The following is a 252,252-nucleotide window of genomic DNA, read 5'->3' on the forward strand; positions in this document are numbered from 1 at the left end:
GTGAGTTTTACAGCTCCGGCTCACGCTCACTTCTCACGGGAATGCTCTGGATCATTGAGAGACTTGAAAAGCAGATGTCGTGAAATTTTCGCACACGTGAAATGTGATAGGCAGATGTTGCCGCTGTTTTTCATTTAACTCATACGGCGAAAGGCTAAGCAGCGACATCTATTTTTGAAAAAGGAGGTTTATTAAAGGCCGCGTTGCCAACCTAAAAAGAAGTAATTAACAAATTATCTGGCTCACAAATTGTTATGGTACGCATTTACAAGGGAGCAGTAAGGAAGGCGGTCGGCATGATGTGTTGGTGCACAGTGGCTAGTCATTGTCGGCTGGGGCGGGTCCTTGCCAACCTTACTGTTCCTGCGCCATAAGCAGAAAAATGTTCCTATCATGCCTATCAAAACGAGCAGCTGTCAAATTCAAAAACCTGGCAGAAGCGCAGAGACCGACTCAAAACGCTTATCAATACAAAATAAAACAACATCCGGCTGAACCGGATGTCACGGACAGACCGTTAACATTCCAAAAATTTAAATTCAAATTCAAACAAAAAAACTGACGCAAAAAAATACTACCGAACCGGACATGGCCGGTTACTAACGCTGAAAATCAAATTCAAAAAAAAACCGCTGAAAAACCAAACAATAACAAAAAAAGCTGAAAAAAATTAAAAATAAAAAAGAAAAGGGCCGAATATACATAGGGGGCGCCGCGGGTGGTGTTGCGACGCCCGGTGCTTTATCCCACCCTCAAATAACCATGGCCACCGACGCACCTAATCTTTCGGTGGCCCCTTACCTGTATACCTTAGGTGCCCTCTAAAAGAAAGGAGACCTCAGCATTCCCATTTACAATTTAGATTTATTGACAGTTCATACTAATTAATAACTTATGCATTAAATTTTTAGGATTCTATCGAGAATTTCTAAGTTTCACATGTGATGCTAGAGTTTACGTTTATTCCGAATTACATTTACATCGCATACAATTATTCGGATTCAACTCCTTATATGTCTTACAGCCTAGTGGTTTCGTATATAGTGTAGAAAATATTTTGAATGTACTAAATATCTTTTGGTTTTTTTTAATTACTAGTGCAATTACATTAAATTCATTTTTATGTATTTCATTTAATTTGGGGAATTCTTCCTCTTCTTCCTTTTTTTTTTTGTGCAAGGGTTCATTCGCGACGTTATTTGAAAATACAAAAAAAAAAAAAAAACGTCTGAAACGAGTTTATTGTTCCGGGTTCAAAAGGACATCGCTCCCCAACCCCTGTTGCATCTAGGTTATAACTCTCGCAGAAAGGCCTATGTCGCTAATGTGTAATGCATTACCCATTTACATGGCTTTCGCAGGTAAGTATAAAAAAAAATTTATGGTTCCGAGTGACACATTCAAATATGTAAGGTATTATATATATATACTAGTGACACTATTCTGTAACTCGACTGGAATAAAATTATCTGCAGAACTCACACTTTCATAATTTTGGTTTTCTATTTCTTGACTATATTGACCTTTCACAAGCTTTACAGAACAATGGTTCTTATTCGCAAGATTGCAGAACGGGTTTTACATTGCACTTATCCGACGGGTCAACAGAGTTAAGAGCACCAAAGTGTCCGAATGCATATACCGTACGTTCGAATCGAGTTACAGAAAGGGGTCTTTAGGTTCATTAAGCGTGCTTGGAATGAATTACACAAATTTGAAACGATAATCTGTAAGTGACGAATTTTATCACTTCACATAGATACATAATACAATTTCACCGAGTTGGAACGGACTCACCCAGTTTCAAACGTTGTTGTTGTAGTTGGTGTTGGTACTGTTGTTGTTGCTGTTGCTGCTGCTGAACCTGCTGCTGCTGAGTGTGCGTATGTTGCTCAGATGTTGCTGGCTGGCGTTGATGAGGTGTGATTATCGTGCCATTAGGTAGAATGTTATAGGGCAATGCTTGACCATTGGACACCACCCAATATTTGCTCAGCTCGTTTAGATGATGGTTTTGCGTTTGTTGTTGCAATTGTAATTGTTGCAATTGTTGTGTATCATTAATATGTTGCTGTGGTGAATGGCGCTGTGTTTGTTGATATGTCACTCTAGGAGTGGTACGTCTGGCGTCTTGGCATATGACGGTGCCGGGGTCACTGGATATGGTTGGTGCTATTGCAGTTGGTGTGGATGGAAATGACACCGCTAAGCCAACACCACTATTGCTAAGTTGAGGAACCGTGTATATTACGTGGCAATCGTTGGGAATATTCCAACATTCCCGCGCTCCTCGCATACGCGGAGAAGGCAACGCCGATGCCTTCCAATTACTATTTATTAGTATTCACGATGTTCGGGAATTTAGCACGTCCTGAGAGTAGGTTAAAACGGTTTCAACGTGGCCACCGGCTAGCTTACTTCGTTTTTAATTGAATTCACTCATTTCGGAGACAATTTTCGGGTTAAAACGTTAAAATGTAAACTTCCCGTATGTAGCTCCTTAGCCTTTCAAAATTTGGCTATGTATATAAGCACGGCTTTGAGGAATTCCGAAAATACGATGAACATATGTAGAGGAGTGTTTTACGATTGCTATAAACCGCCCAAATTTTGATGGTGAACTATCTGTATTTGAGAACGCGCTCGTCAGTTCCACCAACTATATGTGGATGCACTTAAGTATCCTGTAATTTTTCACTTGACCACTTTTTGGTCACGAGGGTTGTGTGCTCTACCGCTTCAGACCGCCAGTAAAAAGGAAAGGGAAGTTTTTTCTTCCTCGGAAACTCGTGGTGGTTTTTTTTTCCTTTTTTTCCGTCCTCTAGTGATCGCCGGTCTGTCTGTTCCCTTCTTTTTCGATATTTTTCATCGCAACCCTTTCCACATCGCTAGGTGTGTTCCCGTGAACACGCTCCCAAGTGGGTCGTAGCCGTAGACCGTAGCAGCAGACCGTAACAAACCTGCTTCGCTTTGAAGACCTGACGATGAAGCGAACAGGGAACCGGATCATCTGTGGGAAGCTATTGCCAGGGATCTCCGATGACAAGCAACGTGGGGCACGACTCACCCCTGAGATAAGAGTCTCAAAGTCCTACTACGAAGCTAGCCGGGCAACATGGGTCCATCAAAAAAAGTTAAGTCAAATTTGGGAATTAATTCTGTTTCCTAGTTTAAAAGGGCTTTGCGGCAATTAGACATTTGTTATGGAGAACTCGTCAAAACTCCGAAAGGTTTTAGTGGTTATCGCCCCCACAAAAGGCAAGACAAAAAAAAATTTTCGTAGACATTTTGGTAAAGGAGAACTCGTCCAAACTCCGAAAGGCTAGTCCGACCTAAGCGTGGACTGCCAGGGTGTTCACGGTCCTCGGTGAGTACGCGTGTGAACAACCTATGAGGTCAGTGCTCGGGGAGAATACTGGGCGAGATGTCCCCGACCGCCAAAACGCCCAGACAAAAAAAAGGTCCAATTGGTGGGTGTATAAAAAAAATCAAATTGTAAATTGGCAAAAGAAACGTTTTCTAGTTCATTGCGGGCGAATGTCCGACGCGTGAAAGCGACCTATCAATTTCCCGTTTAGGTCCTCGAGATCATACAATGCGTTACCTATTTTTCGAAGCACGCGACACTTCAGGTATTTGGGTAGGAATTTGGCATTAATGCCCTGTTTAAAATTACTTAAGGCAAAGTTTCTCCGGAAAACTTCCTGACCTTCCTTATAGTTGACGTGTCTAGAGCGCTTGTTATAGGTGGTTACTCCCCTATCTTTGGCCTGATCTAAATTTCTGCGGATCTGCTCACGAATATTAGTCAACTTGTCAGCTCGGCTTACTACCGTAACCTGGTCTTCTCGAAGGCTGCCGAGTTTCCCTAAAATGTTGTACGTTGAGGCATGTTGGACCATGTTTTGGCCATATAATGCAAAGTACGGAGAACACTGAATCGCTGTATGAAAATCACTTCTCAAAACTGATAAAATTTCGGGTATATGCTTATCCCAATTAGTGTGGTCAGGTTTATCCTTCAGGAAAATCCTAATCTTAGAAACAATTTCTCTGTTGACGCGTTCGGATGCGTTCGCTTGGGGAGAATATAGCCCCGTCCTCACGTGCGTCACCCCGTAGTTTGCAAAAAATTGGTTCATTTCCTTCGAGATAAACTGTTTACCATTGTCACTGTGAATAAACTCAGGGACCCCTACAGCCGGAAAAATTTCTGAAGCGAAGTAATTTATAACGTTAACAGTGGTAGCTCTCTGCATGGGCTTTAGCCAAACGTATTTTGAAAAATGGTCTAGTACTATGAAAAGAAATTGATTTCGCCGCTTAGATCTCGGATACGGCCCTAGAAAGTCGCAATACAACCGCTGAAATGGCCTTTCGGATTCAAAGGCACTCCCTATAGGTGGTCTCGACTGCTGATTGGTGGGTTTTACCGTTTTGCAGGTGTCACAACGCTGGACGTAGTCCCTGACGTCCTTAGCCTGCTGCGGCCAGAAGTACTTCTGCCTAACACGTTCTAAGGTTTTCAGCCATCCGCCATGGTAACTCCGGTTAGCGTCATGTGCTAATCTCACTGCTTCCTCAGTCAACCCTTTTGGCAACCATAAACGCCACAGCGAGTCTTCTTCCCCTTCCATCCCCTTACGAAACTTAACTCTTTTGAAAATTACACCGTCCACCACTCGTAAATCCGGAAGTGATTCCTCGTTTTCGGTGACGGTCCGAATTAAGTCTAAATACTCCTTGCTGGCAAATTCGGGAGAGACTAAGTCTATTTCTCCGGGTGTGGTAGTGAAAGTTAACTCGTCAACGTCAAAACGCGACAGCGCGTCTGGTACTACATTCAGGGTGCCCTTACGATGTTCCATTCTAAAATCGTATCTTTGCAGTAAGAGTGACCATCTCGCCAACCTCCCGCTCAAGTCCTTTTGTGTCATCAACCACTTGAGACTGGAGTGGTCCGTAATAATCCGAAAAGGTAATCCTTCGACATAGGGTCGGAAACGCTTCACGCTAATTATGGCTGCAAGACATTCCAGCTCGGTTACTGTATAATTGCGTTGAGCATTATTCAGCTCTTTCGACACGAATGCGATTGGATGCTCAGCGCCATCATCATCGACCTGAAACAATACTCCGCCAACACCTATTTTGGATGCGTCACATTGTATCACGAATTCCCTTGAAAAGTCTGGTTGGGCCAAAACAGGGGCGGAACTCAAGGCTACTTTTAGTTTTTCGAACGCCTCTATAGCTTCAGGAGTGAGTTTAAACGGGCCTGCTGACTTGCGGAGACAGTCGGTCAAGGGACCTGCCAAGTCAGCAAAATTGGTAATAAATGCTCGGTACCAATTCGCCATGCCCACAAACCTACGCACTTGCCGAGGGGATTTAGGGATCGGGAAGTTTTGTATTGCTTCTACTTTTCCCGGATCCACTTTCAGACACCCGCTGCCTATCAAATACCCTAAGTAGCGTATTTCCTTCTGACAAAATTTACTTTTTTCCACATTTATTGTCAGACCTGCATCTCTCAAACAGTTCGCCACTTCCGCTAGCAATTTTAGATGATCCTCAAAATTAGTGCTACATACCATCAGATCGTCCAGGTAGACAAAGACGTTCTCTCGCAGACGCGAAGGGATCGCCTTGTCCATCAGCCTACTCATAGTCTGCGGTCCATTGCACAGACCAAATGGCATCACCTTGAAGTGGTACAGAGGCCTCCCCGGAACTGCGAATGCTGTTTTTTCCTTCGAGGACTCTGTCAATTTGATCTGGAAGAACGCGTCTTTCAGATCAATGCCACTAATAAAATGCGTATCTTTCAGTCTGCTCAATAAGCCGTTGATATGAGGCAGGGGGTACGAATCCTTCTTAGTCACCGCGTTGACCTTTCTCGAATCTATACACAACCTGACTTTGCCTGGTTTCCGGACCAGTACTACAGGACTACACCACGGGGAGTTGGATTCTTCTATAACTCCTAACTGTAGTAACCTGTCTAGTTCTCTGAAAGCTTCGGCTTGCCTCGGCGGCGAAAGGGGAAAATGCTTGCTTTTTATAGGCACAGCATCACCGGTGTCGATGTGATGCTCCACTAATTTAGTTTGCCCTAGGCCTAACTTCTCGTACGAAGGAAACGTCTCGATGACTTTTCGCAATTCTGATTTCTGTTCTGGTGACAATTCATGGAGGTTAAGTTCCTCTTCCTTTTCAAGCCTAGTCTCTAAGCACTCTACGCTCGGGAATATTTCGGGAGCTAACGCAAATGCTCTCCAAAAATCGACCCCGAAGTATGCTTCCTGGAGCAATGAGGGAACAAGGTAAAAACGAATAATCTTTGTGATATTTTTAAAAGTGACCGGTAGAGATACTGAGCCTAAAATTTTTTGCTTGTTGCCGCCTGCGTTATATACAAACGCATGTAAGGGCTGATATTCGAAGCCGTTATCCTTTAGGAATTGTACTCCATTTTTCCCTAAGATGGAGACGTTGGCTCCCGAATCCAACAACCCCACAAGAAAACTATTTTTAATTTTAGCCTTTACTAGAGGCCTTTCGTCCTCTGTAAGCGTTAACGTGGTGGCTTGCAGCAGTCTACGCTCCTGTACTCTCCGGTGGTATCTCTTCCTACACTTCAAAATATTTTCCGATACCGGGTAGTGTTCAAAAATGGTATGTCTTATGTGTTCGTACCTATGTTCCCTTTCTTCTAGGTCTGGTGAAAGTTGCGTCTGACAAGCGACATCCCTATGCTGGCGTCGCAGAATTCTGATTTGCTCGCCCATCGTGAAAGAGGACGTTCGACTCTCGGATTCAGAACTATTCGAATCGTCAGTACTATCGGGGAAGGTTATTATTACAGTCGAGGGTTCTTCTGCCAGGGTACTACTGCACCTCGGAAGCTCACCACCTCCATGCAGAGATTCGCCCTCTGGTTCAGCGCACGGGACGACGCCTCGAGCACTGGCTGATGTGGGAGCTATGAAGCCGAACGAGGTTCCCCCATCTTCTCGCTCGGGTACTGGTTTCCCTGCCTGCGATGGTCCCTAGGGCATTTAGGAGTGAATACACCCTTATACCCACATTTAAAACAAAAAGGACTTTTTATGGGTTCCTCGCAATATATATAGGAGTGCCCCATTCCCTGGCAATTCCAGCACTGGATTCCCGAGTAGTCCGGTCTTCTGCTGCGTCTATATTCCAGCGCCTCTATCTGCGGATCTATCTCGCCGTTCTCGCCTTCCATCGTCATGTCCGGGGTTGTCACGCGTGCCTCGCTTACATGCCGTCCTGGGTAATTGGCTCCCAGCAGCTTGCTCTCTTTCAGCACTTGTTCACCTCGGCGTGCTACATCGCGCAGATCATGGAGGTTCCTTACGTCCGCATTAAAAAGCATTAGCTTAAGGCTACTGTTGACGCTCCTTTTTATTATGTCAATCAGTAGAAGCTCTGACATCGGCTCCCTTAAGCGCGCGTTCAAGGAGATTATGTCCGCGTGAAACACGTCATAACACTCACTTGCCTTTTGCTTGCGCATGGAGATCTCCATCATGATCTCGTGGTCCGTTTTCAAGGTGCCAAACTCTCTTTTTAAGGAGTAGCACAAAAAGGCATATGTCGCATTTGGGTTTTGTTTTGTGAACAGCCAGTACCATTCTTCGGCTCGTCCCGAAAGGAATAAGTGGAAACTGGCCATTATTTGTTCGTCAGGGCATTGTGTGCGCTCACACAAGGTGTTTAATTTGAAGAGGAAATCGCTTACACTCCCAGTGCCGTCGAATGCGATTTTCCACTCCTGCGGTTTTACTGTTATGCTGCTTGGAGTCGGGTACATTGGCGGTACTACCGATGGCAAGGGGTTACGGTCCATCCTGCTTGCGTTCCTGTGTTGCTGGTGTGCTTGCTGCGTGGATTCGAGAGCGGCGTTGAGCTGGGCCATGTTGGCTCTAATTGAGCCCATCTCTCTCCGCATTTCCTCCTGCGAAGCCTGGAACAGTTGGTGTAGCACGTCCACCCACGAGCCTCCACGAGTGGCTTCGTCCTGCATTCCTAGGAGGTTCGCCTGATCGCTGGTAGCGTCCCCAAAATTCCCAACCTCTTGATTTGGTGGTAAGGCACCCGCTCCATCTGGTGCATAGTTCGACACATTGGTCATTATCCCCGAGATGTTGTGTGTGTTTAGCAGCGATGCATTTAAATTGCTGGTGCTTACAGGTATGTCCAGTTTGTCGCGGTCGTCGTTCGGGCCCGAGCCTATATGAGTCCCCGCGGGATTTCCGTAGGATCCTCCTACTGGGGTATGCACCACCAAAGGACGCCTTGCTTTCGAAAAAGCCCCCCTATTAGCACCGCCCCGGTTTTGGTTTCCCCGGAACCCTCCCGCACTCCCGAACGGAGTATTGCGCCCCGGTTGGCCGAACGATTGCTCGCGTGACATAATCAAAAATAATTATATTAAAAAAAATGTAGCTCGTTACGTAGTAGTTAAAAAAACTTTTGCCGCGTAGCGCAGTTAGGGGTCAACAAAAAAAAAATCAGAATTCCCCCTTTTACCTTATATTTTAGGCGATGCCTTGAAAGAAAAATGTGCATATAAAAATTACGCGAGGAGTTGAGAAAACTTGGTAGCAATTGTAATGGGAACGCTGACATCCCATTCCCAGAAGGCACCTGGGCTACAGGTCGAGAAAAAAAAAAAATTTACTACAAACACATTCATACTTGGCCCTAGTGCTCCCAACCGCAGTGCGAGGGGGTCTTAAGGCCCCCCTCCGAGACTGGTTTGAGGCCACTAGGGTCACTCCAGGCACACACGGGTTGGTCTCAACACGCCCAGCCGCAACGCAGGGGCAGTCTCCAGGGGCTTGCCCCTGGGACTGGTTGGGGGTGTTGAGGCCTCCCGTTCATTTTTACTGGACACCCCTCCTGCCTCCGCCGCAATGGGTGGAGCGGTTTCGGAACCGCTCCCCCAGTCTGGTGGGACAGGAAGGAGTGCCACTCTGAATCCCAGCTCAACCCGTCACAATCCAGGTGGCACTATGTGTTGCCACCTGAGACGTGGGATGAGCTGGGGTCCTACAACACATACACTCACACACTCATACCAAAACGATACAAAATTCGGCAAGGAAAAGAGAAAAAAAAATTTTTACATTACAAAAAAAAACCCAATTAGCGGACATATAATTTTCCATAGCCGACTGCGGACAACATTCCGGAAACACAAAAACCCACTTACAAAAAAAATCAAGTGCGTTTAGCACTACCTCACTGGGTGAAATACAAAAGTCCGGAGGACAAGACGTTCAGTCCGTGGCTCCTTCCGCTACTGCCCCCGATGACCAGCCCGGACAACCTGATCCGTCTAACCATCCCACCGCAACGTAGGTGGCAGCTCTGTGGCTGCTCACTCGGACTGGTGGGATGGTCAACCTCACAGGTTGACCCGACTGACCCCCGCGGTCAGCGCTTCAGGCGCCACGTTGGGCGCCATCTGTTATGGTACGCATTTACAAGGGAGCAGTAAGGAAGGCGGTCGGCATGATGTGTTGGTGCACAGTGGCTAGTCATTGTCGGCTGGGGCGGGTCCTTGCCAACCTTACTGTTCCTGCGCCATAAGCAGAAAAATGTTCCTATCATGCCTATCAAAACGAGCAGCTGTCAAATTCAAAAACCTGGCAGAAGCGCAGAGACCGACTCAAAACGCTTATCAATACAAAATAAAACAACATCCGGCTGAACCGGATGTCACGGACAGACCGTTAACATTCCAAAAATTTAAATTCAAATTCAAACAAAAAAACTGACGCAAAAAAATACTACCGAACCGGACATGGCCGGTTACTAACGCTGAAAATCAAATTCAAAAAAAAACCGCTGAAAAACCAAACAATAACAAAAAAAGCTGAAAAAAATTAAAAATAAAAAAGAAAAGGGCCGAATATACATAGGGGGCGCCGCGGGTGGTGTTGCGACGCCCGGTGCTTTATCCCACCCTCAAATAACCATGGCCACCGACGCACCTAATCTTTCGGTGGCCCCTTACCTGTATACCTTAGGTGCCCTCTAAAAGAAAGGAGACCTCAGCATTCCCATTTACAATTTAGATTTATTGACAGTTCATACTAATTAATAACTTATGCATTAAATTTTTAGGATTCTATCGAGAATTTCTAAGTTTCACATGTGATGCTAGAGTTTACGTTTATTCCGAATTACATTTACATCGCATACAATTATTCGGATTCAACTCCTTATATGTCTTACAGCCTAGTGGTTTCGTATATAGTGTAGAAAATATTTTGAATGTACTAAATATCTTTTGGTTTTTTTTAATTACTAGTGCAATTACATTAAATTCATTTTTATGTATTTCATTTAATTTGGGGAATTCTTCCTCTTCTTCCTTTTTTTTTTTGTGCAAGGGTTCATTCGCGACGTTATTTGAAAATACAAAAAAAAAAAAAAACGTCTGAAACGAGTTTATTGTTCCGGGTTCAAAAGGACATCGCTCCCCAACCCCTGTTGCATCTAGGTTATAACTCTCGCAGAAAGGCCTATGTCGCTAATGTGTAATGCATTACCCATTTACATGGCTTTCGCAGGTAAGTATAAAAAAAAATTTATGGTTCCGAGTGACACATTCAAATATGTAAGGTATTATATATATATACTAGTGACACTATTCTGTAACTCGACTGGAATAAAATTATCTGCAGAACTCACACTTTCATAATTTTGGTTTTCTATTTCTTGACTATATTGACCTTTCACAAGCTTTACAGAACAATGGTTCTTATTCGCAAGATTGCAGAACGGGTTTTACATTGCACTTATCCGACGGGTCAACAGAGTTAAGAGCACCAAAGTGTCCGAATGCATATACCGTACGTTCGAATCGAGTTACAGAAAGGGGTCTTTAGGTTCATTAAGCGTGCTTGGAATGAATTACACAAATTTGAAACGATAATCTGTAAGTGACGAATTTTATCACTTCACATAGATACATAATACAATTTCACCGAGTTGGAACGGACTCACCCAGTTTCAAACGTTGTTGTTGTAGTTGGTGTTGGTACTGTTGTTGTTGCTGTTGCTGCTGCTGAACCTGCTGCTGCTGAGTGTGCGTATGTTGCTCAGATGTTGCTGGCTGGCGTTGATGAGGTGTGATTATCGTGCCATTAGGTAGAATGTTATAGGGCAATGCTTGACCATTGGACACCACCCAATATTTGCTCAGCTCGTTTAGATGATGGTTTTGCGTTTGTTGTTGCAATTGTAATTGTTGCAATTGTTGTGTATCATTAATATGTTGCTGTGGTGAATGGCGCTGTGTTTGTTGATATGTCACTCTAGGAGTGGTACGTCTGGCGTCTTGGCATATGACGGTGCCGGGGTCACTGGATATGGTTGGTGCTATTGCAGTTGGTGTGGATGGAAATGACACCGCTAAGCCAACACCACTATTGCTAAGTTGAGGAACCGTGTATATTACGTGGCAATCGTTGGGAATATTCCAACATTCCCGCGCTCCTCGCATACGCGGAGAAGGCAACGCCGATGCCTTCCAATTACTATTTATTAGTATTCACGATGTTCGGGAATTTAGCACGTCCTGAGAGTAGGTTAAAACGGTTTCAACGTGGCCACCGGCTAGCTTACTTCGTTTTTAATTGAATTCACTCATTTCGGAGACAATTTTCGGGTTAAAACGTTAAAATGTAAACTTCCCGTATGTAGCTCCTTAGCCTTTCAAAATTTGGCTATGTATATAAGCACGGCTTTGAGGAATTCCGAAAATACGATGAACATATGTAGAGGAGTGTTTTACGATTGCTATAAACCGCCCAAATTTTGATGGTGAACTATCTGTATTTGAGAACGCGCTCGTCAGTTCCACCAACTATATGTGGATGCACTTAAGTATCCTGTAATTTTTCACTTGACCACTTTTTGGTCACGAGGGTTGTGTGCTCTACCGCTTCAGACCGCCAGTAAAAAGGAAAGGGAAGTTTTTTCTTCCTCGGAAACTCGTGGTGGTTTTTTTTTCCTTTTTTTTTCTTTTTTTCCGTCCTCTAGTGATCGCCGGTCTGTCTGTTCCCTTCTTTTTCGATATTTTTCATCGCAACCCTTTCCACATCGCTAGGTGTGTTCCCGTGAACACGCTCCCAAGTGGGTCGTAGCCGTAGACCGTAGCAGCAGACCGTAACAAAATTGAACCAACGACATCTGCTTCTCAAGTCTCTCAATGATCCAGAGCATTCCCGTGAGAATTGAGCGTGAGCCGGAGCTGTAAAACTCACTGAAAGACTGCAATGAGTTGGTCCATTGCTGCATTACAGTGGAGTATAATGGTAAGTACTCCAGTGGACCACATGATCCAACGATTTCTTGTGTCGTGTCAAAACCCAATTAGCATATTTGTACGTAGAAATTAAATAACATCGAATAATATTAAAGGGAAACGTAAATATTCAATATAAATAAGTTTTTATTTTTACTAAGCAGTTTGTAAATGTATTTTAAATTTATGTATATTAACATTTTTAACAGCATTAGAAGTTCACATTTTGTTCACAATTTGGGCGGCAGTGCTGTGAAAATATATTCAGCGGCACAAATCACACACAGAAGATTCCCCCAACGGGTTAGCGGGTCAGAATATACCCGCGGTATCGGAGCGTACCAGATCTGTTTTCAGCGAAGGACCATCACATCGATCACACTCCCCAAAGCCTTCGGAGAGCAACCTTATCGCTACAACAAAAAAAACAACACACAGAAGATTGCGCATGCACGAGTTCAAAATTGCTTCGTTCTGCGCATCTACGTCACACTTGATTGCTTGAGCGAATGAAAGAAAGAGAGAAAAAACAACAGCTAAAGGAAAATGGCGTAAAAATTGCCCATAAAAAACAGCTGATCTTTTGTTTACATGCGCAATGCGCAATCTTAGATGTGTGATTTGTGATTCAGCGGTGTTCAAAGTGGACTTGGCAAAAGAAATTGTCTCTGGACTTGGTACATGTATATGTATTAGGGTGCCTGTTATTTTAGCACAGCGACTAAAAATTCACAATTGAGTGCAGTGACAGCTTCGAAGAAACCGTGGGTACCCATGGATAATGACCTTGAGCGTCGAGGAATTCCTGTCTAAGCTTAGACCATCGTAACGCCCAGGCCAGTGAAGCTGGCGACTTGCTTAATAACACTATGCGACAAAATCAATTTTTTCTGGGTATTGGACTAAACCAACTGTTTTGAGGAGATTGAGGCTTAAGCTTAAAAAGTAATATCTCCGTTTTTCGAAGTTAGCCTCCAAAAAATAGATATCGGCTTTCGAAGTTCGAAATTCTACATTTCGAAATTTTATTTTATTTTTTTTGTTAACGCGTTCAGCAAATCAAAAAAGTAAAAATGTGGTCGTGATCCGCTCTTTTCCCTTATTTGAAGGGTTGAAGTCTTTTTTTGAGAAATTTAGTATAACAGCTGTTATACGAGGTGAAAAGTCAGATAGTCCCATGATAGTAGCTACTACTTTCATGTCTGCATTGGAATTGCTCGTAGTGTAATTTTTCAAAAAAAGAATTCAGCCATTCAAATAAAAGAAAAAGGCGGACAACGACCACATTTTTACTTTTTTAATTTGCTGAACGCGGTAAAAAAAAAAAATAAAATTTCAAAATGTAGAATTTCGAACTTCGAAAGCCGATATCTATTTTTTTGAGGCTAGCTTCGAAAAACGGAGATAGTACTTTGTCTACATAAGCCTCAATCTTTACAAAAAAGTGGGTTTGGTCCACTTTTAATTTGCGGCTTAAAGACTTCTAACTTCTTCTTTATAGTCATAAAGTTTCATCAATTTATTGGTTTTTGGTAATGAATTGTCACAATTTCGGGTGTCGAAAATGTGGGCATAGTTGTCGTTTGATTTCGCCCATTTTCAATACCAATCTATTCTTGGTCCAGATAAGCCAGTATACCAATTTTTTTCGCAAGGTATCGAGTTAACGGACGTACGGGCGTGTATGGCTTAATCAAAATCTTTTTCAATTCTGATAATTTCGATATATCTGTCTAAAGTTATAGTACCCTTGTGTATAAGAACTCGCTGGGTATAAAAAAAATATTTGGCACTTGACTGCGAAAACATATTCAAAAATGTTGAGAGATGTGTGCAAAGGCGCTAACCTGTATCAATAGCCCGGTAGCGAAAGATTAATGTTTTCTTTTAAACTTAATAAGCAAAGAAATAGCACTTCATCAAGTTAATGCCCTTTAGCAGTATTCTACCTACAAAAACAATTCTCGGTCGATTCAACTCCGGCTACACGATCCGTATCGTAGTAACAGTGCTTCAAAAGGCACGATCACTCACAAATTGTTAGGAAAGTCCTCTAGCGAGAATCCAAGGAAACTTCCAGTTTCAACAGCGTTGAATAATAGGAATGTTGTTATTAGAAGCGTTAGTTCAACGTAGCAATTGAAAAGAAAATAACAATTAACAATAGTAGAAAGTAATAATTTACAATAGGGCTCGACTGCTAATACATCAATTAAATGGGCATCCCAACCGACATCAGATTGAAGAGGCCCTGCCTCCCGGGAACTCAGGAAGTAATCTTCGTAAGCATTGTGAAGAAATCCGGCACTTAAGAATTCAGACGTATTAAAGACAAACGCCCTAAACTCGCAGTTGAGGAAAGCAACCTCCCCAGAGACGTGTCATTTTAGCTCAACTTCGTTCTGGATACTGTAATAGGTAAAACTCTTACTAGCCCAGAATCATCTCTGAAATACCTAATGTATGTACCACTGTTGAAACTGCAAGTTTCCTCGGACTCCCGTTGGAGGATGTTGATGCGATCAATATCCTCGACCGAATAGGTGTTGATTTTCTAGATAACACAGCTGAGTTTTTAAGTGACGGATCTCATGTTAGTGCTTGTTTAGATGTCATCTTCCCCTGGGAGGCGGGGCTAAATCAACCGGTTGTTTGCTGAGATGTCACAAATCAGCATAAACTTTATGTTCGGCATTTCGTTCTACTTCTTTGTATTCAGCATTTTTGCCTTTTTATGAAGGTGGTGACCGGAGGCTAAAATGAAACATTATGTGACAGTTCTGAATCCAATGTTCTGGCAGGCATGCAGTCTTTTATGTGTGCTTTGTAAGTAACACGACTCAACTGACGACGCGTAGCACTTGATATGCGTGCACTTGGTTGGTGACAATGTCAGATTACGCGATGTGAAAAAAACAGAATGACTGCTGAGATAAATATTTACTTTGAGTTCAAGTTCGTGTATTGAGGGGCCACTACTGTTACCGTTATTGTGGAGCAGTGTTGCCAGGTGATGAAAAAAAAGAAGCTAGATTGGCAAAAAAAAAAAAAGGTTAGAAAAGGCTAAATTTAGAAAAAAAGAAGCTAAAAAAGGCCAGAAATTTGTTTGGCTAATTCATTAAATTTTTTTTTATATTTTAGTTTACACATTTGTAAATAAAAACTTATAAACATAACTTCTTGTTTCAAAACATATCAGGCACATTTTCCTTGACTAGCACATGGAATTACTTTAAATGATTTCATGTGTGTATATACATAAAAAAAAAATATTACAAACTAATTATTTATATAAAATATTCCCCGTCTGAAGAATCAGAAGAGCTTAAGTCTGGGTATAAAGTTTGGCTATTTACCATAGATATGAGATCATCGGTAATTTCAAAATCATTACAACATTTAGATAAGCGTTTTAACGAGCATCTAATATTAAGCAGCGGATTAAGCATTTTAATTTTTAGTTTGTTCCTTAATTTAGTTTCCAGAATTTTCATGCCACTAAAAATGCTTTCAACCTCCGCGTTACTGAGTGGTAATACTAAAAAACTAAATATGAACCCGGCAAGTTCTAAAAAAGGAGGTTCGTTTAATGCATTTTTATGTTCCCGGACTTCCGACCAAAATTTCATGGTGGAGTGTACATTTTTCCATTGTATAATTATAAGTTTTCGCCACTGCAGCTCTATTAATGACTTGAAGAATAACTGTATTTCTCTTTTTCAAAGTAAAAAAATACATCAGGCTTTGAAACTTTCAACGAATTTTCAGCAGAAAAAGAATTAAACCCTTGTAGGGAACTTATATTATTAGGTATTAGGTGTTCACAGGAACTATTGAAATTACTTTATTTTAGAAATTATTAAAAACACATTCGGAGTAAAAAAGGCTAGAAAAAAGTCACGAAGCTAAACCCAAAATTTCGAAGCTAAAGGCAAAAAAAAAGGCTAAATCTAGTCTCGAAAAGGCTAACCTGGCAACACTGTTGTGGAGTCGTCGGCATAAGATAATCTCCTTCTTCTTGTAGCAGTGCTTCACACCATGCAATAGGTGCGATCACTCACAAATTGTCATCGCCACCCTCTTACAACAACCTCTCAAAGAGACATGGTTTTTTGAGAAGTTGGTTTCACATTATAATTGAAAGGATGGTGGTGTTGTTGTTATTGTTGTAGCGATAAGCTAACTCCCAGAAGGCTTTGCGGAGTGTTATCGATGTGATGGTCCTTTTCCGGATACAGATCCGGTAACACAGCTCCATTAAGGTGCTAGCCCGACCATCTCGGGAACGATTTATATGGCCAACCCTTCAGGCCATCCCTCCCTCCCCGCCCTTAAGTTCCATGAGGAGCTTGGGGTCGCCAGAGCCTCGTCTGTTAGTGAAACGGGATTCGTCGCTCGAAGGTAAGGTTGGCTATTGGGTTTGGAGAAACTATATATAGCGCTGGCAACCTGAAAAGGTTGCGCTACACAACCCCTTGAATCTGGTATTTTAGTCGCCTCTTACGACCGGCATACCTACCGCGGGTTTATTCTAACCCCCTAACCCGCTGGGGTAGGATGGTGGTGTCGTGTCTGCTTATTAACAGATTGATCATCACAGAAGTGCGGGTGCGAATGCACTCTAGGGAGAAAAGTTTTTAAAGAGATTCTCCTATGTTTTACCTAGAGTCGTTCCAAACTAATATCTTGATGAAATTTGCAGGCCCCTAGTGAAATAAATGATGCAGGGTATGTATACATTCATAATTTTCAACTGAAGATAGTCTTGAGATTAAAAATAGAGCCAGTTATGCAAGCCGACAGTCTAACTTATCAGGCTTTATGACTACCTCCAAGCTGGTGTTTAGCAGATGAACAACGATACTGGGACGGCTAAGAATGCATTCTAAAGTTCTATTTCATATTAGTAGGTCATCAGAATGTCAAAAGTGTAAGTTGATGCACTGTGTGAGAACATATTGGCAACTAGTGTCACCTCTTAATGTGATAGCTTCGAAGTAGTGTGGGTTTTTGCAGTGTTAGTTCTTGCGTAGAATCTTGCATTCTAAGGTGCAGTTCTATTGCTTGACGGCGTTGGTGTTCAAACTATATTGCACGGTGTTGTGAGTAATAAGCTCGGGGTTGCCTTGTCTCCTCGCTGGCAATTTTTTGCGTTGGGTGCTATATAAACGATGAGTGTACCTGGTTATTACACTCTTGCCCATCGCACGTGAGCTGCTCTGAATCGTGATAGATGAAACCAGTACCTGAAAGAAATCGACGAGTGGCAGCGGTTATATGGTTCGTCTCACAGCATTCGAGTATGGCGTAAAGCAGCTTCTTTTCTGCAGATCCCCAAGTTTTGATAGAAATCTGCCCTTAGCAATACCTGCAACTTATTAGTGCCACAGTCAGGAACTAAGAAACTGCTTCGTCACTTCGTTCATCTTCTTGATGAGTAAACCGGAATATTTTCATTATCTCCCTTTAGCTTAGCCACCTTTACTTTGCACGTTTTCCCAATTACCTATGTTCATATACTGTGGGAGAAAACTACCCACTCAGCATTTAGATGTTTTAATTTTGAATTTACCTGCATATCAATACAATTTGATTACTCTTTCTGACTAAATAATGAGTTGTCATACAATTGAACAAAAGAGATAATCAAATATGAATACTTTTGATGATCAAAAACTGAAAATCATTTTTTGATCACTTTTTGGAATAATTTTTGAAGTCCTTTGATGATTAAATGTTTATATTTCTTAAAAAACAACAAAAGGAATAATCAAATATGCTTACCTTTGATGATCAAAAACGGAATATGGTTTTTCAATCACATTTTGGAATTATATTTGAATCAAATGTGTTTACTTTAGATGATCAAATTTTTAGAATCATTTTTAATTCAGCTTTCTGAAACTTTTATGAATATATGTGTTGACTGAATAATGAATTATATCTATATATATAAAAAGAAGTGTACATTTTGATTGTCACTCCATAACTCGAGAACGGATAGAAAGATTGCCATGAAGTTTTTAGGATAACTTAGTAGGAACCCGGAGAGTGTTTATGAAGTTTTTTTTCCGGGAAGTGGACCAGGGACCGATTTATTCCAAACTATCGTATATATGGCTCGATTTGTCTGAAATTTGGTATGTAGGTAGCGTTATATCTAGAATAAAATGTTGGATAATTTTTCTTCCGGGAAGTGGACCAGGGACCGATTTATTCTAAACTATCGTATATATGGCTCGATTTGCCTGAAATTTGGTATGTGGGTAGCGTTATATATAGAATAAAATGTCGGATAATTTTTCTTCCGGGAAGTGGACCAGGGGCCGATTTCTTCTAAATTATCGTATATATGGCTCGATTTGCCTGAAAATTGGTATGTAGGTAGCGTTATATGTAGAATAAAATGTCTGATAATTTTTCTTCCGGGAAGTGGATCAGGGACCGATTTATTCTAAACTATCGTATATATGGCTCGATTTGCTTGAAATTTGATATGTAAGTAGCGTTATGCCAGGATTAAAATAACAATAATTTTTCTTCCGGGAACTGGACCCGGGACCGACCTATTCTAAACAATAATTTTTCTTCTGGGAAGTGAACCAAAAACCGGTTTATTCTAAAATATAATATTCGTAATGCGATTTAGTTGAGTTTTGTAAATTAGTAGCATTTTGTCTTAATTAAAATATAGCATAATTTTTATAGAATAGAGGTCCTAACAAATGTATACTAACTATTGTTTTTCGCACATATACCTATGCCTGTAGTGTTTACTACACAATGCATAATTTGCTTCCCCTATCTATATATATAAAAAGAAGTGTACATTTTGATTGTCACTCCATAACTCGAGAACGGATAGAAAGATTGCCATGAAATTTTTAGGAAAGATACAGGAAGGAGAGATGATGGTTAGTTGATCTTGAAATCCAAAATCGGTTTAGCCATTCTTGAGTTATGATTTTTTTTTAGAAAAAATTCAAAATTTGAAAAAAAAAAAAAATAAAAAGAAGTGTACATTTTGATTGTCACTCCATAACTCGAGAACGGATAGAAAGATTGCCATGAAATGTTTAGTTTGGTATATAAATTTGCCTATATTAGTATTTACGATTGTTTTTTTCGGGAAGTAGACCAGAGACGGACTGTGACTGGGATTAGGACTAGGACTGGGACTGAGACTCGGAGTGGGATTGGGACTGAGACTCGGAAGGGGATTGGAACAAAATACATACCACCCTCTGGGACTGGAAATAAGGGATGAAGAAGAATAAGAAGAACTTGAGAGAAGAGAAAGGAGAGAAGGAGACTGAGAAAGAGATAGAATGAGACGAAGATGGAGATAGATGAAGTGAAAAAGACGGAGGGAGGAATAAATAAAAGGATTAGGAAAAAGTATAGAGGGGGAGGCCAGAGTTAGACGGAAAAAGCTTATTAAAATGTATGCAGATAGACCAAATCTAGGGCAGAACAACGTCTGCCGGTTCTGCTAGTACTTGTTAAAATTTTACTTTTCAATGAAAATCTTATTTTTTTCACATACACATATTTTTTCAATCATGAAGCTCAGAAAAAATATATAAAATGTTTATTATTTATACAATTATACATATTCTTCAAGACAAGAAATAATGTAAATGCTGCTCGTGACCGAAGATTTCTCCAACCATTTCTCCACCTTCGGCTTCCCCGAAAATACATAATAGTTGGGCAATACAAAGGTTATGAGCTATTTGAACCCCAGATAAGGGAAACTATCTTGACATACCTGGATACGGCTTCACCATTCCGTACCGTATCGTATTTTAAGATATTGACGATCATAGCTGATGTTGGATGTTGTAGTCGCAGATGTATATCGGTCAAGTTTGTTTGGTTCAAATAGCTCACTTCCACATGCGTATAATAAGATAATACAAATATTACTCTAAAACAATTAAAGCTCAATTTTACAATGATACCAAATATGAATAAAAAGCGATTCGAAATAGGAATCATAAATGATTATCCAAGAATAATCACATTTAAGATACATTTTTCTCCCGACGATACAGTTATTTTCGAACAGAAAATGCTTTTAAATTTGAACGTTTTTAATCATCTTGGGGTATATTTAAATATTTTTTGATCAAAATTTTAAAAAATTCTGGCTAGGTATAATGAATATATGTTCGCAGTGGAGTCAAATATATCGGGAGAGGTGTCAAAGACGCGTATTGACTCCAACAATAGTCCAAGGGCGGAAAGAAAAATTGTAGCTATGTACGAAGATATTTGCAGTTGAAGTTGGAAATTTTTATCTGGTTGTTCTGCACTGAAAACAATTTCATGTACAAAGGGATTTTGCGCGGATTTAAGAGGGTAGGTTTTAATAAGCGCGTCCGAAGGCCGTCAACGCAGAAAGGTGATCTGCACAAAAATACTATGGATCCCACCCCCGGTTTCGGAGGGAGCCGGGGTCACATTCCGCTTTTTGATAATATCTTTTGAACGAGTTACAATTATTATTTCCGCCTTCGGATTATTAATGTTGATGTAAAAATGCGTCATTTGACATCTCTTCCGACATTTTTAGGCGCGTATTAGCAGTCGACCCCTGTTCCAGACTATTACCGGAGTCAAGTTCGAAGACACGATTGAATCGAATACGAAGGACCAAAATACATCTTTCCCGGCAGATACAGTAGGTTTATGTTCGTAGACCGGTGTTGGGTTCAATATCTGCCCGGAACAGTTCGTTAAACGCCAAAAAATAGGCAAAAAAAAAATCGCCTCGTTCAAAGCGTTTCTCTGTCTTCCCTATACTTTACACAATGAATACATATTTCAGATGTTTTCTGCGTCGTGTTAATATGAGAACGAGCCCACTAAAATTGCAAACAAAAATATCGTTTCGGGACGTTTACTTTTTTTTGGGATTTACTCAACATACGTTGAGGTTGATTGACTTCGACTAAACCGATAATGCCAGATCAAAATATATATGAAATGATATTGGTTATTAAATTGGCATCATGCCAGTTTTCTCATTTCGAGAATTTTCTTGTATCTAATTATGTGTTGTATCAATATGTAGCTTGTCGCCACGTTTTTTCACTATTCCGTTATATAAGGTTATGTATATAACCAAAAAACAGTATGGCTTTTAATTAGCACCACGCCAGTTCTTAAATCTCAATGCTCCTCCCGTTATACACAAAAGTTTCGTTATGCACAGTAGCTCCGTTCAACACACTCAAACTTCGTTATTTCTCATAAAAAGGTTAATTTTCTGTTTTTTTTATTGGCACCACGCCAGGCACAAAGTCCACAATAACATTGTTTTTTTAATCGGTAATATATATTTCAAAAAAATGTGTCACTTTCCAACCATTCCAACCTCACACGTTCACGATTCACGAAGGAATGTGGGGACGTTTACTTATTACGGATATGGAAGTGTTGTTTCAAAAGGGAATGTCAAAAAAAGTGTATGTGTGTATGTTAAACGGGGGCGTTGGCGGCCAAGAAGAAGAAGTGGAACTACCAATGGCGAATCTCACCTTGTAGGCAAAGCGAACTCAACAAAATTTCACGTGCAGAAGTGAAGTCCGAAGAAAATGTTCATTGATTTCGGTTAACTAATATGTATATATATTGGAGTACAAGGCGTTATATGGAAAATAATCAAGAAGAAGCAATCAGCTGTTGGGATAACAAGACCTGGTACTGAATTCGAATTGCCCCTCTATATTGCCCCTATTCATCAGAAATTTTTCAATGTATACAAGTTTCGGAGGAATCATTTTTTTCTTAATCGTCCGAAAAATTTATTTTATTCTGACGTTTATTTGGCAACAAATCTTTTTACAGCAAAAACTTTAAATAAAGGGAGCGGCAATAAAAAAGTTGGCAGAGAACGCCCGTGCTGATGTAATATTGTGATTATGCAGATGTTTGGTTTCTTTTTTTATTTGGTTTTTGTTGTTCTTATTGTAAAGGTGTATCAATAATTTGTACAAGCTTAAGTGCGTTCTAAAGTTTTCTTAAAATTTGTTGTTTTTTTTTATAATAAATAAATACCTATGAAGACACATACATATATACATAATTAAATTCAAATTCACTTAATTCAATTTGAAATTTGAGAGATTCACTTTTAATTATTTAGTTTAATTTATTCATTAGTTATTTATTTATTAATTATTCAAGATTAAAAGTTTTGTTTTGGTTATCCTGATTGCCATACAAATAACAATTATCATCTGGAGCTTCTCCATAATTTTTTAAAGCCAAAGTCAATAGGTCAGTTCGGTTTTTCAAAGCTAAAACAACAAATGCACCATTTGGAAGTATTTCGCATGCTGTTATTTGGCCGGGAGGCTTATAAACGGCTAGTGATTTTCCTAGAAATAAAAAGATTTGTATACCAGTTTTATATCAATTTTGCACACATGCTTAGTGAAATAATTAGTAAAGTTTTCTACATTAAAGCCCCCATTGAATTCAATCTTCCATACAAAATTCTTAATTATCTCATTATTGCTTTATTGAATGCCTAATTCAGTGAAAACTCGTTTTTATTCCATTATGTTTCTGTCTGAAATTGGCATTATACATTCAGTCAAGTAATAATTAAGACTGGGTGCGAGTTGACCTAAATTTCTACCTAAATAGAGAAAAAACGTAAATCACTGGAAACTGTCGGTAAGGCAGTGTAAAATAAAAATTTAGAATTTTATGAGCATACTTTTCAACCTATATTCAAATGTTAAATTTCAAAAACAAAAATATTGATTTTTCAATATCGTATATTCAAATAAATGGCTCTTGTCCATTCAATTTAAGTAAATCATAGATCATAGAGCGATGGCTCCCTGCTGCGATTAAGGCCCGATCGATTGTACGTGATGGTGAGCTCAATTTTGTTCAAGCTGATGTTGGCGACACAAGAATTGGATCGTTCTCAAATATGGACCGCAATCTGAACTTATTTGGCATCCAAGTGCACTAATTGGCCTAAAGAAGTTATTGGAAGCGTACCAACATCACAGTATTGAATGCGAGATTGTGGAATAGGTCATTGTGCACGTGCTCCACTATGTCCGAAAAAAGCCTTATAAAACGGAGCCACTGCATTTTCTTGAACTGCTATCTTGGGATAGGTACTTACCGCGGACCCTAATTGACCTCTGTTCTTTTTAAGCGTGAAAACGCATCAAAAATACCAAAATTCCCGTTGTGCTATTATTTTCTTAGCAGAAATAAACAATTTAGGTTTTCAAATCAACTCGCACAGTTTTGACAGCTTTTTCCTAAATTATTGCAGTGCTGGAAAGTTCCAGTGGAATATTAGTTTAGGTACCTAAAATTTAGGCGAACTCGCACCCAGCCTAAATATATAAATGGCTAGTTGAACACTTTACAACCAAACTATAATTCTGAGGAAAAAACGATTATATATGTATGTATTGATAGTAGGTCTTCTCAAGCAGCTGTGCAGGCTATATATGTAATACTCCTGTATTGCTACAAAAGGCTAGTGCCATTGTAAATTTTACCAAGTAGCGCAACTAACAGCTGATCGGTGAAAATTCGCACATTCACACGCACAGTTCTCGACTCAGTTTCAAAACAAAACTTTAGATTATTTAAATCAAATTTTAAAGTGAGATAATCCTTACAAATTTATGTATACAGAATATATATGGCGTTTTTGTTGTTATTAAAACAATAGTTTTATTTATATTAAAGCTTTTATCGTTTTTTTTTTAACTTTGTAAAATCTCCGAACACCATTCCTTCACATTCGACTGCATAGTCCACTGCCTTCCACTCTATTCGCAACATAACCTCTACTTAAGCTGCCAAACTATATAGTAAACATTGGCTAGTACATTCCCAAACATCAGAGTGCCGATATATTGTTGTTTAAACGTTTTTGTTTTTGTATTCAATAATCGAATGTACCTAAATTTATATTTTTTCTTGTCACACTTATGCTGCTACAACCACAAAAATTTTATAGGCTGTCTTGTTTTGATTTCGAATTCAAAACACATTGCGAGCATTTTCTATTAGCAATATAGGAGTATTACATATATGGTGCAGGCTATTAAATGAAAATTTCAAAAAAGTTCGACAGCGCTAAAATCATCATATATAATATTCAGCCCAATTCTAAACGAAAATTCCGTGCGAGTTTCCTTTCTCCCATTCCTCGTATTGTAAATAAAAATTCCTTAGGAGTTTTTTTACTTCTCCCTTTCCTCCTATTCTGAACAATGTTCGAAAAAGCGGAAACCGGTTACGGGAGAAAAGTAGGTATTATGAATGTGAGTGAGAGGGAGATTTCTCTGCCATTTCTTAGGAGTTTTTTCACTTGTTAAATTAAAGGAAAATGGTTCTTTTAAGAAAGAACACTCTTTTGTACAAATTTGTGCTAAAATGTGTACATTTTAAGTCGAAAAGTATATCATAAGCAACGGAAGAGCTCTTGGTATATTTGATGCAGCCATCCAGAAATTGTGCAAGGATTTTTTAAGAAGGCTTAAATAGATTTTGGCATATGACGAAAGACGAATTCAAATCGACTTGTCCGCCAGAAAATTGCTTTGCTGAATGGAAGAAGACAACTCCCAACGGATTCCCGCCGTCTGCTTCTTATGCTCCTTTGTCGATGTTGCTGCGGCACCAATTCATTACTAATTTTAGTCAATTCCATATGAAATGCAATATTGTGTATTGTTTATATTTTATTTCTAAATTTTAAACAAACTCGCAGCAATAATTAAACTTTTCAATTCCTTAAACAAAAATAGAAATGCGCAACAAAATTTCAATTGGCAAAACAGCTGACTTCGAAAATTCGAATTTCCTATTCCCCAATTATTATTCTCTCTAGGAGAATAGAATTGGAGGAATTTTTCCGCGGGAATAAAAAAATCCGCGATAGCAAAATTCTGCGAGAATATTTAGAATTGGTCTGATTATTTCTAATTGCTCTTTTTATGTACGGGTCCCTTTTTCGCTCTTATTTGGAATCCAAATCTATAAATAAAGTTTTGGTTGTAAAAATGGAGATTCGGGCTAATAGCGAGCTTTGCGCACTTTTGGTCGTAGTGCTTTTGTTTAGCTATATTTTATCAAAATAATTTGTTAAAAATAAACGATTGTGAGCACACAAAGAAATCTATTTGTACTATGGCACTATTGTGAATATTTGCACTGCATTACCGCCAGTTGCTACCATAAGCCAGATGGCAGCACGAGCTGTAAGTTTTAATTGGTTGATAGAACAGTTGATTTATGTTGATATTTGATAAGAGAATTTTATATTGGTTGCGCAAGATACGCACGGGTCCGGCTCGTAATCGTATATTGCTAATAGACAATGCTCGCACTGTGTTTTGAATTCTAAATCTAAACAAGACAGCCTATACAATTTTTGTGATTTTAGCATCATAAGTGTGACAAGACAAAATTTAAATTTAGGTACATACGATTATTGAATACAAAAACAAAAACGTGTAAACAGCAATATATCGGCACTCTGATGTTTGGGAAGGTACATACGCTGCAAAAATTGTTGGATTACGTGTTCCATTTTCTTCATGTTGGAGTACTCTAACAATACTCCTTTGCAATACGTTTGCGGACCACGATCAGCCGATCATTGCTCGTTTTTTGTACGACCGTGATCACGACACGATGACGATCGAACAGAGTTGCGAAATGTAAAATATTGCATACAAATAACTGATAATAAATTTTTACTATGCCAACTGTGATAAAATGCAACCGCGCATTGGTTTTATGTATACATACTATAGTATAGAGAAATATTAGTTTCTTTATTCACGTAAATGCTAAATAACATAAGAATATTCGTAGTACAAAATATAAAAGTTTTATTGCCCCTCTTCATTTACTTTCATTTTAAATTAAATTCACTCCGATAATTCTTTCCGACACAATTCCTCTTTAGTACTTTGGCATATGATCCTCTGTGGGTGCTCCATGGAGTAATACAGTGAAAGTACTTTGGAAAGTACTCTCACGTATGTACTCTATGGAATACTCACAAAGAAAGCGAGAGTGGGATCACCTACTCCTCTCCTAGGACATCGCAATGTTAATTGGAGCACATTTTTTGTATGAATACAGATTAGTTTTGGAACACTCCTATACTCCTAAAGGAGTATTCCTTACCCTATTTATGGAGTACTCGCGTTTTTTGAAGGGTAGCTTTTTGTAGCAATATAGGAGTATTACAGATATGCTATTAAATAAAAATTTCAAAAAAGTTCAATATAGCGCAAAAATATTAACTTGAAACAAGTAAAGGTGTCTAAGTTAGGGTGTAACCGAACATTATATACTCAGCGTGAGAATCAATTGTACATTTCATTTCAGATAAATTACTTTTCTACATAACACGTGGCACCGCCCGTTTAAAAAAAAAAATGTCTCCCCATTTCCTCTTACAATAAAACTTGATAAGTGAAATATCATTGATTCAAAACTATTTTTTGCTAAGTTATAGCTTATTATACTAGTCTACGACCCTTTTAAACTTGTTTTATATCTAAGTTGCCGTGATCTTTAAGCGATCCCGTCCATTTTTACTAGAAATATTTTCTGCTATAAGGAAAATATGTGTACCCAATTTTGTTACGATGTGTACATTTTTCTTCGAGTTATGGGTTTCGAAACATTGAAAATTGCTTAGTCATAAAAGGAGCGGTACCACGCCCATTTTTTTAAATTTGAAGTCTTTCCTATTTATTGTTACAAATCCACTTGGGAAATGAAACACCATTGATATAAAGCCATTTTTTGCAAAGATATAGCTTATTTTATTCGTCCACGACCCTTTTAAAAATCTTTTATATAAAAGTGGGCGTGGTCCTTAACAGATTTCGTAAATTTTTCTTCAAAGCATTCCTTATAAAAAAAAAATAAATAAATCTAAGGCGCGATAACCTCCGAAGAGATCTAAGGCCGAGCTTATCTTCCAATTTGCGCCGTGGTCCTCTTGCTTTTCCCTACAAATTGGCCGGACGGGACCTACATGTTTTAGGCCGACTCCGAACGGCATCTGCAAGGCAGATGAGTTTTCACTGAGAGCTTTTCATGGCAGAAATACACCCGGAGCGCTTGCCAAACACTGCCGAGGGGCAACCCCGCTTAGAAAAATTTTCTTCTAATTGAAAAACCTTATTTCTAAAATTTTGATGTTGCTTTGCCCGGGGTGGGAACCCAGGGCATACGGTGTGGTAGGCGGAGCACGCTACCATTAGACCACGGTGGCCGCCGTTTCCAAAGTACTTTCACTGTAGTACTCCATGGAGCACCCACAGAGGATCATATGCCAAAGTGCTAAAGAGGAATTGTGTCGGAAAGAATTATCGAAGTGAATTTAATTTAAAATGAAAGTAAATGAAGATGGGCAATACAATTTTTATATTTTATACTACGAATATTCTTATGTTATTTAGCATTTGCGTGAATAAAGAAACTAATATAATACGCATACGTGAATAAAGAAACTAATATAATATGTATACATAAAACCAGTGTGCTGTTGCATTTTATCAGAGTTGCCAAAGAAAAATTTTATTATTAGTTATTTGTATGCAATATTTTACTTTTGGCAACTCTGTTCGATCGTCATCGTGTCGTGATCACTGTCGTTAAAAAACGAGCAATGATCGGCTGATGGTGGTCCGCAAACGCATTGCAACGGAGTATTGTTAGAGTACTCCAACATGAAGAATATGGAACACGTAATCCAACAATTTTTGCAGGGTGTTTGATGTTGTTGAGTTGAGAAACACAGCAGGCCCCAGGCAAACGAACTCATATTTAATCTCGCGAGCAAATGAAGTATGTAAGAATCGCGAGAATCAGTAAATGTGTAATTTTCTTTGCTAATATTGAAAGAGTTTACAAAAGCAAAGGAGAATATCGTTAGCTTAATTCACAAAGGCCACCTGTTCCTTCAGTGGAGTGGGGGCCGCACCCTTCCCTTGCTACCATAGGCGGGATCCGCGTAGTCGCTGCGTTTTAATTCGCTGGACCTTGTTGATGTCTGTGTAAAGCTCGTACAGCTCACCATTAAATCTTCTTCGGTACTCGCCGTTCCCAACGCGTAGAGGTCCGTAAATCTTTCGATGAACTTTTCTCTAGAACACTTCCAGAGCTGCTTCATCGGATGTTCTCATAGTCCATGCTTCTGCACCATATGGCAGAACCGGTACGATAAGTGAATTGTAGAACATAACTTTCGTTTGCTGAGAGAGGATATCACTTTTTAATTGCGTACCTAGTCCCAAAGTAGCATTTATTAGTAAGTAATTTTTCGCTGAATTTCAGAGCTGATGTTGTTGTTTGTGTTAATGCTTAATTATGGCTGCCAAGGCGCAACTGCGCTGAGCTTTAGCTCGATGACAGCACGTACTTTGTTTTGTCCTCATACACCATCAAGCCCATCTTTTGAAGTAAGCAGAATTTACGGCGCGGGTTTTCAGGCTGATGATATCAACTGTTTATTCCATTAATATTGTGGGGTACATGTCTAACTAAAAATGGAAACCTGCTCTTGAAATATTTGTGTATGACTGTGGTAGTGAGAGTGATTCGAAAATCGGCGAAAGTTTACGATTTTGCATGGAATGCTCCTTCTATCTACTTTGTCATTTTTTGTGCTTCTAGGCCACAAGTAAGTAAAATACGTTTAAACACTTGTGGTTGTTGTTGTTGTAGTAGTAAAGAAACAGGATTCGCTACGTGTACGTGAAGCTATAAATTGCGCTGGCAACTGCTTGAATCGGTTGCCTTACAACACCATTTAAATCAATATGGAAGTTTAGTCGAATCTTACGACAGGCATACCTGTGTATATTCTAAGACCCCTAGCACGCTGCAGATCGCTATTTAAAATGAACGAAATCGGACTATAGCCACGCCCTTTTTTCGATATCGAAAATTTCGAAAAACCGATAAAGTGCGATAATTCATTACCTATCCGTCGATAGCGATGAAGCTTGGTAGCTGGGTTAACCTTATGACTAATAATAGAAAATAAGTAAAATTTTGGACAATAGGCGTGGCACCGCCCACTTTTAAAAGAAGGTAATTTAAAAGTTTTGCAAGCTGTAATTTGAGAGAAGAAGTGAATGAAGGCGGACGTGTTTTTATTTGATCCGTGTCATTTTTTATTTTCTTGCGCAATTGGGCTTTTAATTTTTAATCTGTATTGTTAAATAAACTCGCTGATGAGCAAAAAATATAAAATCCAAATTGGAATTTGTGAAAACAGTGACTTTGTCAACAAATTTTTATGAAAAATTGGTGGCGGATTAGGCAAAATGCCGCCGTCTGAATGCAAAGAATGCTTGGTAAAACTAGTGCAAATAGACGATGCGATTTCATGTTCGGGTGGATGTGGATTTTTTTTCTGCATAAAATGCAGCAACATGAAAATAACAGAAATTAAACTATTGACTGAAAATGCTAATTTAAAGTGGTTTTGCAATCAATGCTCGGTATGTGATACTAATACCAAATTTATTGAAATAAAACATTTGATACAAAGTTGTGATCAAAAGAGACTAGGAAAGACAGAAATGAAGGATATAATTGAAGAAGCATTATGTCACAAAATACAGCAGCTGAAAGTTAGTCTGATGACTGATTTCAATTCACTGCTTGAACATAATGTAGAAATTAAAATTAATCAAATGAGAAAAGATATTCTGTCTGAGTTATCACAAACAATAGAAAATAATAGCGAAAAATTAAATGAAGTTTTGGCGGGTACCAGCCTAAACAACAACACAAATGTAAACAAAAAAATTACATATGCACAAGCAGCCTCACAAAGTGAAAATAGGATTGTTATTAAACCGAAAGACAAAGCAAAGAAAAATAAACACACCAAAGTAGCGCTTAAAACAGTCATCGAACCAACTGAATGTCATGTCACAGCAGTAAAAGAGATCAACAACGGTGGGATAGTAGTGCAATGCAAGAATAAGGAATCATGCGAACTATTGCAGAAAAAGATAGCGGAACAAATTGGGAATGAATACGATATGGAAAAAACAAAAGACAAGAGAGAGATTAAAAAAATATTTAAAGTTATAGGTTTAACTGAGAGGCTTAGCAGTGAGCGATTGATAGAATGTATTACAAAACAAAATAGCATATGTGAGGGTAAACAATTCAAAGCATTGTTTACTATATAGTTTGGTAGCTTAATTCGAGGTTATGTTGCGAATAGAGTGGAAGGCACTCGCAGGCCGTGAAAATAGGCACTCGAATGGAGTGGAATGAAGAACAGTAGTAAGACCAGAGTTGCATTGGATCAATCATTGCATCAATATTAAAGATAATATTTAGAAGAAATAATTGAATACTTGAGTATAAGCAAACATTTTATTTCAATTACTGCAACTAATACTATGTTCAAACAGAAAAATAAATTGAGGAAATTTCGATTTGAATTGAGTGCTGTTCATACAACTCGATTTAGCTTACACAATAGTAATTTGATAGCTGGTTGGCTCATCTCTACAGCAAGAACATACCTTTGTTCAGACTGTCAAAATGAACACGCACATTATTAGGCGAATGAAATGGAATGAAAACATAAAACTTTGAAATTTTTGTGTGTTGTAAGAAAATGTGTTCAATGTTTTGGTTTCATTTTGAGTTTGCCATCTTCTTTTGATAATCCCTACTCCAGTGAAAAGAAAGACATAAAATCAGCTGATGAGATGAGCCAACCACATAGTTCAGCCATGCGTAACTGACGTTAAAATATACTCAATAAACACACTTTACAATGTTGCATTTGCAGTTTGAAACAATTTATTACGCAATTTTTTTTAAATTGGCAATTATTATTACAATTTATTATATGACAAATTGCGTAATAAATTGCCCAAATAGTATAAATTGCCAATTTGGTGTGTGTTTGAACCTAGTATAAGGTGTCCTAGATGCTATATATTCCAAAATTATAACATTTTATGTCTGTTTAAAAATTTAACTTGAATTTCCTTAAGATTTCCGTAATATGGCCATTAGTGATGTTTGTCTGTGTGTGCAAATTTGGAGCGATCAGCTGTTAGTTGCGCTACTTGGTAAAGTTTACAATGATTCAAAGTTGTAAAGGTTTTTGAAAGTTTCAGTCGAAGAGAAGAATGCTTCAATGCTCTTGTTGAAACAGATATAGAAACATACGAAAATATTATTAAACAAAAGAGAATTAATGTAGAATGGGACTCTTGCATAATTACTGATTATGAAAGAGTATTTAGATGCTTTAAATGTTTGGGATTTAATCACAAGGCGGTTGAATGTATCAATAAAAAAGCATGTAGTAGATGTGGAGGCAATCACGATTTCAGAGATTGTGTATCAAATGTATATAATTGTGTAAACTGTTGTGAGCTAGTCCAGAAAAAATTGATAGAGACTGATGTACACCATGCTGCGTTTAGTAAGGAATGCCCAGCATATAAAAGATATATTCAAAGCAAATCCAAAACTAGAAAGTAGCAATTAAATAATCTAATTTGTCTTTATCTTAATATAAATAGTATTGTAAGTAATAAAAATGAATTAGAAAGACTGATCGAGATTAAAAATCCAGCGATAGTATTTTGCGCTGAAACATGTACCACAAATGTCGTAACAAATCAAGAGTTGAAAATAGAATCCTACAAATTAGTACGTTGTGACTCCCATAGTAGGCATACTGGTGGCGTTCTTGTTTATGTACATGATTCAGTTGAATACTGCGTTAAACATAATAAAGAAATCGATAAAAACTTGTGGTATATTTTTATCCAATTGAAGCACTTTAACCCAAAAATTCAAGTAGGTGTGATTTATCACTCACCCAGCACAAGCGATTCAGATTTTATAAACTATTTACGTAATGTCTTAGGTATTACTTGTGAAAATTCCGGAAACAATACATCCACATATAGTACACAACTAATTGATCTGTTTAAATCATACTCTATGTGTCAAAAAATTGATTTCGATACTCGTATAACGGATATATCTAGAACAAAAATCGATTTACTATTTTCGGATAATAATGATATTGTTTGCGAAAGGTTAGATGAACATCAAATAACTGATCATGAAACAATCCAATTTAAAATTAAAAGTAGTCCACAATTAAAAATGAGAAGTATTAGAAAAATAACCTCATGGGAGTATTATAATAATGAATCACTTCTTAACCAACTGCGTCTGTGGGATTTCAGTAATTTTGATCATATTGATTTAGAGAGTAAGGTTTTGCTGATTAATAATAGCATTTTAAATATCATGCAAAATCTTACCAGAGAAAAAGTAGTGCATTTAAAAATACATAATAAATGGTATGACAACGAGCTAGCCAATATGAACAAATTCAAATTTGAACTTTTCAAACTGGCTCAAATCTCAGGAAACTGGGACGAATACCGGTATATAAAAAATAAATACAAACAGTTGGTAAAAATTAAAAAAGTATATGGAATATAATATAAATAAAAATTGTCATGATAGCAAAATGATGTGGAAATATCTAAAACAGGCCATAAGTATGGGAAAAGAAGATACATCAATAAAGAAGATTGTAATAAACGGTCGGTCAAATATACAATGGCGAATCAGAAATTGCTGTCAACTTAAATAAATATTTTGTTGATAGTATTACTGATATTTGTAATAATATAGAGGTATTTGATAGAGAAGTATATATAACTAATCAAAGAAACTGCGTTTTTAAATTTATCAAAGTTGGATCAGATGACATCGCTGAACTTGTCAGTAAGTTCAAAGCTGTGAGAGGTGGAAAAAAAATTGTTATCAGATGGTGTGGTGAAAGATGCAACCCCCTATTTAGGCTTCTTCTATTCTCAAATAGTAAATGAAAGTTTAAGTAGTGGCATAGTGCCTAGTATGTGGAAAACTTCAACAATTGTTCCCATAGAGAAAGTTAAAAATACTATTAAAGCAGAGGAGTTACGGCCCATAAATTCATTGCCCAGCGATGAAAAAATTTTAGAACTGGTGGTAAAGAACCAATTGGTTCAGTACTTAGAAAAAAATAAGATACCTATACATCAACAATCAGGCTTTAGAAAAAATCATTCCTGTGAAACAGCATTAAATATGGTTTTAGCTGAATGGAAAGATGATCTTAGTAATAAAATGTCGATTTTAGCAGTTTTTGTTGATCTTAAAAGAGCTTTTGAAACCATAGATATAAAAATACTAGTGGAAAAATTATCAGACATAGGCATTCAAGGTTTAGAACTAGACTGGTTTAAAAGTTTTTTAAGCAACCGTAAACAAAGAACAATCATTGGCTCATCGTTGTCAGATGAATTGGATGTTAGGGTAGGGCTTCCACAAGGCTCTGTCCTCGCTCCAATTTTATTCAACATTTACATTAATGATATTAATTCAATTTTGAAATATAGTTCAATAAAATTGTTTGCTGACGATGCACTAATTTGGATAAGTGGTAGAAATGAAAATGATTTAAGAAATAAATTACAAAGTGACTTAAATGCCCTTTATATTTGGTTGTGCGCTAACAAACTTAAACTTAATATCGAAAAAACTAAATACATGTTAATAACTAGAAAGAATGTTTCCGATATTGGTACTCTCAAAATAAATAATTCAGAAATTGAAAACGTAGATTCTATTAAATACCTTGGTATCGTAATAGATTGTAAATTAAAATTCAACGCCCATGTCGCTTATATAACAAACAAAATAGCAACTAAAATATGGTTTATGCAAAGAACCTGCAAAAACCTAAGTAATTACTATAAAACTAAAGTATATCGATCCGTTGTTGAACCTTACTTTTTATATTGCTCTACAATTTTATTTGTTATGAAAGATTCGCAAATCGATAAATTTCAAAAAATGCAGAATAAAGCTATGCGATTCATCTTAAACAAACGTTATGATACCCCAATAAAAGATATGCTACTTAGTTTAAATTGGATGAGCGTGAAGCAACAAATATTTTTCTTTACGATGAAGTTTATATACAACATAAACACCGGAAATTTACCTGAATACTTAATAATAAATATTAGAGTTAATTATGATGTCCATGGAAGAAATACAAGACAAAGAAATGATTTCAAATTACCTAATTATAAAACAGAATCTGAACAGAATAGTCTTTTTTACAAAGGGTTAAAATGCTTCAATGAACTACCTGAATACATAAAAAATAGTGATAATAACTTGTTTAAAAAAAGGTAATACACTTACGTCAAATCTATGAGGATAAAATAAATACTAAGATCTGAGCTGGTTTGTGATACGTATTCCTAATTTATATATATTTCCTCGTTTATATATATATATACATATATCTATTTAAACTGATGTACCTATTGTTAATTAATGCAATAATTTTTATTTTTTTTCAATTGTATAAGCTAGGCTCTTCGAGTCGTAATAAATAAATGAAATGAAATGAAAATTTGGCAGTCGTTAAAGATATCATGATGAAATTTGGGCAGGAACGTTACCCCTATTACTGTATGTGTGCCAAATAAAAATTAGCAAAATCGGATGACGAACACGCCCACTTTAAAAAAAAATTTTTTTAAGTCAAATTTTAGCAAAAAATTTAATATCTTTACAGTATATAAGTAAATTATGTCAAAATTCAACTCCAGTGATGATATGGTGCAACAAAAGACAAAAATAAAAGAAAATTTCAAAATGGTCATGGCTCCGCCCTTTTTCATTTAATTTGTCTAGAATACTTTTAATACCACAAGTCGAACAAAAATTTACCAATCCTTGTGAAATTTGGTAGGGGCATAGATTCTATGCCGGTAATTGTTTTCTGTGAAAATGGGCGAAATCGGTTGAAGCCACGCCCAGTTTTTATACACAGTCGACCGTCTGTCCTTCCGCTCGGCCGTTAACACGATAACTTGAACAAAAATCGATATATCTTTACTAAACTTAGTTTACGTACTTATCTCAACTCACTTTATCTTGGTATTAAAATTGGGTGAAATCCGACTATGACTACGCCCACTTATTCGATATCGAAAATTTCGAAAAATGAAAAAAATACCATAATTCTATACCAAATATGAAAAGAGGGATGAAACCTGGTGATTGGATTGGTTTTTGACGCAAACTATACATAACTTTAGAAAAAACTTTGTAAAATGGGTGTGACGCGTACCATATTAAGTAGAACAAAATGAAAAAGTTCTGCAAGGCGAAATCAAAAGCCATTGGAATCATGGCAGGAATACTGTTCGTGGCATTGCATATATAAATAAATTAGCGGTAGCCGACAGATGATGTCCTGGGTCACCGTGGTCCACATTTTGGTCGACATCTCGAAAACGTCTTCACATATACGACGAGGGGCCACTCCCTTTTGAAACCCTCATTAATACCTTTAATTTGATACCCATATCGTACAAACACATTCTAGAGTCACCCCTGGTCCACCTTTATGGCGATATCTCGAAAAGGCGTCCACATATAGAACTAAGGCGCACTTCCTTTTAAAATACTCATTACCACCTTTCATTTGATACCCATATCGTACAAACACATTAGAGAGTCACCCCTGGTCCACCTTTATGGCGATATCTCTAAAAGGCGTCCACATATAGAACTAATAGCGTTTTCTTTTCTGGCTATAGTTTACGCTTTTTGTACGCCGCGTAAGGGTTGTTGTTCTATTCTAAAAAATTGGCAACGCCTTTACGGGGTATTTCGTTCTTTTGTGAAAATTGTTGCCTGCTTGCAACGCAAAAGCGTTATACTGTTTTCACACAGACGGCTTATTGAATAATAAAGGCAGTTTTCTACATTAAGACGCTTATTGAGCTCAATCAACCCTACAAAATTCGAATCTATAATTATTTCATTAGTAGCTAATCGAATGCCTAATGAAGTCAAAAGCACAATGCAACTCTGTTGGCAGCGTTCCGCTTCTTAGTTTTTGGTGTGTTCAGTGCTTAAAAATGTCATTTGTCAAAGTAAATGTCATTGTCTGCATGGCGGAACGATACAAGGTGGCCGCATCGAACAGCTGATTATAACCTTTTTTATTTGATTTGATACATCAACTACCGGCGCAGTACGATTTTGACATTTGTCCATCGAATTTACAAGTACATGGAATTTTTTTTGTTTGTAGGTATGTGACCATGCTGCCACCTTGTATCGTTCCGCCATGATTGTCTGTCATATAGCATTGTCATTTTATTCGCTTGACATTTCATCCTTCATACTAATCGAGCAGTTACTTCTGTGTGAAAGCAAAAAATTTATGATTTCATTAGAAGGTGAAATGAGATCATTAATATTGAATAATAAAGGCAGTTTTCTACATTAAGACGCTTATTGAGCTCAATCTTCCCTACAAAATTCGAATCTATTATTATTTCATTAGTAGCTAATCGAATGCCTAATGAAGTCAAAAGCACAATGCAACTCTGTTGGCAGCGTTCCGCTTCCGTTTCCGCTTCTTAGTTTTCAAAGCAAATGTCATTGTCTGCATGGCGGAACGATACAAGGTGGCCGCATCGAACAGCTGATTATCACCTTTTTTATTTGATTTGATACATCAACTACCGGCGCAGTACGATTTTGACATTTGTCCATCGAATTTACAAGTACGTGGAACTTTTTTTGTTTGTAGGTATGTCACCATGCTCCCACCTTGTATCGTTCCGCCATGATTGTCTGTCTCATCCTTCATACTAATCGAGCAGTTACTTCTGTGTGAAAGCAAAAAATTTACGATTTAATTAGCAGGTGAAATGAGATCATTAAGTTTCTGTGTGAAAACAGTATTACCCTGTATAAAATGGCGGTGTAGCAGTGCAACTCTGTGAAACTCTCAATTCGCTCTTGAGTTCCACATATACTCTGTTAATTGCCGTCTTCCAGTGAGTTTTACAGCTCCGGCTCACGCTCAGTTCTCACGGGAATGCTCTGGATCATTGAGGGACTTGAAAAGCAGATGTCGTGAAATTTTCGCACATGTGAAATGTGATAGGCAGGTGTCCCCGCTGTTTTTCATTTAACTCATACGGCGAAAGGCTAAGCAGCGACATCTATTTTTGAAAAAGTAGGTTTATTAAAGGCCGCGTTGCCAACCTAAAATGAAGTAATTAATAAATTATCTGGCTCACAAATTGAACCAGACTTCTATCTGGATTTATCTGGCTCAAGATTTTGCCACCGGATGACGGCAAATATGAGTGCACAGATCATTGTAAACTTTACCAAGTAGCGCAACTAACAGCTGATCGCTCAAAATTTGTACACACACACAAACATCACTAATGGCCATATTACGGGAATCTTAGGGAAATTGAAGTTAAATTTTTAAACAGACATAAAATGTTATAATTTTGGAATATATAGCATCTTGGACACCTTAATTGCAGTAATTGAAAGAAAATGTTTGCTTATACTCAAGTATTTAATTATATTTTCCAAATTTATCTTTAATATTGATACAATGATTGATCCAATGCAACTCTGGTCTTCCTACTGTTCTTCATTCCAATCAATTCGAGTGCCTATTTTCACGGCCTGCGAGTGCCTTCCACTCTATTCGCAACATAACCTCGAATTAAGCTGCCAAACTATATAGTAAACAATGGCACAGATCACCTACCAGATTGCGCAAAATTGCTTCGTTCTGCGCATCTACGTCACATTTGACTGTTTGAACGAATGAAAGAAAGAGAGAAAAAACAAGAGCTAAAGGAAAATGACGTAATACTATGTTCAAACAGAAAAATAAATTGAGGAAATTTCGATTTGAATTGAGTGCTGTTCATACAACTCGATTTAGCTTACACAATAGTAATTTGATAGCTGGTTGGCTCATCTCTACAGCAAGAACATACCTTTGTTCATACTGTCAAAATGTGCGTGTTGGTATAGGGCGAATGAAATGGAATGAAAACATAAAACTTTGAAATTTTTGTGTGTTGTAAGAAAACGTGTTCAATGTTTTGGTTTCATTTTGAGTTTGCCATCTTCCTTTGACAATCTCTACTCCAGTGAAATGAAGGACATAAAATCAGCTGATGAGATGAGCCAACCATATAGTTCAGCCATGCGTAATTGACGTTTAAATATACTCAATAAACACACTTTGCATTGTTGCATTTGCAGTTTGAAACAATTTATTACGCAATTTTTTTTAAATTGGCAATTTATTATTACAATTTATTATATGACAAATTGCGTAATAAATTGCCCAAATAGTATAAATTGCCAATTTGGTGTGTGTTTGAACCTAGTATAAGAATTGCCCATGGCGGAACGATACAAGGTGGCAGCATGGTGACATACCTACAAACATAAATAAAAATTCAATGTACTTTGTTTTTGTAAATTCGATGGACAAATGTCAAAATCATACTGCGCCGGAAGTTGATGTATCAAATGAAGTAAAAAAGTTTATAATCAGCTGTCCCATGCTGCCACCTTGTATCGTTCCGCCATGGAATTGCCCATAAAAAAGATATGATCTAATGTTTAAATGCGCAATGCGCAATCTTCTTGTGTGATTTGTGATATGAGTGAATATGGTGAGATGAAATGTTCTTTGTATGTACTATAAATGTTGACAATTTTCTGGGGTAGGAGTAACACTATTAAGGCTTTACCATTTACTTAGGCAACAATTTATTTCAGAAAAGAAAACGCTATAAGGCCCACTCCGTTTTAAACTACTCATTAACACCTTTAAGTTGATACCCATATCGTACAAACACATTTTAGATTCACCCTAGGTTCATTTTCCTACATGGCGATTTTCACTAATTTTGTATCCAAAGCTCTCAGCTCAGTATGTAATGTTCGGTTACACCGGAACTTAGCCTCCCTTACTTGTTTAAACAAATTGTATTGTTTGAAGAATAAATTCGCTTCTTAACAGCTGTTTGGGTGACTTAGGCTGCCACCAATTTATCTACCTACATGCAAAACGATGCCTAGAAACCTTGTGAATCTTTTTTGTGTAAGGTAAGTTGAAAAAGCAAGCTTCATTACCTGTACTCAGTTCCCAAACGCGTATGGAGTTATCACGACCATCCTTATCTCGTGACATCAAAACTTTTCCTAATGGATCCAATTTTAAAAATGTCACAGGCGCATTATGTCCAATTAAAGTTGATCTACAATTTCCTGTTATCAAGTCCCAAATCAATATTTTCGCATCTTCTAAGCCGGCTATGACGCAAGCATTCGTTTGGGATATCGCCAATGATACGGTATTGCAAGCTGGCTTCCATTTTTTAAATAATGTACCGCTTTGTAAATCATAAACAACGATAAAATTAGGCGTCGGCTCATTCAATTCTTTGGCCACAACACAAACGTATGAACCCTCATAGGTAATGGCCGATAGCGAGGTGATGAAATCATGATGTGGAATACGCAAATCGTATAATAGCTTCTTCTGTGACAAATGCCAGACTAAAAGGGGAAATGGCTTCTGAGTTTCGTCGCCACAAACGAGAATACTGTGAAATAAGAGAAAAAAATTGTCATAAATATTAAGTTTATATCTAAAATTTAGTTTCCATACCGTCCATCACCGGAAACGAGCAGCGAGTTAAGAAATCGATCTTCACCAGCTTTAAATGTCATAACACAATCGCCAGACTCCAAATTCATTAGATGGACATACATGCGATTGCGTGATAAACATACAACGTGGTTTTGGTCGTGTAGCCCAAAATATGGCATTTTTTGATTCATAACGCCTTTCAAAGTTATCTGAAAATAAAGAGATATCGGTGAATTTGCTCTTCACAGTACAAAAATTTGTTCGAGTACTTTCGTTCAAGGTCAGGGCCCTGATATTCCTTTTTTTAACACCAAGAATGCAGATATGATATGCTGTTTTAATAACGCAACCAAAACCACGGTTGGGAGTAAAAAATATTTGTTTGTCGGTCGCACAAATTCACCGCGCCAAAGAAGTCGGAAATATCATGAGTAGGTAACTGCCAAACGTATCATCATAATATTATGGCTGTCGCTAGTCATAAAACTTTTATAAAAAGTATTGATACCGATACTCATTTAAAATACTCGGATGAACACATCGATGCTAGTACTCATACTCAGTAAAATGAATGGAGTATACTCGATCGAAGTGAGTTCTTCACTCTTTTTTCTCTAGTAATTTTTAGTGATTCTGACCGTTAAACACCCACTTTTCCCTTACATGTTTTCAGTGAAAAGTGCAGTTATCAGCTTTTACCGCACCGTCGACGATAACTTGAGTTCAGATAAGCTCGGTCATTTGGTGAAGAAATCTCAGGTTTTGCCCAAGTTATCGTGTTAAGGGAATGTACAACTTAAGCCTGTAGACCATCGGCACTTGGGAAAGTATCGAGGTAAAGTATCGATACATTACTCCATACTCGGTAAAAAGCATGGAGTACGAAATACTCGAGTACCTTGTAAGGTATTCAGCAACACATTTAAGAAATTTAGCTAAATTAATTTCTATTCAAATGTTATCCTAAGAAAACGGCTTGAAAAATTATATCGGGAACGCGTCCGAAAGCAATAATATAAATTTCAATTTAGTAAAAAACTCGTGAAATGTTATTAATTTTTAGTAACTGCTATGGTGACGTTATCTACATATATTAATATCTTATAATAAGACCCGATTTTTCAGTACAAGTTCAATTCAGTTCGTCAGTTAAACTACGCTTAAACTTATTCTGCAGGTTTTCAGTCTACTTTAACTGAAATTTAAGCTTAGCTTAAGTGGTCGATCTGACTGGGTTAAATCTAGTTAACCTATCGGTGATTTCCGTTCCTTCGAAATGGCGTCGAATATACCCAACAAGCATTTGGGCTTGAGTACCATTAGAGCTCATGTTGATAACTAGGCATACTTCTAAAATTTCAAGAGTTGTTTCGAAACAATGGCTCAACTCGAGAATCATAGCGTACTCAGTAAAAGAGGTAGTTTTTTATAAAGCAAAAAATGCTATTACTTAAGTCGAACAAATTTTAGTTGCCGACTCCGAACGGCATCTGCGAGGCAGATTAGTTTTTTTCATGGCAGAAATACAAACGGAGTGCTTGCGAAACACTTCCGATGGGCAACCCCGCTTAAAAAAAGTGGGTTCTAATTGAAAAACCTTGTTTCTAAAATTTTGATGTTGCTTTGCCCGGGGCATAAACCCAGGATCTTTGGTGTGGTAGGCGAAGCACGCTACAATCATATAATTTATTTTTGATTACTTGCGCCTAATTACTGCTACCAATTAGGTGTTTTTCTCACAATAAATAGCTATTTGCTTTGGTGGCACCACCTTGGAGATTTTATTCAACTCAACTCGATATCCAATGTAGGATAGCAACTTGGGATATTAATTGGAAAATATTAGTGACGTTGGAGATCAACTCAAGAACTATATGATTTAAGAATAACTAAATAATGATGTTGGATATCACTTCCGGAACTATATATATAATTTCGCTGGAGAATTTTTTTCCATGTTTATTGGGTAAACAAAATCCAGCTGTTGCCGTATCTACAAATTATCTAGATAATAAAAAAACCAATGTTACCGCACAAAAAAGCATTCCCCAAGGGCGGCCTTAAACTGTGACTGAAAAACTGCCCAGTAGTTTAACTGGAGTTTAAATTTGACTAGGGTTTAAGCAAACTTAGGATGGACTAATGTCAAAATCGTACTGCGACGGAGGTTAAAGTGTCAAATCATATTTAAAAAGTAGCAATCAGCTGATTTTCGGCTGTCACAAGTTTGGTTCCGCCATAGGCGCAAGTATCGGGATTTCGAAATATTGCGATAGATTTTTAAGTAGTTTAACGGCTTGATAGAGCCTTGAAGATAGGAACATAATTCAATAAAGGAATTAGGAAATATGGCAATAATAGTACTTACCTTGTACTTGCCTTCATTCAGATTGATCACTCTGATTTCTCGTCGACATAGCACAGCCGCTTCATAACTACCAAATGGACACATTGCAGTTGGCTGCGGTATGCCCAATAACTGCCGTACGCGCGTACAACTTTGCACATCCCAAATGCATATTTCCTCACATTCGGTACTTATCGATGCCACATAATAACCTTTTTGTGGCAAATTGACCAACACATCATAACTATTAGCCGATATACCGTCATCAGAGCCTAAATTACTGTTTAATATCTCCATAAATGGCATTTCTATTTCATTGGTATATTCCAGCCATGAACATATCTTTTCATCATCCTTAAGAGTGGGATCATCTCTTATGCGTGATTTCAGATAATATTTAATTAAAGTGAAAAATTGATGACCATCATAATAGAGTTCACGCATATAGTTTTTTAAAAAATCTCTTAAAAAACTTATATGAATCCAAGATTGTGCTTGTATAAGTGATAATGTTTCCGAAACTAATATATCATGCATTAAATATGCTGGACCATTTGAATGTACTTTATCGGCAATCCATTGTAAATCGGTAAAATAGAAACAGTTGAAGAGCATTTCAACTTTATCTGGCTTTGCATTATCTTCAATTATGGCACAAAAATGATGATAAGGCAGTTTTAAGTACTTTTGGTAGTTGTAACTGTAAATGTGAAGGAATTCAAAAGTTAGAACAAACCTTACCTTTTACATATCGTCGGCGCTCGAGCAAAAGTCACTAACTCCATTTTGGCATTTTTGAGTTAATGACAGCAAACACTCTCAAAAATTAACAATTTTGACAGGCAAACTTCATTAAGCCCATTTCAGCTTGTATAGCTGGTTGCATATTTAGGATTTAGCCATCAAGTCGCTTACGAACCATTTTATGAACGGCAAGTCATTAAACCATTTTGGACGAGTGATTTTTGCCAGAACTTCGACGATATGTTGAGGATAAACTCCAAAACTATTGAATAGAATTTGGATTAAATTTCATAAGAGTCTACAATTTATTCGAACTTAAAAAATAGTACACACCAATAGCCTATAGCGATATATAATATGTATTTGCTTATATATATATTGTGACGAATATTACCATCACTAAGTGATACTCACATCACTAATCTGATACTAAGTAAATAAAGGCACAACAACAATAAAGAAAGCTGCCACTCTTGCATGACAGCAGAGAGATACTACTCACAAACGCATGTCATCATCAGCAGAAGTAGTACTCACATAAACACACGCATATGGATACAACTACAAATATACATGTACATATATGGATGGTACCCAAGCATGAAGTTCGAGAAATTACTAGAGCTTAGTAGTGGCATGCGAATGAAGCAGCGGAGAGTATAAAAGCAGTGCAAGCTGAGTAGTCAGAATCAGTTTGATTTAAACACGCTATTGGTTGTGAAGTATAAGTGTTATTGTGACGTACCTCCAAGTAGTCTAATAAAGACCATTTTGCATTATTGAATATTGGAGTTATTTATTCAACAGTTTGGCGATTGGAACGTTAGCAGAAGGTATGGAATAAGCGGAATTTCCCTAAATTCGCTACAATATGTATGTTTTCTACAGATCCAGTTGTATACAATTTTGGAAAGTGTTCCGCGCTACTCTCCTTGACAAAAAAAGACATCAGTACCACGTACTCGTAAAGTTCGATGTGTAATCATATAGGTGGAGGTACGTCTGAAAACTGAGGAGTGATTGAACAAAAGGCCGTATTTTAATTTTCTACTCCAACAGAAGTAAATTTACCAGAAACAAATAGTCTCGGGCTTTTTGAGAAGAGCTTCGTCAGTAACAACCGATACCGACAAGTTATTGTTTTATTTTCGGTTTATTATTGATAGTGAATTATTATCGTGGAGTGTTCAATCTTATTATCGTCTTCTTATCCACTTGTTATCAAAGGGTTACGCATGTGTCATCGATTTCATGTTTATAGGTAGTTTTATAAGTATCTGTTTCGTAACAAGCCTGAGTCGTCGTTAAAAAATCGATAACATACCGATAACAAATTGGTAATACTCCGATAAGAAATCGGCAGCTTTTCGTTAACAAATCGATACATTTTTGATAACGAAATCGATAACTTTTCTATAACATGCCGATAACAAATTGACAGTGTGACACGAATCATAAATTACACACCAAAAAGATATATTAGCAGCCTACCGAATTACTGCTATATGAATAGCAAGTATTTATCGGACGACTGTACGAATACGCTGTTCTTGTTTTATCGCGGAAAATCACGAAAAATAGCAAGGTGGCAAGAACGATGGGGAGAATCCAGCAAAGGGCGCTGTATCTTCACGTCAGTTCGGAATATAAACGAATAGTACAAGCGAAAACACGGCGAACTAAACTACCAGCTCACGCAGATACTGAAGGCACGGCGTTTTCAAGGAGTATTTACGTGAGCATAGGATAGAGGAGGATCCTTTCTGTCCACACTGTCCCAAAGAATTCAAAAACCTAGAACATGTAATGTTTCATTCTCTTCATTTTATCAGCGAAAGACTCTGTCAACACAAAGCTTTTGAGGCGGGTATCCCATAAGGAATTCAGTTCCTCTAATGTACAGACAAATAGATTGTTGGACTGCTGTGAGGAAAATGGTCTTTCTAGTTATCACGCGATTGATGTATGCTGAAATGTAGCGCAAATAAATCCGCATGCGAAGCAGTGGCGATTAAAACGCCGTTCCCTTTATTTATATGCTTAAAAGTAGACCTATAAATACAAGTTAAAATGCTCACTTTGTTATATGTCCATTTCCTTGTGCACTTGGCAGTATACTCTGCTGTCGATCGAAGTAGTCACGTATCGATTTGTGTACCAGCCACCTTTTATGTGTATACCTCTTTAAAACAGCATTTCGAAATGATTTATCGGCTATACGAACGTTTTTTAAAAACAACAACATCGGTCCCATTAACCAGCAAAATTTTGACCATATCTTAAAAGCGACCTGCGCTTCTAATTGTGTTTGTTTTTGGAATATACCCAAGCAATCACTTTCACGTATACCCCACTGTGATATCGCCAATACCAGCAACATTAGTTCAACGTGTTCCGTTTGCAATTTCGTTTCCAAAATTTGTAGCATTTTATCGAAAACCTCTGATATATCAGTTATAGTAACGGATATATGCGACAGCCAAGCTAGCCACCATAATGATTTCGCATGTAACGGAGTTTTACCATGCAATATCTTCCATTCTTCGGGTAATTTAAGTGCACCATTGGACGCATAAAATTCACTACCACCTGAACTGAGTATATCATTCCATTGTCGTTCGGTAAATTGTTTCATTTTTATAAAACATTTATTTGGTATACCCAGTTCGATGAGATTTTGTAATATTGGCGTTTCGTCTTTATTATCGGTTTCCGTTATAGTGAGTATTATTTTAGTTGCACTATTAAGTTGTAACGGTAACCAATTCAAGTTTTCTTCCTTAACAATTTCATCCAAAGCGTCGATAACGATGATGACGAAAAAGTCTTTGTTTTCCAAAAGTTCTTTTAACGTTTTCGAGTAACTTTCTTCTGTCTGTAAGATGAATATATATGTATATGTATATTAGTACAAAAGCGAAAAGTAACGAAATTATCGTTAATAGAAAACTTACATGATCACAATTACACTGGCAGCCATTAATTAAAATTGACAATTGATCCACCATGGACCCCAGTAATGAAGTTAAATCGGATGAACGAACTGTCAAATTTGCATATCTGTAAATGTATGTAAAAAAAATTTTAAGTTAAACGGTTTTATTGAAAACAATCTACATGAAGTAATAATACTAAAAGCTAGAAAATAATTAGGTAGGTCCTAGGTACTAGTAAGTTGTTAGTCTTTAATTCCCCATTATATCTCATTCTATTTAGTTCATTTAGTGACTCATTATCACAACGACTCTTTACTGACAATTTGTTACAATCTAAGTCCTCAATACATAATCCTTCCAAAGACTTTACTCGACTCAGCACCACGTATGCTTGTCCCTCCTCAAACTTCAAAGTATTATGATGTCACTTCTCCCAGACTGTATGTAATATTTGTTCCAAATATGACCCAAATCGGACATCATAGGTCGCTTTCTATTCATGTATGTATTATGGGTTCCAAATATGGACCAAATCGGACCACAAATACGATTTTTTTTGAATATCGCGATCCTTGCGCCACCTAGCGGCGATTTTTTTTCATAGGTCGCTTTCTATTCTTGTATGCATTATGTGTTTCAAATATGAGCCAAATCGGACCACAAATACGATTTTTCTGAATTTCTCGAACCTTGCGCCACCTAGCGGCGATTTTTTTCATAGGTCGCTTTCTGTGTTCCAAATATGAGCAAAATCGGCCCACAAATACGATCTTTTGAATATCTCGATCCTTGCGCCACCTAGCAGCGATTTTTTTCTTAGGTCGCTTTCTATTCTTGTAGAATTCTACTATATATATATATAATTCTATATTCCAAGTTTCAAGCTTGTAGCTTATCGGGATGTTACTTAAATTTCAATTGCAAAATTCGTGCCGGCCGTCCACCCTGTCAAGTCAAGCTAAATAAAACCGTTTAATAAAAATCTTTTAATTTTAGTACACATTCTATTAACAGCATGCGGCAATCTTCGTATCTGTATACCGTCTTGTGACACACTTACAATTGCGATATTCTGAACGATTTATCAGCCAGATATGGAATCGTAACCACCGTGGTGTGATGGTAGCGTGCTCCGCCATCCACACCGAAGATCATGGGTTCACTCCCCGAGCAAAGCAACAAGTTTTTAAAATTAGTAGACATTTTTTCTAAGCGGGGCGCCCCTCGGCAGTGTTTGGCAAGCACTCTGAGTGTTTTTCTGCCATGAAAAGCTCTCAGTGAAAACTCATCTGCTTTGCAGATGCCGTTCGAAGTCGGCATAAAACCAGTAGGACCCGTTCCGCCAATTTGTGGGAAAAAATCAAGAGGAGCACGACGCAAATTGGAAGAGAAGCTCGGCCTAAAATCTCTTCGGAGGTTATCGCGCCCTACATTTATTTTTATTTATGGAATCGTAACATCCGTGATCCTACCACTCGTCACGTAAAAACATGGTTTTCGGATTATTACATACGTGATCGTACTACTTGTTTCATATTCGGTATGATGATATACACACGTGAACGAGTAATTGAACGTAGTCGATGAGTTGATTATTTTTTGGTACTTTTAAAACCTATTCGACGTGTTCGATACTGACGAGTCCTAGCTTATAAGCATGTGACGTCAGAAGGCAGTGTCCAGTTAGTATGCCCAACGTGACCCTTAAGTCTTCTCTCTTCAGAGATATGAACCACTTTGTGAGTCTAATATCGTAGGATTTGTATGTACATGATCCTAGAAATTGCTAGCCGAGTTCAAGCACTTATCTATTATGCGTTTATTGTGAGAACAAAACCTCCCTGAGGATTTGGGGGAGTTTTATGGATATAGTCAGACGCGAATAAAACTCCAGTATGCTCTGGTATTAGCCGACTTATCGGTAGAAAAATTTTGAACGGAAATTGCTCAGCAGTTTAGACCTCTAGTTCTGTAAGGAACTTCCCTTCACCCACCACTGTAAGGTGGCGCAAATTTAGCCATTTACTGACGACAACAGATCAGTCGTATCCCTTAGATTCACTAAGGATAATTTTTCCTTAATGGGCGATAATCGCATGCCGAGTGCATTGCGCTAAAATATTCTGAATGATTACTGCTGCAGCAGAAAACTTATCATCCTTATCCGAAATTACTGATATATATGCAATGCTACCTTAGCCTCCTCCTCCTGTTCTGTTTTTCAAGTCCGTGGGGACTTGAACGGAATAATAAAAGGATTCTGTCTGCTGGTAAGACATCATTATGGACATATGTTCTGCTTTCAACTTGCTTAAATCTCTCTTAGTTTTCAGTATTTTTGTTCTCCCTTCCTAATTCTTACCTCAATATCAAATGAGCATCAGGTTTCCATCTATGAACGTTTTCCATAATTTTTGATGCTAATACGCTCTTCCCACAACCGCTAGCTCCAGAAATTATGAGCGGCCAGTGTATATTATCTTTAATATATCTGCGATAAAAAAGAATACGATCAGTTAGTAAAATAAATTTGTGTTTTCACTACATAGATAAGGAATTTAAATGATTTTCTGATAAGCATTTTGTCTATTTTGAATTCAATTTCCTATTTTTCTCAAAAACATTTAAGTTGCGCGCTGAAAAACATATGTAACCTGTAATCATGAAAGGGACCTATTGTGCGAAAACAAGTTTTCGAGAAAAACGCGTTTAAAGTTTTTGTTTAGCTTGACTCTGTGTAGCGGCCGGCCGTTGTGGACGAGTTTTGTAATTAAAATTTAAGTAACATCCCGATAAGCTACAAGCTTGAAACTTGGAATATATGTAGTTCAGAACCCGATGACAATCAATAATAAGAAAAAAAACTCCTATAGGGGGCGCATGGATCGAACTATTTCAAAAAATCGTACTTGTGGTGCGATTTGGCTTTAAATGCGATTTGTGAAAAAAACTAAGAAAGATAGAAAACTGCGGTTTGTTCCATTTGAAAGAGCGTTTCCTATAAGAATCACTCAAAAAGTGAACAACGGCATTTTCGCACAATAGGTCCCGTTCGCGTGGCACCGCCCACTTGTGATAAAATCAATTTTACAAATATTATTAATCATAAATCAAAAATCGTTCAACCTATCGTAACAAAATTCGGTGGAGAGGTTGCCTTTACTATAAGGAAAGCTTTGAAGAAAAATTAACGAAATCGGTTAAGGACCAGGCCCACTTTTATATAAAAGGTTTTTAAAAGGGTCGTGGACGAATAAAATAAGCTATATCTTTGCAAAAACGAGCTTAATACAATGGTATATCTTTTCCCAAGTGGATTTATAACAAAAATAGAAAAAACTTCAAATTTAAAAAAATGGGGCGTGGCACCGCCCCTTTTATGACTAAGCAATTTTCTATGTTTCGGCAGCCATAGCTCGAAGAAAAATTAACGGATCGTAATAAAATTGGGTAAACAAATTTTCCTTACAGCAGAAAATATTTTTAGTAAAAATGGACGGGATCGGTTAAAGACCACGGCAACTTAGAGATAAAAAAGTTTAAAAAGTCGTAGACTAGAGTAATAAGCTATAACTTTGAATCAATGATATTTCACTTATCAAGTTTTATTCTAAGAGCAAATGTGGAGACATTTTTTTTTAACGGGCGGTGCCACGTGTTATGTAGAAAAGTAATTTAACTGAAATGAAATGTACAATTGAAGCTCACGCTGAGTATATAATGTTCGGTTACACCCGAACTTGACAGCTTTACTTGTTTTGATTTATAATTGCATAAAGTGTTGTCACCTAGGTCAAACTTACCTTTTTACATCATTCGTTATATCAAAATTAGCCGAATTTTGTGCTAATATTTTTGAGTAGTGTGCTATTAGATGCAATTCTTCTAAAAGTACTTTATCCACACCATTCGTATTATATGGTATACTATTTTTATTTTGATGTTCATCAAATATAGATGTTATCGATTTATCCAGCAAATTTTCAATAACACCAGTTAATTCTTCGTCCAATATATTCATAGTGGGTAAAATGCGAATTAAATTTTTCTCAGAAAGATGCATTTTTAATTCGGCATATACTTTGGTAATACGTCTTAAAACTTCAGCATCCAATTGCGAGGCATTTTCTTGAAGTTTTGTATATTGTGCACCAGTTTGTATCCAAATACAACGTTTGGCATGCTCTTGACTTATAAGTATTGTATTATTAATTTCTTGTTCAACTACCGTTGTTAAATATGAGTCTTTTAAGTCATCGGAAAATAGACGAAGTAATACTTCTAATAAATTATTCAATTCACCATCAACTTCTGTTGAATATGTATCGATTTGTTGTGTATACAAACGATGACACATTGGTTGATATAAATTATCGATTGTATACCATTTTTCCAGTAAAATCTTTTCCTCTTCACTAGCCACATTTAAAACTGATGTGAAATCTTGACTTTCTATAGTCAATGGCAACATGGGAGTACCGAGGGAAGAGCCCATAAATAATACCGGTATAATGTAAGCGGTGGATGTGTGTCTAGATATTTCCGATAAACAATTAGCAGCCTCCTCGTGACCACCTTGGGCTTCTTGTGGGCTTTGCGTCCAGCGCTTGACCTCAAGTAATTTACTAAAGTCTTTTTTTGTTCCAACATCATTTTCATGCACATCCGAGATTAAGAAATCAAATCCTCTACTTTGACATTTACCAATAAACTGCTTGTAGAGACCGTGCACCACACGTTTGTGTTTTTTATATTCTGCACTATTATTTGCTAGAATGTAAATAACGATTTTTTTATCCCTTTCGATTTTGCGCCCGGGCGGAGGTTTGCCCTGAAGTATGGATAAGTTATTGAGTGTAGATTTTTGATTTGAAATGTCACACGGTGCGTTGAGAGTCTGCGGTGTAGTTGTTTCTGATTCTGGAAAAAATTAAATTAATATTTATTAACGTGTTGTTTACCGGAAATTACACAGAACTACAGCACAGGTGTTTTTTATAAATCAAATAAACGAATGTCTCTAGTCTAACCACTTCATTTGATAGTACCAGGGTAAAAAATATCTCAATTATATATTATTCTCGGTTAGAGACGGTGTAAGGATGTCGCACAGCGTTCAAACTTACGACTTTACTGTGGAGATAAGGAACTTAAACTATTTTTTAATATATAAAACCCAAAATCGATAATTATATAGTAGATGATGTCATACATAAATTTTAGACCACGGCCATCAAATTACCCTATCACCCTAATATACATACATATTGTGACGAATATTACCATCTCTAAGATGTTACTCAGTAAATGCACAACAACAAAATCATTAAAGCAAGCTACATAAACACATTAATCATTTACCCACATACATACAAGGCAACGAAGAGATAACTCACACACAGATGTAGTCATCAGTCGAAGTAGTACTCACATATACATACGCGAATGGCTATGCGTGAGACTATAAACTAAAAATACACACGCATATAGCTGGTAACCAAGTAGAAGTTTCTAGAGGGAGAAACGTCTAGACATTTGGGACAGAAAGTATAAAAGCAGCACAAGCTGAGTAGTCACTAATCAGTTTGATTTAAGCAGGCTATTGGTTGTGAAGTTAAGTGTTATTGTGAAGCACTTTCAGAGTAGTCTAATAAAGACCATTTTTGTATTATTGAATATTGGAGTTATTTGTTCAACAGTTTAGTGATTCGAACGTTAGCAGAAGATTTGGAATAAGCGAAATTTCACTAAATTCGTTACAATATGCACATCTCAACGCCTCTAAATAATACCAGATAAACAAATTAAGTGGCTCGAGTATTCGAGAAGTCAAACAAATCGCTCTCGTGGAAACCGGGTTCGTACCGGATTATTTTTAAATTAACACGTACCATCACTTAAATGCTGTTAAAATCTAGAACGGATGAGACAATCCAATAAAAATTAGAAGAAAAAATATCCTTCAAGAAATGCAGGAACGTTAGTTGATTGTAAATTTACAGACCCTTTCCTGAAAAACTCACTATCGAAACTATGGACCATCGACAGAAAAAAATCGATGGTTTTTCAAAAAGGGAAATACCGTTAGTGCCAACGATAATTTTGCAGCTGAAGAAGAGGGATGAAGAAATGCACATCAAAATGGTGTCAGAAGAGAAATTGGAGACTACGCGTGCCTATGAAAGTGGAGAACCTCAATGAGGGCGAGTACGTTTTAAATTTTGATGTGGAATAGGGTATTTAACTTTTCCGACATATTTATTTTCCCAAAGTGGTTCTCAAATTTAAGAAAATGCAGCAATTAACATAAGTTTGGAGACTTTTAAAAATTTCACTAAATATATGAAAATAAGAGGAATATGGCGACCACGGGGCCACGTTAACAGCGAGCGCAACAAGAAGAGTGTGTGCACGCTACCGTGAGTTGAAAAGGGGAGCGAAACGCCTTTACAGGAAGAAAAATGCAGTGAGTGCGAGGAGCTTGAGCTTCTAACCACCAGGAATAACGCTCGCAAATTTTACCAAAAAAGCCGGCGTCAAACGGCAGGTTTTAAGTCAGGGGCAAACTCCTTTAAGAACGAAAACGGCGACCTTGTAACCGATGTCCAAAAAGTGATCAGAATATGGAGGGAACAATTCGCTACTCCCCTAAATGGAGACAGCCATGTACCCCACAGCGATGATGAACCCGATCCTGCAATCGGTGATGATGGAATTAATGTGCCTCCACCCAATAACCAGATTAAAACTAAGGAAGGCTAAGTGTTTCGGGTGTAACCGAACATTACATACTCAGCTGAGAGCTTTGGAGACAAAATAAGGGAAAACCACGATTTAGCAAAATGAACCCAGGGAAACCCTGGAACGTGTTTCTATGACATAGTTTTCAAATGGAAGGTATTAAAGATTATTTTAAAAGGAAGTGAGCCATAGTTCTATAGATGGACGCCATAAAGGTGGATCAGGGGTGACTCTAGAATGTGTTTGTACGATATGAGTATCAAATGAGAGGTGTTAATGAGTATTTTAAAAGGGGAGTGGGCCTTAGTTCTATAGGTGGACGCCTTTTCGAGATATCGACCAAAATGTGGACCAGCGTGACCCAGAACATCATCTGTCGGGTACCGCTAATTTATTTATATATGTCATACCACGAACATTATTCCTGCCAAGATTCCAAGGGCTTTTGATTTCGCCCTGCAGAACTTTTTCATTTTCTTCTACTTAATACTGGAGGTGTCATACCCATTTTACAAAGTTTTTTTCTAAAGTTATATTTCGCGTCAATAAACCAATCCAATTACCATGTTTCATCTCTTTTTCCTATTTGGTATAGAATTATGGCATTTTTTCATTTTTCGTAATTTTCGATATCGAAAAAGTGGGCGTGGTCATGGTCGGATTTCGGCCATTTTTTATACCAAGATAACGTGAGTTCAGATAAGTACGTGTACTGAGTGTAGTAAAGATATATCGATGTTTGCTCAAGTTATCGTGTTAACGGCCGAGCGGAAGGACAGACGGCCGACTGTGTATAAAAACTGGGCATGGCTTCAACCGATTTCGCATATTTTCACAGAAAACAGTTATCGTAATAGAATATATGCCCCTACCAAATTTCACAAGGATTGGTAAATTTTTGTTCGACTTATGGCATTAAAAGTATTCTAGATGAATTAAATGAAAAATGGCGGAGCCACGCCCATTTTGAAACTTTCTTTTTTTCTTTTGAATTTTGTTGCACCATATCATTACTGGAGTTGAATGTTGACATAATTTACTTATATACTGTAAAGATATTAAATTTTTTGTTAAATGTTAACTTAAAAAATTTTTTTTTTTTAAAGTGGCCGTGTTCGTCATCCGATTTTGCTAATTTTTACTTAGCACACATATAGTAATAGGAGTAACGTTCCTGCCAAATTTCATCACGATATCTTCAACGACTGCCAAATTACAGCTTGCAAAACTTTTAAATTACCTTCTTTTAAAATTGGGCGGTGCCACGCCCATTGTCAAAAATTTTACTAATTTTCCATTTTGCGTCATAAGGTCAACGCAGCTACCAAGTTTCATCGCTTTATCCGTCTTTGGTAATGAATTATCGCACTTTTTTGGTTTTTCGAAATTTTCGATATCGAAAAAGTGGGCGTGGTTGTAGTCCGATTTCATTTTAAATAGCGATCTGAGATGAGCGCCCAGGAACCTACATACCAAATTTCATTAAGATAGCTCAAAATTTACTCAAGTTATCGTGTTTACATTCGGACGGACATGGCTAAATGAATTTCTTTTCTCACCCAGATCATTTATAGAAGTCTATATCTATCTCGATTAGTTTATGCCGTTACGGATTACCGTTATGCGAACAAAGTTAATATACTCTGTGAGCTCTGCTCAGCTGAGTATAAAAACAGCAAGGCCGCGGGTGCTGATGGATTGCCTGCGAGGTTATTCAAATACTACGGCGAAGAGTTGTCAAGGCTCATGCATCAACTTCTTTCCAAAATATGGTCGGAGGAGTGCATGCCCGACGGTTGGAATCTAAGTGTTCTTTGCCCACTTCACAAGAAAGGGGATTCTGCAAACTGCGCCAACTGTCGCGGAATCAGCCTTCTTAATATCGCATCAAGTGTATTGAGCTAAAATGAAGCCCACTGTAAATCGGCTGATTACACAGTGCAACAAAAAAAAAATATCTCAAGAACTTTTGTAGCGACCTAGTGTCCGTTGTAGGTCTTGATGAGTAGATCAAGATGCCGTGATTCAGAATTTTCTAACACCCCGAAATTTTCAAATTATTGTTGAAAAACTGTTTTTCTAGTACCTCGCGCATTCAAAAATTCGTTACTCCGTCATTTTTCCATCAATTTTTGATTGCTTGAGATTTTTTAAAAGTTATCTAAAATTTTCTCGTTTTTTTTAATTTTTCAAAGTTTGACGGCGTTTTAATGTATCATTTCTGTAATGAATTATTTTTTTTCTTAAAGAGGTTGAGAGAACATTCTATTTCGAGTAAAAAAAGTACTGGTTGATCAAATTCGGTTGAGAATTGTTGAAATGACAACACTTTTTGTGAACAAGAAAATTTTGATCTCATCGTAGAATCGATATCGCGCCATGTCAGGATTGAATGTATGATTTCAGTATATCGCTGCCATCGTACTGAACATTCTTATCGTTTCTTTTATTCCACCCATTATTTTTTGTTATAACAAAATTTCAATTATTGACTTTAATTATTTAAACAATTTCGATATTTTTTATTTATCTACATATATCATCTCTCGAGTAATTTTATTTCGCTCCTATGTTGGAGAGAAAAAATAAAGAAATAAATAGTTGCAAATATATTTACATAAAATTTTGTTTTATATTATGTACTTAATACAAAAAAAAACTTCGAATTTCGATAGCTGTTAAAAATGTTTGCTAGATCTTCTACGTTTATAAGCCACATCGTCAGTATCGCGTTTTAGAGACCAGCAATAATTTGCCAGCATTCTGATCTGACTTTTTCCGACAAAGCGTTTTTCGATCTCTAATAGTTCCTGATGGAACCGTTCTCCCTGTTCGTCACTGAATTGTCCAAGATTTTCAGGGAAGAAATCCAAATGTGAATGCAGAAAATGGACTTTGTGTCGTTGATTTCTAGGCCGTCAGAGTTTTCTTCATCATCAGCTTCTAATGAATTTTGCAGTTCGGAAATTGCATCACGAATAGTCGATATTTCTCCCTTGATTGGATGAGATACAGTTAACACATTAGCATATTGTATACGGTCACGGGTTTTGTAGTGATGACCAACAGTATTTGTTTTGCAGAAGTAGCAATCTTCTGGCTTATGGAAAAGTTGACGATGCCATATCATTGGAGTTGAGAATGGTAAAGGTTGTTTCTTGCATTTCCCAGTTTTCCATTTTTTGAGTGCGCTGCAGCACTTCACACAGGCATACTCTGGTTCATACCAAACATTTTCACTATACACGCGATTAAAGATAGATGTGAAAGCTTCTGTGAGAGCTGCATTGGTTTTTAATTGTATACGATGTATCAACGAATAACCCGCAGACGTAACAAAACTTATTACGCTTATCACACATTTTTAAAAAAGTACCTTGTAGCAACACGTACAACCACTGACTGATTTGATTCTACCAAAATGACAGTATCCTAACTTTCCGTCTTGTCATTTATCTTACAGAGGCAAAGAGGCAAATGTCTCGGAGAGCAATTAAATAACTGTGTATCTCATTTCCACAAACAAGAAAAACCGTTGTCAAAACCGTGGTCATATCAATTTTTCCTAACACATGATTTGATGATAAAAGTAAATAATTTTGTTTATCTTCGTTTCATAATTAAATCATAAAAAAAAGGTTAAACGGAGCATAGAGAATGGCAAAACAACGGCGACGATATACTGAAATCATACATTCAATCCTGACATGGCGCGATATCGATTCTACGATGAGAGCAGAATTTTCTTGTTCACAAAAAGTGTTGTCATTTCAACAATTCTCAACCGAATTTGATCAACCAGTACTTTTTTCACTCGAAATAGAATGTTCTCTCAACCTCTTTAAGAAAAACAAGTAAGGAAGGCTAAGTTCGGGTGTAACCGAACATTACATACTCAGTTGAGAGCTATGGAGACAAAATAAGGGAAAATCACCATGTAGGAAAATGAACTTAGGGTAACCCTGGAATGTGTTGTTTGTACGATATGGGTATCAAATGAAAGGTGTTAATGAATATTTTAAAAGGGCGTGGGCCTTAGTTCTATAGGTGAACGCCTTTTCGAGATATCGCCATAAAGGTGGACCAGGGGTGACTCTAGAATTTGTTTGTACGATATGGGTATCAAAAGAAAGGTGTTAATGAGTTTTTTAAAAGGGGGTTGGCCTCAGTTCTACAGGTGGACGCCTTTTCGAGATATCGCCATAAAGGTGGACCAGGGGTGACTCTAGAATTTGTTTGTACGATATGGGTATCAAATGAAAGGTGTTAATGAGTATTTTAAAAGGGAGTGGGCCTTAGTTCTATAGGCGGACGGCTTTTCGAGATATCGCCATAAAGGTGGACCAGGGGTGACTCTAGAATTTGTTTGTACGATATGGGTATCAAATGAAAGGTGTTAATGAGTATTTTAAAAGGGAGTGGGCCTTAGTTCTATAGGTGGACGCCTTTTCGAGATATCGCCATAAAGGTGGACCAGGGGTCACACTAGAATTTGTTTGTACGATATGGGTATCAAATGAAAGGTGTTAATGAGTATTTTAAAAGGGAGTGGGCCTTAGTTCTATAGGTGGACGCATTTTCGAGATATCGCCATAAAGGTGGACCAGGGGTGACTCTAGAATTTGTTTGTACGACATGGGTATCAAATGAAAGGTGTTAATGAGTATTTTAAAAGAGAGTGGGCCTTAGCTCTATAGGTGGGCGCCTTTTCGGGATATCGTTACAAAGGTGGACCAGGGGTGACTCTAGAATGCGTTTGTACAATATGGGTGTCAAACGAAAGGTGTTAATGAGTGTTTTAAAAGGGAGTGGGCCTTAGTTCTATGGGTGGACGCCTTTTCGAGATATCGCCATAAAGGTGGACCAGGGGTGATTCTAGAATTTGTTTGTAAGATATGGATATCAAATGAAAGGTGTTAATGACTATTTTAAAAGGGAGTGGGCCTTAGTTTTATAGGTGGACGCCTTTTCGAGATATCGCCAAAAAGGTGGACCAGGGATGACTCTAGAATGCGTTTATACAATATGGGTATCAAACGAAAGGTGTTAATGAGTATTTTAAAAGGGAGTGGGCCTTAGTTCTATGGGTGGACGCATTTTCGAAATATCGATATAAAGGTGGACCAGGGGTGACTCTAGAATTTGTTTGTACGATATGGGTATCAAATGAAAGGTGTTAATGAGTATTTTAAAAGAGAGTGGGCCTTAGCTCTATAGGTGGGCGCCTTTTCGGGATATCGTTATAAAGGTGGACCAGGGGTGACTCTAGAATGCGTTTGTACAATATGGGTGTCAAACGAAAGGTGTTAATGAGTATTTTAAAAGAGAGTGGGCCTTAGCTCTATAGGTGGGCGCCTTTTCGGGATATCGTTATAAAGGTGGACCAGGGGTGACTCTAGAATGCGTTTGTACAATATGGGTGTCAAACGAAAGGTGTTAATGAGTGTTTTAAAAGGGAGTGGGCCTTAGTTCTATGGGTGGACGCCTTTTCGAGATATTGCCATAAAGGTGGACCAGGGGTGACTCTAGAAATTGTTTGTACGATATGGGTATCAAATGAAAGGTGTTAATGAGTATTTTAAAAGGGAGAGGGCCTTAGTTCTATGGGTGGACGCCTTTTCGAGATATCGCCATAAAGGTGGACCAGGGGTGACTCTACAATTTGTTTGTACGATATGGGTATCAAATGAAAGGTGTTAGTGAGTATTTTAAAACGGAGTGGGCCTTAGTTCTATAGGTGGACGCCTTTTCGAGATATCGCCATAGAGGTGGACCAGGGATGACTCTAAAATGCGTTTATACAATATGGGTATCAAACGAAAGGTGTTAATGAGTATTTTAAAAGGGAGTGGGCCTTAGTTCTATGGGTGGACGCATTTTCGAAATATCGATATAAAGGTGGACCAGGGGTGACTCTAGAATTTGTTTGTACGATATGGGTATCAAATGAAAGGTGTTAATGAGTATTTTAAAAGCGAGTGGGCCTTAGTTTAATAGGTGGACGCCTTTTCGAGATATCGCCATAAAGGTGGACCAGGGATGACTCTAGAATGCGTTTATACAATATGGGTATCAAACGAAAGGTGTTAATGAGTATTTTAAAAGGGAGTGGGCCTTAGTTCTATAGGTGGACGCCTTTTCGGGATATCGTTATAAAGGTGGACCAGGGTTGACTCTAGAATGCGTTTGTACATTATCAGTATCAAACGAAAGGTGATAATGAGTATTTTAAAAGGGAGTGGGCCTTAGTTCTATAGGTGGACGCCTTTTCAATATATCGCGATGAAGGTGGACCAGTGGTGACTCTGTAATGTGTTTGTACAATATGGGTGTCAAATTAAAGGTATTAATAACAATTTTAAAAGGGAGTGGTGGTAGTTGTATATGTGAAAGCGTTTTCGAGATTTCGTCCAAAATGTGGACCAGGGTGACCGAGAACATCATCTGTCGGGTACCGCTAATTTATTTATATATGTAATACCACGAACAGTATTCCTGCCATGATTCCAAGGGCTTTCGATTTCGCCCTGCAGAACTTTTTCATTTTCTTCTACTTAATAATGGTAGGTGTCTCACCCATTTTACAAAGTTTTTTTCTAAAGTTATATTTTGCTTCAATAAACCAATGAAATTACCATGTTTCATCCCTTTTTTCGTATTTGGTATAGAATTATGACATTTTTTTCATTTTTCGTAATTTTCGAAATCAAAAAAGTGGGCGTTGTCATAGTCGGATTTCGGCCATTTTTTATACCAATACAAAGTGTGTTCACATAATTATGTGAACTGAGTTTAGTAAAGATATATCGATTTTTGCTCAAGTTATCGTGTTAACGGCCGAGCGGAAGGACAGACGATCTACTGTGTATAAAAACTGGGCGTGGCTTCAACCAATTTCGCCCTTTTTCACAGAAAACAGTTATCGTCCTAGAATCTAAGCGCCTACCAAATTTCACAAGGATTGGTAAATATTTGTTCAACTTATGGCATTAAATGTATCCTAGACAAATCAAATGAAAAAGGGCGGAGCCACGCCCATTTTGAAATTTTCTTTTGTTTTTGTATTTTGTTGCACCATATCATTACTGGAGTTGAATGTTGACATAATTTACTTATATACTGTAAAGATATAAAATTTTTTGTAAAAATTTCACTTTAAAAAATTTTTTTTTTAAAGTGGGCGTGGTCGTTCTCCGATTTTGCTAATTTTTTTAAAGCATACATATAGTAATACAAGTAACGTTCCTGCCAAATTTCATCATGATATCTTCAACGACTGCCAAATTACAGCTTGCAAAACTTCTAAATTACCTTCTTTTAAAAGTGGGCGGTGCCACGCCCATTGTCCAAAATTTTACTTATTTTCTATTCTGCGTCATAAGTTCAACCCACCTACCAAGTTTCATCGCTTTATCCGTCTTTGGTAATGAATTATCGCAATTTTTCGATTTTTCGAAATTTTCGATATCGAAAAAGTGGGCGTGGTTATAGTCCGATATCGTTCATTTTAAATAGCGATCTGAGATGAGTGCCCAGGAACGTACATACTAAATTTCGTTAAGATACCTCAAAATTTACTCAAGTTATCGTGTTAACGGACGGACGGACGGACGGGCATGGCTCAATCAAATTTTTTTTCGATACTGATGATTTTGATATATGGAAGTCTATCAGCCCAATTCTAAACGAAAATTCCGTGCGAGTTTTCTCCCTTCTCCCATTCCTCGTATTCTAAATAAAAATTCCTTGTGAGTTTTTTCACTTCTCCCTTTCCTCCTATTCTGAAAAATGTTCGAAAAAGCGGAAACCGGTTATGGGAGAAAAGTAGGTATTATGAATGTGAGGGAGAGGGAGATTTCTCTGCCATTTCATAGGAGTTTTTTCACTTGTTAAATTAAAGGGAATGCATCAAAATAGTTAAAGGAAATTCGTTATTTTAAGAAAGAACACTTATTTGTACAAATTTGTGCTAAAAGATGTATTTATATTCTACCACAATATTCTCACTTCTAATACAACAACAACTACAACCACAATATTCTTTATTTTAAGTTGAAAAGTATATCATAAGCAACGGTAGAGCTCTTGGTATACAAATTTGATGCAGCCATCCAGAAATTGCGCAAGGATTTTTTAATAAGGCTTAAATAGATTTTGGCATATGATGAAGGACGAATTCAACTCAACTTGGCGGCCAGAAAATTGCTTTGCTGAATGAAAGCAGGCAACTCCGGCAGATTTGTGTTATGCGGCTGTCTTCTTCTTATGTTCCGCTGTTGATGTTGCTGTGGCACCAATTCATTACTCATTTCAGTGAATACCACATGAAATGCAATAAATACTGTGCAATGTTTATATTTAATTTCTTAATTTCCAACAAATTTGCAACAATAATTAAACTTTTCAATTTTTTAAACAAAATAAGAAATGTGCAACGAAATTTCAATTGACAAAACAGCTGACTTCGAAAATTCGAAATTCCTATTCCCCAATTATTGTTTTCCCTAGGAGAACAGAATTGGAGGAATTTTTCCGCGGGAATAAAAAAATCCGCGAGAACAAAATTCCGCGAGAATATTTAGAATTGGTCTGTATATCTATCTCGATTCCTTTATACCTGTACAACCAACCGTTATCCAATCAAAGTTAATATACTCTGTGAGCTCTGCTCAACTGAGTATAAAAATAATTCATTAAAGAAATGATACATTAAAAAGCCGTCAAACTTTGAAAAATTAAAAAAAAACGAGAAAATTTTAGATAACTTTTAAAAAATCTCAAAAATTTGCTATAAAAAGTGTAGACAAATATATATATTTGTAAGGCCCTATCTTTCAGCTTTCCAAAACTGTTAAGCAATCAATACGATGGCAGCGATATACTGAAATTATACATTCAATCCTGACATGGCGCGATATCGATTCTACGATGAGAGCAAAATTTTCTTGTTCACAAAAAGTGTTGTCATTTCAACAATTCCCAACCGAATTTAATCAGCCAGTACTTTTTTTACTCGAAATAGAATGTTCTCTCAACCTCTTTAAGAAAAAAAATAATTCATTACAGAAATGATACATTAAAAAGCCGTCAAGCTTTGAAAAATTAAAAAAAACGAGAAAATTTTAGATAACTTTTAAAAAATCTCAAAAATTTGCTATAAAAAGTGTAGACAAATATATATATTTTTAAAGCCCTATCTTTCAGCTTTCCAAAGCTGTTAAGCAATCAAAAATTGATGGAAAAATGACTGAGTAACGAATTTTTGAATGCGCGAGGACCAAGAAAAACAGTTTTTCAACAATAACTTGAAAATTTCGGGGTGTTAGAAAATTTTGAAACACGGCATCTTGATCTACTCATCAAGACCTACAACGGACACTAGGTCGCTATTGAAGTTCAAAATCAGTGTAGCACAGTGTTATGGGAGTAGATGGAAATGAAAAGGAAGATGAGCCAGCTAAGGGGATGCAAAGTGTCGAAGATCACGTGCAGTTCTTACAACCATAGACTTACAAACTTACTCTTATCATTGAAAAGTGAGGCTCATGAAGAGTATTCTGACTAGACACTCCCCTTCTGCCGTCACATGCTTTTAAATTAGGTCTTGTCAGTGACAGCAGATGTAGGAAGTGTGGGTTGGAGGAGTAAACGATCGAAAACGTTTTGCTTTCGTGCCATTGCGAGCGCAGCTAAAGGCTAAAACTCCAGTTATAAGGAGTGACCCATCTATCATATCTATAAGCAACATGTGAGGTCCTCATAGACCAGTCGGTTCAATTTAACCTAACCTTTGCCAAATCGCGCCCGGTTAACTCCGTCATCAATTTACATTATCCAACCGTTGCATAAGAAAGCAGAAAAGAGACACGAGGCACCCTGGCTCGCCTTCGTTCTGAATGTTGAAACAGGATAAACTCTTACTTGTCCAGAACCAACCCCGTGTCCACACAAGGCACCGACCATCTTTTCAATTGAAATGTGAAACGTCTTACACCAACATTCAATGGTCCACCCTGTTTAAACTGTAAGTTTCCTTGGACTCCCGTTAGAGGACTTTGATGACAATTTGTGAGTGGTCGCACCTACTGAATGGGGCGAAGCACTGTTAATACAACAACAACAACATCTTTCTTCTTCCTTCTTACCTATGGAATCCATCCTTTCCTTTCTTTATAATTTTGTTTTTCCCATTTTTTTTACATTCCGTTTACCTTTTCCCTTCCCCATTTTATTTCCTTTCGTTTTCCTCAAATAAACTGGAGGCAAGCTCTAGCCAGAGATGGTCGCTAGTTTCTGAACTAAGAAAGATCTGAGCCAGAAATGCCCTTCAATAGTTATTAATTTCCCTGCAAGTATACTAACACACTAACAACTTATACATAGGTACATACATATACAAACATGCGAGTAAGTTAATTTTAGCATACCCTTCTCCAAGCCTTGATTTCCCTTGAATGCATCTTTATTGGCTTCATTGGGTGTTTGTTGTGCTTCATTCTGTGCGGTTGTTGTTAACGACACATCTGGTGGCACTTGTTCTGGATCGGCCAATGGTGCAAGCTTTTCACTATTATTCCCAACTGATGTTAATTGAATTTCCTTTTTATTGGCTTCTTGATACGGCGAGGAGCTGTAAAATGATTGATGCTATGTTATTTTGTATTCTTAAAGAATAACTGTAACGTCGCTAAATTGCAACAAGCGTATCATAATCAACAATCAAACAGGATACGACCAAGGGTGGGATTGAAGATTGTATCATGCCTATAGTATCCGAAATTAGGTCAGCAATGATTCTGGTTCTACACAACTAATCGCCGCACTTATACTAGAGTTTAATGGATTGTAGTTCAGAGTAAGCAGCTAATGCTGTTCGACCACGTTCAGTCCAGACTGTTGTGCTATCATTCGCTCCTACTCGGCCACGCGGTAACTACATAATACGGAGCAATGACTCTCGTCAGAACGAGAGCAGCTTTAGCGCTTCACATTGACTTTTTTGGTTTAAGGCCTTACCGAAACAGACAGGAGTTGCGATTACCAGCTCTCGCCTGCCTTACGACAAGTCATGTTATATTAATGAGTAAAGGTTTGGCACTGGAACCATTCTTTTGACGCCCCGGCAAGCGTACGGAGGACGCGTGCCTCTGGATTGGTGGAACCATTAATTATGAAGCTGCCATGCTCGGCTTGTTGTGATGTGTACAAAGCATGGAGCATACCTTGTGGAAATTTTTTTCGGATAAAGATTTGGTACGCACGTGCATCATCGCAGCCATCGGAAGGGGGCGATGCACCGTTAACACAACAACTACATTACCAGCTTCACTTTAGGCTGAGTGTGGAGTAAATTATTTATTTGCGCTCTCTAACCTTAGGGGTTCTATCGTATTGCTTATCTTTTATCCATAATATATTTGGCGCAAACAGAAAAAAAAGGAAAGTTATCAATAGTGCCAGGTTACATGATAAAAAAACTTTCAAACTACCTGATCACCTCCTAGTTAAAAAACGCGAAGCCAACAGAACATTCAACGACACAAAATCATCAGCGATTTACATTGACGAACATCTTGGCAAGATATGCACACGTCTATGTGCAGGGAGAAAGGCGCGCAGAGGATCGTAAGGAAAGATCCTCGACCTACCCATGTAGCCACTGAGAGCATTTTTTTCTTGCTCTACGTACATTTCGCTGAAGGCAACAAAGCTTTCTAGAGCTCTTGGTAGAACAATTGGTGCGATAAGAGCTTGGTGAGCTCAATGGTTTTAGCAACTCGAAGCCATCCGGCCAGAAGGATCTCGCCTCCCTGCAAGAGGTAGTGTTCACCCATCCTTTGCTTAGCTCACTCGAAGCCCATCTGCATAGAAGCATGCCATAGGTGGCCAGGCTGACTCCCAGTTTCCTGCAGGCATTTATACCCAGTTCAGTTATATCCATGCATACTAAGAGATATGTGTAGCAGTTGCCCGGGACTTAGAATAGTCCGCACTATTTGAGAAATAAATAAAGAAATAACCAGCTCCATATAATGACCAGCTCCACAGACATCAAATGTAGTGCTGCCTCGGAAGCAAAGTACTTTGCTCATAGAGCAATGTACCTCAAGGGTACACTGCGTAATGACGTAAGGTGATCCATAGACGGATGCCAACGTCCTTTAAAAAAAAGTAATATACCGGAAGTGTACATGCTTACATACAGCAACGATAATTCTTTCTATTCCATGGTCAGTAACTGTTTGCAACCAAAAGAACTTTACTCTTTTACTAAGCCAAGGTAGCCCACGGTTGCCCTTAACATTTATTTTGGCATAGAAAAGGACACAAAAACGGATTTTTTTTTACGACAGCGGGTAACCTGGGATTGACAAAAGAGCACTGCGTAATTTAAATGTATTTCTACTTACTCATCTGATTTCTCTGATATGCTGTCTTTCTTTCGTTTATCTCCAGAGCTGCACACGTTGCCCATTTTTATTTTTACTATGTTTGTTTTTATTCAATTAAGCCTTCTATACTGCTTTAGTTTTTCTAAAGCTAAAAATTAATCAAAATTAGAATACTGTGAATATTAGACCGTTTCAGAAATAATATTTCCAGTTTCCAGGCGAACTCATGAATATAATACTAAGGGTGTCTGCACGTAAAGTTCTTGTCAGCGGACTGCTTGCTTCCACCATCTCAGTGTTTCAAAAATTTTCTGTTGTCATTCTCGTAAGCACAAAAACACACCGCGAAAGTTAATAAGTGTATTATATACATATGTATATAACGTTAAAGTCTGAGGATTTTGGTCTTCCTTTTAGAACTGGCGTGGCTTAACATGTAAATATTCTAACGCGCTGCTACGAGCTCGAAAACCGATATTTGTGAGAGGGTTCTTGCTCCTCCTTTGTTGCAGGACGACAAAATTTTGGAAAGAGCTCTAACTACATTTCAGCGGAGGTACACTGCGCAAATTTATTAATATTATTAATTGAAGTACATGCGTATCATATATGTTATTTCTAATTGCTGTTTTATGTACGGGTCCCTTTTTCGCTCTTATTTGAAATGCAAATCTATAAATAAAGTTTTGGATGTAAAGATGGAGATTCGGGCTAATAGCGAGCTTTGGGAAATTTTGGTCGTAGTGCTTTTGTTTAGCTATATTTTATTAAAATAATTTGTTAAAAATAAACGATTGTGAGCACACAAAGAAATCTATTTGTACTATGGCACTATTGTGAATATTTGCACTGCCTTACCGGCAGTTCCTACCATCCGCCAGATGGCAGCGCAAGCTGTTTTAAATGATTGATAGAATAGCTGATTTCTGTTGATATTTGATAAGATACTTTTATATTGATTGCGCAAGATGCGCACGGGTCCGGCTCGTATACTAAAATCTTATTTTAATACAACTATATTGTACTTTTTCCGAAATATGAGTCCCTTGAAATGAAAATCAAGCTAAATAAGTTTTTGGTTTCGTTTGTACTTCGATTAAACGTTTAGTTTATTTTTTATATCTTCACGAAATTTCGACCTCCATTAGAATATTTTGTTTCTAATTGGAAAAACTTGTTTCTAAATTTTAATGTTACTTTGCCCGGGAGTTGAATCCAATACCCTCGATGTGGTAGGCGGAGCATGCTACTACCACACCATGGCATCCGCCACTTTGTTGAACAAGCCGAAAAATTATTTAAATTTAAAACAATTTTCATTTTTTTCAATGCTAAGCTTGAACTTGAAACACCTCTCGTATAGGCTTCTGATTATTTTAGGGATTTAATTAACTAGTTGAAGCCAACGTAGCTACCATAGATTAGATTGATACGAATCTTTTGTTTACGTTCTCATATTTTCGCTCTCACGAGGGATCTATCTTCTAGTTGTTGCTGGCAACAATCACAGATAAATCCCTCGTGCCAGCTGAAGCGGATGCCAGAACAAATAATGTGCCAGCCAAAACGAAAAACGTGCCAACAATTTTGGTAAACTTAAGTTTGACCTACAACTGTAGAATAGCGTTCAAAAATTATGGGAAAAAGGATAAAAATACTTGTTTTAGTGTAAGTATTACTAGTTCGAAGGCGGAGGGTAAATATTATTTCCCATTCAAAAGTTATCACTAAAAACAGGTTTTGTAAATATGAACTCCCGATGCAACCAGTCCATTTTGATCACAGAACCTGGAACGCCAGACATATAGGATAAGCCCTATCCATTAAATTATGTTAACTATTATATCATAGGTCCGATTTACTGAAATTTCAAAAGAATATATGGTTTTCACTGCGAGTTAAATGCAGTTACAATATTTGACAAATTAATTTAATCGAAATGTTAGTTTTACTTAGATTTGTTTATATTTAACTCTAACTAGTCGTATTATTGTAAAATAACTTTAAGGAAATAAATATTTTACGACTATCATTTTATTAAATGATTGAAACTATAATCGCCGAAATGTATGTCAAAAATCCCCATTTTCAGATCTATTCATTTTTGTTTGGAGTGGCATCATTGATAAATGTTATAAAAAATGTGCATTTTGACAGCGCTCTCTCGAAACAAAGAGTTGCAAATCCATTCATCTATGGTAGCTACAGTCGCAGAAGCCGGCTTCCAAATTTCATATAAAATTCTCACCCATTCACAGCGTAAAGCCACAAGCGCACAAACCCTTCGTCTGTGTGCGCCTTCATTCACGAAAGAGAAAAGAAAGCGAATACTGTGACTTTTTAATTTTGAAAGTCTCGTAAAAGTCAGTAAGTGGAAATGGGATGACATTTTTCCGAAGCATTGAATTATTTGAGGCGCTATAAAATATGCAATGAAATAGAATATGCTCCTCACCAACAGAGGGCGCAAAGTCGCGTGTTATGAACGGTAAATAGCTTTAAACATGATTGTGAATCCTAAAAGAAATATTTATGTCATCAATTTAATTTTTTGAAAATAGAGCATTCCGCTAGACAAGCCGGACTTTTCGGCTTGTATGAAAGGCACGCCACTGGTTGATGGTCCTTTGCCCATTAAGGTACTAGGCCGATCATCACGGGAACGATTTGATATGACCACGTTAAACCTTCTAGGTCATCCAGTCCCCTACGTAAGGAATTTGGGATCGCCTGAGCCACAACTGCTAAATAAACAACTCATATTCACCTCACTGACCAAGCTTTCTCCGAATATCCGATCCGAAACCCTCCTTCCCCAGATTTTGACACTATTATTTATGTTTATCTTCACTTAGAAATTTTTAATTATTCATCTTTGTCGTACAAAGCACCCTGGCAGTTCTTCGTCACCGACCTTCTGCTATCTTATGAGGAAAGATGTTCTAGCTCAACACATTGTGCTTAAACTTTTCTTGTTTTGAAACTCCAAAACAAATTATTTTTACATTCCCGGTAGTTCTGCAGATCAGACACTAAACAAGAGATTTCTTATAACCGCTGTAGCAGGGGCAACCGCCGCCTTTACACATTCTATGTGCTTTTAACTTTGCCAGGTCATTGAGAGTGACTGCCTGCCGCACGTAGGAAACAAAATAGTGTGAGAATCACACCCTTGAATTTACAACAACGGCGTACTGCCTTCCACTGCAGACTTTAGGGTACACTTTTTCTCAATATACCCAACATTGTTAACTAAATGCCTTAAAAAATATCCACCGAAAAGGCTTGATAGACGGCAGGGTAATAGGGCCATGAGAAAGTGCTTGTCGAATGGGATATCTTGCCACTGTTGGAACAACAAGGAGTTTCTTTACAGCGATTATATTACGAATTTTACCGAAAACACCTTCTGACTAACACTAAACAACAAAATAATTTTTTTTTCGCGTTTCGACTGTACGGACCATCCACATTGATAACACTCCTCAAGGCCTTCGGGGAGTGTCCTTATCGCCACAACAACAACTGTACGGAGTAAAGTAGAAGAATATTAAAATCGTTATTTTTATGCTCTAATAGTGGCATAGTCAGTAAATTACAAAATATTTAACTTTCTAAAACTAAACATAATATGGGCGTGTGTGTATATCTGAAGATATCTTCCTTGAGTACGTATGTTCCTAATGGGCATCCAAAGACCTCTACTGATGTCTATGAAAATAACGGAGTGCGTTCATGGCCATAACATAGACTATACATATGTACATACATATATACATATGTAATTTTGAATAAGTGAGCGTCTTGCAGTTTGCAATCATTTCTGCTACCGATACCAAGTCTAACTACATCTATTTTAGGGCCTACTCCATATATATACCCAGCTGTACTTGTACACTGGGTATTATAACTTTGATTGGATGACGGTTGGTTGTACAGGTATAAAGGAATCGAGATAGATATAGACATTCATATATCAAAATCATCGTATCGAAAAAAAATTTGATTGAGCCATGTCCGTCCGTGTGTCCGTTAACATGATGACTTGAGTAAATATTGAGATATCTTCACCAAATTTGGTATATGAGCTTATTTGGACCCAGAATAGGTTGGTATTGAAAATTAGCGAAATCAGATAATAACCATGCCCACTTTTTATATATGTAACATTTTGGAAAACACAAAAAATTATTATTTAGTAAATAATACACCTAGAATGTTGAAATTTGACGTGTGGACTGATATTGAGACTATTGACGAAAATTTAAAATGGGCGTGGCACCGCCCACTTGTGATAAAATCAATTTTACAAATATTATTAATCATAATTGGTTTAACGCTATCGTAACAAAATACGGCAGAGAGGTTGCCTTTACTATAAGGAATGCTTTGAAGAAAAATTAACGAAATCGGTTAAGGACCACGCCCACTTTTATATAAAAGATTTTTAAAAGGGTTGTGGACGAATAAAATAAGCTATAAAAAAGAGCTTTATATAAATGGTATTTAATTTCCCAAGTGGATTTATAACAATAAATAGGAAAAACTTCAAATTTAAAAAAATGGGCGTGGCACCGCCCCTTTCATGACTAAGCAATTTTCTATGTTTCGGGAGCCATACCTCGATGAAAAATTAGTTCAGAATAGAACCATATGTATATGTATTATTGCGCAGCCTTGTAACACTATTAAGCACACAAAACAAACAACAACAGCATTTCAAGTGCACAGCTGGGTATGTAATGTTCGGTTTCACCCGAACTTATAATTCCTTACTTGTTTAACTTATGGTTATTTTGATTTTCCTTTCATAAAATGACTTGGTTTTCTATTCTCATTTACCAATTTTTAAGGGGTTAACCTATGTACATATATGATATGTATGTATGTGTCTTGTCAGCGCGTTGAGGATAGACATTATGTCTGTGTTTAAGGGCGCATTTTCCGGTGCGTTTTAATGCATTTACATGAATACATATATGCATATATGTATGTAGGGACATATATGAAGGAACTTTTTAAATATTTTGTATATACTTTTAATTTTTAATTTATTGAAAATCACTCATAACAAACGAAACGAACCCCTTAATATTTGAGGGTGCGTGTGAGTATGTATAGTTATTTTACGCTCCCTCTTCTTCTTCTTATTCTTCCTCTTACGCTTCACACACACACATAAATTTATATAATTATTATTCAACAAATGCCATGCTCCAGTATTTAGTGGGAAGAGAGGCGCTTCCTTCACCATCTTCACACTGCATGAGCATACAACTTTGCCCCATTTTCTCATTTTTAAACCGAGTCCAATTTTGTATATACACACTGCTGCGCCATGTAATATTTTCTTCCTTCAATTAATTTTCATTATTGCAAGGTGTTTTTTTTTACTTATTTTACTTATTTCTTGATAAAAGCGAAAATTGTGCTTACATATATGTATATACATACGTATGTATTACACTTTTAATTGAAATTAAATTTATACGCTTCACTTGTTATTATTTAAAACTTCACATCACATAATATATAAAACACAAAAAATTCTATTAATAACAGCAAACGAATTTTTTTAATTGATATATACATATTTATAAATATATACTATGTAGGTATGTAAAAAAAACATAAAAATTCATACGTTAATTGCCGTTATATAGAAACATACACACAAGTTATATGCACACAATACAAATTAAAGAAAAATTGTTTAGCGAAATTTACTATAATAAATTTTTATTATATATAATTTTAATGACGTATTAATAAAATCAATTAATAGTATAAACAAGATTTGGCACTATGATGGAGCACTGGGAATCAACTGTGCAAACGAGCGTGCCAATAAGAGTACACACTTTCGCTGCTGTATGTATGTATATACGCACATTAGACTGTTTTCATATTACAAAAAAGGATTCGGTTTTTTTTTTTCAAACAAGTTTTATTATACAAATACCATGATACAAAAAATGGAGGTAGTTCCATTTATTGTGAGGTTAGCCAGTTGACTTTTGCGGGGACAATGACAATTTCACCAAAAACAAGCTAACAGATTGAAAAATGTTACGAATTTTTCTAGTTTTGATGGATTTCATATTAAGGGATACGACCAAGCTACTTTCATAGTTATTTTAAATAAAAAAGAAAAAAATTAGCCGCATGCGTTGGAAATATTTTAATACGAAATATGAGGCTAGAAAAGGTTTTTAATAAGTTTTTCGAGCTCCCGAAAATTGCTTTGGTGGAAGAAACATGGATCGAAGTATACAAAGCAAAAGAATACACATGTCAACTGATTGCCCAAGGAGGTCCTTATAAACCGACACCACAATTTCTAAAGAGTTTAGCATACTTAAAAGCAATTTTTATGAAATTGAATGGTGATAAATTAGCTAAAAGTCCACATTTTTTATTTATTGTATAATTTCAGCGTATCGCTTGAGGAGGGAATTATTAAACCATTTTGTAGGGAGAACAACATTTGCCCAGTAGCTCTGCAGGTAAGCCACTAGTTATGAGAGTTGTTTTGCCCGTTGTACCAGGGGTCACCTTGGGGCAAGCCCCGTCTAAACACATTCTGTGCCCTTTTAGCATTGACATGGATGTAGCGTCCCACAAACGTAACAAATTAAACACCTACCAGACTTTGGAGGTACACTTTTTCTCAATATGCCTTGAGAAATATCCACTGTAGAGGCATGATAATAGGGCCATGCTAGAACAACAGGATTTTCGGGTATTTTTTTCTGTCTAGGAGTCAAGCTGACATAAAGATATGAGCCATTAACCAATGTATGAGTCATTATCCACCACTTTTCGATAAAATTGCATATTTTACTGTATTCTGAATAAACATGTATGTACATAATTCGTGCTAAGCATATTATTATTGTCTCAGATGACCATTGCATTTTCATCCTGAAGGAAATATCCATCCCGAAAAACCACAATTTCGCCTTAAACAGTAACGGTATGGCAACGCTTTTAGCAAAACAACAACCATTATGAAACTTCAAAAATCTCCAAATACGTCAAAAAATTTTGAGTGGATCTACCTCTTTTTTATACCATGACAAATACTTTTGTTTTTTCTCATTCTTAACAATAAACTCAGTGCTAACATTTGATTAGTTTTTGATGTGTACAAATCTTCTCTCACGGTATGGGGGAACCTCCTATATAAGCGTAGTATATATGAAGGATTACAAAATTTGTAAGGGTAATGTGTCCTATTGGTATACAGTATGAAGTATTACAGAATGTGTAAGCGTAGACGTAGTATGTGGTATTGGTATACTGTATGGTGTAGTAGAGGGAGAGCTACAATGTAGCGCTATGAGGGAACAAGGTACACGGTAGAGTTTATATGAGCGAAATCATCTGCAACTCAAGGCAATACGTCACCTATATCCATATACAAAAAACCCCTCTGAGCATATACATAAGCTTTGGGCATGCGTGTATCAATGCATATTATAAATCAAAGTCCTAAATTTTGGAAATATGTTATCTCAGACGCTATTGAAAATTTTGGGATGCGATTTCGTTTAAAAAAAGTATTATATTTAGTTTTACAAAAGATACCTACTTATTGCTACAAACAAATGCAAATTAAGTGCTGTAGAAGTGACAACACTTAAGCTGTAAACACAATGCCGAGCGAACACGATATACGACTCATTTCTCATATTACGCGCAGATATATCGTCTACTCAAAACACAAAGCCGGGCGCAATTTTCTGACTCTTTTTATTCAGAGTGGCCATTTACAGAAATAAAGATGAAAACAATTAAAACTTTTTGAATACTTTGCTTTAGCACTATTGAAACACGCCCAAAATGTTAAGAGCTGTATCGAAAGACACATTTGGTTCTCAAAAATCTTAATCAGGGCGCGCAAAATTAATATTATAGCCCTTTAATTTAAAAAATGCAGTTAACATATACATATATGGCACACGTTACGTACGATTCCATAAGCTTGCATGGGCTTAAATTTTTGACAGCGCACGTACGCCGGTTAGTTGAAAAAATTGATTGAAAAAACTAGAATTTAGCAAATGTTTGTGCTAATTACCTTTTAGTTTTTAATAATATTAATCAATAGTTGGCAGTTTATTAATAATGATACCGAAACACGTCCTTAGACATCTCTCCCAATTTTTTTTGAATGTGTTTTGGCAGTAGAAAAAACAAGCAATTTTTTTGGATATAATATTTTTTTGTTATTTTAAAGAAAAAATGAAATCTATCATCGCACATGTCGTCGCGTTAATTTCGATCTTCGCTTTCATTGTGTTCACCTTCATGTAATCACGGGGGTTCTATTTTTGACAAGGCGAAGTTCGTCGCGTTTAAAGCATTGTGTTTATAGCTTTACGCTTGCAATCACTTTTACTCCATACAGCATACCAATACTACACACTACACCTATGCTTACCCATTCTGTAATAATCCGTACAATATACCATTTCCACACACTACGCCTGCATTTACATTCTACATGCATCCTCCATAAAACATACGACTTACAAAGACTACACTCACTCTTACCTTCATATTCAGGATTCCCCCATACCGCGAGCAAGGTGTTTGCATATCAAAAAAAAAAATAAATAAAAATTCTGAAACGGTCTACTATGTATGTTCGAAGCAATTTTTTTGAAAATTTCTCTCACTTTCTTATACTCTCTTGGTGTGCCATATTTTTTGTGTACTTCGTCCTTTTTGCACGGAAAACTATTTTATTTTGATATTATAATGAAGTACGTGTTTTCATTGCATTATTAGAAAGTATTAGCATTTTAGCGTAGATTTTGTTTTCAAAATTTACCAAAGCTGTACTGCATTCCAACTATCAATATTTTCTAATTACTTTCAAACTTTTTTCTCAACTTTTTCAATTTCACGTCTTTCACATTTTGTATGCATTTCATACTGCTTGCAGAAAGTAAAATAAAATCTACTTATACTTTTCGATGTTGTATTCAAAAAGCTTGCTCGTGTGCTTTCGACCATATGTGCGCTCAGAAGCTTTTTTTATTCAAGAGCATTAAAAGGAGCTGTATATTTCAATTTTGTTATTCAGAGAGAAGAGCTTAATATGATTTGTAATTGATGTATGTATGTATGTATTTATGTAAGCACACAAGTATCTGTAGTAAAAAAAAAAGTATCTGTAGTATGTAGGAGGTTCGGGTCGTTTGCCGCTTAGAAGCATTCATATTTATAAATTTCATGATATCTATTATATCCAAGGTTGCCACTTTGCTCCATTTGGACCAAAAATTGTCTTCTTCAAACCCGCTGGTCTTTGTGCTAGACCTATTAATAAAATTAAATAAAATTAAAGAAAAAAAAACTTTTTTAAAAATAAGCTTTTATTATTTTGGTTAATAAAATTAACTAAAAAGTAAACAATAAATTGACTCTAAAGAAATATAACACTTTATAAGTTCATTGTAAGCTTAAACGATAATTAGGCTTTTTCGTCTGCGACAAAAAAATTCTATATTGTACATAATTATATATTTTTAACATTAAAACTTTACACCTAAATTATTAAATCTTACAGTTTATATCACAGTCCTAATTGTTCTAATAAAAAACGTGTTAAATTTTGATGGTATAATTAAGAACATTTAGGATCTCCTTTTCTTGCTATCGCAATGTAACACGCTTTTATTAGAACAATTAGGACTGTGATATAAACTGTAAGATTTAATAATTTAGGTGTAAAGTTTTAATGTTAAAAATATATAATTATGTACAATATAGAATTTTTTTGTCGCAGACGAAAAAGCCTAATTATCGTTTAAACTTACAATGAACTTATAAAGTGTTATATTTCTTTAGAGTCAATTTATTGTTTACTTTTTAGTTAATTTTATTAACCAAAATAATAAAAGCTTATTTTTAAAAAAGTTTTTTTTTCTTTAATTTTATTTTTTACTTTTTAGTTCGTTTTATTAACAAGTAATAGAAGCTTGTTCTTATAAAAGCTTTAAATATAAGTATAGGGGGTGAAACAAAAACACATATATCAGTTACATCTGCGTATAATGCGTATTGGAATTTATTAGTACACATTTTATGCGCAGCAACTTCAGAGGTGTATTTAAAGTTTAAAGCATTGTAAATATAAGTATTGAAGTCATGAGCCTGGGCATTCGCGCAATTTTAGTGATGTAAATTGCATGGCGCCAGCGCCAATGCGGTGCCAGCTCAATGGTAGCTCATTGACGAAATTACTCCAAGCGAATTTTTGACGCTTCTTAGTAGTGAGTGCGTAGTACATTTTACTTGCGCTATTGAGTGAAACGACTTTTGTGTGTCAGGCACGAGTTTGGTGTTATTGGCGCTACTGGCAGTGATGACACTGAGCTGTTGACGGTAGCGCTGGTAGTTCAGATTTTGAATCAGAGAAAGAATTGATGACCCGTGTGAATTATTATGGCTTTGGCCGTGTAAATTATTATGGTGTATTTGTATATTTTAGATTTAATGCACAATTAATATTTGTGTGTTTGAGCGGCCAAATAATAACAGTAGTATTGCTAAAGTGCTGCTTAGTTGATGGAATGTCGCTAATTTCTTAGCGATGATCAGCAGATTGTCAATATTTCGTTCAACGGACGCGCGAAATTGCCACATCTGCTCAAATTTTCCAAAGATTTTCCATTCTTGATTTAACTTAAGCTGTTATGCCAATATTTTTCAGCCAGCTTTTTTCAAATAGGTAATTTTTCCAAAAGCAAAATAAATTACAGAAAAGATTACATGGTTAAACAGCATTAAAAATTCAGCTATGTTGGTTATACACAGAAATACAACAGAGGGTTGTGTCTCCGCTTTTCGCAAGCGATGAGATTCACCACGCGTGACACGTGATTCACCACGTCCAAATATCACAATCCACGGATAGGTACCGGCGTGTTTGTATGGGACTTAGGCTGTTATGCCAAAGTAAATACAAATCTTTACCGATAACTGTGTTATCGATTAATTTATCGAATTCTAACAAAGTAATATTGCATTGTCATCGGAGTTATACATGTGTGCAAAATTTCAGCTCAATCGGACACCGGGAAGTGTATCAAATTTAACTTGCAAGATTCCATTACAGACAACAAAAGTGAAAGTAAATAAAAGCTTATAAAATGGGACAGAACAAAGGCAAGAAAATTTAGGCAAGGAAGCAGTAAAAACAAGTAAAGGTGTCTAAGTTCGGGTGTAACCGAACATTATATACTCAGCGTGAGCTTCAATTGCACATTTCATTTCAGATAAATTACTTTTCTACATAACACGTGGCACCGCCCGTTTAAAAAAAAATTCTCCCCATTTACAATAAAACTTGATAAGTGAAATATCATTGATTAAAAACTATTTTTTGCTAAGTTATAGGGTATTATTCTAGTCTACGACCCTTTTAAACTTGTTTTGTATCTAAGTTGCCGTGGTCTTTAACCGATCTCGTCCATTTTTTCTACAAGCGTTTCTTGTTATAGGAAAAGATTGTGTACCCAATTTTATTAAGATACGTTAATTTTTCTTCGAGTTATGGCTCCCGAAACATAGAAAATTGCTTAGTCATAAAAGGGGCGGTGTCACGATCATTTTTTAGAATTAGGAGTTTTTCCTATTTATTGTTATAAATCCACTTGGGAAATGAAATACCATTGTTATAAAACTCTTTTTTGCAAAGATATAGCTTATTTTATTCGTCCGCAGCCCTTTTAAAAATCTTTTATATAAAAGTGGTCCTTAACCGATTTCGTTAATTTTTCTTCTAAGCATTCCTTATAGTAAAGGCAACCTCTCTGCCGAATTTTGTTACGATAGGTTTAACGATTTTTGATTTATGATTAATAATATTTGTAAAATTGATTATATCACAAGAGGGCGGTGCCACGCCCATTAAAAAAATTTTTTTTAAATTTTATCAAGAGTCGCAATATCACTCCACATGTAAAATTTCAGCATTCAGGTTTTTTGTGTTTTTCAAAATGTTATATATATAAAAAGTGGGCGTGGTTATCATCCGATTTCGCTCATTTACAATACCAATCTATTCTGGGTCCAGATAAGCTCGTGTACCAAATTTGGTGAGGATATCTCAATATTTACTCAAGTTATCGTGTTAACGGACAGACGGACGGACGGACGGACATGGCTCAATCAAATTTTTTTCGATACTGATGATTTTGATATATGGAAGTCTATAACTATCTAGATTCCTTTATACCTGTACAACCAACCGTTATCCAATCAAAGTTAATATACTCTGTGTGCAAAGCACGCTGAGTATAAAAATAGTATAAAATCATAGGGCAAGCAAATTTTTGATGGTTGTTGATGAACAACGAACTTATTGATTGTTTATAAAATACGTTTCGTGAAAGATTTTTATCATTTTATACTATGTACAAACACACACCAAATTGACAATTTATATCATTTGGGCAATTTATTGCGCAATTTATCTTTATATATAAAAATCACGTGTCAGTATGTTTGCCCGCGATGGACTCCTAAACTACTAAACCGATTTTGAATTTGTTTTGCACCCTGTGTGTAGTTTGGTCTAACTTGAAATATAGGATAGGTTATATTTCATATATTATGTGTGTAAAGTTAAATAAGCACGTGCACAAACATATCCATACCAACTGAAAAGAGATGCACCACTGCGTATATGTAATATTTTATCTATATACATAAAAGAAAGTGGTGTTAGTTACACTATTTATAACTCAAGAACGGATGAACCGATTTGGCCGAAAATTGGTGGGGAGTTAACTTAGAACCAGGAGACGTACATAGGATACTTTTTATCCCGTTCTGGCTATGGTCTTGAGCTCAAAACGTGGATCTGGGTAATCCTGGGATGTGTTTGCACCATATGGCTATCAAATTGAAGCTGTTTATGAGTACTTTGATACCCCTGGGTAACTAGGGTCTCGAGATATAGGCTAAAACGTGGACCCGTGTACCCTTAGAATGTGTTTATATAATATGGATAACAAATGAAAGCTGTTGATGAGTGCTTTATTAGAGGGTAATTTTCATACCCCTGGGTGACTAGGGTCTCAAGATATAGGCCGAAACGTGGATCAGGGTAACAGTAGGATTCGTTTTTACATTATAGGTATGAAATTGAAGCTGTTGATGTGTGAATTAGTACAGAGTATTTTTTATACCGCTGGCTGACAAGGGTCTCGAGAGATAGTCCAAAACATGGGCCCGGGTACCCATGTTGTTGTTGTTGTAGCGATAAGGACACTCCCCGAATGCCTTGGGGAGTGTTATCGAGTTGATGGTCCTTTGCCGGATGCAGATACGGTACGTTCCGGTACCACGCCCGACCATCTCGGGAACGATTTGTTATGACCACATGTGACCTTCTAGGCCATACCGCCCTCCCACCCCCTAGATCCACGAGGAGTTCGGGGTCGCCAGAGCCTCGGCTGTTAATGAAACCGGATTCGCCACGGATAGGTGAGGTTGACAGTTGGGTTTGGAGAAGCTGTGTATTGCGCTGGCAACCTGAAAGGGCTGCGCTACACAGAACCCTTGAATCCGGTATTTTAGTCGCCCCTTACGACAGACATACCTACCGCGGGTATATTTTAACCCCCTAACCCGCTGTGGACCCGGGTACCCCTAGAATGTGTATATACAATATGGATAGCAAATGAAAGCTGTAGGTGAGTGCTTCAGTACAGGGTAATTTTAATACCTATTTGTGACAAGGGTTTCGAGACATAGGCCAAAACGTGGATCAGGGTAACACTAGGATTGGTTTTTACATTATGGGTATGAAATTGAACCTGTTTATATGTGATTTAGTACAGAGTATTTTTTATACCGCTGGGTGACTAGATATGTATATAGGCCAAAACGTGGACCCGGATACCCCTAGAATGTGTGTGTAATATGAACATCAAATAAAAGCTATTGCTGAGAGCTTTAAAGTAATTTTCATTGTGATTTTCAATGTTGTCGAATCAACCTGCATGCGAAGCCGAAATAAAGACATGAATTAAAAATACCCACATACCTATTTACATACGTCCTATTCGATTTACCTGAAATTTTGTATATAAATTTGCCTATATTAGTATTTACGATCCTTTTTTCCGGGAAGTAAACCAGAGGCGGACTGGGACTGAGGCTCGGAGAGGGACTGGGACTCGGAATGGGACTGGAACAAAATACATACCACCCTCTGGGACTGGCAATAAGGGATGAAGAAGAATGAGAAGAACTTGAGAGAAGAGAAAAGATGGAAGGAGAAGAAGACTGATATAGAGATAGAGTGAGACGAAGATAGAGATAGATGAAGCGAAAAAGACGGAGGAAGGAGTGAATAAAAGGATTAAGAAAAGGGGAAGAGGGAGATGGGCAGAGTTAGACGGAAAAAGCTTATTAAAATATATCCAGATAGACCAAATTTAGGGCAGAACAACATCCGCCGGGTCTGCTAGTCATATAATAAATTGTAATAATAAATTGCCAATAAAAAAAAAAATGCGTAAGAAATTGTTTCAAACAGCAAACGCAACGTTTTAAAGTGTGTTTATTGAGTAGATTTAAACGTCAGTTACGCACGGCTCAACTATATGGTTGGCTCATCTCATCAGCTGATTTCATTTGCTTCATTTCACTGGAGTAGGGATTGTCAAAAGAAGATGGCAAACTCAAAATGAAACCAAAAAATTGAACACATTTTCTTACAACACACAAAAATTTCAAAGTTTTATGTTTTCATTCCATTCCATTCGCCTAATACCAACACGCACATTTTGACAGTCTGAGCAAAGGTATGTTGTTGCTGTAGAGATGGGCCAACCAGCTATCAAATTACTATTGTGTAAGCTAAATTGAGTTATATGAACACCACTCAATTTAAATCGAAATTGCCTCAATTTATTTTTCTGTTTAAACATAGTATTAGTTGAGCTTAAAAAAAGTGATGCCAAATGAAACAATATAGCGTTGCTTTGAGTTATCCAGCTCTTGATCACGCTCAAATCTCATTGGAACGATCTGGATAAGTTCTATGAGAGTTGGTAGCACTCAACAAATATGCACATCTGTACATATGTATAATAGGGAACCTGTTATTCACAAAATGTTTTTCCCGAATACCACTAAAATTTTAGTTTAAAACCAAATTTCACAAAAAGCGAATTCGACTGTAGTTGTTAGTACTAAAGAATTTTTGTTATTTCAAGAACGCGATAGATTCACTGCAATAAGAAACAAGTAAGGAAGACTAAGTTCGGGTGTAACCGAACATTACATACTCAGCTGAGAGCTTTGGAGATAAAATAAGGGAAAATCACTATTTAGCAAAATGAACCTAGGGTAACCCTGGAATGTGTTTGTATGACATATGTATCAAATGAAAGGCGTTGATGATTATTTAAAACGTAGTGGGCCTTAGTTCTATAGGTGGACGCCTTTTCGAGATATCGCAATAAGGGTGGACCAGGGGTGACTCTAGAATGTGTTTGCACGATATGGGTATCAAATTAAAAGCATTAATGAGGGTTTTAAAAGGGAGTAACCCTTAGTTGTATATGTGAAGGCGTTTTCCATATATCGACCAAATTGTGGACCAGGGTGACCCAGAACATCTTCTGTCGGGTACCGCTAATTTATTTATATATGTCATACCACGAACAGTATTCCTGCCAAGATTCCAAGGGCTTTTGATTTCGCCCTGCAGAACTTTTTCATTTTCTTCTACTTAATATGGTAAGTCTCACACCCATTTTACACAGTTTTTTCTAAAGTTATATTTTGCGTCAATAAACCAATCCAAATACCATGTTTCATCTTTTTTCATATTTGGTACAGAATTATGGCATTTTTTTTTCATTTTTCGTAATTTTCGATATCGGAAAAGTGGGCGTGGTCATAGTCGGATTTCCCTCATATTTTATACCAAGATAAAGTGACTTCAGATAAGTACGTGAACTAAGTTTAGTTAAGATATGTCGTTTTTTGCGCAAATTATAGTGTTAACGGCCGAGCGGAAGGACAGACGGTCGACTGCGTATAAAAACTGGGGTGGCGTCAACCGAGTTCGCCCATTTTCACAGGAAACAGTTATCGTCATAGAATTTATGTCCCTACTAAATTTCACAAGGATTGGCAAATTTTTGTTCGACTTATGGCATTAAAAGTATTCTAGACGAATTAAATGAAAAAGGGCGGAGTTACACCCATTTTAAAATTTTCTTTTATCTTTGTATTTTGTTGCACCATATCATTACTGGAGTCGAATGTTGTAATAATTTACTTTTATACTGTAAAGATATTATTATTTTTGTTAAAATTTGACTTTAAAAAAATTTTTTTTTAAAGTGGGCGTGTTCGTCATCCGAATTCGCTAATTTTTATTTAGCACACATCTAGTAATAGGGATAACGTGCCTACCAAATTTCATCATGATATCTTCAACGACTGCCAAATTACAGCTTGCAAAACTTTTAAATTACCTTCTTTTTAAAGTGGGCGGTGCCACACCCATTGTCCAAAATTTTTCTAATTTTCTATTTTGCGTCATAAGGTCAACGCACCTACCAAGTTTCATCGCTTTATCCGTCTTTGGTAATGAATTATCGCAGTTTTTCGGTTTTTCGAAATTTTCGATATCGAAAAAGTGGGCGTGGTTGTAGTCCGATTTCGTTCATTTTAAATAGCGAACTGAGATGAGCACCCAGGAACCTACATACCAAATTTCATCAAGATACCTCAAAATTTACTCAAGTTATCGTGTTTACAGACGGACGGACAAACGGACGGACGGACGGACGGACATGGCTAAATGAATTTCTTTTTTCACCCAGATCATTTTGATATATAGAAGTCTATATCTATCTCGAATAGTTTATACCGTTACGGATTACTGTTATGCGAACAAAGTTAATATACTCTGTGAGTTCTGCTCATCTGAGTATAAAAAAAGTATGCTTTAACCTATCTTTTACTACCAACAAACAAACATATATGAATGAAATTAGGAAGTTTTTAATTTACTGAAGTAATAAAAACAATTCCATCATTGAACAAGACAAACCTAAGTGTAGTTTAAGTCATACAAAGGAATGCAAAGGAATGCATTCCTCCGAGTATTGCAGTCCGAGAAATGCAATCCATGGAATAAAAAAATTAGGAATAAAAATAGGAAAATAAAGCATTATTCCGGACTAACAAAAAAGTATTCCAATCCTCTGGGGCTGCAATCAAAGGAATAATTATAACAAATGGTCTGCATTCCTTAACTACTCTGATACATACATATATCTATAAGACCTACAAATTGTATCCATATCTGAAAAAATATAATTTATTTTTGTTTGCGCAATTTGAATTTAAGCAGTGTTAGTTTTTTTTTTTTCAACATAAGCACATGTTAACTTTTAAATTACCTTTGTTTGTACTGCAATAAAAGAAAACAAATTTGGTTACTTTTTTTTGAAATTTGGTCCTTTTTTCTATGAATTTTGACTCCAATTGGAAACATGGTGTGGCAACCGTGACTATATACACCAATTAATAAATGGTATGCAACATTGTACATTTACCTGTGCATATGTATGTATGTTGCATAAGTATATAAATATAGCGGGGAGTGGAGTTACTCCAACGAGACATTAACCCATCATTTCATGGCTTGTGAAGACTTGCTTTGGGAGGAGTAAGCATTGGAATGCTTGAAGATAATCTCATAAAATTTAAGTATCTAAAAGTCAGATATATTCTTGAACTTGTTTTGTAATTAAAAAATATAAGTTTACTAATCAGCGTCGATTTTATGATTTGTTTATTGTTTATAAGAAAAAAATTTAACAATCTTAATAAGTCTTTACATGCTAAGTACGTTAGAAATTTTCAGGTAAACATCAAAAGCAATCCGAAGAACTTTTGGAATTACATAAACTCCAAATCAGTATGCTACAATAATATTATTGCCAACTCTGTTAATGAGGCTGATAATCTCTTTGCTAACTTCTTCTCGGCAAACTTTATCACAATGATTTAACTGTGGAAGATACAGATAACATACACAAGTTAATTAAGTATCCCTCCCCTAATAATTTTGGGTCACTTACTCTCACTGAGGCAGACATAGTTGAGGGGATTATAAAACTTAAAAATTCCTCCAGAACTGATGTTGACAATCTTTCAGTTATTCTATTAACAAATTGTCCTTCGCTAGTACGACCGTTAGTGATTATATTCAATAAATCATTGGCATCGGGTATTTTTATTGATGACTGGAAACAAGCATCCGTCACACCCATTTTTAAGTCTGGCAACAAAAGTAACTGTTCTAATTACAGACCTATTTCTAAATTGTCTACAACTTCGAAGCTTTTTGAATGTGTTGTCAAAGACAAGCTTTATTTTAGTATTAAGCACCTGATTTGCGCCAATCAACATGGTTTTGTCCCGGCCAGATCCACATTAACGAACCCCGCTGTCTTTTCTGAGGATTAGCTTGTTATGGGTTCCACTCTACGTTCCTACAGTGGATTAAATCTTACCTGCACAACAGAAGTAATGTTGTAAATATTGACGGTGTTTATTCGAAACCATTTTGGACCTCCTCTGGAGTGCCCCAGGGTAGTATTCTGGGCCCTTTACTATTTATCTTGTTCATTAATGACATTAGTTCTTGCTTCTCATCTACCAAATTTCTGCTTTATGCTGATGATCTCAAGATCTATTCTGAGATCAGTTGTTATAATGATGTCGTTGTTCTTCAATCTGAGATTAATAAGCTTTATAGCTGGTGCGTTAAGAACCGTCTTTTACTTAATATAAGTAAGTGCCACACTGTGACGTATGGTAAACTGCTGAGGTCACTTCATACCTCCTATCATATTGCACACACTTTTCTTCGAACGACTCTTGAAGTTAAAGACTTGGGGGTATACTTCGACTCAAAGTTTAATTTTAACACTCATGTCAGCTTTAGAAATTCGCTTTCAATGCTTGCATTTGTCAGACGCCATTCCGCAAACTTCTCTGACCCCTACACACTCAAAGTTTTATATACGTCCTTTGTGCAGTCCAAACTTGAGTATGCGGCTTTCATTTGGCGGCCTTACCACGCAGTTCACATCAACCGCCTGGAGCGGGTTCAAAAAATCTTTATGCGCTTCGCGCTTACTTCATTACGAATCTCTGAACCGATCCCGTCCTATGAGACTCGATACCAACTATTATCCTTACTATCCCTAAACAATCGCAGAATTCTTTTGGCCTCGTTGTTGATCTTCGATCTTTTCACGGGCAAAATTGACTGCGAGTTGCTTCTTGAAAGATTATGCTTAAATACTCCCTGTAGAAACCTCCGCCACTTTGAAATCTTTTTCATAGGGCTGAGTAGAACTGTTTATAACTCAAAAGCGCCTATTAACAGAGCCCTATCAAAAATTAATTGCTTCTCAAGTGTTTTGGATATTGATTTCTCCGACTCAAAATACGCTTTTCAACTTAAACTAAACAATTACTTAATCTGTAATAATATAAATTCTTTTTCCTAGTGTTTTCCATAGCTTAATATAAGCTGGTTTCTGTAATTAAGTCATAAGTGTCTGTACTAAACATTTGTTACTAGACTAGTAAATAAATAAATAATTACCTGAAAGAAAATTTATAGACCATTTCGGAATTATTTCGCTATTGTTTGTAGGCAGAGTTGGGCATTATTCGAAGAAACGTTTATTCAGATAATCATTTGAATGAAGATATATCTTAAGAAAATTACTCAAAAATTTATTCATGAATAAATTACCCCTAAATAAATTAAGTTTGCATAACTTTCGATTGAAAATTTCCTTGAAAAACCTCCCAGCCAGCATTTTTTGAAATAAAATATTTCGTAAATAGTTAAATCAACAACATACAGGAACTATTCAATTCCATTCTGAAAGTTGAGAAAAAATTACGTTAAACATTGTTACATTAGTACATAAATAAATAAAAAAATATAAAACGCGATATACCTCTTGACAGAATTTAGGCCGAGATTCTCTTCCAATTTGCGTCGTGCTTCTTTCTAATTTTTCCTATAAATTGGAGGGACAAGGCCTACATGTTTTACGCCAACTCTGAGCGGCATCTGCAAGGCAGATAAATTTTCACTGAGAAGCTTTTTCATGGCTGAAATACACTCGGAGTGTTTTCCAAATTACCGCAGAGGGGCGACCAAGCTTAGAGAAACTTCGAACTATAGCCTCAGGTTATGTCGGAACAAACTTAATACATATATATATGTGGTCGGAATGTAGTTTTCAAAAATCATACTTAAAGTGTGTGGCTGGACAAATCCACTACAAAGTGTCTGGAAATGAGGCTAGTGGCTTTTATTATCGTTGCGAGAAAATCGGACTTTATAAAATGAAGGAGGTAAGGTCTATTTTTTCACACATTTTTCACGATATCTGCTAAAGCCACTGTGGGTCAAGCTTCATAAAACACCAACATTCCTACTTCGATTGGAAGTATGAGCCGACGAAATTTCAGCTTTTATAAAATGACGAAGGCCTGGCAATCAGGGGCTCTTGCCATAAGAATTTTGATCAAAAATTATTCCAATATCATAACTACCCCAGATGATTAAAAAACGACCAAATTTAAAAGTATTTTTCATTCGAAAATTATTAGGGAAATTGTCTCAGTCTATTATCCGTAGAAAGAGTAGAATATTTCCCACCTTTTCTAGGCTAAATTAACCACACACAGAGAACACACCATTACAAGCACGTTCCTATCAATTTAAAAATGTAATTAGCGGCGAAGATGAATTATAAAATACATATTTGCTGCAATTAAACATATTTAGAAGCTGCCACGACAAAAAATTCTTGGTTTTTCTTAGTTTTTTATAAGCTGCTCTGATCTATTAATTTCAATGGTGCTAATAAAACACGATTATTCCACCTTCAGCCCGACTTTACGCCAAATTTCCTTGGCATTTTCAAGGGCATAACGCTATATTTATTTTTTTCAAAAAAACAACAAGGTACCTAAGTTTTATTAATTTTACATGTATATAGTTGTATGACACTGGACATAAAAGTTAAGAGGCGTCACTCGATACTTTGTTGTTGCCAAAACAACCCTTTCATGTCGAATGTGATTCTCAACGAAGTTTTGTTTAGTTTTTTTTTAATTGAATCCTATATATTTATGCGGTAAAGTGACTTTGCATAATTACGATTTTTGGAAAGAGAATTAATTAATTAATTTAATACAATCAATAAAATAAACACAAATACCCGACAAAAATGTATAGGCGTTTTTATAAATACATCTGACAAAAAAAACCAACGACTACCTTGAGAAAACATCGAGTAATTTGCTTTGGCAACAACAAAAGTATCGAGTGACGCCTCTTAAATAAATGTAACAACAATGAACAAACAATTTTTATTTTAACTTACAATAAAATGTGGTGGTTGAAATTATATTAGAACATTTAAAACTGAACCAAATGTGTGGTACACTTGTCACACTAAACTTAAATTATAGACAAACTAAATATGCAGTGGCAATATTGTCACTGTCCCCTCTTAAATTTATGCTCTTTTCTCTTTTTTGCAGAATTCTTAGGCTCTCTAATGTATATCTGGTTTTTATTCTTATTTCTTTATCTATGATTTTCGCGTTATCAAAGTCGAACATATGATTGTTGTCTATTGCATGCTGTGATAATGCTGTACTGGGCTTTTGTTTACGTATGTCGGCTTCATGCTGAGCTATTCGCGTGCCGAATCTCCTTTTGGTCGTGCCCAAATAGACTTTGTCGCAAAAATTGTTGTTGTTTTGGTTCCCTTTACATGGTATTTCATACACTATGTTGCTTTTTTGGTGTATCTCTATTGGGCTTTTTGTTTTTGTAAAACAAGTAGCCAAAGTGCAATTTGATCTGTATGCTAGTGTTGTGTTAGGTGTATTTATAATGTCGTGTGCTAAGTTTTCTGTAAACCTAGGAATGTATGTGACGCTAAAGTATTGCTTTGTCGGGTTATTATTATCTATATTTGGTATTTTTTGTGTTGTGTTTCTTATGCTGATTTGTTTTTGTTCAATTAAACTATTTATTAAGTAGTCGGGGTAATTATTAGTTTGAAGTGTCTTTTTAATTTTCCTTACGTAGGCGTCATGATACTGTTGATGGCTAATTGATAATACTTTATGTATAAAGTTTTTTGCCGTATTTATTTTGTATTTTAAAGGCTGCGATGACAAAAAGTTTATGAGGCGCCCAGAAGCAGTTGGTTTTGAATACCAATCTAATGTTATGTTGTTGTTGACTCTATATACAGGTGTATCTAAAAACGGGATGCTATTATTTTCTTCGTTTTCGATGGTAAATTTTATTCTCGTATGATATTTATTGAGTGTATCTAAAATAATATTCGCGTCTGCTCTTTTTATTATTGCAAAAATGTCATCCACATATTTCAATATGAATTTAATATTAATATTGCGTTGTTCTTGTAATTTCATGAAGGAGTTGATGAGTACATCGTCCATAACAAGATCGGCTATAGTTGGGGAAAGAGGGTTGCCCATGGGCATTCCATATGTTTGGGTGTATGTTTTGTTGTTGTATGTAAAATAATTATTGTCTTGGAGACAGAGTTCCAGAATGTTGCGGAACTTACTTTTCGGTATGCTTGTACTTTTTGCAATTTCTTCCCATTTACGCATTATAATTTTCGAAGCTAAGTTGGTAAGTATGTTAGTGAATAGGGAGACGACATCAAACGACACTAACATTTCTTCACCACATATATTTGTATTGTTTAATCTCTCTTTAAATTCTAAAGAATTCTTTATGTTGTAATCAGTCGAAATTAAAGTTTTGAGAATATTTCCTACATGTTTGGACAAATTGTAACATGGAACATTGGTGGACGATACAATAGGCCGCAAAGGACAATCAAGTTTATGAATTTTCGGCAATCCATACAGACATTGGGCGGTTGCTGCTGTACTGTTCAATTGATATTTTTCTCTTAAACTGATATATTTGTGTTTGTAGAGTTCGTTTACCATGTTGTTGTTTTTCCTCTGTAATGTGTTAGTAGGATCGGCTCTTATTACTTTGTAAGTGTTCTTATCTCCTAGTAGTTTGTCCATTTTCAGTTTGTAATCCGATTTGTATAGAACGACGGTTTTTGTTACCCTTGTCCGCGTCTGTCACGACTATGTCTTCTCTTAAAAAAGCCTTCGTTTTTTTGTATGTTTCGAGTATGAACTTTTCCCTGGGATTATGTTTGATGTTGCGTTTAAACTGCATTATTCTACTGCACAATTTGTTCCTTGCAACCTCTTTTTCATTTTCTGATTCTAATGTCTCAAAAATTTGTTCCATCTCGGCTATCGTGTGTATGACTGAAAAATTATCCTTGGTTGTGGGTACAGTGAATTTTTTGCCTAAAGACAACAACCACTTAACATCTTCGGGGAAATTCTATTTTTGTAGTATTAACAAACCATTCGCTATTAATATTGATTCCTAACTTTTGTATTTGTTCCTGCTTGAGTCTCCCTATTTTGGAGGACAGTGTCTTCACTTTCTGCTTGCTTATCTTTTTGCTAAGGATGTTTTGTTTTGCGATGACTGCATCGAATTCATCCTTGCTGAGGGACTTACGTATTTGTTGTTGCGCGTGGTATAATGCATCTTTGTTAGTTTTTATGTTAATATTTGTTTATGTAATCTCGATGTTAAGTATTTTTAGAAAGAAATTGTGTTTAGTTGTATCTATTTGTTGTTCGTTCGCCCATTTCTCCTAAGGTCTAGTCCTTTCTCGAACAGTTGTATCTCATGCTTGGTTACCAGCTACATATATACATGTATATTTGTAGTTTATGCTTCTCTTATAGCCATATGTATGTGTATGTGTGAATTACTATTTCGGCTGATGACTACATCTGTGTGTGAGATATCTCTTCATTGCCTTGTATATAAGTGTTGCCCTTTTTGTTGTTGTGATTATTTACTAACAGTATAATGATGCTAATATTCGCCACAGTATATTTGAATAGAAAATTTATAAATGTGACAAAAATATTGAAACCGAATTTTTTGTTAAAATATTTTTTATTTAATATTTAACTTTTTAAATGAATTAAATATATATTTTACTAGCAGACCCGGCAGACGTTGTTCTGCCCTTAATTTGGCATATCTGCATACATTTTAATAAGCTTTTTCCGTCTAGCTCTGCCCTACCCCTCTACACTTTTCCCTAATCTTTTTATTCACTCCTCCCTCCGTATTTTTCGCTTCATCTCCATCTTCGTCTCATTCTATATCTTTCTCAGTCTCCTTCTCTCTTTTCTCTTCTCTCAAGTTTTTCTCCTTCTTCTTCATCTCTTATTGCCAGTCCCAGAGGGTGGTATGTATTTTGTTCCAGTCCCATTCGGAGTCTCAGTCCCAGTCCCACTCCGACTCAGTCTCAGTCCTAGTCCCAATCCCAGTCCCAGTCCGTCTCTGGTATACTTCCCGGAAAGAAGCATCGTAAATACTAATATAGGCAAATTTATATACGAAATTTCAGGCAAATCGAATAGGACGTATGTAAGTAAATAGGTATGTGGGTATTATTAATTATTGTCTTTATTTCGGCTTCGCATGCATATTTATCAGTTTTGCCAGGTTGATGCGACTAAATCGAATATCACAATGAACTTTAGAGCTCTCAGCAACAGCTTTCATTTGATATCCATAATACACACACATTCTAGGGGTATCCGGGTCCTAGTTTTGGTCTATATCTCGAGACCCTAGTCACTCAGCGGTGTAAAACTTACTCTGTACTAAAGCATACATCAACAGCTTCAATTTGATACCCATAATGTAAAAACACATCTAGGTGTATCCGGGTCCACGTTTTGGGCTATATCTCGAGACCCTAGCCAGTTGTATGAAAATTATCATGTACTATAGCACTCATCAACAGCTTTCATTTGATATCCATATCGTATAAACACATTCTAGGGGTACACGGGTCCACGTTTTGGGCTATATCTCGAGACCCTAGCCTCCCAGTTGTATGAAAATTATCCTGTATTATAGCACTCATCAACAGCTTTAATTTGACATCCATATTGTATAAATGCATTCTAGGGGTACCCGGGTCCACGTTTTGGGTTATATCTCGAGACCCTAGCCTCCCAGTTGTATGAAAATTATCCTGTACTATAGCACTCATCAACAGCTTTCATTTGACATCCATATTGTATAAACACATTCTAGGGGTATCCGGGTCCACGTTTTGGCCTATATCTCGAGACCCTAGTCACCCAGGGGTATGAAAATTATCCTGCACTATAGCACTCATCAACAGCTTTCTTTTGATATCCATATTGTATAAACATATTCTAGGGGTACTCGGGTCCACGTTTTGATCTCAAGACCCTAGACACGTAGCGAAAAAAAGGTAGACGTTGGCCGATTCTCAGACCTACCCAATATGCTCACAGATTTTCATGAGAATCGGTTCAGCCGTTTCGGAGGAGTTCAGCCTCTAAAACCGTGACAGAAGAATTTTATATTAACTTTTGGCGCCAAATGCAGGTTCAGATCGAAAACAAATTAATTGCGTACACTCAGAGAAAAAATCGTTCTAAAACGAACGAAACAAGTTTAAAATTAAGAACATTCGTTGACAAAATTCTGTTAAGTACGTTTTTTCTTAACTCGTGACCGATGGGCTCGTTTTAAGAACAGTTTTTGCAAGCACACCGTTCATATTTTATGACAAATTTGGTATTAATGTGTGAACCTTCTGTGCTCATTTCAAGCACTACGTGCGCTTGATTTAAGATTTTTCGTTCTCACTCTTCGAGAACGATTTGTGGTCGATTAAACATTTTTCGGTCTCAATTCAAAAACGGTCTGTGCTTGAAGTTTTGGAGGGAGTGGGAAGGTATTTTTTTCAAATAATACCCGTTTATTTATTTTTTTAATTAATAATAATTTTTTTGTCATTAATAAAAATATTAATAACAAGAAAGCTATTATTAATTCCCAATAGTGATGGAACGATATTTCGCTATTGGTGATTGCATCGCCGCTATTGACAAATCGCTAATAGCTATAGCTATTGCAATCCAAATATATCAGTGATTGGCGATTTTCCTTCATTCGATTCTTTTGAATGACAATCACCTCTGGCACAATATCGCCAATAGCGATTGGCGATTTTCCTTCAGCATGAAATTCTACCCTTCAAAAAACGGGAGTACTCTATAAATAATGTAATGAATACTCCTTTGGGAGTATAGGATTGCTCCAAATCTAATCTGTATTCATACAAAAAATGTGCTCCAATTAACATTGCGATGTCCTAGGAGAGGAGTAGGTGATCCCACTCTCGCTTTGTTTGTGAGTATTCCATAGAGTACATACGTGAGAGTACATTCCAAAGTACTTTCACTGTAGTACTCCATGGAGCACCCACAGAGGATCATATGCCAAAGTACTAAAGAGGAATTGTGTTGTCGGAAAGAATTATCGGAGTGAATTTAATTTAATATGAAAGTAAATGAAGAGGGGCAATACAACTTTTATATTTTATTCTACGAATATTCTTATGTTATTTAGCATTTGCGTGAATAAAGAAACTAATATTTCTCTATACTATAGTATGTATACATAAAACCAGTGCGCTGTTGCATTTTATCAGAGTTGCCAAAGTAAAATTTTATTATCAGTTATTTGTATGCAATATTTTACTTTTGGCAACTCTGTTCGATCGTCATCGTGTCGTGATCACGGTCGTTAAAAAACGAGCAATGATCGGCTGATGGTGGTCCGCAAACGCATTGCAAAGAGTATTGTTAGAGTACTCCAACATGAAGAAAATGGAACACGTAATCCAACAATTTTGCAGGGTAATACTAAGAGTGATAGCGGGGATGCAATCATCGATAGTAAAATATCGTTCATCACTACTCATCTGTGTTATTTACTTTCCGACTGAGTAAAAAGGTTTATTGGATACAAAGAGGAATAATTATCTCGAAAATTGGAAAAAATATACTTTTACAAAAGTTTGCCAGCTATTATCGAAAAATGGGGATAGTTGTCTTAAGAACTCCACAACGAAAAAATAACGGCGAAAAAAGTGTGCTTTTTGTGTAGAGAAATTGTGGAAACGGCGAACGGAACAAGGCAAACTTGTGCAACAACAATTTCGACGACGAAGTGATGTGCAATAATTGCAAAAAATGGTTTTGCAATGTGCGTGGAAGCACATCTGGATCACAAATTGTTAATCTTTCGGTGAGGGCTAAACATAGGGAAGTCACCCTACATTCTGAAGGTCCACTTGGAGAAACAGTAATAAAAATGTTACTCGTGTGGAGTACGTAATGTATTGTATTAGGATTCATTCCAGCACAGGAATCTATTGTAGTGCTGTTATGCCGGTAAGCTGAAAATGGAGTAAATATTAAAAGGCGTATTTAAACGAATACATTTAAATTTTAGTTAACCATGTGCAGCGCAAAACTCTGAAAAATATGAATTGGGATCAAGAACAATGGAAGCCACTTATAACTGACCGTTCGTTTTTGCCGTGGTTGGTTCAGGTGCCTACCGAGCAAGATGGCGTGCACAACAAATATCAGCAGCACAAATAAATTAGAGGAATTATGGAAGGAAAATATTGATAACATTTCACGATTTAGAGAAGCCAGGTATAGATACTGAACGATCACAAGTGGTATTGCGTTATGAAATGGTTATCAATACGAGAAACTTTTTGGTCCACTTGTGCGCCTAGAAACAGAATACGATAAAAATTTAAAATAATCGCAAACACAGGAGGGTATAGAAATAAGGTGGGACGTTGGCCTAACAACAAAACAATTGCATATTTTACGCTTGCTAAAACTGATTTGGACATGAAACTAATGCATGTGTTATTCATAAGTTAATACTTCTAGGCTTTATCCGTTAACAGTTGTATAAAATTTGTGTTTTTGATGGAAAAATAAAAGAATTATAGAAACATATATCACTCGTCTTATTGTAAACAGATTAACTCAAAATTTAAGTTTTTTGGGAGAATGCAATTCAAGCTTTGTCATATGGTTTGTATATGGTTCAATTCTCTGGCTAATTTCTAGGGCACTGAAGTCGGTGGATAATTTTCTGCTAAAGAATATTTTTATAATAGTTTGAAGAATTTGCTATATTTTTCCTCTGTATTTTTCATTAAAAATTGATTCACTTTACTATACAAATATTATGCAGCCAAATACAACTTTCAGAATAAATTCATACGGAGTATTTCTGAATACATCGGTGTAGTATAATATAGTAAATAAATCATGTTCTTTTGGTGTTACATATACAGATTTATTTCGGGTTGATTCATCTTACATTTAAAAAGATGCATATACATCTATTTCAGCTAGTTTCATCTCATTGAGTGTAATACGAGACTGAACATATTATCGTAAGCCAGTTAATAATATATATCATAACATCTCAGAAAATTAGAATTTCACATTACATCAGTTTACAATAAAAGGTACATATTTTTGTCTTTTTATTCCAATTTTGGTTCATATATTCTGTATACTAAATTAAATTAATGTATAACATTCAATCTACTCCGGTAAACAAACTTAAACATTTATATTTTATATCCAAGTATACAAATAATTGCAGATTCGCTTATCAAATGAAAGCGATCGCCATAGCTGTAAAAAATAGCCATATCTATATTCACTGATAGCTCAAAATCGCTGTATCGCCCATCATATCTTCTGTATAGAAGCGCTTGTTAAAATAAAGCGATCGCTATAGCTATAAAAAATAGCCGTGATTCAAAAATAGCCATATCTATTTTCACTGATAGCTCAAAATAGCCATATCGTCCATCACTAATTCCCAAAATATTAAAAAAATCCATAATATGCATTTTTCTATGTATTTCTCTTATTGAGAAATTCTTCTTTTTATTGATGCAATCTGAATATATACTTAAAACAGTCCATAACAAGTTTGAGAATTACCTGTGCATACGTGAATGGAACTAAACAAAAAATAAGAGTTAAAAAAATAGAACAAAAAAATTGTTTTAAAAAAAATCAGAGTTTGACGGAATCGAACTCGCGTCACACGATTGCAACCGCAACATCATAGCCTCTGGGCCACTACAACTGCTTGGTAGTTTGTGCCAAATGTTGTATTTAACATTGTTGTCCAGGCGAATTGTACCGTTTCTTTTTTCATGAACTTAACTTAAGAACATTGTTCTTAATTTAAGAACATCGTTCTCATTAATAGAACATTTGTTCATATTTTAAGACCAGCCGTTCTCTTTTCAAGAAAATGGTTGTCAGTTCAAGAACAAGGTTGTTGTTTTGAGAACAGGTCGCTCGTTTTTAAAGAACAAAAAAGTAAGAACATAAAAAGCTTGAATTGAGTCCGGTGGTGCTGGAATTTAGAACGGCGTTTTTCTCTGAGTGTAAGTGGTGCGTTCTCTGACTGTTGTGCATTTGGTCTAAAAAATGTGGAATATTTTCTAAGTTTACATTTCTCTCATTTTATCAGCTTACAATTGAAATGAGAATTTCCGTTAGGTTCGTTTTAAGATTATTTTCGGAGCCTTTTCAAAATTTAATAAATTTTACGTAAAAAAAAAAACAATATATAATCATTACTCAACTTATTTTCGATACTTAATTATTCAATTTTGTACATTTATCCACGCCTCGAGCTATAGAATTAAACTGCTCAGAGAGAATAGAAAGTAGAAGCTGAATTGGACAAAGTATACCCATTGAAGGCACACACTGCATTGAAAAGATAAGGTAATGGCTTTCAATGGTTTTATAAAACCGTTAATTGTTCTAAAAAGTCATTAATGCTGATTTTAATGTTAATGTTAATGGGTCGCATGAATGATCCTACAAGGGCGCGCTATTCAAATTGTTGGCATTCCAAACCCAAGCCCTCAAATCATAGCACTTGAGATCAAAAAAAAAAAAGTTATCATCCAATACTTGGTGGATGTTTTTATTGAAAGCGGCCTAAAAACTCAACACACTACCAGAGCTTCGGTTACAGCTAAAAATAAGAAATAGTAGTTTGAAAAACATAAAAAATTAGAAAATAATTTTTAATCACATTATTGCATTAGTAACATAAAATCTTTGTGATTAAACATTATTTTCTAATTTTTAGTTCGGTTAGATATAAAAGTGGTTTTTTAGTTTTTTCAAACTGTTAACAATATTTAATTTTTTAGTTTGATGTATATTGTTTTTCGATTTCCATTTTCGAGTAGGTTCAGACGTCGGCCATTTGTGACGGACCTCGACTGATTGATGTTTACGCATAAAGAAAATTCTAATTTTTCCATATTCTTAATGGACTTTTCAAACGGAATTTTCCTAAATGGTCGCTACACCAAATTTTGAAGGGCGTTAAAGTCTGTTGGCCCTATGGCCACTTTAAATGGCCAGTTGACCTTACGACCGTATGGCCATTTGCAGTAAGTAAGGTTTATTGATTTTATGTCCTTTGAGCTTATGTCACCCCACCATCCAATTATTTCATTGTAATCGGTCCTTGATACGTGTGCAAGGTTCAATTAACCGAATGGCCATTCTAAATAAGGTCAATTTACCTTATGTCACATGCGCTTATGTCACCCCACCATTAAACTATGCATTGTCATCGGTCCTTGATACGTGTGCAAAGTTTCAAATTAATCAAACTTATGGAAGTTGGTGAAAATTATGCTCAAAGATCCCGTTACATACATACAACCTAGCTAATAAAAGCAATGTAATTCGAAATGTCATAGTCGTCACCAAAGAGTGCACACGTCAAAGTCATCTGACAAATCTGGCACTTTAGCTGTCTTGTTGACACCAGCATTCAGCATCCCTGCTCAAGTCGTAGTTTGCACTTGGTTCGCTGACGTAAAGTTTAAGTTGGAACATCTGCAGATTCGCGTGCGAATTCAATCGATTAAAATGTTAAAATAAAATAAGAAAAATCTATTGTTTCAAACCACTAAAAACTCTTGAAGATAAATGCAAGTCAATTAAGAAATATACTGGATTCATATACAAATATAATCGTGCAATTAATGTACATGGAAAAGTCAATAAAAAAAATTTAAAATACCTATATAATAATGAGTAAATTTCTGGTACATTTTTTGGTGCTAACGGTGCTTATATATAAAGGTACAAAATTGTTCAAAAAAATAGTAGATAATATTAACGACATATGGAAGTATAAAATTAGGAATAAAAATTACATTGCTTCCATTGGTTGCAGGAAAAATTTTCTACAAAATTATTACGAAATTTTTATATTCAATTCTTATTATATAAGCATAATTTTATTGTGCGCAAGTCAGTAAATACTGTATAGAAATGGACGAACGGTCACCCTTCAACACCAACATTTTCTTTAGCTGCTTAGTAAAAGCATATGGGATGTCCTTACGGTAACCATATGTTCTTTATTTTGAAGAAAATAAGTATTCTTTGAAAATTATTTTTATTTCTAAAAATTTTTTTTTGCTTTATTGCAAAAGCTTTAGTTTAAAAGTCCTTTTTTATCAAAATTTTGTCCACTTATTCAATTTCAGAAAAGTAATCCTTTATTTTCATCGAAAAAAATGTCCATACTTTTGTAGCATGTTAGAAGAAACCAAGGTAATTCCATGTTAGCTGCGTCACTTTTTCATATAGATGCGTTTAACGCATTTTTATGTAAGACTGTAACAACATCGCCACAATCACGTAAGATGTTGCTTGAGTTTGTAAATATAAACAGCACTTAAGACTTATCAGTTGAAACTTGGGAGTGGGAAAAATAATTTCACTTGCAAAGTGTGAAAGCACTTATAGCCGAAGCAAGTGTTGAATTCTTCTTCTTATGCCTTACTTCTAGCAAAAGATGAAGATTGCCAACTTGTGTATGTCAGATGGCGCTAGTGTCGCTCGATATGCCGTTCTCCATAAAAATGGATGTAGTCAACTCATGCATAAGATTGCGTTCAAAGCATCTATATGATAAAGTTCATTTTGATGCAGCCATCAAGTATTTGATATCAACTGTGTTAGTTGTCACAATTGGTAAAAAAAGGTGTTATTTATTAATTATATATATGTATATACTAGCAGACCCGGCAGACGTTGTTCTGCCCTAAATTTGGCCTATCTGCATACCCCTCTACATTTTTTCCTAATCTTTTTATTCACTCCTCCCTCCGTCTTTTTCGCTTCATCTCCATCTTCGTCTCATTCTATCTCTTTCTCAGTCTCCTTCTCTCTTTTCTCTTCTCTCAAGTTTTTCTCCTTCTTCTTCATCTCTTATTGCCAGTCCCAGAAGGTGGTATGTATTTTGTTCCAGTCCCATTCCGTGTCTCAGTCCCAGTCTCACTCCGAGTCTCAGTCTCAGTCCCAGTCCTAGTCCTAATCCCAGCCCCAGTCTGTCTCTGGTATACTTCCCATAAAGAAGCATCGTAAATACTAATATAGGCAATTTTATATACGAAATTTCAGGCAAATCGAATAGGACGTATGTAAATAGGTATGTGGGTATTATTAATTCTTGTCTTTATTTCGGCTTCGCATGCATATTTATCAGTTTTGCCAGGTTGATGCGACTAAATCGAATATCACAATGAACTTTAGAGCTCTCAGCAACAGCGTTCATTTGATATCTATAATATATACACATTCTAGGGGTATCCGGGTCCATGTTTTGGCCTATATCTCGAGACTCAAGTCACTGAGCGGTGTAAAACTTACTCTGTACTAAAGCACACATCAACAGCTTCAATTTGATACCCATAATGTAAAAACACATCCTAGTGTTACCCTGATCCACGTTTTGGCCTATATCTCGAGACCCTGGTCACCAATAGGTATGAAAACTACCCTGTACTAAAGCACTCATCAACAGCTTCAATTTTATACCCACAATGTAAAAACGTTGTGTAGGCGTTCACGGGCCCACGTTTAGCCTATATCTCCAGACCCTAGTCACCCAGTTGTATGAAAATTATCCTGTACTATAGCACTCGTCAACAGCTTTCATTTGACATCCATATTGTATAAACACATTCTAGGGGTATCCGGGTCCACGTTTTGGCCTATATCTCGAGACCCTAGTCACCCAGGGGTATGAAAATTATCCTATACTATAGCACTCATCAACAGCTTTCATTTGATATCCATATTGTATAAACACATTCTAGGGGTACCCAGGTCCACGTTTTGATCTCAAGACCCTAGACACGTAGCGAAAAAAAAGGTAGACGTTGGCCGATTCTCAGACCTACCCAATATGTCCTGAGAATCGGTTCAGCCGTTTCGGAGGAGTTCAGCCTCTAAAACCGTGACAGAAGAATTTTATATATGATGAATTTCATATCAAAGGCTGAAAGAAACGTACATTTTGAACCCGACACCCTCAGAATTTGATGAAATTTTGCATGGGGTTACATCTTACCCACCCAAACACAACCTCATTTTTGGAAATTGCATTTTCGAAAAATTGTGGGCGTGGCAAGGTATCGAAATATCCGAAAATATTAGAAAAATGACGATAATAGGTACTTTTAAAGTGTGATTACTACGGAATGGCTTCACCGATTTCAAAGATCTTCGTACCATTAGAAAGGTATTGAAATAAGCTTTCAAAAAAATACACTGTAAAAAATTTTTAGTACACTGAAAAAAAAATTTTTTTTTAAATAAAATTTAAAACTGAAAAAAGACTTCAAAGATCAAGCGATTTTGAAAAATAAAATTTTATTTTAGAAAGGTCTATTTAATATATATAACATATCTGAAAACTAAAATGGGTTTTTTTTTTTTTTTAATTTATTTAAGTAAATGCATCTCTTGGTTACTTTCTGATATTTTGATATCACGCGTAAACTAATCAACCGATTTCAAAAATTTGTATACCGTTAGAAAGGTATTAATTATAATCACCTTTTGAAAAAATACACTGTAAAAAATTTTTATTCCAGTGGGGTGCACCCCAGCTAACATCAAAACAACGGCTCGAATACTTCACGTACAAGGAAAAGGTCGGCGGCTCAATGTACTTGAGAACATGGAGATATACAAGTTAAAAACATTTGACGGCAGGATAATAAACGAACAAACCAACACTATCTCTGACGAAATATTTGAACCCTTAAAACTAGTTTACAAAAAACAGCACAAGCCAGAAGGTACAGCAACCAAACACGTAACAATGAACAAGCAAAAACGAAAAACACACACGCATATTAACGTTACCTACCACGGACACATAGATTGACATTACCTGCCACAGCACCCATGGACTATAAAAAACAACACAACGGATAGACACAGACCAGAACGAAACTAGGCATTGATATGGAATCAACTAATAAATACAGATGTTTGCAGCTATCAAGAAAATGTTCCTCTCAACTTCGAAACATTAGCTTAAACGAAGCAGCGCTGATATCTGAGCATTTTTCAGCAGTCTCCGACATTCATCGTTGCCGTATTTGCGAAAGTTGTCGCTTTAAACTTAAGGATGCTATCAAGATTGCTGATAATCAGCGTTCTACTGAAACGGAAAGTGAAGAGACACAAGAAATCTTGACTAGCGGTGAATTGTATCAAGAATATAAGGAAGTTCCAACATGCAGCAGCTATACTAAATCACTCGAACGCAACGAACTCGTCGACAATATAAATAAGCATGTTATTCCTCATCTTGGAAGCCATCCATCGCCAATGAAGCGAAAATATTTAGAAAGGGATTCATACTGCAAAAAAAAAACACAGCAAATTGCGCAAAGTATTTCGGATTCACTTGGAGGTGGTTCACTGTCAACTTTATCAGAAGATCAAAGCTTACTACGAACAAATTTTGGAGAACATGAAATATCAAATCGAAAACTGCTCAAATAATTTGGATAAGCAAAAAATATTATCTCTATTACCAAACACCATGACATCTAAGGAAATTAAAGACATTTTTGGGCATGATTTATATTACGAATTGATAAAAATTAGCAAAGATATACAAAAAAATAAAACAAAGTTTTCGGACGTCAAACGCTCTAGCATGGACAGGCGTAGTTTACCTGAACAAACTTTAAAAACAGTAAAATTGTTTTATGAAGATGATGAAATCAGCCGAATCATGCCTGGGTCACAGGACTCAATTGTAGTAAGACAAGGAAACATACGCGAGAAAGTTCAAAAAAGACTAATGCTGTCATCACTTCGTGAAACTTACTATGAATTTAGAAAAATACATCCTTCACTTCAATTAGGATTTACAAAATTTACCATGTTGCGATCAGAGAATTGTATCAAACTTGGGGTTGGAAACCAGCAAAATGTTTGTGTGTGCACATTGCATCAGAATGTAAAACTGATGTTCGAAAAATCCGGTTTGAAATCGATGGAAGGTCAACATAATTTCAGAAGCTATAAGGATGTTATTAAATTCGTTGTCTGTAATGGTAATATAGAAAACAGCGAGTGTTGCGTATCAATGTGTGGTCGGTGCTACGATAATTTAACGAACCTTAGAACGATGATGTTGGAATATTACCAAAAAAATTCGATTCAAGAAGTCATTTACAAAAAATGGAACACAACACTCAGATGTAATCTCGAAACCATTTCCTCTACTACAAACATATTTGTTGACGATTTTGTACAACACATCAATAAGCTGGTGTCACATCATTTCACAGCTAAGCGCCAGTCCCGCTTCGTAAGTGAACGAAAAATGACACTGCTGCCAGGAGAACTGCTAATTCAAATGGATTTCGCTGAAAACTATGCGTTTGTTATACAAGATGCCATTCAAGGATATCATTGGAATAATAATCAAGCCCCCATACGTCCGTTCGTTATTTATTACAAAGATAACGATAATTTAATGCCTAGAACCTTTGCCATAATATCCGATTGTAATATCCATGATAGCATAGCAGTTCATCTATATATTTCAAAAATGATTAATTTTGTTAAGGCTAATATAAGCAATTCAATTACGAAAATTATCTACGTGTCAGATGGTGCAGGAGCACAGTACAAAAACAAATACAACTTAATTAATTTATGTCATCATAAAATTGATTTCGAAATATTCGCTGAGTGGCACTTTTACGCAACTAGCCATTGAAAATCTGCATGTGATGGTATAGGTGGGACATTAAAAAGAGGCGCTCGGAATTATAGCATGGCAAATAAAAATCAAATTCAAACAGCGAAGGACCTTTATCATTGGGCTTCACAAACGTATAACACCTCCATAGAAGTTGCTTACGGAGACGCGGTTGAATACAACAAAACAAAAGAAGAGCTACTTTCAAGATACAAAAATGCCAAAACTATTACGGGAACTCAAAGCTTCCATTCTTTTGTACCTTTAGATGAAACATCGCTAAAAGTAAGCAAATATTCCGAAAGTCAGCAGTATGAGCTGCGCAAAGTTGTATATTAAATCTAAATAAATAAAAATAAAAAATTAACTTGATTAAGTGTATGTCTATTTATTGTGCGTGTCTGAAAAATTTGATAATACGATTCTTGTTCGAATCTATTAGAATACTTAGTCATAGTATCTGTATAACTTTCAAAGTATAGCTAGGTACCTTTTTTGTCACACAATAATAGCAAAATAAAAAAAAAAGCTAACAAGAGATGGTTTTACTTATAAATTTTTTTAAAAGAAAAAAAACACCATTCTAGCTTTTATATTAAATCGACCTTTCTAAAAAAAAATTTTTTTAAATCGCTTGGTCTTTGAAGTGTTTTCCCAGTTTGGAAAAAAATGTAGAAAAAAATTAAAAAATTTTTTTTCTTTCAGTGTAATATAGAATCTTTACAGTATATGTTTTCAAAGGTGATTTTAATACCTCTCTAACGGTATAAAAATTTTTCAAATTGGTTGATTAATTTACGCGTGATATCCAAATATGAGAAAGTAACCAGGAGATGCATTTACTTAAATAAATTAAAAAAAAAAAAAAACCCCATTTTAGTTTTCAGATATGTTATATATATTAAATAGACCTTTCTAAAATAAAATTTTATTTTTCAAAATCGCTTGATCTTTGAAGTGTTTTTTCAGTTTTAAATTTTATTAAAAAAGCTTTGAAAGCTTATTTCAATACCTTTCTAATGGTATAAAGATCTTTGAAATCGGTAAAGCCATTCCGTAGTAATGACACTTTAAAAGTACCTATTATCGTAATTTTTCTAATATTTTCGGATATTTCGATACTTTGCCACGCCCAAAATTTTTCGAAAATGCAATTTCTAAAAATGAGGTTGTGTTTGGGTGGGTAAGATGTAACCCCATGCAAAATTTCATCAAATTCTGAGGGGGTCGGGTTCAACGCATATTGGATTTGATATGAAATTCATCATATTAGATATTAAAATTATGTTTTGGAAATATATTAAAATTATGTTTTGGAAATATTAAATTTTTTATGGGGTATTTTTATTCAACTGTTAATATTCAAAGGCTAAATATTTACACAGTTGGTAAAAGGTGTGAACTGATTTAAATACAGTAGTCGCTCACAAAATAGAAGCTTCAGTTAATAGAATATTCAGAAATTATAATCGGCTTTTGCAATACATTACACACTCTGAAATTAGGATCCAAAATAATTTTTCTATTCCGAATAGTCGAAAGAAGTTCATTCAAATGGACATTACACAAGTATTTGAATGGATGGCTCGAAAAACGTTGTAAGAGACAAAATAAAAACTTTTCAGAAGGAAAAACAACATTGTGGCTATTGCAAAATTTCGAGTGCTCAATTTTCTTTTTGTCTTTATATTTTTCTAGTTATTTCTGTACCAACACAAACGCAAACAGAGGTTCCTCAAGATGACGAAGATGATGATTGGGATGAAGATGATGATTCTTCGGAAGCAGACGATGATGGAAGAGTTTATAAGAATCCACGCAACTCACCATCAACTGAATGTCCAAGAGATGAAGAGCAGGCAACGTTACTCGGACAAAAATGTTTGAGAAAATGTTCTTCAGATGAGGATTGTAAAAGTAAAAAGAAAAAGTGCCTATGCGATGGTGTCTGTGGAATGTCTTGTATCAAACCGGGTGAGTGTTTAGTGTATTGTAATGAAATATTTATTAGTACATTTTTTTCACAGATCGGGAGTGTCCTGAATTGGCACAACCATCATTGGGTCAGGTATCCGTTGCTGGTAGACATTTTGGCGCACGTGCTACATATTCTTGTCCCCATGGCTATCATGTTGTTGGCCTACAAAGTCGTCTTTGTCAAGCAGATGGCAATTGGGCAGGAGCTGAACCGGCTTGCAAACAAAATAGTAAGTATCTGAATTTTCTCATATACCATACGTATGAAAAGTGATTGATGCTGCATTATGCTCCTAGTGGATGAGCACTTTCGTAGAGGTCCTGAAACTTTCACATTTATTAGCCATAAGGCTACAACCTTATACTTATGAAGACCCTCAACGTGACGGTCAGAACCTAAAGTAACGGTTGACGGTACCGGTAAACGAAGTGCGGTAAGCAGGACTGCGTCAGCATTGGCTTATAACAGCAGATTATATCAATCAATACGGATAACATTGGATAACGTATTTCAAAATTCTTGCCGATGAGTCCAAAGTGACATTGGTCCCGGTTGCAAAGTCTGCATTTATCTGGTAGTTACTCTTAATTTTTGTCATTGGAACTAGAAGTTAAACGGAACCCAGTAGGAAAGTGAAGTTCGTAGTCTGCCAACTGAGGGCTCTTATTTCAGTATAACCCTGGTCAGTACGCCCCGAACAGAGGGTTATACAGAGCCGACAAATTCCACGCGCCATTTAAAAGTGTGAGAGATCCCCCCCTTCGATATCCTATGTTTGTTACATTAGGGATGTTGGCTACGAAAAGTTTCTTCCTCCCACTTCCAACATTCATCCGGGTAACCAATTTTCTGAACGGCTACAAGAGCATATCAAGTTGATAGATAAAGTCAAGAACGATAAAAATTCCCACAAAGCAGCTAGTCCGCTGAGGCATTTGGCTTACCTCTATTTCTTTCAGCCCCACTAACGGCCAGAAGACTCAGATCTGATAACTTCATGTTTGTATGAGTTCAGCCAACATGCCGCACAGTTTTCCTATCATTAGGTTAGTTTAGGTTCAAGTGGCCGCCGTTCTTTATAGGCCCATTGTGATACCACACGGATTTGTTCCTACTCTCCTAATCAAACCACTTCGTTGAGTTTGTGAAGCTAACTAAGCGTCTTGTATTGACTGAGCTATATCAGTCAGATCTACAAGAAACATCTTGCCCATGCTAACTAAGCGTCTTGTATTACCTGAGCTATATCAGTCAGATCTACAAGAAACATCTTGCCCATGAAACGTTTCCTTTTTCTACCGAGCGATGGACATTGTCGAAGTAGATGCCTAACAGTTTCAGGCTCTTCTTCTTTGCCGCAGCTTCTACAATAATCATTAAATGGAGAGCCAATCCTTTCCGCATGCAGTCCAATACGGATGCCACCAGTGAGCAGACCCAAAACTAAGGAGAGATCCCTCTTACGGAGGGTGAGAAGCTCATGCGATCTCTTCTCATTCCATTCCGGCCATGTGAGTTTTGCCGTGTGGCATCCATCATGATGCTTCCACCTAGCTCCCGCTTCCATCAATAGAGCTTCCTTTATCTTGAGTTTGCAGGTGGAGATCGGTATGCCCAACCTCTTCCAGGATGGCGAAAGTAGAAGGGAGGTAACCTTTCTTGCAAGCTCATCCGCCATCTCATTACCTGGTATGCCCCTATGCCCCGGAACCCATACCAGATGCAGAGTAAACTGTTAAGCCATCACGTTAAGTGATCTGCGACAGCCTACTACAGTTTCAGAATTAGTTGTGACAGAGTCAAGGGCTTTCAGCGCTGCTTGACTGTCTGAGAAAATATAAATGTGCCTCTGAGAGACTACCTTCTGCCTTAGGCAGTCCACAGCGTCTTGTATGGCTACAAGGTCGGCTTGAAATACGCTGCAGTGATCCGGAAGGCGAAACGATCTTTGTATGTCCAATCGTTCCGAATATACACCCCCTCCGACCCTGTTTTCCAATTTAGATCCATCTGTGTAGATCTGAATGCTGTCAGTGGGTCAATATATGTTATTCACCCACTGTTCTTATCATTAGTAATCCAGCTTATATATATGCTCACCACGTGAGATTTCAAATAAACATGCGCTGACCAATATGTTCGACTAATTAAGAGAACTTACATCCTTATAGTAAGTAATGCCAGTACGATATTGAAGAGTTTGAGGATGAGACTAAGGGGCTTCTTGCACCTATTTAGTCTAACAAGATCTCGCACAAAAACCGTAGGTCACAGGACAAATCTCAGTATACTTATCGTTAAACTGTTAAGTCCAGCAGTCACATAAATCAAGTGTGACAATACATCCCCCTCCCAGATGTGCTCTATCCAGTATATAATTGGGCTTTTAATACCAATAGAAAACACACATCCCAGTCTTACACAAATCTCCCACTGGCCTCACCCAATCGATATAGTGGACTTAACCCTTTGATAATCTCGGCTGATTAATGTGCGGGCTGAACACGGTTAAATTACTGCAATAACAGCTCGTAGAATCAGTAAAACTTTTAGAGTTACTGCTCTAGTTAGGGCGGAAAAGGAACACTGCTTTTTATCACAATGTTCTAGCGCAAATACAGTCCGAATTAATTTAATTACTAACTAAATTTCTTAATTTTTTGCAGTTTATTGCCTTAAACCGCCACAAATAGAACATGCTCGTCATTCAGCTTTACCCGAACAAGAAACTTTCGATTTGGATTCAACAGTTCAATATCACTGCCACACCGGTTATGTTACTAATGGATTCCCGCGTGCTAAATGTCTTGCCATCGAAGGTCAGGCTAGTTGGTATGGACCGGATATTCAATGCGAACGTAAGATGTGAAAATATTTAAAAGTTAAATTAATGGTGACATATCATAACTTACTTACTTAATTGGCGCTTAACCGTTTAAACGGTTATGGCCGTCCAACAAGGCGCGCCAGTCGCATATCATAACAGGACATGACATATCCATATTCATAAGTTTTAATCTTTATAAATTTTGCCATAATCATTGTTGCCATAAATATAGTGATAATTACTAGCGGCATGGAAAGCAGTCGAGTTAACAACTAGACGTACAGGTCTGCGGAAGGGATACACGGCAAATGCAGCAAGGAAATCGGAAGATCCAATAAGAAATCGTATAGGAGCTTCCGAGGCAGCAAGAGTTTACAAAGCCTGATCAAGTAGAAAAATGAATCGAAACTGACACTTAAGAGTGAAAGTGATCTTCCTATATATAGTGAGTCAGCCGATTGCAGTTCATAATGCTATAAGCCAAGCATTTGAAGAGAATGAACTTCAGCTCATAATAAGGTATCGACTCACGTCAGCCGACACACGGTTAACTAAAACCTCAAAAGAGGACGACTGGGTATAATTAAGAAAAAAAATGAAGTTCAAAACCCGGACTCTTGTCACATATCCTGTGGAGCTTAGTGGTAAACGCACACCTACAAATATTATAGAAGAAGCATGTTGTCAACACCTCAACCAAACCCATGAGAGCAATAACGATGTACGATAAGTTGGCAAATCCTGTGCTGACAATAGCAGTGTTTATCACAGTGGGAAGTTCAATTACGAACTCTTCGCCCCCGTGCAGGAACACTCCTTATTCTTTAGATTGACTGGATATTGCCGTTCTCACTTCCTCATAGTTCGGTGGCCGAACGTGTATCCCATCATCAGATTAACGGTTCATTGCCTCCGCCCCAAACTAGCAAGAAGGTGAAGTTTACCCTCCATAATCAAAGCGCAATTTGTACGAGAATTGCCTTTATCATTGCTGCTCAACTAGCATCTGAAGCTCTTTGCACTTACGCCGTTTTGTCTCACATTGCTCTCATTGAGCGGCTACTTGACGGCGAACTTTCCTTATGTCACTGCTTGCACTTTCTTCGCAGTACGGAGGCGTGTACGTACCTTGGCTGCCACAAGGTAATGGTATTCGATATTTGTACCTCGTATAATCTGCACATTCATTCAGACCACTGGATGTATGCCTGCCGTCGATCTCGATGCGAGGGACTTGGTTTTGTGCTCTTCGATTAGTACACTGCTAAGTAGTTGGTGTACATTTCCATGCTGCAACCTGATAATGCAGATGACTATATTACATGCCAGGAAAAGTCAATCTCCTACGAGGTTTCTTGTTACAATTTTTCATAGGCAGATGTTTTTAGTAGGCTACCGAAGCATACAGCCCAGTTAAATATCCCGATCATGTTACTCAGCGCAAAGAAATTCGCGTACGAATTAATAACGACTAAGTTGTTGCTTACCAAACCATGACGTAATGCGTAAAGGCGGGTCCACGGTATAAATTTCCCTAACAAAAGGAGTAGTTGCCTATGCCGATGACTGCACGATAATGGCAACAGGACCTGACCCTTCAATAGAAAAAGTTTCTAGAATAAATAGCGATCTCCCTAGTCTTCCAGGACTCTTTATATCGAGCGAGCTGGTCACCGACCGAATCCACGGCTGCTCTGTTAATCACGTGGAAGGAACAAATAACGTAAATACTTAACGTTCACGTTGATGGCATTACGCCGCCGACTGTCAGTTGCCCAAAGATCTTAGAGGTAACGTTCGATAACACAATTATCTTTAAGGCACATAAAGTTCCTTCGAAATTGTATCTAAAGTACAAAGGTGGAAAAAAAAGATAAGGAAACGTTAGTAACAACATACAAAGCAAGTTGCCCGCCGCTCACGTGCTACGCGTCGCCAGTTTGGACCCCTGACACACATTGTAAAAGGCTGCATGCCTGCCGAAATATTGTACTCAGAACTACCACGGGATGTCTTCTTACCACCCCTGAACATTATCTACAAGTTTTTGCTAAATTTTCACAAACCAGGCAAACAACTGTTTGATCTAGCCCATCCTCAGCTGTTTGATCCAGATAAGCATAAGGAGGCCCTAAGCCAAATCCACACAGAATCGGTAAACCCCTTTTCTAGGTGACAATCGGTGAATCCCGTTATCATATCGTATACTTTATCCAACCATTGTAGAAGGAGAAAGCAGACTACCAAGGGACACACGAGTCACTCTGGCCTAACTTCTTTCTATATACTGTAAAGGGTTAAACTCCTCTTTGTCCAGAATCAACCCCGACATACGTAATGTATGTGTAATCAATGCCTCTAACACCTATATATCTTTGGTCCAACCCTGTTGAAACTGCTAGTTTCTTTAGAATCCCGTACCTATTGAATGGAGCGAAGCACTGTTAACACAACAACAACAGGGGTCCCACAAAGCTTCGAGATATGAATAGGACTTATTTGTTTCTTTTGGCCTCTTGAGAACAGTGCGCTGCCACAACGTTCAAAAATAAAAGCTTAAGGGGTGAAAACGATGATGGAGAATTTTTTTTTTAATTTGCCAGACAATTTTTGTGGAACAGATAAGAAAGGTAAGCCGAATAAGTACAAAAACTCTGCCAATTGGATGTTACTAATTTTACGGATTCACTGAGAGAAAAAAAGCTGTAAAAATCAACACAATCACGGGCAATTCAACCGATATTTCTGTAAATTTTTGTCCATCCCAAATAGCTGTTGAATCAACTTCGTACAAATTATTGATTCTGAACTAACCGTTTTAACAATCAAATCAAAAAAAAAAAGTTCATCAAATGTAGGCGAAGCTCCGTTAAAAGTAAAAATAAAAATAAAAAACTTTTTTCTAAAGATTTTATAGTGCGTTGTCAAGGTCTTGATGACAGGATTTTCGCTAGCCACACCACGATGGCTTTTAACTCTAGTGTGTTAGTAACAATTACACAGGCCGACAGCATCTCAGACCCAGAAACCGGACTATATATTTTCGAAGGATTTTGGTGCAATGAATCGAAATCTAGCTTCAAAATTGCTCTATCAGCTCTGGTTTTCGAGATATCCTAACCTAAAAGTGCAAAAAACACCGCTTTTGCCCATATCTGAGGTTACGTAGCCTTGCAGATGTTTTCTTTCACCAAAATAATAGGCTGGCATCTTTAAGTAGAAGTCTTCTTCTTTCAAATGGCGTTGAGTTTGCTGAAATATCATTTTTTTTTGCTGAGATATCGCATTTTGAAATTTTCATGTTTCATGTTTTCCTACGCCTGGTATCTGGGTCTGAATGTTGGTTAAATTTTGTCGGCCTGTGTTATTGATATTGACCGTAAAATACCAATGAAAACTGTTAAAATAAAACAGTGGATCTTGATATTTCAGAAATTCCTATTTCAACGGAAAAGTCAGTCAGATTGATTGAGAATCTATCAACTTTACAGAATATTGTTAAATGAGAAAATCAATATTCAATCGATTCCTACGTTAACGATTATGGCAATATTTTTATGGACACGGTTATGGTTACATTGTTATTCAAAGTTTTTGCATACGGTTTTCTAGAATTACGGCCATGCCTATTTCACCACTAAAATAATCAAGTCACCAGAAAAATATAGTATATGTATATTATTTACCTATACAAATTTATTTACAGCAAGATCCTGTGGACAACCACCAGATCCCGCTTACGGATGGCACGCTGGAGAATGCTACACTTTTGGCTGTAAGATAAGTTACAATTGCGGCACGGGCTATGAATTAGTGGGCAAACATGAACGTTATTGTCAATCGGACGGATCCTGGGTTCCAAAAGAACTTCCGACATGTGTTTGTAAGTAAAGTTTTTAAAAGCATTTATCTTGATTTGATATATTAATTTATTTATTTTTAAATATGTTTTTATATTAGCTAATACTGTTAACAATAATACCACAGTATCAAACAAGTTGCTATAAAATCAGCTACGGTTATTTCAAAACTGTCATTCTCGTACACTCACAGAAAAAAATTCCAATAGGAAAACAAATCGTATATAATAAGAAAACTTCGCCTAGTTAATCTAACTAAATATTTATTGCTTGCAGAAAATTTGTTCAAAATCTAATTGTTGTCAGGTTTTAAATGTTCAAAAATTAATAATGTTACTACAAATAAAGTTACCGCAAATATATATATACAATTATAAATACAAACAAAAAATGTTGTTTTATTCCATGACACGCACTTGGCTAGAACATAAATTCATCTAAAATTTTCACTTATCACCATTTTTTCTAAGTTTTTCAAATTGCGGTAACTTTTTCTGTTTCCTTTTTTCATTCCACGCCAGCTGTCAAAAGCTAATTTAATTTTGTGTCAAGTTTTTCAAAACTGCGAACAATCTCAGCCTCCAATTTTTAAATACTTATTTAAAAGAATTTTCAATAAAAACTTTTTTCTAATTGCATAAATCAAAATATCTTTGACATTAAGCTTAAAACATTCCACTAGAACGTAACTCCCATTATGATGGCCTTTTGAATAGTGAAGAAAAAACTCCGTTATATTTACAGCCCATGACTCAATCACTAGAGGTTTGTTCTCCAATGATGACAGAGCTTTGACACTCCCAAATTTATAAATCTGTACAGGTTGCTTTTACGAAGTAAGGAAAACGGGGAATAATTCAATCCCTTTCAGTGAAAATTGTAGTAGAAAAATACCTTTAGTAGTACATTAGTAGTGATAATAAATTTGTAAATGCCAACAGGTTTTGGGGGAAAATAATTCAGTTTCTACTACATATTTCGTGGATTGATAAAGAGCTATGTTGGTATGGTCATTCTTTCAGAATTTGTTTGAAGTAAAAATACACTATCTCAAAATTTTTTTCAAAAACTCCCCATTTGAGCATAAGTTCAATGTATTTTGACATAAGAGGGAGTTAGTGAAAAGCATTCTGAGATAAGGCTTTCTTCAATCTAATTATTATATAGGGCTTTTTTGTGACAAATCCTGAAATGAAATTTTTTTTTTTAAATATTTTGAGATAGGACGATTTTGAACAGGCAGCCCACACGGGGTGATACTCTACTCAGCAGCCGCAATGAACTGACCAATAAAATAAAAGAAAATTGCTTATTGTCTTAGAACTTTATATTCCGGCCTTGACTTTGGCAGAAGAGTTAAACTTTTGTGCAGTCCTGATACACAGGGAGTATTCACCTTTTTATTCTGAAATTTCGGAAAGCTCTTTTCCGTTAAGTATTCATCGAAGTGTTCCGGATAAAGCGTTAATTTAGAATATTCGGGACACCTTCGTCTGATACTACCTCACGAGGTCCGAAACTATCAAATAAGTATATACATAATATTCCAAATATAAACCGATTCCTCAAATTCTTAAATGGAGAGGAATGTTCCGAACATACGGAATGAAAAAGTTAACATGCTCAATGAGTACCTTTCGTTATGGCATCTCGATTTACTACTCGATTTTTTGACGTTGAATGATGAATTTTGAATTGGTTTAGGTTACGTATGTTCATAGGTTTACGAAAGCGCACGATTCCTTGGTGTGCGTACTTTTCATAAGACCTATGTTCAGCCACACTAATAGATCGTGGTATAGTTAATTAATTCATCATACAATTTAAAAAAATGTTCTAAGGACTTATGCAGTTCAGTACTATTAGTAAACCGATTGATACCTATTTCTACTACGAATATTTTTCGAAAAATCACAAAGAAACAACACAGTTAACGGATGTCAGTTCGATTTGGGAGCAAAATGGCTGCAATTGTCAAAAAATGTGTCAGTCGAGCAAACCTCTTGTGATTGAATTATGTTTAGAGCCCTTCCCATCACGTATTGTGTATTGACCCGTTTACGAACCTACAAAAATCTATAGGTACATATCCTGTCTAGATTACTTACTTCCTTAATTGGCGCTGAACAGTCTAAACGGTTATGGCCGTCCAACAAGGCGCGCCAGTCGCTCCTTCGCTCCGCCAACCGCCGCCAATTGGTCACACCAAGGGAGTTTAAATCGTTTTCCACCTGGTCCTTCCAACGGGGTGGGGCCGCCCTTGACCCCTGTTTCCATAGGCGGGTTCCGATAGAAACTCTTTCTTGGCCGGAGCATCATCTTTCATTCGCTTAACATGGCCTAGCCAGCGCAGGCGCTGCGTTTTAATTCGCTGGACTATGCCTGTCAAAATATGCACTCTAATATATTCTGACGAATATTACCAACTCTAAGGTTATTAAATAAAGGCACAACAATAGAAACATTAAGCAAGCTACATAAACACATTCATCATCATATACACACACACACATACAAGCAGCACAGAGATACTCACAAACGCATGTCATCATCAGCTACTACTTCCTCACATATACACACGCATATGGTTACACACTACAAATACACGCGCGTATGACTGGTGACCAGGCAGAGGATTCTAGAAGAAGAAACGTCTAGACATTTGAGCAGATAGTATAAAAGCAGCAGAAGCTGAGTAGTCCGTATTCAGTTTAATTTGAGCACGCTACCACTTGCGATGTGAAGTTTAATTGCGAAGTACTTTTAAAGTAGTCTAATGAAGACCATTTTGTAATACAGAATATAGGAGTGTTTTATTCAACAGTTTAGCGATACGAACGTAAGCAGAAGGTTGCAAATAAGCGGAATTTCTCTAAATTCGTTACAATATATACCCCTTTTAGAGCCTGGAAGGACGCTTACATGGAAAACGTATATTTGCCAATTTACTGATTCATATGTATATTCTGTAGAGGGTCTAGTCAGATTATTATATGTGATGCCCACTAGAGGCTTAAAGGGTCGCCATATTTTTTATATATTATACAATTTAATCGATATTTCTGTCAATTTGTATGAATCGCATTGAATCAGCTTCCCATCAAATTGTTGATTCTGAAATGTATCTTTTTTCATGCCTTGATCCCAGGACTTTCGGTTTGGTAAGCGTAGCACGTACCATCACACCACGGTAGCCATCTAGTTTTGGCGTGTTTGCTAACAATTATTAATGCCACCCTAAGACGAATGTCATATGATGAGGCAATGCTGTTAATACTGGATCAAGATCCATTTCAAAATTTCTAGATATTTTGCGATCTGGACCACGATCCATCAGTGCTAAACGTACAATAAATATCGTGATAAAACTTTAATGAAAACTATTAACATATAACAGTGGCTGTTGATATTAGAGAGATATCTCTTCTACCACAAAAATCAGTTAGATTGGTTGTGAATCTGTAATTTTATAGAATATTGCTTGCTTAAGATCAACGGTTTTTCGTTTAATGAAATGACCATACAATTTTGTTCGATTGACAAGTAACTCCGTTGTATTAACCATAATGAGATCAATTTTACTGAATAACGATTAATTCAAGAACAACAAACCTGATTTTTTGATTTTATTAGGTTCTTTTCTTTCGGTATATATAGGCGCTGTAAGAAACCTATTTAGTTTGTCCTAGATTACTTTAGATTCAGCCTTCATACATCAGTTATTTCAGGTGCTGGTTAGATAATTATAATTAAATGGTCACTGGATAAAAATTGTTTGTGAAGTCTCCTTTGAACCTGGAAAGTTGTAAACAAAGTGTGGCAAATATATACCCAACGGCTTCGTTGGCTAGATCATGTTATCCGTGCAGATAACAACGCTTCGAACCCGAAAGGATTCTTACCGCTAACCGTATTTGCGAGCGGATAAAGGGGAGCTTTCGTTTGAATGGGAGACAGCAGTTGAGATGGAATTCATCTCTTTTGGTGCTATTGAGTGATATCTCTTGTCGTGAAAAAGGCCAATTAATAACGACAAGGGATTCTAGGGATTGATAAGCGCAATTCACAGCTTCCGCAACCCAATTTTCAACCTCACCTACGCGAGGCGAACCCTTATGATACTTCATCAACATCGATAACACTCCCCAAAACCTTCGGGGAACGTCTTTATCGCTACAAAAACAACACCTGTCGCACGATTCAGTGTCTTGTAATATTTTGCATACTGTGATGAGAAAATTTCCTGCTGCACCTCCAACTGTAAATGCATACAACTTACAGAAGCTCCCAGACTTTTTTCCTGCAGACAGCAACTTTTATCAATAAATTTTTAGTAGTTTGGCAAACCTCAGAGTGCATTTCTGCCATGAAAGGCTTCGCAGCAAAATTAAAAACTAGCAAAATATTAAAAGTAGCACACTGCGAATTGTAGGAAAATCTCAGTCTTAATTTCCTCGAAGGTATATGCAATCAAATTATGTATTATGATTATTGTGTCCTCTGAAGATCTAGTTTCGCTTCGAAATTAAGCATTGAACACGACGGCTACAGCCACAACCACAATAAAGCATAGCTAAGCAATGGCTACTTGCAGCAGACACATACATAAAATATAGCAAATTATGTTCAAAAGAATAATTTTAACATATTGTAACAAATTTTCGGGAAATTCTGCTTATTTGAAACCTTCTGCTAACGTTCGAATCGCTAAACTGTTGAATAAATAACTCCAATATTTAGTAATGCAAAATAGTCTTTATTAGACTACTTTGAGAGTACTTCACAATAACACTTATACTTCACAACTAATTGCATGTTTAAATTAAACTGATTACTGATTACTCAGCTTGCGCTGCTCTTATACTCTCTGTTGCTTCATTCAAATGTGTCCTTCTAACCATGTTAATAAAAATGTGTTATCAATTAAAAGTCCTTTCTGTTTCAACCACACTTCTACTTTTTAACTTGTTACTTATTATAAATACAAAGATAAGCTCACAAATAAGGTGATCACTAAACTAATTTCATAACCCCAAAATATCTTAACCTCTAATTTAAGTGGTAACATCTGTTGTATGTCCAACGCCAGAAAATCCACGGAACGGTAAAGCTACATATACCACGTTAGCCTATAACTCAGTGGTAAGTTATGAATGCCGTTACGGTTACACATTAGTTGGAGAAACTAGTAGTCGATGTGGTGCAGATCGTAAATGGAGCGGAACTCTACCAACTTGTAAAGGTAATTAAAATGCTATAAACAACCATCATCGTTTGGCGTACACTCCACACTGTTAAAAGCAGGAATTGACAACAACAAAAAAAGATTTATGTTCATTTTAGAAACTATCCAAAAAATTTTTTTTCTAAAAATTACATGTTAATCCATACCAAGCCGAATTCATACCAGGTGGTGGCAAAGCGAATTCAACCAATTCGCCATGCAGAAGAATGTCAAGTTAAAAGAAGAGTTTCATTGATTTCGATTAACTGGCGTATAGCCGCAGTCATTGGTGCCGTTTATCGTATCGCTGTAGTCGTATGCCTAATGTAATCAGCTGTTTATCGTTACGACGGTAAACCAAAAACCAATTGGTTGGCTACGATACGGTTACGACCTTAGCGGCACCAATAATCTATTACATTGATTCGCATAAGGTTGGTCGAATCAACTGTTATAAGGTTACCGATACGGTTACCGATAAAGCACCAATGTCTGCAGCTTATAGTTGTGCAAGGCTTTGTAAGGAAAATAATCAAGAAGAAGAAATCGGATGTTGGGATAACACCACTGAATTCGCTCTGATTAAAACCAAGGCGAGTTCATACAAGGTGATGGCAAAGCGAATTAAGCCCCATTCGCTGTGGAGAAGAATGTCAAATCAAAAGAAAATTAGTAGTGATTTCGGTTATCTGATATCTTCTTGAGCGAAGGCGTTGCTTGGAAATTGTCAAGAAGAAGCAGTCAGCTGATGGGACAACAAAACCTAGTACTGAATTCGGCTTGGTTTGAACCAGTGGTGAACAACGCCGGCAGAGCTCCAAATACCAGTGAGAATAGTACGGGTTAATTCATTAGTTTTAAAACTGACTCACTTGACTTAGGAGCCATACAGCAGACTTGTATAATTTTGTCAAAAGGTCGGGGAAAATATAATCACCTCAGAAAAGCGCGCTCTCTCAATATTGGTGATATTCCACTTAAAAGATTTTGGATAACATTTTATGTATGCATATTTTTTACACGTCAATGCCTCTTTCCAAACATTGTTGAGAGCCCCGCCAATAAGAAGGCATCAAAGGCGTATTCCAGCTCTTTCTTTGTGTTCTTGAGCATCGTATGCAATGTGGTGTCTACTGACTTGCCGTTGGTTTACGAATGTGATGCTGAAAAGCATAATATGCGTCGTACTCTACCCTAAATACTCATTCATAAAACTCTCTAGAATTTTGAGTAGGAAATATGTATGTATGTTAAAATAATGTGTCAGTACTCTTTGGGCTATAGGTGACTGATTTTTCTAACTTTTTATATGAGGACGACTCTCGTCGTTTTCAAAGAGCACGGAACGTGATTCAGTAGTAACAAAACTCAAATTATCTTAGCTCACCCTATTGTCGTTTTACCAGCCATTTACAGGTTATATCCGACTTAAATTTGGAACACGTGCTTCAGCACATTTAAGTTCAAGTTTAGCCATCAACACTGGTAGTGTTCAGTCCGTACTTGGAGTTCAAGTTTTGTCTCCCATTTCTTCCGCATAACCTGCCTATGGAGAATTTGTGTCGAAACGCACCGTAAGAGTATCTTCACTACAAGTGACGTCTTTGGTGGCCATCGGGGTGTGGTAGTTGCGTGCTCCGCCTACCACACCGAATATCCTGGGTTGAAGTCGCAGGCAAAGCAACATCAAAAATTTAGCAACAAGTTTTTTCAATTGGAAAACAAGTTATCCTAAGCGGGGTTGCCCCTTGGCATTGATTGGGCAAACACTCCGATTTCTGCCATGCAAAGCTTCTTAGTGAAAACTCATCTGCTTACAAATTCCGTCCGGAGTCGGCGTAAGACATGTAGGTCGCGTCCTGCCAAGTTGTAGTAAAAATTAAAAGGAGCACGGAAATTGCAAAAATATTATGAGAAGTAAAAATATAAAGGTGGAGCGCAATTGATTGACTAATAATATCTCCTTTCCTACCAACTTTCCAACCCAAGTAATGTGTGCTCCACTTTTATATTTTTACTTCTCATAATTATTTTTGCAATTTCTATGTCAAAATTTAAAAATCAAAGTTTAGCAAAAATATGTCTTTATATAAGGACACATTTTTCGCGGACTTTTGTCCATTTATATATAAAGGAAGTGCTTCAAATGTTTTTATTTTATTTTTATTTTCTCCTTTTCTTACATCTTCTGGTTGTCTTAACCTATCTGTTAAGTTGTACGCTTGTAGCTCAATGAGAACTTAAATAAAAATCAATCCCAAAATTCTCTCTGTTTCGTACGATTTTCTAAATATCTCATCCCTTGGGCCCCCTAGCGTATCCTTTTGTATCGTGTCATCGCCTGTCATCGACCTCTGAATTAAGTTTGAAATTTCAAGTCTCTAGCTTATCGACAGTTACTTAAAAGCTGATTTGAAAATTTTCAAATTCCTTTCTAATTATTTCGATCCGTGCGCCACTTAACGGATTTTTTTCCTTTTATTGCATTGTCACGGTGTTCTAACCTATGTGTAAAGTTTCACGTTTGTAGCTCAATGAGAAGTTACTTAAAAATCGATTGCAAGATTTGTATGAAAAGCGGACAAACATTCAACCGGCCTTAATATAAAGGATGTAAAAATCATTTCGATAAATTTGCAAAAAATAATGCAATTTATATACGAGATGCCTTTAGATTCTTTCGAAGTGGTTACAGATTGTAGAAATTTACAGATATTGTGGAAAGCCTTACAAATTTTAAATAAAGTATTAAATTTTAGTCGATTCAATTTGCGTCACCCGAAATGACAATTATATTTAAACAAAATAATTTGTAATCATTTTACGTTTAAATGTGACCTCGGCTTCTGCCATCAGTAAATACTCGTGTAATCAAGCTCAAAAATTGCTAAAATCCTTTTAATCGTCGTTTTATGAATTTGTTCGGGAACGTTCCCGAAATTGACTAATTTATACTCGGACAAATTTTAAATTATATCCATATATGTGACTCTGTCTATGAAAAGGTGGCTTATGACTCAAAAAAAAAAAGCTGTTAACAGCTGTTTCTCGCAAAAAAAAAGACATCTGTTTGAGTCATAAGCCACCTTTTCATAGACCGGGTCACATATAAGTAACGTCATAATAGTATTAAATAAACTAATAGACAATTATGTCAAAAAGATGCAACTAAATTTTATTTTCTTGGTATAAAATTTCAATAGAAAACAATTTAAAAAATATTTTTTAATATGTTGCTGAATACAAGTTACGTTAATAGAAAACCAATATCAAATTTAAAATTTTCCGGAACTATGTATCTTTGTAATTTTCTGGAACGGTAGTAATAAAACTGCTTCCAACCAAAATTCTCTTATATACGTTACATTATTCAAAGTAAACAGTATCGGATGATCCCGAAAAATCCCAGGACCCCGAGGTTGTCAGTATATAATCCCGAAATCCCGCGATTGCAAAAGATCTTCGGGATTCGATGCCTTAGAAGTCATTCAGTCTAATTTATTGACCGGCTAGTTCAACCTAACCTAACCTAAATTAACAAAGGTAGTTTTAAAGCTATGAACACATTTTGCGAACCTAACCTAAAATAGAATTAAAGAAAAAAAACTTTTTTAAAAATAAACTTTTATTATTGGCTAATAAAATTAACTAAAAAGTAAAAAATAAATTGACTGTAAAGAAATATAACACTTTATAAGTTCATTGTAACCTTTAACGATAATTAGGTTTTTTCGTCTGCGACAAAAAAATTCCATATTGTACATAATTATATATTTTTAACATTAAAACTTTACACCTAAATTATTAAATCTTACAGTTAAATCACAGTCATAATTGTCCTAATAAAAAGCGTGTTAAATTTTGATGGTATAATTAAGAACATTTAGGAAGGGTTCAAAAATTTGCGTTCTGGTCGAACTATGTGGAAAACTCAGTAGAGCATAAATGAAACTAAGCAATTTTGTTGGTTCTATTTCTATAGATGCTTACTTTTCCTCTTAACGTTAATGCTAACACCTACGGGGATAATTTTACACAAAATATTTCTTCCAAAATGAAATCTCTTTTGTATTTGCTTCAAAAGCTGAATATAAAAATAAAATTTTTTAATCGCATTCGTTGTACATTTATAAAGTTATCGCCTTCAAGAAGTATTTCTGCCTTCCAGTTAAAATATTTCTTGTGCTAAATAAATATTAAACAAGAGTTTTTTTCATAAGTCGGCTGTTTCATCAACAATTAACGACAGTGTGTTTGCCAACACTTTTCTTTTAATGCCTCGCCCAAATTATTTCCTAGGTGAAATGTCACTGTTCTCGTACATTTTTATCGACTAAGCAATTTTTTGTGGTGAGCAATTCATTCAAGTAAATTCAAAATTATATGTGGGTTAACGAATGTGCTGCAAGTTTTTTGGGCAATATTGTGAATTTTTACCTGAGTGAAAAAGAAAGAAAAGCACCAAAATCGTGGCAACTGCCTAAAAAGGACCAAAATTTAAGAAAATGGACCAGTGGCCCAAATGGGGTTGGAAGGGACCATTTTTGGTCCAAATGGATCGAAAGTGGCAACCGTGATCGCCAAAAATCTGTAAAACCAAATCAAGTGCGCAGAAAAGTTTGCAACAAAAAGTATGCAACATTGAGGAATAACAACCTAATACTATGTACAAACACACACCAAATTGGCAATTTATACCATTTGGGCAATTTAGTACGCAATTTATCATATAGTAAATTGTAATATAAATTGTCAATTTAAAAAAAATTGCGTAATAAATTGTTTCAAACTACAAATGCAACCTTGTCGTAAAGTGTGTTTGTTGAGTAGATTCAAACGTCAGTTACGCATGGCTCAACTATATGATAGGCTCATCTGATCAGCTGATTTGATTATTTTCATTTCACTGGAGTAGGGATTGTCAAAAGATGGCAAACTCAAAATGAAACCAAAACATTGAACAGATTTTCTTACAACACACAAAAATTTCAAAGTTTTATGTTTTCATTCCATTCCATTCGCCTAATACCAACACGCACATTTTGACAGTCTGAACAAAGGATGCTGTTTCTGTAGAGACGAGCCAACCAGCTATCAAATTACTATTGTGTAAGCTAAATTCAGTTGTATGAACACCACTCAATTTAAATCGAAATTATCTCAATTTATTTTTCTGTTTGAACATAGTATAACTTCTACGTTTGTTGCATACACAAATAAAGCGAAGTTACCTGCGTTCTTGACGACTTAGGCTGTTATTCCCTTGTGAATACAAATCTTTACCGATAACTCTGTTATCGATTAATTTATCGAATTCTCGCAAAGTAATATTGCATTGTCATCGGAGTTATACATGTGTACAAAATTTCAGCTCAATCGGACACCGGGAAGTGTATCAAATTTAACTTGCAAGATTTCATTACATACAACAGCCAAGTGAGGCTATATAAAAGCTTATAAAAATACTGCAAAAGGGGAGTGAACAACAAATTTTTGTTTTTGTTACGTTCTAGTTCACAAACGTTGACGTATTTACTTTTATCCCATTCTCATATTCAGAAATAAATTGTGGCCACCCCGGTGTACTTTATAATGGTTGGATAGAAAATATCGAAGCTGGAACTGGTCTTGGCGCTAGCATAATATTCCGCTGTCAACCCGAAATGCTAATACAAGGACACTCATCAAGCGTGTGTCAAATTGATGGGCGCTGGCGTAATCCGCTGCCTGAATGTTTAGCACCTTGTGTTGTACCAACTATATCACAGGGTTACATAATACCGGTTGAAATCATCATTGATGAAAATGGTACCACAATTATAACACCTACAATAACAACAACAACCCAATCACCACTAACACCATCTAGCAGCACCAGCGGTGTAGAGAAAGTTAAACATGGTACAGCATTGGAAGTGAAATGTGATGAAAACTATGAATTCCCAGTCTCCTTACTAAGTCCTCCAACATGTAATAATGGTACATGGAGTATCATACCACGATGTGTGCCAGCACGTTGTAAAAGTATGCCAAAGCCACCGAAGCATGGCATGGTATTAGCGCCAAAGACAGAACATGGCATGAAAGCTAGATTTAAATGTAAGGATGGCTTTAAGTTGATAAGCCCAGAGGGCAAAGATATAACGGATCACAATGAGTATGTGCTGACATGCTCGTTTGGTAATTGGACTGGTGAGACGCCGCTGTGCCAGGAAGTATTCTGCTCATTTCCCGGTTACATTCCAAATGGCAAAGTGCTGCTCGTTGGTAATATGGGATTGTATGATTATAGACCTTATGTAAAGAAGGTATGCCACAGTTTAGCGGAATTTCTGCATATAGACTCTAAATACATATGAATATTCTTCTTACAGATTGTTAACAACAAACAAATAATGTATGATTGTGACAAGGGTTATGTTTTGGAAGTGGGGCCACCGGGCGCCACTTGTGTAGGTGGTAAATGGCGACCTTTGGAATTACCGCAATGTCTGCTAGGACAACATCCGCGTTTACGTTGGAATCGTAAACGACGTTCAATACAAATGCGTTTTCTACGTTCGCAATATTTATTACGTAATAAACGAGCTCTACAACGAAAATTGGATGAGATGATGAGTGGAAAAGTGCAAATACCGCCAGCAGCAGCAATATCTGGAGAAATTGGTAAGGGCATAAAAAACTAATACTTTGCGCGATTAACTTACGAGGAGATTTAGGCTTGGTTTCGCTTCCAATTTGCATCGTGCTTCTTTTTAGTTTTTCATACAAATTGACGCAACGGTACCTACATGTTTTATGTCGACTTCGAACGACAACTGCAAGGCTGGTGCTTTTTCACTGAGAAATGCTCTGTGAGTACTCGCCAAACCCTCCGTAGGGTCGCTCCCTGCTTAAACATTTTTTTGTATAGTGTTTTGACTTTGCGTTTTCCCAAACTTTTTACCCAGGACCTTACCTAGCCCAAAAAAATATATATATTTGCATAGTAGCAGAGCCTATTAAAAAATCTGGCGGAGGATTCAGATTCAGCATGCCGAAGGTCTGTAAAAAAGTAGAAGCTAATTTTTGGGTCTAAAATTTGTCGAATTGTATTACAAATGAATTATTCAAAATAACTAGGCTTAAATGAACTGTAATAAAGAAATAAGCTAAATAATATCATTAGGATCCGAAAATTAATCCTGAAAATATTCCGAAATTATCTAAAATACTACAAAAATAGTCCCGCAATCCCAAAAGAGATCCCGAAACTGTCCCGACCTCAATATTTAGGTTTGGTCATATTGAAAATTTGTCTGTGCTCTTTAATATTTGTAAACCAATTTAGTTGTTTTTTTTTTTTTTTTTTTGTCAATTACAATTACAGTATAAAATATTCGAAAAACTTTTGAGCAAGATAATTACCAAAACCCACAAACAAAATAATTTGCACCTAAACTGATACCGTGCAAATTATTATACGCGAATTGCCCACATTTGCTACATTTTTTAAACGGTTTTATTTAGCTTGACTTGACAGGGTGGACAGCCGGTCAGCACGAATTTTGTAATTGAAATTTAAGTAACTTCCCGATAAGCTACAAGCTTGAAACTTGGAATATAGTTCAGAACCCGATGACAATGCAATAATAAGAAAAAATCGCCGCTAGGTGGCGCAAGGATCGAGATATTCACAAAAATCGTATTTGCGGTCCGATTTGGCTCATATTTGGAACACATAATACATACAAGAATAGAAACCGATATATGAAAAAAATCGCCGCTAGGTGGCCCAAGGATCGAAATATTCACAAAAATCCTCTTTTTGGTCCGATTTGGCTCATATTTGGAACACATAATACATACAAGAATAGAAAGCGACCTATGAAAAAAATCACCCCCAGGTGGCGCAAAGATCGAGATATTCAAAAAAAATCGTATCTGTGGTCCGATTTGGCGGCCGCCGTGATGTGATGGTAGCGTGCTCCGCCTACCACACCGTATGCCCTGGGTTCCCCGGGCAAAGCAACATCAAAATTTTAGAAATAAGGTTATTCAATTAGAAGAAAATTTTTCTAAGCGGGGTCGCCCTCGGCAGTGTTTGGCAAGCGCTCCGAGTGTATTTCTGCCATGAAAAGCTCTCAGTGAAAACTCATCTGCCTTGCAGATGCCGCTCGGAGTCGGCATAAAACATATAGGTCCCGTCCGGCCAAATTGTAGGGAAAATCAAGAGGAGCCGGACGCAAATTGGAAGAGAAGCTCTGCCTTAGATCTCTTCGGAGGTTATCGCGCCTTACATTTTTTTTTTTTTTAATACATACATGAATAGAAAGCGACCTATGATGTCCGATTTGGCTCATATTTGGAAAAAATATTAAATATAGTCCGGTAGAAGTGGCATCAAAATATTTTGGAGTTGGAGGAGGGAAAAACATACGTGGCGCAGAGTCGAGTAAAGTCTTTGGAAGGATTATGTATTGAGGACTTGGATTGTAACAAATTGTCAGGAAAGAGTTCTTGTAATAATTAGTCACAAAGGCCCGGTTTTTCAGTACAAGTTCAACTCAGTTTGTCAATTAAACTACGCTTAAACTTATTTTGCAGTTTTTCAGTCTACTTTAACTGAAGTTTAGGCTAAGCTTAAGCGGCCGATCTGCCAGGTATAAACTCTAGTTAACCTATCAGTTATTTGCGTTCGTACGCAATGGCGTCGAATATACCCAACAAGCATTTAGGTTTGAGTACCATTAGAGCTCATGTTGATAACTAGGCATACTTCTAAAATCTCAAGAGTTGTTCCGAAGCAGTGGCTCATCTCGAGAATCATAGTGTACTCAGCAAAAGAGGGAACTTTTTATAAAACAAAATATGCTATTACTTACGTTGAAAGAATGTAATTAACAACGTGTGGTTCTCAAACTGGACTCAAATGTAAGATTCAATGATGTTGATGTAGGATCTTCGGTGTGGTAGACGAAGCACGCTACCATCACACCACGACGGCCGCCTATATAATTTATTCTTGATTGAATTGGAAAATATTAACGACGTTGGAGATCAACTCGAAAACTTTTAATTTTACAAAATTTCTCAAAGGTAGGATAGTGATTGGAGAATGAAATTGAATATCAACTCGAGAACTATCTGGTTTAAAAAAAATTAAATAATGATGTTGGTTATCACTTCCGGAACTAGATATATATTTCGCCGGAGAATTTTTTTTCCATGTTTGTTGGGTAAACAACATCCAGCTGTTGCCGTATCTACAAATTATCTAGATAATAAAGAAACCAATATTGCCGCACAAAACAGCATACCCCAAAGGCGGCCTTAAACTGTGACTGAAAACTGTTCAGTAGTTTAACTGGAGTTTAAATTTGACTAGAGTGTAAGCAAGCTTAGTTTAAGCTTAGCTTAACCAACCACTGATAAATCGGGCATAAATGAACTAAATATAATGAGAAATAATAGGCAATTAAATAAAGACTAAAAACTTGAAAATAAAATAATTAAAAAAAATGTTTTTAAGTTAAACGGTTTTATTGAAAACAATACTTGCATGAAGTAATAATAATACTAAAAGCTAGAAAATAATTAGGTTGGTCCTAGGTACTAGTCATCACACTCCTCATCAATCTAGGGCGTTGATCAGACAATTAAATAAAAGCGTTGGACGCGTCAAATTTCTATTGATAGTCATAAGTAATACCAACTGAACATTAATCAGGTTATACTACGCCTCACATTTTTAGAAATTTCACGCGCCCAACGCTTTTATTTAATTGTCTGATCAACGCCTCAGATTGATGAGGAGTGTGATGACTAGTACCTAGGACCTACCTAATTATTTTCAAGCGTTTAGTATTATTATTATATAGTGTTAACTACTTTGTACTCTTTACTTTAATTTTTAAAATAATTTTAATTGAGTTTTCGTGTTAACTTAAAATTTTGAATAACTTCAAAAAAAGAAAATTCTAATTAGTTGGAAAATATCTAAACTCAAAAATAAACAAAAATAAATTTTTTATTGCAAACCAAAATAAAAGAGTTTTTTAAAATATCAACTTGAATGTTGATATATTGGCGATCCTACCAACGATCCTGCGCAAATATTTTATTTCATTAATGACTGTAATGATTACGAAAATTTCCATTCGCTAATTTTTAATTAAAATACATTTATTATCTGAATCTATATCTGTCCGTGCTTGTATATATAATACCTCGTGCTTATGATAAATGATTTTTGAACAAAAAATTTCGCAATTTTAAAGTAACTACTCCGTCATATTTACAACGACTTAAATAGTTGTGCGAAACAGACTAAACGTTTGTATCAGTTTGTTTACTTAAAATCCAATTTGGAAATACATTCGGCATCAACAAAAAACAAAAATTATTTGAGAATCAACACTTGAAAACAGAAACAAAAAATTATGAATTTAGTGATTATAATACGAAGCTATAATTAACTTTAAAAGTATTTCGTTTTGAAAGTGCCTAAAACATTTACTATTGTGAAAATAAGTGAAAGTCCATAGACATTCGTAGATGTGACTGTGTGGAAACACCCGAAAACGGAAACCAAATTTTAGCAGATTTGATGAACAAAATAGTTTAACCAACTGTTAAAACTTTTAAAGAAACAATAAAAAATTAAAAAGTAAAATCATAGTACCATAATTGTAAATCGCACATCGATAAAAAAAAAATGAAACTTAAATATACTTCAATTAATAAACAATATTTTGTGCAAATTGCATATAACAGTCGCTGTAAATTCTATATACGAAACAAAAACAAAAAATAAGTGCGGACAATCAAATAAAAACATAAAGTACTTATAGCAGAAATTTACTAGTAGACATACTATAAATTTTATGCAACATAAATAAAAATAAAATTTTTCTACGAATCGTTAATTAATAAAGAACTCTAAAAAACAACATACTACGCTTAAAACAATGGTTAAGTTTTCCACTTCACTACAACAAGAGCTATTACAACAATTTTACGCAAAATACACACAAGAACGGATTTAAAGTATAAGACATCACGATGAAAATGATGAGATTTATAAAGAAAACAACAAAGCCATTGCATAAACAGCAACAGCAATGAATTTAATTTTTATCACGTCCAAAAAACGCCATTTATTCCCTCAAAATCTCTAAAATCATCAATCAACTACTTATTAATTTTAATATTTTTTTATTAAATTTAATTTTATGTAAGTATAATTTTTATTTTAATATCATATTACAAATTTTCCAATTATAATTTAAATTAAAATTTTAAACCTTTTAAACTTTTAAATTTATTTTAAGATTATTTTTATATTTTAACAATTTTAATATAGTTATTTAAATTTACTTATTTTTTATATAAAATTAAATATTTTATTTAAATTGTTAACTCCCTTTCCAAAAAAAAATCTTAAATATTTTCTTATTTTCTAATTTTTCATTTAAATTTCTTTTCATATGGTTCTACGTTCACCAATACGAACTCGTAAATTTACAAATTCAGAAAATCAAAATATCAACCATACAAATAACATCATGACTCACAATACAACTCAAAATTCTAACATTAATACAACACAAAACATCATCTCTAATATAACACAAGATACTTCAAGACAAGATAACTTTACAAATTTTTCTTCTACTAAATCTATTAAATTACCACAATTTTGGCAAGATTCTCCTGATGCCTGGTTTTTACTTGTTGAAGGACAATTTGAAATTAACAATATCAATGATGATAATTTAAAATTTCAAAATATTCTAATTACTCTTCAACGAGATACTATATCTAAAATTTTAGATGTTATTAACCCTCCTCCTCTTTTTAATAAATATGATACAATCAAAAAAATTCTATGTGAAAGATTTTCTCTTAGCGAAGAAAAACGATTAGAACAATTATTTTCAAAAACTGAACTTGGTGATCGTTCACCATCTGAATTATTCAGATTTATGAAATCACTTATAGGTTCTGCCTCCATAGTTAGCCAAGAATTACTCTTTAAATTGTGGATTCGTAAATTACCACAAGAAATACAAATTCATTTGACTTCCAATAATAATCAAAACAGAGATGAAATTATTATTTTAGCTGACAAACTTTTTGATTTAATCAATAAACCTCATTCTTCCAAATCTCCTGTAGTCTCAAGTATAAATAATAATATTTTAGAACAATGCGTTAAAAATTTAACTGAATTAACTACGGCTATTTATCAAAATTTAAATAAAATTTCGAATGATATTAATCAATTACAAATCCGTTCAAGATCTAAAGATAGAAATAGATCTAAATCTCGAAATTTTTCAGGATCAAGAAATTTTTCAAACAATCGTAATTTTAATTCACAAACAACTATTTGTTGGTATCACAAAAAATTTAAGAATAACGCTCTCAAATGTATACCCCCATGCAATTTTAATCAAAATCAATTCAAATTACGAACAAAATTTAAACTGAAACGATCCATTATGACGGTGACGGATTATGGAACTATTATTAAACCTACTCGTCGCCTATTCATATTTGATAAATTCAATAAACTTAATTTTCTTATCGATACCGGTGCAGTTGTATCAGTTATTCCTTTTTCTAAATTTAAAATTTATAAAAGAAATTCGGATCTTACTTTGACTGCAGCAAACGGTTCTTCAATTGAAACTTTCGGTACAAAACTACTTAAAATTGATTTAGGTTTAAGAAGAGATTTTGAATTTCCATTCATTATTGCGAATATTGATACACCAATTTTAGGAGCAAACTTTTTAGAAAAATTCGGAATTATTGTCAATATTAAAAATAAAGAAATAATGGATTCTACTACAAAAATTAAAGTTACTGGATCTTCTGGATTTTCTGATATTTTCTCACTCAAAATTCCTATTGTCGAAAATAAGTTTTCAAAATTACTTAATGAATTTCCATCTATTACCTGTGAACCAGATTATACTAAACAAGTTAAACACCATACGGTTCACAGGATAGAAACAAAAGGTATTTTACCATTTTCGAAACCCAGACGTCTTGATCCAATCAAACTTAAAATTGCTAAAGCTGAATTTGAATTTTTAGTTAAAACGGGTATATGCAGACCCTCAAATTCTCCTATTGCATCTCCACTTCATCTCGTTCCTAAAAAAGAACCAAATGATTGGAGACCTTGCGGAGACTATCGAAGACTTAATTTTATTACTACACCAGATCGGTATCCTTTACCACATATTCACGATTTAACAATTGATTTAAAAAACAAACAATTTTTTTCCAAAATTGATCTTGTGCGTGCTTACCACCAAATTCCAATGGCAGAAGAAGACATTCATAAAACTGCAATAACTACCCCTTTTGGAATGTTTGAATTCGTAAGAATGCCTTTCGGTTTACGAAACAGTGCTCAAACTTTCCAACGCTTTATTAATGAAGTATTTTCTGATTTCGATTTTGTATTTACATACATTGATGACATTCTTATTGCCAGTGATAATGAAGATCAACATATAAATCATTTAAAATCAGTTTTCAAAAGACTTGAAGAATATAATTTAAATATCAAACCTTCAAAATGTACTCTGGGTGTAAATAAATTAAATTTCTTAAGTTACGAAATTTCAGGCGAAGGTATTAAACCATCTTTAGATAGAATTGAAATCATAACAAATTTTGAAAAACCAATTTCTATAAATAAATTACAAAAATTTTTAGGTATAATAAATTACTATCACAGATATATTAAAATGTTAGCAACAGAACTTAGTCCTCTGCATGAAATGTTAACACATGCAATTAAAAACAAACTCAAACAATTAAATTGGACAAATGAAACCACAACAGCTTTCGAAAATGTTAAAAAACTTTTTGCTAAAAATACCTTACTTACACATTTCGACAAAAATGGTACTTTATCATTAGCAGTAGATGCATCAAATGTTGCTATTGGAGCAGTTCTTCAACAAACTAGCAATAATATACTAGAACCTTTAGCTTATTTTTCAAGAAAATTAACTACAACAGAAACTAAATATTCAACATTTGATCGTGAACTTTTGGCAATTTATAATTCAATTAAACATTTTAAACATTTTCTTGAAGGTAGAACTTTTACTATTTATACTGATCATAAACCTTTAATTCATGTTCTAAATTCTAAAGTAGATAGATCTCCTCGTCAACTACGTCATCTTGAATATATTGCTCAATTTACAAATGATATTCAATATATACGTGGAAAAGACAACATAGTTGCCGACACACTTTCCCGTATTCCAGAAATAAATGCAATTTCAACTCAAGATATAAATTTAGAAACTTTATATAAAGAGCAACAAACTGATACATTTTTACAAAAAACCATTTCTGATCAAAATTCTAAAAATAATTTAAAGGAAATTCATATTCCAGTTATTAATTTAAATATATGGTGTGATGTTTCTCTACAACCTTTTCGACCTTATGTTCCACATTCTATGAGAAGAATTATATTTGACAAAATTCACTCATTATCTCATCCAAGTATAAGAACAACTAGAAAATTAATTCAAAATAAATATTATTGGCCTAACATGCGTAAAGAGATTAACGATTGGACTTCATCTTGCATCAATTGTCAAAAATCCAAAATTTCAAGACATACTAAATCTCCTATCCAAAAAATTCAAATACCATCAGGCCGTTTTGAACATATTCATATGGATATTGTTGGACCTCTTCCAGTTTCAAATGGAAATTATTATATTTTAACAATTATTGACAGATTTTCACGTTGGCCTGAAGCTTATCCGCTTAAAGATATTTCAACAAATACTATAGTAAAAACTTTTATTCAAAATTATATACCACGATTTGGTATACCATTAAATATTACAGTAGATCAAGGTTCACAATTCACCTCAAAATTTTTTACGGAATTAACTAAACTTTTAGGTTCTCATAAAATTCATACATCTCCTTACCATCCCCAAGCAAATGGCATGATAGAGAGATTTCATCGAACTTTAAAAGCAGCAATTATAGCATCAAACGACTCGGTTCATTGGTCTGACATTTTACCATTCATTCTACTTGGTTTACGAACTTCTATTAAAGAAGATTTAAAATGTTCATCTGCTGAACTTGTTTATGGCCAAACACTTAGAATACCTGGTGAATTAATTATTTCAAATAGTAATAAAGAACATGATTTTTCTAATGACGCTCTTCATAAAATAAGAGAATATTTTTCACTTGTTCGTTCTAAAGTTTTTCATCATAACAAAGAAAATGTTTTCGTTCCTAAACAATTAGAAAATTGTGAGTATGTTTTTGTTAAAGTTCTTCGTAAATCTAATTTAGAATCACCTTATGAAGGACCTTTTAAAGTTATATCTAAGAAACATAAAACATTTACAATTCAATACAATAATACTATTAAAAATATTTCAATTGATTTACTTAAACCAGCAAACATACTTATTAACACTAATTTAAATACAAATACATTAAACAACAAAAAACAAAAAAAGGTTACATTTAATATTAATTAATAATTTGTTTGTTTCAAATTTTCTTGGAGGGGGAGTAAATATAGTGTTAACTACTTTGTACTCTTTACTTTAATTTTTAAAATAATTTTAATTGAGTTTTCGTGTTAACTTAAAATTTTGAATAACTTCAAAAAAAGAAAATTCTAATTAGTTGGAAAATATCTAAACTCAAAAATAAACAAAAATAAATTTTTTATTGCAAACCAAAATAAAAGAGTTTTTTAAAATATCAACTTGAATGTTGATATAATTACTTCATGCAAGTATTGTTTTCAATTAAACCGTTTAACTCAAATTTTTTTTTTATTATTTTATTATACAACTTACTTTTACTTTCAGGTACCATTATAGAAACTAAAACTAGAATAAAACGAAGTCCTTCGGAAATAGATCGAGCATACTCGAAGTATTATCAGAAAATAAAACAGAAATATCAAAATTACGTTAAAAATTTACTAGGCTACAATCGATTGCACAGCACGGGAGATTTTCGAAATCCCACCAAAAAGATAAAACTGCAGGATGGACGTTGGTATAACAACTACAACAGCCCCGACTTAGTTACACGTTACAAAGCCACACACAAATCGCGAACATCCAATAATGATTTCTTCAGTCTGCAGAATGAAGATCACGATTTACATACATTCCATCAGACATCGGCTAAGATACCTTTACCAAATATTAATCAAAATTCTCGTTACAATGCAGATAAAACCAATCGCAATGAGAATTTGCTCTATGACAGTAATTCGCCCAGCTATTTGTACCATACTTTTGAAAATTTTGCTAAAATTCAAAACGACACAGATTTAATCGAACAGTTAAAATCGCAAATTGTACGAAGACGTCGTAAACGTAGTAACAACAATACCATTGTTAATGATAATCAAACGACACCATCTTCAACAACACATCCGCATATACCCGATGAGGACGCCAACACCGACTTGGAAGCGGCATCTAAAGAGGGTCGCAAGCGTTTACGTGGACCCTGTGAAGATTTAAATTGGGAGCAATTCGCAAATATAACTGTAGTGAGGCCCGGTAAGGCGCCAGGTCGTAATAGCGTCGGTATTGTGCTTTATTTGGAATGTAATGCCGGTTTCAAACTCAATATTAAAGGAGAAAATGCAACAGCACGTTGTGTACGCGGCATCTGGAAGCCTGATACGCCCAAGTGCCTCTCAGGTAATACCCAGGAAAGTCAATTAATCTTATCTCATACAAAATGATTTACAATTGATTATATACCTTTGCAGCACCTTGCTTGGTGCCGGCAGTGGAGAATGGTAAATACTATAAAGTCGAACCTCAGACGAAAAAGCTAAGCGATAAACCAACCGTCACATCGACTCCGCTGACGACGTATGAAGAAATCGATTCAAATGAATTGATTACGCTCGAATGTGATGAAGGTTTTAATATTCAGGTTGGAAATGGCGAAACTATATTTTTGTATATTGCATGCTATGTAACATAAAATATATTCGCCCCAAATTTTTACAGGGATCAGCACAATTGCGTTGCGCCCATGGCAGTTGGTCGGTAAATGCATTCTCGGAATGTGTATCTATACCTTGTACGCTACCGTCTTTATCTGGGATTATATACGAGGTACATAATAATATATTTTGTGTAATAACCTGTCGTCGAGGCTTGAGAGCAATGGGACTCCAACTTTTATTGAAGCCTATATACAGCCATAAAGGAAAGTTTCAAAATCGTCTTGCATTTTTAGGTCAAATTTTCTCTAGAGTCTGCAGAAGTTCGACTTTAAACGACACTGGGGGGAAGTGTTATTCCATACCACCTTGTACTCTATACCAGTCCTGGTTTAAAAAAATCGAGGAAAGTAATCTATACCCAAAAATTATCGATAAAAAGTAGGCGATTTTTTCTCATATTCAACTGATTAAAAACCTCAGTAAGACCAAGTTTACATTGTCCTTTATCTAAAATATACCCACAATATATAATCTAGTTGTTCAAATGTGTCCCATCCCTATGAACTAGAATATTAGCTCTCAAATTTTCACGTTTCTTTCTTATTTCCTGCTTCCATCTTATTACAGACTACTTTTTTGTTCTGCCTCCAAGCATAAAATGTACACCAAGCTATTCTACTATATCCACATAAGATCTATCATTAGGCAGCAGTCTAGATATGCTTGAACTCTTTGTAATTCAAGGAAAGTTTGCCGTCTAGAAGGTGCTGGCGAACGAGAATGCTGATGATTTCTTCACTTCACACCTGCTGCGTAGTAGACGCTATTAAATTCCATCCGAAAGAATAACGGGTACGATGAGCACTAGCGGGCCGCCTCGAAACAAAGGACGCCGTCCACAGTGTCAAGTTGCGTACGGAAGTAACACCCGGTGTAAGTGAGCGCTTGACGCGATGATGGGGCAAAAAATGCCTAGGAATAATAGAATTATTTGGGGCTGAGAGACGTAAGTGGAATAAGCGCGACTCATAGGAGTTCTATTCAAAAATTTTACTGGAATTGAATCCCAGTATTCGTCGGAGCATTTTTAAGTTATGAAGAGAACACTTGTCCTGATTTCTATATAGAAAAGGAGAAATAATGAGCCCAATAGCTCAATGATGGAGAATACGTTCCACTAATCGCCTATCTTTAAATTTTCGATTTCGGACCAAACTTAATGGTATATTTCATGAAAATTATAATTAAAAGCTGATTCAGCATATGGTTTAAGCGAACCGAAACCTTCTTTCGAAAAGTACTGGCTCATTTCTGGGTCAGAACTTTTTTTTAAATTTAATCGGCCTGTGTTATCGATACAAACCATCTCTATGCCGCCTGCAAAATGAAGGCTCAGAACAAGAGACTATCCATGGAACAATTTTTTTGTTCCTCGAAGATAAAAGTCGGCTAGATTCTCATTCTCATGTCTTAGCACGGAACTATGCCTTGGGCAGAGGACGTTCTCATAGACATGTTGTTGTTTTTGTAGCGATAAGGACACTCCCCGAAGGCCTTGGGGAGTGTTATCGAGTTGTTGGTCCTTTGCCGGATGCAGATCCGGTACGTTCCGGTACCAAGCCCGACCATCTCGGGAACGATTTGTTATGACCACGTGCGACCTTCTACGCCATACCCCCCTCCCACCCCTAGATCCATGACGAGTTCGGGGTCGCCAGAGCCTCAGCTGTCAATGAAACAGGATTCGCCACGGGTAGGTAAGGTTGACAATTGGGTTTGGAGAAGCTATGTATTGCGCTGGCAACCTGAAAGGGCTGCGCTGCACAAACCCCTTGAATCCAGACGCCTCTTACGACAAGCATACATACCGCGGGTATATTCTAATCCCCTAACCCGCTGGGGGTAAATTTATGACATAATATTTCCTAGTAGAGTTTTTCATTGTATTTCCTGCAGACGTATGTATATTTTAACCGGATGTATAACACAATCCCGACTTACAAAATCCCAAACTCTAGGCAGAATACCTTTCTGTGTAGGCGTAATGTGTTAGGTTAGGTTGAACTGGCCGGTACATGAGGACCTCACATAGACTGAATGAGTCCGTAGTGTTACCAGAAGTTTGTTTTAACGACCAAACTGAAATACCCTATAAAAACCAGGACCTATGTTATAAAATAACTCCGTACTCTTGGCAAATACTAGAAGCTTTCTAGGGCTTAAGCCACTTACTGCTTCTAGATTTGACAGCTGTATTACTCCTAATAGCTGGAGTCTTAGCCTGGCAAGCGCAGGTCACGAGCACAGAATGTGATCAATCGTCTCCTCCTCCAACCCGCACTTTCTACATCAGCTATCACTGACCAAGCCTAATTTAAAGGCATGTGACGCTAGAAGGCAGTGTCCAGTCAGAATACCCGTCATGAGTCTACAGTCCTCTCTATTTAATAATAGAAGCAACTTTGTTAGTCTAAGGTTGTAAGCCCTACACATTCGACACTTTACAGCCCCGCGCTTGAACCCACGCCTTTCCTGCTGGGTCTATCATGTGCACCTCTCGCCTTCGCTTAATCTAGCCCAGTCTAATGGGGACGTCTACGGAGCAAGCTTCAAGGGATGCGCCCTTTTTAGCTAGTTCATCCGCTTTTTCATAACCATCTATTCCCATATGCCTAGATGTATGCTTCTACCTGTCCCGATTCTCTCCAGAGACTGCTTACACTCTAACATGCATTTAGATGCTGTGCTATGCGAGATTATTAATTGCTGCTTGACTGTCAATATAAAAGTTAACACGGTTGCAGCTTAAGCTATTCTCTTCCAGGGTTTCTACTGCTTTGGTTACGGCTAATATTTCCGCTTGGAAAACGCTACAGTAATCCGGCAGCCTGTTGTTGTTGTTGTAGCAGTGCTTCGCCCCACCTTATAGCTGCAACCGATCAGAAATTGTCATCAATATCCTCTAACGGGAGTCCAAGGAAACTTGCTGTTTCAACAGGGGTGGACCATAATGAAAGGGGTGTTAGAGGCGTTGGTTCCACATTACAATTAAAGAGATGGTTGGTGTCATGTGGGGACACATTGCAAGCGGGCATACATTTTGTATGTCGGGGTTGATTCTGGAGAGGTAAGAGTTTGACCTGTTACCGTATCCAGAACAAAGTTGAGCTAGAGTGACTCGCGTTTTCCTGGGGAGTATGCGATCCTTTTCCGCAAGTTTTGGGTACTGTTCTTTGAGTACTGGATTCACCGGGCAATTCCCGGCATAAAGGTCCGACGCCTGTTTGTGGAGTTCGCCAAGGACCTGCTTGTGTTTTTTTGCTTCATACGGCTGAGTTCTCAGGTGCCGTATTTCCTCAAAATGCTTACGGAGATGACTCCTTAAGTCCTTAGGCGGTGTGGGCTCATCAATCAGATGTCTGTTTGGTCAGCAGCTCATTTCTCTCCCTGAGGAAGTATTCTCGCCTCATTATGTAGATGGTGTTCTGGGGGCATAAGTAGACCGCCCTTGGCGGTTCTGAGAGCAGTATTTTGGCAGGCCTGTAGCTTCCTCCAGTGGGTAATTTTTAGGCTTGGCGACCATATAGGGGACGCGTAGCATGCAATCGGCTGGCCAATTGCTTTGTATGTGGTAATGAGCGTTTCTTTGTCTTTTCCCCAAGTACTGCCAGCAAGAAAGTTGAGGATTTTATTACGGCTCTGGATTTTCGGTACAATTGCGGCTGCGTGCTCACCAAAATGTAGATCCTGATCAAACGTCACACCCAATATTTTGGGGTGTAGGATAGTCGGTAGCGTAGTTCCATCGACGTGGATGTTCAAAATGGTCGACATTTGGGACGTCCATGTTGTAAATAAGGTCGCGGACGATTTAGTCGGTGATAATGCCAGGTTTCGCGAGGCGAAAGATCAGGGAGGTAGCCGTTTATTCTTTTGCAAAGCTCATCGATCTGTGGGCCTGGGCCTGTGGCCATTATTTGCAGTCATCGGCGTAGGAAACGATAGTAATTCCTTCTGGTGGCGAAGGTAGCTTAGATATGTAGAAAATAAGCAAAAGTGGGGATAGGACACTACTCTGTGGCACCCCTTGTTTAATTCTTCATTTCTAAATTGCACCGATGCCTGCCGACCACCCAGATAATTTGCGGTGCACCTTTTAAGACATGGGGGAAGGGTAGACCCTTCCAGGTCTTGCAGTAACGTGCCATGGTTGACCGTATCAAAAGCTTTTGATAGGTCTAGCGCAACGAGTACTGTTCTATGGTGGGGGTTTTGATTTAAACCGCAATTTATCTGGGTGCTGATGGCATTTAGCGCGGTGGTGGTGCTATGAAGTTTTCTGAAGCCATGCTGATGACTGGCTAGCTGCAAAGTTGCTTTGAAGTAGGGTAGCAAAATGGCTTCCAGCGTCTTGGCTACTGGCGATAGGAGATATATCGGGCGATATGTCTCTCCAATGTTAGCTGGTTTCCCAGGCTTTAGTAGCGGGACCACCTGTTGTTGTTGTTGTTGTAGCGATAAGGTCGCTCCCCGAAGGCTTTGAGGAGTGTTATCGATGTGATGGTCCTTTGCCGGATACAAATCCGGTACGCTCCGGTACCATAGCACCATTAAGGTGCTAGCCCGACCATCTCGGGAACGATTTATGTGGCCACATTAAACCTTCAGGCCATTCCCTCCCTCCTATAAAGACTCCATAAAAGGAATGTCTTCTTACGTGCATTTATGCACCAATACACACGCATACGTTTTAATTAAATAACACACACATACACGTATATTTAGTAACTATTTATATTAATATTTTATTTAATAATTAAAATATGTTTTTAAAATTTGGTTATTAATTTGTATATCAGATGAACACGATTCCTTACATTCGATCACATCCAAATCAAATTTTTCAAACTCCCAACAAATTATTTTTTCACCTCGCCTACTATGCATTTGAAAAATCCAAATATTTTCAATTGCATACTAAGCTCAATACACACAAGTGCGCAAGGTGGAAGTGTATTATATCACCCTCCTTTCGAAAAGAAGGATGTGACAAAATGATCAGTTTTGTCACGTCCTTCTTGCTTATTCAGCTGCAAGATTAATTGTTTTGAATGAACGAATATGCATTATTTAGGGGTACCTTCCCTTCCTAAAATTCGATCATTCAGAACAATTTGTATTAAAACAAAAAAAAAAAAACCAGACTAACTTATTTATTAATTATTATTATTACTACTATGTTAATACTATATTAGGTTAATACTACATTAAGTAATTTACAAATAATTACTAACTTATATTCTAAACATTATGTTAATAATTCAAATATTAAATTCAATTTGTATTAGTAAACAATTTATTTATTTTTTTTTTTTTTTTTTGAGTTTTTTAATTTTTATTAATCCAACAACTAAATTTTAGTCTATGCTAAAACTAAAATATAAGAATATTTATTTTATCTTATGTATTCTATTTTTATGTACTAATTTTTTCTTTTTAATTTTGTTATCAAAAATTGTTACATTAACTCCATCAATTTTTGTTATAGTGTAGGGGCCCTGATATATGTTTGCATGTTTATCTCTAGGTTCTTTTTTTATTAGAACTCGATCATTTATATTAATAGCCAAAGGTTTTGTTGTTTTATCGTAAACATTTTTATTTCTAATTTTATGTTTATTAATTAATTCTTTTGCAAGTAGATGTGACTTTTGCATACGATATTTTACCTCTTTTGCATAATTTTCAACATTATAAATTGGATCTATATTTTCCTTCTTTAACTCATTTGGCAAAGTAACTTTTCTACCAAATACTAATTCAAAAGGTGTAAATAGATTATCAAAAACAGTACTTGTTGTTGTATTATGCAAAAATGTAAAATATTTTAAATAAACGTCCCAATCGGGAAATGAATCGTTAAGGTAAGCTCTTAAATATTCGTTAAATACACGATGATTCCTTTCAATAGTACCAACAGTTTCATGATGATAAGGTGTTGAAAAATTATGCTCAATTTTCAAAAGTTTAGTCAATTCCGCAAAAATTTCATTTTTAAATTCTGTACCTAAATCTGATTTAATAGATTTCATTATTCCATAAATTAAAATAAAACTTTCAAAAATTGCAGATGCAACTGTTTTTGCACTCTTATCTGGAATAGCTATTGTAACTAAATATTTGCTCAAATCGCACATAATGGTAACTGCGAACTTATTCCCATTATTCGACTCAGGCAAAGGTCCTATCGTGTCTATAACTACTATATCAAAAGGCTTGCAAGGTGTTGGTGTAAGCACCATATTTTCTTTTGTTTTGGGCTTAACTTTGTTTAACAGGCATTTTTCACAATTTTTCACAAATTTAGCAATATCGCGCGTCATATTTTTCCAAAAATATTTTGTACGTATTTTCGCGTATAACTTCTTATATCCACAATGACCACCTGATATTGGATCATTATGATAAACTGTCATAAGTTTTAATTTCGTGTCTTCATCAGTTACCGTCTCTACTGGCTCTGTCAATATAATTATTAAATGTTTTAAAATTTTATTCCCGGTTTCTTTAAAATTTGCAATAGTAAAATGATGAAAAATATTATCATCTTTCTGCCATTCAATATTCTTAATATTGTGATTGCCGGCATTATGTTCCAGCCTCAAAAGTAGCTCATCTAAATTCACTATTTTGTTAACAATCTCAAAATTAAGTAGCTCGAGCTTTTTATGTTTTAAGTGCGCACATATTTCTATATTACTAATATCACCATTCTTATCATAATTTATATTCGACTTTATTCTCGGGATTTTATTTGAAAAATTATAAGCAAATTTGTCGTAAACTTGTAATGTTTCTGTCTGTATTTGTCGGTTATCGTTTTGTATCTGTATTTCCTCTTTTTGCTTTGTCATTGACCTTGTTTGTACTGCCAATATATGTTTAGTCGAATTTTTTAACTCATCTATAGTTATACGAGAAAGAGCATCTGCACCTACATTCGCATTACCTTTTATATACTCTATAGTAAAATTATACTCAGATAACTCTAAACGTATTCTAGACAGTTTTGACGTAGGATCTTTCATATTAAATAAATAAACTAACGGCCGATGATCTGATCTCACTATAAAGTGTGTACCATAAACGTATGGCCGAAACTGCTTAACTGCAAAATATATTGCCAAAAGTTCTAATTCGATAATTGCTTTATTTTGTTCAGACTTGCTAAATGCTTTTGAAGCGAAACAAATTGGTAAATCGTTACCATTATGATCTTGACTCAATATCGCACCACACCCAATTTTCGAAGCATCAACTGTTATTAGAAATTCTTTAGTGAAATCTGGATATTGCAAAAGTTTTGGAGACATTAAACTTTTTCTTAGTTTCTCAAATGCCAGCTCGCACGAGGTATCCCAATTAAATTCAACATTTTTCCGACTCAAACGATTCAAAGGTGCCGCTAAACAAGCAAAATTAGGTATAAATCTCCTATAATAGTTTGCAAATGCAACAAATCTTCTAACTGCGTCTTTGTCACGCGGCTTAGGATACTTTTTAATTGCCTCTATTTTTGAATCATCAGGTAACAAACCCTTTGCTGAACATTTATGCCCCAAAAATGTTACCTCAGATCTAAGAAAATTACATTTATTAGGATTAAGCCGCAAATTAAACTTTCTGCATGTCTCAAAAACTTTCTCCAAATTTTTTAAATGATGGGTCTCACTACATCCAATGACTATAATATCGTCTATATACATAAAGGCTTGATTAGGTGAAATACCGGAAAATGCTATTGACATCATTCTTGAAAATGAGTTAGGAGCAACATTTAGTCCAAATGGTAAAACTTTCCAACGAAAAGATCCACAATCTGTACTAAATGATGTTATATCTCTCGAATCTTTATGTAATGGAATTTGATGGAAACCCGAAAAAAGATCCAAAGTCGAAAAATATTTAGCTCGACCAAGGTTATCCAAAATATCATCAACACGTGCCAAAGGAAATTTATCTGCACCAAGTTTTTTATTGACTGCTCTAAAGTCTACACACATTCGATATGCTTTTTGTCCAGTTGGGTCGTTTTTCGGTACTAAAATCAATGGGCTGTTATAATTTGAACAACTTCCTTCAATTAAATCATTTTTTAACAAATTATCAACCTGTTTATTTATTTCAGCACGCTGTGAATATGGCAATCTATAATTTTTTATGTACACTGGTGTCTTGTCCGTTAGTCTTAATTTTTGTTCGTAAAAATTATTAATCGTCATTAAGTCTGTTTTTAGAGCAAAAATATCTGAATATTTCAAACATAAGTCAAGTAATTTATCTTTTGCATACGAAGGTATTTGTTTTTCTAAAACTGACTGAAGCTCTTCTATGCGTTTTGAATCAACAGATGTTTCATTTATGCGATAGATATCAAAATTTTCTATGTCCTCAGTTTGAATATTGAAGTTTTTAACATACTTCACTTCATCAGTAGTATTAATAATTTTTAAAATAGGATGTTCCGTATCAATGACACATTTTGCGGTAAAAACACCACTACAAAGTTCATGAGAATCGACAAAAACTGGATTTTCCGATTTATTCAAACTAAAAACACGAAAAACTTCACATCTTGGTGGAATTACAAGAGTATCTGTTGAAGTGCTATGCAAAATTGAAATATTAACTCTTTCTCTCCCTAGTCCTATCGTTATTGTATCATTCGAATAATTGATTATACATTTGTTTGCTTTTAAAAAGTCTTTTCCTATTATACCATCCGAAGGAATATTAAAGTTGTCATCAACAACATGAATAGTCAGAGGAAATAATATATTTGAAACTACTATGTTCGTACTAACTGTGCCTAAAGTTGTTACTGTGTCTGTTGTTACACCTGTTATATTTATTACATTACTGTTATCTACTATTACGTCACTTGCTAAACTAGAAATTTTTATAAGTGAAATATCTGCCTGAGAATCTACAAGAAAAGAACATATTTTATAAGAATCACTACAGTTGACTTCGATGAAGTCAGAATAATTTAAATTTGGACAATATATTGATTTAAAAGAATTTAACCCAATAGCACCTGCTCCCTCAGTGTTCGCTCCTGAGGGGCTTCGGCATTTAAAGAACGAACATTGACTGAATTCCTGTTATTTAAACGTTGATTATTTGAATTACTGTTATTTACAGACCGATTGTTATTTCTATTGTAATTGTTGTTGTAATTATTATACCTATTGTTACCTCCATTGTAATTAGTATTTCGAAAATGTAAATTATTGTTAGGTCTAGTTGCATTACCATTGAATCTAAAATTGTTATTGTATCCGAAATTATTATTACCTCTTAAATTCCCGCGAAAACTATTAGATCTTATCGGACGTGAGCGATACGCTAACACCTGCCGCTCTTTTACATCCTGTTCACGCTCAATAATCATTTTAGCAACAACATCCTTTGAATCCTTAAAAGTTGTTGATGCAAGGTGTTATGGTATCGCATTTACAAGGGAAGCAGTAAGGAAGGCGGTCGGCATGATGTGTTGGTGCACAGTGGCTAGTCATTGTCGGCTGGGGCGGGTCCTTGCCAACCTTACTGTTCCTGCGCCATAAACAGAAAAAAGTTCCTATCATGCCTATCAAAACGAGCAGCTGTCGAATTCAAAACAAACTGACAGAAGCGCAGAGACCGACTCAAAACGCTTATAATTCAAACTAAAACAACATCCGGCTGAACCGGATGTCACGGACAGACCGTTAACATTCAAAAAAATTCAAAAATCTAAAATTCAAAAAAAAACTGGCGCATGGACATGACCGGTTACTAACTTTAAAAACCAAATTCAAAAAAAAACTGCTGAAATTAAAATAAAATAACCAAAGGGAAAATAAACATAAAGGGCCGAATATATATAGGGGGCGCCGCGGGTGGTGTTGCGACGCCCGGTGCTTGTCCCACCCTCAATAACCATGGCCACCGACGCACCTGTATTTCGGTGGCCCCTTACCTGTATACCTTAGGTGCCCTCTAAAAGAAAGGAGACCTCAGCATTCCCATTTACAATTTAGATTTATTGACAATTCATACTAATTAATAACTTATGCATTAAATTTTTAGGATTCTATCGAGAATTTCTAAGTTTCACATGTGATGCTAGAGTTTACGTTTATTCCGAATTACATTTACATCGCATACAATTATTCGGATTCAACTCCTTATATGTCTTACAGCCTAGTGGTTTCGTATATAGTGTAGAAAATATTTTGAATGTACTAAATATCTTTTGGTTTTTAATTACTAGTGCAATTACCTTAAATTCATTTTTATGTATTTCATTTAATTTGGGGAATTCTTCCTCTTCTTCTTTTTTTGTGCAAGGGTTCATTCGCGACGTTATTTGAAAATACAAAAAAAAACGTCTGGAACGAGTTTATTGTTCCAGGTTCAAAAGGACATCACTCCCCAACCCTTGTTGCATCTAGGTTATAACTCTCGCAGAAAGGCCTATGTCGCTAATGTGTAATGCATTACCCATTTACATGGCTTTCGCAGGTAAGTATAAAAAAAATTTTTGGTTCCGAGTGACACATTCAAATATGTAAGGTATTATATATATACTAGTGACACTATTCTGTAACTCGACTGGAATAATATTATCTGCAGAACTCACACTTTCATAATTTTGGTTTTCTATTTCTTGACTGTATTGACCTTTCACAAGCTTTACAGAACAATGGTTCTTATTCGCAAGATTGCAGAGCGGGTTTTACATTGCACTTATCCGACGGGTCAACAGAGTTAAGAGCACCAAAGTGTCCGAATGCATATACCGTACGTTCGAATCGAGTTACAGAAAGGGGTCTTTAGATTCATTAAGCGTGCTTGGAATGAATTACAAAAATTTGAAACGATAATCTGTAAGTGACGAATTTTATCACTTCACATAGATACATAATACAATTTCACCGAGTTGGAACGGACTCACCCAGTTTCAAACGTTGTTGTTGTAGTTGGTGTTGGTACTGTTGTTGTTGCTGTTGCTGCTGCTGAACCTGCTGCTGCTGAGTGTGCGTATGTTGCTCAGATGTTGCTGGCTGGCGTTAATGAGGTGTGATTATCGTGCCATTAGGTAGAATGTTATAGGGCAATGCTTGGCCATTGGACACCACCCAATATTTGCTCAGCTCGTTTAGATGATGGTTTTGCGTTTGTTGTTGCAATTGTAATTGTTGCAATTGTTGTGTATCATTAATATGTTGCTGTGGTGAATGGCGCTGTGTTTGTTGATATGTCACTCTAGGAGTGGTACGTCTGGCGTCTTGGCATATGACGGTGCCGGGGTCACTGGATATGGTTGGTGCTATTGCAGTTGGTGTGGATGGAAATGACACCGCTAAGCCAACACCACTATTGCTAAGTTGAGGAACCGTGTATATTACGTGGCAATCGTTGGGAATATTCCAACATTCCCGCGCTCCTCGCATACGCGGAGAAGGCAACGCCGATGCCTTCCAATTACTATTTATTAGTATTCACGATGTTCGGGAATTTAGCACGTCCTGAGAGTAGGTTAAAACGGTCTCAACGTGGCCACCGGCTAGCTTACTTCGTTTTTAATTGAATTCACTCATTTCGGAGACAATTTTCGGGTTAAAACGTTAAAATGTAAACTTCCCGTATGTAGCTCCTTAGCCTTTCAAAATTTGGCTATGTATATAAGCACGGCTTTGAGGAATTCCGAAAATACGATGAACATATGTAGAGGAGTGTTTTACGATTGCTATAAACCGCCCAAATTTTGATGGTGAACTATCTGTATTTGAGAACGCGCTCGTCAGTTCCACCAACTATATGTGGATGCACTTAAGTATCCTGTAATTTTTCACTTGACCACTTTTTGGTCACGAGGGTTGTGTGCTCTACCGCTTCAGACCGCCAGCAAAAAGGAAAAAAGTTTTTTCTTCCTCCGAAACTCGTGGTGGTTTTTTTCCTTCCTTCTTTTTTTTCCGTCTTCTAGTGATGGCCGGTCTGTCTGTTCCCTTCTTTTTCGATATTTTTCATCGCAACCCTTTCCACATCGCTAGGTGTGTTCCCGTGAACACGCTCCCAAGTGGGTCGTAGCCGTAGACCGTAGCAGCAGACCGTAACAAACCTGCTTCGCTTTGAAGACCTGACGATGAAGCGAACAGGGAACCGGATCATCTGTGGGAAGCTATTGCCAGGGATCTCCGATGACAAGCAACGTGGGGCACGACTCACCCCTGAGATAAGAGTCTCAAAGTCCTACTACGAAGCTAGCCGGGCAACATGGGTCCATCAAAAAAAGTTAAGTCAAATTTGGGAATTAATTCTGTTTCCTAGTTTAAAAGGGCTTTGCGGCAATTAGACATTTGTTATGGAGAACTCGTCAAAACTCCGAAAGGTTTTAGTGGTTATCGCCCCCACAAAAGGCAAGACAAAAAAAAATTTTCGTAGACATTTTGGTAAAGGAGAACTCGTCCAAACTCCGAAAGGCTAGTCCGACCTAAGCGTGGACTGCCAGGGTGTTCACGGTCCTCGGTGAGTACGCGTGTGAACAACCTATGAGGTCAGTGCTCGGGGAGAATACTGGGCGAGATGTCCCCGACCGCCAAAACGCCCAGACAAAAAAAAGGTCCAATTGGTGGGTGTATAAAAAAAATCAAATTGTAAATTGGCAAAAGAAACGTTTTCTAGTTCATTGCGGGCGAATGTCCGACGCGTGAAAGCGACCTATCAATTTCCCGTTTAGGTCCTCGAGATCATACAATGCGTTACCTATTTTTCGAAGCACGCGACACTTCAGGTATTTGGGTAGGAATTTGGCATTAATGCCCTGTTTAAAATTACTTAAGGCAAAGTTTCTCCGGAAAACTTCCTGACCTTCCTTATAGTTGACGTGTCTAGAGCGCTTGTTATAGGTGGTTACTCCCCTATCTTTGGCCTGATCTAAATTTCTGCGGATCTGCTCACGAATATTAGTCAACTTGTCAGCTCGGCTTACTACCGTAACCTGGTCTTCTCGAAGGCTGCCGAGTTTCCCTAAAATGTTGTACGTTGAGGCATGTTGGACCATGTTTTGCCCATATAATGCAAAGTACGGAGAACACTGAATCGCTGTATGAAAATCACTTCTCAAAACTGATAAAATTTCGGGTATATGCTTATCCCAATTAGTATGGTCAGGTTTATCTTTTAGGAAAATCCTAATCTTAGAAACAATTTCTCTGTTGACGCGTTCGGATGCGTTCGCTTGGGGAGAATATAGCCCCGTCCTCACGTGCGTCACCCCGTAGTTTGCAAAAAATTGGTTCATTTCCTTAGAGATAAACTGTTTACCATTGTCACTGTGAATAAACTCAGGGACCCCTACAGCCGGAAAAATTTCTGAAGCGAAGTAATTTATAACGTTAACAGTGGTAGCTCTCTGCATGGGCTTTAGCCAAACGTATTTTGAAAAATGGTCTAGTACTATGAAAAGAAATTGATTTCGCCGCTTAGATCTCGGATACGGCCCTAGAAAGTCGCAATACAACCGCTGAAATGGCCTTTCGGATTCAAAGGCACTCCCTATAGGTGGTCTCGACTGCTGATTGGTGGGTTTTACCGTTTTGCAGGTGTCACAACGCTGGACGTAGTCCCTGACGTCCTTAGCCTGCTGCGGCCAGAAGTACTTCTGCCTAACACGTTCTAAGGTTTTCAGCCATCCGCCATGGTAACTCCGGTTAGCGTCATGTGCTAATCTCACTGCTTCCTCAGTCAACCCTTTTGGCAACCATAAACGCCACAGCGAGTCTTCTTCCCCTTCCATCCCCTTACGAAACTTAACTCTTTTGAAAATTACACCGTCCACCACTCGTAAATCCGGAAGTGATTCCTCGTTTTCGGTGACGGTCCGAATTAAGTCTAAATACTCCTTGCTGGCGAATTCGGGAGAGACTAAGTCTATTTCTCCGGGTGTGGTAGTGAAAGTTAACTCGTCAACGTCAAAACGCGACAGCGCGTCTGGTACTACATTCAGGGTGCCCTTACGATGTTCCATTCTAAAATCGTATCTTTGCAGTAAGAGTGACCATCTCGCCAACCTCCCGCTCAAGTCCTTTTGTGTCATCAACCACTTGAGACTGGAGTGGTCCGTAATAATCCGAAAAGGTAATCCTTCGACATAGGGTCGGAAACGCTTCACGCTAATTATGGCTGCAAGACATTCCAGCTCGGTTACTGTATAATTGCGTTGAGCATTATTCAGCTTTTTCGACACGAATGCGATTGGATGCTCAGCGCCATCATCATCGACCTGAAACAATACTCCGCCAACACCTATTTTGGAAGCGTCACATTGTATCACGAATTCCCTTGAAAAGTCTGGTTGGGCCAAAACAGGGGCGGAACTCAAAGCTACTTTTAGTTTTTCGAACGCCTCTATAGCTTCAGGAGTGAGTTTAAACGGGCCTGCTGACTTGCGGAGACAGTCGGTCAAGGGACCTGCCAAGTCAGCAAAATTGGTAATAAATGCTCGGTACCAATTCGCCATGCCCACAAACCTACGCACTTGCCGAGGGGATTTAGGGATCGGGAAGTTTTGTATTGCTTCTACTTTTCCCGGATCCACTTTCAGGCACCCGCTGCCTATCAAATACCCTAAGTAGCGTATTTCCTTCTGACAAAATTTACTTTTTTCCACATTTATTGTCAGACCTGCATCTCTCAAACAGTTCGCCACTTCCGCTAGCAATTTTAGATGATCCTCAAAATTAGTGCTACATACCATCAGATCGTCCAGGTAGACAAAGACGTTCTCTCGCAGACGCGAAGGGATCGCCTTGTCCATCAGCCTACTCATAGTCTGCGGTCCATTGCACAGACCAAATGGCATCACCTTGAAGTGGTACAGAGGCCTCCACGGAACTGCGAATGCTGTTTTTTCCTTCGAGGACTCTGTCAATTTGATCTGGAAGAACGCGTCTTTCAGATCAATGCCACTAATAAAATGCGTATCTTTCAGTCTGCTCAATAAGCCGTTGATATGAGGCAGGGGGTACGAATCCTTCTTAGTCACCGCGTTGACCTTTCTCGAATCTATGCACAGCCTGACTTTGCCTGGTTTCCGGACCAGTACTACAGGACTACACCACGGGGAGTTGGATTCTTCTATAACTCCTAACTGTAGTAACCTGTCTAGTTCTCTAAAAGCTTCGGCTTGCCTCGGCGGCGAAAGAGGAAAATGCTTGCTTTTTATAGGCACAGCATCACCGGTGTCGATGTGATGCTCCACTAATTTAGTTTGCCCTAGGCCTAACTTCTCGTACGAAGGAAACGTCTCGATGACTTTTCGCAATTCTGATTTCTGTTCTGGTGACAATTCATGGAGGTTAAGTTCCTCTTCCTTTTCAAGCCTAGTCTCTAAACACTCTACGCTCGGGAATATTTCGGGAGCTAACGCAAATGCTCTCCAAAAATCTACCCCGAAGTATGCTTCTTGGAGCAATGAGGGAACAAGGTAAAAACGAATAATCTTTGTGGTATTTTTAAAAGTGACCGGTAGAGATACTGAGCCTAAAATTTTTTGCTTGTTGCCGCCTGCGGTATATACGAACGCATGTAAGGGCTGATATTCGAAGCCGTTACCCTTTAGGAATTCTAATCCATTCTTCCCTAAGATGGAGACGTTGGCTCCCGAGTCCAACAACCCTACAAGAAAACTATTTTTAATTTTAGCCTTTACTAAAGGCCTTTCGTCCTCTGTAAGCGTTAACGTGGTGGCTTGCAGCAGTCTACGCTCCTGTACTCTCCGGTGGTATCTCTTCCTACACTTCAAAATATTGTCCGATACCGGATATTGGTCAAAAATGGTATGTCTCATTTGTTCAGACCTATCCTCCCTTTCTTTTAGGGTTGGGAAAAGTTGCGTTTGGCACGCGACATCCCTATGCTGGCGTCGCAGGATTTTGATTTGCTCGCCCATCGTGGAAGAGGACGTTCGACTCTCGGATTCAGAACTATTCGAATCGTCAGTACTATCGGGGAAGGTTATTATTACAGTCGAGGGTTCTTCTGCCAGGGTACTACTGCACCTCGGAAGCTCACCACCTCCATGCAGAGATTCGCCCTCTGGTTCAGCGCACGGGACGACGCCTCGAGCACTGGCTGATGTGGGAGCTATGAAGCCGAACGAGGTTCCCCCATCTTCTCGCTCGGGTACTGGTTTCCCTGCCTGCGATGGTCCCTAGGGCATTTAGGAGTGAATACACCCTTATACCCACATTTAAAACAAAAAGGACTTTTTATGGGTTCCTCGCAATATATATAGGAGTGCCCCATTCCCTGGCAATTCCAGCACTGGATTCCTGAGTAGTCCGGTCTTCTGCTGCGTCTATATTCCAGCGCCTCTATCTGGGGATCTATCTCGCCGTCCTCGCCTTCCATCTTCATGTCCGGGGTTGTCACGCGTGCCTCGCTTACATGCCGTCCTGAGTAATTGGCTCCCAGCAGCTTGCTCTCTTTCAGCACTTGTTCACCTCGGCGTGCTACATCGCGCAGATCATGGAGGTTCCTTACGTCCGCATTAAAAAGCATTAGCTTAAGGCTACTGTTGACGTTCCTTTTTATTATGTCAATCAGTAGAAGCTCTGACATCGGCTCCCTTAAGCGCGCGTTCAAGGAGATTATGTCCGCGTGAAACACGTCATAACACTCACTTGCCTTTTGCTTGCGCATGGAGATCTCCATCATGATCTCGTGGTCCGTTTTCAAGGTGCCAAACTCTCTTTTTAAGGAGTAGCACAAAAAGGCATATGTCGCATTTGGGTTTTGTTTTGTGAACAGCCAGTACCATTCTTCGGCTCGTCCCGAAAGGAATAAGTGGAAACTGGCCATTATTTGTTCGTCAGGGCATTGTGTGCGCTCACACAAGGTGTTTAATTTGAAGAGGAAATCGCTTACACTCCCAGTGCCGTCGAATGCGATTTTCCACTCCTGCGGTTTTACTGTTATGCTGCTTGGAGTCGGGTACATTGGCGGTACTACCGATGGCAATGGGTTACGGTCCATCCTGCTTGCGTTCCTGTGTTGCTGGTGTGCTTGCTGCGTGGATTCGAGAGCGGCGTTGAGCTGGGCCATGTTGGCTCTAATTGAGCCCATCTCTCTCCGCATTTCCTCCTGCGAAGCCTGGAACAGTTGGTGTAGCACGTCCACCCACGAGCCTCCACGAGTGGCTTCGTCCTGCATTCCTAGGAGGTTCGCCTGATCGCTGGTAGCGTCCCCAAAATTTCCAACCTCTTGATTTGGTGGTAAGGCACCCGCTCCATCTGGTGCATAGTTCGACACATTGGTCATTATCCCCGAGATGTTGTGTGTGTTTAGCAGCGATGCATTTAAATTGCTGGTGCTTACAGGTATGTCCAGTTTGTCGCGGTCGTCGTTCGGGCCCGAGCCTATATGAGTCCCCGCGGGATTTCCGTAGGATCCTCCTACTGGGGTATGCACCACCAAAGGACGCCTTGCTTTCGAAAAAGCCCCCCTATTAGCACCGCCCCGGTTTTGGTTTCCCCGGAACCCTCCCGCACTCCCGAACGGAGTATTTCGCCCCGGTTGGCCGAACGATTGCTCGCGTGACATAATCAAAAATAATTATATAAAAAAAATGTAGCTCGTTACGTAGTAGTTAGAAAAAACTTTTGCCGCGTAGCGCAGTTAGGGGTCAACAAAAAAAAATCAGAATTCCCCCTTTTACCTTATATTTTAGGCGATGCCTTGAGAAAAAAAAAATGTGCATATAAAAATTACGCGAGGAGTTGAGAAAACTTGGTAGCAATTGTAATGGGAACGCTGACATCCCATTCCCAGAAGGCACCTGGGCTACAGGTCGAGAAAAAAAAATTTACTACAAACACATTCATACTTGGCCCTAGTGCTCCCAACCGCAGTGCGAGGGGGTCTTAAGGTCCCCCTACGAGACTGGTCTGAGGCCACTAGGGTCACTCCAGGCACACACGGGTTGGTCTCAACACGCCCAGCCGCAACGCAGGGGCAGTCTCCAGGGGCTTGCCCCTGGGACTGGTTGGGGGTGTTGAGGCCTCCCGTTCATTTTTACTGGGCACCCCTCCTGCCTCCGCCGCAATGGGTGGAGCGGTTTCGGAACCGCTCCCCCAGTCTGGTGGGACAGGAAGGAGTGCCACTCTGAATCCCAGCTCAACCCATCACCATCCAGGTGGTATTCCAAGCTACCACCTGGGACGTGGGATGAGCTGGGGTCCTCACTACATGCGCACACACATTCACCCTGGACAACACAAATTCGGCTAATAAACAAAAAAAACTACTTTACAAAAAAAATTTAAACCCAATTAGCGGACAAAATTATTCCATAGCCGACTAACGGACAACATTCCGGGAAAATAAAAACCCCAACTACAAAAAAAAATAAAGTGCGTGCAGCACTGCCTCATCGGGTGAATACAAAATCCCGATAACTGACGTTAAGTCACGTGGCTCCGTCAGCCACTGCCCCCGATGACCAGCCCGGACAACCTGATCCGTCTAACCATCCCACCGCAACGTAGGTGGCAGCTCTGTGGCTGCTCACTCGGACTGGTGGGATGGTCAACCTCACAGGTTGACCCGACTGACCCCCGCGGTCAGCGCTTCAGGCCCCACGTTGGGCGCCATCTGTTATGGTTACGCATCTACAACGGAGCAGTAAGGAAGGCGGTCGGCATGATGTGTTGGTGCACAGTGGCTAGTCATTGTCGGCTGGGGCGGGTCCTTGCCAACCTTACTGTTCCTGCGCCATAAACAGAAAAAAGTTCCTATCATGCCTATCAAAACGAGCAGCTGTCGAATTCAAAACAAACTGACAGAAGCGCAGAGACCGACTCAAAACGCTTATAATTCAAACTAAAACAACATCCGGCTGAACCGGATGTCACGGACAGACCGTTAACATTCAAAAAAATTCAAAAATCTAAAATTCAAAAAAAAACTGGCGCATGGACATGACCGGTTACTAACTTTAAAAACCAAATTCAAAAAAAAACTGCTGAAATTAAAATAAAATAACCAAAGGGAAAATAAACATAAAGGGCCGAATATATATAGGGGGCGCCGCGGGTGGTGTTGCGACGCCCGGTGCTTGTCCCACCCTCAATAACCATGGCCACCGACGCACCTGTATTTCGGTGGCCCCTTACCTGTATACCTTAGGTGCCCTCTAAAAGAAAGGAGACCTCAGCATTCCCATTTACAATTTAGATTTATTGACAATTCATACTAATTAATAACTTATGCATTAAATTTTTAGGATTCTATCGAGAATTTCTATGTTTCACATGTGATGCTAGAGTTTACGTTTATTCCGAATTACATTTACATCGCATACAATTATTCGGATTCAACTCCTTATATGTCTTACAGCCTAGTGGTTTCGTATATAGTGTAGAAAATATTTTGAATGTACTAAATATCTTTTGGTTTTTAATTACTAGTGCAATTACCTTAAATTCATTTTTATGTATTTCATTTAATTTGGGGAATTCTTCCTCTTCTTCTTTTTTTGTGCAAGGGTTCATTCGCGACGTTATTTGAAAATACAAAAAAAAACGTCTGGAACGAGTTTATTGTTCCAGGTTCAAAAGGACATCACTCCCCAACCCTTGTTGCATCTAGGTTATAACTCTCGCAGAAAGGCCTATGTCGCTAATGTGTAATGCATTACCCATTTACATGGCTTTCGCAGGTAAGTATAAAAAAAATTTTTGGTTCCGAGTGACACATTCAAATATGTAAGGTATTATATATATACTAGTGACACTATTCTGTAACTCGACTGGAATAATATTATCTGCAGAACTCACACTTTCATAATTTTGGTTTTCTATTTCTTGACTGTATTGACCTTTCACAAGCTTTACAGAACAATGGTTCTTATTCGCAAGATTGCAGAGCGGGTTTTACATTGCACTTATCCGACGGGTCAACAGAGTTAAGAGCACCAAAGTGTCCGAATGCATATACCGTACGTTCGAATCGAGTTACAGAAAGGGGTCTTTAGATTCGTTAAGCGTGCTTGGAATGAATTACAAAAATTTGAAACGATAATCTGTAAGTGACGAATTTTATCACTTCACATAGATACATAATACAATTTCACCGAGTTGGAACGGACTCACCCAGTTTCAAACGTTGTTGTTGTAGTTGGTGTTGGTACTGTTGTTGTTGCTGTTGCTGCTGCTGAACCTGCTGCTGCTGAGTGTGCGTATGTTGCTCAGATGTTGCTGGCTGGCGTTAATGAGGTGTGATTATCGTGCCATTAGGTAGAATGTTATAGGGCAATGCTTGGCCATTGGACACCACCCAATATTTGCTCAGCTCGTTTAGATGATGGTTTTGCGTTTGTTGTTGCAATTGTAATTGTTGCAATTGTTGTGTATCATTAATATGTTGCTGTGGTGAATGGCGCTGTGTTTGTTGATATGTCACTCTAGGAGTGGTACGTCTGGCGTCTTGGCATATGACGGTGCCGGGGTCACTGGATATGGTTGGTGCTATTGCAGTTGGTGTGGATGGAAATGACACCGCTAAGCCAACACCACTATTGCTAAGTTGAGGAACCGTGTATATTACGTGGCAATCGTTGGGAATATTCCAACATTCCCGCGCTCCTCGCATACGCGGAGAAGGCAACGCCGATGCCTTCCAATTACTATTTATTAGTATTCACGATGTTCGGGAATTTAGCACGTCCTGAGAGTAGGTTAAAACGGTCTCAACGTGGCCACCGGCTAGCTTACTTCGTTTTTAATTGAATTCACTCATTTCGGAGACAATTTTCGGGTTAAAACGTTAAAATGTAAACTTCCCGTATGTAGCTCCTTAGCCTTTCAAAATTTGGCTATGTATATAAGCACGGCTTTGAGGAATTCCGAAAATACGATGAACATATGTAGAGGAGTGTTTTACGATTGCTATAAACCGCCCAAATTTTGATGGTGAACTATCTGTATTTGAGAACGCGCTCGTCAGTTCCACCAACTATATGTGGATGCACTTAAGTATCCTGTAATTTTTCACTTGACCACTTTTTGGTCACGAGGGTTGTGTGCTCTACCGCTTCAGACCGCCAGCAAAAAGGAAAAAAGTTTTTTCTTCCTCCGAAACTCGTGGTGGTTTTTTTCCTTCCTTCTTTTTTTTCCGTCTTCTAGTGATGGCCGGTCTGTCTGTTCCCTTCTTTTTCGATATTTTTCATCGCAACCCTTTCCACATCGCTAGGTGTGTTCCCGTGAACACGCTCCCAAGTGGGTCGTAGCCGTAGACCGTAGCAGCAGACCGTAACAAAGGATAGACTTCACCATATCTGAACGACTGTTCAACCTACAAACAGTAACAGTTTGCTCAACCGCCATCTCATGAGCTTTTGCCTGTGTCATACCTTCGATGATCAAAAAGCGTTCTAGCGAATCAGAAAGATCTTCTACTTGTTTTGAAAAATCAGTAAAATTATTATTGTTTACCCTTAAGGCCGCAATTTTACCCGCAACAACCTTCGAGTTATCTGGCCTAATTCTGCTACGTAAAGCATCTTTGATCTGACTAATAGAATCTATTTGCGTTGGTAGAGCTTCGCGAGCTTTGCCTTCGAGTTTCGACTTTAAAAATGATATAAATGTAGTAGTTAAAGATACATCAGTTAAATCTTCTATTAAATCAAATTTATCTATAAACGAGGCAAGTGATAACGGATCACCGCTATAGTTTTCTCGAATAATCGAGGCACAAGTACTAATGAATGACCTCTTTTGCTCAAGAGTAGCCATGTTTAAATCGTTAAAATTTGAAATAGTATCAGAAGTAAAATAAGAATTAGAATTTGAAGTTAGGTCAAAATTAGAAATCGAACTAGAAGATGAAGTTTGCGTAGAATGATTTGTGTTATCAAACCCTAAAAAGTCTTCAAATAAAGAATCTCTATCTGCACTAAATTCTATTCTAGCATTTGAAAATGTATGTGGACTATTAGAATCGCACATGTAAAAGAAAAACAAAACAAAAGCAAACTAAATTGAATATTGAATATGTAATAGTAAAAGAATTACCGTGTAATTTATCGTAATAAAATGAAATTTCCGCTGAGCTTACAAAATTTGGGGAAAAAAAAAAAAACATTGTTTCGGAGACATTAAAATTTTAATACTATATATATAAATAAATTTTTTTATATTACTGACGCATCGCTTTCAAGCCACATCTTTGAAAATTGTATCGCTTTATTTCAAAAGTAACATATTCATTTTACGCACACACTGCCTTATATAAAAAGCTTGTATTAAATTAAAGTAAATTTTACCACATGTGAATATAGGGCAGTAGGGCAAAAGTAAATTTTCAAAAAGAAAAATTAAATAATTTGAATTCAATTATTTATTTCAATTATTTTGTTTTAATTTTGTCTTCAAAAGCAAATAAAAACAAAAAGAAATATTTTAAAATTTTCATCAACACCAGCCCACTGTCATTAACACGTACACTTGTACATACATATGTTAATATATTTTAATATATTTAAAATAAAGTTTAGTAAAATGTTAATTATTATTATTATTATTTAAATTTTATTTCTTTTTTTTTTAATTTTTTTATTGTTAAATATTTAGATAAATTATATTAGTAATAGTTTGTATGTAAATATGTAATGAGTACATGTGTGTGGTGGTACTATAATAAATGTGCAAAAGTGTAAATAATATAAATTAAGAAAATTTTAGTTCAAGAAAAAAAATTTATTTTATATTTGCTAAACTACATGTTTCGTACACTGTGCGCCATACCCAATTCTGCAATCATTATTAGTTCCGCTGTTGTTGTTGTAGTAGTGTATGATTTCCGCTCGTAATATATTGTTTCATTATTGCTAATATTCAGTGCGGACTTGTTCCATTCAATAGTTGACTACCCTGTTGCAGTTTAGTTGAGGGACATTATTGATTTCAGTAGCTTCCTTTTTCCAAAATTCTTCCACTAATTTTCACTTTCCGATTTCGTTTTGTTCCGCTCACGACTGTTTACTGAATATTTTTACGTTTCTTTGACATTTCCGTTCGCATTTAGTTCCTTTTCTTTTTATACCATTGTTAATATTAGTATTTCTCTCAGTTCCGCTTTTCGTTCACTTAATATATTAATATTAGTATTTCTCTATGTTCCTCTTTCGTTCACTTAATATGTTAATATTAGTATTTCTCTTCGTTCCGCTTTTCGTTTTGTTCTACTGTAAACAGTATTCACAGATTATTGTTACAGCTCAAAGATAATATTTTTTTTTTATATACGAATATATATATATATATTTAAGTTTTCTAAAACGTGGATATTAGTTCATATATTAGCTCTTATTAACTTATTTCTTTATCTATATTTCTATATCTTTATTTTCATAGATTTTTTTTTTTTTTTGTAAGATTTAAATTTAATTTTGTATTTCGATAGTATAAAACTTTTTTTTTCAATTTTTTTTTTTTTGTCTTTTTTTTTTTACGTCACAACACATATACACATATAATTTGCATTAATTCATTTTCAATGCAATTCTTCAAACTTCATAACTTTTCTTATTGTAGGGCTCCGGCCCACGGTCGCCATATAAAGACTCCATAAAAGGAATGACTTCTTACGTGCATTTATGCACCAATACACACGCATACGTTTTAATTAAATAACACACACATACACGTATATTTAGTAACTATTTATATTAATATTTTATTTAATAATTAAAATATGTTTTTAAAATTTGGTTATTAATTTGTATATCAAATGAACACGATTCCTTACATTCGATCACATCCAAATCAAATTTTTCAAACTCCCAACAAATTATTTTTTCACCTCGCCTACTATGCATTTGAAAAATCCAAATATTTTCAATTGCATACTAAGCTCAATACACACAAGTGCGCAAGGTGGAAGTGTATTATACTCCCTACCCCCAAGTTCCATGAGGAGCTTGTGTTCATCCACAAGAAATCTGATGCGTTGGTTTATATCCCTTATTTGGGGGTCGCCGGGATCGAGCTGTCTTATAAGGTCACGTTCTCTCGCTAAATTTGCGGCCTCCGCCGGTATTCGCCCGAATTTCGGGAATTGTACCGGCGGGGATGAAACGAGCCGACGCGGATTCAATGACCCTGCGGAAAGCACGCTCCCCTTGGCGGGCATCAGTCGGGATAGGGAGGACAGCAAAGCGGTTGTCTGTAAAGGATTTGTATTTGTCCCACTTTCCTTTTTTAAAGTTAATGAAAGTGCGTTTTTCTGTGACGATGAAGTCGGCGGTACGTTCGAGCGAAATAAGTATAGGCAGGTGGTCGGATGCCAATGTTACCATCGGCTGCCAGTTGACGCAGTTTACGAGTTCTGCGCTCATGATTGAAATATCCGGCGAATTGTGACAGCTTCCTACCATACGTGTGGGGGCGTCTCCGTTTATTGTGCAGACCGTCGTTTCTTCTATTTGATCCGCCAACATCTCAACCCTACTGTCCGCCCGCAAGTTTGAATGCCATAGATCGTGGTGGGCATTGAAATCGCCTAAGATAATGCGATTGTTGCCAGTGAGTAAGGCGCTGATATTAGGGCGGTATCCACTGGGGCAACAGGTGGCAGGAGGGATGTAGATGTTGATGATTTCTAGGTTTGCATCGCCTAACCGGCAGATAAGCCTTGACGTTCTAAGAGACTGTCCTTTCGGTCGATGTCGGGATCAAATATATGATATTGCACAGAGTGGTGTATGATAAACGCGAGGCCGCCTCCATTTCTACTCTCGCGATTTTTTCTGTGGACATTATACACATAACAGGTCTGCAGTGCAGATCTTGCTGTGAGTTTAGTCTCTTGAATCGCAGCAATGCGGATGTTGTGCCGCTTCATGAAATCCTCCGTGATCTTGTTGCTGTAGCGATAAGGTTGCTTCACGAAGGCTTTGGGGAGTGTTATCTATGTAATGGACCTTTGCCGGATACAGATCCGGTACGCTCCGGTACCACAGTACCATTAAGGTGCTAGCCCGACCATCTCGGGAACGATTTATGTGGCCACATTAAACCTTAAGGTCATTCCCTCCCTCCCCACCCCCTCATGGAACTTGGGGTCGCCAGAGCCTCGTCTGTTCGCCGCGGATAGGTGAGGTTGACAATTGGGTTTGGAGAAGCCGTATATTGCGCTGGCAACCTGAAGGGTTGCGCTACACAGCCCCTTGAATCTGCTAGTTTAGTCGCCTCTGACGAGAGGCATACCTACCGCGGGAATATTCTGACCCCCTAACCCGCTGGGGTACTATCTCCATGATCTTCCCAGTTAATCCTTTACAGTTTAACTGCAGAATTCTGCAGTGCATAGGGGGAGACGTCGTCACTCTGGGAGTAAGTGACGGGTGGCTACGCCTGGGTTGTGGAAGGCTGTTGTTGTTGTTGTTGTTGTTGTTGTTGTAGCGATTAGGTTACTCCCCGAAGGCTTTGGGGAGTGTTATCGATGTGATGGTCCTTTGTCAGATACAGATCCGATACGCTCCGGTAACAGCACCATTAAGGTGCTGGCCCGACCATCTCGGGAACGATTTATATGGCCACATTAAACCTTCAGGCCATCCCTCCCTCCCCACCCCGGAACTGCTGTTGTGGCCCTGGGACTGGACGTCCTTGGGTGAGCATTGGGATACCCGGTGTATTTGGGTATGCGGCCTGGCAACATGGCGCAATGAATCCCGTCGGGGGGTTGCCGTCGCGGAGGCCAGAACATCTAGGAAAGTGGCACCGTCCATGGCAGGAGCTGCATTGGGCGGATGTCGAAAACATATATATTCTGTGCTGGCAAACGGTGCAAAGGGAGGTAGGCACTAAGAGTCTGTTTCCCTGACCTACACAATTGCTGCCTTTAGGATCTGTTTATTTCCGGATCAGCACAGTATACCGCAGACCCTACACCTTCCATTACTTTGGAACCATCTGTGTACACATGTATCGCCTCGTCCGCCATTTGAACACCCTTGCGCCGACCGTCCACCTTTATTGTGGCCTTAAGATCTGCCTCGAAGCGCAGATACGGAATCAGGTAGTCTGTTCGTCTTGTGATTGATGACGCTATACTACTATTGCCGTATGGTCGGTATCCAAGCTGCCCCGAGGCACCGAGCCTGGTTGCAGTTGTAATGTGCAATAACGAAATTTTAGTAAATTTGTCTGGATTTTGCGTTGTCCGGATTATGAGTTGCCCGACTTCTGAAAGCCAGGATTATGTAGTTTGTTTGTAGAGGATTTCGCAGTTTGTATGTAGATCTATTAAATTACTCTTTTTTCCCGTCAGGGTGGCTATCGACCTGGTCTTACCATTGGACACGGCAGCACAGTTAGTGCGCATTGTGATCACTCAACAAATGCAATGCCTATTGAAATGAGTTGTAATAAGGGCATTCTCAGTCCACAAAAAATACACTGCGAAACGGGGCAACGTAAATCACGTGAGGAATTGCCATCGGAGCCGCATACAAGTACGAAACCTTATAATATAGTCGCATTAAAAATTGATGATTCCGAAGCTGAAGATGTAACTAATACAACAGATGAAAATGTTACTGAGGAGTCTAAAATGTGTGGTCCACCGAGTATAACCGATGGTGCATTAGTTTATAAGTAATTGTGTTTTTATTTGAGTTTTTGTTAAATTACTCATGATTGGGAGGTGACACTGCGACCTTTGTGCATATCTATTGTGCATGACCTTTCAGTCTAATTTTGTATCTGGAGGCTTTTGATGTATCTAAGTATCTCTTCAGGCTTTTTACTCCATATCACATAGGGATTAAGAGTCAAACCACCTAGATGGGAGAGTCTCTAATTAGCCAGAGCGACGCATTCGCAGAGAATGTGAACCGGCGTTTCATCATCCAGCTCACAGAAACGACAAATTTGGGCAACGGATAGATTTAACTTACTTAGGTTATATCGCAGACCACAGTGTCCCTATAGTACCCAGTGCGAGTTCTTAGGTCTGTTAGATTAATGAGTTTGGCTGATACCTTCGTTGCCGGAAGTATAACCAGTTTGGCCTGTCTTTGCCCTGGGCAGTCAATCCAGTGACGTCCGACTTGTTTAGTTTCCCAGTTACTTATAGTTTCCCTGGCGTGTGCTTTTGTAAGCCCACCAAAGGGTTCTGGACCATAGAATGCTGCTATAGCACCCTGCTTTGCTAGGTAATCTGCATATTGATTACCTTCAAGTCCCTATGTACGGGAACCCATCCTAACAAAACCTTGTTTTTGGATTTCAGTGCAGTCATCCACTAGCTTAGATGTAACTGTGTAGGATTGCAAAGCACACAGGGCCGCCTGCTTGTCCAATATAATATATATTCTCTTCGATGTTGAGCCTCTCCGCAGACATTATCTACCGCAGACTTCTATTACATGGATTTCTGCCTGAAATATGGTGGGGTAGCATCCCATTGGTATCGATTTCTTGAAGTTCGATCCATTCGTGAACCAGACCTCTGAGTCAGGGTCATTATAGCGATTCCCTGTTTTCCAGTGGGTCCTGTCCACAATGGACACTTCAAAGTTCCGTGAGATTCTGAGCTTAGAGGACATTAGGTCACGCAGTTGTAATGTGGCATTTCCTATGAATTTTCTTATTACTATCATATGCCCCATCAGAGGTATAGGGCGGCCCCCACTCCGCTAGAAGGACCAGGTGGAAAACGATTTAAACTCGCTTGGTGTGACCAATTGGCGCCTGTTGGCAGAGAGAAGAAGCGACTGGCGCGCCTTGTTGGACGGCCATAACCGTTTAAACAATTAAGCGCCAATTAACTACGTAAGTATCATATGGCCTATCATGTTTCCTGGCTTCAACTCCGAAATATTTGGAAGTCTTAGTGCGCCTAGTGTTGCCTCTTTCTCTATCAGAATAGGGAAGGGAGGTATTCCCACTAAAGAACTAAGTGCATCAGCAGGGGCCGTTCTCATCGCACGCGTTATGCCAAATTTCCTCCAACAGCGTCTTTACAATAGTTCATGGTTTGGCAAGCACTCAGAGTGTATTTTTGCTATGAAAAGCTTCTTAGTAGAAAACTCATCTGCCTTGCAGATTCCGTTCGGAGTCGGCATAAAACATGTAGGTCCCCTACCGCCAATTTGTAAGAAAATGAAAAAGGAGCTCGACGCAAATTGGAAGAGAAACTCAGCCTAAAATCTTTTCGGAGTTTATCGCACCTTACATTTATTTATTCATTTCAGTGCCTTCTGAGTTTGCAATGACATCTAAAAATCTCTGCTAAAGTCTTCAGACGACTTCGGTATCAAACTTTGTATTGTATCCCCCCAGCAGTGCATTTTCCTGTCGCAAACCTGTGATTTGAGAATATTGCTGTTCTCTAAAAGGTACACACTCCTGCCTGAGCACATCTTTTTTGGGGGGCCTATTGCCTATAATCGTTCTGGTCATATGGGCCTTTTCGCTATTGCATTTCTGGTCCAGCTTTCTGCTTAGTACTTGCCATCCACCCCTCTAACCCGCAATGCAGTCCAACAGAATGGTTACTAGCTGGCAAGCTTCTTCATACACTCGAGCTTTAGTAAGTATTTAATCTTGCTCAAGATATTGCCTTCACTCCGTCCTGACAGTCACTATCTTTACCGCTGCGCTCGTTTGAGGAACTCCGTTACATGTAACAGTATGGATATCTTACTGCTGAGCCGAGTGGTTATAAATAAATTTTTCCACTTAATATTATGAAGTTTGAACAATTATTTAAGACGCCATTTTCCTTAAAATTTAAGAACAATTATTTCACGCTGATTCAAACATTTTAGAAACCATTGCTAAGCTCCTCAACCTAACCCATTTGTGAATGGACAAGAATGCCTGTTATTCGGCATTCTTTTAAGCTTCATTTAGGTATCTGCTCTATGTCACCTGGGTTATTCGCCTTTTAGTTGTTCCAAGCATCGTTTCGCAGTCTTTACCTTCTTTCCTCGTAAGACTAGTCACTAGAGTAGTCACTTGCTAATCTTGAAATCCTTCATATGCAATACCAATCATAATTAAAAAGTAATATTTGTTTTTAGAAACACAGACCTCGCCGATGTGGAAGGTGTCTACGAAAGTGGCACAGAAATATTCTTCAATTGCATACCGAGTGCTGCAGGTGAAAGAAATACATGGAAAATTATTTGCGACAATGGGCATTGGATTGGACGTTCCTACAATTGTGGTAAGTTAATTTTCTAATACTTAATTTGTCAAGATGTCGATGGAAGAGCTTTCGTTTGTATTTCAAGAGCTTTTAAAGACAAAGGTATTGTGTTACCGAAGATATTTGTATAGATTTTCTGATTGGTTATTTTCAGCTAATGGTACATGTCTATTTAAAAATAACGAGCCGAATGTTGTGAGTTTCTATAATGATCTTGAAATTCGAGAAGATGTTGTTGAGTTTCCGCCGGGTGCCACCATAATATCAAGGTAGATTCCAAAATATATATTTATTATATCTGATTTCCACAAATTATTTTGCCTTATACTTCTACCCTTAAAACCACAGACTTCTGAGTGAGAGTTAAGCTCAGACGGTACCACCAGCTCTTGTGTTTCTAATTAAGCTTCAGCTAGTCCTGACACTTATGATGTTTGTTCACGCGGTGGGTTTTAGAAGGTTGTTAAAGAAGAAAACCCCTTCCGAGAAATTTTGGTAAATTTAGGCGAAGTGGTAGTCCATTGCCTAATTGGCCTGTGATAAACTCCGCAAGCTTCAACAGCTGTCCATCGAATTCCGTGTACGACGATGAGTTAAGCTTTTCCTTTGAGGAGAATATTAAACAAAGAGAAGCCACACCTTCCATTATCAAGGAAATGTGTTACGTACACTCCAAGGGAGAATAAATATTGCCAACAAGTACTACTTTCAACTGAGTAGGAATTGAAAACAAAAGTTCTCTCTCTCAACGAACAGAAAATACATACATTCTATCATGGTATAAATATTACCAGGTAAAACCATTTACTCTTCTTCGCGGCCATAATGGTTTTTTGATTTTTAAAAAATTTTAAAATCACCCTCTTAAACTTTGTGGAAATGACAAACCAAAAAAAACACAAACAAAATTGTTGGTATGACATTTTTCACCTTTTTAATGCCAAAAAAATAAAAGCTTATGAAATAAGTGAAAAAATATTTCGAAAAGTTTTGAAATCGGTTTTTATGTATATGGCAAAAAAATTAGTTACCAATATAATGGATGCCTCAACACATCCTATTTTTGCAAAGGGACAAAAGAAAAGGCCTTACTTCGTAACGTCTTCTAATTAAGAAGCAAAATTTGGAGACCACCCATATTTATTTTCCATTCGTCCTTCTTCACTTGGTCGATACGTCTTTAACCCTTAAATATGCTGAAACTTCACTCTATAAGAGATCAGCAGTCTCAAGTGTGCGCGCTACTGCGGAAAAAAATGATCTTGGAGGTATTCTTTGGTTTGTTTTGGTCCTTTTCCTCGCGGTTGGTAGATATATTTTTAATTGCGGCTAACCATTTAGGAGATGCTGGTCGTTGCGTAACAAGTCACTCCAGCTAACCCTGTTCCGCGATAACTGACGCCAACATGGGGCACCAAGAGAGATCAAAGTCTTCACGCCAGCAAAAACGCTGTAGCTCTTCGCAGCTTAGCTAAACATCATCGTCCAGTTGGAGTATGATAATTCGTGGAGGCTGAATTGACCGACTGACCGGTCAAAGTGCCGCCGTGGTGTAGAGCTAGTGTGTTGGTCAAAAATATTTAAGAAAATTTCTATAAATGGTATTGATTGTCCCTTGGCATTATCTTGGCACCAAAAGTTCGTCCGCCTTAGCAGATAAAGTTTTGGGTCGGCACAAAACATGTATTTAGGCGAGCCAGTTCGTAGAAAAACGAATACACGATACGTAGCCTTCGAATTGGATGGAAAGCTAGACCTTAATCTCCTGAGATATATATCACACCAAATTGTTATTATTAGTAGATATGTATCTCTTCCATACACCTTGGCAGTAAGTCGGGTTTTTCTTCTCGTCGCGCAGACGCAGATAAATTTCTAAACAATTTGTTGAAGAAAATTCCTCAGAAGAGGATCGTGGCCCGATACTTCTTTTTGCGGGAAACCACAACACAATTCTTGAATTGAAAATTTTGGAATGCGGTTGACCGTTGAGATTTCTTTCCCAAAAACGTTATTTCCACCAATAAAAAATTCGGGTTTGGATAAAATATCGTAATATTAATGTTACAAGGCAAAAATATATGGTGATTCTATACGAATGCATGCCACTGGTAATACGCGTCCAAAAATACGGAGAGAGGTGTTAAAGGACTCGTATTGACCTCGAGAACAATAATCCGAAGGCGGAAAAAAAATTTTAGATCGTTCAAAAGATATTAACGAAAAACCGAAAAATTACCCCGGAGTGCTCCGAAACCGAGAGTGGGATCCATATTTTGCGCATCACACCTTTCTGCATTGGCGGTCTTTGGCCGCGCTTATAAAAAATTACGTTGGATGGGTCCAACACCGCTTTGGAGACCAAAACTATATCTGTGCAAAACACTTATGTTCACAATTTTTTTGTGGGTACCACAAAATCATCAAAATTACAACCACATGAAAATGTTCAAAATTTCTTTTGCAAATATTTCTTGACAGTTCCAAAATTGTTTACCCCTGCTTTCGGATTCGCGATCCTGTATCTAAAACGGGTCTTTTGATACCCCTCTTGATATTTTTGGACGTGTATTAAGAGTGTCATGCTGTCGTATAGAATTACCAAATATATTACAGTTTGTTATATTTTTGTTTTGAAAACAAAACCAAAATAAAAAAATAAAAATTTGAGAGCAGAGAGAATTTTAAAATTTTTTTTAACGTCATTTCGGCTCTCACCGGTTTTACCTTGTAATATTTATACCATGCATTCTATAAGTATCTTTTCTTACTTATTCTGTTGTAAAGCGCGAACGGCGTATTCAAGCCCAAAATCTACGTTGGCTAAGTCATGTTATGCCAATGAAGAAAAAAGCTCGGGCCCAGAACGTATTACTATCGACATTCGAATTTTACGGCAGGAGTCGGCAGACCTGTTGTTGTTGTTGTTGTTGTAGCGATAAGGTTGCTCCCCGAAGGCTTTGGGGAGTGTTATCGATGTGATGGTCCTTTGCCGGATAAAGATCCGGTACGCTCCGGTACCACAGCACCATTAAGGCGCTAGCCCGACCATCTCGGGAACGATTTATGTGGCCACATTAAACCTTCAGGTCATTCCCCCCTCCCCACCCCCAAGTTCCATGAGGAGCTTGTGGTCGCCAGAGCCTCGTCTGTTAGTGAAACAGGATTCGCCGCGGATAGGTGAGGTTGACAATTGGGTTCGGAGAAGCTATATATTGCGCTGGCAACCTGAAGGGTTGCGTTACACAACCCCTTGAATCTGGTATTTTAGTCGCCTCTTACGACAGGCATACCTACCGCGGGTATATTCTGATCCCCTAACCCGCTGGGGCAGTCGGCAGACCTCCACTGAGTTGGTAGGAACAGGTGGAGGATGATTTGCGCTCCATTTGTTGGAGTAAATCATCACGGAAGAGGTATTACTGATTTAACTTAATACAAAACGGCCAACAGCGACTAGGCGGTTTACCGTTTATCGGCGGTTACCCGTTCGCTTTCGTCGTAGCTCTCTAGTCTTTCTTTAGACAGCAGAGGATAAAAGTCTAGAACAGGGTTCGACTGCTAACACGACCCCCAGCGGGTTAAGGGGTCAGAATATACCCGCGGTAGGTATGCCTGTCGTAAGAGGCGACTAAAATACCAGATTCAAGGGGCTGTGTAGCGCAACCCTTCCAGGTTGCCAGCGCAATATACAGCTTCTCCAAACCAAATTGTCAACCTCACCTATCCGCGGCGAATCCTGTTTCACTAACAGGCGAGGCTGTGGCGACCCCAAGCTCCTCATGGAACTTGGTGGTGGGGAGGGAGGGATGGCCTGAAGGTTTAATGTGGCCATATAAATCGTTCCCAAGATGGTCGGGCTAGCACCTTAATGGTGCTGTGTTACCGGAGCGTACCGGATCTGTATCCGGCAAAGGACCATCACTTCGATAACACTTCCCAAAGCCATCGGGGTGAAACCTGATCGCTACAACAACAACAACAACAACAACAACAACAACATAAACTGCTAACACGCCTTCAAATCGGGAGATGTATCAAACGACGCGTATTGACCTCGACAACAAGAATCCGAAGGCGGAAAAGAAAAATTCAATACCTATTCTGAGATATTTGGAAAAAGTGTATTTTCTGAGCTGCGTCCTATAGTTTGCGAACAAGGGATTCCGGTTAGGGCACCTCCAAGTATGTACTCACATATAGTTTGAAGGTTCTTTTGTCAAAGCGAGATAACACGCGGTTGCCCAAAACAGTGTTTAGAATAGAATAGAACACATTCCATAAGAATAATCAGCCCTATAACGGTCGATAAGTTTCAAGCAATGTGCAGACCTCTCTCGTATGGTAGTCTTTGAATAGTCGACTTCCTTCACTTTTTCTGCAATCACTGTGGTGAGCACTCGACAGCAAACAGATAAACAATTATTCCTTTTAAAACAGGTGCGTGGACATAGGAAAATTTTCAATGGTCGGCAGCAATGAAAGAACTTGCATACATTCTGAATGGACTGGTAATAAGCCAGCATGCTTTGGACTGAATCAAGAGAACGATTATGCTAGTATGAAAATTTACAAAAATATTTTATTTTTGCAATTTCAAATTAAACTTATTTTAGTGGAAAAGGCGCCAACTATACTATTTCGGCATCAAAATGGGCCTATCGCACAGAGTAATGATGGCAAATTGATTGTCTATCCAGGTACCACACTACATATGGAATGTTTGTGGATGAGGCGTTTTGGTAATCCGAAATGGAATGTTAGTCATGAATTTAGGTAATGAAGCTTATATGTCCGTAGGGGAGCCGTTAGGAAGGTTTAAGTTTTAATGGTGTTTTTTCTTTAGGAACTACTCTGAAGGCTGGGTCACCGAAGCTGATGAGGGTCGTGATGCTACACTCGAATATCGACTTAGCATATTCAATGCCATCGACGAAGATACTGGCGTATATTCATGTCAAACACCCGCACGTCACGAACATTCAGTAGAGGTGGTTGTAAAGGCCATTAATTGTCCAGAGATACCACAACGTCGTGGTCTTATTGTCAATACAAACGATACAAAACTAAGTACGCGCGCCTTAATGTCTTGCGCCAATGGAAATTCCTTGATCGGCGCCTCTGAACTATTTTGCTTACCAAGTGGTAATTGGAGTGCACCATTGCCGGTGTGTGAAAGTGTGGAATGTGGTGATATACCATTACCAAATAATATTAGTTCGCCCAGAGTTGCGGTGCTATCGCGTGAGGTTGGCGGTAGGGTGGCATTTTCATGTTCATCAGGTTATGGCCTGCGTGGACCTGCAGAAGCCATTTGCTTGCCAACTGGTGAATGGTCAACACCATTTCCTGCGTGCGTCGAAGTACAATGCGATAATCCCGGTGCGCCTCTAAACGGTTATGCGCAGGGTCAGGCTCCATATCGGGCAGGTGATGTAGTACAATTTAATTGTAATCCAGAGTATATGATGCAAGGACAACCGATAATAGCGTGCCAAGATAATGGACGTTGGTCGGGCGGACTGCCGAAATGTGTGCAGGCGTGTTCTTATCCTGGTATTATTATTTATTTGGTTGAACCGTTGTATTGAATTTTTCAAAATTGAATTCTTATTTCTAAGGTACTGCTATTAGTGGTCGTATGTCATCGGTAAAATTTTATTATGCCATCGGTGAAAGTATTACGTTTACTTGCGACGCTGGTCTGGAGTTACGTGGTGCTAAGGTGTTGAAATGTCTGAAAAACGGCAAATGGTCCAGCGCTATACCCACATGTGTCACTTCCAATCAAGTGAACAAACATATAAATATCTTAGGTTAAATTTTAGGTTAAGTAATACATATGATGTCAATGATGTGAAGAGAGTGTTTGCTTAACATTATTTATTTCAATTCCTTGCGATAATAAACTAACACCACTGCTGAATGGAATATCACCCTATCTCGAATGCAGCTCAGGAAAAGTTTGAATAACACCCTATATCAGAATTTGTTTAAAAACGCCCTATCTGAGCTCAAATTCAATACATTTTGTCATTAGCTGGGACGTTTTCGAAACAAATATGAGATAGGATGTTCTTTAACTGAGTTCAGAGATAGGGCGTTTTTAAAACAAATTTTGAAATCTGCCGTTATTCAAACGTTTTTTGAGATTGGACGTTTTCGAAACGGCAAGCGAGATAAGAGTAATATTCCACTCAGCAGCCGGAAATAAAGATCTACAAATAATGTAGATTTGATTGTAAACGCATACCGGTTTTAATAAAATTAAATTTTAATGAAATTTTGTTAAGGCATAATTTTTCTGATGGATGTTATAGGGTTAATGGTACGACGTACCGATTCTACATTTTTACTGACATTATATTGCTCCAACTTTAGTTTACCTTCAATCTTCCGCTCCTGTCTCGCTCTCCAGGAGTAGATTATTCCAAAGACCCTGCCTGATGGTTATTCCGGTTATCTCATGCCCTGGAATTCTGATTATTTTGATATTGTGAAACACGACAAAAAAGTTTAAGACTTGTCGCGAATACATTTAACAGGACAAGCACTTGCACATCTATAAAAAAACAGCTGATTCAACCAATCTTAGGGCCTAGCCACATGCTATGTGCGAGTTGACCTAAATTTCTAGAGAGAAAATCTAAATCACTGGAAACTGTCGGCAAGCCAGTGCAAAATAAAAATTTTGAATTTTTATAAGCATGCTTTTCGACCTGTATTCAAATGTGAAATTTCAAAAACAAAAATATTGATTTTTCAATATTGTTTATGCAAATAAATGGCTGTTGTCCATTCAATTTAAGCAAATCATAGATCAAAGAACACTGATTCCTGCTGCGATTAAGGTCCGATCGATTGTACATGATGGTGCACTCAATTCTGTTCAAGCTGATGTTGGCGACACAAGAATTTGATCCTTCTCAAATATGAATCGCAACCTGAACATATTTGGCAGCCAAGTGCACTAATTGGCCTAACGAAGTTATTGGAGGCGTACCAACATCACATTATTGAATTCGAGATTGTGGAAAAGGTCATTGTGCACGTGCTCCACTATGTCCGAAAAAAGCCTTATAAAACGGAGCCACTGCATTTTCTTGGACTCCTATCTTGGGATAGGTACTTACTGCGGACCATAATTAACCTCTTTCCATTTTAAGCGTGAAAACACATCAAAAATACCAAATTTCCCGTATTGTTATTATTTTCTGAGCAGAAATAAACAATTTAGGTTTTCAAACCAACTCGCACAGTTTTGACCGTTTTTTCCTAAATTATTGCAGTGCTGGAAAGTTCCAGTGGAATATTGGTTTAGGTACCTAAAATTTAGGGGAACTCGCACCCAAATCTCTATCCGTATCTGGATCACGCTTTATTGGAACGCCAGAAATATCGCCATACTGCATTACCGGCATGTGGCTAGGCCGAGAAACTTTATCCAAAGAAATTAAAATTTTAATTTCTTTGGTTATAATAAAGGGCCCATTACTGATACTTAAGGCTCCATTACTGAAACTTAGCATAGACTTGACTTGACTTGAGAACTGTCACTTACAACAGTTCTGTTAAATGAACATTAAATGTTACTGATTAAGCGCCAAATACACGACACGAACATTTCCGCGAACATTCCGCAATCTTGATGGCAGCTTTGGCCATACACCATACGAACTTTTGGCCGAACATTAGTTCTCTTTCAGACAGCGATGAATACGGACAACAATTGTGCTGCGATTAAAGCGCATAGTCATTATTCTTTTTAATTCTATTACAATAATCTTTGCTTTTTACTTGCCACAATGATGGCAAAGATTTATACATTTCAATAAATTCACTCAGAAATTTTGTATTGGCCATTTTACTTTTCCGCGCACGTCTGTTCCGTTCAGAAATTACTACGATTATGAGCTGTTTCGCCATACACGCACGAACAGTTCGCGCAAATCTTTGCCAAAAATTAAAATATTTGCGCAGAAACATGACATAACGGGAATGTTCGCGGAAATGTTCGTGTCGTGTATTTGGCGCTTTACTCAAAACTTGGTAACACTTAACTTGACTTAAGGGCCCATTCCTGATACTTAAGGCTCCATTCCTGATACTTAGCATAGACTTGACTTGACTTGAGAACTGTCACTTACAGTTCTGTTAAATGAGCAGTGCATGTTACTGATTACTCAAAACTTGGCAACACTTAACTTGACTTAGAAGTCTGTTGAATTTTGATTTTTTATGTAAGTTATAAGTGACGTTTACATTTTGAGATGCCATTTGTTGGTTTCCATGTCATTTGGACATTTTGACATACAAATTGACATTTATTTAAAAGTAAATTTCAAACCTGATTATGATGCCAGATTGTATGCGCTAAGTGGAGTATAATCGTGGCTAAGTTGCCAAGTTTACGCCAAGTCAAGTCAAGTCTATGCTCAGTATCAGTAATGGAGCCTTTAGAATAGACTTGAATTGACTTGTCGTAAACTTAGCCACGATTATACTCCACTTAGCACATACAATCTGGCATTATAATCAGCGTTGAAATTTATTTTTAAATAAATGTCAATTTGTATGACAAAATGTCAAAATGAAATGGAAACCATCAAATGGCATCTCAAAATATAAACGTCACTTAGAACTTACATAGAAAATCAAAATTCAACAGACTTCTACGTCAAGTTAAGTGTTGCTATGTTTTGAGTAATCAGTAACATGCAATGTTGATTGATTGATTGATTTATTTAGTAATAATGTTCATAAATGTTCATTTAACAGAACTGTAAGTGACAGGTCAAGTCAAGTGAAGTATATGCTAAGTATCAGTAATTGGCCCTTAACTTTATAACCTATGTCAATACTGCGCTACAGTACAACTACGTCCCGGTTTGGAATATCTTAGCGCTGTGCATGTCATAGCTGGAAAAGCAAGCTGTCAAATTTTGACATTCATTTTGTAGCGGGCTAGCGGGCGAGTGATTGTGATTTGTGATTTTCTTTTATTATTACATTGTTACTTTATTATTTTTGTAATATACCTTATTTTGTATAACCTAGTGAGATATGTTTCTGGCGAAGTGACTTAAGAATTTTGTCATGTAATTATCAAAGAAAAATAACAAATAATATTAACTGAAACTGGACGATTTTAAAGTTGATAAATTAGGTAAGTGAAAGGTAGCAGTGAGCATTATTTTTATTTTTTTATCTTTATGTATTGAATTGTATTATAAAATATGCAGGTAATAGAAGACAAAACTGTATACTTAGTACTAGCAGGTAGAAAGACTCAAGAAAACGTGCCTTATGTGTAATTTAGTGTCTAAATATGTATTCAAGAACGTGATGGATGTAGATGGGGTCATGGTCGAAATTGTATGTATGTAGATGTGTATAGATATACATATGTTATAAAACGGTTTGCGTATTGTAGTTTTTACTCTTTTTATACCCAGCTGTACTTGTACACAGGGTATTATAACTTTGATTGGATAACGGATGGTTGTACAGGTATAAAAGAATCGTGATAGGGTAATAGTCGGTAATAGTCTAGTTGAGGGGTCGACTGCGGTAGTAGTGCAGTTTACGGTACCCACCCTAAAGTTGGGCTAAGATTTTCGAGTGAGGTATCAAAAGACGCGTATTAATCTCGAGAACAATAATCCGAAGGCGGAAAAGAAAAATGTTATCTCTGTCCGGAGATATTTGCAGTTGAAGTTGGCGATTTTCATGTGGTTGTTGTTGTGTTTGTACCCACAAAAAAAATTGTGCATCTAGTTGAGGGGTCGACTGCTAATACGCGTCAAAAAATATCGAGAGAGGTGTCAAACATCAGTATTAATAATCTTGACCATAGTGTACAAGTACAAGTGTGTTGACTTATCTGTCAAGCATTCTGACAGGCACTCGCTGGATTCGGAATGACAGCGAATTCAAAATGGATACCATTACCGAATGCTCCGAATGATTGAAAAATTGAAAAAGTCCATACGATTGGTAGTCAAAAATGTTGTCGTTGAGACTAAAAATGCGACTCTAGACCTGAGATTTCCATCAGGTGAGCGAGGCTGTTTGTAGTTTTGACGTTTATCGCTTAGTGAACACACTTGGTATAGGTACACTATGATCTTGACATCAGTATTAATAGTCCGAAGGCGGAAAATAAAAATGTTAACTCGTTCAAAAGATATTAACGAAAAACCGAAAAAGGACCCGCGGGTACCTCCGAAACCGGGGGTGGGATCCATAGTATTTTTGCTCAGAACACCTTTCTGCGTTGGCGGCCTTTGGCCGCGCTTATAAAAAGTTACCCTGGGTGGGTCCAACACCGGTTTGGATACCAAAACTATATCCGCACAAAACACTTATGTTCACGATTTTTTTTGTGGGTACACAACACAACAACAACCACATGAAAATCGGATTTTGCCATGTCCGTCCGTGCGTCCGTCTAACTAACTTGAGAAAATATTGAGATATCTCCACCAAATTTGGTACACGAGCTTATCTGGACCCAGAATAGATTGGTATTGAAAATGAGCGAAATCGGATGATAACCACGCCAACTTTTTATATATATAACATTAACATAAAACACAAAAAACCTGATTATTTAGTAAATAATACACCTAGAATGTTGAAATTTGACGTGTGGACTTTTTTAAAATGGGCGTGGCACTGTCCACTTGTGAGGCAATCAATTTTACAAATATTAATCATAAATCAAAAATCGTTAAACCTATCGTAACAAAATTCGGCAGAGAGGTTGCCTTTACTGCAAGGAATGCTTTGAATTTACGTAATTGATTAAAGACCACGCCCACTTTTATATAAACGATTTTTAAAAGGGCCGTGGACGAATAAAATAAAAAATAATATTTGCAATAAAGAGCTTTATATCAATGGTATTTCATTTCCCAAGTGGATTTATAACAATAAATCAAATTTTAATTTAAAAAAATGGGCGTTGGACCGCCATTTTATGACTAAGCAATTTTCTATTTTTCTGGAGACATAATTCGAAGAAAAATTAACGGATCGTAATAAAATTGGGTACACAAATTTTCCCTATAGCAGGAAATATTTCTAGAAAAACTGGAAGAGATCGGTTAAAGACCACGCTCACTTTTATTTAAAAGATTTTTAAAAGGGTCGTAGACGAAATTAATAAGCTATATCTTAGCGAAAAGAGCTACTTTCTAAATTGTTTTATCACATTAAATTGGAAAACACTAAACATTTTTTTGTCTAAGCAATTTTCAATGTTTCGGGAGCCATAACTCCGCAGAAAAATTTACATATCGTAACAAAATTGGATACACATATTTTCCTTATAACAGGAAATATTTCTAGTAAAAATGGATAAGATTGGTTAAGGACCACGCCCACTTTTATATAAATGACTTTAAAAAGGGTCGTACGCAGAAATAATAGTTAAATATTAGCGAAAAATAGTTTTGTACCAATCGTAGTTTGTGCCATTATAACAAGAAATGGGAAAAAATTTAAATCATGAAAAATGGGCGTGGCACTGCCCCTTTCTTACAATGCATTTCCCAACGTTTCTGGAGCCATAACTCGACGAAAAATTTGGTGCACATGTTTGCCTTTTAACAGGAAATATTTTCAGTAAAAATGGACTAACTCGGTTAAATCGCCTTCTTTTATATACAAGACTAGCGGCCCCCGTTGCACTTCGTAGCAACCAACAAAAAAAGAAATGAAAGGTTATAAATTTTTCTTTATGAAATGAATGCATTGTATTTCAAAGTTATTAATGTCAATCCAAAACATTTGGATATACAATATTTTTAGTTTGCCCATTGGAAGCGAGCACAAACAAACAATTTGGAGTACCAACTCTTGAGCAGGCCACGTATAGCTGTCCATGTGAAAACCACGGCTCCTCCAAATTTAATCCACATATTTGAAGCGTTTGTCTTTGTGCCTTATTGATGGACATGACAAATGATAGACGCACTGGAAATTGCAAACGCTTAAATTCAAATGGCATATCTGTTGGAATCAGTGGAATACGTGGTATGAGTACAATTTCATTTTTCGCTGTTCCGGTCAATATTGTCGCTTCAATTAAATTCGGCATACATTTTTTTACTACTAATCTTGTGCCATTGCACAGTTTTGGTGCATTTAAATTCCGCAGTAAAATAATTGATGAGCCAACCTTTAAATTTAAATAATGCGGTGGCATACCAGGTGGTTCCAATGAATTCAAAAATTCAATTGGATAATTCACTGCATCATCTGCATTCATTGCGCTATCAACAGATTTATATGATGTCACTGCACCTGGCAATTTTTCTTGAATCTGATAATTGATTGCATTGACGTGTAAATTTTTTGATGCCAGTATTGCGCGTTCTCTCAACCAATTGTGATTCCTGTAATTTTGAACAACATTTGGAAACACACTTTCAATCAACTCTTCTGTTGATTGGATAATGGTACAGAAATTGTTCGGCAATGTAATCAATCCATTTGTATTATCGACTCGAACTTTTCCATTGCCAATATATAACAATTGCTTCGAGAACCGATCTGCAGATTGGTCGTTGTGGAATTGAACGCGCATATTTATGTTCAATGTCAATTTTTGCACATGTCGCCACAGAAGAGAAGACTTTAAACATGCGTTGATCTCATCCGTCGGTGTTGATCGTGGAACCACAGGCAATATTTGTCGAAAATCCCCTGACAATAATATTAATGCACCACCAAAAATTTCTTGATTCTGACGTAGATCTTGCGGTGTAATGCTTCCAGCGATTTTTTATGCATCATTGTACATTCATCCAATAGAATAATTGCTGCTTGTTGCAAAACTTTTCTCATCGCAGAATTTCTTGAAATATTGCACGTGGGATGTTCAATCACCTGCTAATTTGAAAATAATTACATTTTAATTAATATCGATTAAATTTTAACGTGATCAATCAATAAATATAACCATACCTGCACATACAACGGCAATTTTAATGCAGAGTGCACTGTTCGTCCATCATCCAATAGAGTAGCAGCGATTCCCAACGAAGCAAGTGCCAATGCAATTTTTCGTTGCGATCGAATGGCAGCCAAAATGAGTGATATCACAAATGTTTTTCCCTCATTATACATTTCCAATGAAATCAGCAAATCAGTGTTTCTTGTGTGATGACGCTTTCGAATCAAATAGTCTTCTGCCATAAAATCTTTGTATTTATTCCGCAATGCAAGAGGATTTGATGGAAAACATTTTGACATGATTATGGCATATAAGATACGTATTTGATGTGGAGAAGAAGCAATCGATGCATCGTGAAGCGTTAAATCCCAATGCGCATCATTTTCAAGCAAACCTAATTGCTCGCATGCTTCACGATACGTCATACATAAATGACCACTCACTCTTCGCAAATGTTGAAATGAACGTGGCTCAACAACATTTACTAACAACAATCGAGTTATGGAGTGACAATCAAAATGTACACTTCTTTTTATTTTTTTTTTTTCAAATTTTGAATTTTTTCTAAAATAATCATAACTCAAGAATGGCAAAACCGATTTGGGATTTCAAAATCAACTAACAACCATCATCTCTCCTTCCTCTATCTTTCCTAAAAATTTCATGGCAATCTTTCTATCCGTTCTCGAGTTATGGAGTGACAATCAAAATGTACACTTCTTTTTATATATATAGATTCTGTAAAAGTGTAGATGCAGGTAATAAGCTATTTCTAGTAAAAGTTGGAAAATTTCGTTAATAACCCTGCCTTCTTTTGTAATAACGCTTTTTAGTACAATGGCACTTGTGTTTTATGTTTATTGTTCTGTTATATCTTTATTTTAATATAAACAGTATCCTGCTAGACAGAGCTGACGGAAACTCCAACACATTAACAGAATTTTTCATATCACTAATGCACTCTCATACATTTTTCCTTTTATTCGTATGGAAAACCACGGTATGTATGTGTATGCATACACGTATACAGAATGTTTACACCAGGTTTGTCATGTCGCCAATAACAACCTGATAGAAACTTTGCTTTACGCCCTATGTAAATTTCCATCAGCCATATCTGTCAATTGATGCCTCAAATGACTGATAGCTGTCTAGCAGGGTAGGGAAATCCCCATATCTGAAGGAAAACTGCATTATTACCCGCTCAAAGTCATTGGTGTTAGCCTCTGCATCCTTTTTGCTTATTTTAAACGAAAATTAGTTCAGAATAGAACCATATGTAATGTATTTTTGCGCAGCCTTGTAACACTATTAAGCACACAAAACAAACAACAACAGCATTTCAAGTGTACAGCTGGGTATCTAATGTTAGGTTTCACCCAAACTTAGACTTCCTTACTTGTTTTTTAATAAAACTAGAAAATGCTAAACCTCAAAATCAGGCTCGAAAGATTGACGACATTGCGATATAGTTGTTCGTAATACAAACGTAGATATGTATGTTAGGGTGGGTCGATTTGTATGGACGAAAGTTAACCGATATCACTCCATCGATTTTTCGATAGGATTTGGGCTCAGGAAAAAAAGTTCCACTACGCATACCCAAAAAAATATTTTTCGAGCCTGCGAAATTTCATTTTTTTGACTTTTTCGACTTTGATTTTTAAGGTTTTTTTCATGACCTACTAAAAAAATTTTCATATGTATACCCTGTCCGACCCAAAAAATGTCCGCTAAAAACGTTGTGGATAACAGTTTTTTGAAAAAAAAAAAAAAATATATATATATATATAAATATAAAACGTTTTTAGCGGACATTTCTGGGTCGGACAGGGTATACATATGAAAATTTTTTTAGTAAGTCATGCAAAGAACCTATAAAAATCAAAGTCGAAAAAAAAGTAAAAAAAAAAAGAAATTTCGCAGGCTCGCGTAGTGGAACTCTTTTCCTGAGCCCAAATCCTATCGAAAAATCGATGGCGCGATATCGGTTAATTAATCGACCCAGTCTAATGTATGGACATTACTTCCATATGTATGTACACATGGTTTTTTTTGCGAAACTAAAATGGAGAAGGGGAGTTTATTCACGTTGTTATGTTAAGATGACCATGGAATAAAATGAAAAGTACATTGAGAAATACACATGTGCATACCCTATATACATATGTATATAAGGTAAGTGTGCTCGTTCACATACAGCTCATAGAGCAAGCATTATTTATTGGTAATATGAGGCTAGTAACCGATAAGTAGATCTTTTAAGCATTTATAAAAAATTCTCTTAAAGCGCAGGTGTGAAACATACGATTTGGGATTCAAGGGGTTGCTAGCGCAGTTTATAATTTCTTGAGTTGACACGAGTTGCAAAGTAAAATGCATTAGCGTCACCGACACCCCATGTAAAAGAATACTGTCATTGTTGTTGTAGCGACAAAAACACTCAAACGTTTTGGGGAGTGTTCTCGATGTTGAGGGTTCTTTGCGAAGTAGAGCGGTCGTTTATCTCTTCTTTTATCTTCACGTTAATTACGTTTATAAGTTGTTTATATAGTTTTAATATCTTTTAATTCATTTGTATGTAGTCTGTAAGATTTTGATCATAGACTTGATAAATTAAACTTAACTGAATTAAGTAGGGACACGATATCGAAGGCAAAGTAGCGATACGGTCCTCATATCAAGTATCATTTTCAAAGTATCGGCTAGCCGATATTATCGAATCAAATATACTCGATATTCAAAGTATCGATACTGATTTTAAAGTACAAGGTGTAGATGAATATGCACCTTGAAATGAAATCTCAATGGCCCATAGTCATAGTCAAAATAAAATAGGTTTTAAATGTAGTTGCAGCTTTTTGGCATAATTTTCTAGTACCTGGGCGACTGAGCTCTGCTCGGCAATCTTCGAGTATGCCACATAACATACTTTGTTCTACATGTCATCAGTAGAGTACTCTTTCGTCTAACTACCCCAACCCTAAATGGCTACCCTACTCGAAAATGTCCCTATTGTAATGCGGAGTGAAATACCTTTCGTTTGATACCCATATCGGCATATCTCATGCAATTTTTTTTTTAATTTCGAATAGGTGGCAACCTTGTGAAACATTCTGAGTGGCAACACCTAGGTAGAAAGTCTTAGAAGGTGATACATTATCTCTGTGCCAAATTCCATTTAAATCGGTTGCGCCGTTCCCGAGATCGTTCGGCTATACAAATATACGAATATCCAAATATACAAGATTTGCTCGTTTAACGTTATAAGATTAGCTATCTGTCAGAAAAGCTGCAACTAAATTTAAAACCTATTTTATTTTGATTATGACTATGCGCTAATATGTATTCCTTTGGACGTGTAAAATACAATTTGTAATAAGCCCGGATCTACAAAGAATGCTCTGCCAAAAGCTTCGCTTCGCTTTACTTTGCACAAACTTTGTGGGGCACGACCGCATCTAAACTATAGATTTAACACATCTGTCAAAGCGGAGCTCTGGGCAAAGCTTTTTATATAATGCCAACGCCTCTAACACCACTATCATTATGGTCCACCCCTCTTGAAACAGCAAGTTTCCTTGGACTACCGTAAGAGGATCTTGATGACAATTAGTGATCGGTCGCACCTATTAGATGGGGCGAAGCACTGCTACAACAACAACAGGTGAGTTAAATGCATGACCGCACGTGCATCTTGCTACACAAGATTAGTGAAATGAAACGAAGCACTCCCGGCCAAAAAATTTATTTATTATTCCAAACAAAAAAAGAAATAAAGGCTGACTTTCAAAACTGTAAGTCCAGGATCCATGGATTGCATACTTTTAAAACTGTATTTGCGGCATTCTCGTACAGTTGAACGTGTGACATATCACCTTTAGGGTTCATTAAATATATAATTTGCCTATATGTATAAACACTAGGGTGGGTCGATTTGTATGGACGAAAGTTAACCGATATCGCGCCATCGATTTTTCGATAGGATTTGGGATCAGGAAAAAAAGTTCCATAACGCATACCCAAAAAAATAATTTTCGAACCTGCGTAATTTCATTTTTTTTTACTTTTTTACTTTAATTTTTAAGGTTTATTTCATGACCTACTAAAAAAATTTTCATTTGATTGCAAAATTTTCATGTATACCCTGTCCGACCCAAAAATGTTCGCTAAAAACGTTGGCGATAACAGTTTTTTAAAAAAAATATATATTTTTGTATGAACAATACTTTTTAAGTAGGTCATGAAAAAAATCTTCAAAAATCCAAGTCGAAAAAAAGTAAAAAAAAAAAAAAATGAATTTTCGCGGGCTCGGAAACTATTTTTTTGGGTATGTGTAGTGGAACTTTCTTTTATTGAGCCCAAATCCTATCGAAAAATCGATGGCGCGGTATCGGTTAATAAATCAACCCAGTCTAATAATCACACAAAAAAATATGTTTGTATTTGATTGTTAAGTTTTTTCCCCAACCTCATATCTCTATCTTAGTGCCGCACAAAGAGAGTGCATGCACCGCCTCAGCCACCGTCAACGTAATGGGGTCAGTAGCATTTTCTTTGAACGCAGTATCGGATTGTTATTTTGTTTGCTGCCTTGAAGGGTGATAGAAATATAGCCGGCATCAACCGCTTCAAACTGAATTTAATATTTGTGTAGGTATGTAGTTCAACTGTGATTTTGACGATAAATGTGCGTATACAATTTTTTATTATTTAAATACGCAAACGATTTAGTTTTATTCTGGTATAAGTGTATACAGCTACGGAAAAAGTAATAGAAACATCACCTAAGATCTTACAAGTTTAAATTAATGTCGGATTCGAGCTCGTCGATCAGCCCCTCTGGCCTATGAGTTCGGTTGTTGTTACAATTAAAATACTTCTCGAAGGACTTGCGGAGTCTTAAAAAATAAATATAAGGTGCGATAACCTCCACAGAGATTTTAAGCCGAGCTTCTCTTCACATTTGTCGTGCTCCTTTTTTAATTTTTTCTACAAATTGCCGACAATAGCCTCATAGCTTCCGCAAATAACTTGGAATGTTCATACACATATTTAGCAGGCGAGGCTCTGGCAACCTTAAGTTTCTCATGGAGCTAGAGGGTGGGGAGGGATGGCCTAGAAGGTTCTATGTTGTCATATTAAATTGCCCCCGAGATGGTCGGGGCTAGTACCTTAATGGTGCTTGCTATCTGAACGTACCGGATCTGTTTCCACCAAAGGAGCATTAACATTGATAACACTTCTAACTATCTTATGTTATTTACGTTTTTTACGTAGTTATAAGTTGATTATTTAGTTTCTAATACTTTTGTATCTAGTCTGTAAGATTCCTTTTGATCATAGACTGACTAACTTAAACATAAACTTCACAAAACCTTCTTGCAGAAGAAGAAAATACACTACCAAGGAATACACTCAATTCGCTTATAAAATGACCGCTTTATCGTTTTGTAGGCCCAAGCCTGTCGCTTTGTATTTACCAAAAATGTCTCTCTCGTTGTGCCCTAAGGCACATCTCCGGCGGGTTAGGGGATCAGAATATAACCGCGGTATGTATGCCTGTCGTAAGAGGCGCATCGATAACACTCCCTAAAGCCTTCGGGGAGCAACCTTATCGCTACAACAACAACAACAACCAAGGAATACAAGAGTCACCCTGCCCAACTTCGTGCTGGATACTGTAACTCTTACTTGTCCAGAATCAATCCCCAAAATACGTAATGTATGTCCTGCATGCGATGTGTCCCCACATGACACCAACTATCTTTTCAATTGTAATGTGAACCTACGCCTCTAACACCAATTTCCCTATGGTGCGCCCTCTTGAAACTGTCAGTTTCCTTGGACTTCCGTTAGAGGACTTTAATGACAATTTGTGAGTGGACGCTACAAAAACAAGACAATCCTTTGCTGCTTGTAATTTCGGCACGCTCCGGGCCCAGCACTCGCACTATGAGGTAGTAACCCGATATCTCGATTTGTGTAGCGCAGTTCCTTGAATCCCTGTAGCCAGTTCAGCTCAGTTCTAACTAAACTGATACTGGCTTTCTCCTAATAGCACTGTGCTTATAATTAAAAACCTATGAAAATTACATTTATCTGACATGTATATACATATACATATATACATATACATATTTGCAAGTATTAATTCGTAAGGGATCTTACAAAAAATGGCTACACATACGAGTATACATATTTTTTTGATTGAAAGTAATCGAATCAATTGTACCAAAGCATTTCTTTATTGATGCCTTGAAAACGCTTCATCAATTAGTTTTTAGTGGACTCCAATGATGTAATTGAACAATCGATTCTAAATGCTAGCTAATTCTAACACCAAGTGTTGACGTTATCAACTTTCGATTACAAACACTCAATCATTGGGCGCTTTCATTATAATGCGTATGTATGTGTGATTATATGTTTAGACATATCTATACATTAAGGAAGGTCGTATTTGTATGAGGCAACTTTTTCGACATCGTTGTTGGTAGTAGAAAAAAGACAAAAGCATATCTACAGTTAGTTGCGAGCCTGAACAATTTTGAAAGAAGCTTATTACTTATCTGTGTTCTTATATTGGGCTTTCGAGATCACTCGCAGTTGAGGAAAGCAACCTCCACAGGGAGACGCTCGTCCCTCTAGCTTAAATTCAATCTGTGTTATCGAACAAAGTGGCAAAGTTAAACTCGAGGCAACTTTAACTGAAATTTTAATAATAAGAATAAAACTATTAGAGCAAGAGCCCGTGACTGCCAGACCTTCGTCATTTTATAAAAGTTGAAATTTCGCCAGTGCATAATTCCAACTGCAGCAGGATAGGTGGTCTATTATAAAACTTGTGTCATGGTGGCTTTAACAGATATCGCAGAAAAATAGACCTTTCTTTCGTCATTTTATAAAGACTGATTTTCATATATGGTCTTCGTCACGATATAAGCAGACACTAGCCTCATTGTCAGACACTTTCCATAGTGGCTTTGATTAGCCAGACAATTTTAATCCTTCTAAACTTCAAAAAACATAGAAGCATTTTATACTGAAATTCAAATACAAAATCTTAAAAAAAAACTTGAAATTTTGTTTGTCGTAAAAAACTTTCAGCATATGAAAAAGTATTTAGCTTTATGAAAAAGTACAGTTTTGTATTATAAAAAGTGTGTGGCTGGACAAAGCCACTATGGAAAGTGTCTGGCAATGAGGCTAGTGGCTTCTTATATCGTGACGAAGGCCATATATGAAAATCAGTCTTTATAAAATAACGAAAGAAAGGTCTATTTTTCTGCAAAATTTTTGCACGATATTTGTTAAAGCCACTATGACTCAAGTTTTATAATAGACCAACTATCCTGCTTCAATTGGAAATATGCACTGGCGAAATTTCAACTTTTATAAAATGACGAAGGTGTGGCAGTCACGGGCTCTTAGACTATATGCAAATAAGGCAAATGGGAAAAGTAGCACAATGTCTGAATGTGTTTGTAACAGTTCAACCACCGCAGAAGTGCGAGTTCGAATCCCACTCCCGGTAGAAAAGGCATTGATGAGATTTACAAGAATAATCGAAAAACTGTTGCCATGCCCATGTTGTTGTTGTTGTAGCCTACGGTTACTCCCAGAAGGCTTTGGGGAGTGTTATCGATGTGATGGTCCTTTGCCGGATACAGATCCGTTACGCTCCGGTAACACAGCACCATTAAGGTGCTAGCCCGACCATCTCGGGCACGATTTATATGGCCAAATATTGAACTGTCGTCAAGAGTAGACGTGTTTTCAGTGTGTGTGGGGTGCGCGCAATTGAAATCGCTTTTTACACTATTATTATAATCAAGTTTTATTAAAATTTACGCTAAGTTTTCACTTCAAATAATGAATTGTAAAATCTGCAATCAAAAAGTGGACCGCGCAGACGGTGGTAAAGTCACCTGTGCCGACTGCAAATATATTTTTCATTGTGTGTGCGTCAATTTAAATAAATCCGATGTCGATTTTATGAGAAGCAACAACACCAAATTTAGATGTGATGGATGTGGTGTCGCTCGTCGTAAATCGTTGCACATCCAGCCTCTGCCACCACCAGCGACTGCATCAGGGCTTGCAAATGCCTCCAAAGCTGCACCGACGCTGGAAAAAAATTTGGCATCTACAAGTTTGGATCAAGCCAAAAAACAACAACAACTGTCCGCGAAAGCAACTTCAGGTAATGCAAATGGGCAAGGCAATGCTAAAGAAAACATTGCGTCTAATACCAACTCAAATAATCAAAAACAGCAGATAGACAAATACACGGGTCAACAACCTAACGATAACTCCAGACAGTGTAGGGAGCCACGAGCCAGTTACCCTACGTGCTGAAAGCCAGCTGACTACAGACCCAGAAGAAGTTGCTAACAAATTTAATACATACTTTACCTCGATTGGTAATTCAAGTTCAACCCTTTGTGATTGTCAGTGTGCAGCCAATCTACCCTTATGCCAAGTTGCAACTAATAGTTTCTTTTTTAACCCCGTATCCAGCTTCGAAATCGCTAAAATTATAAAAACATTGACCAACTCTAGCTCTTGCGGCGATGACGGTATTTCAAATAGTTTATTAAAAAAAATATCGCTCAATATAGTAGATATACTGAAACATTTATTCAATAAAAGTATAACTCAGGGTGTTTTTCCTGATGATCTTAAATGTGCCATTGTAATCCCGATCTTCAAAAAAGGGGATAAGAGGGACGCACGTAACTACAGGCCCATATCTCTACTCCCATCGATTTCCAAAGTATTTGAAAAGGCGGTTAAAAATAGAGTTGTGAACTTTCTAGATAAATCGAACTTTTTCAGCCCCATGCAATTCGGATTTCGATCCAGACTCTCAACAGAGGACGCTCTACTAGATTTCTGCTCAAAGGTGTACAAAGCTCTAGATAGTAAAAGTAACTGTGCTGGTTTATTTGTCGACATAACAAAAGCTTTTGATATGGTAGACAGGAATATACTTCTGGAAAAAATACATAGTGCAGGTTTTCGTGGCTTTATGTACAAATGGTTTACATCTTATCTTTCTAATAGAATACAAAAAGTTAAAGTGGGTAGTTACTACAGTAGCCTGCAGGAAGTTAATCTGGGCGTACCCCAAGGCTCTGTCCTTGGCCCGGTACTGTTCCTCATTTATATTAATTCAATTTTTTCAATTCCATTGAAGGGCAAAACGACTGCCTTTGCAGATGATCTTGTCATTGCGTATAGTACAACGAGTTACTTCGAACTAATATGTGATATTAGCCACGATGTACATATGCTGAGGACTTGGTTTGCTTTACACAAGCTACTAGTTAGTAATAAAACGAAGTTGATGTATTTTAGCATTAAAAAAAAAAAAATAAATGTAAGGCGCGATAACCTCCGAAGAGATCTAAGGCCGAGCTTCTCTTCCAATTTGCGTCGTGCTCCTCTTGATTTTTCCCTACAAATTGGCCGGACGGGACCTACATGTTTTATGCCGACTCCGAACGGCATCTGCAAGGCAGATGAGTTTTCACTGAGAGCTTTTCATGGCAGAAATACAATCGGAGCGCTTGCCAGACACTGCCAAGGGGCGACCCCGCTTAGAAAAATTTTCTTCTAATTGAAAAATCTTATTTCTAAAATTTTGATGTTGCTTTGCCCGGGAGTTGAACCCAGGGCATACGGTGTGATAGGCGGAGCACGCTACCATCACACCACGGTGGCCGCCTGCATTGCTCCCAAATAATTTGAGGCTTGTGATCTTTTCTTTCATTAAGCAGAATGCGCACGTTTTAACATGCATCATATGGCGTGTACTTTGAATGGCACGAAAAGTTCATTTGCAACCAACGTTAAATGCAGTGATAACTGCTTCAGGATTGATGTTGTTGAAAATTTCAAATACCTAGGCATTGTAATCGATAATCATTTAAATTGATCTGCACACATTCAGAAACTAAAACATTACTTTCTGTACACTACCCGTCACTTCTATCGTCTCAAAAAGTGTTGCACTATGTCCACTCTAAAAGCTGTTTACTATGGTCTAGTCCAATCGAAACTTCAATATGGGATTACCTGCTGGGGTGGCGCCTCGGCTAGTAAGTTGTCACCCATTGTAACACTCCAAAAGGGAATTATAAGACGCATATGTGGCGCAAACTACAGGTCTCACGCTATGATATCCTTTAGGAGACTAGATATACTACCATGTCGTCATCTATATTTATTTAAAGTCCTAAAAACGTTCTTTATTAGATTGGGATACTTAGAAAGTTATCCTTCTGAAGTCTACAACCTTAGGAGCAATCTGCTTCCATCGGTACAAATCCCGCATGCTAGGACATCTCACTTCAGAAGTTTTTATACATACACGTCGTGCAAAATGTTCAACACTCTTCCTACTTCTGTACAAGTTATAAGAAATCTTAACCTATTTCAAAATAAAATAAAAATGTATCTGATTAGTTTTAGCCACTACGATCTAGAAGCCTTGCTGAGGACGTTGTTGTAAGCCATATCTAACTTTTTTAACTATATCAACTGTTTCTCTATCGGAACCTTAACTAATTATCTGAATTATTATGAGTTTATTCTATAATATTATTAAAAACTATACACCCCACACTGAAAAAGAATTTTACTATGTGAACTGGCATTTAATACTATTTAAAAAATTTAATATAAAAAATGCCATGTACTTTTCTTATGCTATAGAGTAATAGAATGTGCTCTTTCAATATTGTAATTTATTTAAAATATGCATTAAGAAATGTTTAATAATTAAATAAAATAAAAATAAATAAATAAATTAAACCTTCAGGCCATCCCTCCCTCCCCACCCCCAAGTTCCACGAGGAGCTTGGGGTCGTCAGAGCCTCGTCTGTTAGTGAAACAGGATTCGCCATGGATAGGTAAGGTCGACATGACAATTGGGTTTGGAGAAGCTATATATTGCGCTAGCAACCTGAAAGAGTTGCGCTACACAGCCCCTTGAATCTGGTATTTTAGTCGCCTCTTACGACAGGCGTACCTACCGCTTTATTTAAAATATGCATTAAGAAATGTTTAATAAATAAATAAAATAAAAATAAATAAATAAATTAAACCTTCAGGCCATCCCTCCCTCCCCACCCCAAGTTCCACGATGAGCTTGGGGTCGTCAGAGCCTCGTCTGTTAGTGAAACAGGATTCGCCATGGATAGGTGAGGTTGACATGACAATTGGGTTTGGAGAAGCTATATATTGCGCTAGCAACCTGAAAGAGTTGCGCTACACAGCCCCTTGAATCTGGTATTTTAGTCGCCTCTTACGACAGGCGTACCTACCGCGGGTATATTCTGACCCCCTAACCCATCCTTGTATCACGTTGCTTAAATTTTTCCCAAATTCTCATAACCAGGAACTAGATTATTTGCTGTAAAATTTTCACGTTTCTCTTTTATTTCGTGCCTCTAAAAATGGTTCTAAGTCTACGTAAAAAAAATCGGTATCCAAATTTTCATCATAATTACCGATTATTGAAAATGAAGATAATCTAGGTTTATGTAAATTACATATGTATAAATAATTTTGGTTACTGCTTGCTTTTGTCTCCTTTTTACTAAATTTTGTTGTACATATAAATTTTACATCCATACATAATTAATATACATACATATGTATGTATTTACAATTTTATTTTATAGATAATGGCAAGAGAAGACGTGTCTGTGACTAAAAAGCAGAGTTCTAACGCCGATTGTAATACAATCAAAGTTAACGGAGCTACCGAATCATGTGATAAAGCAGGTGAGTTTATATTACATTGTATTTGAACGTTTATTTTTTTAACGGTTAGGTTTGGTTGAACGGGCTGGTACGAGAGAACATCACATAGACTGAAAGAGTCGCTGGTGTTACCGGGAGTTTGCTCAGCGACCAAACTAAAAAACCCTATCAGAAACCAGGACCTATGTTATAAAATAACTCCGTCCTCTAAGAGAATACTAGAAGCTTTCAAGGACATATTTCACTTGCACAAGCACAAACCGTGCTGGATCGTTTCCTCCTCTAATCGGCACTTTCGACATCTGCTTTCACTGACAAGGCCTAATTTGAAAACTTGTGACTCCAGAGAGCTGTGTGCAGCATACCCATCATGAGCCCATGATAAAAGTAACTTCTGATATTCGACACTTTGCAGCCCGGCGCTTGATCTCGCGCCTTTCCTGCTTGGTAGATCACGTGCAGCTCTCGCTTTCAGGCTTCGAGGGATGCGTCTGTTTAGCTTTTTCGCTTTTTCATTGTAATCTATTCAAATATGCTCAGGGACCCAATAAAGATGTAAATTTCTCCGAAACGAGATAGGGAACTCTTTTCATATATATTTATTTTCAATATTTGATGACGCTATACTACTAATGGCCGTATGGTCCGCGCTCAAGCTGCCCCCGAATTTTATCACCTCTGAAAAGCGGAGATTTAATTTAAAAAAAAGCCAATTGGGAAGATTACACAACCTTTACAAATCAATCTTTTGCTTCTCTTCCCATTCCGACTGATGTCCGGCAAGGCGAGCGTGCGTTCCGCAAGGTCATTGCTTCAGCTTCTGCACGCTTCATCCCGGCCGGTAGAATACCTGAAATCATACCGCATTTCCCTGCCGAAGCTGCAAATTTAGCAAGGGAACGTGCCTGGTGAGACACCTCAACCCTAGAGACCCCCTTATTAGGAGTCTTAACTTGGATATCATGCGACTGGTAAATGAACATAAACGTACCAAATGCGAGGAGCATCTAAGGAACTGTAACCTCTCTGCGGGTGTTGCTAAATTATGGTTGAATCAGCCATCCGCAAGGCCAAGTCGATAGGCCCCGACAGAATAGCCATGCCAATGCTTAACCACCTTGGCGATGAGGGAATAAAATCTAACACATGTTTTCAACCTGTCACTGGAATTCTTCGTTATTCCCGAAAAATGGAAAATGGCAAGGATAATTCGGCTACTAAAGCTGGCAATTGGCCAGCCGCTCATGAGCTACGCGTCACCAGTTTCGTCGCCTGGTCTTAAAAATACACACTGGAAAAGGCTACAGACCTGTCAAAATGTTGCAATCAGAACTGCCACCGGATGTCTCCTTATGAGCCCCGAACACCACCTACATAGTGAGTCTTTGTTTAATTGTCACAAACCAGGACATCCTAGCAAAAAACTGCTTGATCGAGCACCGCCTCCACGGGGATTAAGGGAACATCTCCTAAAGCACTATGACGAGATCCGGCACCTGCCAACACAGCCGTTTGATCCAGGCAAGCATAAGCAGGCCTTTAGCCAAATCTACACAGAATCGGTAAACGCCTTTGTCAGGATGCGACCGGTGAACCCCGTTATTAATATGCAATATCCTACCCTTGCAGATGAAGAAAGCACATTTCCAAGGGAGACACGAGTCACCCTGGCCCAACTTCGTGCTGGATACTGTAACTCTTACTTGTCCAGAATCAACCCCCAAAATACGTAATGTATGTCCTGCATGTGATGTGTCCCCACATGACACCAACCATCTTTTCAATTGTAATGTGGAACCTACGCCTCTAACACCTATCTCCCTATGGTCCGCCCCTATTGAAACAGCCAGTTTCCTTGGACTTCCGTTAGAGGATTTTGATGATAATTTGTGAGTGGTCGTACTCATTGAATGGGGCAATGCACTGTTAATACAACAACAAGCCTACATGCCCCGTCTAATTTTTATACTCAGTTGAGCAGAGCTCACAGAGTATAATAACTTTGATTGGATAACGGTTGGTTGTACAGGTATAAAGGAATCGAGATTGATATAGACTTCCATATATCAAAATCATCAGTATCGAAAAAAAAATTTGATTGAGCCATGTCCGTCCGTCCGTCCGTCCGTCCGTTAGCACAATAACTTGAGTAAATTTTGAGGTATCTTGATGAAATTTGGTATGTAGGTTCCTGGGCACTCATCCCAGATCGCTATTTAAAATGAACGAAATCGGACTATAACCAGGCCCACTTTTTCGATATCGAAAATTTCGAAAAACACAAAAAGTGCGATAATTCATTACCAAAGACGGATAAAGGGATGAAACTTGGTAGGTGAGTTGAACTTATGACGCAGAATAGAAAATTAGTAAAATTTTGGACAAAGGGCGTGGCACCGCCCACTTTTAAAAGAAGGTAATTTAAAAGTTTTGCAAGCTGTAATTTGGCAGTCGTTGAAGATATCATTATGAAATTTGGCAGGAACGTTACTCCTATTACTATATGTATGCTTAATAAAAATTAGCAAAATCGGAGAATGACCACGCCCACTTTTAAAAAAAATTTTTTTAAGTCAAATTTTAACAAAAAATTTAATATCTTTACAGTATAAAAGTAAATTATGTCAACACTCAACTCCAGTAATGATATGGTGCAACAAAATACAAAAATAAAAGAAAATTTCAAAATGGGCGTGCCTCCGCCCTTTTTCATTTAATTTGTCTAGGATACTTTTAATACCATAAGTCGAACAAAAATTTACCAATCTTTGAGAAATTTGGTAGGGGCTTAGATTCTAGGACGATAACTGTTTTCTGTGAAAAAGGGCGAAATCTGTTAAAGCCACGCTCAGTTTTTATACACAGTCGAGCGTCTGTCCTTCCGCTCGGCCGTTAACACGATAACTTGAGCAAAAATCGATATATATTTACTAAACTCAGTTCACGTATTTATCTGAACTCACTTTGTATTGGTGTAAAAAATGGCCGAAATCCGACGTGGTCATATCCCACTTTTTCAATATCAAAAGTTACGAAAAATGAAAAAAATGCCATAATTCTATACCAAATACGAAAAAAGGGATGAAACATGGTAATTGGATTAGTTTATGACGCAAAATATGACTTTAGAAAAAAACTTTGCAAAATGGGTGTGACACCTACCATATTAAGTAGAATAAAATGAAAAAGTTCTCCAGGGCGAAATCAAAAGCCCTTGGAATCATGGCAGGAATACTGTTCGTGGTATTACATACATAACTAAATTAGCGGTACCCGAAAGATGATGTTCTGGGTCACCCTGGTCAACATATTAGTCGATATCTCGAAAACGCCTTCACACATACAACTTTAAAACCCTCATTAATACCTTTAATTTGATACCCATATCGTACAATCACATTATAGAGTCACCCCTGGTCCACCTTTATGACGATATCTGGAAAAGGCGTTCCCCTATAGAACTAAGGTCCACTCCGTTTTAAAATACTCATTATCACCTTTCGTTTGATACCCATATCGTACAAACAAATTCTAGAGTCACCCCTGGTCCACCTTTATGGCGATATCTGGCGTCCACCTATAGAACTAAGCCCACGCCTTTTCAAATTCTCATTAACATCTTTCATTTGATACCCATATCGTACAAATTCTAGAGTCAGCCCTGGTCCAACTTTTTGGCGATATCCCTAAATGGCGTCAACCTATAGAACTATGGCCCACTCCCTCTTAAAACACTCTTTAATACCTTTTATTTGATACACATGTCATACAAACACATTGCAGGGTTACCCTAGGTTCATTTTCCTACATGGTGATTTTTCCTTATTTTGTCTCCATAGCTCTCAACTGAGTATGTAATGTTCGGTTACGCCCGAACTTAGCCTTCCTTACTTGTTTGGTGGAAGGTATAGCATTGTGTTGAGTGCTTCAGAAGGAGTGGAGCCGAGAGCCCCGGTGATGCAGAGCTCCGAACTCCGTTGCACCTTTTGAAGCGTCTTAAGATAGGTAGTTTTAGCTAGTGCAGGCCACCAGACCAAGGCACCATAAAGAAGAATCGGGCGCACAATGGCTGTATAAATCCAGTATGTCACCTTGGGGGAGAATCCCCAGGAGGTGCCAATTGCCCTCTTGCAGGTGAACAGCGCTGCTGCTGCCTTCTTGCATCGCGCCACTATATGGTCACTCCATAATACCTTCCTATCCAGAATTATTCCCAAATACTTGACTCGATCGCTAAACGCTAAAAACGCACCCCCAATTCTTGGCGGTGTTAGATTTGGCACCTTATACCTCCTCGTGAAGAGGGCAAGCTCGGTTTTGTACGGGTTGACTTCCAAGCCTGTGGTTGTGGCCCAGTGCGAGATTTTGGATAGTGCCCCTTCCATTAGGTTGCAAAGAGTTTGGAAATTTCCCCCGTATGGTGACGCAGATGTCATCTGCATACGCGATCACTTGGTGACCTTCCGATTCCATGAGGCGGAGTAGTTGGTTGACGGTAACCACCCAAAGTAGCGGAGAGAGAACACCTCCCTGCGGAGTGCCTCTGCCGACCGGTCTGCGGATCACGCATCCACCTAGCTCAGTTCTAATCTGCCTACGCGTAAGCAGATTGTATATAAACTCCACCAGGCACGCGTCCACCCCCAGATCGGTCAGCGCCGAGGTGATGGACTCAGGGAGAACGTTGTTGAAAGCACCCGCTATATCTAGAAATGCCACCAATGTGTATTCCTTGAGGTCTAGTGACCTTTCGATAGCGGATACCAGTGAGTGCAAGGCCGTGTCAGTTGACCTGCCCTTAGTATAGGCATGCTGTGCTTGCGAAAGAAGCGGCGGCTCAATCCTCCTCCTGATGTGGTCCTCTAGAAGTCTTTCAAGCGCTTTAAGCAGAAAAGAAGATAAGCTTATAGGCCTATTATCATTTGGTTTAGAGTGGGAGGGTTTCCCTGCCTTGGGGATAAAGACCACGTTGACTTCCCTCCACGATACTGGTACGTAATTTAGCCTAAGACAACCTATAAACATCCCTTTAATCCAAGGGCTTATAAGTTCGGCAGTATACTGGAGCTGAGCCGGAAAAATTCCATCCGGCCCGGCGATTTGTAGGGCTTTAAGGTCTGTAAAGCCCAATCTATCCTTTTATCATCTGTGAGTTCGCTTATCAGCTGATCATTAGGTGACCCTCCGCTGACAATACTTGAAGACACGCCCGTTCCTGCTGGGAAGTGCGTATCCATTAGCAGGTTTATGGTTTCAGCGCTGGAGTCCGCCCAGTGCCCATCCGGCTTTTGGACGTAACTTAGCTGAGTTGGAGATTGCCGCGGATGCAGATTCAATCCTGCCGCAGAAATCCCTCCAGGAGGATCGCTTTCCATTCCGGATTGCTTTTTTATATATTTTTATCTTCGCTTTATAAGCAGCCCATGGGGATTCATGTCCATCATGCTTTGCTTTATTGAAGGCCGCCCTACATGACTTTCTAAGTTTATCAAGATCAGACGACCACCATGGTGGTTTGTGAGTTTCCAGAACTTTTTAGCCGGGCAAGGCCTATCTAAAGCATTCCTGCAGTTTTGACTGAAATTGTTTACAAACACGTCCAGCTCCTCCTCGCTTTCTGGGACTCCTACCTCCTTAGATAGCTTTTTACCTACAATCTTCTTATAATATTTTGTATATACTTAGGACTTGCGTGCGCCTACGATATAGAAAAACTTATAAATCTATGGTCAGAAAAGGAGTGCTCCTTTAGAACCCTCCATGAAACGATAAGGTCACTGAAAGAGTCTGTGACCAGTGTTATGTCAAGGACCTCTTTGCGGTTCCTCGTAATGAAAGTGGGATCATTTCCCCTATTACATATACTCAGGTTAGTGCCTAACAGATAGTTGAATAGACTCACCTCGGTCATTTGTATCTCTGCTGCCCCACTGGGCGTGATGAGCATTGGCGTCGCCTCCTAGCAACATAAAGTCGTTTCGTGGATTTGCCGCTCTCACGAACTCCTTGAAATTATCCGGTGGTAATGAGCCTTGGTGATCGTGCGCTAGGTAGAAGGAGGCAAGTTTAAAGCTCCTCCCTAGCCCCTCGACGCTGACCGCTGTCAAATCCCCATCGCTATAGTTGGGTAGAAGAAAAACATTAAGAGTAGACTTAGCCAATATACATGTGCGAGGCTTACCCTTTTCCTGAGCGCTATAAAGCTTATACGCTGGTGTCCGCAGGCCACAGATCCTATTGCCAGCGATCCACGGCTCCTGGACTAGAACGATGTCTACCATACCTGAAGACAGGTGCAGTAGGAGTGCAGCTGATGCTGCTTTGCAGTGATGCAGGTTTATTTGGAGGACCCGGATCACTGCTTGATTGTGCTCTCCTCCGTGAGCGTCGCGTCGGAATCGCCATCCTCCAGAAGCTGACTCTCAGAGTACAACCCTCTGAGAGCCAAGCTTTCGCTCGAACTTGCCGAAGCATAGCCACCAGCTTCTTCGCCCTCGTCTACCTCCATCTCGTCTTCACTGGGGGGAGTTCAGCCACCTCCGTACGAGATGCAAGCTTTACCAAGGCTTCGACGTCAGCCTTATAAACCTTAAGGCTTATATTTTTGAAGCCTTAGCTTACCCTGAAATCCTGCCTTTTCAACGCTTCGACGCTTGCGCTGTCGAGCAGCAGGACTATCTGCATCGTGGCCCGTTCAGTCTTCTCCACGTTAACCACCTTCCAGTTTTGGGTCGGTAGACCCGGGTTGTACTCCTGGAGCAGTTCCAGGATATCAGCGGGGTCCGTTGGCGTCACTGGAACCCAGGATCGCGCCCTTGGCAGTGAGGGGATGTCACACGCCTCCACTACCTTGAGGCGCGCGCCCGGATACACCTCCCCTATCAGCGAAACGGCGGCTTTATAAAGCTTCGCCGACCTGGCGTCGTCACACGCAATTAGTTTTATATTGCCCTGGAACCACCCCGCATCGGTATAAGAAGGCGGCGGACCAGGGTTATCTTTTTTGACCTTAACGGCCACAGTAGCGAGCGCTGCCTCAATCCACTTCCACTGCTGTTTCGGGATCCTGCCATCTTCGCTGCTCTCGTCCATAACACCAATGATCTGCCGATCCTTGGCTATTTCGGTGAAAGACCGAGTCCAGCCTCCCTGCACCTTGGCCCTTTTCGGCGCCGTAGGGTTGGTTTCATCTATAGACCGCTGGCGCTTCGAGGCTTCATCACTCTCGACCCAGTCGACCTGAACTCCGGCAATATTTGCTTCGCCCAAGCAAGATCACGCTGAGCCTTCGCCCAGTCCTCCGCGGAAACTTCCCCCTCCCTAACCGGCGAGGAGGTATTCCTACACAGGGTCCGGGCAGCCCAGCGCTTGTCCTGATGACTGGGCTTTTTGACTCCCTTGACCCTGGAGCCGGCCGCCCCCACACCCCTGGAGCCCCCAGCAGCCAACCCGCCAGACGCTTGACGCTGAGTGGCAGCCGTGCTGGTGGCTACGAGATGTGCGGCAGCCGCCCCAAGGGCCTCCCGGTCGGTGGCCCCTCCCCGAGAGGTACCGGCCTTTGGAGTACCATGGCTGGATTTTACCTCAGCCCTTTCCTGCCTAGATTGGGCCTTGGCCCTATAGCCGACCCCTCCCCTCACCCTGAGGCCCCCAGCAGTTGACCCACCAGACGCTTGTCGCTGGGTGGAGGGCTTGCTGGTGTGGCCCAAGGGAGGGGCGGTAGTGGCACTGATGACCTCCCGGTCAGTACCCCCTCCATGAGAGGTACTGGCCATCGGACTGCTCGAACCGGATAAGCTCTCGGCCAAACGACTTCTTCTTTGGAGAGTCGCCCTCCTTACAATTTTTTAAAAATTTTTCCTCCATACTATAAACCCACGAGTAGCGGAGAAGGGGAAAGGTCCACCCGGACAGAGATCCGCGATGTCCGGGTAAGGCTTAATAGCATCGAAGGTCCCCGGTATTCGATGCACTCCGTTAACGACTGGGCTATTTATGGGCCCCCAGCCAGGCTGATCCTCGGCACGGGTCGTATAACACCTTGATCCAGCCCATTTAAGGAGAAGGGGGAGAGAAAAAGGAAAAGGAAGAAGAAGGGAAAAAGGGTTTGAGGGGAGTGGGAAGAGAGGTCGCCGCTCGAATTAGCCGCCGAAGCGTTACCGGGTGCCACCACGAGGAGGCTCCGCCCCTACATGAGGGAGGGAGGGTGTAAAAACACCTACGAGTCGACGGTTTGGGGTGACGCCGGTGAGTGCAAGGCGCAAACACCCCCATGAAAGGCACCCCGTAGGAATGTTACGAATCCTAAAAAAACAGTCTACGATGGATTGCGTGATTGGGCTGTACGTCTTTCCTTTAAAATAGACATTTTTCGTTTCTTTGGACCATTGATATAAAGGAAGTTTTTAAACAATTTGTATTTCCCCTTTTGTTGCGTTGTCAAGGTGACCTGAACTATGTGTAAGGTTTCATGTTTGTAACTCAGTGATTAGTTACTTAAAAATTGATCGCAATATTCCAGAATTCTAAATGTCCTTTTAAATATCTCTCAATATCTCGATGCCTATACCATATATATAAAGTCCGAAGTGTCGTTCTGAGTTTCAGGTCTCTGGTTTATTGAAAAGTTCTTTAAAGCTCGAAAGCAAAATTTCTATGAACTTAAATGAACGTTTTAGCATCTCTAAATATTACAAGTAGTAAAGCCCGAAGTTATGTTCAAAGTTTCAGGTCACTGGGTTATCGAAAAACTTGAAACCAAAATCTCCCAGCTCGGCAGATTTTTTGATTTTTCAAGATCCCAGGACCACATAGCAAAATATTTTATCCCTCATGTTGCACTGTCATCGAGTTCTGAAGTATGTTTCAAGAATCTAACTCTACGGGAAGTTATGAACTTGATGATTGAGTTCATAGTATTTGATTGCGTCTCTAAATTGTTTACAATCACAAAAAAATCAACCAAATTTGATTACAATAAAAAAAAAATACTTATTGCGGTTTACTTCCGAAGCGATTCAGGCCGAGCACCTCTTTCAATTTGCGTCGTGCTCCTTTTAGTTTTCCCCACAAATTGGCAGAAGGGACCTACATGTTTTATGCCGACTCGGAATGGAAAAGCAGATGGATTTTGACTGAGAAGCTTTTCATGGCAGAAATAAACTTGGGCTGTTTGCCAAACGACTTCCAAGGGGCGACCAGATTAGACAATTTTTTTAATTAAAAAAAAAAATGGTTTTTAAATAGTTCATTTTATTGTGCCTGGGAGTTAGCTAGGTGAAGCAAGCCATCAGCACAACACCGCGACCGCCAATAAAAATTTAGGGGTTACTTACTTAATTGGCGTCCAACCAGGCCAACAAGGTTCTTCTCTGGGTTAACTGGCGCCAATTGGTCACAACAAGGGAATTTAAATCGTTTTCCACCTGGTCCTTCCAGCTGAATGGGTGCTGCCGTCTGCCTCTGTTTCCATACACGGGTTCCGATAAAAAATACTTTCTTAGGCGGAGCATCATATTTCATTCGCATAACATAGTCTAGTCAGCGTAGCCACCGCGTATAAATTCGATGGACTATGTTTATATCTGAGTAAAGCTCGTATAGCTCATCATTAAATGTTCTTCGGTACTCGCCGTCGCCAACGCGTAGAGGTGCGTAAATCTTTCGAAGCACCTTTCTCGAGCACTCCCGCAGTCGCTTCATCTAATGTTGTCATGGTTCATGCTTCTGGCCTATATATCAGGACCGGTACGATAAGTGATTTGCGGAGCATGATTTTCGTTTTTCGATTGCCTACCTAGTCCAAAGTAGCATTTATTGGTAAGAGTGATTTTTTGCTGGATTTCAGAGCTGATGTTGTTGTTAGTGTTGATGCTGGTTCCCAGATAAACGAAGTCTTTTACTATTTCGAAATTATGACTGCCAACAGTGACGTGGTTGCCAAGGCGCAAATGCGCTGACTCTTCTCGATGACAGCAGGTACTTCGTTTTGTCCTCATTCACCATCAAAATCATCTTTTCCGCTTTTTTCCAGTTTGGAGTAAGCAGAACTTACGGTGCAGGTGTTCGTACTTACTTACTTAATTGGCGCTTAACCGTTTAAATGGTTATGGCCGTCCTGCAAGGCGCGCCAGTCGCTTCTTCTCTCTGCCAACCGACGCCAATTGGTCACACCAAGAGAGTTTACATCGTTTTCGACCTTGTCTTTCCAGCGGAATGGGGGCCGCCCTCTACCTCTGCTTCTATAGGCGGGTTCCGTTAGAAACACTTTCTTGGCCGTCATGATTCGCATAGCATGGCCAGCGCAGCCGCTGACTTTTAGTTCGCTGGACCATGTTGATGTCTGCTTAGAGCTCGTACAGCTCATCGTTAAATCTTCTTCGGTACTCGCCAACGCCTCATCCTTAAATCTTCTTCGGTACTCGCCAACGCGTAGAGGTCCATAAATCTTTCGAAGAACTTTTCTTTCGAACGCGCGGGTGTTCAGGCTGATGATATCAATGTCATCAGCATACGCCAGTAATTGCACGCTTTTATAGACAATTGTTCCAGAGCTGTTAAGTTCTGCAGTACAATTTTCTCCAGCATCAAATTAAAGATATCGGATGATTGGGGGTCACCTTGTCTGAAACCTCGTTTAGTCTCGAACGGCTCGGAGAGGTCCTTTCACTTTGCACAGCCGTATAATCTTAGCGGAGAAACCAAATTCAGACATAGCGGCATATAGGCAGCACCTTTTAGAGCTGTCGAAGACGGCCTTAAAATCGACGAAGAGGTGATATGTGTCAATTATATTTTTGGGAATTTTCCCAAGATTTGATGCATTGTGAAAATCTGGTCGATGGTAGATTTACCACGTTTAAAGCCACACTGATGAAATTGAAATTTATGCATGCGCCTTACCAACTCCTCTCTGCCGCATTTGAATAGCTCCGCAGGCAATCCAGCAGCGCCCGCGGCATTGTTGTTTTTAAATCTGGTTATTGCTATTCTGGCTTCGTCATAATCGGGTGGGGGACATTAATTCCATCGATTGCGGAATCGGGTTAATCATCCCTGTGCGGTACATCGCTGTCCCCACTTAGGAGAACAGAGAAGTGTTGCCTCCTCAAACTAAGTACTCTCTGGACATCGGTTACAAGGTCGTCGTTTTCGTTCCTGCAATTCTTTCATAGGCGGCGGTACGAAGTGCTTTAGAGATATGCTCCCACCGCTCCTGCATTCCTCTCAGAGAGCAGGAGTGAGAGTCGAGTTGCGAAATCATTGGCATTCTGTTGCGATTGCAGTCTTACGTCTATTTTTCCTTATGTTTTATGTTCCTTGGTTTGTGCATGTAGTGAATGTAAAAATAAAATGTTGTTTGCTTCTCTCCATGGTTTAACTATGTGGTTGTTGGCTCATCTCTACAACAACAACATACCTTTGTTCAAATTGTCAAAATCTCCGTGTTGGGGTTGGGCGAATGAAATGGAGAGAAAACATAAAACTTTCAAATTGGGCACCAGAGATCTGCTTTGAGTATTAATAAAATTAGTGCACTTAGTCATGAGCCAAAAAATTGTGTCTAGATGTGTACTTGGTCAAGTACATAAAAATACTATGCGTGACTAGCACATAAAATAGAAAATACATACGAGTGCCCCGCAACACAATGTCCCATACATATATGACATTGTTGAGTATAAACTGAAATTATAGTCGCTTTAACTCAGTAGCATTTTGGTTTCGGGTACACTGTATACTTCGTTTACTATCGGTTTTTCTTTAGCGCTATATTCAGTTTAGTTTCGTGTACATCGTTGTGTTGCTAGCGTCAGAAGACTGATATGACTATATTCATTTTATTGCACTATTAGTCTTACTGATTCCAATCAGTGTTTTCGTATAACACAGTTGACTTTCTTGCTCAATAAGACAATTGAGTACTGAACTGCTTCGCGGCTTATGAGCGGTTATTCATTTTACGAAGCATGACTATGTAAATGTGTTTTAGTGGATATAAGTGCTTGATATTCTTTGTTTGTGTACGCGCTAATACTAATTTTTTTGTTAGTCCACTAATAACGTTAAAAGATGAATAATTGCAGCTCACTGATGGGCACCCCCACTGCAGTAAATAATTCTCAATGTGTTGGTTACATTTTGCGTTTGCCATCTCCTGTTGACAATCCCTATACCAGTGAAATGAAAAAAAAAAACAGCTGATGAGAAGAGCCAACCATATAATTGAGCAATGCTTCTCTGGTAAAATTTCAAATTGGTTATTTGGTAGGTATTGAATTGGGTGCCAGATGTACAAATTTTTGAATTAGCAGGAAGCTTGATCTAGGTGGGCTATATGTTGTAATAAGACTTTGCACGAGCCGATTTTCTGGTCCATTGCTTTGACGGTTAACTATCAATTGCCTTATAAATTCGGTTAATTTTGAATAACCTATTCAGCTATCACATATAAAGACTTTCAGTTTCTATTAATATTTATTATTGCTTTTATTTATTTAAAGTTAGTTTATTGGATGCCAAACCAGGTGCAGACCCTAATGATTATGATCTCGTACCACCCGATGGAGGTTGGGGATGGTTGGTTTTGCTTGGTTCGATGATGGTCAATATACTTATACCGGGTACAATAAAAAGTTTTGGTGTATTATTCGTGGAGTTTTTGGAAGCTTTCGATGCGTCGCCAGCGACGGGGGCGTGGATACCGGCACTATGTTATTTCCTGTACAGTTCATTAGGTTAGAATGTCTTTGTCTTAGTTTTTTGGTTTTTTTTTCGTTTCGGGAATATGCATTTATTTCATTATGAGCTAACTTATATTACAGGCCCTGTTTCCAGTATATTATCGGTTAAGTATTCATATCGTACGGTAACAATAATGGGTGGTGCATCAGCGTCTATTGGTATGATTGCGTCATTTTGGGCCTCATCTGTAGCATATTTATACTTAAGGTAATTGAACGAGAATTTCATGGATGCGTTAATTTAGAGTTAAAACAAACACCCCATAGTTATGGAGTTCTAGTGGGGATTGGTGCCGGTTTATCATTCCCTCCAACCGTGTATATAGTGACGTCATATTTTGTTAAATTACGTGGATTGGCTAATGGTTTATGCATATCGGGCAGTGCATTGGGTTCGATTATATTACCACCAGTATTACGTTGGCTTCTGGAAACATATGGATACAGGTAAATAAAAAATCTTTGTTTTTATTATCACAGAACAGTAATATTTCTTCGTCTTCATAGTTACCCACCAATAAAATTCACTAGTCGTATCTTATTGTTATTTTAAACACCTACTTATCACCTCATATGGTGTTTTCAGCATTCATAATTCTGCATCTTTTTTTAGGACAGGTGACTTTAGTTCTCAATAACCTACTCACCACTTGCTGATGAGTGAGTACTTCTTATCCTTGTTGTTTTAGTTAATTTTTTTAACGATAAAGACACTCCCCGAAAGTTTTGTGGAGCGCTATCGGTGTTGGCGGTCCTTTGCCGAATATAGATCCGCTTCATTCTGGTAACTAGTACCATTTAGATACAAACCCGACCACCTCGTGAACAATTTGATATGACCACGTTGAACCTACTAGGTCATAGGGTATTTAATTCAACTTACATTGCCATCTTTTGCGTTTATTTTGTTGTTGTAAGTACATATCGCTCATTTACTTCAATAGCGTCATAACTCAAAAAACACGACTTTTGAGTTAATAATATATAAACGTACCCAATATCATGATCTATGTTGTATAAAAAAATCTTTGTGATCAGTTAAAAAATTACCACGTGCTATAAAAATGAAAATATGCCTTTTGCGCAACATATGGCAGTTAAAACCTTTGGATGGCTCTCCTGGAAAATTGCGTTTTTTGAGTTATGACACTATTGAAGTAAATGAGCAATATGTTCTGCAAGTCGTAAAATTCAAAAAAAAAAAACTTGTCTAAGCTTGAGTTTTTAAACTCAAGAATAGTTCGTCGATGAAAGTGCAAAACCGCATATCATTTTTGCAACAAACAATTGCCTTTTATTCTTTAACATTTCAATAAACTATGGACTAGCTGTAATGAGAATAAAAAAGTAAATATTAATGGCAACAACCTAAAATTTTTGATATTAATATTGTAGAACAATTTTGTCCGAGAGAGGATTAATATGTAGAAATCCTTTTTTAGAAAGAGTTAGCATTTTTTTGGGTATTTCGTATTTTATATATGGATCTTTCCATGTCAAATGAATCTGCTAAAGGATTTTGCATCACCGATTGGTGTTATCGGTGATGCAAAATCCTTTGCTATGTTGAGCTGGTATTTAAAGTGGCTATTTTTATACTCAGCGTGCTTTGCACACAGAGTATATTAACTTTGGTTGGATAACGGTTGGTTGTACAGGTATAAAGGAGTCGAGATAGATATAGACTTCCATATATCAAAATCATGAGTATCGAAAAAAAATTTGATTGAGCCATGTCCGTCCGTCCGTTAGCACGATAACTTGAGTAAATATTGAGATATCTTCACCAAATGTGGTACACTAGCTTATCTGGACCCAGAATAGCTTGGTATTGAAAATTAGCGAAATCGGATGATAACCACTCCCACTTTTTATATATAAAATTTTGAAAAACACAAAAAAACCTGATAATTTAGTAAATAATACACCTAGAATGTTGAAATTTGACAAAATTTTTAAAATGGGCGTGGCACCGCCCACATGTGATAAGATCAATTTTACAAATATTATTAATCATAAATCAAAAATCGTTAAACCTATCGTAACAAAATTCGGCAGAGGATTCCTTTACTATAAGGAAGGCTTTGAAGAAAAGTTAACGAAATCGGTTAAGGACCACGCCCACTTTTATATAAAGGATTTTTAAAAGGGTCGTCGACGAATAAAATAAGCTATATCTTTGCAAAACAGAGCTTTATATCAATGGTATTTTATTTCCCAAGTGGATTTATAACAACAAATAAGAAAAACTTCAAAGTTAAAAAAATGGTCGTGGCACCGCCCCTTTTATGACTAAGCAATTTTCTATGTTTCGGGAGCCATAACTCGAAGAAAAATTAACGGATCGTAATAAAATTGGATACACAAATTTTCCCTATAGCAGAAAATATTTCTGTAAAAAAGGACGTGATCGCTTAAAGACCACGCCCACTTTTATATAAAATTTTTTTAAAAGGGTCGTAGACGAAAATAATACGCTATATCTTTGCGAAAAAGAGCTTTGTATCAATAGAATTTTACTTTCTTAATTGAATTATAACATTAAATTGGAAAACACTAAAATTTTTGAAAATGGGTGTGGCACCGCCCCTTTTATGACTAAGCAATTTTCTATAGTTCGGGAGCCATAACTCGAAGAAAAATTGTCGGAACGCAATAAAATTGGGTACACAGATTTTCCCTATAGCAGGAAATATTTCTAGAAAAAATGGACGGGATCGGTTAAAGACGACGGCAACTTAGATATAAAATAAGTTTAAAAGGGTCGTAGACTAGAATAATAAGCTATAACTTAGCAAAAAATTGTTTTGAATCAATGATATTTCACTTATCAAGTTTTAATGTAAGAGGAAATGGGGCGAAATTTTTATGTAGTTTTTCAGCTTTACTGATCTGTTAGGGTCAAGTGCAAATAAAATACGATTTATTCCACCATTTAGCCCAACGTTTCGATAATTACCTTATCTTCTTCAGGGGCGGTCTATATTTGTTTATAACAGAATACAAAAAAAAAAAACAAATTATAATAATTGTTTGTGGAGTAATATTTCATGTGTTATATACCACCAAACGCCAAATCAGTTTTCTACTGCAACTGACCTAGGGAGCTCGGAGCGGGCATGCATGCTTGTTTTAACCGGGCTTAGTTACCCGGGAGGTCGGGGTTCTTGCTGCGATCCACCCTAGTGTGAGCGTATGTATATAACTATAAATTTTCATGCACTATGCGGACTAAACCGCCTAAAGACAAAGAGTCAAAATAAAAGCACAAAAAGCATAGTAGGAACGGACGGACTTCTTACAACAGTGGAATGAAAAACCTCAAGGTGAAGGTCGTAACACACAACCAAAAAAAAAAACAGGACTACGCAAAAGTAAAGTGTGCCTCAGCAAAAGGAAAATGTATACACCAGCGTGTGGAGGAGATAGGTGTCGTTACTCCTCTGAGTGTCTTCTCAATTCCCTGCCCTACCTTGTATTGAGAGTTACTGGCACTCTCCCATACCCAACCAATTATGGTTGGCCATCCTTAATCCTCTGTAAGTATACGTGCACGTGCACCTCGTCATGATCATTGCTGTCTTGTGCTAGACGCGAGCGTGCACTATGAAACTTCTATCAAATTGCGTGAAACGTCTTTCCACTCACCCTTGTCGCCTGGATCAATCACTTTGACTTTTATGACGAATTGTTTGGCAGATTCATGCCAAGGAATCTTAGGCAAGCGGCGGCACTCTGCTTAATATTACAAGCGAATTGATACAGGTGCGATGTACGCCCCTTTTCTTTGATAAAAAGGAATGGAAATTTCCTTCAAATATATGCGCAGAAACGCTGCTGCGACTTTTAGCAGTCCAATTGCGGTGAGCTTTTTGCACAATTTTTGATGATGGCGCATAGAACACCGGATTATAAAAAAAAAATACAAACTTTAATGATTTATCCAAATTATTGGTGTCCTCTAAAATAAAAAGATGTGTTTCGTCTCGATCCGCCGGTAAAATGGCCGAGCCAAACGATTTTTTTTCCATCCCACCTCTATTCTCTCTTTCTCAGCTGTTTCCTTTTTTGACACACCGTGGTAGTGTTGGGTAACGCAAAAGAATAAGGTATATTCAATTTACTACTTAGATCACATCAGGTGGGTTGATATGATGACTGATTCTACCCTAAACAAATCCCTACCCACAATTCTAGGAGAATGCAAAAAAATTAGTTAAGATAGCTGACAGCCATAACAAATCAGGTTTTAAAGATGCTAAAATAATAAAACATCTTTAAAAACTGGAAAATGGCGAATTGTTATGTCTTAGCTGAGAGGTTGAATATCCTTCGCGTGTCATGGTAAGCCTCTGACTCTGAGCTGTCTCTTCTACCATTTCCTGTATTCTATCTATGTCTAAATTAGTATAACTCTGATCTACCCGATTGTGTTTGTGGTTGCGTCCGCGGCGCATATAAGCAGGCGACCGCGTGTCGTATTGTAAGGCTCTGTCGTGTACATTATGATTAGCAGCCCTAGACCTAGGTGTGAGACTTCTAAAACTATTGTTAGCATTTCTGGGTACTGCGCCTTGTGATGATTCATTCTCAATTCCTGTGCGAAGTTCTTGTTCGGAGAAGCTCCTCAAAGAATGAGAATCAATCGTCCTCCTACACAATGGACATGACTCGTTATCTGTTAACCAGATCGTCAGACACGATCGGTGAAACCCGTGCAAACATGGCGTGGAGACAAAATTAAAATTCGTAATCTCCTCGTTACAAGTCGCACAAATATTCCCCGGTGTTGGGTGGTTGTCTAAATTCTCATTACTGTGGCGTACAGACATTTTAAACTTATTGGGATTCACTTACCCAAATACGCAATAAAAGAAAAAAAGTAATTTTCTGGTTTCTATATATAAGCTCTATCATTAACAAAAATAGGTCTTGTAAGTAAATGAAAGTCGTGAGTTGAATAAACTGGTATACAAATTCCTCTAACGCACACATAAAAATAAAAGTAGCTGGTGCAAAATTTTGTGTTATCTCTCTTACTATTTCACATTCCAACATGCATACGTGCACGCTTTGAATAATGCAAAAAGGGTAAGGGAGAACTCCTAAATATATTTCGGAGATAACACTGGCAAGGCATACTACATAAAACTAAGTAAACCTTGTTCCAATATTGCTAATACCAGAAATTACATTAGGAAGAATTAACTATCTTTTCTGAGTTGGCCAACCAATTATGGTTGGCCATCCTTAATCCTCTGTACGTATACGTGCACGTGCACCCCGTCATGATCATTGCTGTCTTGTGCTAGACGCGAGCGTGCACTATGAAACTTCTATCAAATTGCGTGAAACGTCTTTCCACTCACCCTTGTCGCCTGGATCAATCACTTTGACTTTTTGTTTGGCAGATTCATGCCAAGGCATCTTAGACAAGCGGCGGGACTCTGCTTAATATTACAAGCGAATTGATACAGGTGCGATGTACGCCCCTTTTCTTTGATAAAAAGGAATGGAATTTTCCTTCAAATATATGCGCAGAAACGCTGCTGCGACTTTTAGCAGTCCAATTGCGGTGAGCTTTTTGCACAATTTTTGATGATGGCGCACAGAACACCGGATTATAAAAAAAATACAAACTTTAATGATTTATCCAAATTATTGGTGTCCTCTAAAATAAAAAGATGTGTTTCGTCTCGATCCGCCGGTAAAATGGCCGAGCCAAACGAATTTTTTTTCCATCCCACCTCTATTCTCTCTTTCTCAGCTGTTTCCTTTTTTGACACACCGTGGTAGTGTTGGGTAACGCAAAAGAATAAGGTATATTCAATTTACTACTTAGATCACATCAGGTGGGTTGATATGATGACTGATTCTACCCTAAACAAATCCCTACCCACAATTCTAGGAGAATGCAAAAAAATAGTTAAGATAGCTGACAGCCATAACACATGTAAAATTTAAATTTATAATTGTGCAATATTTTGTTTGTAACTACGTATTTTAAATCGTGTAATTTTATTTCTAATGTTTTTTTTGTTTTTTGTATTCTGTTATAAACAAATATAGACCGCCCCTGAAGAAGATAGGGATAATTATCGAAACGTTGGGCTAAATGGTGGAATAAATCGTATTTTATTTGCACTTTACCCTAACAGATCAGTAAAGCTGAAAAACTACACATAAATTAATCAAACTGATCGGAAATTACCATTAGGGAGAAATTTTTTGTTAAACGGGCGGTGCCGTGTTATGTAGAAAAGTAATTTATCTGAAATGAAATGTACAATTGAAGCTCACGCTGAGTATGTAATGTTCGGTTTCACCCGAACTTAGACACCTTTACTTCTTTCAAATAACGTTTGAACGGTTAGATAGAGTAAAAGTTCGAAATTGGTTTCTTATAACTGGCAGTGATTTCGCATCCGTTGATACCCCTTTCGACTATATCCGACCGTTTCTTTGTCTTTGCCGATCGCATGCTACGCGTGCCCTATATGGTCGCCAAGTCAAGCCAACTACTCACTGGAAGAAGCTACAGGCCTACCTACTGCTCTCAGAACCGCCACGGGCTGTCTTCTTATGTCCCCAGAACACCATCTACACAATGAGGGGAGAGTACTCCCTATCAGGGAGAGAAATGAGATGCTAACCAAACAGTTCCTGTCGAATACCAAGAAACATGGGCATCCCAAGAGACATCTGATTGATGACCCAACACCGCCCAGGGGCTTGAGGAGTCATCTCCGTAAGCATTATGAGGGAATACGGCACCTCAGTGAATTCCACAAACAGGCGTCGGACTTTTATGCCAGGAGTTGCCCGGTGAATCCAGTACTCAAAGAACAATACCCAAAACTTGCGGAAGGGGAACGCACACTCCCAACGAGTCACTATAGCCCAACTTCGATCTGGATACTGTAACAGGGTAAAGGACATACAATAGGGCTTGCAATGTGTCCCCTCATGACACCAACCATCTCTTTAATTGTAATGTGGAACCAACGCCTCTAACACCCCTCTCACTATGGTCCACCCCTGTTGAAACAGCAAGTTTCCTTGGACTCCCTTTAGAGGATATTGAACACAATTTGTGATCGGTAGCACCTATTGGATGGGACGAAGCACTGTTACAACAACAACTACATGGGAATTTCTGCTTGGACTACTCAATACGGCTGGAATTTAAATAAAGTTGAAACTGTTAAACTTGCGTTGCGTTCGTGCATTCTTCTGCCGAGCTAAGAAGGTTTGTGCTACGCAATGGTCGACCAACTGAATTTGAACCTTACCTGATTAGTGGAGTGTTGGGGTATACCAAAATTTAGATAGCTAGGTTTAATTAATATCTGAAAGCTAAGACCTTTAGTAAGAAGGCATATGTTCAGGCAAGGAAAGGGGGTTGGAAAGCCTATTTCCGTACAGACTTTCTTGCACAGTTGGGTATAAAACTTTGTTAGTAATTATGTCTGTCTTTTTACATAGACATATTTAGGAATTCTAATTCTAATGATATATATATGCTAGCTTTATCCACAAAGGTCCTGCCCAACACAATTTTCGAAATTGCGTTTTTCACAGATTTCGGTACAATATATTAGCACATGTCTTCAGTAAAAAAGAGTTTTGGAATCAGTAACAATGGAGTTATGCCACTTTTAAAAAGTCATCTCCGCATGAAGCGAATGTGAAAATAAAATATCTTTGTAAAATTTTGAATTTGATAGTTAAGGCCTTTGTGAATTAAGCTAACGATATATCGATGACTTTCCATACTTCAATAAATTATTCTAATTACAGAGGCGCAGTTCTCATAATGGGTGGCATCACATTAAACGTCTTTGTAGCTGCAATCTTCTATGAACCCGTTGAACAGCATATGATACGAGTGCCAAAGAAAAAGAACACTCTTGACGATATCGAAGAGGAGGATATTGGAATTGTTATGAAATTTGAAACTGTAGACGAAGCCGCTGGATCTACGCATAATGAAATGTCCCTACATGATGGCTATAGCGATGTTGGTTCACAAAAACCGTATCTCCCATATAGTCCACCAGATAATCAATTTGTGCGTAGCGCATCGGCTGCCGTCGTACAAAATTGTAGTAAACATCAAGATGAATACGCGCCAACATCACGTACGCGCAAAATAAGTACACCCGTACGTTTACCACAACGTAATCAAACATTTACACCAGGGCAATTAAACTCACAATCATCGTTATATGCCGTACCGGAAGGTGAACGATCTACGCATAAATTAAATCGTCTAAGTGCTTTACGCAACAGCTCAAAAAATCGTCTTTCACGACGTTCCCCTTCCACCAGTAGTTTTCAATATATTAGCACACCATACCATGGCAGCACGTTATCATTTCAACCAAAAGAATTCTCATCCCATCTGTCATTGCGTTCAATGGCAAGTGGTACAGGTGGTGGTGGTGGTGTAGGGGCTGGTGGAGCTAATGAAAGTTTAATGGGTGTAGATATAGGCGATAAAGATGCACAACAACAATCTAAACGTTCCAAATTTTTTGATCTTGGCTTACTAAAAGATCCAACATATTTGGTTATTTTAATATCGAATTCCACAAATGCCATCGGTTACACAAATTTCATAATATTACTGCCGGCATATGGTGTAGCATTAGGTTTTAATAAATCACTAGCCGCTTACTTAATTTCAATTGTATCTGCAACTGATCTTATTGGACGTATTGGTGGATCGGCACTATCGGATCTGGATCTAATACCAAAAACTTGGTACTTCGTTGGTGGTTTAGCCATATCTGGTCTGTCTTTGGCCATACTACCGTTCGCCACAAGTTATGGTATGTTGAGTTTTTGGTGTGCAGTGTTTGGTCTTGCGTCCGGTGTATACGTTGGCATAACTGCTATTATTATGGCTGATATGTTGGGCGAAGAACGTTTAACATCATCATACGGTATTAGCTTATTTGTAAATGGCATAATGCAATTAATTGGACCACCATTATGTGGCGTGTGGTATGAAGCAGTAAAGGATTATAGTCCATTATTTCACACCTTGGGACTTATATTATTGGGTGGCGCGAGCCTTTGGAGTTTTATTCCATTTATTAACAGACAAAAAGCCAAAGAGGAAGAACAAATGGAACAAGCACAATGCGAAAACGAAACGCATTAATGTAAAATATATTTTCTTTTCATATAGAGAATTGCGTTTTTTTTTTACTAAATGCATTCTTACTTACTTAAACTTTAACGTAATATACGCGTATAGTTAATAAAATCAATATTTTGTATACAAGAAATACTTATTTATCAGTCAGGTTCTGTACTTCATTACTGAGTGCGGCCCATCAAAATGTGGCACACGAAAAACTGAAAATCGAATCAACTTGAATACAGAACTTGGCTATACTTTTTGTTTTAATTTAAATAGTGGTTCTAGATTTTTTTTGAATTTATAAGCACATTTTTGAAAACTAAGCAAACATTTTTCAGTAATTCGCCTGCTGAGTGGAATATCAACCTATCTCGGGATTTCGTTTACATTGGACGGTAGAAGTCAAGGCGAATCCATACCAGGTGTTGGCAAAGCGAATTCAACCAATTCGCCGTGCAGAAGAATGTCAAGTCAAAAGAACATTTTCATTGATTTCGATTAACTGGCATCAAGGCGAATCTATACCAGGTGGTGGCAAAGCAAATTCAACCAATCGCCGTGCAGAAGAATATCAAGTAAAAAAAAAAATTTCATTGATTTCGAGTAACTGACATATTAACATCTTCCCTGTCCAATGAGTCACATGTGACTCACGCGTGCTTATTGAAATACGTTTATGAGTCACATGTGACTCATTTCTTTATACAACTTAAAGACGCTTTCTTGGTATGAACGTGTCGTTATATATTTGTGAATTCTATGTGAGCGTATATCAAAAGACCTAAACTTTAGTAAAATGGAAGAAAATTTCGAAATTTTTTTTTGATACCTTTTTCTCATCTTCTTCAATTTTTGTATATATGTACTTCTATCTTCAATTAAACTAAAAAGCACACGCTTTTGACATTTATATATCAATTTACCGTTATTGTGATTCGAAAACTTAAATTATTTCTTATGGTCCTATATGTTCACATGTGACTCATTGAAAGTGGTAAATAAAATTGTGTTTGCTACGTTCAGGAGTCACATTTGACTTACAAAATAAAATAGCCAAAATAAGGTAAATATATGTCAAATTATTTATAAAAATAATATTTTATAATATATATTCATATTATGCAATTAAGCAATACAAAAAAATAATGGGCGTGGGGCATTCTCAAAGCGCTTTGTATGGGGACAGGGAAGTTGTTAAAGTACAAGGCACTGTATGGAAAATAATCAAGAAGAAGCAATCAGCTGTTGGGATAACAACACCTGGTACTGAATTCGCCTTGGTATAAGTGCACAATACATACATTTTTGAAAATAAAAAATTTTATATAAGGATCAATAGTGTTGTTTATGGTTGGCTTCCAATATAATTTGTTTTTTTTTTTTTTTTGCGCAAATAAAAAACTATGGGGGTTATCGATTAATGAGTGGACAAAATGTAGTCTATATACAAAAATCAAATTCTGTGTGTGTGTATATTCGTTATGGAATCGTATTTCCCACACTTCAATCATCACCAAATTTTGGTTATAGGTTCCTTCGATCAACGGGAAGGCTTTAGGCTAAAAATAATTTCGATATATAAAAGCGGCGTGGCACTTCCTATACAAATGGAATTTTTGGTACTGCATAACTTTGAAGGTATACATGCCAGAACATTTAAATTCAGTAAGGAGTTATATGAGGTCAATCCCAAACACCACCAAGAAAATGTGTACCTGGGAAAAAGGGGGCGTGGCACCTCCCATACAAATGGAATATATCATACTGCATATCTCTGGATGTAGTAATGGTAGGATAACGAAAATTGGTAAGTAGCTATATGACGTTAAGTCCTAACACCTCCAGTAAAATGTGGAATTGGGAAAAAAGGGACGTGGCACCTTCCCTACAAATGGGATTTTTCAGAACTACGGCTGCCGTCCAAACTTAAGTTATTTTAACACCTAAATTTTGACTGCATTGTTGAGTTTGGCTGTTATACCTTTTGGACGTTTAGTAATCTGCCGCCATTAAAAAAATTTGTTAGCTTCAGTCTATCTACATATATCTAATTCTAATGATAACATTTAATAATGCAATATTATAAATTATTTAATTTGTTTTAATTTGATATGTATATCTTCATATCAGAAGTGATAACTTTCTAAATTTGAGGAAAAAATAGAGGTGAAGTCGTATCAGTCGATTCATTAATGTCGATAATGTGAATGGCGAAGCCGGCGTTGGATCGACTAAGGGTTCTCTTTTTAAAGATCTTCCGTAGGCCGCGTATACAAAAAAGTGTTTAAGGCATACATAGTGTGACGAATATGAGTGACACTAAGTGATACTCACATCCCTAGTCTGATGCTAAGTAAATGAAGTCACAACAACAATAAAGCAGACAGTCTCTTGTATCTACATAAACGAATAAATCATTATGTGTACACACATGTACGTACACGCAGCAGAGAAGACATGCACAAACACATGCAGATATCTGAGATGCTCCCAAAAGTATGCAATTGTAATTGGGGAAGTGTCGCTCACAAATACAAGCATATGAGAAGCTATATACGTGCATCTGTAGTTATAATTATATGGCGGTGACTAAGTAAATTCTGGAAGCGCCTAGAAGATGCCACGAGGAAATCACAGATTATAAAAGCATCAGCGGTAGAGGCGCTATGGGCAGTTTCAGGTAAGCACGCTATCTGTCGGGCAATAGATCAGTTTCATTTAAGCTATCAGTCAGTTTGGTTATTAAGCCAGCTAGTTGCAAAGTATAAGTGTTATTGTGAAGTACTTTAATAAAGGCCATTTTTCCATTATTCAATATTGGAGTTATTTATTCAACAGTTTAGTGATACGAACTTAGCAAAAGGGCAAATAAGAGGATTTGCAGTAAATTCGTTACAATTGGTGTCAACTTGGACATGGCAAAGTGGAGTGAATTGAAGATCCAGCAGCTGAAAAAGGAGTTGGAGAACCGTGGATTGAATACAACCGGCAATAAGATCGAACTTCAAGCACGGCTACGCAAGGTAATAGAGTCGCAAGGAATTGATGTGGACGAGTATGTCTTTTATCCTGATGGGGACGAGACAACAACAAAAATTGAAGAAAAAAATGAAACATCGCAGACAGTTACCAGCACAGACTTGAACATGATTTTGGCTGCAATATCTGGCCAAACATCGACAGTGTCATCTCAATTGGAAGAACAAAAGACAAATATAACATCACAACTAGAAGAACAGAAGACATATATGGCATCCAAGATGGAATCACAGGAGACACGTATTGCAGAAATGTCGTCAGAAATAACATCGAAGATTGAAGCACAAGAAACGCGTATTTCAGAAATGTCGACACAGATTACATCTAAGATGGAAGCACAAGAGGAGCGCTTATCATTGCAGGTGGCACAAATGTCTTCGCAGTTAGAAGCACAGGAGGCAAGTGTAACATCAAAGCTGGAAGCACAGGATACAAAAATTGTACAGATCGAGGACAAAATTGATGCCGAGATAGAAGCTTTGAGAGGTCGTATACAGGAGTTGCAACTAAATCGCCCAGCAGTTTCAGCAAGGAATCCAAAGGTAAAAAAGCCATCCTTTAACGGTTCTGTTCCTTTCCAGGTCTTTAAGCTACAGTTTGAGAAGACCGCAGCAGTGAACAACTGGAATTCTGAAGATAAAGTTGCTGCACTGTTCATGGCGTTGAAAGGGCCTGCAGCTGAGATTTTACAAACCATTCCAGAGGGCGAACGGAACTGTTATGAAGCATTGATAGGTGCTCTAGAGAGACGATACGGAACTAAGCATAGGAGACAGATATACCAAATGGAGTTACTGAATCGCTTCCAGAGGCCTGGTGAAACATTGCAAGAGTTTGCGTCGGATATTGAAAGATTGGCTCTTCTTGCAAATGCGGACGCACCCGTGGAATACGCTGAAAGGGTAAAAATCCAGAGCTTCATAAATGGCATACGAGATGTGGAAACGAAGCGGCTACATATGCGAATCCAAAACTAACATTCGCAGAAACGGTATCACATGCTCTGATCCAGGATACAGCGTCGCTTCTGTGTAAGCCAGTTTTCAAAGCACGCCATGTGGAAGTAGAAAGGCCAGAGTGGGAAGACGCAATATTGGAGGCGCTGAAAGGATCGCAAAAGAGGAGTGAAAGAGTTATCAAATGCTTCAAATGAGGGAAGCCCGGTCACATTGCACGTCATTGCGTACTTGGTCGTGGTAGTTCCAACTTAGGTGGCCGTAAACGCAAAGCTGGAGATGAGCAAGAGCGTGCCAGATGTAAAAACGAGAGCTAGCTCCAGCTATTGAATGTCCTGTGATATCTGTTTCGCAAATTGGAAGGAAATCAAGCAGTCTTACCGTCAGAGGGAATGTGGATGGCACGGAGCGTGTACTGACTGTAGATACGGGCGCATCTCATTCCTTGATTCGATCTGATTTAGTCAACAGGAGAGTAAAACGGTTACCTGGAGCAAGGTTGCGTACGGTCACAGGCGAGTATAATCAAGTCCAGGGAGAAGTGATATGTGAAGTCCTAATTGGGAAGGTCATGGTTCTACACAAATTCGTTGTGGCGGAGATCATTGTTGAAGTCATATTGGGAGTGGACTTCTTATTTGACCATGACATCAGGATCGATATGCCAAGAAAGATTATGCGCTATGAGAACCAGGATGTGCCACTTAACTTCAGTTTGGAAGAAGGGTTCAGCAGTAATCGAATGCTGGTGAAAGAAATTCGACAAAAACCGCAAAAGTCAAAAGCAGCAGTTCGGGCAAGGGTTGATGGAACGAATAGGCCAAACAAATCAAAACCGAAGGTACCTGTGAGAGAAACACTGGCATTGACAAAACCTAATGGACGCACAAAACCGAAGCTACGAATTTCCCAGAAAGAATGCGAGGGTAGTTTCAAGCCAGAGCGCACTACTGTTGTGAAACGTGGGAACGATACTGATTATGCGAAGCCAATCCGTCCACATGGAACTTGGGGGTGGGGAGGGAGGGGATGGCCTGAAGGTTTAATGTGGCCACATAAATCGTTCCCGAGATGGTCGGGTTGCACCTTAATGGTGCTGTGGTACTGGAGCGTACCGGATCTGTATCCGGCAAAGGACCATCACATCGATAACACTCCCCAAAGCCTTCGGGGAGCAACCTTATCGCTACAACAACAACAGGGAACGGCCCAGGGTAATGAGTAGTAAGATCAGACACTGGCATGACAAGAACTTTAATTCGGAAGGTTTCTTGGAGGGAGATTTGGTACTGCTATACAACCCTCACCGGCGGAAAGGTGTTCCATCCAAATATAGGTGCAGTTGGGAAGGCCCGTACAGTGAAGACGATCAGTGATGTCATCTACCGCATACAAGCAATTGGGAAACCACGAAATAGAAGAGTGGTACATTTGGCGATGCTAGCAGCGTTTAGATCGAGAGATTTGTCTGATCGGGACGAGAAGTCACAACAACAATAAAGCAGACAGTGATTACAATAGGGATATATCATAAGAAAGCAAATTTTTTTTTTTTTTTTTTTTTGAAAGTAGCTCAGACCTTTTTCACATTATGTTAGTATAACTATTTGCTGAGGAAGTGAAAATAAATTCATAAATTTAATGAGTTTGAGACCATTTCACAATAACTTCTCTTATTAAATTGTTGTATTTTTCTTATGATGGAAAACTGAAATCACTGAAACCATCATAAAAAAATACAATAATTTGATAAAAGAAATTATTGTATGTACGTCTCAAATTTACGTATGTAATAAATGAAAAATAAAAAATATTGACGTATACTTTTAGGCGAATTAATAAAATATAGTTAAAAGTTTAAAACGTGGTTTCAATCTCCACAAAGATCAGATTAATTAAAATATTAAAAAAATTTACAAAAAAAAGTTTTTTTTTGCAATTTTTTAGTAAGTTGTGATTTTAATGGTTAAATGTGTATATTAATCGGAAAGTATTTTTACAAGCTACTTTGGGGTTTCATTTAAAAGTCCGTTGACTAGTTTTGGTGATATGTATTTACATTTAAAACAAGTAAAGGTGTTTAAGTTCGGGTGTAAAATATAGCTTATTTTCGTCTATGGCGTGGTCTTTAGCCGTTCTCGTCCATTCTTTCTAGAAATCGTTCCTACTATAAGGAAAATATGTGTACCCAATTTTGTTACGATATGCAAATTTTTCTTCGCGTTATGCCTCCCGAAACATAGAAAATTGCTTAGTCATAAAAGGAGCGGTGTCACGCCCATTTCTTAAAATTTGAAGTTTTTCCTATTTTATGTTATAAATCCACTTGGGAAATGAAATACCACTGATATAAAGCTCTTTTTTTGCGAAGATATAGCTTATTTTATTCGTCCACGACCCTTTTAAAAATCTTTTATATAAAAGTGGACGTGGTCCTTAACCGATTCCGTTGATTTTTCTTCAAAGCATTCCTTATAGTAAAGGCAACCTCTCTGCCAAATTTTGTTACGATTTTTGATTAATGATTAATAATATTTGTAAAATTGATTTTATCACAAGGGGGCGGTGCCACGACCATTTAATAATTTTTATTTTTTTTTTTTCAAGTTGTTATCAAGAGTTTCAATATCAGTCCACACGTCAAATTTCAACACTTTTATTATTTTCTAAATATTCTGGGTTTTTGTGTTTCCAAAATGTTATATATATAAAAAGTGGGCGTGGTTATCATCCGATTTCGCTCATTTTCAATACCAATCTATTCTGGGTCCAGATAAGCTCGTGCACCAAATTTGGCGAAGATATCAATATTTACACAAGTTATCGTGTTAACGGACAGACGGACGTAAATGGCTCAATCAAATTTTTTTTCGATACTGATGATTTTGGTATATGGAATTCTATATCTATCTCGATACCTTTCTACCTGTACAACCAACCGTTATCCAATCAAAGTTAATATAATCTGTGTGGAAAGCACGCTGAGTATAAAAAACGATGGGTGGGTTATCCCTAAAGTTCGTATTTGCACCAACAAAAAATATACCTTGGAATCACCGCGAAATTCTCTATAAAGCCTTTTTTTGTTTTTTTTTTTACAAATCTATGTATCCTGCACTTGTTCCCATTGGACTTGGGCGGTTATTGCATACGACCTCATGGTACTAAATGTTGCATGCTTTCTTGCTCACTTGATATCGGTTTAGATAGTTAGGGCTACTAAAATTGGGGCGCCGTTGGCCTAGCCTCACTGATTATCGATCAAGGTGGTATCACTACTAAAGTGTGGGAATCGATCCATTCAAGGAGAATCATGTCGATCACCAATAGCATAGATATTTGGGACCGTTCTACTCTCTTCGCTATGCTTAATACTGAAGAGAAAAGTTAAATGCTAAACTGGCAGATTCAGCTGATTTGTCAAAAAACTGGACACCTCGGTAGCAAACGGTTGGCGCAGATCCACCTCTTAACGCAAATAAGGCGAATTCTGCGAAAGCAATAAGGCAACCGTGTAGGGTCGCAAACGCATTCATACACAGTCGGTGAACATTTTTGTTAATTCAAACTCGCCGAAACATATAGAAAAAAAATCTATTTAATACTTTGGGAAACGGACAAGGCGACAGCTCTTTCTATTATACCTTGTAAATCTCTTTAAAGCCTTTTCTCCCAGGAGTGGGATTCGAACCCACACTTCTACGATAGTTGAATGGTTGCAAACGCATTCAGCCACGTCTTGCCTTAGTTGTTGTAAACTTATCCCAATTGCCTTCCTTGCTTATTTTATTCTTTGCTTCCGTATATTAATTTGATATTATCATGTGTCAAAGTTATGCTTTTTGTTTTTGGCGGTTTCAAAGAAACTGTTATTTGCTTTATTATATTTATAGAAATACAAAGAATTAACCAATGATGCCTATTTGTATTGCTTTTTAAATGTATGAAAATATTTATTTTAAGTAATTTTTAATTTATTTAATAATGTTGAGAAAATTTAAACAACGTGACATCAGGACGGGCAAGGAGACAGCTGTTTCGATAATAACAAATCTCTTCACAGTCTTTTACCCGGGAGTGGGAACGAAGCCGCTCTCCTACGATGGTTGAACCAATGGGTTGAACTATGACAAAGGTATTCAGCTACGTCATGCCTTGCTATGACCAAGGTAAGGCGAATCTGTACCAGGTGTAGGCAAACGAATTCAACCAATTCGCCGCGCAGGAGAATGTCAACACAAAAGAAAATTTTGATTTCGATTAACTGACATATTAAAGTACAAGGCGCTGTATGGAAAATAATCAAGAAGCAATCAGCTATTGGGATAACAACACCTGGTACTAAATTCGCCTTGGACCAATGCAAATTCAGCATTCATAGCCGCCAAATTCAAGTAACGACGGATGTCAGCGAAACAAAAAAATAATTCAATTTTAGTTCGACATTCTGTCTGAACTCGCTTTGCTATCCCCAAGGCGAATTCAGTACCAGGTGTTGTTATCCCAACAACTAATTGCTTCTTCTTGATTATTTTCCATACAACGCCTTGTACCACAACATGTCAGTTAATTGGATTCAACGAACATTTTCTTTTGACTTGACATTCTTCTGCACGGCGAATTGGTTGAATTCGCTTTGCCACCACCTGGTATGGATTCGCCTTGGCTATCACCTTGAATAGATTCGCCTTGGTCATCATATTATCGTTTTACTTTCTTTTTATTTACTGCTGCTCTCTCTCTACTCGTTGTCGGCATACTGAATTTTTCCTCTTACAAATTTTAATAAAATATGAGGCCATTGTTGAGTCTTTCATGAAATTCCAATTATATCAGATTCATTAATAATTTGCGAGACGATGTGGTTTTTAATTTTGCCTTATTTAATTGTAATATACAAAATTCTATAAAATTTATATACCGTACTAATAAACTATATTAGATATGTATTTTTATGTAAATGTATGCTTTTAGCATTTTTTGTTAGTATGTTAATAATTAAGAAAGTTTAAAATTTATATTTTTGGTGGTTTAATATAACCTTTGGATCGCATAAATCGTACAATGAAAGGTGTAGCGCCCAATGTAATGCTAATACGTATCGGGGCTAATACTTTATGAATGGCATATGCAATAACAAATGTACTAGCACCAGTTGTAATTTTATTTGTCAGCGCACTAGATCCAAATCCAATACGTTCCAGAATTGGTACGATATCTATTCCTCTGTAAGAAAACAGATTTTTATCAAATATGTAAATATTTATGTATAATTATAAATTTGTTGATAAAATCAAATATTTTAAACAGGGACGGAAAATAATTTTTTTTTCGGAGTCGAAGAAGTCCTGGTCAAAAAATTGTCCTAAGTGAAAATGTTTGAGTTCCCAGGTATCCCTATAGCAATATCATGTCGAATCATGCATCCTTTTTATTTTTCGAGCTTTTCCATAAAAGTTCACATATAAAAGTAAAATCTGTATTTTTATTTTTTGAGTCTGATAGAACTTGTTAAAAAAAATTTTTATTTCGGATAAGCCGTTTCTTTGTTATCAAGCGGGACTTTTATTTTGGCCTTAAAAAATAAAAGCCTGGATTTGACTTTTATTTCCGGACTTTCATTTTTAAAAGTCAGAGTCTAACTAAATCTATTGGACTCAGGTAATAAAAATCCGAAAATAATTTTTAACTTTTTCCAAATATATTTAAAGTCCAAAGTTAATAGTTTTGCAAGGAGTTATATTATAAAAGGAATAACAGTATTAAAGATTTTGTATTAAAATGGGGAATTCTTGTTGTGATGAACTGAAACAAAACTTTCTTAAGATGCACATTTTTTCCACTTCATCGTTTCACAAAACAATTCCTGATTATGATAGACACACATTTTATTAAATTCTTTAATACCATAATTTGACGGGACTTCATTTTACATCGCTTTAACCCTTTCACTACTGCAAGGACATTGGTATACCCCAGCATGTTCACTTGACCCACCCTTAAACTTGCCAAATTTTCTTTGGAAACTCAACGAAAAAGTCCCAATCATAGATTGGAGCAATAATTACAAATTATCGTTATCCACGTTCCATACAGTTTCAATCGTCTTTGGTTTCGATCAGTTGTTTGTGAACGGCATCTAATATTGCATACATCAAACGCGTTCATTTTTCTAAAACAAAAAAGAGAAAAGGAGTTTTGGAACGTATGTGTCCCAGAAGGGGTTTTATATAGAGTCATATATATACATATGTCCCAGCAGTGCGTTGTACATCATGTACCATACAGTTCATTTTTTCTCTCTTCAAAGCTGTCGACTGAAAGAAGACGGCGATAGATAAGGTCTGTGAATCAAGAACTTTTTGTAGTGACGGAAGTGATATATTTATGGTCCTTGCTCAGGCAAGACCACTGACAATGGTGATTGTCCTAATGATACAGATGATAGCCAGTTGAGTTACGAGAGGTCTATCTCGAATTATGACATAAATGATCAACCTGTACGCGAAGAAGCTGTATGTGAGGAACCCTTAGGTACGTTTTTTTGTGGCATACCGTATGGGTCGTGAGCATACTAGCCAATCGTAAAGTGGAGACAAGTTCAAATTATTTGCTTATTTGCCAGGCATTTGTCATTTTTCGTACTTTGTACAATAGCCGTTATCTTTTGCAAGCTAGTGAAAATAAAACGCTAGGTAGATTAGCGATTTGCGTAGAAAGGAACAACCAAAAATTAACTAGTTGAGTTGGCTTCGCGGTTTGAGATGAAATCGCTTAAGTAACAGTCGGCCAAAAAGGGGCACTATTGTCAACGAGCTAATTAAATTCGAATGTGTGGAGGCATACATACAAACAATCACACGCATTCCATGTATCTTGTTTTTGTAATTTTCTGCGCCAGAAGTCAAAAGGCAAAACGCTAAAAAAAGTACCAACTAATGGATTTCCTTCCACCACCTGCATCTTTCTTTAATGATGAAACTGTTAAGCTAGGTGAACTGTTCTTCTTTTCAAGTTTGCTTGCAAAAAAAAAGCAATTAACGTTTTGCTTTATCACATAACAATAATGAAGTTTTTCATTCATTCATTTATATGTATAAATAAAAAAATAGTAAAATAGATTACATCTTTTATAGTAAAACAAAAAACAAAATTTCTCCACCTGGCATGTAACCTATTAAGCTTTCGTATTGGCGAAAAAACTCTTAGTGTACCTTGGGCATGACCGGCTCTTTATGCGGACATAGCGAATAGGAACATGGGCATCATAGAGAACTACAGTTCTCCCAACACACAACCGACAAATCACGAAACAAATCATCAAAATTTTGTCTCTCGATCCGCTTCTGGCTGCTATGTCCTGCCAAAGGCCTACAGAAATCTAGCTTTCCTTCGCAGGTATGCACAAAATTTTAGAGATCCTTATACCAGGAAAGCCCTATACATCTCTTTGGTGCGCTCTAAATTCGAATATGCCTCCATTATTTGGAACCCTATATTTAGCAGAGTGGGCCAGAGTGGGAAAAGTTCAAGGAAAGTTTGTTCGCTGCAATCACTTGTAACAAGTAGAACAGTGCAGCTGGTCATGTTTGTCTATGACCTCATTGCAGGCTATTCGGACTGCCCAGCACTTCTTGGCAACATACCGTTTAACGTGCCCCTAGGAACTCTTCGTTCATTCCTCACGTTTTATTTGCCTCATAGTCGGGCCAATTACTATCAATTTAATCCAATCTTCCGCGCCCTCTCCGAACTTAATATACTCTCAACGGTTTTAAATATTGATTTATCTTTGTCAAGAGACTCCTAGTCAGCAATTAATAGTTTCTTAATTTGACTTTATCGTCTATTTATGTTTACTGTTATCATCATCATCATCTTCCTCAACTACTATTGGAGCATAGGGCCTCGACCACCGACTTAAATCTTATTCTGTTAGGTGCAGTTCTTCTGATATCATTCCACGTGTATCCTGCGTCTTCGAGTTCTTAATCCACAGTTCGTGCCAAGTTTTCGCAGGTGCACCAGGTCGTCGGCTTCCTTGTGGATTCCATCGCAATGCTTGTCTGGCTATATTTACTGGAGGTCTTCTGAGAGTGTGACCAATCCACGACCACTTACGCTTGGTTATTTCTGTGGCAGCATTAGGTTGATTTGTTCTAGACCATAAGTCGTCATTTGAGATTCTTTCCGGCCATCGAATTTTCAGGATTCGGCGCAGACATTTATTAATAAAATCTTGTAGATGTTTCTGAATTAAAGTTGAGCTTTTCCACGTCTCGCAAGCATAAAACAGTACTGATTTAACATTCGAATTAAACAGTCGAAGCTTCGTTTTTAAAGATATTTGGCTCGACCTCCACAAGTTTGCCAGTTGCCCAAAAGCCATTCTTGCTTTGTTTATGCGAGACTGAACGTCCTCATCTGCACCGCTCTTATTTGAGACAATACTACCAAGATAAACAACGGACTCTACACTTTCGATTTCATTTTCGACAACCGTTACTATTATAATGTTACCGTTTACTGTTATACTTGTTATTAAATATTTGTTAGTTAGTTAGTTATTTTATTTATTACAGTCTTTAGACTTAGATTAAATCTATGAGATCACATTTATACATTATACAGTCTTTGGATTGGCTGTTATATTTTGTTTTAAAAGATTTTATTAATTTTTGTATCTAGTCTGTACGATTTTGTGATCATAGACTCAATAAACAAAACTATACTATGCTTCTCTACAAAAACACGTACAATCTACCCATCATGCATAAGATTGCATTGAACGCGTTCATATGAAAAAGTTAAGTGGCTCGGCCTTAGAGCATGTGCATGCAAGTCAAATTTTGAAAATAGCTAATAACGCAAGCAAATGGTGAGTGCGGATGAATTTAAAAAAATATGCATTGACCATTCTATGTCTAATCGATGTAAATGGTTTACCACACAATGAAGTAGCGTTCATCATTAGAGCATATCAGAAAAAAGTTGAAAATGTGCGCCTCGGGTTGAATACCTACGAGCTATATATAAAAGGTCTAAAATAAATATATATTTTTTTTTTATTGCAAAACGGCAAGTTAACTTTTTAACTCAGAGTTAACCTGACATAAAGGTTTAAACTCATACATTTTTGACAAACTTTTTAAAATAACTCTGACCGTTTTGCAAGTGAGTCTAAAGAACAGCAGCTGCGATTTGAAACTGAATAATAGAAATCCGCTTCTTATAGGGCTTCGAACGGTATAACTTTGAACGGTATTTCTTTTGACAAATCTTTATTTTGAATTGACCCTAAACATTGCAAGTCGAATAGACTACGACAAAAACCATCGGTTGATTTGACATAGAATGACGCAGTATTTCGGTTTTGCCTAGCTTACCCAGAAACTAGTAAATAGCAGCAACCAAGCGATGCCAAAGATATAGCCACATGAAACACAATTACTGTAGATCCGTAATCTTTGAATGCCTTTTTTAGTTGTTCTTTTTTAGTTAACACAGTTGGTTGTTTGCCTCTTTCAATTTTGGTACAATAATGACGATTATCCTGCACTGACATTGTATTAAGTTTGGACATAATATTTGTTGACACCTTTAGGGATGTTGCTGTTGCTGCTGTTGGATACTCTATGATGGAATTAACGTGCAAGGACGTATTTTCTTTAGACTATATGTTAAGTATGCAGTGAGTTTAGCGCAAAACCATGCTCAAAATAATTATAAATGCCTACATATATTATGTACAAATACACTATACAAACATGCAATTTTGTATATAAATGTAGATATTTTATTAAATTGTAATACCTTTTTTGACAATACTGAAATCTTGGTCATATTCTACCCATTTGGAACGCACATCCTTGCGCAAGTTAGTATAATGGGAACCATGTAAATTGTTAGACATGAATTTTCCTTCTTGCGACCACTGTCCACCTGGCATGTTCAAATGCGAAAACTTATGCATTCCACCATATGGTGTAGGTACATTACTTTGCATAACTGAATTCAGGCTAACTGCACCAAAGCAGTCATATGATTGTATATGGGGATCTTGTTCAACAGAGTCCCTATTTTTGAAATCATTTGCTGCTGTCAATGTATTATCTGTTGTTATGTCTATTTTAGATTGCGCTTTTTGATATAGAATTACAGGGCCAGTTATATCACGAGTTCGGTTTGGTGAAAAACGAGTCGTCTCGGCTGGGTCAATGTTGTTGGGTAAAGGCAAGGTGGCAACGCTTACATTATTGGACCTTGTTGAAGTTGTATGTACCTTTTTAAAATTTGAAAGACCTAAAATGAGATAAGTCACGTGTTCATTATATGTATGTTCTAAAATTCGAGAACTTTTCTGCTCTAGAAGAACAAGCACCCCTTCACATATACCCTTAAAAAAAACTCATCGAGGTCAGAACGTCCCCCATTTTTTAGTATAATTAAATTATTCTAACCCAAAAAACAAGGTCTGTGCACGGAAATGCCAAAAGTTCATATATATACAGGGGATGGTGTTATATGACTGCCTCAGTAACGTTCAAATATGCCCCTAACTTCGCCAGTTTGTCTGCTTTATCGTTGTCCTAAATATTCATGGGAATAACAGTGCAGAAGAGCATGCTTAACGAAACGGGTTTTGCCGTACAATGCCTACTCTTATCTTGGACGATATGATGAGAATAAAATAAGAGCTACTTGACGTATAATTTCACATACATTGAGATGAAAATAATCCAGATGCTCTTTGTATACCCACTTCTTTTGTAAATAAAATACTAGCCGAATCTGGAAGACGGACTAACAAGCCACAACTCAATAAGGGTCCCTCTTGTTAAAGATGTATAACTCAGAGCTGGCTTTTCTGGAGTTTGTCCGCTTACGGTTAGTTTTTGAGCATCGTCGTAGACCTTCCAATAGACAATACTTTTCAAAAGATATGCAAACTAACGCTTTAAATCGGAGATCCTTTCTTAGCCTTCTGACTATTTTTCAAAATATTCGCCTTCGGCCTATGAATTTTTCGCCTTTTCATACAATGTTCTTACAAAATTCATTAAAATTGAAGTAAATTGAACGGCAGGGATAGTCCTTCCACCAAAGATTATCATTAGGGCATTTGGGATTACTTTTAGAGTCGCAGCTGTATATTGAACATACTACAGGTGCCAGTTGAGTTTGTGGATTTAAAGAACAATCTCTGAATCATTGTGAAGTGAATTAGACATGTTCAAGGATGGTTATAAATAAATGTAATCCGCGATATACCTCAGAAGAAAATTAAAACCGCGATTCTCTTCCAATTTGCGCCCTATTAGCCGGTTAATTGTTAGGAATTCTTATATTTTTTCTAACAAATACGCTTGATTGTTCCCTTTTATTTCCAGCCATTGGTCTTTACATAATGCGTTTTTTATGTATACAAATATATAAGCTTACATAAATGTATGCCTAGAACTCCCCAAATCTCTAAGTTTTAAAATAGGAAACCTTTTAAATTAACGCATGTTGGAATGTACCTATGTTGTTGTTGTTGTAGCGATAAGGTTACTCCCCGAAGGCTTTGGTAAGTGTTATCGATGTGATGGTCTTTTGCCGGATACAGATCCGGTACGCTCCGGTAACACAGCTCCATTAAAGTGCTAGCCTGAACATCTCGGGAACGATTTATATGGCCACATTAAACCTTATATTCTAACCCGCTGGGGGTAATGTGCCTATTAAATGTATGATAACGTATTACAAGACGGTGCACCACCTAATTTTTATCAAAAATTATTAAAGGTGGTATCAAAAGACGCGTCTCGACCTCAGTTTTAAGAATCCGAAAGCGGAAATCAAAAATTTTATTTCTGTCGAAAGTTATTAACAAAAATCCGTAAATGACCCGAGAGGGTCTAAAATATGGGGCCTGATCTATAGCTTTTTTTGCATAGAACACCTTTCTGCGTTGGCGGCCTTCGGGCGCGCTTATAAAAAAATTACCCTGGGTGGGTCCGACACCGTTTTGGGATTAAAACTAAATGCAGGCAGAACACCTTCCTGCACTAGTGTGTGTGTAAAACAAATCTGACAAAAAAACAAAAACCACATTAAAATTAGAACCGACTTTTTACTTATATCCTTTGACAGAACTTAAAATTTTAAGTTTCGCTTCCGGATTCTAAAAACGGAGGTCGAGACGCGTCTTTTGATACCACCTTTGATAATTTTTGATAAAAATTAAGTGGTGTACCGTCTTGTAAAACGTTACCAAATGTATTAGGTAGTGTCAAAGTAACTGGCAAGTTTTCCCTACGGTAATATATTCTTATTGCGCATAATTGGCACATAATTAACTTAATTGAATAGTCGTTCAAAAAGTACATTGACCAATCGTATAAAATCACTTTTCTCTTCATGTTACTTACCGCAAATATCATTTAAATGTTTCCTATAGCATAATGAGTTTATTGAACCCAATCGATTCGCCACAACTGCAATATTCTTTTTATTAGCAAACATTTTTGGACTTTCAACAGGTGCAGAGCTAAATTGTTATCAGTGGAAAAATTCCAAAATAAAGTATAAAATGGCGATGTTAATTATTAGTCGATCAAAAATGAATAAGTCGATAGGTCAGGAGCAAATGTTGTCGATAGTCAAGCTAAAGATCAGAACACATAAAAGTTTTGATGCACAATCGCGTACTGATAGATGAGTATATTGCTTGCGGAGTGTCAAATAGGCAAATCAACCCATTTGTCAATGCACGATGCTACATCGAAGACCTTGTATGTTCGGGCATAAAAGACGTTGCAAAATAACCTATGCAAGTATTCTTCCGCGTTCGGATTAATAATATGGAGGTCAAAGCGCGTTTTTTGACAAATCCACCGAAATTTGTGGGCGCTTATTAGTGATCAACCGCTGTTGTAGATAATTTAAAATAAGTTATCCTTCGAGGGGATTCAGGCCGAGCTTTTTATTTTATTTATTTATTTATTTATTTATTTAAAGTCGACGCAAACACAAAGCGGTCGACTAATTATTGTAATAGACAGATATATATGTAAAATACAGAGCCAATCTTAAAATTAAAAAATTCAAAAAAGGTACATAGAAAATTTGTATGTTATAAACATTTGACATCGCATTGTATAAGAAAAAATAAAATTAAAATATCAGGCTAAACATAAGAGTATAGCAGTATGTAAAGCAGCAAACGAACATTCAAAGCCAATGCAGTTATACAAATCATTGTACCGCGAGCACCAATGGCGCAGGGGACTGTTTCTAGCAAAATTTTGCCGGCATAGAGGTAAACGAAAAGGCACAAAATGCCTGGACGCCCTAGCAGGAACCGCAAAATTTAGTTGACTGATTAGGTCAGGGGAGTCAATCACACCAATGATGAGCTTGTGAATGAACATAACGCCAAGTAATACTCTACGATTCTCTAGAGATGGCAAATTAATTAGAAGAAGTCTATTCCTGTATGGTGGAAGATGAGTACTTGATTCCCAGTTGAGACCTCGTAATGCAAAAATTAAAAACCGTCTCTGGACCGACTCAATCCGATCAACATGGATTTGATAGATCGGAGACCAGACACATGAACAGTACTCGAGAATAGGACGTACCAGCGAGGTATAAAGAATCTTTGTGAAATAAGGGTCATCAAACTCTTTAGCCCAACGTTTGATAAAACCTAATACACCAGTTGCTTTGTTTATAGCGGTTGAAATATGTGTGGTAAAACTTAATTTCGGATCAAAAATAACTCCTAAATCAGTAACAATAGATATCCGCTCCAAGGGGTCGCCGTTAAGTGTATAAGATGATAGGACCGGCTTCACACGGTGAAAAGTCATTTGCTTACATTTAGAGTAATTCAAAAAAAGTAAATTTGCAGTACACCAGCTTTGAAATGAGTCCAGATCGGCCTGAAGCTGATTAAAACAGAACAAGTTCGAAGGCAGATATGTGTAACAAAGTTTTACATCATCTGCATACATAAAAACTCTAGAATGTAATATAACCTTTGGTAAGTCGTTAATGAACAGGTTAAAGAGTAATGGACCCAAATGGCTACCCTGGGGCACGCCAGAAGTTACATCAAACGACTTTGAAAGATTGTTGTTAAAGAAAACTCGCTGAGTCCTATTTTCAAGATAACTTGAAATCCAACTTAATAAAGGCGCTGGAAAACCCAGAAGATCAAGTTTGGTAACTAAGAGCTCGTGATTAACAGAGTCAAATGCTTTACTAAAGTCGGTGTAAATTACATCTGTTTGTTTGCAAACTAAAAAACCATTCATAACAAAAGACGTAAATTCAAGCAAGTTGGTAGTAGTTGATCTCCGATGAACAAAACCATGTTGACAAGGTGATATTAAAGAGCTACACAAGTATTGAAGCTGGTATGTAATTATCTGCTCAAAAGTTTTAGGGATAGCTGAGAGCTTAGCTATGCCTCTGTAGTTCTCAATATTAGACCTACTACCTTTTTTATGCAAAGGTATAATAAACGATTGTTTCCAAATAGATGGGAATGATGCGGATTCCAGAGACAGTTTAAATAATTTAAAGATAGGCTCTGATAAGCTGACAGCACAGTACTTAAGTACACAACTAGGAACACCATCCGGACCCGGCGAAGATATCGGTTTCAATGCAAGAAGTTTATTAAGAACAGTATCTTTATCAATAAATGGGTTTAAAATATTATTAGAACTTTCCAAGCAATATGGGTAAAGATTAGACTGGACACATTGGGATGAATAGGTTGATTTAAAGAATTCAGCAAATAAATCAGCGATTTCGTGATCAGAATTTGCGTTTTTGCACCCATAAATAAAAGTAGATGGGAAACCAGAAATTTTCCTTTTGGAATTAACAAATCTGTAGAAACGTTTCGGATTATTAGTAAATTGGAATTTGCAACATGATAAGTAACCTTTATAACACTGCTGGTTAAGACGATGAAAATTGGAGCGCGCCACTAAATATTTAGATAAATCAATAGCTTTACCAGATCTTTTGAAACGCTTATAGAGTCTAGATTTAATATTATCAAGTCTTAATAGTTGCTTTGAGAACCAAGGTGGTTTACCCGTGGTGGTACTGGAATAACGAAGGGGGACACAGCTTTCAAACAAAGCATCAAGAGAACTATAAAACAAGGAAGTCGCTGTTTCAACGTCTGTACACGCATAAAGACTCGACCAGTCATGGGCAGAGATCAAATTATTGAGCTCACTAAAATTCGTCTTTGAAAAACATCTCGACCGGGGTCGGGAATTGGGCTTAGAAACATCGAGCATTACAGGTTGAACAACATCCAGTACTATCTCAAGCGTAGGATGAAGAGGGTCTTCAGGAAGGGATAATGGGGGAGTTCGGGTTAGAGTAATACCCGCAGAGTCATCTGTAAAAACTAAGTCTAAGATTTTCCTTTTGGAATTTAAAACATTATTAATTTGGAGAAGAGATGTATCTAGCAGGCTGTTTAAAAACTCGTGCTGAGTAGTGGGAGTCATGAAATTTGAGTCGATGGTATTGATCCAATTTACTGATGATAAATTGAAATCACCAAGAACTACTAGGCGGTCTTTGTCTCGCAATTGCGAGTACAAACTGCAAATAACAGTGCTATGACATGTATAAACGTGTATATCCGATCGTGGCGGTATATACGAGCAGCAGATAAACAAACTAAAATTGTGCAAGGCAAGCTTTACTGCTATAAATTCAATGTCATTTGTGGTGTCCAATAGCAGCAGCTCAGATGGAAGCGTCGAGTCAACAGCAATAAGGACACCACCTGCTCTAGATTCACGATCACGCCGATAAACTACATATTTACGTGAAAAGAGTTCAGAGTTAAAATTGTCAGCTTTTAACCAGGTTTCAGTAAAAACTATAACTTGAGAAGTAAAAATAAAACTATTCAGATAAAAGGTACTTAATTTCGATCTTAGGCCACGAACATTTTGGTACATGATGGTTATTTTTTCACTGTTTCCGCAGGGATTTTTGAGTTTTTTGAAGCTCCTGCGGCGTTAGGTTTTTTTGTAAACAAATGCACAACTGAATGTTCCGGCCAGAATGTATGTTCAAGAACTCTATCAAAATAAGCGTCTGGCACTGATATTTTAAATGATGAAATATCCCTATCATATCTAAAATTAAATTTATAAACGCCTATTTTAATAGGTTGTGAAAGGTCTAGCTTATCTTCTATATACTTAATAATATCATTTTCCATAAGCGAAGAATGAAGACGAGATACAAAAATTGTCCTGCGAGGCGGCACGGCAGTCACCTGCCTCGGTTGCGCATTGTCAACATTTGGCAAACGCACAGCGGCGGAGGTAGAATCACCACCAGTGTAGGTGGAGCTGGAAGCAGTATTGTCATTATTAATGGTTGTTATATCATTAACAGCAGTAATTTGAACTTGAGCCAAGGGTGTAGGTTTAGCATTCGTGTTTACCTTATCAGCGGCTATGTGTTCAGCAGCAGCGTGGGCATGTGCAGTTTTTGCAGTTTTATTGGTAACGTCTTTAGCATTAAGGTTAACAGAAATGTTATTAGCAGTCGAAGGCTTAACATTGGTATTTACAGCATAAGAGGTACTTGAGGTGTCGACGGCATCATTATTAGTCTGTGGGACGACAGTATGTACTTTATCGGCGGCGGTGAAATTGTTTGAATTAGCGGCGCCAGAATTTTCAACAGTAGACAGCCTGGCGTCAGTGCAGACAGCGGACGGTGACAAAACAATTGACGAAAACGAAGGTGGGATAGGCACAGAGAGGGGTGTAGGTGTGAGCATAGCCGATGCATTATCAGCTATATGTAGCTGTCAACCTTCTAGAGGAGTGTTTAGAGGGGGACCCGTACACTGCGAATGCGAGCCAGAAGGCACCGGCGAGAAAGTGCATAGATCCATTGCATATGTAACCATAGCATCGTTGTTGTGTTTTGGGGGCAAAGTACACGAACTCACTGCAGCTTTGAGCGCACCGATTTCGGCAGCCAACACACCAATGCTATCACGATTGTTCTTATTGTTTTTATTCTTATTTTTAGCACTGCGCTTATTTGAACTTGCTTTTTCCTTCACTTTGTCTTTGTTGCTGCTTTTTTCATCCTCCATGTTAACAGCTTGGTTACAACAAATTAAGTTTTTTATGCCATCTATTTGGGTAGACAAATCCCTGAATTTTACTTCAAAAGCAGTCATTATGGCTTCTAGCCCCAGTTTTTGAGAGGCTAGGACGGAGTCAAATGCCTTCGAAACTTTAATAGGCGCATTCACACACTCCGCACACATGTAGCGTATATGATAATTTGATTTTATTAGTCTAACGTTTTCTTCTTATTTGCATCATAGACTTTTTAAATTGTTTCTTCAAATTGTCGGGACGGGGCTTATATGTTTAATGCCGACGCCAAACGACATCTGCAAGGCGGATACATTTCCATTGGAAACTACCGCTTGCAGAAACAATCTTCTACTTGAAACAACTTTCCAAAATTTGCGATGTTGCTTCGCCTGGGACTTGTACCCAACGCCTTTTTTGAGGTGGGCAGATCACGCTACCAGCACACGATGGCAGCCGCTGCAAGTAGTGCCAGATTTTCATAGAACGCTATTTTACGATATGTCGCTTGACAGACGTGTTCAATGTATGGTTGCAAATATATTTTGCATACAAAAATTGTGGAATGTAAAGCGAGGCGGAAAGTTTAGATGTTGTTAACTTAATTCGGATTCAGCCACATAAAGCGAGCTCTTTGCCAAAAGCAAAAAGGTCCTACACATACCATATTTGATGCGCGATTGTGACGATGTTCTCTTCTGCATCAAAGCTTATGAAATTGAGAAAATTCATAATGACGAGACCATAAATATTGCGACCTTCAACTTCGCATAACACCCGATTTTGATTTTTAAACTTTTTCAAGCGTATGCAAATTTTTCAGCTCCTTGTCTCAAGTTTCGAGAATTTCCGCATAGTCATAGTCCAAATAAAATAGGTTATTAATGTTGTGTAGCCTTTTTGACATAATTTTCTGTGAGCTTATAGTGTTAACTACTTTGTACTCTTTACTTTAATTTTTAAAATAATTTTAATTGAGTTTTCGTGTTAACTTAAAATTTTGAATAACTTCAAAAAAAGAAAATTCTAATTAGTTAGAAAATATCTAAACTCAAAAATAAACAAAAATTAATTTTATATTACAAACCAAAATAAAAGTTTTTTAAAATATCAACTTGAATGTTGATATATTGGCGATCCTACCAACGATCCTGCGCAAATATTTTATTTCATTAATGACTGTAATGATTACGAAAATTTCCATTCGCTAATTTTTAATTAAAATGCATTTATTATCTAAATCTATATCTGTCCGTGCTTGTATATATAATACCTCGTGCTTGTGATAAATGATTTTTGAACAAAAAATTTCGCAATTTTAAAGTAACTACTCCGTCATATTTACAACGATTTAAATAGTTGTGCGAAACAGACTAAACGAACAGCCATCAGTTTGTTTCCTTAAAATCCAATTTGGAAATACATTCACCATCAACAAAAAATTATTAATTTAGTGATTATAATACGAAACTATAATTAACTTTAAAAATATTTCGTTTTGAAAGTGCTTAAAACATTTACTATTGTGAAAATAAGTGAAAGTCCATAGACATTCGTAGATGGACTGTGTGGAAACACCCGAAAACGGAAATCAAATTTTAGCAGATTTGATGAAGAAAATAGTTTAACCAATTGTTAAAACTTTTAAAGAAACAATAAAAAAATTAAAAAATAAAATCATAGCACCATAATTGTAAATCGCACATCGATTTAAAAAAAAAAATGAAACTTAAATATACTTCAATTAATAAACAATATTTTGTGCAAAAATCAAATAAAACATAAAGTACTTATAGCAGAAATTTACTAGTAGACATGCTATAAATTTTATGCAACATAAATAAAAATAAAATTTTTCTACGAATCGTTAATTAATAAAGAACTCTAAAAAACAACATACTACGCTTAAAACAATGGTTAAGTTTTCCACTTCACTACAACAAGAGCTATTACAACAATTTTACGCAAAATACACACAAGAACGGATTTAAAGTATAAGACATCACGATGAAAATGATGAGATTCATAAAGAAAACAACAAAGCCATTGCATAAACAGCAACAACAATGAATTTAATTGTTATCACGCCCAAAAAACGCCATTTATTCCCTCAAAATCTCTACAATCATCAATCAAATACTTATTAATTTGAATATTTTCTTACTAATTTAATTTTATGTAAGTATAATTTTTATTTTAATATCATATTACAAATTTTCCAATTATAATTTAAATTAAAATTTTAAACCTTTCAAATTTTCAAATTTATTTTAAGATTATTTTTATATTTTAAAAATTCTATATAAATTATTTAAATTTACTTATTTTTTATATAAAATTAAATATTTTATTTAAATTGTTAACTCCCTTTCCAAAAAAAATCTTAAATATTTTCTAATTTTCAAATTTTTCATTAAATTTTTTTTTTTTTTTTTCTTTTCTCCATATGGTTCTACGTTCACAAATACGAACCCGTAAGTTTACAAATTCGGAAAATCAAAACAACAACTATTTAAATAACACAATGACTCACAATACAACTCAAAATTCTAACATTAATACAACACAAAACAACATCTCTAATATAACACAAGATACTTCAACACAAGATAACTTTACAAATATTTCTTCTACTAAATCTATTAAATTACCACAATTTTGGCAAGAATCTCCCGATGCCTGGTTTTTGTTTGTTGAAGGACAATTTGAAATTAACAATATCAATGATGATAATTTAAAATTTCAAAATGTTCTAATTACTCTTGAACGAGATACTATATCTAAAATTTTAGATGTTATTAACCCTCCTCCTCTTTTTAATAAATATGATACAATCAAAAAAATTCTATGTGAAAGATTTTCTCTTAGCGAAGAAAAACGATTAGAACAATTATTTTCAAAAACTGAACTTGGTGATCGTTCACCATCTGAATTATTCAGATTTATGAAATCACTTATAGGTTCTGACTCCATAGTTAGCCAAGAATTACTCTTTAAATTGTGGATTCGTAAATTACCACAAGAAATACAAATTCATTTGACTTCCAATAATAATCAAAACAGAGATGAAATTATTATTTTAGCTGACAAACTTTTTGATTTAATCAATAAACCTCATTCTTCCAAATCTCCTGTAGTCTCAAGTATAAATAATAATATATTAGAACAATGCGTTAAAAATTTAACTGAATTAACTACGGCTATTTATCAAAATTTAAATAAAATTTCGAATGATATTAATCAATTACAAATCCGTTCAAGAACTAAAGATAGAAATAGATCTAAATCTCGAAATTTTTCAGGATCTAGAAATTTTTCAAACAATCGTAATTTTAATTCACAAACAACTATTTGTTGGTATCACAAAAAATTTAAGAATAACGCTCTCAAATGTATACCCCCATGCAATTTTAATCAAAATCATAATTCAAATTACGAACAAAATTTAAACTGAAACGATCCATTATGACGGTGACGGATAATGGAACTATTATTAAACCTACTCGTCGCCTCTTCATATTTGATAAATTCAATAAACTTAATTTTCTTATCGATACCGGTGCAGTTGTATCAGTTATTCCTTTTTCTAAATTTAAAATTTATAAAAGAAATTCTGATCTTACTTTAACTGCAGCAAACGGTTCTTCAATTGAAACTTTCGGTACAAAACTACTTAAAATTGATTTAGGTTTAAGAAGAGATTTTGAATTTCCATTCATTATTGCGAATATTGATACACCAATTTTAGGAGCAAACTTTTTAGAAAAATTCGGAATTATTGTCAATATTAAAAATAAAGAAATAATGGATTCTACTACAAAAATTAAAGTTACTGGATCTTCTGGATTTTCTGATATTTTCTCACTCAAAATTCCTATTGTCGAAAATAAGTTTTCAAAATTACTTAATGAATTTCCGTCTATTACCTGTGAACCAGATTATACTAAAAAAGTTAAACACCATACGGTTCACAGGATAGAAACAAAAGGTATTTTACCATTTTCGAAACCCAGACGTCTTGATCCAATCAAACTTAAAATTGCTAAAGCTGAATTTGAATTTTTAGTTAAAACGGGTATATGCAGACCCTCAAATTCTCCTATTGCATCTCCACTTCATCTCGTTCCTAAAAAAGAACCAAATGATTGGAGACCTTGCGGAGACTATCGAAGACTTAATTTTATTACTACACCAGATCGGTATCCCTTACCACATATTCACGATTTAACAATTGATTTAAAAAACAAACAATATTTTTCCAAAATTGATCTTGTACGTGCTTACCACCAAATTCCAATGGCAGAAGAAGACATTCATAAAACTGCAATAACTACCCCTTTTGGAATGTTTGAATTCGTAAGAATGCCTTTCGGTTTACGAAACAGTGCTCAAACTTTCCAACGCTTTATTAATGAAGTATTTTCTGATTTCGATTTTGTATTTACATACATTGATGACATTCTTATTGCCAGTGATAATGAAGATCAACATATAAATCATTTAAAATCAGTTTTCAAAAGACTTGAAGAATATAATTTAAATATCAAACCTTCAAAATGTACTCTCGGTGTAAATAAATTAAATTTTTTAAGTTACGAAATTTCAGGCGAAGGTATTAAACCATCTTTAGATAGAATTGAAATCATAACAAATTTTGAAAAACCAATTTCTATAAATAAATTACAAAAATTTTTAGGTATGATAAATTACTATCACAGATATATTAAAATGTTAGCAACAGAACTTAGTCCTCTGCATGAAATGTTAACACATGCAATTAAAAACAAACTCAAACAATTAAATTGGACAAATGAAACCACAACAGCTTTCGAAAATGTTAAAAAACATTTTGCAAAAAATACTTTACTTACACATTTCGACAAAAATGGTACTTTATCATTAGCTGTAGATGCATCAAATGTTGCTATTGGAGCAGTTCTTCAACAAACTAGCAATAATATACTAGAACCCTTAGCTTATTTTTCAAGAAAATTAACTACAACAGAAACTAAATATTCAACATTTGATCGTGAACTTTTGGCAATTTATAATTCAATTAAACATTTTAAACATTTTCTTGAAGGTAGAACTTTTACAATTTATACTGATCATAAACCTTTAATTCATGTTCTAAATTCTAAAGTAGATAGATCTCCTCGTCAACTACGTCATCTTGAATATATTGCTCAATTTACAAATGATATTCAATATATACGTGGAAAAGACAACATAGTTGCCGACACACTTTCCCGTATTCCAGAAATAAATACAATTTCAACTCAAGATATAAATTTAGAAACTTTATATAAAGAACAGCAAACTGATACATTTTTACAAAAAACCATTTCTGATCAAAATTCTGAAAATAATTTAAAAAAAATTCATATTCCAGTTATTAATTTAAATATATGGTGTGATGTTTCTCTACAACCTTTTCGACCTTATGTTCCACATTCTATGAGAAGAATTATATTTGACAAAATTCACTCATTATCTCATCCAAGTATAAGAACAACTAGAAAATTAATTCAAAATAAATATTATTGGCCTAACATGCGTAAAGAGATTAACGATTGGACTTCATCTTGCATCAATTGTCAAAAATCCAAAATTTCAAGACACACTAAATCTCCTATCCAAAAAATTCAAATACCATCAGGCCGTTTTGAACATATTCATATGGATATTGTTGGACCTCTTCCAATTTCAAGTGGAAATTATTATATTTTAACAATTATTGACAGATTTTCACGTTGGCCTGAAGCTTATCAACTTAAAGATATTTCAACAAATACTATAGTAAAAACTTTTATTCAAAATTATATACCACGATTTGGTATACCATTGAATATTACAGTAGATCAAGGTTCACAATTCACCTCAAAATTTTTTACGGAATTAACTAAACTTTTAGGTTCTCATAAAATTCATACATCTCCTTACCATCCCCAAGCAAATGGCATGATAGAGAGATTTCATCGAACTTTAAAAGCAGCAATTATAGCATCAAACGACTCGGTTCATTGGTCTGACATTTTACCATTCATTCTACTTGGTTTACGAACTTCTATTAAAGAAGATTTAAAATGTTCATCTGCTGAACTTGTTTATGGCCAAACACTTAGAATACCTGGTGAATTAATTATTTCAAATAGTAATAAAGAACATGATTTTTCTAATGACGCTCTTCATAAAATAAGAGAATATTTTTCACTTGTTCGTTCTAAAGTTTTTCATCATAACAAAGAAAATGTTTTCGTTCCTAAACAATTAGAAAATTGTGAGTATGTTTTTGTTAAAGTTCTTCGTAAATCTAATTTAGAATCACCTTATGAAGGACCTTTTAAAGTTATATCTAAGAAACATAAAACATTTACAATTCAATACAATAATACTATTAAAAATATTTCAATTGATTTACTTAAACCAGCAAACATACTTATTAACACTAATTTAAATACAAATACATTAAACAACAAAAAACAAAAAAAGGTTACATTTAATATTAATTAATAATTTGTTTGTTTCAAATTTTCTTGGAGGGGGAGTAAATATAGTGTTAACTACTTTGTACTCTTTACTTTAATTTTTAAAATAATTTTAATTGAGTTTTCGTGTTAACTTAAAATTTTGAATAACTTCAAAAAAAGAAAATTCTAATTAGTTAGAAAATATCTAAACTCAAAAATAAATTTTATATTACAAACCAAAATAAAAGTTTTTTAAAATATCAACTTGAATGTTGATATAGAGCTATCTGTTAAAAAAGCTGCAACTAAATTTAAAACATATTTTATTTTGATTATGATTATGCGTTTATGTGCTCTAAATTAAAATGACGGGACTGCAGAGATTTCTTGTTTATATCGTGTAGGGTATAAGTAAAAGTGTAATTTTTTTTAATATGGGGACTCATTAAAGCATATAAAGTTATAAGGTGTAAAATTATATTTACTTACACACGCTGTTATATGAACGCACCTAGTAATATTCTTGATAAACTTAATTGTCGAACAGCTGTATTATTGCCCAAAAAAATTGTTTGATTGTTATACAAATTAAAAAATGCCAAGATTAAGTGAAAAATCAAAACTAAAACATTTTTAATAAGATATTTTTGTAAACGACTTGCTGATGTTGGAGATTTCTGATGAAAATGCCTGCTGTAATGTCTGCAAGGTTCCATTCCTTTGAGTTTACCGCGTTTACATCATGAAATATGCGCGTAAATTTATACAAATTGTTTAAATGATTTTTCATACAAAATTTGACAGCTCGTTTACGCACGAGATAAATTTATACGTTTTCACACTTTATAAGGCATTTATAAGGTTAAATGAGTTCCCCTATAAATTTGCTTTACATGACGTCAGATGTCACCTTTTTCGCTAGTAGGGCAAGTAGAGCTGGGGCCCTATTCACTATCTGTGAGTTTTAAAATGTACACAAGAAATCGTGTAATCTTTGAAATTTTCATTCTGTGAAGCAAAACTGTGAACAAGAAAACTCACTGGTTAAAACTTCGTGAGTTTTCTTGACAGCCAGTGTACACTATTGTGACATTCAAAACTCATTCGCACTGTTGCAGAATAACTCTTTTTCTTTTCATGGCGTTTGATCAACATTTTCTCACATTTTTTTACCTTCAGCGCTCGTTCAGCAAAACAATGTGCACAATACTTTACAGAATCGCATGAAAATTTAAAGTGTAAATTTTGTGTGCAAATGAGTTTTTAATAAGTGTACATTTTTCAGTTTTTCATAGTTACGGAATTGACCCCCTGGATTCGATTCGATTTTTTTAAGAATCGATTTTTCGATTCGATTCTAGAAAAAAATCGATTAAATCGAAAAACCCTGCAAAAATTGTTGAATTACATGTTCCATTTTCTTCATGTTGGAGTACTCTAACAATAATCCTTTGCAATGCGTTTGCGGACCACCATCAGACGATCATTGCTCGTTTTTTAACGACCGTGATAACAAGACGATGACGATCGAACAGAGTTGCCAAAAGTAAAATATTGCATACAAATAACTGATAATAATATTTTACTATGGCAACTCTGATAAAATGCAACCGCGCACTGGTTTTATGTATACATACTATAGTATAGAGAAATATTGGTTTCTTTATTCACGCAAATTCTAAATAACATAAGAATATTCGTAGTATAAAATATAAAAGTTGCATTGCCCCTATTCATTTACTTTCATTTTCAATTAAATTCACTCCGATAATTCTTTCCGACACAATTCCTCTTTAGTACTTTGGCATATGATCCTCTGTGGGTGCTCCGTGGAGTACTACAGTGAAAGTACTTTGAAAGTACTCTCACGTATGTACTCTATGGAATACTCACAAACAAAGCGAGAGTGGGATCACCTACTCCTCTCCTAGGACATCGCAATGTTAATTGGAGCACATTTTTTGTATGAATACAGATTAGTTTTGAAACACTCCTATACTCCCAAAGGAGTATTCCTTACATTATTTATGGGTACTCGCTTTTTTTGAAGGGAATTCCTGTTTAGTACTTTGGCATATGATCCTCTGTGGGTGCTACATGGAGTACTATAGTGAAAGTACTTTGGAAAGTACTCTCACGTATGTACTCTATGGAATACTCACAAACAAAGCGATAGTGGGATCACCTACTCCTCTCCTAGGACATCGCAATGTTAATTGGAGCACATTTTTTGTATGAATACAGATTAGTTTTGGAATACTCCTATACTCCCAAAGGAGTATTCCTTACATTATTTATGGAGTACTCGCTTTTTTTGAAGGGAATTCCTGTTTAGTACTTTGGCATATGATCCTCTGTGGGTGCTCCATGGAGTACTACAGTGAAAGTACTTTGGAAAGTACTCTCACGTATGTACTCTATGGAATACTCACAAACAAAGCGAGAGTGGGATCACCTACTCCTCTCCTAGGACATCGCAATGTTAATTGGAGCACATTTTTTGTATGAATACAGATTAGTTTTGAAACACTCCTATACTCCCAAAGGAGTATTCCTTACATTATTTATGGAGTACTCGCTTTTTTTGAAGGGAATTCCTGTTTAGTACTTTGGCATATGATCCTCTGTGGGTGCTCCATGGAGTACTACAGTGAAAGTACTTTGGAAAGTACTCTCACATATGTACTCTATGGAATACTCACAAACAAAGCGATAGTGGGATCACCTACTCCTCTCCTAGGACATCGCAATGTTAATTGGAGCACATTTTTTGTATGAATACAGATTAGTTTTGGAATACTCCTATACTCCCAAAGGAGTATTCCTTACATTATTTATGGAGTACTCACGTTTTTTGAAGGGCAAACAAAGTTTATTTAAATTTTGCTTATTATTTGTAACAGTGCACTTTCTTACGTACTTAACCATTTACACGATTTTTCCCAACAAATAAAGCTAGACAGTTTCTCTTCTCGCATCAAGGAATGCCATATGGGTCTTCACTTGATCCTTTCGTCGGAGTGAGATAATTAGTATAGTCTTTACCGAAATGTCATACTTTTTGCGTGTTCTTGGATTTTTTATTTCGAAATGTATGGAAACCAACCTTGGGAACAGTAACCAATACAATTTCTTCTTTAATACTTATTATTATAATATGTATAATATTCTCGCTTCGTTTACGGCATTAGAATCGATCTATGTTCAGCGTCATATAAAAAGCAAGTATTTATTACATACGTAAGGTAACATGTTCTCAGTATACGTTTGCAGCTTTTTAATCAATGAGGTATACGGAACTTTCAAGTGACAACATACGGCAATTTGTGTCATGGTTTGCGTAGTTTCAGTTAAAAACTTTATGGAAGTATTTTCTTAGCTTATTGAAAATAAAAAGGAGTAAGGAATTTAATTGACGAAATTTCATAAAAATTGCCACTTCTGTTTTCGTGTTTGCTGCTGTCTATATCATAAAAAGTATTGATTTTATATATTTCTTAAAAGTGTGTTCCTTAATGTTACTCGTAAAGGCAAAACGTACCGAGGATCCAAGATTGTGTAAAAGATCTGAATCCGTTATCTTCGACAATCATAAATGGTTGCATATCTATGGCAATCATTTGCCGTCTCTCAGTGAGTTTTACAGCTCCGGCTCACCCTCAACTCTCACGGGAATGCTCTGGATAATTGAGAGACTTGAGAAGCAGCAGATGTCGTGAAATTTTCGCACACGTGAAATGTGATAGGCAGATGTCGCCGCTGTTTTTCATTTAACTCATACGGCGAAAGGCTAAGCAGCGACATCTATTTTCGAAAAAGTAGGTATATTAAAGGCCGCGTTGCCAACCTAAAAAGAAGTAATTAACAAATTATCTGGCTCAAAATTGAACCAGACTTCTATCTGGGTTTATCTGGCTCAAATCGTTGTTGTTGCATTTACATGCAAAATTATTTATCTGGTTCAGGATTTTGCCACCGGATGATAGCTAATCTAATCAAAGCACAATCCAGTTTTTTTTTCGCTCATCTACAGGCTGAGACTTCCTTATGTTGTTGTTATTAGATTCAAAAAAGAATTCTATAGGGCCTGTTGATGAAGACATTTCCATCCATTAGTTTTCATTTCGTACTGAACACAATATCATACCACAAAATAGATAAATATATGTTCAATATATTGCTTGCCAGAAGTGCGAAGTCATTTCTTCATCTTTCTCCTTTCTCTCGAAGCCACCAACACAATAAAGCTAAATTTATTTTTTTTTTGTTTAATTGACACTGCACTCGCAAGCGTTGTATGGCAAGGTGCTTAAAAGAGCCCTTATTTAATTCCGTTATTTGCAGAAATGTTAATTTTTTGGTTTTTTTCATAGCACCACGCCAGGCACAAAATTATTAATATATATTTATTTGAAAATCCAATATATGGCTTGTTGCCATGTTTTTCCACTATACCGTTATGGGTAAAATACCGTTCGTATATAAAGCACATTTTATTTTTATGGCGTCACGCCAGATATTCCGTTAGTTAAGGTTACAATATCCCGTTACATTTTGTTTAATATATAAAAATAAGGTTAGGTTTTTTTTTGGCAACACGCCAGTTTTCAAATGTCACTGATTCCTATTAGGAGTGCATAAAACCGCCCTAACTCTAGGTCAGGGACGCATTGCATCTTCTAACTCCGCCAAACGGCCGAGGGAAGCAAAGCAGCCAACGTTGATGCCTATTTTACTTTTCCACTCAACGCAAAAAAGCCCGAAAAAATTGACGTTGAGTCGAGGATGACACCGCACGTCCACTCCCACGTAAATAGAGTTGGGTCGTTTCGTTCTGAACTTGTTCAATTGACCGGGTCTCTCAACTGAACAAGTGAACTAGATCTTCGATTTCGGTTCCATTTGTTATTTTAGTTCATTTGTTCCTTTAGTTCGTTTTATCTAATGTTATTCTTTCTCACTTCTCGTTCGCGATGATTTCGATGATGCCACTTAAGGCTTCATTACTGATACTTAGCATAGACTTGACTTGACTTGGCGTAAACTTGGCAACTTAGCCACGATTATACTCCACTTGGTGCATAAAATCTGGTATCATAATCAGCGTTGAAATTTATTTTTAAATAAATGTCAATTTGTATGACAAAATGTCAAAATGAAATGGAAACAAACAAATGGCATCTCAAAATGTAAACGTCACTTAGAACTTACATAGAAAATCAAAATTCAACAGACTTCTAAGTCAAGTTAAGTTTTGAGTAATCAGTAACATGCAATGTTAATTTAACAGAACTATAAGTGACAGTTCGCAAGCCAAGTCAAGTCTATGCTAAGTATCAGTAATGGAGCCTTTACACTAAAGATATGTTTGGTCATCTTTGTGTGTGGCACTGCTACAACAATATATGTATGGACTAATTATGAAAAACATCTTTTGTAAGAAACTAATTACTAATTGAAAAGATCATATTTACAATTTGTGTCTGTACTCTTTCAATTTCCTGGATCTTCCGAAATTTGTAACTTTTTTTTGAAGTTAATTAAACATATATGTGTATATTAACTTATTTATTCATAACACATCTAAATATACCTACAAAAAGCATTGCTGCATACATACTCTCATCTATACTTGTTGGCTTTTTTCGGGGGTGCAAGCAGCAGTGAACAAATTTGCTTGAAAACAAAAAAGAACAGATGAACAAAAAGAACAACTTGTTCGTTCATCAGAAAAAGAACTAAAGAATCGAATCTCTGAAATGAACGAAAAAGCACAACTCTACACGTAAAGGCAAGACCGGAATGAAGCTAATTTATAAAAACAAAAATTACAGAATATGTATTTCCTCAAGCGTCCGTAAAGTAGATAGTGATGAAAACTTCGATGCTTAAAGAATCGAACGATTTAAAAAAAATCGATTTTACATTTAAAAAAAAGATCGATTAAGAATCGAATCGAAATCCAGCTCTAGATAAAAGTGAAATTTCTGTGCAACCTAGAAAAAAATGTTTTGATGTACGAAAAAAGCAAAAAACTGCAATAGTCAACGTTTTTTTTTATCAACTATATATTATATTAAGCAGAGCCCTTTTAACGAATAATTATTTTGCAAAGTGTTAAGGCTTTACCACTCGTCCATTGCTTTAAAAATAGGGCTGCTAAACAAAAGTGGTTGCATCTTAGCGGGATTGTATATATAATTAGCTGAAGGAGGCTCACTGGAAGAGGCAAAGTCAACATCATTATGGTGAAAAAGTGCTGTCAGGAATACATTAAGCTAAGAACCCAATTGTGACTAAAACAGCCCAAACATTTGTAGTTCGAAATCTTGATTAGGTAAAAGCAAATTTCGGGAACGGCCTTGCCCCGCCCTATATAAACAAGTAAAATGGGTGGTGACGCAGCGATACGTCGCAGCGCTACATTGGCATCTACGCACAATGAAATGGGTACAATGGCACACCTGATGGAAGGACAACGTGATAATGAACCATATCGTACAAGTCGACCGGGTAGTAGATTGCTGACGTCAAGATTTGCTTGTCTACGATGTTGCGGAAATATTATTTCATATCTTGTACGTATACGCAATACACCTGAAGAGTTGGAACAAAGATATAAATCTAGGGAGATTGATAAATTTTTGGAAAAGGAGAAGCATACGTTCCGGCGGCAGGTAAATTGTGGACTTACTCTTTAAATGCATATATATGTACATAAATACATTGTTACAATTGTATATACAGAAATGTATAACCATTTCCAATTTTTATTTAGGTGAAACTTTTGCTACTGGGCGCTGGGGAATCTGGAAAATCTACTTTCCTGAAGCAAATGCGTATAATACATGGAATTAGCTTTGAACCCGAACTAATTCGCGAATACCAATATGTGATATATCAAAATGTTATACGAGGTATGTATAAAAAACTATCCAGTATCACACTTGGTATTTTCTCTTATAACATAATAATATAAATATTTTTCTGCGTTATACCTTCTCCAATTTGTGGCGTGTCTGCATTTTAGTTTTTCCTTCTATTAGGCTACTTTGTTTAACACCAACACCCAGTGGCTTCTGAGAAAGGAGATGAATTTTTGATGTGGATCTATTCCTGTAGGAAATACATTCAGAAATCTTGCCAATGCCTAAGGGCTCGGCATTTTTTAAAATATTTCCTAAGTATTTTGGTTTTAGCTGTCCCCTCTCTTAATTGTTGGGCCATAGGTATGGTACGCCAGCACACCATCTCTACCACAGCGGCCGATGCAATATGACATCCGCATTAGTACATTGTCTAGGGGAAAACTTCTATTACATTAACGACTTTCTTTCGAAACATAACGTTTCCATTCTGCTCCAACAATGGCTTATAGCAACTTGGTGCACCGACGGATAAAACAGGAGCATTTTTACTGCCCTCTAGTCCGTAGTGGAAACAAATCCGGTTCGTTCCGTTACTAGCATCTTCTAGTATAGGCCTTCGGGTCTACCCACCTTGCTTGCTGATTTGAAGGAACGGTGTTCATTAACATAACCAACGCAGTAGGTTGCTTGTGGAAAGTGATCAGCCATCGAGTTGCACGTTACTACCACATATGCCACCATTTGTCATGTTAATGGTCCCATCCGGTACCTTCCGGAAACTACCGCCACTAAGGTACTAGTCCTATCATCACTGAAACAATTTCCTAAGACCGCGTTCTTCTGGGTCATCCCGCCCTAGCGTCGCCTATTAAATATGTGTATTTGTTACAGAATTCACCTCGCGCTGGCGAGATTGACAGTTGGGTTGAGGAAGCTGTGAAGCTCGTCCAGATCGAATCGTCTCTACCATCCAACTTTAAGAAAACATTGTTAGAATCGAACGTCCTGCTTCACTTTACTGTCTTTGCACCACTTCCTCTTTCGTCAAGGAGCTTGGGAATGTTAAAACCTTACCCGTGTGTATATTTTTATACATATAATTATATAAAAAGTTTACCATGGGATGAAGTATGCGAATTTGACACTCAGAATCATATAGACTCAGCCGCTGCGCTCACATGACATGCATGCTGTTTTTGGACCTCTTCTTTATAGTAAAAAAAGTTCAAAGCATCCCTGAGGCATACAACTTATGTATGTATATCCTTTTTATTTATTTCCAGGAATGCAAGTATTGATTGACGCACGTCAAAAACTGGAAATCCCTTGGGAAAACAACGAAAGAGAAAACGACGCAAATTATGCTAAATTAATCGAAAGTAGTAAAGTAGAAATCGACAATTTCATACAATGGGCACCATATATACGTAGACTGTGGCAAGATCGTGGCATCAGGCGTGCTTATGAAAGACGAAGAGAATTTCAAATTGTAAGATAAGTCACCTTCATAAACAATATACATACAATTTCTAAATTTGTTATTTTTCAGAGTGATTCTGTAAGCTATTTTCTAAATGATATTGACCGTTTGTCTACGTATGATTATGTGCCGACACACAAAGATATATTGCATTGTCGGAAAGCAACCAAAGGAGTTTATGAATTTTGTGTAAAAATACAAGTAAGTGAAGGTCTCAAGATATATTCCATCCCCTCACATTATTATCTCTGTTTAAACTATACGACCAAAAAAGACTTTAAAAGCTGTAGCAGAAGCATGTTGCTGTCGGAGTAAAAGTGCTTGGTCGACCAGACAAGACTGTTGCATAGTGTACATTCAACAAGTTGTGTGTGCTACACTTGTTAGTCAGTAGAATAGTAAGCACTGCTAACTGCTTAGTTGCAACCTACTTCTTTCGTGAATGTTATCATCATGCTATGCTTCAATTTAAAGGAAATGTATTGTAATGTTTCCAGGAATGAGGATGCGTTGTGGAGTACAGATATCAATTTACATTGCGGTATCCTAGGCCAGCATCACCTAATTCAGAGCTCCGAAAAGAACTTTCAAAAAAATCCCATATAGTAACTTAATGGACTATTCACAAGCAAAGGTGAAGCTGAGCGATGTACTTAATATTGGAGTACTTATATGACAAGAATTGTACAGATTATCATACAATTTTTCAGGGTCGCTGAAATAATGGCACCAAATCATTTATTCTATAAAGAGCAAATACAATTCACACCAAAGTGGACAAAATTCGAACCAAAACGAAATAATTCCAAAGATTTCAAACCAAAACGTAATAAATAAATTTTTTCAGACTGAAAGGCAATAATTGAAAACAACTATCTGTCTTAACTTCTAATCTAGTTGTCCGATAAATGTGATTTTTTTGCTGTGCGTGTGTCCTTTCATAACTGCTATAATATCGTAAGTAGCATTTGAAAATATACCTCCATTTAAGACTAAACACTTTTTCCCATTTATCTTGAATTTATTATGAGTCACTTATTGCGTTTTGATTTGAAACTTGTGAAATATAGTCCAAGCGAAAGACGTTCAAACCAGAATTTGTAGACACACTAAAAAAGGCAAAAGGAAACTGTGTTCTATGTTATAACAAAAGTTTATTTATTCCATTCCCGAAAAAAACTGTTTTGGCGCTTGCAACATTGTTCGCTCAAACCTGTCGTATCTTTTAGGCGTATAAACTTTCGCTTACTCTTTGTGATTACGATATATCTTACTTAATTGGCGCTTAACTCTTTAAACAGTTATTGTCGTCCAACAAGGCGCGCCAGTCGCTTCTTCTCTCTGCTAACCGGCGCCAATTGGTCACACCAAGCACCAGGACGGGTACGTAAGTGACTTGTAGAGTATGATTTTCGTTTGCCAAGAGAGGACTTTACTTTTCCATTGCCTAGCTAGTCCAAAGTAGGATTTATTGGTAAGAGCGTCTCTTCGCTGGATTTCAGAGCTGATGTCGTTGTTAGTGTTGATGCTGGTTCCCAAATAAACAAAGTCTTACTATTTCGAAATTAAGGCTGTCAACAGTAGCGTGGTTGGCAAATGCATATGCGCTGACTCTTTGCTCGATGACAGCAGGTACATACTTCGTTTTGTCCTCATTCACCATCAAACCAATCTTTACCGCTTTTTTTTCCAGTTTGCAGTTGAGCAGAACTAACGGCGTGGGTGTTTAGGCCGACGATATCAATGTCGCCAGCATACGCCAGTAATTGCCCTCTTGTATAGAATATTGTTCCAGGGTGGTTAAACTCTGCAGCTAGTATAGTTTTCTCCAGCATCAAATCAAAGAAATCGCACGACAGGTCACCCTGTCTGAAACCTCGTTTAGTTTCGAATGGCTCGGAGAGGTCCTTCCCAATTCTGACTGAGCTGATGGTGTTGCTCAACGTCATTTTGCACAGCCGTACAAGTTTTGCGGGGAAACCAAATTCAGGAATAGCGGTTGTTGTTGTTGTAGCAGTGAGGAATAGCGGTCGAAGGCGGCTTTAGAGTCGATGAAGAGGTGATTTGTGTCGATCCTTTTTTCGTTGGTAGATTTACCAGGTCTGAAGCCGCACTGATAAGGTCCAATCAGCCGATTCACAAGACACAATATTCGTAAAATATATGCCCCTTTGGGGGCTGATAAATACAAAATGTTTTTAAGTATTTGAACATTTCTACCAAACCAATCATCATCATCATCCTCCTCCTCCTCAACTCCTATTGGAGCATAGGGCCTCGACCACCGACTTAAGTCTTATTCTGTTAGGTGCAGTTCTTGTGATGTCATTCCACGTATATCCTGCGTTTTCGAGTTCTTTATCCACAGTTCTGCGCCAAGTTTTCGCAGGTGCACCAGGTCGTCGGCTTCCTTGTGGATTCCATCGCAATGCTTGTCTGGCTATATTTACTGGAGGTCTTCTGAGAGTGTGACCAATCCACGACCATTTACGCTTGGTTATTTCTGTGGCAGCCTTAGGTTGATTTGTTCTAGACCATAAGTCGTCATTTGAAATTCTTTCCGGCCATCGAATTTTCAGGATTCGGCGCAGACATTTATTAATAAAAACTTGTAGACGTTTCTGAATTGAAGTTGAGCTTTTCCACGTCTCGCAAGCATAAAACAGTACTGATTTAACATTCGAATTAAACAGTCGAAGCTTCGTTTTTAAAGATATTTGGCTGGACCTCCACACGTTTGCCAGTTGCCCAAAAGCCATTCTTGCTTTGTTTATGCGAGACTGAACGTCCTCATCTGCACCGCTCTTATTTGAGACAATACTACCAAGAAAAACAACGGACTTTACACCTTCGATTTCATTTTCGTCAACCGTAAGCATCAATGGCCTTGATGAAATACTATAGCCACATCTTATGACTTTGGTTTTCGCTGTATTAATGCTTAGTCCGGCCTCCTTTGCATGTGTGTTGACAGCTTCTAAATTGTGTTGAAGGTGAGTACTTCTGTGGCTTAGCAGACAGACATCGTCTGCATATTCTAAATCCCCTAGCTGAGTGAAAGGCGTCCACTGTACACCGTGTCCACCATTTTCTGCGTTCCTCATAATCTCGTCTAATGCCAAGATAAACAAGAGCGGCGAGAGTATGCATGCCTGTCGCAACCCGCTTTTAATTTCGAAGGGTTCTGACCCGGCACTTAAATTCGGCATACATTGCCTTTATAATGTTGATTATTTTATTGGGCATCCCTCGTTTTCGTAGTATTTCCCAAATATATTTCCTGTCGATAAAAAGTAAATAAGCTGATGTTCTGTATTCACAGCATTGTTCAACAATGATTCGGACGGTATTTATTAGATCAACATAGGATCGGTTTTGTCTAAAGCCAAACTGATTTTCTCTTAGAGTTCCGTGCACCGCCTCTTCAATTCGGGACAGTAAGATCGTGGAGAACACTTTGCTAGGAATCGAGAGTAAGGTGATACCTCTGTAGTTGTTACAATCAGAGGTATCTCCCTTTTTTGCCACTTTTACAAGTATGCCTTCATTCCACTGACGAGGGTAGGATTCTTCTTCCCATACCTGACGGAAGATTGGAAGTAAGGTTTCAGCTGCGGTATCTGGATCTGCTATGAGGTATTCAGCATATATGTCATCAGTTCCTGGGGCCTTGCCCTTTTTTAAGGACTTGATTGCTGAAATTATTTCATTTTTCGTAGGGGGCGCGGTGTTTACCCCATTGAAGTGGGGTTGGTTGTTGTAGTTTGCAGCAATAGTGTTGGAATTTAAGGTCGCTTCACCTACAGGATTATTTAATACTTTCTTGAAGTGTTCCACCCATACACACACGAAACCAATAACTTTGTTTAAAATTTAATTCTTAATTTTAGAACATTCCATTCGTGTTTGTTGATGTTGGTGGCCAGCGTACGCAACGACAAAAGTGGACTAAATGTTTTGATTCATCAGTTACATCGATTATATTCTTGGTGTCAAGTTCTGAATTTGATCAAGTACTTGCTGAGGATAGGTAAGAAATCGTTTATAAACTTGTGAGAAAATAACAGTATAGTTGTCGTTTGATAGGAAATCGGCATACAATGTCGAGAAGAGAGCATCCAAATGTACATAAATAAATTGCATTCTTGATTTTGTTACGTCGAATAATTAAGAATTTTAGAGTTAAACTTAAAATTGAAAAAATGGCGTGAAAACTTTGTTTAAGTAACGCCTTAAAAGGCGTGTTTTTATTATTATTTTTTTATTATTTGTGCCCCGGACTGGAAGCGACTATAAGATTATATTATATCGTTCCATATCATTTCATATCGCCAGCTAACTGAAGGTCTAATATATCAATATTAGAAAACGTCTTGAGTCCCATGGTAATTGATTGATTTTTAAAACTAGATTAAAAATATTTATGAGCTAAACTTTGTTTCTTTCTCACAACCGTCGCACGATGGGATATTTCATCAATTAGCCGGCAATCGCATTTTCAATATGTGGCATTTTAAAAAAACAAATGCTCATTAACATTTCTAGATATCTAGTAAATAAGATTCATACTCCAAACCCCATCGCAACGTCAACGCAATCGAACACTACACATCCAAAGTTGTTTTGAATTTAAGTTCAACTCGATGTATTTTTTCAATGAAACGCAGCGTAAACTTCTAACGTAAATTTATAGAGCTTTAATCAGATTAAATGACATTTTCTTCTAGATCAGGTAAATGTGCAATTAATTCATATTTTAGCTTTTTATTGACTTATATTTTGTAGTATAACTACCTCTTACATAACCACTTTTCTATATCATATTTTTCGAAAACCTTACAAACAAAAACGTTTATATTTTGTTCATGGCATATCATGTCAGTAATTTTATTAGAAGATATAAGCTTGAGCTCATAGTATAAATATTACCAGGTAATTTACTCTTCTTGGCGGCCATAATGGTTTTTTGATTTTTAAAAAAAAATTTTAAAATCACTCTCTTAAACTTTGTGGAAATGCCAAACCAAAGTAAACACGAAAAAATTGTTGGTTTGACAATTTAATTTTTTTAATGCCAAAAAAATAAAATGCTTATGAAATAAGTAAAAAAATATTTCTAAAAGTTTTGAAATCGGTTTTTATGTACATATATGGCAAAAAATGAGTTACCAACATAATGGATGCCTAAACACGTCCTATTTTTGCAAAGGGACAAAATAAAAGGCTTTACTTCTTAATCTCTTCTAATTAAGAAGCGAATGTTGGATACCTCCCCCCCCTATTGATTTTTCATTAATCCTTTGATACGCCTTTAACCCTGAAATATGCTGAAACTTCACTTTATAAGAGATCACCAGTCTCAAGTGTCATCGCTACTGTGGAAAAAAATGATCTTGGAGGTATTCTTTGGTTTGTTTTGGTCCTTTTCCTCGCGGTTGGAAGATCAATTTTTTAATTGGCGCTTAACCGTTTAGGGGATGCTGGTCGTTGCGTAACAAGTCACTCCAGCTAACCCTGTTTCACGATAACTGACGCCTACGGGGGCACCGAGAGAGATCAAAGTCTTCCCCACCTGCTTCTCCGAACCCAGTGTAGATCTTCCCATAACTTGCCCATGCCAGCAAAAATGCTGTAGCTTCGTCGTCCAGTTGGAGTATGATTGTTCGTGGATGCTGAATTTACCGGCTGAAAGGTCAAAGTCTGCCGCCGTGGTGTAGAGCTAGTGTGTTGGCCTATTCATCAAAAATATTTAAGAAAATTTGTATAAATGGTATTGATTGTCCCTCGGCATTACCTTAAAACCAAAAGTTAGTCCGCCTTAGCAGATAAATTTTTGGGTCGGCACAAAGCATGTATTTAGGTGAGCCAGTTCGTAGAAAAACGAATACACGATACGTAGCCTTCGAATTAGATGGAAAGCTAGACCTTAATCTCCTCAGATATATATTACACCAAATTGTTATTATTAGTAGATATTTATCTCTTCCGTACACCTTGGCGGCAAGTCGGGTTTTTCTTATCGTCGCGCAGACGCTGATATATTTCTAACCAGTTTGTTGAAGAAAATTCCTCAGAAGAGGATCGTGGCCTAATGCTTCCTTTTACGGGAAACCACAATACAATTCTTGAATTGAAAATTCTGGAATGCGGTTGACCCTTGATATTACTTATTTTCGATTTTGGATAAAATATCATAATATTGTACCGAATTTACTGCAATTCCCCTTATTTGCAATCTTCTGCTAACGTTCGTATCGCTAAACTGTTGAAAAAATAACTCCAATATTGAATAATGGAAAAATGGCCTTTATTAAATAACACTTATACTTTGCAACTAGTTTGCTTAATAACCAAACTGACTGATAGCTTAAATGAAACTGGTCTATTGCCCGACAGATAGCGTGCTTAACTGAAACTGCTTACTGCGCCTCTACCGTTGGTGCTTTTATACTCTGTGATTTCCTCGTTGCATCTTCTAGGCGCTTCCAGAATTTACTTAGTTACTGCCATATAATTATAGCTACAGATGCACGTGTATAGCTCTCAGATGCGCGTGTATTTGTGAGCGACACTTCCCCAATTACAATTGCATACTTTTGGGAGCATCTCAGATAAGATATCTGCATGTGTTTGTGCATCTCTTCTCCGCTGCGTGTACGTACATATGTGTAGACATAATGATTGAATTATTGATGTGCGTACAAACAGAGAATTTATACACAATGAGAAGGAGTTTTTTTTGGCATCCACTGGTTACGATCCATTTGCATGTGACACGTCTTGCACTTCACCACTATTCCCCAAATTCATGTTAACTTAACAGGGTGCAAGACGTAACAGAAAATTCTCTTAACGATTTTCTCTGTTCGTCTGTTACCAAAAATTCTCGGATCAGAGCAAATATATTGCAAATTTTAATTCTCTGATTTTTTGTAAATAAATTATGATGATTGGTATTGTTTCATTGTAAATTGACTTGCCCCATTAAGTAAGGTCTTAGGAGGCAATTATTTAATAGCATATTTGGTGCAGGTGTAAAGCACTTGTATCAATTTATTTTTTCTTTTTCCAACTTGTGGTTCAAATGCCGCTCGTTGTTTTATTATTTATATATTGATTGGTCCCATCTATTTTGCATCAATCAGGAAAGGTGCCCATTTTTCCCAAAACAGCCGATTTTACCAGGCCATCAGAAAAAGGGAACAACATATTTGCTCGAATAATATTACCCATCTTCAACTAACTTTCGAATATCGTATTTCCATATTGTCATCTTCCTCACCTACAGACAATTCATGTTACCGTCTTACTCATTTGCATACAATCTGATACAATTTTATTCATATCGAATTTCCTCATTTCCATATTGTCTTGTCATCTTCCTCATCTGCATACAATTTTATTTTTCCTTCTTCCTCCCTAACGCCCCAACCATCTTATTTTTGAAATCATATGGTATATGGTTAAGTGCCTTATGCTCTGAGTTCGACTACCGCGTCGGCTCCATGATTTATTTATTTATTTTTCTATTTCTTCTGCTTTGGTGATTGAAAATCAATCAAAAATCAATAAAAAGTTTCTTTTTATAAGCTACAGAGGAAGGCAGAAAATTTGAAAAAGAGCCCGATTCACCAGGCCATCATAAAAATGTGTAGGGTTACTGGATAATATAAATTGCATTTGGCATCTCTAATGAATGCTGCTAATACGCCAATTACACGGCTCAAGTATCCTTGTGCCAATTACCAATTTGCACAAGGATTTGCCCGGTGTGTGCACTGGTTGCGCTCTTTGCGCAGAGAACTGCGCTAAAATCAAAACGATTTTGATATTTACGCATGTCTGCAAATATTGCACATGCTTTTTTCTTCGTGTGTGGTGAATGTTACACAGTTTACCTTTGGTTTCTGATAATATAACATCAGTAATTGTTGTTTAAAAATGTTAATATCGAAGGCGTAAGGACCATCTCTAGTTTGTAACAGGAACTCACACAAATTCAATAATACATAATAATTTTTTATACAATTAGAACACATGTTTCATTTGTTGTGTTAGTTGAAAAATGAATATTGCGCAGTGCTGCAATGAGTTGAGATGGTCTTGCAACTAAAATATATATATTATAAATACAATGGAAAATAAACGCTTCTGGTGCAAGTTTTTCGACTTATACTGTGAATTACCAGCACTGTGGAAAAT

General features: G+C 37.2%; 7 protein-coding genes across 22 annotated transcripts in view; 4 read left to right on the forward strand and 3 right to left on the reverse strand.

Moving 5' to 3' along the window:
* Nucleotides 1–22,160: 22,160 nt before the first annotated feature.
* On the reverse strand, nucleotides 22,161–168,001 carry LOC137239232 (uncharacterized). 9 transcript variants are annotated; one of them, XM_067764278.1, is made up of 12 exons: nucleotides 167,840–168,001; nucleotides 68,572–68,632; nucleotides 65,126–65,255; nucleotides 63,143–63,345; nucleotides 49,778–50,894; nucleotides 48,337–48,465; nucleotides 45,993–46,098; nucleotides 45,117–45,913; nucleotides 42,316–42,994; nucleotides 39,966–40,156; nucleotides 39,428–39,900; nucleotides 22,161–22,737 (listed from the first exon to the last, which is right to left on the reverse strand). In XM_067764278.1, exons 3-12 carry the CDS (start codon nucleotides 65,188–65,190, stop codon nucleotides 22,535–22,537), a joined length of 3,963 nt encoding a protein of 1,320 aa, XP_067620379.1. In that variant the 5' UTR covers nucleotides 65,191–65,255; nucleotides 68,572–68,632; nucleotides 167,840–168,001; the 3' UTR covers nucleotides 22,161–22,534. The 9 variants fall into 9 exon arrangements, with proteins under 9 accessions (XP_067620379.1, XP_067620378.1, XP_067620380.1 ...); XM_067764277.1 differs by lacking the exon at nucleotides 68,572–68,632 and having other exon boundaries at nucleotides 65,126–65,249; XM_067764279.1 differs by lacking the exon at nucleotides 68,572–68,632.
* Nucleotides 96,060–167,699, forward strand: Hasp (Hig-anchoring scaffold protein). 4 transcript variants are annotated; one of them, XM_067764271.1, is made up of 18 exons: nucleotides 96,060–96,373; nucleotides 103,014–103,289; nucleotides 103,343–103,522; nucleotides 105,960–106,151; nucleotides 109,827–110,003; nucleotides 115,040–115,222; nucleotides 120,764–121,512; nucleotides 121,579–121,870; nucleotides 131,077–131,943; nucleotides 132,000–132,169; nucleotides 132,247–132,354; nucleotides 158,568–158,893; nucleotides 161,326–161,471; nucleotides 161,608–161,722; nucleotides 165,894–166,012; nucleotides 166,070–166,229; nucleotides 166,300–167,009; nucleotides 167,075–167,699. In XM_067764271.1, the coding sequence occupies exons 1-18, from the start codon at nucleotides 96,322–96,324 to the stop codon at nucleotides 167,272–167,274; spliced, it is 5,022 nt and encodes a 1,673-aa protein (XP_067620372.1). In that variant the 5' UTR covers nucleotides 96,060–96,321; the 3' UTR covers nucleotides 167,275–167,699. The 4 variants fall into 4 exon arrangements, with proteins under 4 accessions (XP_067620372.1, XP_067620373.1, XP_067620374.1 ...); XM_067764272.1 differs by having other exon boundaries at nucleotides 96,061–96,373; nucleotides 131,077–131,928; XM_067764273.1 differs by lacking the exons at nucleotides 120,764–121,512; nucleotides 121,579–121,870 and having other exon boundaries at nucleotides 96,062–96,373.
* Nucleotides 168,002–170,393: 2,392 nt separating the features above from the next.
* hrm (hermes) lies at nucleotides 170,394–209,123 on the forward strand. Of its 3 annotated transcripts, none has more exons than XM_067764286.1 (7): nucleotides 170,394–170,619; nucleotides 186,108–186,210; nucleotides 198,693–198,926; nucleotides 199,014–199,140; nucleotides 199,200–199,379; nucleotides 206,733–208,102; nucleotides 208,422–209,123. In XM_067764286.1, exons 2-6 carry the CDS (start codon nucleotides 186,111–186,113, stop codon nucleotides 208,099–208,101), a joined length of 2,010 nt encoding a protein of 669 aa, XP_067620387.1. In that variant the 5' UTR covers nucleotides 170,394–170,619; nucleotides 186,108–186,110; the 3' UTR covers nucleotide 208,102; nucleotides 208,422–209,123. The 3 variants fall into 3 exon arrangements, with proteins under 3 accessions (XP_067620387.1, XP_067620388.1, XP_067620386.1); XM_067764287.1 differs by lacking the exon at nucleotides 208,422–209,123 and adding an exon at nucleotides 178,904–179,071 and having other exon boundaries at nucleotides 206,733–208,228; XM_067764285.1 differs by lacking the exon at nucleotides 208,422–209,123 and having other exon boundaries at nucleotides 206,733–208,228.
* Nucleotides 173,216–175,412, reverse strand: LOC137241959 (uncharacterized). Its single transcript, XM_067769328.1, has 2 exons — nucleotides 174,426–175,412; nucleotides 173,216–174,350 (listed from the first exon to the last, which is right to left on the reverse strand). The coding sequence occupies exons 1-2, from the start codon at nucleotides 174,837–174,839 to the stop codon at nucleotides 174,177–174,179; spliced, it is 588 nt and encodes a 195-aa protein (XP_067625429.1). The 5' UTR covers nucleotides 174,840–175,412; the 3' UTR covers nucleotides 173,216–174,176.
* A 7,817-nt stretch (nucleotides 209,124–216,940) lies between the features above and the next one.
* On the reverse strand, nucleotides 216,941–224,675 carry LOC137239236 (uncharacterized). Of its 3 annotated transcripts, none has more exons than XM_067764290.1 (4): nucleotides 224,492–224,675; nucleotides 221,892–222,380; nucleotides 221,465–221,696; nucleotides 216,941–217,304 (listed from the first exon to the last, which is right to left on the reverse strand). In XM_067764290.1, the coding sequence occupies exons 1-4, from the start codon at nucleotides 224,583–224,585 to the stop codon at nucleotides 217,094–217,096; spliced, it is 1,026 nt and encodes a 341-aa protein (XP_067620391.1). In that variant the 5' UTR covers nucleotides 224,586–224,675; the 3' UTR covers nucleotides 216,941–217,093. The 3 variants fall into 3 exon arrangements, with proteins under 3 accessions (XP_067620391.1, XP_067620390.1, XP_067620389.1); XM_067764289.1 differs by having other exon boundaries at nucleotides 221,465–221,699; XM_067764288.1 differs by having other exon boundaries at nucleotides 221,465–221,711.
* A 16,724-nt stretch (nucleotides 224,676–241,399) lies between these two features.
* Nucleotides 241,400–252,252, forward strand: part of cta (Guanine nucleotide-binding protein subunit alpha cta) — a 47,016-nt gene continuing 36,163 nt past the window's right edge. The window contains exons 1-6 of the mRNA XM_067764300.1: nucleotides 241,400–241,957; nucleotides 242,022–242,378; nucleotides 242,480–242,618; nucleotides 243,854–244,059; nucleotides 244,120–244,251; nucleotides 247,941–248,080. Of these exons, the coding sequence (XP_067620401.1) occupies nucleotides 242,091–242,378; nucleotides 242,480–242,618; nucleotides 243,854–244,059; nucleotides 244,120–244,251; nucleotides 247,941–248,080 (905 nt within the window). The 5' untranslated portion in view covers nucleotides 241,400–241,957; nucleotides 242,022–242,090. The remainder of the gene's footprint in view (nucleotides 241,958–242,021; nucleotides 242,379–242,479; nucleotides 242,619–243,853; nucleotides 244,060–244,119; nucleotides 244,252–247,940; nucleotides 248,081–252,252) is intronic.
* Caper (RNA-binding protein 39-like protein Caper) overlaps nucleotides 248,062–252,252 on the forward strand; it is a 103,031-nt gene continuing 98,840 nt past the window's right edge. The window contains exon 1 of the mRNA XM_067764298.1: nucleotides 248,062–248,080. The gene's annotated coding sequence lies outside the window, so the exon portion shown is untranslated. The remainder of the gene's footprint in view (nucleotides 248,081–252,252) is intronic.

This window comes from Eurosta solidaginis, chromosome 2 (genome assembly GCF_040869045.1).
Source record: "Eurosta solidaginis isolate ZX-2024a chromosome 2, ASM4086904v1, whole genome shotgun sequence".
In the NCBI taxonomy this organism is placed as follows: Eukaryota; Metazoa; Arthropoda; class Insecta; order Diptera; family Tephritidae; genus Eurosta; species Eurosta solidaginis.

Coding starts and splice junctions, on each gene's coding strand:
- LOC137241959 (XM_067769328.1), bottom strand. CDS start 174,839: ATGACGTATCGTGAAGCATGCGAGCAATTAGGTTTGCTTGAAAATGAT. Junction 174,351..174,425: donor AATTGCCGTTGTATGTGCAG/GTATGGTTATAT, acceptor TTTTCAAATTAG/CAGGTGATTGAACATCCCAC.
- hrm (XM_067764286.1), top strand. CDS start 186,111: ATGGCAAGAGAAGACGTGTCTGTGACTAAAAAGCAGAGTTCTAACGCC. Junction 198,927..199,013: donor TTTCCTGTACAGTTCATTAG/GTTAGAATGTCT, acceptor CTTATATTACAG/GCCCTGTTTCCAGTATATTA. Junction 199,141..199,199: donor GTAGCATATTTATACTTAAG/GTAATTGAACGA, acceptor AACACCCCATAG/TTATGGAGTTCTAGTGGGGA.
- Hasp (XM_067764271.1), top strand. CDS start 96,322: ATGAGTAAATTTCTGGTACATTTTTTGGTGCTAACGGTGCTTATATAT. Junction 158,894..161,325: donor GATGGTGCATTAGTTTATAA/GTAATTGTGTTT, acceptor ATTTGTTTTTAG/AAACACAGACCTCGCCGATG. Junction 161,472..161,607: donor TGGACGTTCCTACAATTGTG/GTAAGTTAATTT, acceptor GGTTATTTTCAG/CTAATGGTACATGTCTATTT.
- LOC137239236 (XM_067764288.1), bottom strand. CDS start 224,585: ATGTTTGCTAATAAAAAGAATATTGCAGTTGTGGCGAATCGATTGGGT. Junction 222,381..224,491: donor ACATTTAAATGATATTTGCG/GTAAGTAACATG, acceptor ATCTCATTTTAG/GTCTTTCAAATTTTAAAAAG. Junction 221,712..221,891: donor TTTCAGTATTGTCAAAAAAG/GTATTACAATTT, acceptor ATTCCATCATAG/AGTATCCAACAGCAGCAACA.
- LOC137239232 (XM_067764277.1), bottom strand. CDS start 65,190: ATGGGCAACGTGTGCAGCTCTGGAGATAAACGAAAGAAAGACAGCATA. Junction 48,466..49,777: donor ATAACGAATGATGTAAAAAG/GTAAGTTTGACC, acceptor TTTTTATCGCAG/ATATATTAAAGATAATATAC. Junction 46,099..48,336: donor GATGCTCATTTGATATTGAG/GTAAGAATTAGG, acceptor ATACATTTACAG/ATATGCAAATTTGACAGTTC.